Source organism: Phodopus roborovskii, unplaced genomic scaffold, assembly GCF_943737965.1.
Source record: "Phodopus roborovskii unplaced genomic scaffold, PHOROB, whole genome shotgun sequence".
Classification (NCBI taxonomy): Eukaryota; Metazoa; Chordata; class Mammalia; order Rodentia; family Cricetidae; genus Phodopus; species Phodopus roborovskii.
Window position 1 is genome coordinate 39,370,178 of NW_026125295.1, and position 288,358 is coordinate 39,658,535.

The 288,358-nt window shown below is 38.2% G+C and overlaps 3 protein-coding genes and 1 pseudogene across 3 annotated transcripts; 3 read left to right on the forward strand and 1 right to left on the reverse strand.

The window, feature by feature from the left end:
- The first annotated feature begins 3,590 nt into the window (after positions 1 to 3,590).
- Positions 3,591 to 41,879, forward strand: Tmem30a (transmembrane protein 30A). The gene is given in 10 exon segments (XM_051173206.1): positions 3,591 to 3,651; positions 3,654 to 3,709; positions 3,711 to 3,775; positions 3,777 to 4,140; positions 26,952 to 27,059; positions 30,403 to 30,510; positions 34,376 to 34,463; positions 35,415 to 35,564; positions 36,334 to 36,540; positions 38,598 to 41,879. Coding segments are annotated over 10 exon segments (1,386 nt in total). The 5' UTR covers positions 3,591 to 3,605; the 3' UTR covers positions 38,792 to 41,879.
- Positions 41,880 to 47,901: 6,022 nt separating this feature from the next.
- LOC127212991 (cytochrome c oxidase subunit 7A2, mitochondrial) lies at positions 47,902 to 52,238 on the forward strand. The gene is made up of 4 exons (XM_051173219.1): positions 47,902 to 48,048; positions 49,298 to 49,387; positions 51,376 to 51,460; positions 52,038 to 52,238. The coding sequence occupies exons 1-4, from the start codon at positions 48,031 to 48,033 to the stop codon at positions 52,094 to 52,096; spliced, it is 252 nt and encodes an 83-aa protein (XP_051029176.1). The 5' UTR covers positions 47,902 to 48,030; the 3' UTR covers positions 52,097 to 52,238.
- Positions 52,239 to 86,049: 33,811 nt separating this feature from the next.
- Col12a1 (collagen type XII alpha 1 chain) lies at positions 86,050 to 202,711 on the forward strand. Its single transcript, XM_051173230.1, has 66 exons — positions 86,050 to 86,077; positions 88,957 to 89,064; positions 95,627 to 95,743; positions 97,352 to 97,495; positions 98,084 to 98,143; positions 99,847 to 100,110; positions 100,287 to 100,451; positions 101,212 to 101,385; positions 104,017 to 104,307; positions 105,047 to 105,649; positions 107,079 to 107,351; positions 117,500 to 117,772; positions 118,239 to 118,511; positions 127,078 to 127,350; positions 132,333 to 132,599; positions 133,128 to 133,320; positions 134,257 to 134,378; positions 135,980 to 136,129; positions 136,211 to 136,330; positions 136,429 to 136,593; positions 137,035 to 137,181; positions 139,556 to 139,695; positions 140,186 to 140,315; positions 140,866 to 141,008; positions 141,305 to 141,434; positions 145,270 to 145,406; positions 146,448 to 146,577; positions 150,242 to 150,381; positions 150,864 to 150,996; positions 151,101 to 151,127; positions 152,194 to 152,336; positions 154,368 to 154,497; positions 155,648 to 155,787; positions 156,195 to 156,324; positions 156,908 to 157,050; positions 158,180 to 158,309; positions 158,931 to 159,073; positions 159,765 to 159,894; positions 161,540 to 161,659; positions 162,752 to 162,898; positions 163,778 to 163,894; positions 164,030 to 164,176; positions 164,626 to 164,700; positions 166,578 to 166,717; positions 168,005 to 168,128; positions 168,284 to 168,427; positions 170,061 to 170,225; positions 173,280 to 173,318; positions 173,424 to 173,562; positions 175,473 to 175,615; positions 177,609 to 177,718; positions 181,381 to 181,530; positions 183,784 to 183,861; positions 185,488 to 185,574; positions 186,634 to 186,687; positions 187,172 to 187,267; positions 188,072 to 188,125; positions 188,675 to 188,728; positions 191,835 to 191,888; positions 193,190 to 193,261; positions 196,219 to 196,254; positions 196,359 to 196,425; positions 197,140 to 197,328; positions 198,227 to 198,295; positions 199,429 to 199,599; positions 201,701 to 202,711. The coding sequence occupies exons 2-66, from the start codon at positions 88,992 to 88,994 to the stop codon at positions 201,874 to 201,876; spliced, it is 9,363 nt and encodes a 3,120-aa protein (XP_051029187.1). The 5' UTR covers positions 86,050 to 86,077; positions 88,957 to 88,991; the 3' UTR covers positions 201,877 to 202,711.
- Positions 202,712 to 232,285: 29,574 nt separating this feature from the next.
- On the reverse strand, positions 232,286 to 232,967 carry LOC127234359 (40S ribosomal protein S3a-like; annotated as a pseudogene).
- Positions 232,968 to 288,358: the final 55,391 nt, after the last annotated feature.

Below are 288,358 nucleotides of genomic sequence, written 5' to 3' on the forward strand. Positions count from 1 at the left end.
AACATTGTTTTTGGCAAGTAATCTCTTGTACCGAAATGTGAATCCACTGAGAGTTGCCAGGTAAGCTCTAGATTTACTGAATATGTTTTATGTCCCAGGCCTTTTGCCAAGTGTTGGGCCTTTAGAAATGAATAAACAGTCTCTGGTCTTCTGTTTATATCTATCAAGATATAAGTAGATACCCTTCAGTACTAGGTGATATGTGCAAGGGTGGGAGGTAGGTCTAAGTCCCCTTCAGCTCAGACAGAAGCTGGAAATACTTAAAGCAATAAGTAACTTCATAGGTAGCAGTTACTCAATGCTTCAAAAAATAAATGTACCTCCCACTGTTAGGATGTCTAACAATTTAAAACTTGTCAAAATGGAAAAAAAAAAAAAAAAAAAAAAAAAAAAAAAAAAAACCCGTAAGTCTAAAAATAGTTTACCAATATGAGAGAATATTTTTAAAGGTATTTTTCTACCTCTATGGTTTTCATAGAATGAGCTAAGCCTCTTTCCTTTTTTATTCCACCCGCCTTTAAATAATTAATTTCTGTTATACCTGTAACAGATGTCAGCTGGTTGTCAACCTTGAGATGGCACTGTATTTTAACATCAGCTTTTATCTATAATTGATGATACCTGTTGGGAATGTAATCAACTGAGAGATCATAAGCGATGGGAGTTGTGAATTCTGTGGTCTCACTGGATATTCTTTCACTTAGAGGAAGAAGTGAAACCTTAGCCTTTAAGTTCGTAGGCTGTCTACTCAAATTTCTGAAATTTGGTGTCATTGTCCTTCCTTTAAATGACTCATAATAAAAATATCTTGTTTAACTAGTATTTCTGATTGCTGAATGGTTACACAAGAGCCTGTAACAGCAGTGACCAGGCCAATTAGACAGCCTCTTAGTGTGAGAACAAAAGGGTTCATAAACATCTAACTCTAACAGTCCAACAAACATACTACATAAAAAATCAAAAAAAGGTTTTTTTGTTTATTTTTGAGTCAAGATCTCATATAGTCAGTGCTGGCCTTGATCCTCCTGCTTCCACCTCTCAAGTGCTGGGATTATGAGTGTGCATCATTATGAGCAACTACAGAAATTTTTGTTTGTTTTTGTTTTTTCAGGCAGGGTCTTTCTGTGTAGCAGACTGACCTGGAACTCTCTCTGCAGACCAGGCTGGCCTTGAACTCTGAGATGCACCTGCCTCTGCCACCATCACCTGACTAAGAAAAGATTAATTTTTAAAAATACTTTTTCAGACCCAGATTGGATGAATCTCTGGTATAATATAGGAAATTAAATGTATCACACAAAGTCTACATCACCCTCTAAAAACCATCAAGGTCCTAATAAAGTCTCTAAGCAGCTATGCTTAACCTAGCAGAAGTGGAGCAAAGATACTGATAAGTATTCAAACTATTGCTTAATCATTAAAGACTTTCTCTAAGCCAGCAGTGCTGACTCATGCCTTTAATCCCAGCAATGGGGAGTCAGAGACAGGTAGATCTCTGAGTCTGAGGTCAGTCTACAAAGAGAGTTGTAGGACATCTAGGACTACACAGAAAAACTATGTGTTGGTGGGGAGGAGGTCCTTCTCTGAAACTTATGTTCTAACAGTGGCATTTATCCTCTTCAACCTTCTTAGGTAACATTAAGCTGTTATTCTTCTACATTTCCCCCATTCTGGCTTAGTGGCATAATACAGTAACTGAACTAAAAGATAAAAACCATATAAAACTTATATTTCAAAACAAAAGCTAAACTATCTTTTCAGATTGTAGGGTTTTCATATAGTCTACCATTTCAGCTCTATTTTCATGCTTAGGCTCATTACTTAATATGCATAGGCATTATACTTAATATGTTGATCTGACAGCTTTAAGAAATGTCACATAAATCCCATTTTTTCTTTTAAAGTGGTTTTTGAGACAAGGTCTCACTATGTAGCCCTGGTTGGCCTTGAACTCACAGAGACCTGTCTGCATCTGTCTCCCAAGTGCTGGGAGTTTTTAATTAAAAAAAGAGACAAAGAGTTAATCTCTCCTAAGAGAAACATAAGGAAAGAGGAAGCAGATAAACACACTAGGAACAATTAGATCTCTACTACTATAACAACAACACAGCTTTAAAGCAAAGGTGTCCTGCAGTATCCAAGGGAGGTCCCAGGAACTTGTGGATATATCTCAGATGCTCAACTCTCTTATTCAAAGTGGTGTAGCTATTGTAAATGACCTGTGTACATCCTCCACACACTTTAAACCCTCTCAAGATTACACTATTTATAATACCCAAAAGAATGTAAAAATCTACTTAAAGAGTAAAGATGGGAATTTGCCTCTATGCTTATTAGCACAGAAGCATTTTCCCCCTTGAATAGTTTCAATTGTAGGTTGAACTGTTCACCATAGTAGTAAAAACCAATAGTAAAACTCTGAAAAGCTAGAGTAGTAAAACCAGTTAAAGAAACTAACACATTTAACTGTGTGATGATCTAAATGAGAGTGGGGAGGGGAAAAAGACTTCAGGATTATCCCAGATTGAGTATTTTGCTAATCAACAGAACTTTAAAAGGATATGCCTATGACAGACTGTTTTCCATTTGAGCTTGCAGGTAAAATTGCCAAGGCAAAATTTAGACCTGAGTTCTTTAGTGAAACTAAGAATTTGAGAAATCACAGACAGAAGAGCATATACCCTATCAAGTCAGTTAGAAGGCACCAGCTAACGCCTGCCCGCCTTTACTCCCAGCACTCTCGAGTTACAGACAGGTGGATTTCTGTGAGCTTGAGACCAGCTTGGTCTACAAAGTGAGTTCCAGGACAGACTCCAAAGACACAGAGAAACCCTGTCTCAAAAAAAAAAAAAAGAGAGAAAGAGAGAGAGAGAGAGAGAGAGAGAGAGAGAGAGAGAGAGAGAGAGAGAGAGAGGAGAGAGAGAGAAGGCACTAACCAATATTCCACCAAACTGCAAGATATCAGACCTGAATGCTTGTGGTCTTTCGAAAAAACTTTTAATTTTAAATTATGGAACCAAGCAAAAGGCAAAGCTGTAGACGAAACTTTTAAATGTGGGCGTTTGTTGTCAGATGGTCTGGATTTCAAACACAATTTCATTATGTAGATGCTATATAATTATTTCGTGAATTTACGTCAAAATGTAGAAAAAGCACAAAGAATCAAATATTCAGCCTCCAAACAACCAATCGCTCAGAAGCGACGGATTAGGGCTAAACTAGGTAACTTTTTTTATTTTTTCTTTTAGCTCAAACGGCTCACAAGTCACCTCAAATTCATAGCCGCTCCTTGAGTGGCGAGTTAAAACTCCATAGGGATCCGCATTCTAGTAAACACGTGGACTTTGGAACGCTACAATTCCCTTCAGAGGAGGCGCAGCCTTAAAAATAAAAATCAACCCAGCGCCGAAATAACAGGAAGCTCAGGTCAGACCGACCTGACTCCTCGACCTCAGTCTCCATAACCACAACAGGAAGTGTGCGCAAACAGAAAGGAAGACGGCAGCGCCCCAGCGCGCAGGCGCCGCGGCGGCACCCAGGGCGGCGCATGCGCCCACGTAGTCGCGCGCTGGGCCTAAGCCCCTCACTTTGTCGTCACAGGGCAGATGATCAGGGTGCGTCCGCCTTTTCCCTCCCCCTTCCATCCTCCTCCCCCTCCCCTCCCCTCGTCCCTCAATCTTCTCCCTCTTTCCTCTCTCTCCCTCCCTGGGCGGCTCCTGAAGACTCCGGCTTCCGGTCAGAGGCGGGCTGCAGAAGCGTGTCCCGCCTCTTCCGCCTCCCCGGTGGTGGCGCGGGTGGAGGCAGTGGCAGCAGCAGCGGCGCCTGCGCGTCTCCTGTCAGAGTCGGCAGGCTGGTCCCCTGGGAGGCCCAGCTGGACGCGGCCGAGCCGAAGCCCGGGGGCCGATGGCGATGAACTATAACGCGAAGGATGAGGTGGACGGCGGGCCCCCGTGCCCACCTGGGGGCGCTGCCAAGACCCGGAGGCCGGATAACACGGCCTTCAAACAGCAACGGCTACCCGCCTGGCAGCCAATCCTCACGGCCGGCACGGTGCTGCCTACCTTCTTCATCATCGGCCTCATCTTCATCCCCATTGGCATCGGCATCTTCGTTACCTCCAACAACATCCGTGAGATCGAGGTGAGGGAGGGGCATGGCGGGGGTCCCCTGGCTCCTCGGCGGGCCCCGCCCTCCCGGTTTCTTCTGCGGGTTTTCTGAGTTTGCAGTTTTGGCGTCTAGCTTCCTTTTGCTGTCGGTTTCCATGGCTGGGAACGGAATGCCAGGTGGATAAGACTTTAGTGGGCAGTCTGTGTGGTTCTCTGAGGGTTAGATTGTATGTTTTTCTAGGAGAGAAGAAAAAGTTAGGTTTAGATATAACCCAGGGTTAGGCTGGTGGTATTTGCGTGGGGATTATTCCGGGACGCTGAGATTAATAAATTTGTCGTTGTTGGGTGAAGGACCCAGTCATAGAGGTATCGATTCTTCTGTGAAGAAATTTGTCACGTGTTACAGGGCACACACAATAACTTTGGTTTTGAGCTAATTAGAGCCGTGATATAGTTAAAAACATGAAACTTCACTTCTGGTTTGCTTTTTGGCAGTATTTCTAATTATGTTCACATTCGCCCCAGCTCTCCCTGTTTAGTTTTTTAAACTGTGCGTATCGATGACTCCACAAGGAATAAGTTGGGATCTAGCTATATATGTCACTGGGATTGTTTTTTTTTTTTTTTTTTTTGAATATTTTACTTAGACATGATAGAAACACTCAACTGGGGGAAACGTTTTGATTTGTACCGGTGCACCAATCACTGAATCTTTATCCATCCGCAGTGCTGAAGATTGGTTGATAACAGAATGTAAGTATTGTGTGCTGTACAGTGTTAGACATCTACAGGACTTCTTTCATATTTTAGGGAGTTTTGTAGTTTGAAATGGCTAAGAGTGATGTTAAACAAGCTTTCTTTTGTTCTGCTGTATACATACATTTTGTGTACATATTTTAAAAATAGAGATTACATGGATGTGATTTAATTGGGCTTTGCCAGTCATTTTAGCTAAGGAGAATTTGTGCCCGTTTCCAGTTTAATTTACAATATTAACACTGAAGCAAGGTTGTTGCATTTTTAATGACACAGTAAGGGTTGTAGCTAGAGTGTACTTCTAAAATCTTTGCTTAGAATTGTTTTCAATGTGTTGACTAGAGCAAGTTAATAGCAAATGATTTTGGTGTATATTTTTATCTTTCTGTTTTTATCCTTGTGATGCTCCTGCAAATGTAGCTCAAATGCTCCTAAATGTAAAGCTCTGGCTTGGCCAGGTTGGGTACTAGAAAAGTTTTGATCACAGAATATTTTGGATTGCAAACTTCCAGATTAGGTATGCTTAATTCGAGAAGACCATACAAATATTCCAGAATGTTTTTAAAAAATCCTTACATGTGAAACACTTCTGCTCCCATCTGAGCCCTGTAGCAGCACTCAAACCTTGAGCTCTGCCTCTTTTAGATTTGGGAGTAATTTATTTCTCCGAAGGCTAGTTTCTTTATTTTTAAAATAAATAGAACAACGAGTTTCTTCTAAGATTTCATATAGTTAGAAGCAAGATAGTTGTGAGGCATGTCCTGTCAGCAGGAAATGAGAGCCAAGGATCAACTTGAGGTATGGCATTGAACTATTTATGAGTATTACAGTCCTTATTGCAAGTTTTAAGCTTTCACACTATATTAAGATCCTTACTGAGATGATAGTAAATATAACGGAATTCCTTCTAATTAAGCATTAGGAATTTAAATAATTTTATTTAAATAATGATTTAGAATTTTATATATTTACTAAATTGTTAGAAAACTTCTGGTACTATTTACTATACTATGAAAATCTTTTTAATTTTCTTTAAAACTTTTGGGTTCTGTAATAAAGTAAGATTCTGTACACTTAGTTACTAGTAAATAGAAGTTTTTAGGGCTCAGTATGATTTTAAGAGTGTAGTGTGGCGAGAGGGCAGGGAATGGTGGTGGTGGTTGTTTGTGTGCCAGCACTCAAGAGGCAGAAGCATGAGGATCTCGGTGAGTTCAAGGCTTGCTTGATCTACTGAAGGAGTTCCAGGATAGACAGGGCTACACAGAAAGTCTCTTTATCAAAACACCAAAAGTAAATAAACAAACAAATGAAATGGAAATAAAATGAAAATGAGCACCTCTTACCCAGTTTGATTCCTGTTCCTTTGTTTACATCTTTAAGTTTCTTTTTGAAAACTCAGTTCAAGTTTCTGGGGCAAAGGAAACTTGTAAATCAAAATGCTTGGCTCTAAGTGTTTTGCTCAAAACTTGAAAATTTTAAAGTAAAGCTAATGAACTTTTCCCATTCTCTCAGAATACCCTAGTAAATAGTACTACTCTTATAATGCCCCAGGCTCCCCTTTAAACAGGTGTTTATTAGAAAAGCTTTTTATTTATTTTATATATTTATTTTAATGTTCATATTAGTATCATTACTTTCCCTTGTTAAGTTTATGCATCTTTTTTTTTTTCCCTTTCTTCCTTTCTTTTTTTGAGACAGGATTTCTCTGTGTAGCCTTGGCTGCCTGGAATAAGCTCTGTAGAACAGGCTGGCCTTGAACTCCACAGAGATCTGCCTGACTCTGCTTCCTGAGTGCTGGGATTAAAGGTGTGCGCTGCTGCTGCTGCCGCCACCGCCCCCCTCTCCCCACCTGGCTAACTTTATGAATTGTATTTGCTTGATGTTTAGATTTTCTAAGTTAAGTAAAATGAGTATTTTAGAAAAGTATTGTCGATAATTTTATTAGCCACTAAAATAGTTTAATTATGAATATATTTATTAACACTTAGTATCTTTATCATTTGCAGCAAAGACTGAGTACTGCTTTTAATTTGGCAGAGTTAGGGGCCAAGCATTACCACAAGGCTCCTTTAGGACTCTTGGCCAAGCTGAGATACACAGCTAATTTGAAAGTACCATCTGTAACTTTTGCAAAATCATTTATCAGTGTGAAGTTAATAGTTGTAAATTAGTGCTTAGAGAGCGCTGTCAGGTATCCTGTTCCTATAGCCCCAGATATTTTGGGGAGGCTTGGGGTAAGAAGATTGTCTGAATCTAGTAATTTAGTGCTAGCTTGGGTGACATAGTATCCAAAAACAGTAAAAGGTAAACTAATTAATGGTGAGAGTCAAATGGGTGTATTATTTAAAGCAACATTTAAGATAGAAGATAGTCAGTAATAACTAGAGTATAAACATTTATGTGAAATTAATAATGCCAAAAATGTTGAAATCATTGGTACTTACCCCCACATTGTTAAATTCTCACCTTTCCTCTTTTTTTTTTTTTAAACCTTATTTCATTTTCTACACTGAGTTATTTTTGTCCTTATTATTTCCTGTTTCTGTTTCAATGATTAAAAATTTGGTGTATATGTTTTTACTGCTTTCTAGTTTGAATCCTTAGATTGTAAGGTTTTTGAAGGTTCATCTGCATTTAGTAAACTTAACTTCACTTAAACTTTAGTGTAGAATAAAAGAAGGACAACTTATTTCTTAGAAATGATGGTTAAAGATTAGGCATTTTATGTTAAGGAATTTAGAGATTGTAATGCTCAAATGTATTACAGTAACTGACAAGGGAACCTTTGGCATTTAAGAGCTTTGAGTAGTAGGGTTTTGTTGCCTGTAGTAAGTAACTGTTGGAATGTTCATTTTAGGGTCAGAAACTGAAACTGGTTTTCCAGATGAGCATCTTCAGTCAGTTTGGTTATAGGAAACACTAACTGAAATACCAATTGTATAGGATGCTTCCCTCAAATAATTAAGTTCTTTTAAGTAGAGCTATGTTGCTACCAAGAAATTGTATATGTTATGATTATATTTTGAATTTCATCAGCCAAAAAAGGTATAAACCCTTCTTTCTTTTTAGTCATGAACTTCCTCATTTTTCTCTGCGGCCTAAAATATTTATTTTTTAGTCTTTTATAGACCCCCCTCCCAATTTAGTGTTTTAAAGAAACATGCTGGTAAATTTAGCAGTTGCTACTAAAATGATTGTAATGATTGTGTTAAATTACTCATTGTAAGGTCTTCAGAAAATTCTTTAAGTATTTAAAATGCCCCCTTTAACTTAGTCTGATTAATACTTAAAGTGACTTATCTTATTAGTCAGCATTTTGTTATGTGACCCATTTAGGTCTTCCATAGATTTCCTTTTAGATAAATCTACATTCAAAAAATGGAAATTGTCCAGCTCTCCTTGTATACAGTGTAAAAATGCATATCCTTCAAATTCCTCTTTGTCAACACATGAAATTCAGTCTGTTTCTTAGGAATAGTGTGCTTTTAGAATTACTAAGAAGAAATGTTAAGTTGACTTAGGGGAATGTTCATAGTTGTCTGGGAACAAAGACAAGAAATACTGCAACTTTTCAGCTCATCTCCTGAGCCATACCTACCCTATACTGCCCCTGGTGCTTTGTCATCAGGATACAAGCTAGTTACAAAGTCTTAAACTTACTATCTTCTGAACTGTGCCTTATACACTATTGCCATTTAAAACAATGTTACTTTTCAAAATTATGAATTTGTGTTTCCTCTTCTACTTGGTAGTCTCTTAGACATTTAGAATTATTACTCCTGTGTAAACTTTTTTTTTTTTAAATTTAGAAACAGTCTTATTTTACGTATCAATCTCCCCCTTCCCTCGCCCTCCCATTCTCCCATGCCCCACATTAACCCTTCAAACCCCCCCCCCCCATTCTCCAAGGATAGTGAGACCTTCAAAGTCTGTTACATCATTTGGGTCAGGACCTAGGCCCTCCTTTGTGTATCTGGGCTGAAATAGTACTAGAATATTACATTCAGTTGGCAGATTTTATTAAGTTAAGCTCCCCTTGAGTTTCAGCTCACAAGAGATGTAGTGTTATTTGATAGCTATTGCGGTTAAATAAGGATCAGGATAAACAAATAGGCCGAATAGATGTTTATTCAGGGAGAAATAACTTACAACCTAGACAGATGAACACCAGGAAATTCCGCCCCATGCTCTCCTGTCTGAGTCACACCAGCAAGAGCTTTTCCCGGCTCTCTTCCCGACCTCCTTCCACAGGTCACTTCCGCCCATGGCTCCACCCCCCAATGGGTGTGGCCAGTGCCACAGAAGGACTATCTCACTACAATTCCCCTTTTAGTCTAAAGAAAAGATTTAGGCTTAATACAAAACTATATACAAAACAGTGAATAACAAGTGTGCTCTAAGAAAAGGAAAATCGAGAACAAAATGACCTACATATCTAGTACTAGGGTGAAGGCATAACGGAGTTTACAATAGAGTTGTCTAAGCTGGAAAACGTAGTCTAGTACCTAATATATCTAACTAGGAAGAGAGAATAATAGTTGTGATAGTTTAATCTTCAACCTCATCAAGACCTGAGAAGGAAAATAACATTACTAGAGTAGACAGGAAGTGCGGATGGACAACTTCCAAAAGGTGCAGAAAGGACAGAAACAGCAAGCCACCTGGACAGTCACCCTAGGTCTCACAGCAACGTTGGTACACCCAGTTTTGGCTAAGGCCAAGAGAACTTGACAGACACCAACAACAGCAGGGAGGTAGAATGGCTGACTTACCCTGACTTGGCAAGGTCCAACAGTCTTCTATATTTGTCTCCTGCAAGCACATAGGACTGCATGTCCAAATCAGTGGTCAAGGTGGGGGCAATTCTTTGCCCAACAGGCCATTAGCTGAGGTGAGAATGAACTCCAACAGGAGCAACAACAGTGTCCAACATATTTTCAGGAAAGTGCACGGTGCTGTCAGGAGCAACAGTATCTCATGTCAATGGAGTGCTAATATTAAAACATTTAAATGCCATGTTCTGCATGTCTATGAAGTGATTGAAGATTAAGCATGTATATATGACTAATCTCTTAGGTACAGGAAACATGAGTGAAGATAATCTGTAATACTCAGGAACTTAGCTAAAAAACTGATTAAAACTTCCCTGAGTAAAGCAGGAACAAATACTTAAACAATATAACTATATACATATACATGCATATAAATCCCTAAAATAGAGGTAGAGTAGAAATGTCAAGACAAGAGGTAGAACTATAAAAGGCAGCATGATAAATATCCCAAATTGTATCAATATACAAATGTCTTGAATACAAGAAAAGTATATATACATAGAATATGGTAAAAAAATGTGCATAAAACATCGTAAGTGGAAAGATTTCACACAATATAACAAAATATAAACGTAATTTTACATAGCTTACCACATATAAGAATACATAACAATGTAAGCTGTAAAATATTATCTCATTCTTACTCAAATTCACAAGAAAATAGGCTAATCTACCTATCTCCCATCTAAACCATACCTCTCCCAACCATTCCCTATTCCTGTCTAAAAGATAAACCTGAGTGTAAGCATCACCTTCCCTACCCAACTCTAAATAACTAAAACCAACCCAAAGATGATGACTATTATCCCAAAATTCCAAGGGTAGGGAAAGGGGGCGTCGTTATCTTAAGGTTACTTCCTGCTGAAATGGGACAATGATTGCTCCAATGGATCCTGTAGGAAGAAAAATTTTTAGCAAATTTCTCAACAGAACTGGCTGTGACATATGTAGCTAGTCACTGTGTGGCAGAAAATCCTTGACTGTAGTTCTATTTGAAACTCTGGCCAGGGTGTAATAAAAAGGTGCACTATTACAGCTAGCTAGTCATGAGGTGTCTTGAGCAAAACAGTCTCAAACCGGTTTTAGGGTGATGTTTGTAGTTCAGATGCATCAGGTTGAGTCAAGTGGAAACGATGATGTGGGGCCCCATCTTCTTTCCAGAGAGTTCAAAGACTGCTGTTAGGAATCGTTATTATTCCTTGTGGAAAAGTTACACATCAATATTAAAGTAAAAATTTCAAGTTTTAAGATATGCATTAGGGAAAGACAACAATAAGCATTAAAAGTATGTGAGAAAATTAGGATTTCAGAGAGAAAATTGTGTATAAGAAATGAGTTCCCAGATTTTGTTTTCTTCTGCCTTACACCAATTGGCTTCTTGATTTAAGGCAGGAACCATGAATTTAATCTTAACAACATGCTTGAATTTAGAGAAGGAAAGCCAAATCCAACTCCAAAGCCAGCATTGGTTTACTTAAATTGGGACTCCAGGAATACTAGATAGTAGAGAGAAATAGATTTCTGTATAGAAATAGTTTACTACAATTAATTTTTTTTTTTTTTTTTTTTTTTTTTTCCATATATCAGATTCTGCTTCATTAAGTGATTGTTTCTGAAGAACTGTCTTCTCTTCTGTTGGTTCCTACATGTTCAGTGTTTTTTGGCTGTTTGATGATAGGTTTTCTCTGTTTTCCTGTAAGAACAAGAACAGAACACTACCCCTACCTCTGAGAGGCCTCCGCACACCTCATGGGACCTAATTTGTTGGATGACTTGTCATTTCTCTTCATTAAGATGTTTCTCTTGTTCAACTCAGATCTTGATTAACTTAGATGGTATCCATAGTTTTTCTTCTCCTGTAGATACAAATGCAAAACCCCTACCCCAATGTAACACATATCCTGCTTTCCATTCTGAGGTCAGTACATCCTTGAAGTACACTGGCTGATTTAGTTCAGAAGTTTTTTCTATTGTCCAGTGTCTTTCTGCAGCTGTTTTTCCTTTTTCATCAGCATTAAGAAAGTTTAATGTTAATAAAGCATTATGTAATCTGTGTTTGGGTGTCTTGGTTCCTCCTGCCTGTTTATGGAGCATTTCTTTTAAAGTACGATTGGATCTCTCAGCCACTGCTTGTCCTGTAGGATTGTGTGGTATACCAGTTATGTGCTTTATGTTATAATACTCAAAAAACGGTTTCAATTTGCTGGAGACATATGCTGGAGCATTGTCAGTTTTTATTTGTGCAGGTATGCCCATAATGGCCATTACCTCTAATAGGTATGTGATAACAGAATCAGCCTTTTCAGAGCTCAGAAGCAGTAGTGCATTGAAACCCTGAAAATGTATCTATAGTGTGATGTACATATTTTAGTTTTCCAAATTCTGCAAAATGAAACACATCCATTTGCCATATTTCATTCCTATGTATACCTTTAGGGTTACTGCCTGGTGGTAAAGGAGTTTGGTTATAAAATGAGCAAGTAGGACATTTCCTTGCTATTTCCTTGGCATGTTCCCAAATGATAGAAAAATCCTTTTTTAAACCTTTGCTGTTCACGTGGTGTTTCTTATGAAACTCTGAGGCTTCTAGCACATTTCCTGTCAATAAACGATCAATTTCATCATTGCCTTGTGCTAGAGGACCTGGCAGACCCGTATGGGATCTAATGTGTGTTATATGTATAGGATGAGTCCTCTTTCTGATAGTGTCTTGTAACTGTATAAACAATGAAGTTAATTCTGTATTGTCAGGAATAAATTCTGCAGTCTCAATGTGTAAAACGACTCTCTCTGCGTATTGAGAGTCAGTAACTATATTGAGGGGTTCTTTAAAATCCATAAGTACCATGAGAATGGCATACAATTCTGCCTTTTGTATAGAATTGTAAGGGCTTTGAACCACTTTGCTAATTTTTCCTGATTTATATCCTGCCTTACCTGATTTGTGTGCATCAGTGTAGAATGTATGAACTCCAGAAATAGGTGTTTTTTTTACAATGCGTGGAAGGATCCAAATCGTTTTCTTTATGAATTTGATTCTCTCAGTTTTGGGATAGTTTTTGCTAATCGTTCCCAAAAAATTACTGCAAGCTCTCTGCCAATATTCGTTATCTTTCCATAAAGAGGAAATTTCTTCATTAGTTAAAGGTACTATAATTTCTGCTGGATCCCTTCCTATTAGCTGACGAAGTCTTAATTTACCTTTTATAATCAAGTCAGAGATCTTTTCTATACATGTTTTTAGTTTTTTATTCTGTTTATGTGGTAGGAATATCCATTCTAATATGATATCTTCTCTCTGCATCAAAATCCCTAAAGGATATTCTCTGATGGTAATATAACCAGAATACAGTCTAGGTTTGGATCCACATGGTCCACATGTGCTTCTAGTATCCTCTTTTCTACCCATTCTAATTCCTTCTCAGCTTCAGCTGATAGTATTCGTGGACTATTCAAGTCCTTATCTCCTTTTAGGGCCATTTTCAGGTTTTTCATATCATGCCCTTCTACTCCATTAATGGTTTCAGTTGAGAAATCTCTCCTAGTAATTTTTGAAGATCATTAAGATTCTGGTAGCGATCTCTTCTGATCTGTACTTTTTGTGTTCTAATTTTCTGTAGACCTATTTTATATCCTAAGTAGTTGATAGACTCTCCTTTTTGTATTTTTTCAGGTGCAATTTGTAATCCCCAGCAAGGTAAAACTTCCTTTACTTTCTCAAACATTTTTCTAAAATTTCTCCTTTAGAGTCAGCTAACAATATATCATCCATGTAATGATAGATAATGGATTGTGGAAACTGTTTACGTATTATTTCTAACGGTTTTTGTACAAAATATTGGCACAGGGCGGGGCTATTTAGCATTCCCTGTGTCAAAAACTTCCATTGATATCTCTTCACCGGTTGAGAATTATTGTAATTAGGTACTGTGAAGGCGAATTTCTCTTTATCTTGTTCTTGTAAAGGTATAGTGAAGAAGCAATCCTTTAAGTCAATAACTATGATAGGCCATTCTTTGGGTATCAAAAAGGCAAGGGCATTTGAGCCTGTAGAGAGCCCATTGGCTGGATAACTTTATTGATGGCTCTCAGGTCTGTAAGCATTCTCCATTTACCAGATTTCTTTCTGATCACAAATACAGGAGAATTCCAAGGGCTGGTTGATTCCTCAATATGTCCAGCATTTAGCTGTTCCTGAATCAGGCTTTCTAAAGCTTCTAACTTCTCAGAGGTCATAAGCCATTGTCCTGCCCAGACAGGTTCCTCTGTTAGCCATTTTAAAGGTAGGGCTTTTGGTTCCTGTGTTTGTTCAGCACTTGTATTCTGTTTTTGTACTGCCTGGATATTTGGTATCTGTTCTGTACAGTACTTAATAATATTTTTTCCACAATCATGAGGTCGTTTATGGTTCCTAGCTAACACTGGAGGAATGTTAATCTGTGTATTCCATTGCTGTAGTAGATCACGACCCCATAAATTTATCACTACATCAGCCACATATGGTCTCAACCTTTCTCTCTGTCCTTCTGGTCCTATACATTCAATCCATCTCGTGCTTTGTTTTACCTGAGACAGGGTTCCAATCCCTAAGAATTGAACATTTACCTCATGCAGGGGCCATCTTCGAGGCCAAGATTTATTAGATATGATAGTTACATCCACCCCTGTGTCCAGGAGACTGTCAAACAGTCTATTATTCATCTTAACTATCAATCTAGGCCTCTGACTATTTGTAGCAGTTTGCCAAAATATACGTTTTTTATTTCCTTCTGTCATGTTTGATTCAACTTCCGTCACTAGTTTGTCATCCAGAGCGGTATGAATTTTTATAATAGGCACAGAATTTTCTAATTGTCCTGTCGGAGATTGTCTTCCACTGTGACTGGGAATGTTCAGACCACCTGTGATGTGGGGGCCTTCGAGAGGCCCCCTAAGGAGTTTCCCTATGGTAAAGGATTTCCTTGCTTGTCTCTGGTTGATCTACACTCATTTGTCCAGTGTCTGCCTTTGCCACACCTTCTACATAACCCAGGAGGTTGAGGCCTTCTGTTTGATTCATTCCTGGGAGTGTTATTTCTAGGGAAGCTTTGCCTACAATTTCTTTTTAGATGTTCTATCTTACCACAGTTATAACATCTGACATGTTGATATCTTCAAACCTTTGGAGATGGCTTCTCCTACCCAAGCTTCTAAGTCACCATAGTAAGGAACTCTGTTATCTTGATGTCTTCTCTGACCTTTAGATATGGCTTCTCCTAGCCATGCTTCAGTCTTATTGTCATTATACTCAATGTTGCCTGTATATAGGACCCATTCATCCAAGGGTGCTGATCGCATTTTTAAAGGCCAAAGCACCTGTTTGCATTGAGGATTCACATTCGTATAAGCTAAAGATTCTATGAGTATTCGCCTAGCATCTATGTCTGCTACCTCTAATTGTACTGCCCTAGATAATCTTTCTAGAAAGACACTAAAGTGTTCTCTAGGTCCTTGCCTTATCTTGGTATAGGGTTCTATCCTCCTAATTCATGAACCTTATCCCAGGCATTCAGAGCTGCTGTACTGCATAGAGACAAGATATGTTCATCATAGGCAGCTTGGGTTTCTGGGTCAGCATAGAGACCCTCACCAAGAATTTTATCTTGGGGAGCTTTATAACCTTTCTTTAAGCCCTGAAGTTCAAGAGCTTTTGCTTCCTCTCTCCATAAAGCCCTCTATTCTAATTGAGAGGAGTTTTCAAGGACAGCTGATATTAATTGATCCCAATCCTTAGGGGTTACCTTGTTATTCCTTGCCCATGATTCTACTAATTGCTTCACATATGGTGAGTGTATGCCATAAGAGACTACTGCTTCGTTTATACCTTTTAAATCTTTCATAGGTATTGGTTCCCACTGATATGCAACGACACCTTTTGGGTGTTTTTTCGTTGCTGGTTTTTCTTTAATAGATACAGGGAAAGCTTCCCTGATCCTAAATGGTGTGGAAAATTTTAAGTCTTTTTCATGCCCTGTTACCTGTAGTTCTTCTTCTGATGTATCAGACTGAAGGTCTTCTAAAGCCTGAAATCTATTCACCATTGTTTCTTTGAGTGTCTGAACTTCTTGAATCAAATAACTTTCTAGAGACTTCATTGCATCAGTCAGTTTCTTTCTCCAACTACAAATGATTCCATATTTTTAATCTTCTCATCCTTAGATATTATCTGAATGGCATGTAAACTGCCTTCCAGAAACAATGTTCTATCTGCTAGCTTGCCATTATCCTCAGACATGGAAGAGATTATATCATCTAGTCTTTCTATCTGATGTTCCAGTTTTTTAAACTAATTAGAAGCTTTCTCAGACCAGGAACGAGCTGTTTCTGCTAGCGTGTTAATGCATTGTATTGTTTCTGTTCTGGTTATTGAGGTATCTGACATGAAACAAATTCTACCTGTCAGCTCTCCAACGCCATCTTCACTATTCTGAACCTTTCTTTCTATACTTTCTATGCTTTGAATTCTATCATTTTCAGTGTTTCAAATCCTTGTCTCTGCTTTGAATTCTATCATTTTCAATGTTTCCAATCCTTGTCTCTATGCTTTGAATTCTATCATTTTCAATGTTTCGAATCCTTATCTCTATGCTTTGAATTCTATCATTTTCAATGCTTCGAATCCTTGTCTCTATGCTTTGAATTCTATCATTTTCTATGTTTGGAATCCTTGATACTAAGTCTCCTATGGTTTGTACAAGTTCCTTATTGTTTGCTGTAATCTCAAACCATTTCTTTAAGAATATCATGTTAATGATGAAACCCATTGCTATTACAAAATGAAAGTACATATTGGTCCAGTCATAAGTTTCTTCTGCTAAAATCCCTTCTATATATGAAGTAAAATAATTCCTAAAGTTCTGAATTGTAAAATTATCTGCCATAGTTATGGAACAATTGATCTCAGATATTATATCAGCTTAAATTACAAAGGATGTTACAATTACCTTAGGTGTAATTCTGCTCTCTTGGAACTTTGATGCTTTTAGTTGTAGATCTCAGCTTGTGGTAGTTACGCCTGGAGGTATACCACAAATGGTGCCTAGCCCCCGAGGCCTGTCTGATCCCGGTTCTGCCTGGAAGTGTACTGCCAAATATCGTCCGGCAGCAGACGATCCTTCTGATTCCGGTCCCTGTAGAATAACTCTTAACAAACTATGGTAAGCAAAAAAAAAAAAAAAAAAAAAAAAAAAAAAAAATAGACTTGTGGAATTACTGGGAACACAAGACTAAGGGTGGGAAAATGCGCACGCAGGGCAGGTGCGGAGCGGCTCTGGGAGAATGCAAAGTGTAGTGCGGAAATGGGCAACAAATGAGAAGTGTTGAGTGCCTTCTCAGGTCCGCTTTGGTGGTAAAGATCTCCTTTGCCGTAAGGAAAAGGCAAATGTCCCAAAGCTGTGGTGAGTCCACCTGGTTAGGCAAGGGACTCTGCCCGTTGGGCAAGGTGGGGGAGGGGAGTGGCGTCTGCCGCTTGGGTGAAACTCAGGTCCTGTGAAAATCCTAATCCCGCTTCTGACACCAGATATCACGGTTAAATAAGGATCAGGATAAACAAATAGGCCAAATAGATGTTTATTCAGGGAGAAATAACTTACAACCTAGACAAATGAATACCAGGAAATTCCACCCGATGCTCTCCTGTCCGAGTCAAGCCAGCAAGAGAGCTTTTCCCAGCTCTCTTCCCGACCTCCTTCCACAGGTCACTTCCGCCCATGGCTCCACCCCCAATGGATGTGGTCAGTGCCACAGAAGAACTATCTCACTACAGATAGCAAAAACTCATACATTTTCTATTAAGGATTTTTGATCAGTGTTAGACATTTTCTATATAAAATGTACCTCTTTGGGAATAGTTACTGAAAAAGTTTGAGGACAGGATACCCCACCCCCCCCAGAAATTAGTTACAGTAAAAGGAGATGCAGATGTCATTCAGTGACAGAGTACTTTCCTTTGTACTCTGGGTTCAATCCCCAGGTTGAAAGACAAACACACATAAGCCAGTGTGGTAGTGTGTAACAGCCCAGCATTTAGGACATGGGTGGCAGGAAATATCAGTAATTCAAGACTAACCTTAGCTACATAGACATTTATTTTGAGCCCAGCCTGGGTTGTATACAAATCAATACCCAAAGAAAAACAAAAACAAAACACCAAACCAAACAAAACCAAAAACTAGGAGAGAAAGCAAACAAATGGACACCACAGGGAATTTAAACATTGCTAAGTGAATGGCACACGCAGAATGTGCCTGAGCAGTTCAAAGAAAGACAAGCTTTTGATGGAAGTGTAGTGCATGTGTCCTGGTTTTGTTCCTTGTTGTGATAAAACACCTTGACAGAGGGAGCTTAGTGGAGAAGGGGTTGATTTTAGCTTACTTTCAGGTTTCAATCCATATTGTCAAGGTGGCATGAACTTGATATGTGGTCACAATCAAGACCAGAGATGAATGCATGCATGATTGTACTCATCTGCTTTTCCCATTTTATATAGCTCAGGACCTAACTCAGGGAATGGTGCCTTGCCCCTTTAGTCTAGATCTTTCTGCATCAGTGAACCTGTTCAACAGTCTCCACAGACATATCCACAGGGCAACCCAGTCTAGACAACCACTCATTGAGAGTCTCTTCCCAAATGAGTCTAGACTACATCAAGATGACAATTAAGAATAACCATCACAACTCTGTGTCAGCTTGACATATAAAACTTCACCTTTTAAGTCTTAACATGACATTACTTGTCCCCCAAAGTCTGTTTACCTCATAATATAAAATGCAATTCAACTGTAAAAGTCCTTATTGTCTTTAAATATTCTAACACTGTTAAAGTCCAAAGTCTCTTAACTCCTAGGCTCCTAGGAAATTAAAATCAAGTTACATACTTTTAATTTATAATACACTAAACAAACATTCTTCTAAAAAGGAAGAACCAGGGGCATAAAACAGTCATAATGAAGGAAAGCAAATATCTGGCAGGGAAACATCAAATACTACAGCTGTGTGTCCAGCACCTGGGTGGGGCTTGTAAATTAATTGTTTGGACTCCATTTCTGAAGCTGGCCTTGTCAGATGCCCTAAGGTCTTGGCATCTTCAATGTCCTGGAGTCTCCACTGAAACTGAGTCTTCAGTTTCACAGTATAGAATGGCTTCTCAAGACTTCTTTGAGAGACTCTGACTCTGACATGTGTTGCCTCTCAGTTTCTTTTCATGACACAATTTTGTACCGCATGGAGGATGCTTATTATATTGCCGGATTCTGCTACCAGCTTGAGATATACCCTAGGTCCTGTTGGACCACACAGCTGGGCCAGCTTGTGTTGACCCCAGGAGAACACTTTCCTGCTGTCCGAGTGTAGCACAGGAGGCTTACTTACCTACAGTGGTATTGGTCTCTGTATCTGTCACAGCTGCATCTGCAGCTCCAGTCTGAATGCCATCCTGTTTTGACATTTCTTCTCCCAAACAAATCAGCTCATTATCTTTAAATTAAACTTTATTTAGGTTCTCAGGACACTGGCAGAAAAATATCAATTTCTTGCCCAAAATAACTCACCAGTGGCCCATGTCCAAGTTCCTGATAGAGTCCTTATTCCCCTCTGAAACCTTGTGAACTGGACCTCCATTGTTCTCATTTGTCTCAGCATTCTTAATACCTTCTAAGCTTGCACAAGAACAACTCACTAAGCTCTGCTTCCAGCATTCAACAGCAGGTATGATTGACATTTTACGTGTGTGTGTTAAAATTTGGTTCAACAGTGAGTAGTCAATTTGGAGGCCAGACTTCTGGTTGCCTTTTCTTGGCATCAGCAATTAGAATGAAGGTTGAACAAGGAGCTAAAGGAAGAAGCTATTAAAAGTGACCTCAAGTGTGTTAGATGGTAGAAAGGTAGAAAGGGCTCAGAAGAAAAGAAAAGGAAGGGTTGAAGGATGGTTTCGAGTTTTAAATAGCACAAGGATTAAACAAATTAGTGATTAACTCCAAGTCACTAATAATGTATCGGTGTCACATTAGGGAAAGAAATAAAAGGACTTCCCTCTAGAGTAATTTAACCAAAGCAAGTCCAGACTTGAATTCTCTACTTCATGCTTCTGGTGTCTTGTTCTCTACCTGCCTGAAGGCTCTTGTGAATTTGTTCATGTATTGGTACCTGTGTCTGTCCCGTTGTATCTGTCTGTTGTATGACTCTTTTTGTGTATGTGTTTATGTATATCTGTCTCTAACAGGTCCTTGCCCTGTCTTTACTGAATGGCATACAAAGTGGAAAAGGAATGAAGGATACTTTACCCAAATATTTAAGAGTTTTATAGGGGAATTAAGTTACTGATTTCAACAGACCACAACTGACCCAAGCAATATCCAAATGTTGTATTCTGTGTTTGTGGTGAATAGTTTAGAGGATTGCTCTCGACCTCCTTGTTTGCTGCTTTCAATAAATTATAAACTTACATAGGTCATGGCCATGGAAAAGTGCCGACTTTGAGTTTATAGCTAGGCATTAGCTTAGATTGAAAAAAATTGATTACATGGGAAATTGCAGGTAAGTAAGTTTGATTGCTACTGTGTTCTCTGAAAAGCAAGTTGAACAAATAGCTGTTAAAAGTGACCTCAAGGTGTATTATTAACTTTGGCTGTGAGGTCTCATAAAAGTTTCAGTAAGAGAGATTTTTATAGTAATATATTGCCACAAAATAGCATATGTTGGGGAGCTCTAAGTAGTGGTATTGATGTGCAGAAGTAGGAAGAGAAGTGGAGGAGTGTGTTAGGTGGAAGGAGGAACAGCAAAGAAGCCAGTGTGTCAGTGGCAGAGTGAGAAGTGGGGGAAGGATTTATGTCAGGTTAAAGTGGTACAGTATGTGGGTGCACTTACATGGGCCAGCATTGTGACTCCAGGCAATGTAAAGGGAAGCCATTAAACAGTTTTGCATAATTAAGTCATCCTGGGAACTTAGATCTATAAACCTGACACTGTAAAAGAAATTAAAGAACTCATATTGATGAAGGAAAGTAGGTTGTTTACAATTATGATTAAGTAAGAGAGGAGCAAAAATCTAATTCCTCCCCACTACTTTTATCTTACAGTTCATAGAAATCCATTGGACTGACTAAGGTGCAAATTAGGTGTGAGACATGATTATAGGTCCTTAACAGGGATAAAGGGGTCTGGACCTCAGATTGCTCTCATTAGTTTCTCTGCTACAGAGACAGTCCTGGATGGAAGAAAATGGAGTCTTAGAGATCTCATAGTTTTAAAAAGGAAGAGTCCTGGATTGTTTGTAAAGTTCCCACCTCTTCTATTCCTGGCAGAATTCTTGTGCATGGGTCTATTTTTTGATGGTCATAGATGAAAGCCTTTTGGAATTTTTTGTTTTAACAAAACAAAATAAAAACCTCGTGTTGGAGATCAGCTTCAGCTCTACATTACTATTAAACACAGCAATTTTTCCAGTGAAACAAAGTGATAGTCTGGTAGTGGAAAGGAGACACAAGTGTCTCTGTCTCCCCTCTCCTTAGGGCTTAAATGTAGGTATTAGAGAGGGAGGGGAGGAGGAGGGTTCTAGAATGCCAATTGTCCTTCAGATAAGAGATTTATTAATCTTACAGCAAATTGTACAAGGATTGGGTAGTGGGTAGACAAAGTTGTCTACTAGAAAAGAGGTCTGTAGAAGGGGTAGACTGTGAACTGCAAGGATATAGGCTTTGTTAATATGCAGCCTGTATTACCTGACCAGCTCACAGACTCTGGATAGGGGAGTTAGTGTAATCTAGTTGCCTTGGGCTCCATTCTGTGAAATTGGGAGGGTGGAGGACTTTTCTTTGTGAGGCCACTGGAGGACTCTTCTTTGTGAGGCCTGTGTGGCTTTTCAGCTTTGCAGCAGCTGTGAGGGAAGAGACACTGGAGGTTGGGGTGGGGGTATGCAGGTCTGTGAGGCCCTTTGGTGGCAGCAGCTGGAAGTTTGGCTTTTAAGGGATCACTATTATAAAGTGACATAATGACACTTGCTGTTAAGAGTGACTTGGGCTTGGCATAACATGGATAACATTGCCTGGGGCATAAAAGTAGTAGGAGGTGCTGGAGAGATGGCTTAGCAGTTAAGAGCACTAACTGCTCTTCCAGAGGTCCTGGGTTCATTTCCCAGCACCCACATGGTGGCTCACAACCATCTGTGGGATCCGATGCTCTCTTCTGGTATAAAGGCATACATGCAGATGGAGTACTCATATAACAAATAAATAATTTTTTAAAGTGTTTCTTAAAAAGTAAAAGTAGAATATTTGTGTTTGGGAGAACCCACTTCTCACACCAGATGTACGGGGATCTGACTCCTCTCCCCATTCTGCAGCAATTCACCAGCTTCTGTATACACCAGCTGGGTGCCTCATAATTTAAGTCAATTTCAGACATATAAAATAGCATCAGATCCGCCTGATTAAAGACTAGTATTTTGTTTGGTTGGTTTGGTGCTTAGGATTTTTTGGTGCTGGGGATTGAACCAAGTGCTGTCCTAATTTAAAATAAGGAAAATAATAACTTTGTGGGGCCATCTGCTGTTTAAAAAATTATTTTATGTGTATGAGTGTTGCTTACATGCATGTCTGTTTATTATATGCATGCCTGGTGTCCATAAAGGTCAGAAGAGGGCCTTGGATCCCCTGGAACTGGAGTTACATCATGTAGGTGTTTGGCGCAGAAGCTAAATTTTCTGCAAGAGCTTTTTACTGCTAAGCTGACTCTTCAGCCCCGATTATTTAAGTGCATATATGTCAGACAGAACACATGTAATGGTAGTCAGTAAAATGTGCTATGCCATTATGGCTTCCTTCCCTCCTTAGCTTTGTCATATTTCTTCCCGCCTTGAAAATTCTCCATAATGTAAAGTTTATTTTCAACTTTAAATATGCCTGCATTCTTTTTCTTTTCCTTAATTTGTTTAAATTCTTATTTCTTCTAAGAAGTACCGATTCTTTGCTAATGATTGTTTCTGTGCCATCCAGTTTGACAGCTTTCTTTGTATTTTTGTCTTTACTAGCGGTAGGGTGGGCTGACAGTTCCTTGGTAAAGGTGGATTAGAAAAAGAGCATTGATTGAACTTGAGTCAGAGGTCTTGGATTCTAGACTCTCGCACTTGGGAAAGTTCCCAAGTGTCTTCTTTTTTATGTAAGAGAGGTAACACAGTAGGATTTTGATGAGGGTCAGATAAAGTGTGTAAAGGAAAGCTGTCAGCTGTTGGTGGTACAACATAGTACTTTGTATGGCTCTGTACCTTGTACTGTGTCTTACTTATATTAAAATTTAAAGGTTAATTATAATGCCTTTTAAACTGTTTTCAGAGTTACCTGAAATTAAAAGATGTAACTTTTAATGCATTTTAAAGTTACAATCAACAGTTCATGATGAATATGTTATAGCTATCTGTTTTAAGTATTATTTGCTATTTAGTAATTCTTCTGATAAAATGCTGAGTTTTATTATACTGAAGTATAATTTAATTTCTAATTCTATCAAATTCTTTTTGTTTAGTTAAGTCTATCTTTTTGGTGGTGGTGATCAAACTAAAGAGGGTGATATGAAAGGTTTTTATTCTTATTACATCAGCCAGAAGAGGAAGAAAATATGAAATTAAAAATGCAGTTTCCTTTGTGGTTTATTTTGACAAATTTAGTATGTAAGTGAAATGATGTGTACAAGCAGGCTTTGGTACATAGTTGTAACATACAGGTGATCATTGAAGTGAAAAATAATTAAAACACAGTTCTATTAGTTAACAAATAAGCTCCCATAAAAAACAATTGTACAAAACATTATGTAACAATTTGATAAAACCAAGTTTTCTCAGGCTATTATAAGTTTTTAAAAATTATCTCACTGCCTTAATCCCAGCATTTGGGAGACAGAGGCAGACAAGCTATGTGAGTTCCAGGCACCCTGAACTACAGAGCATGTGCCAGGACAGACTCCAAAGCTACACAGAGAAACCCTGTCTCAAAACAAACAAACAACACCCCCCCCAAACCAAAGAAAAAAAATCTCCAAAAAAAAAAAAAAAAAAAAAACAAAACAAAAAAAAAACCAAAACCAAAAACAAAACAAAAAAACCCACAAAATATCTCACTGTTACAATTTAGATGGTTCTATTTTCTAGGTACAGATTTTAATTTAAATTTTTTCTGTTACAAAGATGACTAATATTTTTAAGGTTTAGGACAGTTTATCATAAAATTCTTATTTATCAAGAGATTTAGAAGGTAAGTAATAGGCTAGCAGAAAATAATTTAAAATAGTACCTGGTAATTGTTAAAGAACACTTAAAATATGAAAATGTAGCAGCCTGATAAAAGTGAGGCAAGATCAGATTAGACACTCCTCAAAGCAGATGGAAAGGGACTTAACTAACACTTGCTGGGGCTGCTGTAACAAAGCACCATAGACTTCTGGGCATGGTGGGATGTGCCTGTAATCTAGCACTGTAGAGGTAGAGGCAAGAGGACCTTTGTGCATTCAAGGCCAATTTGGTCTTGTCTTTTAGTAGGTGAATAAATAAACTATAGTATATCAAACTCTGAATAGATGTAGAGGAAACTTAGGCGCAGATTACCAAGTGAAGCCAGTATGAAAAGGCTGTCAACATTATGACTCCTACTTTGGAAAAGAGATGACAAGGACAGTAAAAAGGCCAGTGATTACTATGATTTAATATGAAGGATGAATAGAAAAAGAAAGAAGTTTTGTAGGTCAGTTAAAGTGTTTTATATTATCTTATAATAATAGGTTATAGCTCAGTGGTGATAGCACACACCTTTTGTAGCGCACTTGGGAGGCAGAGGCAGGCAGATTTCTGTGAATTCAAGGCCATCCTGGTCTACAGAGCAAGTTCCAAGATAGCCACAGCTGATACACAGAGAAGAAACCCTGTTTCAAAAAAAAAAAAAAAAAAAAAAAAAAAAAAACAACAACCACGATAATAATAATTATAGTAGGTTATATATCGTGCTATATTGCTTAAACCTATAGAATTTTCAACAAAGAGTAAACTTTAAACTATAAACTTAAGGTTGTGATATTGTCAATGTTCATTTATTGTTGTACAATAGACCGCTTTTGTTGGGAGATGTTAATTGTGGATGTAGTAGTTACCTGACCAAAACAACTCAAGGAAGAAAGGATTTATTCATGTTGGCTTACAGCTTTAGATATTCAGCTCATAACTTTGTTTCTGTGTCTGAAATGAGACAGAGCATCATGGTAGAAGGAACATGTAGCAGGGGGTACTCATATGGTGGTCAGGAAGTAGTAAGAGGAGGTGGGCAACTTCCTTCTATCCAGGTCTACTTCTCAGGACATCACAAAATAGCACTGCCAGCTAGAAGCAAGCTCCAAATATATAGGCCCTTTGAGAGGACACTTCCTATCCAAACCGTAACAACAGGTTAGCCTGTGAATCTACAGACAAAAACTATATGGGAAGTCTGCTAAAAGTACTTTAAAAAATAAAAATAATTAATTATTTTTCTTATTTATAATAGAAAATAATAATTTTGGGTACCAGGGCTGGTCTTCTGACTTTATCCGGTATTGTACAATTTAGTATTGACAGTATCATATGCTACAGGTTCAAAACATAGTTCCTAATAACTGGCCTTACTTTGGATAAAAAGCAGTTCCCTAGGCTAAACATACTTCTTGCTCTAAAATCAGGAGGCTCCCAAGATCCCTTCCCCCTGCCTCACAAGATTGTCCTCATTTAAGATGCCATATGCCATGGGGAGAAGGAAGGTTCTTGGAAGAAACACAGAGGATGGTATCTGAACATAGAGCTTCCATGCCTTCTCCCTATGTACTTAGGGTACATCAAATTCATAGCATATCTATGCCTTACCAACCAGAAAACTCCCCTGTACAGTTATCTAGACTGAAGTGCAGAACTGCATGGTTAGGGATGATTGATTGAATACTGGCTAGATAGTAGTTTAACTATAAATATGTCACCCTACCTCTTTCCATAGGGGTTTTGCTGGGCCAAAGCCCCTAATCTCAGGATTGATCTTTCAAGGATCAGTCAATAATCTTGTTTTCATGTAAACTCTGGTGTGAATCAAGGGGGTACACCCAAGTAACAAAGGTACTCCAGTCACCAAAGATATTCCTATGCTGAATACCCAGGAACCAAGTCAAAGAGTTATGACAGACTTAGCACCAGGATTTTTGGGTGGATAGAAGCATTTTGTGATATCTCATGGTTCTGGGGATCATCAAGTACACAGCATGCAATGCAAGTATTCTACCTTGACTTACTTTCTGAGCCCATAGGTTTCCTTCCTTCCTTCCTTCCTTCCTTCCCTCCCTCCCTCCCTCCCTCCCTCCCTCCCTCCCTCCTTCCTTCCCTTCCTCTCTTCTTCCCTCCTCCCCTTTTTCCTCCCTCCCCCTTTCCCTCCTCCCTCTCCCCCTCCCTCCCTTCCTTCCTTTTTTCTGAATTTGGAAATATTCTGTGGAAAGCTGAGGTGAGTATGAAAGTATTTAAAATTGTCATATTTAAGAAGAAAAGTTGAGTTTATCTGTATGAATCTGGTGTTTTAGTAGTTTAGAGCTTGTAGCTATTTGCATATTTGAAAATCATGTGGTTTTTGAATCTTGTATTTACAGTTTTATTGGTAAATAAAAAGGAGGACTGATGGGAGATGTCATTCTGTAAATATGTTTCTCATACTGGTTAATGAATAAAGCACTGTTGGCCAATAGGAAAGCAAGATAGGTGGGACCAAGATACAAGGAGGAAAGAGGAAGTAGTAGGGAGGAGTCAAGATGGAGAGTCTGGAGAGAGCAGGACACCAGCTGGCTCTCTGGTAAGAGGAGACCACGTGGAAATACATAGATTAACAGAAATGGGATAATAATTAAGACAGAGCTAGCCGATAAGAAACAAGTAATTGGCCAACAGCATTATATCAAATACAGAGTCTATTTGCATTATTTGGGGCTGGCGCGGCGGCTGGAAAAGACCAGTGGCAGGTGGACAAACCTTACTTGTTTTGAACAGCAATGAACAAAGAGAAACTTCTTTAATATTTAATGGCATGGCTCACATTGCTCAAGTACACAGCAGTTTTTGTCTAAGACGTACATTGCTTTGTTGGACTTATTTTTCCTTGTAATAGTAGATTATGTAAGTTTTAGGGTTCTCTTTCCTCCAAGGAACTGCTTGCTTAACCCTTTTTTTCTTTTGCAGATTGATTACACTGGAACAGAACCTTCCAGCCCCTGTAATAAATGTTTGTCCCCGAATGTGACATCCTGTGTTTGTACCATTAACTTCACACTGGAACAGTCGTTTGAGGTCTGTGTTTTAAAATAATGTATTAGAAAAGGCATGCTCTAAAAAATCATCCTATATTATTTTTTTAAAAGATGATTTATGTTGAGAAATCAACTTAGTTTATTGGAATCTATAGACATTTGAAGAGTATTCTATGTATCTGGTTGTTACATAATTAAATTAGTTAAATCTGATAATTCAGTGCATTATTTGAGTTCCTTGTCTTTTAGTATTTTGTAGATAAAATTTTAGGTATTTTGATATTCACTAGCCACATTATGAATGGCAGAAATCTTGTGCTTGTATTTTAAAGTTATTTCTTGATTCTTTGATTTCTGTGTAGATATTATAAATTCTTAGCCTTTTAAAATTATTCTTAATTTTTAAAAAACTTGATTATAAAACACATCTTACTGTGGACAATACTAATCATCCCATTGTGTAATGGAATTATTTGTGAGGTATGAAACAGTACCCAAAAATCAAGCACTTATTAAAATTTTATTGATATTTTATAGTTTGGTATTTTGACAACATCCCCCTGTGTATGTGTGTGTATGCGTGCTCACACACACACATACGTATACATATAGTATTAATAATGGCTTCTATCCTGAGCATATGGGAAAGGACATAAAAAATTCACATGGATAGAGACAAGTTTTTTTTTTTTTTTCCCCTGGGAATTGAGTTTAAAACCATTCTTCAGGAAGCAAAGCTGTAATAATACATATTAAGGTTTGAGTTTCCTTATTCAAATTTTCTAGATGTAGTGACAATTTTAGTAATGTCTGGTGAATGGAAGCCATGTAGTGATTACAGATGCTCTTGTACTAAGGGAAAAGTGTCTTTTGCTTTGGGACAAAGATGTGAAAACCCATTTGGAAAAGACCGCAAAGTGTCATTTTCAGTGTGGTGGGCAAACTATAAGGATGCATTAAATCTTGGTTTGGTGCATGGTTGAAGAAATCAAAGAGTTTGGATAAGTTAGAAATTTTGTTTTCTCCTCCTTATTCAAAACCATTTACTTTAACTCGGAAGGCTGAGGCCTTGAAAAACCAAAACTAAAACCAAACAAAACCAACAAACAACCCACTTGATTTAGAGCTCCCTTTACAAGTGGCCATTTATTCTTTGTAGGTATATTTCTTCACAGATTTTGAATTAGACTAAACCATTTCAGGGAACTTAAATAGTATATTTTATAACAGACTTGGCTGAGAGGATCTATTGTGTATCAGAATTGATTGAGAGGATCTCTTTTCCAGTTTACAAATTGGATTTACTATTATTGGTTCTTAATTTAGATGACATCTTTTTTTCCTAAATATTATATTTACATGTTTTTGTCATACAGTTTTATACTATTGCCCCACTGATTTCCACTTATCATCTTTCGTGTAGAATGGAAAAGTTTGTGGTTTGCTGTTTAACAATCTCTATTTTCATTCATTTATTTGCTTTTTGATGTGTAATTTCTTTATGTATTCTAGGTTGGCATTGGACTTGTTGTGTAGCTCAGGTTGGCTTGGAATTAGTGATCTTCCAACAAACCCACCAGCACTCAGTCTTCAAATCAAATGAATTGCTTCTAAATTTAGATAATTCCTTTTCATTGAAGATATGGATATAAAAATAGAGGCTGTCTGGCCTGTGGTGGCTTATACCTTTAATCCTTGCAGAGGCAGGTGGATCACTGTGAATTTGAGGTCAGCCGGTCTACAGAGTGAGCACAGAACAGCTAGGGCAATGCAGAGAAACCCTGTCTCAAGAAACTAAACTAACCTAAACTAAATAATATGTATGTATTATTTTTGTATATAGTCTTCTCTCTCTGCTATAGTTAAAATGGAGAAATAACATTTTTCTACTGCTAACAATTTTAGTCAGATGTTTTCTTAGCACCTTGTAGTTAATTTAGTTATGTTTTTTCCCCAAGATATTTTTGAAGTTGCTTTCATAAGAGTTCTACTTTTCATTGTTATTATTAAAAAGTATTATAATTGAATATATTTAAGCAACTACTAATTTACTAATTGCTAACAGTCTATAGTATTCAGGGGAAATATTTGGAGGACAGAAGGGGACCAGTGCAAGGCTGGAGGAAGAGTAATGAGCAGGAATATGAGCAAAGTAAAATGAAATGTATGCATAAAAATGTCATTATAAAATATTTGGTACACCAACTTAAATTTTTAATAAATAGGAAAAAGTAGTATATGTAGCATCCTGTTAAAATTGAACATTCTCATTCCATTTACAGTTTATTTGGACAATAAATCAAAAGTTTGATCATTCTTCTGAAAGGAAGATGCTAATTGGATAAAAACCAATCTGAATTAGAGAAAATTTTATATTAAAAGTAGCTCTGGCTGGGCGTTGGTGGCACACACCTTTAATCCCAGCACTCAGGAGGCAGAGGCAGGTGGATCTCTGTGAGTTCAAGGCCAGCCTGGTCTACAAGAGCTAGTTCCAGGACAGCCTGCAAAGCCATGGAGAAATGCTGTTTCGAAAAACCACAAAAAAAAAAGTAGCTCAGAGTACACTAATATTCTTTCAGTATTGTAGTATTGTTTTTTAATGAAAACAATGTTAAGTGTGCAGTATGCTGAATGCATGGGTTCCCTTGTCACCTTATTTTATGAGACAGGTCTCTCCATGAAGCTGGGGCTTGTAATTTAAATTAGACTGATTAGCCAGCAACCTCCTGGGATTTGACTTTTCCCCTGCCCCCATCACCCTCCATCTCTGGGTTATAGATGAATGTTGCCATGCTGACTTCTATGTAGGTGCTGGGATCCACACTGAGCTCCTCATTATTGCACAGCAAACACTTTACCTACTGAGCCATCTCTTCAGACTACACATAATACTTGAAAGATAGTTTAAAAGTTTCCTTGTGTATTTTTGTAATATAACTTCTTTAAGTTTATTTACAATTGCACAATTTGTTTTAGTGTGTTTGCTTGCTTTCGTGGTGTTGGGGATTGAATTCAGGGCCCTACACATGAACATTCCAGGCAGACACTTATCACAACTGTAGTCCCGGTGCTTATTAAATACTTGGTAAATAACTTGACTTAGTCAGCTAATGTAGTGTATCTAGGACTGCTTAGTTCAATACCTGATTTATAGGTAATAGTATTTCCCCTTCTTTTAAAACCTAACTAAGAGTTTAGGAGCTACAGTATAGTTGTTCTATTATGAGTTTATTTATATTGTACAATTTTTGTTGCTATTTCACCTTGGTCCCAGTTTATCACAAATTGTAAGCCAGTCAAGTACAGATTGTTTAAATTTTATACAATATGAAACAAATATCAATTCTTATGTTAAAAAGTCTTCCCCTTTCTGTTTTCTCTAGGGCAATGTATTTATGTATTATGGACTGTCTAATTTCTATCAAAATCATCGTCGTTATGTGAAATCTCGAGATGATAGCCAGCTAAATGGAGACCCTAGTGCTTTGCTTGTAAGTAAAGTGATGAAATACAGAAATGTGGCATCTGTGAAGTAAGAGCATAGTAAATACTCATTTAGAAATAGAAATGTTGAAGTACTAAAATTAAAGTATAACCTGTCTTTTCTAGATTTAACAGAAGTATCTAGTAGTCATGGGGGGTTTTTGCTTCATCTCTGTAATGGGATTTTGATGAATGATGTGTAAGTGTGTTCTGTTTGTGTCTGTTCATTATTTTATTTTTCTCTGTATCTTTGGTCAGGTTTTTATTCAAATAGGCTGTCTCTATTTGCTCTATGGAATGAAACAGATTTAAGCAGCAGGCTTTTTCTCTTCTATGGTAGGTTTCTTCTCTGCTGGTTACTTCCCAGCTGCTGGTTTCTTGGTAGTTGCAGTCTTTTACCCTGCAGGCATCTTCAGCTTCTTGACATCCACAGGCTTCTTCTTGTTCTAGGTAGGGGTATGCAGATGAGCTGTTTTTCATTTCTGCAATTGTGCTTTGAAATTGAATAATTGTCCTTTCTTTAAAGTTGTGGGAAGATGAAACAGCAAAATTGTAAGCTTCCAGAATTCCCAAGTGTTCTGTGTGTGTGTGTGGGGGGGGGGGAATAGAACTGTATCCTTTTCTAAATCTTGGTTCTTTTTGGGAATCTTTGAATGGCATCTTAATTTCCTGGCTGTTTATCTTTCCATAGTTGTGTTTATTATGTAAATATTTTATGTCATTTTGCCACTGAGGCAAACCTTTGAAGACTGGAGTAGTTTAGGATTTCTTAGAATTTGTGAATCTTTTACAGTACACTAAAGAGAGGGAGGCCTAGGAAATTTGAGTGAGCTTGATATTTCTGATAGGATATCTAGAGTTTAATATTTTTTTCCTATTTTCTTTTTCTTTTCTTCTGCTTGAATTTCACATTGCTGGTATCTACTCTTGTTTTAGGAATTAATTTACATGATCTTCTAAGGACAAACTGAGATTTACCCCCATACCATCCCCATCAACCTTTGTGTTTGTTTGATTCTGGCACTTTGCATGGTTTATAGCACATATTAAGTACTTGGTGGAGAAAACATGCCAATAAGGGTGAAATAGAACCCTGAACTTTGTAGTAGGGACTTTGTGACAAGTATTGACAGGAGTAGGAGCTTGGGTAGTAAACTCTCTGCTCTGTTGCATGGTAAGATGGTATAGAGCATGTGCTTATTGGTACTTATCAAAGAAACTTTGTCACAAAAGCATGGATTTAGGAGTTTAATCAGAACTGAGACTTGTTTGTCTGCCTAACATCAAGGTCATTGGAGATAACAGGCCTCTAAGCCTTTGCTGTATATTGACTTTATATCTTTCCTAAACCAGTTAATGCAGTGTATCTAGGACTGCTTAACTTAGTCCAATACCTAATTCATAAACTTAAAAAGTCATAATTTAACTACGAATTTAGGAACTAGAGTATAGTTGCTCTACTATGAGTTTATATCTAATAATCCTCTCTTTTTTGGAGGTGTAAATGCTTTTGTATCCTTGAAACACTTGCAACATTTCTTGGTATATATTTAAGTGTCAGGTATCACTGCTTCATAAAAAGGAAAGATACTCCAGGTGAACTGTGACAAAGTTGCCCTGGTTAAGAGTATGACAAAATGCATCATAGGATGACATGACTATAGCAGTATTAGCTGTTTCTATATTTTTTTTATTGAAAGTAAACATTTTTTCCATACAATATATTCCTTGCTTTTGTACTGCTAAAGACTAAGATAAAGCTATTTTCTTTTCCCCCTTTTATTGAAAATAGATTTTTTTCCCCTCACATATGATGTCTAGATTATGGTTTCCCCTCCGTCTACTCCACTCAGTTCGTCACCCCCCTTCCCTCCCATTCAGATCCCTTCTCTTTCTATATCTCACTAGAAGACAGTTTTCTAAGAGATAGTAATAAAATATAAGTTAAAAACAAAAACTAACATGTTAGAATTGGACAAAACAAAGAAAAGGAATAGAGCCCATGAGAGAGCACAAAAATCAGAGACCAACTTGTTTACACACCTGGAGTCTATAATATACATGCAGAGGACCTGATACAAACCTGTGCAGGCCCCAGTGCATCTGCCTCAGTCTCTGTGAGTTCACAGGAACTTTGTTCATGTTGATTCAGAGGGACTTGTTCTCCTGGTGTTCTCTGTCCCCTCTGGCTTTTAGAGTGAAAGAATACCATACAATAAACAATAAACCAAAACAAAGAAAACATGAGAAGCACATGCACACATACACACACTATAAAAACACAAAAGTGGAAGCCATCATATATAAACAAAAGACCAGTATGATTAAAAAAAAAAAAAAAAAAAAAAAAAAAGCCAAACAGCATTATGAGGCAAAAACATTTCCAAAAATACCATTGAGTTAACTCGTTTTGTGTTAGCCATCAATTGTTGGTCATGGGACTTGCCCTTAAGTGTGACTTATAAGCCTAGGGAGACTCCATTGGAGAAAACTAATTTCTCCTTTGGGAGTAGTTGACAATTGGAGGTAATTTCTGGGTTAGGGATGGGGTGTCTGTCTGCTTTCTTTTTCAGCACAGGGACTTTATCTGACTTGGACCTATGCATGCTGCCAGTCTCTGAGAAGGCACTGTTTTCTTTGTGTCTCCCATCACCATTGGCTTTTACAGTGTTTATGTCTCCTCCATAGTACCCTGAGCCTTAAGGGGAGGGATTTGATGGAGGCATCCCATCTAGGACTGAGTGTTAAAAGTTATCTCATTCTCAGCACATTGTCCAGTTGTGGGTGTTTTAAATTAGTTCCCATCTACTGTAGGAGGAAGCTTCTCTGATGATGGCTGAGCAAGACACTGATGTGATTCCAGACTTATGTATCCAACCCTTTCTCTGAAATCAGAGTTTTCTTCAAAGTACTCAGAATACTGAAGAGATATGATGAAACCCTATTACATTATTTTTTTCTGTTTTCTGTGCATATCGTGCTTCTCTTAGTATAAACAGAGAATGCAAATACAAGTCAGTCAGGAATAGAATAGCCCAGGAGGTTAACTAAAGTGTGTGTGTACTACATATATAAAATACGTTCAAATTGAGATTACCTTGTTTTGCTAAATATTTTTAAATATGGATTACTGTGGCCTGCTTGAATGTTCCAGAAGTGCTAATGAATATTTTTTCAGATACACCCTTCAATTGTTCACTGTCCTTGAGTAGTGAGTTGTAAGTAGTGAGTCCAGACTAGGCCTGAAGGGCTGGCACATGTTTTGCTTTGCCAGCATTCTGAACAAGTTAAAGATTAATATAGCTGCTTTAGATAATTCCTTTCCTATTTTTTTTTAGATCAGTAATTTAACCCCAAATTACAAAATTTGAAGTGTTGGTTGTATTCAGTTTTATAAGTGAGGCTAAGTTTATCAAGGGACTTCTCTAAAGAGCTAGAATATGTAGTGTCTTTACTCTCAAATTACTGAGCCCTTTACTGTGTACCACAGCTGGGTTGATAGCAGGTCATTTAGTTTTTCTCAACCACAAATCTTTGTGGTTGTGGTTTCTATGTTGATATGAAAATCAAAATATTAATTTGATAAGCCATGTATAACTATGTAGAAGTGAACGAGCATTGCATTTAAAAAGTACTGTAATATTAAAGAATATTTTGGGTACTCAAATGTGGTGTTGGTTTAGAGCTTGTTTTCTTTACAGACTCATATGCTTTATGAGTGGGGAAAATACAAGAACTGAATTTTTAATAAATAATCAGGAGTAGCCTATCGTTTTCCCAGAGATCTAGATGATAATTTCTGTTTCTCGTTTTCTTTTCTTTCTTTCTTTCTTTCTTTCTCTTTTTCTTTCTTTTTTGTCTCCTGAAAACTAGAATCCAAGTAAGGAATGTGAACCTTACCGAAGAAATGAAGACAAACCAATTGCTCCATGTGGAGCTATTGCCAACAGCATGTTTAATGGTATGCTAGATATAAACATCCATGCAGATAGATAATTAGAAAACTGTATGCACTTAGGGAATTATGTAATAGTCTAGTAATATGAATGAAATTATGAAATTCACCTTCAAGATAAATACTCAGATAATGAATAGGATTTAAATACTTTCTGGCTTCCCTTTGAATGTTCTTTTAGGAGAATGGAATTCTATTTGAGAAGAAAATTCCTATTTCTTATAAAAAAGTAAAAGCCACAGAGCTACTTTCACTGATATACCATTAAAAGGGAGTTAGTTATAGTTGGTCATTTAGATATGCTTTGCCTGATAGAAATACAGTTTGAACCCTAAATACAAACTCTGTCAAATTTTCTAGTACTTTATATTAAAAACCCTCAAAAGAAACAAGTAAAATTAGCTTGAATAATTTATTTTAATCTAGTGTGCCAAAATAGTATCATTTCAGCATATAAACGTAACTGAAATTTTTGTGTGTGTGTGTGTGTGTGTGTGTGTGTGTGTGTGTGTGTGTGTTTATACACTAAGTCCCTGGTAGCTGGTGTGTATTACATATTCAGTAGAACTTGTGCTTTTGTATCAACAGTGCTTCAGGAGCTGAATACCATGTGTGGTTACCAAGTACAAAAAATGGGAAAGGTAGTAGTGATTAGAATGCAACAGTAACCAAAGAAAGAGAAGAGAAAAAGGATACCATTTGCCTTTTATTTGGACTGATATTAAAATTCTTGCTCTAATATCAGTTAGCCATTGAGGAACATGACCTAGATCTGTAGAGCATAAGGGCATCTAGCCATCTAGAATTCTATAGTTGTGATAAAGGACACATGTTCACCCTATGCCTTCTCTGTCAACTGCTTTCAGAGAAAGCCCCAAAGTCCCATTTCTCATAGAGTTAATCAGATGCTGTGGATTTTTAGTAGATGTTATAATATCTTCTATTTCTTATGCTTAGATACGTTAGAGTTGTTTCTGGTTGCCAATGAATCTGATCCCACACCTATTCCAATTCCTTTGAAGAGGAAAGGTATTGCTTGGTGGACAGATAAAAATGTGAAATTCAGAAATCCACCTGGAAAAGAAAGTCTCATAGAAAAATTTAAAGGTAAAGCATGACTAATATCCCCTCTTGTCTAGTGATTTGAGTAAGGTAACCTAAATTTGTCGTTAGAGTATTTATTTTTAAAGAACAGCATTTTCTTTCTCAGCATTATACCGTTATGTAAATGTTCACTTGTACTAAAATTGTAAAGGAAACGTGTACTTTTCATTGTGATTTGAATTTCTCTGGTGTTTTCAGCTACAATCTTTAAAAACTGGAACTGAGTTTGTTTTAATCAGCCCCTATTTATAATGCATTTTTTTCTATGCTACCTTAGTTTTGTAATGCAATATTTCTCTTTAAAAATTCTTTTTTGCATTTATTTGTGCATTTATGTATTTACTTTGTATGCATGTGTACTAGCATATGTATGTATGTACCACAGTGCATGTATGGAAGTCAGAAGAGCTGGAGGAATCTGTATTCCTTTTAACCATGTGGTTCTGGAGATTGAACTCTGTTCCTCCGATCTGGTGGCAACTGCTATTACCTGCTATGCCGTCTCACTGGCCCATGTATTTCTTAATGTTATATTTTTGCCTTTTATTTAGTATCCTTTTTGTATTTTCTTGAAATATCAACTGTCTTTTTTAGTTTTTGTTGTAGATAGAATTGGTTTCTCTTAGATTTATCCTTGGGATATGGACATATTTATACCTTTTTGTTTTGTGCTTTTTTTTTCTTTTTTAGTATTATGAATTGTCATTAAAAGTATTAATGGAATTGAATATTTTGTTTTCACATCTCTCTCCCTCCCCAACTTATCTTTAAGATACAACAAAGCCAGTAAACTGGCATAAACCAGTATATATGCTAGACCCTGATGAGGATAATAATGGATTCATAAATGAGGACTTCATTGTTTGGATGCGTACTGCAGCATTACCTACTTTTCGTAAGTTGTATCGTCTTATAGAGCGGAGAAATGATTTACATCCAACATTACCAGCTGGACAGTACTTTTTGAACATCACATACAGTATCCTTTTTTGGGGGTTATGTGTACACATAGAATTTGAGTTTCATTGCCTTATTGCACTCTAGATTTGTTTATTGTGTGATATTGGTAATTGAACATAGTCTTACTCATCCATTTCTGCATAGGTATCAAGCCTTATGTACTTTTTTTTTAATTTTAAAGTTCTTTTTTATTATGTATTCATGTATGATATGCTCATGTGCCAAGGTACATGTGAAGAGGTAAGAGGACAACTTTGGAGTTGGGTTTTTTGGTTTTGTTTTGTTTTGTTTTGTTTTATCATCTTTTTACATGGGTTCCAGGAATTGAACTTATGTCATCAGGCTGGTACATCATGTACTTTTACCCACTGGGCCATCTCTTTGGGTCACAAGCAGGCTTTTATAAGAAGGAAATACTGGGCAGTTCCTTTTAACATTAGTAAAGTTCAGTGTTTTTAAGTATTTTGTCCAGTGTATATGTATATACTGTAAACATAAAGATTTTCAAATATTAGCATTTTAAATGTGTATAACCCATAAGTACATTCCTTGTTTATTTGTTTGGGATTGGCTCTCATTATGTAGCCCTGGATGGCCTGGAGTTCTTTATGTCTCTACAGAATAGGTTGGCTTTAGACTCACAGATTCAGCTGCCTCTGACTCAGGAGTGTTAGAATTGAAAGTGTGCAATACCACACCCAGCCTAGGTTTTCGTTTGTTTGTTTGTTTGTAGTTTGAGTTGTATAGTAAATTAGTAAGTGGCTATTAGGCTAATTTTTAAAATTAAGATTACTTTTGATTCTTGGACTCTGGGTTATACAACTGAATATGGCCTAATAGTGGCTGACTGAATGCTACATGGCTTTGAAACCAGGCCCATTTAGGGGCAGTTTTGCTAGTGTGTTGCAAAATGTAGAACACGGAGCACTAGGAACTTTCATAGAGTGCAGACTGTTTTCATGTAGGGAAGCTGCAGCAGTGTCCTCAGGACCAACAGCATTTTCAGGAAGAATGCAGGGCATTTCAAAGACTGACAGTATAACAATACTGGTGGCTTGGAAACATCAGGAGTTAGCTGTAAAAATACAAGATAAGGAGGAAATTAAAAGCACAGTTGAGTGGAGTTAAAATGGGAGTCCATATTTTTAGAGGAGAACGAACGTAGTTGATTTGATACTGTATTTGGCCTTGCAGAGTTGGATCAAGTATCGTGATTCCTGCCTTAGGTTCAGATTGATTTCAGTAATTAGAATGGGCCAGCTGCAGCTATGATCTTTTGCAGGAGTTTCAGTTCAAATTTTAGTTTTAGTTTTGTCTTGTCTACTCTATTGGCAGCATCCTAGAATGGGCCATGTTCATCCAGAGTATGAGTTTTGTTATTGCTGCAAATGAGTTGACTAACACTTGGGAATCATGCTTTGTGACTCTCTACTTGAGTGCTCTCTGATGTGCTTAAACAGTCTTTTCTTATTTCTTGTCTGTTAACATCCTGTGTGGGTGACATTTCTGCTCATTTGACCTATTTTTCTATATTACATTACTTTGAAGCCTTTAATCCCTCTTAGGTAATAAACAAAACTACCCAAGGTAGTTTATTATTTTGATAACACATTTTGGCTTTTACTAGTAACATTATTTCACTAGCTCATGTCTGGGAATATTTATCAGGGGTAGAATGCTTTCCCCTGAGTTCAATGTCTAGTAACACATAGAGAACACTTTCTAAATTAGGTTTTTAAGATGATTTTATTTTCAGCACATAGCTGCACATGCCTTTAATCCCAGCTCTTAGGAGGGAAAGTCAGGGAGATATCTTGTGACTTAAAGGCAGCCTTGTCTACATAGTTCCAGGTCAGCCCTCTTGAATCCTGTCTTGAAAACAACAATAACAAAATTTAGTTTCATTCATCTATCATCTACCTGTCTGTCTGTCTATCATGATTCAGAATATGCAAGCAAGTTATCTATGTATCAAAATTGTAGAAGTGAATTATAAGCAATTAAATGTTAACTTTAAAATGTTAACTTTAAATATCAAGTAACCACAGACAGAAAGTCTTCCTATACCCTTGTCAGATTACCCCGTACATTCTTTTGATGGACGAAAACGGATGATCTTGAGCACTATTTCATGGATGGGAGGAAAAAATCCATTTTTGGGAATTGCTTACATCACTATTGGATCCATCTCCTTCCTTCTGGGAGTTGTACTGCTAGTAATTAATCATAAATATAGAAACAGTAGTAATACTGCTGACATCACCATTTAGTTTTATATTCTGAAAACAAATCTACTGCATGTGCATCAAGGCCAGTCCTGTTCAACCTAGCCTTTGAATGCTGATGTCTGGTTAGTATGTCATTTTGAAGTTGGCACATAACTTAAAAAAACAAAAAAATGCCTTTGTCCTTTGCTTCTTACATATGGATGACTTATGAAAATATACGACGGGTATAAAAATTAGGTATATTGATCATATCAATATTGTAACTGCTAAAATGGCATTATTGGGACAGGCCATGCGATGCATAGAGTCTCTGTCATGTGAAATGAGTCTACTGCTTAAGCGTTTATGCTGTGTTGATAACATTATATTGATATGATGTTGTACATGTGTGCCTCCTGTGTGAAGAAAGGGATTATGAGATGTAGGAGTGTAATGACTTACTAACCCTTTGAAATTTGGTTACAGTTCAGATTGAAGAAAGACTAAATATAAATAAAACACTTCATTGTTTTCATGTGTCGTGTGTAAAGGCTTAAAGTCCCTCCTTGTTGAGGTGGTTCATGTGTCAGTTTCTCTATTATAGTTATTTGGTAATAACTTTAATTTCAGAGGACATACTTAGCTTGTCCAGTATAGGAATTAATATCTAAAGAGGTCAGGTAGGTCTTGGATAGAATTTTAAATCCTTTTTAATTTGGCTAAGATTTTGCTTTCTGGAGTCCAAGCTACTTGAAATGTTTATATGTGATCATCTCCCTGAAAGCTTACACTTCAAAAGGGAAGAAAGAATATAGGTGAGATGGGACAGCTGCTTGGCAAACCCTCATCCTCTGTCAACTGTAAACCAGGTGTAAATGTTCAAAGGAGACTGTTGTCATTATTGTGGTGTGTAATGTTAAGATGATTGCTCTGCCTTGGAAATACCTCAAGCTGTTCTTACTTAGAAGGTAAGTATTTTGATTTAGTACTAATATTATAGCCCAGAAAAATACTAACTTCTTCCATATTTCATTAAATACTTGCATACAGGTCAAATAAATGTGGTTATGTATACAACTCTCTTTAATAAAGGTAATGCTTTGATTAGTTTTCCTAAGATATCCCTTAAAAAGATGTTCTATACATTTCCTACTTGAATTCGAGGGAGGGGGGATTTGGAAAATGTTCATGATAAAAAAAATATATATCGGATTGAAGTTACTTTATTTTCTAACTAGAATTATTTTAATATTCCTTTGATGAATAAATGCTGTAATTTGTTTGCTATGGAAGTTATTCCTGAAGTGAATGTAAATTATTTTTCCACATGCATGAAAATGTATGTATTAATCAAAATTGACTCATTGCATTGAAATTACTTGTTTTTATACTAAAGTAATGCTTGTTTTTCAGAATGTGTAATGATTTCCTTTGGTTATATTTTTAAATCAAAAGGTCTGAGTAATGTTTCAGTTTAGATTAAGATGTGCTTAAGATAACAAAAAATTCAATGGTTCATAGTAGAAATGTGCCACTTAAGCTTTGTATGATATGAAATTCTGTTAAAAGAGCTTGTAATTCATGGTGACTTTTAACTTATAAAAATATTACTTGCATGGGTTACATGGTTTATGGATATATAAAAATTTCTCAGGACATAAGTTCTTTCTCTAAAATTATTCTTTTGTCAGCCATTCAGAATGCTGCTGTTCTGAAAATTGTTTTTTGCATATGATGTTCAGTTTATTTAGGGATTCTTCATAAGACATGAGATGTTTCTGCCAGTCTTTGTAGTGTAAGTGCTGTTTAAAGAAGACTGCTAGCCTGCATCTCTTTCTCTAACTGGGGGGCCAGGGGAATCTGAAGAAAATCTGAAGAAGTCTATAACATTTTTCTTGTCTTGAAGATGGAATCTTTAAAAGTACAGTTGAAGCTTTATCTGATTTACAAGTGCATTGATGATCTGTGTTCTTCCCTGGTTCCTGCCATTTGAAATCAACTCCTGTTGTACATATGAAGAAACTGGGACATTCATAAAGTTGATGTCATTAAAGCGACAGAGTAGAAAGCTTAGAAAAATACGTTAATTTGCAAGGAAGTGTGTTGGCATGAGAAACTTTCCAACTGAAAAAATTATTCACTAAGTCATAAGGCAGTTTAAAATAAACTGGAGAAAATAACTGTTCTTAATAGAGAATGATTCAATTAAGAGTCAAGTGACTATTACTGCTTATTGGATAGTAACAGTTTATTTGTAACCTTAATTATATTACAAGTTAACATTCTGTTAGTATGTTTTGTATTAATAAAAGTGAACAAAATTAGTTGTGCTATGTATAAGTGTCTTACTAAAATAACAATGCCCCTTTGTTCTTGCTAATGGTTAGTACTCAGTTTTAACCAGGCTTAGGGAGTCCTGATTTTAACTTCATTGTTCTCAACTGGTGGCTCCACAGTGATCATATATCAGATGTCCTGCATATCCTGCATACTGATACTTACATTGCTATTCACAACAGTAGCAAAAATCACAGTTACGAAGTAGCAACAAAAAATTTTAATGGTGGGGGCGGGTCACTACAACAGGAGGAAGTATATTAAGGAGTTGCAGTATTAGGAAGGTTGAGAACAACTGTTTTAACTTCTTCATGTGTGCATTTGTTAAAATGTCATCAATTTTCAAATTATTATATTTATTAATCATTGATAACATAATCATGAGACGTATTCATGTTACCAAAGAGCATCTATTCTTAGCAGCAAGTGGTGAAATTGTTATCTGAGTTCTAGGCAGACTGGCTAGGGTTGATTTTATATCAATGGGATTGGAATTGATAGCAGTGAAACCAAAGAGGCAGTAAATAAAACCATAAATAAAGGAGGAACAGGTGGGGTGGGGCTTGCTCTCTGTCTGCATGGAAACACTGCCTGAGTTTTCTTCTTTGTGAATGTGATTGTTTTCAGTGTGAAGGGGTCAGAAATGCTGCTGTTATTAAATTTTGATGTATAAATGCCTGTTGTAGAGTTTGGATGATCTAATAATGTATTTTCAAGCTCACTTTGGACCATGCACCCATCAGTCAGTCAATGTGAAAAGCACATTTTTCATGTTATTTGAAATTTTAAAATAAATATATTGTCTAAAACCAAATGAGACCATGGTGGCCTTGTTTTCTTTTATATATAAAAGTAAGGTATGTGCAGTTTCTAACATCAAATAATTATTCTAAAGCATTATGATGAAAAAGAATAATCCTTAACAGAAATTTCCTACTATTCTTCAGACACACACACAAACACACAAAATGAATACATGTAATTTTTTTTAATTAAAAAGAAATGACATAAATCCCTTTTCAACCTTCATATTTCAGTAATAGCTTGACTACACATACAATTTCAGGTTAAAGGCAATTTTCTCTCCACTGCTTTCAATGAATCTAGTCATAGATGCTGGCTCTCCCCAGATGGCTGTGTGGTTGTCCTCTGTCCTATGTTTTGTTGTGTATATTTTGATACTTTGAACTTTAAAGAGACTTCGGAGTTTTAGAAAGTTTTGAATATTTTAAGACTTTGGACTTTAAGTGCTTGGGTTTTTAAAGACTGTAGGATTTTTTAATATTGGAATGTTTTAAGCCTCATATGGTGGTGCATGCCTTTAATCCCAGCACTTGGGAGGCAGGGACAGGCAGATCTTTGAGCTCAAGGCCAGTTTGGTCTACAAATTTAGTTCTGGGAAAACAAGGGCTATTTAAACAGAGAATCCTTGTGTTGAAAAACAAAACAAAATGTCGAAATGTTTTATATTGTATTATTATATATTATATATTGATGTTGATATTACTGTGAGATTTTGGGGATGAACAAGAAAGGAAAAGGTCATGGCCTAATGGTGATGTGTTTGTGTGTCAAGCTGACAAGGAGTCAATTGTGCTGGCCAGTTTTATGTCAACTCGACACAAACCAGAGTCATTTGGGAAGAGAACATCAATTGAGAAAGTGCTCCCACTAGATCATGTAATCTTGTGGGACTTTTATATTAGTGATTGTTGTGAAATTAACTCACATCTTGTGAGTGGTGCTACTTCTAGAAGGTGGGTGGTCCTGGGAATATATAAAAAAGTAAACTGAGCAAGTCATGAGGAGCAAACCAGTAACCGCACTCCTTTGTTGTTTTTGCATCAGATCTTGCCTTCAAGTTCCTGACTTGAGTTCCTGACTTAATTCCTTTGATAATGAGCTGTGATGTGGCAGTGTGAGCAAATTAGACCCTTTCCTTTCTAAGCTGCCTTTGGTCATGGTGTTTCATCACAGCAATAGAAACCCTAGCTAAGACAGTAGGTGCCCAATAAACTGTTCCCATTCACGTCTGTCAAGCCAAACAAATTTACCTTTATCTTTCTACTTTCTACAGCCATGTTCCTTTGCTTTCCCCCCCCCCCCCCTTAGCATCTGGCTTGTGAATAACTCCTGATTTTTCTCCCTACTTATTTTCCTTAGTTTCTTTTGTATATATTAGTAATGCTCACCATATAAAATATTGGGAGTTTTAGAGATTGTATTCTGGACACTTACACATACTTCTGGAACAAAAGAAGCACTTTTATGCCTTATTTATTGTAAATAGTGACTTACTGTGTAGCCTTGGATGACCTTGAACTCTACATGGAGACCAGGCTGCCTTCAGAATCACAGAACTCTACCTGCTCCTCCCTCTTGAGTGTTAGGATTAAGATGTGCATTACCATGCCTGGCCTAGTAAATTACCATTTTCACTGCCATCCATACAGTGGATGTTTATGTGTATTCACTGATATCTTTCCTAAGCTCTGGTTATTTACTATTTCTCTTGAAAAATGATTAATATTGAATTTATTAATAACACAAAACTACTAATCATTGCATATAAACTTGGATTTTCTTCCATTGCTGTTAGAGGCAGAATGGATACTGGCGGTTGTGCCCAGACTGTACTGGGTCACATACACACCCTGTTCCAAGGAGTTTCTTTTACATTACTCTCCATGGATTGCTGGGTAGACTGACTATTATGAATTAATCTAGAAATTTTCAGCTGCTTAACCTAAATAAATCACAAACTGCTGGTTTTCCAAGGTACTTGTTTTTAATGTGCTGTCATATGTGTCTACTCATCTATATCCTGCTGCTGCTGTTGCTGAAGTTCAGCTTTCCTTCATTTTGGTGTTATTACGGAACCTTCTGACTCTCTGGCCCTACTAACTTGGGTCCTCTCCAGCCTTTAATTACAGCTAGCATTATCTTAAAATGGAATTTGTATTCTAAGCCTGCACTTTTTAAAGCTTTGAATGGCTCCAAGGCACCTTCAAAATGATACTTAAATTAGTCATGGCAGCCAGCCTTCTGCTGTGAACAAGCTCTTCATTTGTCTTTTTGCCAAACCACACTATCTGCTTGTGTATGCTCTACCATCTGCCGAGAGTTTTCTTGATGTGTTGCTTTCAGCAGTAATAGCTAAAATAATATCAACACAGAAAGCACAATCACAAAGATTGATTGAGAAAAATTAAGAAACAATCCAGCTTTGATATACAATAAAGTGAGATAGTAGTAATCTGGAAGTAAGGGCACTAGACATTCTAGTTTCTCAGACAGGTCCCTTGATTAAATTTGTACTCAATGCATAAAGTGAATACAATCATCAACTTCAAAATTTTGAATCTGGAGTTAAATCTCATGTAAGCATTACTCAAAAGAGTCATTTGTAATATAAAAGAACAAGAACAAACATCAACAAAGTAAACATCAAACTGGTATTTTGGAAAAGAACCCATTTTGAAAGTTAGCTTATGTATCATTGGATAAATGCGGAGACCTGGTAATAAATTTCTAGGACATTTATGAGGGGTCAGTAAAGTTTGATAGACCAAGGTGAATTCCAGCCACATTTTTCTTTTATCCTTTTTTTTTGGGGGGGGGTGTTCAAGACAGGTTTTCTCTGCATAGCCCTGGCTGTCCTGGAACTCGATGTGGAGACCAGGCTAGCCTCCAATTCCTAGATCTGCTTGCTTCTGCCTCCCAACTGTTGGGATTAAAGGTGTGTGCTGCCACCTGGCTTCAGCCACATTTTCCATCCAAATAGTGACAGAATGCAGGAGGCATGCAGATCTCTGAGTTTGAGGCCAGCCTTGTCTACAGAGTGAGTTCCAGGACAGCCAGAACTGTTACATAGAGAAATCCTGTCTCAGAAAACCAAAACCGACCAAACAAACAAAAAACCAGAATGCAGGAACAAGGAGCTAGTGAACAACCCTGGAGCTGACAAATCTGTGGAAGGCGGCCAATAAATGTTAGTTGGCTTTGTTTGTTTTTGCTTTTATATTTAATAACTTTTTGTGGAGGGGAGGGCACTATTTGTCAGAAAATATTAAGCATTTAAAAATTCTGTCACTCTGGATAGTAACAGAAGAGAAAGACAGAAACAAATTTAAGCTTTTGCAGAAATCCAAGCAAAAGATATTAGGTTGGCCCGCAGTGATGGTGTTGCAGATCATAAATAGATTAGATATTGAGGTTGTACCTATACAGTTGGTTGTAGAGTGTAATAGTAAAATGTTTGGGGAAAATTGCAGAGGAGAAGGTTTAAGAATAAGAAAAATAGAAAGTATAAGTTAATTTAGGATCTACATTAGACATCTAAAGGATGACTTGAGATTAAGGGAAATGTCAGTTCACATTTAGGGAAAGGTAGGATACTTTCAAATTTTGGTGTTGAACGGATGAGAGGCCAAACAAAAACTAAAGGGAGCAGTGTGAAATAGGACTTCAGCAGGGTTTACATGGAAACTTCACTAAAACCCCCTTGTTTCAAACTCACATTGCTATTTCCCTTGGTGGTTTATTTCCAAATTAAAATGTACTCGAAGGAATTGAGCAGCTGTGTTATCTGTTGTTGCTAATGCAGAAGCTTGCCTAAAATGTGATTTAAAAAAAAAAAAAAAAAAAAGTAGGACCAAAGAAAGGGTCTTTTTATTCTGGAGAAGAGAATGGGATAGTAAATATTTTCTATGTGTGCTCTCCTTTTAGAAATGGAATGTGTTTGTAGATGTAATGATCCAGTAAAGAGAAAATTGTACTGTCCTAAGGGACAGGCTATAAAGATGTGTATCAACAGTAGGTCTTTTTAATGTGAACTCTTAGTTTTTTGGACAGTCAGTATTCCTAGGACTGTCAAACAGTATGCATTCACTGTTGGTGAGTGGATTTACCTCTAATTTAGTAGTGCTAGGGAATGATAAGTATAGAGTCTATCCTGGGAAAATTTATAGCCTGTGGTGAAACAAGAGAAAACAGCACAAACTAAGGAATTTCAACTACAGAAAATAAACAGAAAATTCCCTAGACCCCCCAGCTATTGGCATATATGGTAATTAGGCTCAAAGATGTGGTTGCATTGAATAATTCAGAAGTATTAGAAAATAAGTTGGTTGTGATGGGTGTTTATAAACTTGGTAAGGAAGAAAAATTAAATTTAACTGTGTTAGGTAATGGGCAAATTAACGGAGTAGATAAAAGGACAGGTATTGGCACAAGACACCCCAGAGAAAGTTCTTAGCACAAAGGAGATTTGCCTCAGTGGGACAAAGAACAGGAGATAGAGAATGAGGGAGGAGAAAGGAACAAAGGGAAAGAAGAAAGGAATATTTGTTCTGTAGAGATAAAAGACTGCCTTTGGATAGAGAAGAGCCATATGCGGCCCATAGGCAAGTGGCAGTTTATAAAAGTAAATGGGGAAACCCATGTTAGGATGAAGTGTTAATTTTAATTGGGTATTTATTGGGTGAGCCAAAAGGGAGCTTTTTGATTGCTGGACTTCAATACTTTGATAGTTGAATTTTGGTAGTCCGCCCCAGGAGGAGGAAGTGGCCAAATTAGGGAATAGACCCAGGTGGCTGGCTCTAAGAATGTAATCCAGTGGTGCATGCTTTCAATCCCAGCACATGGGAGGCAGAGGCAGGTAGATCTCTTCGTTTGAGGCCAGCCTGGCCTACAAATCAAGTTCCAGGACAGCCAGATCAGTTAAACAGGGAAACCGTGTCTCGAAGGGGTGGTGGGGTGGTGGTGGAACATAATCTAACCATTCTTAAGCCAGGAAGAGGGAAAAGGAGAAGGGCAAGGCCTGCCAAAGCCATGTTTGCTATGTTTGCGCCTGCTAGAGCCCGTTCAGTAGGTCATGAAAAAAAGAAATACCTTAGGATTTGAAAGAACTAAGCATTCATTGCCAGTTTTTATTCACTCACCATTGTTGAACCCATTTATCATTTGCTTTTACCTGAAATGGCAATGAGATCATTTCTAAGTTTGCAAAAGGGTGGAAAGATATTTGTTGTAGTGCAGATTGTTTTTACTTGTACACACATGAGGGTGAGCAGAGACAATAAGCTCAGTTGTAAGGAGGGATAATTAAGCAGGACTGATGTAAAACGCTCACAGCCTATTTGTAAAATAGGCGCACATTAGCCAACCCCAGTTATATAGTGTAATATCCTGCTAATCCGAGAAAGATGCAGTCGATATTTGTATTGAACCTCAATTAAAAATATACTCCCCTCTTTTCAGCGATTTCCCAGACTCATAATGAAACCAGCCAATTTTATAGACTGGGAACACAAAAAGCTCTTTCAGCTCGTGGAGTTTAGCCCGCCAAAGTGCTAGCTAACTGTGGGGAAAAAATGCTAGATATCTGTGGACTACAACACTGCCTTTTCCGGTATCGTCTCAGCTCAAAGACTAACAGTCCCCGCTTTCATCTGTGGAAAACAAACCCCCAAACTGGACTGTATCCGTGTTGAGGAGCTTTTGTATTTTTAAGCTTGCACGACGTAGCTTTGACATCCATTGCTTTTTTTTTCAGTCTGTAAGTAATGGCTCAAAGAAAGGCCTCAAAAAGACAAGCTAATTTCCGGAAAGTCTAGTGTCCCACTGACTTCACCAAAGAGTGAAGGGCTTCAGACATCACGCATCTCGGTCGCAGACCGCGTTTCCTTCTAGCCCTAGTTCTGAGTCCGGTTGCTGTCCCAGGCGCACAGAGACAGGCGGTACAGATGGACTGGAGGCCAAAGGAATAGAGCGGCGGCTTCTGCGAGTAGCCGCTCTGGCTCAGCTTCTGCTCTCTATGGTCAGTTGCGCGAGTCTCTTCCTCTAGGAACGAACGTTCTTTCTGGACGCACGCGCAATGCCAGGAGGGAGTTCCGTTTCCGTCCCGGTGATTTCCGACTTTTGGCGTTTAGTAGTCGCGGTTGGTGGGCAGCAACTGAGCCAAGATGTTGCGGAATCTGCTGGTAGGTCGCTTTTTGGGGTTCGGCTGGTGCTGGGATGTCCGGACGGAGGCTTAGGGACCCCTACAGAAAGCCGTACTGGATGTGTGGTAGAAGACCGCGGCGGGAGTCACCTTGGCCGCGTCCTTTCCCCCTGACCTTTCCGAATACTCCCCCCTAGTCGATGCTGGGTAGACGTAGAGGGAAGAGCATGACCAAATTTGCTTACCTAGTCACTACCATTAACTGGTGATAATTGGTAAGATTGTATTTCTAGTATAGGCTCGAGGGGTTGGGGGTTGACACTTGGAAACATTAGGCGGAAAAGTGGCTTTTGTCATTTGTTTTGAGTCATAGGGAAAGGATATAAGTTTACATGGTTATTGGCTGCATCAGAAGTAAGCTAAAGAACTAAATTATTCAATTGTGGTTGGGCTTTAGTGGGTATTCACTGCTGAAGTGTAATGGCGATTCTGAGTTGTCTTTTAACACTTCTGACTGAGCTTGTGAAGTATTTCCCCAGAAATTCAAGATATGATTTGATTTTCTTTTGTAATTACTTAACAGTTTTACTAACTTAGCAATACCATTTAGAGAGTGGAATGCATATTTACTGATTCAAATAAAAGCAAGACTTGCCGGCCATTAAAATTTTCTTAGATGGCTAGGAGTATAACTGGTAGGGTGCTTGCCCAGCATGTGCCTCCACTGCAAAATAATTTTGAGTAAGAATCTTTAGAGTAGCCCCCCCCCCAACAAAAAAGAGACTGGCCTTAATCTAGCACTTGGGAGGCAGAGACAGATAGATCTCTGAGTTCTAGGTCAAACTGGTTTACAGAGTGAGTTACAGGACAGCTAAGGCAACACAGAGAAACCCTGTCTTGAAAAGCAACAACACATTTTGTTGGTTTATTTTTCAGTGAATAGATTTCACTGTAGGTGAATACTAAATGAAAATGTTTGAATGTAGTCTATTTTTTAATTTTTTTTCCTTTTTTTCCTGTATAGCATTGTGCTTTGTTCAACAAAAATGAAATGCTACTGATTGACTTTAGGCACAGTCTATACAGGTCATGGCTTCTGAAGACTGCAGTTCATAGTGTAAAACACAGAGCAGAGGATAGACAATATCTAGAAAACCTGGGCTTTATTACTAATGAGTTAGATATGTTTTAACTCAGTTTCCTTTCACTGTGTGAAGGATTGGAAATTGCCTTAGAAGGTTTCTTTAGGCTCTAAGTCTTGTTTACTAGATGCAGATTTTCTGTCTCAGGCCCTCCGTCAGGTTACCCAGAGGACCATCAGCAGTACTTCGCGACGGCATTTTGAAAACAAGGTTCCAGAGAAACAAAAGCTGTTTCAGGTACTGAACTATTTTAGGTGATCATTACCTGTAATAGAACCCAGAAGGTGGATTTAGGGAGTAAATCCAGAGGTCTGCTTCTTAGAGCCTCTTTTGTATTAGCTCAAGCATATGATAACTATGGATTTGCTGTATCCAAGAAGTACCTGGGGAAGTGGGAAAATTGCATAGATCAGTGAGTGTGTGTGTGTGTGTGTGTGTGTGTGTAATTTATGATGAATTGGCATTCTTTGGGAAATAATTGCTTAGGAGTAAGAAAATAAAAGGCCCAGAAGCAAAAAAAATATATATTGCAGAAATTCAGTAGATGTTATAGGGTGTAGCATACCTGCAGGAAATAGTATAGTAAATAATCTTAGGTGGTGAAGATTTCTAAGGAAACTTCAAAAGACCTGAGGAGAGAAATCAAGCCCTAAAAGTATACCCTTTATCGCTCTAAGGAGAAGGAACAGATGAGCAGTTTTTCCAAGTATGATTATATCAATGAAGGTCTGTAAGAAACGCAAGTCAAGTCACCATAGCTGTCCAGCCGGACAAGGAAGACTCCTGCAGAATGCACCAGGCACTTCTAACTGCTGACCCTCTCTATTCAGTTCCCTTTGCCTTAAACACATTCTAATTAGTGGATTGGGAAACTTAAGAGGTTTGGACTGTACCTTTTTATGGAGCCAGATCTGGATGGAGGACCATTGCTGCTCCCTATCTGCTGGTGGAACGGAAGTATTATCATGTGGTGGTTTCTTCAAGGCCATGAAGGCTGCCAGCACTGTTCTCCCAGCCCTTTTCTGGACTCCCACTTATACACCAGCTTGACATAGGAGTGTCACCAAGGAATGGTTATAACCATGTCATTGTCTTTTCAGTTTTATAGACTTAAGGCTGTATTACCCTGACTGTAATTGTCCATAGAACTGAAAAACTAACTTCTATGTCAGCTCTTGTAACTAAGACTTTTTAAGGCAAAAAGATTGAGTGGCAACCCCACTTCCTGTGCTCTAAATAGAAAGATTTAAAATAGATTGTATTTGTCAGGCAAACAGGAGAAAGATAGTACTGTCCACAGGATTTTCATATAAGCTAAGCAGGAGTATATTAGGGACAGAAGTTTATCCAGTAGTTGAAATATTATAAACTACTCACATATCTTATCATCTAAGAAACCCTCTTTAAGACATTTTAGAATACATGCATATATATAAGGAAATAGATAAAAGATTTTAAGGAACCCAACCTAGAAATTACTAAAGGATTGGCTAATTCAGTTAAGACATTTTTCAGTTGGTAGAATATTGTGTAGCCATTGAAGAGAGATTTAAGTGGACTAAGAAACTGTTTTTGAAAGTAGTATATTATATAACATCATTATATAGCATAATGCCATTCTGTATATTAAGTATACATAACTTAGAAGAATTGGTAAATATAAGTATTAAAATGGTGATATTTACCATACTGGTAATAGTTGATATGTCTTGGGGAAAGTGGAATAGAGCAGTTAACCTGTGTCAGTAATTAGATTGTGAATGATTTTTGTTTTATTGTGCTTTATAATTTTTTCCTAAGTAAAAGCATTATGTTTCGTAAAAATAAATTCTTGTGTGGATATAAAAGATACTGGACTAGTGTTACAAGCCAAAGCCTCCTGCCTCCTTTTACAAGGGGAAAACTTTTTTCTAATGATCAACAGGCCTTATATTTACATTGTTGAATTCAAGGAGTAAATGAGTAAATGTTCCTGCTCTTGTTTGTATAGTCCTCAAGAAGACCTCATTAGGTCTTAAGTTAGCTTGAAAGCAATGCTGTCTTTTTTTTTCTTTTATGCTTATAATTTTAAAGTAATAGAAAAAGAATAAAAATTATAAGCCTCTTAAATTATTTAAATTGTGGGAGTGATGGGAGCTGTTGGATTTTATATGAATAATTAATATTCTGATTCTTAAGTGGAAATAAATGACATATGTGTCAATGTCTTTGTTTTTTTAACCTAGGAGGATAATGGGATACCAGTGCATCTGAAGGGTGGCGCATCTGATGCTCTTCTCTACAGACTCACAATGGCGCTGACAGTTGGTGGTAAGACCATGTTTGTGTGTTTACAGGGCAGGGGCAGTGGTGACATACCTTCTTTGCTTTTGCTGTGGCCATGTTTATTTCAGGCAGTCTGCCTATATGCCATCTCACAGCACCTCAGATAAGCAGTCTTATCAACTACAGGTTGACTCTGTACTGTTGTGGTACACTTTCTGATAGAAGTAGCTTTCTGTGAGTGTCACTTGTGGTTTTCAGCCCCTCTTCCCAAACGTCCACACCAGCCTGCCTCCAGTAATAGGGGCTTTACAAAAGTTTGCATTCATTATGTTGAAGGATGTTGTGACAATCTACCTTTTAAAAATAGAAATTAAGTAATGATGAAACTAGGTTAGTTTTTTTTTTTTTAATTTCAGCACTTTTGTTTGATTAAGGGTTGTGTATGTATGTATGTATGTATAATCTCATTAGAAATCAAACCAAGGAACTTGTACACTAGAAGCAAACACCCTGTCTCTAAGCTTGTCTTACCAACAACTTTGTCTTTAATTATTTGAGCTGAAATATGAAGTGTATGTACTGAAATGCCAGCGTTCCTAATAAGTTTTCATTTGTTTCTCAGGAACAGTGTATGCCATCTATCAGTTAGCTATGGCTTCATTTCCCAAGAAACAGAACTGACTTTGTCATCCCAGCCATCCTGTGGTTCAGTTGCATCCAGCGCTCGATGGACCAGGAGTTTGATGAGTAACTGAGCTCTTCTTTGGGGATCAATATTTATTGATATGTACTAACTGCCACCAATAAAGCAGTCTTTACCATGCTTTGTCTCCCTTTTCACTTGAAAATAAATTACTGATAAACCAGTTTGGGATCAGCACTTGCAAATCTTAGGGAACTGATGGGAGATGTCATTTTGTAAATATGTTTCTCATACTGGCGCTGTTGGCCAATAGGAAAGGAAGACAGGCGGGACTAGGAGACAAGGAGGAAAGAGGAAGTAGTAAGGAAGAGTCAAGATGGAGAGTCTGGGGAGACAAGACGCCTGCCCCGTTCCCCGGTAAGATAAAAGCACATGGAAATAGGTAGATTAACAGAAATGGGTTAATACTTAAGACAGAGCTAGCTGATAAGAAACTAGTACCAGGCCAACAGCATTATATCAAATACAGAGTCTCAGTGTGTTATTTGGGACTGGTGCAGTGGCGGGACAAGACTGGCGGTGGGTGGAAAAAAGAACAGAGACAAGGTTTCTTGGTAGCAGCATTTTTCTTGGTTGGACTCTGATTTGCCAGAAGCAAGCAGATTTTTGCGCGGCTCCTTTAAGGGAGGATTCCTGACTCAGCATAAGCGGCAAAAAACCGCAAGGCTTTTAAGAAACTCTGCTCACAATTTATTGGTGTGTATGAGAGCTGGCAATGGCAATGACCACATCTCCAAGCTGGCAGCATGCTGCTGGTTGCATTATAGATCAAGGTGGTTAGCACAGCTCTCACTGCTGGCGGTAAAGGTACCCGCCACTATCTTTGATAAACCCGTGGCAGAAATAACTATGACTTTCATTTTAGCAATGTTGTTGTTTACCTGATAAAAGACTCGTGGCTACAAAAAGATGAAGATTTCCAGTAAAGACCTACTCATATTAAGAAAAACCTCTAAAGGTTTACAGCGTGTTTTAAAAATATACGTAGGCTTGGGAGAGGAAAAGAATTAAAATGGTTTTTAAAAGACAAAGAGAAACTGGGTGTGTTGGCACATGCCTTTAATCCCAGAACTTGGAAGACCGAGGCAAGCAGATCTCTGTGATTTCAAAGTTAACCTGGTATGCAGAGTAAATTCCAGGACAGATAAGAGTTACACAGACAAGTAGAAAAGAATAGAAAAGAAACAATAATAAAAGAGCCACAAATGGGAAAAATCTAGACACTATGGTATTTTATTGTCTTTGTGTATTTTATTGTCTTTGTATCGTTTAACTGCTGAGGAAATAACAACTGTTAAAATAAATGCTGCTGGATCAATTCAATTTATATATTTTAAAAATGCTTTGACAAGTTACTGGGGAAAAGGCTGTGGATTCCTTCCAGACTAATGTGGTTTTATCAAGCCAGACACCCTGAAACAGAGTTCCTGGTAATCCAACATTCAAAACAGCTTGAACAAGGCAGCCTTACAGACTACAGCCAGGATTTCTGCATCTTCTTAGGATCCCCATGACAGCGCCCCTTACCAGCAGGAAGTAGTTTGGAAAGAATGATGCCCAAATTCCCAAATATTGTTTATAAATGTTTGTTTTCATTTAAATGGGGTTGGTTATAAATGGTTAATGATCACAGCCAATTCTTTTTAAAGGTAAAAAGGGAATTATGGTATAGATATGAATACTTTGTTTTGGAATGGATTTTCATTTATTGATACAATTTAAGATCAATTGTGTGATATCTATATTTCTCTTGTGTTTGCATAGCTCATTTAGAAATGTAATGTATAATTCAGTACAGATTATAGTTACCTATAATAGTCAAAACTTAGGTTTTACCTATAATAGTTAAAACTTATAGTTAGATGAGTTAGGTTTTCAGATATACAGAGATGTATTTGAGATGAATAGGCATTCTTCAAACCTTTCAAAGACCTACAGAATATGGCATTTAAAATGGTTTAGGGTTTTTCTTGACAGTGAGACATAACTGCTCCTGGCAATACCACCTGCACCAGAAAGGAAGATGGAAGATGGACATCGAAGAAACACGTTATGAAGTTTGCTTTCAATATAGCAAGACTAGCCATTTGGACAAGATACTGCTCTTGTCTGGACTGTTTGACTTTGACTTTGTGATGTATAAACTGGACATGCAGGACACACAAAAAAGTGTCTGCTGATTCAAGATGGACATTGCTACAGAGTTCCTGCTTCATGGAAGAGTCTGCCAGACAGTTTGCAGGACACGAGAAAAGTGACTAAATCTGCCAAGACAAGAAGACAGTTTAAGGTTTCCTACTTTGCTGAAGAGTCTGCTAGACACACTATGGCCTATGGGCTGAAGATGGAAGATTACAAAAGAACTTCGGGTGACCAGGCAGTGAGATGTCTCTGTCATTTCTAGAGTTTATATATATTATCCTTCTGTGGTCTTTGAAGGAGTTGAAGACAGATAGTTATAGTTAGTTTTCCTTAGTTAAGCTTAAAGATAAGTTACATATAGGACTTTAGACTCACAAATATAAGATAGATAATAGAATAGTTTCTTTTAATCTTGCTAAATGTTAATGGACTAAATATTGTTAACTGTGATTCTTATTTGATAACTGTTGTGTTATATATTTTGCTATGTTAGGGTTAAAACCCTTTTTATTTAAACAGAAAAGAGGAGATGATGGGAGATGTCATTGTGTGTGTGTGTGTGTGTGTGTGTGTGTGTGTGTGTGTGTATATATATATATATACATATATATATATATACATATATATATATATGTATATATATATATATGTTTCTCATACTGGTTAATGAATAAAGCACTGTTGGCCAATAGGAAATGAAGATAGGAGGGACTAGGAGACAAGGAGGAAAGAGGAAGTATTAAGGAAGGAGAGCCAAGATGGAGAGTTGGGAGAAAGCAGTATGCCGGCCGGCTCCCTGGTAAGAGAAATACATAGATCAGCAGAAATGGGTTAATACTTAAGACAGAGCTAAACAATAAGAAACAAGTACCTGGCCAACAGAATTATATCTAATACAGAGTCTCAGTGTGCATTATTTGGGGCTGGCGTGGCGGTGGGGCAAGACTGGCGACGGGTGGAAAAAACCCTATTCCTTACAGGTGTATTATAAGAGATTCATATTAAGTCCCTCACAGAAGGGGGGAAGGGACAAGTTCCCCAGAGCACAGGGGAAGTGGGGGGGTGGCGTGAATGGGGAGAAAGAGAGGGTGAGGAGAGGCAAACACGTGCAACTAGGAAGATTGAGTCAGGGTAGGAATAGCAGACGAGAGAGAGAGAGAGTACATAAAAGAGGGAGCCAATATTGGTTTGAAGAGAAAACTAAACCTAGACACTATGGCCTACAGGCTGAAGACGGAAGATTACAGAAGAACTTCAGGTGACTGACAAGGCAAGATGTCTCTGTCATTTCTAGAGTTTATATACTATACTTCTGTGGTCTTTGAAGGAGTTGAAGACAGATAGTTATGGTTATAGTTTTCCTTAGGCTTAAAGATAAGTTACATATAGGACTTTAGACTCACAAATATAGGATAGATGATAGAACAGTTTCTTTTAATCTTGCTAAATGTTAATGGACTAAATATTGTTAACTGTGATTCTTACTTGATAACTGTTTGCTATGTTAAGATTAAAACCCTTCTTTTTATTTAGATAGAAAAGAGTAGATGATGGGAGATGCTATTCTGTATATATGTTTCTCATTCTGGTTAATGAATAAAGCTCTGTTGGCCAATAGGAAAGGAAGATAGGTGGGTCTAGAAGACAAGGAGGAAAGAGGAAGTAGTAAGGAGGAGTCAAGATGGAGAGTGGAGAGAGCAGTACGCAGCTGGCTCTCTGGTAAGACCACGTGGGAAAATGTAGATTAACAGAAATGGGTTAATACTGAAGACAGAGCTAGCTGATAAGAAACTAGTACCTGGCCAACAGCATTGTATCAAATACAGAGTCTCTGTGTGTTAATTGGGGCTGGCGCAGCGGCGGGGCCAGACCGGCGGCGGAGGAAAAACTTTACAGGGAACAAATAATTTTTTTAAAGTTCTTTTTCTGTAAATGTGTCTAAAGCACTGTCATTGTGACACTATTTAGGAAATTGACTTTCAGTACCTAAGAATCAGTAGATGGCCTTCTTTGAGGTTGACCCTTGAAAGGGTATTGCTTGGCTCTCTGCCCCTCCATTTGTTCCCGGGTGAAGTGCCTGGCACTGCTTGAGTAGTGGAGGTGGGTGAGTCCTGTCTGCTTTCCTTTCTCTATGCTGAAATGTTGGTGTACTGTGTCCTAGAATATTAGGCTTCTGAATACTTTTTCTACACCCAGAATGGGTTTTTATGATTTTATTCCAATGTTTAACATAAGCTAAAAAACTTATTTTATAAAAGTTATGGAGTGTAGTGAGATATGCACCTCACCTGCACATGTTGCACTGACTATGCCCATTGGGGGTGGGGCCAGGTGCGGACATGACCTGGGGGAACTAAGTCTGGGGTCCCAGACCTCAGCTGCTCCCTCTTGCTTTCTGGTCAGAGACAGATAGCATCCGGAGGCATCCTTAGGATGAGCACCTGCTGGCAGTCATCTGTTTCTGTTGTAACTCATTTCTCCCTGAATAAACGTCTATCAGCCTGTTTTCCCAGATTCTTATTTATCCATGATAAATAATCTGGGGGACTATAGGGAGTCAAACTTTCTTTTTTTCCCTTCTACAGAGTGTATCTTGATAAACTCTTAAAATAACCTATGTCAAATTAAGGGAAATCTGTAAGTTTTGTTTCTTTTTTTTAGCTTAAATTTATAGACAAAAATGAAAAAAATATTTGGAAAACCTTAGAAATAACCAAATTAGTCTTTGCTATGAAAACATGGGAATGTGTGGTATAATTTTTTCTTAAAGTACTGATATTTTAGTCTTAGATTCTGAAGTTTAAAGGGCTACTGGGCTGTAGTATGTGCCATGCTAGCTCAGGAGGAAGTAAACAGTAGAGGTCTCTGAAAGCTGAGAAAGTTCCCCAGTGACTCGTGGGGAAGAGAACCCCTGATGATGTTTTGAAAATAATGGTAGCATTTTTTTCAAACAAGTGGGACTTTAGTTAATTTTCATAAGTGATTTAAAGTACTTTTATCACATGATATGAAAGCCATATAAGAAGGAAGAACAGCTTAGAGTTTTCTATAACCTTCATCTTGATATTGTTACCTCATAGACTTACTATCTCTGGCTTAACCTAGTAACAGTTGTACAAGAAATGGCTTCCTGAGACATTGTTTCATTGTTTTGCCCAGGCTGCCCTAGCAACTCAGGGTTGTCCTGCCTTTCAGCCTGCCATTAATTGGAATCCTAGGTTTAAAACATCTGATTCAACTCTATATAAAATTTCCTAGGGAACTTATGCTAAAATATTCTGCTTAGGGCCTGATAACATGGCCAGATTTAATGTACTGAAACTATTACGATGAAGTTACTGCTAAACTGGATTTGTGAATGAAATTGTCTCCTGTGACTTTACAAAGCTGAAATAAATGGCAGTATAAGATTTCAAGTCCAGTTTTCTGTGATTGAAAAAGTATACTTTATCTTCATAGTTGTTTGATTAAATATATTGACTATGTTCCATAGATAGTACTATAGTGTTTACAGCAGTATATGCACATAGGAAACCCTGCAGACTTCTTCCCCTTTCCAGTGAGGCTCCTAAGGAAGATTGTTTAGTTGCACTTTGATCTCCAGTGTTCTATATACCCAATAGTCATTATCCCTGTGTCTCTCTGCTATCTTCTATTTGAAATCTATTGTCAAGGCTTTTACTAGAGACTTGATGGTTATTTTCTTATATAGATTTGTAGCCAATTAGGTATTAGAAGAAAGACATTTCAGGGAAAAGGAACCACTCAGAGGAAATACCCTGGAGTTTTCTGGCCATGTTCAAAGAACAGGGTAGTGAACAGGTCCTGCTGTGGGTGATCAAGAGAAGGAAGTAAGATGCCCATCAAGTAGGGCCTTGCAGTCTATTGCAAGGAGGGAGCTATTACAGAGAAACCCTGTCTTGAAATAACCAGGAGCTACTTTGCAAGGGAAGGTTGACTTGGTTCTTTTGCTTTTCTTTACCTGTCCACTCTCAAGTGAAATGCTGGGATTCTAGACTCCATGATGCATTTATGGTAAACAACAATTTCAGTTAAAACACTTCCACTGGAGCCCAATCAGGTCAACTCAGTAGCAGTTTTTGCTGTTTTTTTGTTTTGTTTTATTTTTTATTTATTTATTTATTTATTTATTTATTTTGCTTCTTTGTTTTGATTTTAATTGTGAGGGATTGCAAAAGAGCCATATTACAACAAGAGGGCAATATTGGACATGGAGAAAAAGGTACTATTTCTCTTGCTATCACATAATTAAATATTTCTGTAAATTTAAATTGTAAGGATCATGCCAATGTGAAAGTCTGCCTCTTTGATGAAATACCATTTAAGAGCACATCTAGTAACAGGCATGCTTTGCTGTCGGTGATACGTGCTACACAAAGCATTCCAAATGCAATTCAGGCTCTGTGACAGCAAGAGGGACAGTTTTGAGTTTTGAACCTCAAATAGCCATGCAGAAGTGTATTTATTGGTTGTTACACAAAAGTTGTTCTTTTGGTAAAACAAGTTCTTCATATTAAAGCTCTTGATCTGATCTGTTTTCTAAAAGAAACATCACACCCCTACAACTTTTGTCATTGGGTACTGCTTGCAGTACATGATCTAACATGCTAAGGTAGTAAACTGCCTTCAGAGAGCTCTATAGATAAGAGAAAGCAATCACCATTTTCAACAATGATTTCTCAAGGTACTTTTAGAACACAACTATTCATTTTTAAGTTTACCCTAAATTACAATAAGAACTACTGTTTCTTTCTAATGTTTATACTAGATACAATGATTTACTAATTTTTTCCCCTACACTTTGTGTGCTATAATTATTTATTGAAGGAAAGACTAGTTTATGAACTCTTCTAAGTACAAGTTGATTCCATAATATTTGAGAAAACTTTTATAAGAATTTGATACTGATTTTTTGCATATAAGTGTTTACAATATATATGCACTTTAAAAAGATTTCAATTTTCTTTAAGATTTTTAAAAAAATTTAATTATATGTGTATGTGTCTGTATATGGGTATATGCACATGTGAGTACATGTGCCTTCAGAGTCCAGAAAGGGCTTCAGATTTCCTGGAGCTGTAGTTACAGGTGGTTGTCAGCTGCCTAATGTGCATGCTAGAGCTGAACTTAGCTTCTCTGCACCAACAGGTATACTCTTTTTTTTTTAATTTAATTTATTATTTTACATGTTGATCACAGTTCCCCCTCCCTTCCTCCCTCCCTCCCTTTTACCCTCTCTGCCCTCTCACATGCACTCTAACCACCCTCCCCCCATTCCCTTACCCCAATTCCATATGTAGGGGAATGCCATCCAGTTGGGGTCATGTAGATCTAACAGGTCATGTGAAGTAGGGACTAGGACTTCTCTCCTGTCTCTAGATTAAGGCAGTTATCCCTCCATGGGGGATGTGTTTGCAAGGTCCTTTTGTGCACCAGGAATAGATCCTGGCTCCACTGTCTGAGGTCCCTTAGATGCTCAGTCCTTCTGGCTGAGACCCATATTCAGGGGGGCCTGGGTCAGTTCCATGCTGGATTCCCAGCTATCAGTCTGGGGGCCTCCTTGTTCAGGTAAGCTGTCTCTATGTGTTTCTGCTGCCTGGTCTTGTCCTCTCCATCTGCATCTGGGTTCTAGTTTGACTCAGTGTTTATGTATGGGTGTTTTCTCCTGTTTCCAACAGGTATTAGATGAGGGCTCCATGGATAAATTAGTTGTTAATCTCACTATCCGGGAAGGGCATATATGGTAGCCTTTCCATGGATGCTCAAATTGTTAGTTGGCGGCAGTCTTGTAGTTCTCTAGACCTTTCTTTGTGTTCAATTTTATCTTCAAACCAATATTGGTTCCCTCTTTTATGTTCTCTCTCTCTCTCTCCTGTATTCTATTCCTTACAGGGCCCTAACCAGGCTCAATCTTCCTGGTCGTACGTGTTTTCCTTTCCTCCCCCTCGTTTTCTCCATTCGCTGCCACCCCCTCCTCTGTGCTCTGGGGGATTTATCCCTTCCTGGTTCTGTGAGGGACTTTATATGAATCTCTTAGAATACACCTTGTATCCTAGTTCCTCTGGTGATGTAAATTATAGGCTGGTGATCCTTTGATGGAGGTCTAAAATCCATATATGAGTGAGTACATACTATGTTCCTCTTTTGTGATTGGGTTACCTCATTCAGGATGGTTTCTTCAAGTGCCATCAACTTGCCTGCAAATTTCAAGATGCCATTATTTTTTTCTGCAGAGTAGTATTCCATTGTGTAGATGTGCCACATCTTCATTATCCATTCTTCAATTGAGGGGCATCTAGGTTGCTTCCATGTTCTTGCTATTATAAATAGTGCTGCTATGAACATAGTTGAATAGATGTCTTTGTTGCATGGATGTGGATCATTTGGGTAAAAGCCTAAGAGGGGGATTGCCGGGTCCTGTGGTAAACTAATTCCCATTTTCCTGAGGAACCACCATACTGATCTCCAAAATGGCTGTATGAGTTTGCACTCCCACCAGCAGTGGAGGAGTGTTCCCCTTTCTCCACATCCTCTCCAACATGAGTCATCATTGGTGTTTCTAATTTTAGCCATTCTGGCAGGAGTAAAATGGTATCTCAAAGTTGTTTTGATTTGCATTTCCCTGATAACTAAGGATGTGGAGCACTTTCTTAAGTGTCTTTCAGCCTTTTTGATTTCCTCTATTGAGAATTCTTTCGTCAGTTCTGTACCCCATTTTTTAATAGGGTTATTTGGTGTTTTGTTGACTAGTTTCCCGAGTTCTTTGTGTATTTTGGAGATCAGCCCTTTGTCAGATATAGGATTGGTGAAAATCTTTTCCCAGTCTGTGGGCTGCCGTTTGATCTTGTCCACTGTGTCCTTTGCCTTACAGAAGCTTCTAAGTTTGCAGAGGTCCCGTTTATTAATTGTTGCTCTTAGTGTCTGTGTCCCTGGAGTTAAGTTCAGGAAGCGGTCTCCTATACCAATTTGTTCAAGGGTATCTCCTACTTTCTCTTCTAAGAGGGTCAGTGTGGCTGGATTGATGTTGAGGTCTTTGATCCATTTGGACTTGAGTTTTGTGCGTGGCGACAGACATGGGTCTATCTGCAGTCTTCTACACACCCTCATGCAATTGTGCCAGGACCAATTGTTGAAGATGCTGTCTTCGCCCCATTGTATAATTTTAGCTCTTTTGTCGAAAATCAGGTGTTCATAGGTGCGTGGGTTAATATCAGGATTTTCAATTCGATTCCATTGGTCTACCTGTCTATTTTTATGCATTTGCCAGGCTGTTTTCAGAACTATACCTCTGTAGTAGAGCTTAAAGTCAGGAATGGTGATGCCTCCTGAAGTTCTTTTATTGTATAAGGTTGTTTTGGCTATCCTGGGTCTTTTCTTTTTCCATATAAAGTTGATTATTTTCCTTTCAAGGTCAGTGAAGAATTGTGGTGGGATTTTAATGGGGATTGCATTGAATCTGTAGATTGCTTTTGGCAAGATTGCCATTTTTACTATGTTCATCCTACCTATCCAATAGCATGGGAGATCTTTCCATATTCTGGTATATTCTTTAATTTCTTTCTTTACAAAGTTCTTATTATATAGGTCTTTTACTTGTTTGGTAAGCATTACACCAAGATACTTTATGTTGCTTGCGGCTATTGTAAAGGGTGGTGTTTCTCTGATTTCTTTCTCTGTCTCTTTGTCATCTGAAAAAAGTAGGGCTACTGATTTTTTTGAGTTTATCTTGTATCCTGCTAGTGTGCTAAAGGTGTTTATCAGCTGTAGGAGTTCCCTGGGAGAGTTTATTGGGTCGCTTATGTAAACTATCATATCATCTGCAAATAGAGACAGTTTGACTTCTTCCTTTCCAATTTGGATCCCTTGATCTCCTTTCTTGTCTTATAGCATTAGCTAGAATTTCTAGTATGATATTGAAGAGATATGGAGAGAGAGGGCAGCCTTGTCTTGTTCCTGATTTTAGAGGAATTGGCTTAAGTTTCTCTCCATTCAGTTTGATGTTGGCAGTTGGTTTGCTGTATATTGCTCTTATTATGTTTAGGTATGTTCCTGTTATCTCTGACCTCTCCGAGACCTTTATCATGAAAGGATGTTGAATTTTGTCGAAGGTTTTTTCAGCATCTAGGGAGATAATCATATGGTTTTCTTTTTCAGTTTGTTTATATGGTGGATCATGTTGGTAGATTTTCGTATGTTAAACCATCCCTGCATTCCAGGGATGAAGCCTACTTGGTCATGGTGGATGATTTCTCTGATGTATTCTTGAACTCGGTTTGCCAGTACTTTATTGAGTAATTTTGCATCGGTGTTCATCAGGGATATTGGTCTGTAGTTTTCTTTCTTAGATGTGTCTTTGTGAGGCTTGGGTACCAAGGTTATTGTGGCCTCATAAAAAGAGTTTGGCAGTGAACCTTCTGTTTCTATTTTGTGGAACAGTTTGAGGAGTAGTGGTATTAGTTCTTCTTGAATGTCTGGTAGAATTCTGCATTGAATCCATCTGGCCCTGGACTTTTTTTGGTTGGAAGGCTTTCGATGACTGCTTCTATTTCATTTCAGGTCTATTTCATTTATAGGTCTATTTAAGTTGTTTGTCTGTTCTTGATTTAATTTTGGTAAGTGATAGTTATCCAGAAATTTGTCCATTTCCTTTGGATTTTCAATTTTTGTGGAATACAGGTTTTCAAAGTATGACCTGGAAATTGTCTGGATTTTCTCTGTGTCTGTTGTTATGTTCCTCTTTTCGTTTCTGATTTTGTTAACTGGCATGTTCTCTCTCTCTGCTTTTTCATTAGTTTGGATAAAGGTTTGTCTATCTTGTTGATTTTCTCAAAAAAACAACTCTTCGTTGAATTGATTTTTGTATTGTTTTCCTGGTTTCTATTTTGTTGATTTTAGCCCTCAAGTTGATTATTTCCTGGTGTCTACTCCTAAGGGGTGAGTTTGCTTCTCTCTTTTCTAAGGCTTTCAGTTGTCCTGTTAATTCTCTTATGTGACTATTCTCTGTTTTCTTCATATTGGCACTTAGTGCAATGAACTTCCCTGGTAGCACTGTTTTCAAGGTGTCTCATAAGTTCGGGTGTGTTGTGTCCTCATTCTCGTTGAATATTAGAAAGTCCTTAATTTCTTTCTTTATTTCTTCTTTGACTCAGGTGTGATGTAATTACACATTGTTCAGTTTCCATGAGTTTGCAGGTTTTCTGCTATTTGTGTTGTTGTTGAATTCCTATTTTTAAAGCATGGTGGTCCATAAGATACAGGGGACTATTCCTATTCTCTTGTATCTGTTGAGGTTTCTTATGCCACCTAGTATGTGGTTGCTTTTAGAGAAGGTTCCATGTGGAGCAGAGAAGAAGGTATATTCTTTTGTGTTTGGTTGGAATGTTCTATAGATGTCTGTTAACCCCAGTTGAGACATAACTTCTGTTAGTTCTTTTGTTTCTTTGTTGAGTTTCTGATTTGTGGTCCTGTTTAGTGTTGAGAGTCGTGTATTGAAGTCTCCCACTATAAGTGTGTGAGGTTTTATATGAGCTTTGAGTTTTAGTAGTGTTTCTTTTAAGAATGTGGGTGCCTTTGTATTAGGGCATAGATGTTCAGAACTGAGACTTTGTGTTGATGGATTTCTCCTGCCATGAGTACGAAATGACCATCTTCATCCCTTTGATTAATTTTGGTTTGAAGTCTAACTTGTTAGATATTAGGATAGCCACACCTGCTTGCTTCTTGGTTCCATTTGATTGGAAAATCTTTTCCCAACCCTTTGCCCTGAGATAATGTCTATTTTGAAGCTTAGATGTGTTTCTTGTATGCAGCAGAATGATGGATTCTGTGTTCGTATCCATTCTGTTAGCCTGTGTCTTTTTATAGGTGAGTTAATACCATTAATGTTGAGGGTGAGTAAGGTCCTTTGATTGTTGATGCTTGTTTGATTTAGGTTTGTTGTTGGCATTGGTATTGTGAATATATTAGTTCTGCTTTACCCTTGGTTTCTGGTGTAGTTGGATTATCTGTTTCCTACATTTTTGTGGGCATAGTTGCCTTCCTTGGGTTGGAGTTTTCCTTCCAATATTTTCTGAAGGCCGGATTTGTAGATACTTATTGGGAAAATCTGGTTTTGTCATTAAATATTTTGTTTTCTCCATCTATAGTGACTGAGAGTTTTGCTGGATATAGTATCCTAGGCTGACATTCATGTTCTCTTAATACTTGTATAACATCTCTCCAGGACCTTCTGGCCTTGAGGGTTTCCATGGAGAAGTCAGGTGTAATTTTGATAGGTCTGCCTTTATATGTTACCTGTCCTTTTTTCCTTCACTGCTCTTAATATTCTTTCTTTATTCTTTATGCTAGGTGTTTTGATTATTATATGTCGAGGGGTCTTTTTTCTTTGGTCCAGCCTATTTGGGGTTTGGTATGCTTCTTGTACTTTCATGGGCATGCCCTTCTTCAGATTTGGAAAGTTTTCCTCGATGATTTTGTTGAATATGTTTAAGCACCTTTGAGCTGGGCTTCCTCACCTTCCTCTATGCCTATTATTCCTAGGTTTGGCCTTTTCATGGTGTCCCACATTTCCTGGATGTTTTGTGTTAAGTAAGGATTTGTTGGATTTATGATTTTCTTTGGTCGATGAATCTATTTTTTCTTGTTTATCTTCTGACCCTGAGATTCTCTCTTCGATCTCTTGAATTCTGTTGGTTATGCTTGTGTCTGTAGTTCCCGATTTTTTGCCCAGTTTTTCTATTTCCAGCATTCTTTTGGTTTGTGTTGCCTTTATTTTCTCTATTTCAGTTTTCAAGTCTTGAACCATTTCGTTCACCTGCTTACTTGTTTTTTCTTGGTTTTCTGTACTTTCTTTGCTTTCCTTAAGGAATTTGTTCCTTTCTTCCACTTTTTTGTTTGCTTTTTCCTCCATTTCTTTAAGGGATTTTCTCATATCTTCTTTGAGGGCCTCTATCATTTTTATGATGGTAATTTTTAAGTCGTTCCTTTCTGCTTCCTCTGCTTTGTTGTTGTGTTTTGTTCTAGTTGGTGTAGATTCCCTAGATTCTGGTGGTGTCATGCTTGTCTTTCTGTTGTTAGGTGTTCTCTTGTATTGCCTTCTTCCCATAGCTTCTTCCAGTAGGTGTTGGTGGGGTCTCCCCCTCTCTCTAGGGTACTTCTCTAGTTGGCTTATGTGGGCCAGAGGTTCAACATCTGTAGCTCTGTTGGTCCATGCTCTATAGGAGGTCTCTCCACAGACAGGGACCCAGGGATGGGGTCAGGGCTGAGGATCTAGTAGAAGATGCCACTAGCCAATGTCTCTAGCCAATGGCTGGCGTAAGAGGACAAAGGCTGAGCTGAAACTTGGGAAGTTTCTGCAGGATAGTCTGATCTCACTGGAAACTGGCACTCTCCAGCTGATGCCTCTTTCTTTAGCAGAGGCCCTGCTTTGGTGTTCAAGGATCTTGCCTGTGGCAGGAACTCAGAGTGGATCCGCAGAGATAAGCAAATCTCTGAGAGGGGCCCGGGACTCCAGCAGAGGACTTGAGGTGGGGTCAGAGACCAAGCAGGTGGAAATTACGGTTGGTCCTGTGTGGATAGGCAGTTCTCCTTTGTTCAGAGTGGCTCCGAGAAGTCTCTGAAGTAGGGTGGACTGTTGGCTCCACCCTCTGTCCCAGTGCTCAAACAGAGTGGCAGGACAGTGGGCAGGGTAGGGCACAGTGTAGGGGGGCAGGCTTGCAGTGGAGATGGGTGGGGGTGTATCAGAGCTCCAAGGGTGCTCTCGATGGGAACAGGACACAGGAGCAGCGGGATCAGGGACCTGCTGTTTTATTTTCTTATCCCGACTAAAGTTTGCATTACTACATATATACCCAAAAATGAGAATAGGTCTTTTCATTGGATGAACTGCAGCTAATATTGTATGGCATCAACACTTAACAGATTTGAAATAAACTTCTGACAAAGCAATGGCGCTAAGTGCTCAGACTGACCTGCTGGTGATGGAAATGCACACAGCAATGGGATTGGGAGAACAAGGCTCAGGGCTGGAGAGTTGGCTCAGTGGTAAAGAGTGCTGGCTGCTTTTCCAAAGGTCCTGAGTTCAATTCCCAACAACTACATGCTGGCTCACAACTACCTAGAATGACCTAGAATGAGATCTGGTGCCCTCTCTTCTGCTATGCAGACATACAGACAGACAGAACACTATAAATAATAAATAAATCTAAAAAAAAAAAAGTTAGGGCAGTGGTGCTGCCTGCCTTTAATCTCAGCAGATGGGAGGCAGAGGCAGGAGGATCTCTGTGAGTTCAAGGCCATCTTGGTTTGGTCTACAGAGGAAGTTCCAGGGCAGGCTCTAAAGCAACACAGAGAAACCCTGTCTCCTGTCTTGAAAAACCAAGGCGGGGGGGGGGGAGGGGAGGCTTTTTGACCAACTCCTTCATCTTACATCAACAAAATCTGAGAGCCACAGAAGACAAGATGTTTACCCAATGTCTTGTCACTATCAACCATGCCATGACTACAATCCAGGTGTCAACTGAATGGATGATCTTTCAGTTAATTCTGGAACCCTGCTTCTAAGGATTTCATTAAATTCATTACCTCACTGTCTCCAGAATGGGGTTGGAATAGAGCCAGGAAGGCTGATGCCTATCACAAAATATCTGGATCTGCAACCTTCTAAAGTTTGAATACAGCAAACTTGGACTACCCAACATTGCCAGGCCAACTGACAGAGATGAAAAAAGACCATATGCCATGGCTCCCACTCCAAAGAAAACAAAATGGGAGGGAACTTAGGTCTACATTCATGTACTGAGCAGCATTGAGTATACACTCACATTTCCAGGTGAAAGGACATGATATGGACATAAAAGGCAAGATGTGCCTACTTCTCAAGCCTATCCTTGGAGTCCTTCAGAGCATTAACCTCACCTTTCCAAGCTCCTCTCCCAAATTCCCCAACATTGGCACTCTACTGTTTTGGCAACAAAACATTAATATCAAATACTGAAATTCTGGACTCAAGAGCAAAGGTTCTCAACCTGCGGGTTGCAACCTCTTTGGGGGTTACATATATCCTGTATATAAGATATTGGCATTACAGTTCATAACAGTATCAAAATTACAGTTATGACATAACAATGAAATAATTTTATGGTTGGGGGTCACCACAAGGTAAGGAACTGTATTAAAGGATCGGAGCATTAGGAAGGCTGAGAACACTGCTGGTGAAGTAGTTTGTTCATGTGTGGTTCCCTGAACCCCTTAGACATTAAAGTTCTTGCCAAAGCACTGCTCTCACATTAAGGTTCTGTTTTAAAATACCACCTGCTGCACCATGTTTGCCTGTGCAGAAGACACAGCATAGATATTTCACTGAGGAGAAAGAAGCAATGAACAGGAGCAGTTAGGAGAAAGTGGTGCCACAACTTCCTCATCTCAAGATTCCCACCTACTTCTCCAAGTCCAGATTGCCAAATGCCTTGTAGTGTAGACTTTCACCATGTGTATTTCATAGAGACACAAACATTCAATCTATAACATAAACATTTTCTCTTAAAGAAAGTCATTGCTTTATGACCTTGCTACTTGGGCAGCAAGACCTTTTCATGGATTCTTTCCTCAGTAAACAGTGACTGATGACCCACAGACACTGTGACAGGTACTAAAGCCAAACCCTCTCAAAGTGTCAATAGTCCTCCGTACAGACATCAGATTTACCAAGAATTTGATATTTTGCCTCATTCTACTCAGTCTGGAGAATAGCTGACAAGCACAAAGGAGGTTTGCATGAATGTCTTCAGAAATTCCCAAGCTCTTGGCCTTCATATACAACATAATTTCAACATTTTCTCTACTTGAGCTAGGTGATCTATGGACACAGTAGGTCTCCAGGAATCAAAGGAGCATGGAATCCTCATGGGTGGCATCACTCTTGGACATGTGTTTTCCCTAGCAAGTCATTTATTCCATTAAAAATGTCCTGACAACTTATATTTGATCTTTCCTATCACAGACGTCACTGAAAAGATTACAGGGCATTTTCTTTTTATAAACAAACATTATGCTGGAAAGTAAAGAAGGCAAAATAAATGGAGCTATAAATAGACAGGAAATACATACAGGTTTCCAGAAAAAAAAATCCAAGTGTCTTATAAATGACTATAATGGGAGCACTATTATGATAAGACTCTATTTGTACACAGAAATTAAGTCACAGAAGGACTCACATCCTCTCAAACATCCAAAGACTACCTGTATCACAGCAAACTCATGGAATATGATTTGAGATTCCCCTCAACTTTCATGGTACCTGGGACTAAAAGCGAGCCTCTACCACATCATCCCAGACTGCTTGGCATTTCCTGCCATTATCCTTTATTCATCACTTCAGGATCTCCTCAGCCTGCTGCCCTAAGACACAAAAGATAGTTCAGTTGGTAAAGTGCACAAAATCATGAGGACCTGAGTTCAAACCCCAGCACCCATAAAAGCCTGCCATGGCAGCACATAGCTGTAAGCCCAGAGCTAGGAACAGAGACAGGAGTATCTTGTAGCACTTCCTATCCAGTCAGTCTAACCAAATTGCTTAGTTCCAGGTTAAGTGAAAGACCCTGTCTCAGAATGGCAGATGGAAAACAATTGAAGAAAACACCAGACTTTGACTTCTGGTTTGCTTACACACACACACACACACACACACACATACACACACACACACACACACATACAAAACTGAAAATACATGTACATATAAATATATAAAATATAAATATAATAATATAAATAAAATAAATAAATATAAAATATAAATAAATAAAATAAATATAAAAATATATAAATATACCCATGTGAGGTGTATTCTCTTCTCTGTGTATGCATGTGTTATGTGTGTGCATGTGCGTGTGTGCACACATGCATGTGTGTGTGTGTGTGGGGGGGTGTGCATATAATTCTGTGGATGGGACCTGAAGCCTCATACATGCTAGGCAATTGCTCCACCATCTGTATCCATCTCTATCCTTTATTTATACCAGCAATATTCATAATAAATTCTAGAAGCTACTATATTGTCCATCAAATGAATAAATGCAGGCTATGCATTGTGTGGATATTTGTACACTATGTGAAGATATATTGTTGTCATTGGTTTAATAAAGAGCTGAATGGCCAATAGCTAGGCAGGAGGTATAGGAAGGACTTCCAGGCTGAGAGAGGAAGTAGGAGGTCATAATCAAGGCACAGAGAGGATGCCAATGAGATGTAGAGGGAGTGGGACATACTAAATGAAAGAAGGGTAAAAAGTCACACTGTAAAATATAGATTAATTTCAAAACCAGGTTATTTAAGTTATAAGAGCTAATGAAACAAGTCTAAGGTATGGCCAAGCTTTATTAATTAATAAGTCTCCCTGTGGTTATTTGGGAGCTGAGTGGCAGGACAGAAAAAGACTCATTACAATGCATACACAGGATAAACTTACATATGAAGACTACCAACTGCTGGTAATACGCAACATGAATGTCTCAGATGCATCATGCCAAGTGGGGAAAAGTAATACACAAAGGCATGAATGCTACATGTGATTTGATTTTTGACAACTCAGCACTAGCAAAATGAAAGGGAAAGAAATCAAAGGAGGGATAAGAGGAACTGTGATAAAGAACAGAATGAATCTTAGCACATGTTATAAATGTTCTATATAATTATGGGATAGTTATAGGTTTAATAAGGATCAGGAGAAACAGATGGGCCAAATAGATGTTTATTCAGGGAGAAATAACTTACAACATAGACAGATGAACACCAGCGGGTTCCTGGTCCCAAGGATGCCTCTGGATGTTTTCCTGTCCCTGTGCTGCAAGCAAGAGAGCTCCTGGAGCCCCTTCCTCAGACTTAGTTCCCCTAGGTAACATCTGCCCCTGTCCCCACCCCCATGGGTGTAGTCTGTGCCACAGGTGCAGACAAAGTGAATAAATATCTCACTACACAGGACTGTGTACATTTTATGGTGGATTAACTCTTCTAGGGCAGTGCTAACTTTTGATTTTCTCTGAACCCAGATGCATTCTTCCCGCCTTGGATATGGTGACCCTAGGTTCTCCAGCCTTTGTCCTTGAATGAGAATTCCACTGTTGGCTCCTATAGTTCTAAGACCTTTGGAATTAGGTTGAGCCAAACCACCAACCTTCCTCATTCTCCAGTTTATAAATGACCTATATAGAATTCAGCTTCTGTAACTGTGTGAACAAATTCCCCTAATAGGCTTCTCAAAAAGCTAGAAATAGAACTCCCACATGAACTAGCTATACCACTCTTTGACATATGCCCAAAGATACTTACTCATCCATGTGTACTGTTGCTCTTTTCACAATAGCCAAGAACTGGGAACACCTAGATGTTCATCAACTTATGAATGAATAATAAAAAGTGTGGCACATTACACAGTGGAGTATTACTTAGCTGTTAACAACAACAACAACAAAAGAACTAGAATTTTTGAATTTTCAAGGTTATTCCCAAATTCACAAATATCAGAATTTGTTTATTTATGAAATTGAATGTTTTTAAAGATTTTTCTTTTCATTTTTTGTGTATGTGTGTTCACACACAGTGCCAGCAAAGGTCAGAAGAGATCATCTATCCTATGACACTGCAGTTACAGGTAGTTGTGAACTATTTGACATTCCTGGGAACTGAACCTGAGTCTTCTGCAAGAGCAGGAAGCTCTGTTAACTGCTGTGCCATCTCTGCAACCCGACAAATTTTTTTTATTTTCATGACTGGACCTTGGAACTCAGCTTTCTGTGGGTCTTTTTGCAGTGAGCTACAGTTTAAGTACTATATCAATGTATGCACTCTATTTTAGTAGATATTTCTTGCTGACCAGTTTTACATGCCTGACCTGAGAAAACATTTATATAAGGTTTATTGTTCTGTTACTATTTTATCATAAAGCACCCTAAATAACTTCATATTGCCAAATTTTCCTAGAGGGGAAAGGGAGGAGCTACAAATTTCCACTGAGACTGCTTTGTAATAACAAACAAATGCTGCAAAGGCCATGCCTATTTCATTTCCTAAAGCAGAAACAGCTTCTGGAACTGAATTTAGAACTGGTTTCACGGGAACAGGTTAGCCATAAAAATGAGCCAATCAACAGAGGATACTCTTCAGGAATGTGTTTACCTATTGGCTATGTGGGAGATAACCAAAAATAAAACCTTCCACAAAGTCCCTTACTTATTAATAAAAATTAGAAATGTCTTTAACATCTCTATTTCATGGTTATCAACAATCTAAAACTCAAGTGATTCAACTTTTACTCTATCTCCTTTACATAGACTGCATTATCTCAAACAAAAGACACTCCAATGTAGTTCATAAAAAAAAATTCCTCTAACAGTTCCCTTCATTTGTTCAAGAATAACATCAAGGTTTTGGATGAACTTGTCGGCTGAATAGTTTGATCTTTGTCATTGTGTTTTGTTTGGTTTTCACTTTTTCTATTTTAGTAATTATATTTCTCCCTTCCCTTTCCTCCCTTCAAACCCTCCCATATCTGTCTCCTTGCTCTCATTCAAATTCATGGCCTCTTTATTGTTGCTGCATGCAACAACATGTATATACATATTATCCTTAAATATAATATGCTCAGTCTGTATAATTTTACTTGTATATATATTTTCATGGTCAACCATTTGGTATTGGATAAAAAAAAAAAAAAAAGGTGTACCCTTCCCTGGAGAAGGGTAGTTTCTCCCATTCTCATAATTCCTCACTCACTTGCAGTCCTTTGTGTAGGGTTGAAGCCCTGTGGTCTTTCTCCCATTCATTTTGGCATGCCTATTGGTGTCATACTTGTTCAGCTCATGTTTAAGCAGCCATTTTGGTGAGACTTCAAGTGTATTTCTTCTGAAATTCCTAGAAAACACAATCTCACTAAAAACTCTCTGTTCTTCTGGTTCTTACAATCTTTCCCACCCTCTCTTCCACAATTATCCTGAGCCTTGGGTACAGAAGTTGTGTTATAGATGTATCAGTTGGGATTGGGCTACACAGTTTTCTGTATTTTGATTAGTTGTGATTTTTATTTAATGGTCTCTGTCTTTTGAAAATAGAAGTTTCCTTGGTGAAGACTGGGGACTACATATATCTGTGGCTATGAGGACAGATATTAAGATGTAGTTAGGGATTATGCTGGTTTGGTAAAGTGGCAGTTGTAGGTTCTTTTCCAAGCTCCATTACTTCACTGGCCTTTGGTAGTTGGCTAGGTTTCCAGTACGAGGCATGATTTCCCTCTTGCTTGATGGATCTTAAGTTCAATTAGAGAGCTGTTGGTTACCACATTATATGTGCCATTACTACATCCTTAAGGCTATTACTTCATGCTTGTTGTTAATGTGGTTCATAGCTCGGTAGGACGTTGTTTACTTCTATCCTTAGGAAGTGTGCAGAGTTTTCTGGTATCATAGAAGGTAATCCTTGGAGAGAAGGTTTTCAATCTGCCAGAATTTCAAAGAAGATCTACAATAAATACTTAAAATTTTCAATAACAACAAAAGAGAAACATAAGATATAATTAAAAACTCCTAGAAAGCCAGCATTACTCTAACACCAACAACAGGTAAATATAATAAGAAAGAAAACTATAGGTCAATATCCCTGATATAAAAATTCAATAAAATATTTATAAACAAAACACATGAACATATCAAAAACTTCATCCACCACAAACAAGTTTCTTTAATTTCAGAGATGCAGGGAAGGTCCAACATATAAAAGTCAATAAACAGTTAATCATATAAATGGACTAAAAGGCAAATATCACATGATCATCTCAATGGAAATGTCAAAGGCCTTTGACAAAATCCAACATCTTCATGATAAAGGGCCTAAAAAAGAGAAAGTTTAGAAGAAACATAATGAAAGTTATATATGACAAACATATATCCAACATTGTCATAAATGGAGAAAAGCTTGGAACAATGGCATTAAAATACAGAATGAGACAGGGTTGTTCACTATCCTTACTCCTTTTCAATATGGTGCTTGAAATACTAGTTTTAGCAATAAGACAAGATATTAAAGGGCCACAAATTAAAGGGATACAAATAGGAACAGAAGAAGTAAAATCATCCCTATTTGCAGATGATATATGGTAGAATCTGATATTCCAAAAGTTCCTCCAGAAAGTTTCTTTAAGTGTTCAACGATTTCAGCAAAGTGGCAGGATACAAAAACAACTTAGATGAATCAGTAGCCTTTCTATACAACAAACAAACACACCAAGAAATAGATCATTGAAATACTATGTACAATAGTCTCAAAGTAAAATATCTTGGGATAAACCTAATCAAGGATGTAAAAGGCCTCTATGAAAACTTCATATCTCTGAAGAAAGAAATTGAGGAAGACACTAAAAATTGAAAGACTTTCCATGCTCATAGATTGGTAGAATTAATATTGCAAAAATGACTATCCTACAATGATACACAGATTTAATGCAATCCCAAACAAAATCCCAACACTCTTCATAAAATAGAAAAAAATGCTAAGATTTATAAGGAATCACAAATACCCTGGACAGCCAAAAAAAAAAAAAAAAAAAAAAAAAAAAAAAAAATCCTGAGCAAAAAGAATAATATCCTGGTCATTCCAGCATCCTGGGTCTCTGTTGCAACATAGGCTTCCCCTTCACAGATCCATTCAATATAGTGTTTCAAGGCCTCCTGTCAGGAAATCTAATCCTGTCATGCATTGTCCCACTCCAGCAGCTTCTTAGAACCTTGGCTCATCCCTCTATAACCATGGGGTTGCATGTCTTTAATCCCAGCATTTGGGAAGCAGAGGCAGGAGGATTTCTTTGAGTTCAAGGCCAGCATGGTCTACTACAGATTGAGTTCTAGAACAGGCAGGGCTACAAAGAAACCCCATCTCAACACACACACACACACACACACACACACACACACACAGATTTTAAGTGTTTTCACCACAAAAAAGTAAATGAATTAATGCACATTTTCAGTTTTTTTGTTTGTTTGTTTTTTAGCAGGGGCATGGTTAGGGAGTTCAAGACAGGGTTTCTCTGTAAAACATTCATAGCTGTCCTGGAACTAACTCTATGGACCTCAAACTTACAGAGATCTGCATGCCTCTGTCTCCCGAGTTCTGGGATTAAAGGCATGCACCACCAACACCCAGCAGTGCACATGCTACATATAAATAATTCTACAGTGTATGAATACACTATGATATCTTGTTGTGGGCTGGAGAGAAGGCTCAGTGGTTAGCAGTCTACACTGCTTTTGCAGAGGATCTGACTTCAGCTTCCAGCACCGTATCAGGTGGCTGTACCATCTGCAAATCCAACTCCAGGTTACCCAGTACCCTCTTCTGGCCTTCACAGGAACTGTGCTTGTGTGTACTTTACCCTACATAGACACACACACTCACACTCATACACACACACTTAAAATGACATCTACAGAGTTGGGAGAGATGGCTCAGCAGTTAAGAGCATACCTGTTGCAAAGGAGACCTGCCTATCCACGCCAGACCACTTGTAATTTCCATTTGCTTGATCTTTGACCCCCACCTCCAGTCCTCTGCTGGAGTCCCGGGCCCCTCCCAGAGATCCGCCTATCTCTGTGGGTCCACTCTGAGTTCCCTCAAGATCCTTGACCCCCAAAGCAGGGCCTCTGCTAAAGAAAGAGGCCTCAGCTGGAGAGTGCCAGTTCCCAGTGAGACCCTACTATCCAGCACAAACTTCCCAGTATCAGCCCAGCCTTTGTCCTCTTCCACCAGCCACTGGCTAGAGGTGAGTCTGGGCCCAATTGGGGCAGCCTCTCCCCTCCCCCCCCAAATTCCCTGGGTTGGCCATATGAAGAAAACAGAGGATAGTCACATAAGAGAATTAACAGGACAACTGAAAGCCTTAGAAAAGAGAGAAGCAAACTCACCCCTTAGGAGTAGACACCAGGAAATAATCAACTTGAGGGCTAAAATCAACAAAATAGAAACCAGGAAAACAATACAAAAAAATCAATTCAACGAAGAGTTGTTTTTTTGAGAAAATCAACAAGATAGACAAACCTTTATCCAAACTAATGAAAAAGCAGAGAGAGAGAACATGCCAGTTAACAAAATCAGAAACGAAAAGAGGAACATAACAACAGACACAGAGAAAATCCAGACAATTTCCAGGTCATACTTTGAAAACCTGTATTCCACAAAAATTGAAAATCCAAAGGAAATGGACAAATTTCTGGATAACTATCACTTACCAAAATTAAATCAAGAACAGACAAACAACTTAAATAGACCTATAACCCGCAATGAAATAGAAGTAGTCATTGAAAGCCTTCCAATCAAAAAATGTCCAGGGCCAGATGGATTCAATGCAGAATTCTACCAGACATTCAAGGAAGAACTAATACCACTACTCCTCAAACTGTTCCACAAAATAGAAACAGAAGGTTCACTGCCAAACTCTTTTTATGAGGCCACAATAACCTTGGTACCCAAGCCTCACAAAGACACATCTAAGAAAGAAAACTACAGACCAATATCCCTGATGAACACCGATGCAAAATTACTCAATAAAATACTGGCAAACCGAGTTCAAGAATACATCAGAGAAATCATCCACCATGACCAAGTAGGCTTCATCCCTGGAATGCAGGGATGGTTTAACATACGAAAATCTACCAACATGATCCACCATATAAACAAACTGAAAAAGAAAAACCATATGATTATCTCCCTAGATGCTGAAAAAGCCTTCGACAAAATTCAACATCCTTTCATGATAAAGGTCTCGGAGAGGTCAGAGATAACAGGAACATACCTAAACATAATAAGAGCAATATACAGCAAACCAATTGCCAACATCAAACTGAATGGAGAGAAACTTAAGCCAATTCCTCTAAAATCAGGAACAAGACAAGGCTGCCCTCTCTCTCCATATCTCTTCAATATCATACTAGAAATTCTAGCTAATGCTATAAGACAAGAAAAGGAGATCAAGGGATCCAAATTGGAAAGGAAGAAGTCAAACTGTCTCTATTTGCAGATGATATGATAGTTTACATAAGCGACCCAATAAACTCTCCCAGGGAACTCCTACAGCTGATAAACACCTTTAGCACACTAGCAGGATACAAGATAAACTCAAAAAAATCAGTAGCCCTACTTTTTTCAGATGACAAAGAGACAGAGAAAGAAATCAGAGAAACACCACCCTTTACAATAGCCACAAGCAACATAAAGTATCTTGGTGTAATGCTTACCAAACAAGTAAAAGACCTATATAATAAGAACTTTGTAAAGAAAGAAATTAAAGAATATACCAGAATATGGAAAGATCTCCCATGCTATTGGATAGGTAGGATGAACATAGTAAAAATGGCAATCTTGCCAAAAGCAATCTACAGATTCAATGCAATCCCCATTAAAATCCCACCACAATTCTTCACTGACCTTGAAAGGAAAATAATCAACTTTATATGGAAAAAGAAAAGACCCAGGATAGCCAAAACAACCTTATACAATAAAAGAACTTCAGGAGGCATCACCATTCCTGACTTTAAGCTCTACTACAGAGCTATAGTCCTGAAAACAGCATGGTATTGGCATAGAAATAGATAGGTAGACCAATGGAATCGAATTGAAAATCCTGATATAGGAATAGAAGACAGGAAAGAGAGAGAGAGAGAGAGAGAGAGAGAGAGAGAGAGAGAGAGAGAGAGAGAGAACATAAAAGAGGGTTTGAAGATAAAATTGAACACAAAGAAAGGTCTAGAGAACTACAAGACTGCCACCAACTAACAATTTGAGCTTCTATGGAAAGGCTACCATAAATGTCCTTCCTGGAGAGTGAGATCAACAACTAACTTATCCATGGAGCCCTCAACTAATGCCTGTTGGAAACAGGAGCAAACACCCATACATAAACACTGAGTTGAAGTAGAACCCAGATGCAGATGGAGAGGACAAGACCAGGCGGCAGAAACACATAGAGACAGCTTACCCGAACAAGGAGGAGCTAACCGGACTGATAACTGGGAAGCCAACATGGGACTGACTCAGGCCCCCCTGAATATGGGTCTCAGCCAGAAGGACTGAGCATCTAAGGGACCTCAGACAGTGGAGCCAGGATCTATCCCTGGTGCACAAAAGGACCTTGCAAACACATCCCCCATGGAGGGATAACTGCCTTAATTTAGAGACAGGAGAGAAGCCCTAGTCCCTACTTCACATGACCTGTCAGACCTATGTGACCCCAACTGGATGGCATTCCCCTACATATGGAATTGGGGTGGGGGGGAGGGGAGGGTGGTTAGAGTGCATGTGAGAAGGCAGATAGGGTAAAAAGGAGGGAGCGAGAGGGAACTGGGATCAACATGTAAAATAATAAATTAAAAAAATGCTCTGACCCCAAAATTTAAGTTCAAGGACAAGTTACTGGGGAAAAGGATTTCTATTTTTGTTTCCACAGAAAATGAAAAGCTGTGGATTCTTTCCAGACCAATGTGGTTTTATCAAGCCAGACTGCCGGAAACAGAGTACCAGGTGATCCTACATTCAAAATAGCTGGACAAAGCAGCCTGACAGACTATAGCCAAGATTTCTGCATCTTCTTAGAATCCCCCATGACAGTGCCCCTTACCAACAGGAAGTAGTTTGGAAAGAATGAAGCCCAACTTCCCAAATATTGTCTATAAATGTTTGTTTTCATTTAAATGGACTTGGTTTTATAAAATAAATATTTAAATAAAAATAAATGAAAAAAAAAAAAGAAAATAAAACAGCACTTAGTGTGTCTGTCCATTGGTAACTGAAACTGTGCAATGTCTTTGTCCAGTTTAAATTTTGAATCCGTAATGATAATGTACAGATTCCTTCTAGGATCCATGTGGAAGTGGAAGAGGCTTAGGAAGCAGGCGGCCTGGGTTTGGACTCTGCTTTCTCTGCTCACCAGCTTTCTAGCCCCTGGGCAATCCTAGTTTCCTAGTAACTTCCCTAATACTAATCCTTACATCAAATCCACAGTTAAATAGCCACTTGAACCATACTTTGGGGACCAGTCCTAGAAGTGGTTAGCCCTCACCTTAATCTTCCAGGTGGCAGCTGAATCTACTCATTGTACATCAGAGTTATGTGGGTGTCTTCAAAACTCTAGAGATGATCTGGTCTTCCCAGGTGGTGGAATTTAGTTGGTCTAAGGGTAGAGCTCAGATACCAAGGTAGTTTTATAGTCTCTAAGACAGTGGATGAAGACCCATTGTCTTAGCCCTACCATGCCATGCAGGTCCCACAGGAGGGCTCAGGTCTTGTCACTGGATTCAGAACCAGTGCTGTAGGTGCTGAGACTCTTAGCCTTAGCTTCTATGGAAGGGTCTGAATAAGTACTGAAGAGAACTCAACCTCTTCAAGAATAACAATAAACACTAAAGGCCCAAGTTTCCTTTCAAAACAGATTGGAAATGCCAGCACAACACTCAACACTTGCCTTTCTAAGTATTGCTCTATCACTCATGCTCCCTGACTTTGTTTGTTTATAGAGACAGTTGTTTCTCTGTGGCTTTGGAGCCTGTCCTGGAACTAGCTCTATAGACCAGGCTGGCCTCAAACTCCACCTGCCTCTGCCTCCCGAGTGCTGGGACTAAAGGTGTGCCACCAATGCCTGGCCAATTCCCTGCCTGTTCTTAATGTTGATGAGCAAGGTCTTTCACTGTGGGAGGACTTTGACATTTTGTTCAAAAGCTACATCTGCTAGGCAAAAACAAATCCAGGATAAGAAGTTGTTCAATAAGAAAAATTACAACCCCTTTTCACTTGAAAAAATAGGTGTATATGAGAGTTTGAGATAGCCTTTTCAATTTAAACAATGTATGGATCTTCATGTACCTTTAGCTTGATGAAGGAACCTGGACAGTTGATGGACAGGAAGGTGGGAATTTCTTAGGTGCTTATTTGTATATCATGTGGTATTACATATTTACCCATGGGCATGCTTGCTTTGGATCCAAAGAATGAGTATGCTATCCCTTCCCTTTGAGTAACTCCTGTTCCAAAGTATATACATTTGTTTCGTTAGTATTTTTCATATTTGCAAAATCACAAAAAGTAGAAAAAAATTCTTTTAAAAGATCCGTCTGTTTTATCTTATCGGAAAACTCACCAATCAACTTACTTTATAAGGAAGAATCTCTGAGGGCTTTGATCATATCTGGAGTAATTCTAAAGCCATTTGATTGTGCCACTAAATCTGTTTCACTTTATCACATTTGACCATCATTTTTCTCTGTCACTTGACTGTACTAAGCCACCTTAAAATACTTTTTTTTTTCAATCCTTATTCTTTACTTTTCTTTATTGTTGCTCTTTAGGAAGAGATAATTCGATAGGCCTTTTGTTTTTACAGATTGCTGGATTAGAAGGTTGAGTGTCATATCTTGAGCATACCACTTCCTTTATCCCATTTAGCATCAGGCCTTTCTTTAAACTACTCATTTTTGGAGCACAACAAGTGTTGGCTTCAGCATTACTTTTCCTGGTGCTCTTTTCCTCCACAAATTGTATACTTTGTACCTCCTTTGGTCCTGCCCTGCTTGTTCTTTTTTTGTTGTAGATCTACATAAAAGTCATCACTAATAACAGAGTCACTGTTAGGCTATCTTGAAATCTTGCCAATGAAATTAGTTCAAAATACTTCAATTTAGCCCCTTGCAGATTTTTAGGACAAGGGCAAAACCCAGCGACATTCTTTGCCAAAATATCACAAGAATAATCTTTTGAGCAGTTGTTAATATTGTTCCACTTGGAACCCTCTTGAACCAGGCCTCTTCCTGAGTCCATATTTCTCTTAGCACTATTGGCTTCCAAATTCATACTAGGACTGCCTGTTAATTCTTGCTTGCAGTGTTTGATTCTCTAGTCAAAAGCTCTGAAGTTTTCCTTTCCACCTCAACAAAGCAGTATGCTCAGGCCTGCCATAGAAACATGCTACTCTCTGGTCTATCTTAGTTACTTTTCTATTGTTGTGATGACACACTATGCCTATGGCAAGTGCCGTTGGGACTTATAACCATCATGACAGAGGAAACAGGCGGGCAGGCATGGTGCTGGAGTAGTAGCTGAGAGTTCCATCTTATCTACAAATAGGAGGCAGTGGGGGGAGGATGGAAGGAGGAAGAGAGAGAGAGAGAGGAGAGAGACAGAAACACAGAGACAGAGACAGACAGAGACAGAGAGATACTGGACCTGGTGTGTGCTTTTCAAATCTCAAAGCTTACCCCAGCAACACACCAATAAGGCCACACTTCCGAAACATTCTTGAAACAGTTCTGCCCACTTTTGGACCAAGCAGTCAAATATTTGAGCCTATGGGGTCCATTTTAATTGGAATCACTACAGACCCTTCATAATTCTTAATTAGTTTCTATAGCATAAACTATATCTCATAACAAGACATACTGCTCTTCTTCTCTTGCCATTTGTTTGGGGGGGGATTGAGACCTTAAGATGACTGAGCTGACATCTACTTTTGATGTTGTTTGTCTTCTGCTCTACCCATTTCCCCCAAATTATTCTTTACTTTGTTCCTTTAGTTTTCAGTTACACAAACTCTTAACTGTTTCCTAAATTTTACAAATGCTCTGCTTATCAGTAATACATTTTGTATGAAAAGTGCTACTTTTGATTTGGTCTGCAATATAATCTCCCAGAGTGCCTTGGTGAACTCTGTGAGTAGAGAAATGCTTATGAATGAAGGCTCTGGATAAGTGATGAAATTGAGCCAGATCAGAGAATTAGTTATCTTTCCACTAGAGGGCGCATGTCATAGTATGTTAAGGATTATTTCAATGTCTGCTTGAGAGACTTTTGGATCTGTCATATACTTAGGATGTGTTAGTGAATGTATAAACATATAATAGAAAATGGAACCTTTATTTAATTGCACTGGATCACACAGAAGCTTCAGATGAGATCAAAGATCAAATCTTAGAACATGAGCTCCTGTGATTTTTCAGTATCTACAAACCTGAACATGTCCATCAGCACTCACATACTGACTAAAGTAGTATTCTGACTAGAAATTTGCACTTTGGGCACTTTGACATCTACAAAAAAATAGATTCTATGTCCCCTGTGGTGATAAAAGAGATAGTGTTGACTGTTGAGGGAATGAACGAGGAAGGGACAGATGATTGCTTTTTTCACTTGTATATGGTTTATTTCCTCTTACCTTTTACATTTTGTCCAAGGATGTCAGAGCTAACTTCCAGAAGCATTTCTAGCAGTCTTTGACTTTTGAAGAGCCTAAGTAGTCCGTCTTAACCAGGTGCTTCATGTGGATTCTGTGGTTCAGAAACTTGATAGTTTTCTGTGAAACCTCTGAGTTTTGAGCTGAGATCTTGCCAAGTAAGACACATGTGATAAAGTTTCTTTCTCATTCTTTCTCCAAAGCTGCTCACACCCTGGACACTGGTTAGTAAGGTTGTGCTTTTAGCATAAATGTGGTGTGGGTGAAATATACAAAGTCTTTGGCTTCACTGAAAACAAAACAAAACCCTGTTGAGACCCAGAGCCTACCTAGAAGATAGGCATGCACTGCACTCTCCTTTCTTTCCTTTAAGAGTGCCTTTAGTCTTGGGATCCCTGAACTTTGCTGGTGAGACAGAGCTGTTATCTATGGGACCCAGTTACTCTGGAGACTTGAGTGGGGCACCTGAAGTTGTCTTAGGTGCCCAGCTGTTGTTTGACAGAGCTTTGAGAGAGAAAGGCCTAGTCTCCATTATCTTTATATTGGCTGCTTGGAGCTTGGCCTTTGATGGCCTGATTAATTGAATAAGAATGGCCACCATGGGCTCGTACATTTGAATGCTGGGTCACCAAAGAGTGGCATTATTTGAAAGGTTCAGAAGGATTAGGAGGTGTGTGACAAGGTGTCTTTTCACAGCAATAGAACGGTGACTGAGACAGACTGTACACAGAAGGTGCTGATTAAATAAATGTGTATTGAGTTGCCCATAGGGACCGAAAATGTTCAGACACAGTGTCTGCTCCTCCTGCTCAGGTTGCCCTTGGCCTCTGAGAACCAGTTGGAGGAACACCAGCACCACTCTCTTAGACCTTTGGGCCCACACAGAGTCCTGCACATTGGATAATGCCCGAATGTTCAGCCCACACCCCTTATTTCCTCTCTGTGAGGCGGGCAGGAGAGGAAGCAGAAACTTTACATTATCTCCAGGGACTTTAGTTAAGTTGATTTCATATGCTTTTAGTTTCTGGAAGTTAATTCTGCTGCAGTAGTCTTAGTTTCATCCTGAAATGGATATTTCCTCACTGTTTACTTCTTCAGAGCCTGTTCAGAACCTCACAGCTTTGGGGCAGGAGTTTCTTTTCTTTTCCTTTCTCATTATTTTAAACTTAAATTAGAAACAAGCTTGTTTTATATGTCAATCCCAGTTCCTGCACTCTCCTCTCCTCCCCTGCCCCCCACCGACCCCTATCCCATTCCCTATCTGCTTCCCAGGGAGGGTGAGGCCTTCCATGTGGAGTCTTCAAAGTCTGCCATATCATTTGGACCAGGGCCTAGGCCCTCCCCCATGTGTCTAGGCTGAGAGAGTATCCCTCTATGGAATGGGCTCCCAAAGTCCATTCTAATACTAGGGATAAATACTGATCCATTACCAGAGGCCCCCTAGATTGTTGGGGAAGGATTTTCTACAGAAAGCGCCTTAACAGAAGCCAAGTTCTTGTCTCCCTCCACCACCCCACAGCGAAGTATAAACTTTAAGAGAGTCAGGTAGGTGAGTTGCAGATTTTCCCCCAATCACCCCCAAAATCACCTCAAAATTCAGGTCTACCTTCTTAATTTGGACTTTCCGACTCAGACTTCCAGTCGGCCACTAGGTTGCGCTGTGTGACAAGTAATCTCAGGAACTTGAGCCCCCAGGAACCCAGGACTCGAAGGGAGAAGAGGTGGGAGCGGAAGAGCGGAAGAGCGGGGATGGGGATGGGGATGGGGTGGAGGGGTGTCGATCCTGATGATGTCATCGAAGACTGAGACCCACAGGAAGCAATCAGGTTGAAAGACTACAACCAGCAAAACCCACCGCTTTACTGTAACCCTAATGCATTCCATTTGAAAGGCACCGGGTACAAGAGGGTTCATCCGGGTTTGTTCAGTTACTGTACTAGGAGTCAAGCATCCAGGCCTCAGGTGACCAAACAATTCAGAGGAGTATTTGAGCTGCCCCTCATTCCCCATTGGAATATGTGTACTTGCATTCATTTGTGACTGACTCTTCTAGTCTATTTCACACGTGTGTATGCCCTCTTTCCTCTTGTAGCACCCTGAAAAATTTTGTCCAGGGATTGTTTTTCTGAGGGTGAGAAGGCTTTTTTTTTTTTTTTTTTTAAATGCAGCTGTTGGTTTGTGTTACCTACTTTCCTTGCAGCAACTGTTTCCCAGCTTTCCTGTTTAAGAATATCAAAACTAAGGAAACTCCAGAGTGGGTGTCTGAACGCTGCTCAAGGTAGGGGAGGACATGTGCACCCAGAAGCTTCTCCTGCTCAGTCTTCACGCTGTAGATTGAGCTAGACGAAGCAGATGTTTTTCATATCTACATATGTAGTGTCATTGTGCTTGCATCCCTCTCTCCCTCCCCCTCCCTCTCTTTCTCCCTCCCCCCCCCCCCCCTATGGCTGGTGTAGGCCTTTACCTGCACTATTGCTAGGAACAGAGCTCTGGGGACTTCCCTGTTCAGTCTTGTTGCTGCCCTACACATGCTTGTGGGGCTTGAGAGCCAGATTGGAAGCTGAGGTCCCTGAAAGCTTGAGAGGGGTTCGTGCTCCTGGGGTGGCTGTAAGCACCACAGGGGTGTGAGCCATCAGCTGTGTTGCCCTCTTGTTGGTGTTTGCACCCTGTAGATACGCTCTCATGCTGGAGATCTGTCAGACATCAGAACTGTGGAGATGTGAGGGAAAAGCCTGCGCACTGTGTGGGCGCTTTGTGCAAGCTGCTCAGCGGCCTTTGAGTGGGCCCTGCGTGCTCCAGGAATGTGCAGAGGTGGCCATTCTCATTTTTCTAGTTTCTTTCCTTCCAGACTCCTCTCTTGCTCGGTTGGCTTTGGCCAGAGGCAGTCTGTGCATGGGGCTAGGCGCAAGAGGGCTAGGTAAGAAACGTGCAGAAAGTTTGGTCATTCCGAAGACTATGGTGCCCAGAGGAGGAAAGGTCAAATCTGAAGAGGTGAGATCAAGCAAAAAAGAAAGGCTTACATCAGGTGTGACCTCAGCCTATGCTCTCAGTTATCAGGGCCAGTTAATTCCAGGGTCCAGGGCTCACTGCTGTTCCCAGTACCTACTAGCCAAACCCAGCAGAGGCAACTTCTTTGGGCTTCAAGAGGCCTGAAAGCTGCCATGAGCTCTTCGGATAACATTGTGTGACTACTGGACGCTTTCTACCATGCATCTCCTACAACTTGGCAACTTCAAGTGCCAGACTCCCACTGCAGCCAAGGGGTGCTGGGAATATCTGGGAGCTGTAGGAAAAGGCTGTGTGCTGGCAGAGTGTCCGGCTCCTACTTGGCCTTCTCTTTATCTTGTGTGAGTCTCTCTCTCTCTCTCTCTCTCTCTCTCTCTCTCTCCCTCTCCCTCTCCCTCTCCCTCTCCCTCTCCCCCTCCCTCTCCCTCTTCCTCGCTCTGTGTATGTCTGTGGCGTGGGCGCGTGCGTGTTCATGAGCACCTCTTGATCCTCTTTACCTCTAGGAATTTTTAAGGGCAGAGCTGACAGTTTGAAGCTCCAGTTTGGGCCAAGTTTTTGCTCCCAACCTGGCAAGAAATTTCTATGGTGAATAAAACTTGCTGTTGAGTGTCTTGTTGGGATGACCCCTAGATACCAATAGCTTTCCTCTCCCTCCCTCCAGATTGAATGCGAGCTTCTCAGCTCTATCTTGAAAAACCAGGTTAGACAGACAAGCCTGGGAAAGTCATCCCATCTCTGAGCTGGGAGCACCAGTCTGTCCAAATTTTCAGTGGCGGCTTGGAGACTGGGAAAGACAGAGGCCCGCTGCGTGCACAGACAGTTAGTTAATGGAAACCCTGTAAATCGGTTTTAAGTGCGCCCAGGACAGAGGGGGAAGAAGGTGGAGAGGGTGGTGGATGAGGATGGCATAGAATGAGGGAGAAGGGGTTACCCATGCGCCACTCTGAAACTAAGAACAGCGTCCCCCCTTCTCCATTGTTCTTAACTTAGAAAAATAAATGCATTAAAGAAAGTCATCGGGATAGGGAAACCCGAACTCCTTACCCGCCCCAAGCGGGAGTAGCCGGTGGCCTCCCTTGGCAGGGAACCCGGCTGCGGCTGTCCCCCTCTTTCCCTCCCTCCTCTCCGCCCCCAGAGGGGCATTGCTACTACGGCGATCGCCACCTCACGCGGATGGAATGCTCAAAGTATGCACACGTTCCCAAAAGTAGACCTCCTTCACCGCGGAGTAGCATACATCACCCGTGGCAGCCTTCCACCTTCTCAAGCATTTCGTAACCGAGTAAACTGAGAGCTGGGAACAGCCCTCTATTAAGTAGCCCGCAGCGCGGAGCCTCTTCCCAGTCGGCGAAGGCGGCCGCTGCAGCTGCAGTCAGTCCTCCTGCCTCTGCTCCGCACTCCACTCTGGGTGCTCTTGCCACCCTTCCCACGCTCGCAACCGTCAGGTGCTCCCGGAGCGCAGCACCCTCACTGACCCAGGGGGTCCCACACACTGGCTGCTGGACGCCCGCTCCCTCTGTCACTGCCGGCTCAGGTCAGTATGGCTTCTGTCCTCCCCACACCCTAACGGCGAGGGCTTCCCCAAAGATAACTGGGAAAAGTTGCTTCTTGCTTGCATCTTAACCCGGGCCAGGCGGAGTGCCAGTTAGCTTTGGAAGCTATTGATTTGTGTGCATGAGGTACTGAGGCGCAATGGAGGAACTTTGAGATTTCTTTGGAGTTTGGGAGGGAGAAGGAAAGGTGACTTGTTCGGCTCTATTTGTCTATCTGCAGGGGAATACCCCCTATAGACATTGTCGCTTTCAGTGAAGAGCACGGAATGCGGAGGGAATGCGGAGGTGGCTGCCAGGGTTCCCGGCTTGTAACATGGGCACAAGAAGTTTGCAGGAAAAAGAAGTGAGGTTCTGCACACGCTGTACAGAATTCCTTGGAGGGCCAATGGAAAGCGCTCCGGCGTGGCGTGGCAAGGCTGGGCGCGAGTGGCATTTCCAGATGCTCCAGGGGAGCAGCCCTGGGCTTCATCCTCCACTGTGTTCCAAGTGTTTGTGAGCTAGGCCGGCTTTTTTTTTTTTTTTTTTTTTTTTTTTTTTTTTTTTTTTACAGCTTCTGAGACATCCTTTTGGGATGCTTTGGGATTAAGTCCTATCTAGGGTCAGGCAGTGGGACCTCTGAGATGGTTTCTTTTCCAGTCCTTGGGTATAGAGATCAGAGTATGAGGAGTCCACGAATTTACAGAGCCATGACAAGCAGGACCTCAGCCACGCTCCCCTGACCAGTTCAGATTTCTGGCATACTTCCCCATCCCCAACTCTAAGGTTGGAGCCTTCCAAGGAATCATGGGGTGGAATGGGAGAAAAGAAATGAGACTAAGGTCGTCCTTGGCTAACTAGGGTCAAGTTTGCAGTTATAGAAGAGGTATGTGACGCCTGGAATCCAGATGGGCCCATGGAACATATGCCTGTGGGTGCTTTTGGGGGAAAAAATTAACTTGAGACAGTTAAGGAATTGGCCTCGTCCAGCAGGGGTTGGGGGAGGGGCGAGTTGTCCAAAAGGGACCAGTTCCCATAGCGCCCCCACTCCAGGCAGCTGATTCATTTTCATTCATGAGGGGGAAGTGAGGGAAATCCTACTGCCACGTAGGGGCGGCCACTTTCAGACATGGATGTCTGAGAATGCTCAATGAAGTGTTGCTAAGCACTCCGATAAATGTTTTGGCTAAGACGGAGAGAGAAGCTTTTCTGTAAAACGTATATGGACGGAATTCTTGGCTGACTGAGAAGGTTGAGTTATTCATTGGATACCCCAATGAGAGATGATTCATTCTTGATGCTGAGTCAGGAAACCGATAGGTGGCGCACAAGCCCCAGAAAAACGCACTTCCAAGACCAAGTTTTTGTTCAGCTTGTTAACAACCTCCCAGAACAGCACACAGATTTTTTTTTTTTTTTTTTTTTTGGTGTGTGTGTGTCTGTGTGTGTGTGTGTGTGTGTGTGTGTGTGTGTGTGTGTGTGTGTGTGTGTGTGTGTGTGTGTGTGTGTGTGTGTGTAGTAGGTTACCACGCTTTAACTTTTCGTGAGCCCAGTTTGCAACTGAATTCCAAATTATATCAACGTTGTGGCCGGGTGATGGCAACAATGGCAACAATGCATTTTTATTAAAAAAAAAATAAAACTAATGTAGAAAAGGGTTAGAATGTCACAGTTGTTAATTAGGAAAAAAGACATTACTAAAATCCCTTAGATCCCTGAGCTGCGACAAAATTTTAGTCTTGGCAATTTTTGGCCTGCCTGCTCATCAGACATGTAAAATGCAGTTTACATTCAGATGAAGAAAGCTTCCCTAACCCTCGTGCCAAAGATTTGGAAAGGCATGGTTGGAGAGTGTCAGTTTCTTTTCTGAAGGACAGCCCAACCTTTGGCTTATTTTTGGATTTCCTCCCTCCCCATCCCCATTTGTCACTAGGCCTATGGCATTGCCTTACAGTAATGTGTACACCTATGCATCTTCTAGTCTTGTTTTTGTGTTTGGCCGCATGCACCTTCTCAGTCCAGCTCATTGCTATAACTTTTGTTTCTAGGTTGGACCTAAGAATATATAAGGGCATCCATTTTCCTGGTTAAACAGCTACTACATGCTGGGAAACTACCAAAGGAGAGTAGGACTCTTTACTAAGGAATTAACCCAGTTGCAAAACCAGGAAAAAGTCAGAATAGAACCTTCTTGCTTCTGAAGCTTGTATAGTTGTAATCTTCCAGCGTTAAGAACTAGTTAAACACAAAGATGAATTATTGAGGTTTTTAAAAATACAGCTTTCTATTGCTTTGTCCTTTTTTATTATGCATTTTGGAGTTGGTTCCCCCCTGATCTTTTGAAAAGGGTTTATCAGATGTGAAAACAACATGGTTATCAGAAGAATTGAGTTTCAGTTGCGTCTTGCATATCCCTATGTAATCTATTCTAGATTTTAAAGACTTGCATACATTTAGTCAGGACAAACTGAAGAAAACATAATTATCCTGGGACCACTAAAGCACAGTTACCTAAAGAGTTCAGCAATTAGCCAAAAGCAGCCAAATGAAAACCCCAGCTGGAAGAGACATTTGGTTGAGTCAGGGATAAAGTGACCTCTAAATTATCTATCACCTTGGCTGGATGAAGCCATGTGCAGTCTGGTCAGGCCTTCACAGGGCATTGGTACCTCTTAAAATTATAATTTCCTACTAGTTCCCCTATTAGACCTATCTCAAGAACTCGACTTGCTTGGCTGCACAATAAGTCCATTATGTGCTGGGCTTGGACCCTATTGTTACTAAGTCAAATTTGACTGGGTTCTGGACCATGGTTAGGCTGCTGGCTAACCTGTTCCTGGCCTGCTTAGCCTGGGTTCTGATGGATCGCTGCTTTCTCCTGCAGATCCCTTCATGAGACTGTGAGCTTGAGGTCAAAGCATGCATACCAGGCTCCCCCGAGCACTGGCCGCCCTGGGCGTGGCCCTACTCCTCTCTTCCATCGAGGCAGAAGGTAAAATGCTTGTACTTCTCTTATGGCAAGTGACACAGAAAAATTCAATAAAGGAAAAGACTGTCATCTCTTCTGCTTCTATTGCTTGCTCTGTTTTCTCTGCACTTCTCCGGTGATTTCTCTTCTCCAGAGAAATGCCCTCCTTCCGAGCTTTCAGGTTCAGTTCTTAGATTCTGCTTTCCCTATTCCGTACAGTGCTGTGTGGTCTCTTAGCGCTTGTCTGCAGTGTGCTGTCCACACTGCCATCTACACTGCTGCCTTCCCCGAGGACCAGCCCCAGGATAGAGCAACAGATGCATCCAGCTCTACCAACAGGATCCTGGAGGGCTGGGTACCAGGAACCTCCGAATATGGACATCCTCACAGGATCAACAGCTCATCACCTTGGTCGGGACTGTGACCTTGGTGACAACATGAAATAAAAGTCTCCAACATTGCCAGCTCGGAGCGTCTGGTTTTCTTTTCGTTTTGAGCAGGCTAGGGGAGCCCAATTGGCTAGGCAGACATTCAGGCAAAGGAGCCAGCTGTCAAACTGGCTGCCACTTGGGTAGGTGGGTAGGGGAATGAGTGACAAACAGAAGCCAACCATTAGGGGATGTCATTCAACCTAGGGACTCTGCTGTTGGTGTTTAGTTCCAAAGTCTCTAAAGCACGTGTCCTAGAACAACCCAGCTCAGAGGGGTTGGCCAGGGTTTCCAGCCTGGAGGCGGCTGCAAGCTGGGCACCCCCTTGGCATGCTTGCCCTTGCTTGGCTCAGGAAGACCTGGCAGTATCTGACCTCAATACTTGGGTGCTAGGTGACAAGGGGCACCACAATGCAGCTGCAAAATGGCTTCTAGTGCCCTTGTCCTCTAGAAAAGGTCTGTTAAACTTGTAACCTAATTTTATTTTGCTTGGTGAACTTGATGCTTTAAATGTCTCATAATTTATTAAGCAAGCCACTTCTATGTAATAATCTCACTGGCTCTTTTAACTGTCCTTTGAGATTTGGCAAACTAATCATATTCAGAAAGATAAATGTGTTAATAATAATACTAAAAAAAAAGCCTTGTTACCGTCTCCAATTAAAGAGACACCTTTAACGAAGTTAGGGAGCAGACATCTGTAGGCTCTGGAAATTCCAGGGGATTGTGCTGCTTGTAGAGGGGGTAGGTATGTAGGGCTGTTTCTTGGCAACTCTGATTTTTTTTTTTAATATACTACTTCAAAACTGCAGGTACAGAGAATTAATGTTAGGCAATGAGTCCCTCTCCAAATGTGTCTTACATCTAAGCCCCAGAGTCACTTGCTGGCCGGGCTCACTTGATGAGTAAATGTAGAGGCTACTCTGGCCTCCTGAAGGAGTAGTCTGATGAGGTGGCCTTCCAGTAATCCTTTCTGTTTCGTCAGTTAGGAAGGAATTTTATTTGAGAAACTTCTGGAAGTACTACTAAAGATATTTTTAGATAAGTCATTGAAGTGGCCCTTTTATTGCTTATTAAGAAAGTAGTTCCTTGAAAAATAAAAGTTTTGAGAATTCTTAAGTATAGTGTTAGATTGAAGACAATGGTAAGTGGTAAACCTCAATTCTGAACTGGTAATGACCAGCCAGCAAAATACAGTTACAAAGGACATTGTACCATTGCCTTCCTGATTACTTCTACTATTTCTCATGTTTTATCTTTTAACTTTGTATTAGTTTCCACATGGTGAAGTTCTTCCTTTTTTTTCCCTTTCTTTTAGCTCTTATCTTTTCCTCCCCTAGGTCAGTATATTTTAATAAGATTCGTTTTTGGATTGTTTTATAGTTTGGCAATGTCAAACAGAAATATGAGTCATAAATATAAGCCACATATATAACTTAAACATTTTTGATAGTCATATAGAAAAAAGTGAATAGGAAAATTGATTTTTATGAAAGGTTTTTAACATAAAATGATTATTTTAACATGTAATTAATAGAAAAACTATCAGCAACCTCCTCTGCATTTCTGTGTTAAGTTTTGGAAGCTGGATACATACTTCACATTTGCAGCCCATTTCACTTTGGACTGGCCACACTTCAAGTGCTTGGTAGCCACATATTTGCTCCTTGTTGGGCAGCTCAGTTCTTGTGTTAACTACCAACTAAGTGGCCCCAGGAGCCTGTGAATAGCTAACAAAAGTTGTGTCCAAAGTCTTTTCGAAGACATTGAGCTAGAAAATAGATTACCCCCCCCCTCTGAAATCTTTATGTTGGGGCATTTCAAAATTTCAACTTGCCCCTCTGTTTGCAGTCTTCTGCTAAGGTAGCCAAGGTTACTTTGCTTTTTTGTGTGTGACTTATATGCTCTTGTAGGTATATGGTTCCTGGATATTTTTAATTTGCTTTTTTATATGATAGTTTTTAATGTTAATTTAAATTATTTAAAAATTTACATTTTTCTTTTAGAAACTATGATAATGATTTCCCACATTGCTTCTATTTGTATGATGAATTATATTTCCATGCTAGTTTATTGTATAATACAGAAACAAAGGCAAAGATTACTTTTCTCTTTTTGGCCTTAAGTAATTATTAGATTAGCAAACTTTAAACTTTGTTAGTGCTCTGAATGACCTACATTGTGTGAATTGTGTATCATATGGTAATAGATTTTTAGAAAAGTTAACTTTGCATTAAATGGTTGAGAGGTCACTGCTCCTTGGGTGTTGGATACCTTTTTCCTTTATCTAGAATTCACGACACACAGTTTTAATTTTGGCTTTATTTATAGTTCATAGCATATAATAAATAATTATTATCAGTTTATCAGTTATTTTAAGTCATACCTTTAACTGCTTTGTGTCTAGATTAAGGGGCTAATTTAATATATATTTCTATAATTCTGTATCTAACATGCAACAAAATATTCAAACCGGAAAACTTAGATGTCATGTATTCTGATTGTTTTATTTTCTAAATGAGGAAGTAAGAGTTCCTCAAATTGATATTCTTTTACATAATATATTTAATTTTATTTGGTGAATTGTTGTTTTACCTGCATATATATCTGGGTGATGGTGTTGAATTCCCTGGAAATGAAGTTATAGACAATTATAAGTTGCCATGTGGGTGCTGGGAATTGAACCCTGGTCCTCTGCAAGAGTAGCCATTAACAGTTAAGCCATTTCTCCAGTACCTCTAGTTGACATTTTAGTGTAGATTTTAGACTTCATCTATAATGTATTATATTAAAGCCATTGATTCAGCTATCCATTCACCCATCCACCAATCCACATGTTAACTCACCTACTTATCCATTAATCCACTCATCCACCTACCCATCCACCCAACACCACCCACCCACCGACCCACCCACCCATCTACCTATCTACCCACCCACCCATCCACCTATCTACCCATCCATCCATCCAACCATCCATCCATCCATCCATCCATCCATCCATCCATCCATCCATCCATCCATCTTTCTACCCATCTGTAAATTTGCCATGGTTAATTTTTGGATGTAGACTCTTGTTGGGTACTTCAACTGGAAAAAATGTTATTTTTCTTTAAAACAAGGCACACACTAGATTTAAAATTATTTGAACACATTAATATATCAGGTTTTATCTATATACACATTGATGGTATAGTGGTGGGCATAGCTGTTTTCCAAATTCTATCTATATTTGAGTTGCAGATGTCAGCATGACACATATAATTATTGAGCAGCCATAATTTCTTCTAATAGTGGCTTTTCAGAGAATAGAAAAATATGTATGTACATATTAACAAGTGTTGAATCCTAAAGTTTTTTTTAAACTGAAATATTTCTTCTATTTACATTTAATCTAATGTGGTGGAAAACTATTCAGACCACAAGAAAAATTTTTGTTACTTATGAGCAGTGCCGACTCCTTTTAAATTTATTTGTAGAACAAGGATTACAAGGCCTATGGCTAGGCTATTATAAATACAAACGGAAATAACCAGTAAATGTCTAAATGTCTGCATGTTATATAGAAGACATTGAACATTTATTACATAGTATGATCATCCCTACCATGTCCTAAATCCTACCAGTTTGAGTAACAGAGATCTCATCAAGGAGACATTTTCATGTCACATTATTTTGGTAATGAAAGCATCATGTTGAAGTATAAAAATAAACTGTCAGTTATAAATACTTAAAATTTCATTTCTCCATGATAAGCACCCAAGTTTTATGAATTGATTGTTATTTATAATTTTAATTCAGTTTCCTTGGCTTGGCTGTGGTGATCTGCTACTACAAACCATACGTAGCTAGTCTCTGTACTATGCCAACACCAGCATTGTTTTCAGAAATACCTAGACTCCATGACAATGTAATGATGGTTGTGAATTAATGTAAATATTTTCCCCAAATCAATAAAACACATATTTGTAATGACTTAACCCTGACACCCACTTCATTATTTTTTCTAATGAAAAATCCCAAACTTTGTAAATGAAATGGCAATTTTGAAATGTTGTCTATTTGGTAAACTCAGTGAGAAGCATGGCAGGGTAGGCTCTGCTTTTTGCATTGATAGGTCATTTTTCCTACTTTTGAATTCCACATCTGAGTTCCCATGAGCACCTTAAAATCCTCTAAAATGTTCAAGACTTTTCCCCCACAGTCATTTTTTCAGTCTATCTGGAATCCTGGTCACTTGGATATCAACAAGGTGGGCCGCTGCTGACCTTCAGCAGTTTTAACCTAATGTCATCTGCTTCAGGTCTATTTCCTGCAAGGTTGGTGGTACTATTTTTCCATGTACTGATTTTTTTTTAAAGCTGCTCAGGCCAGTTGTGTCTGCCTTTGCATTAAATTTGTCCTGAGCCATTGCTATTGGAACAATATTTTATAATGATATTCTTTTAATACCCATTGTCGTTTTAACATCTGTTGCATGTTTGTTACATATACTAAGTGATAACTTCTGCTAAACGTTGCAATATGGTTACAGACAGAAGAATGCTGAATGATTAAACTGTGCATGCAGATTAATAATCCTAATCTCACTGCCTGTGTATGGATAGTAAGAAAGTAACATTCATTCTTCTTCCAGTGTAGCCAATAAAAATAAAGACATCTCCTACACTCAGAGGTGGTGGTTTATTAAAGCAGATGTTTGCCTGATAATCAGTTTTGTTTCCTTTAAAATTATGCCACGAATGTAAAGACAGCTCTAATCCCTGTTAAATTCTGACTTGTTTCTCAGAGCTATTACCACATTTTGATTGACCTACATAAAATTCTAAAAGGAGACTGTAACCTCTTAAAACAGAGGTAAACCACCTTGCTCACAAGGAATAAGACCTGTAGACTAAGATATTTAAAGAAGAATATGGCTGAAAATCATCTAATTATTGAACTTGCTTCAAGTGTAATGATTTTTGAAGCATCGACCATGCACTGACAGTGAGTCAGTACGATACTGCATGAGGAGGCATGAACATTGTTGTAGAGAATATCATTATAAAATATTTCAGGAATGTCTTTGTGTAATGACTATTGTACATGGAAGCTTTGTTCATTGTGGGAAACTAAAAATAAGTCAACATTTCATTGACACATGCATGATGCTGTACAGTTTTGTATGTAAACTGTTCTTTCTGTACTTCACAGTTATTTCTGTCATTGATTTCTCCAAGTTTTTATACATAGTCATGTCTTTCAATGCTGATTCTTCTTTACTGTAAATAATTGCCCATAAATATACATTGATGTCATCTTTTCATAATTAACCACTGTTTTGTAAAGGACCATACTGGCATTTTAATTTAAAATGCTACTTCTAGTATGGAGTATGCCTACTACAAAGTCAATGGCCATTTTACACCTTGGGAGCACAGCAAATTGGTGTAAATGGGCAGACTATCAGTTTCTTAAACATCTCTAGCATTGTTTATATAATCGTAAATTAACATCTCATTATAATATTGGCCTATATTACTATGAATATACACTTAAATGTATATTTTCCTGTGAGACATATTTCATTTTTCATGATTTCACCTTTTCATTTAAATACATTTTTAAAGCCTCTGCCACAGACTGAGATTTATCAAACAAAATAACAAAACAACAATGCAGAAATTTAACCCAAACAGTGATTTTCTTTTCACATAAATAAAAATGTATGATGCCACTATTCTAAATTAACGTCCATGGTTGTAAGCAGGTTGTGATTTGGCATGCTTGTTCAAAGTGCACTCAGCATGTATTGAATTTCCTTAATTGTTATGTGAATTGTTTGCATATGTGGTTATTATATGTGATTCCATTGTTCTTGTATCCAAACATGTTTCTATTCTGCTTGATTTTGCTGGCCATTCTTGAATGACCTAGCAACTCAAGAATCAAGTGTTCTGTGCTGTCTTCTGTAATTTGTATACTTTCTGATGTTTTGTCATATCTTGTCAGCTCTTAATTTTATTCTGATCCAACAAGATATCTTTTATATTTGTTGGAAACAAATTTATGCAAAGACAACTTTAGTAAGCTTTGCTCAACACAATTCTTCATTAATCATATTAAGCATTATTTGGCATTGGAAAATGCAACTAATTTCCACTCTCTTTTTGCAGTTGACCCACCTTCCGATTTGAATTTTAAAATTATAGATGAAAATACTGTTCATATGTCATGGGAGAGACCATTTGATCCAATTGTGGGTTATAGAATAACGGTGGACTCTACAACAGGTGAGTTCTAAGATGCTGAGGGTTTAGGACAGATATCAAGGTCATACAGTTCTGGTTGCCTAACCTCACATATGATCACAAGAAAGGCAAGAATGAGCAAGCCAGAGGGATTTGGTTGATATCACCTGGTATTTGGTGGACTCAGGGCTACAGAGTCCAATCCCAATACTTACTTACTTACTTACTTACTTAAGCAAAGCAAAGCAAAACGTGTTTCAGATGTTCTATTGTGTTACCTATGGTGTTAGCCATGTTGCCCAAGTGTGGAGAACCAACATCTAAGAACAGGTGGGAAGGTAACTATTAGTATTGGTTAAGTGATAAGTAGTCTTCTTTGGTTGGCAGTGAATATGGATATTGCCAATATTGCTAATCACTGGAGGTGTGCTTACTTATTATCTTTTGGCCTTTAGAATGCCAATGGTTTAAAATGCCTTTTCATCAAGGAGCATTTCAAAAGACAGTATGGCTAAAGAACCAAAAAAGGTGTGAAAACCTTACCTTTTGCTATTTCTTTCTAAGTACCTTTAGTTAATGGCTGATTTATTTTAAAGACTATTGTAAAGCATTTCAAATAGGGTCCACCCCATTTGTAGATATTGAGAATATGGGCTTCCAATGTTCAAAATGGGCAACACAAAGATCCAATTTAATGTATCCCCAATGTCCTCATATCTCACGGTGCTCTGGCCCCCATAGATATGGTGCATAGTGGTCCACATAGATACCAGGAGCATTTCTCAGAGTTTTGCTATATGTGCCACATTTCTTAATTATGCTTTGTGAAATATTTAATGTAACTGAAGTGTTAACAGGCGTGTAGTCTATAGGAATTATCATGCTTTCTGACTGAACTGAGAGTTGAAAGAATCTAGAAGGAAATATACAAGTATACTGTCATTATGTAGGCAAATACTCAGTAAGATATCATGAAGCATATGATACCAAATTCAATAAATTCAAAGAATTATCGCTATCTATTAGCCTATGGTCCTCATTTTGAGTGTGTTTCTTTCAATCTTTCTGTTCTCTTCTAATTTATAATTTAAAATTAATTTACTTTCTGAGTCATATCTTATTTATAACATTTTTTTATTATTCCATGTTGTCATAAAATGATGTATTTTTGGTATGATATTCTAACATACCTTTAATTTAAAAGAATTTTGAGCTTTTAAAAAATATTGAATGTTGTTGGGCATTAGTGGCACATACCTTTATTTCCAGCACCCAGGATGCAGAGACAGGCAGATCTCTTGTGAGTTCGAGGCCAGCTTGATATACAGAGCGAGTTCCAGGACAGGTTCCAAAGCAATACAGAGAAACCCTGTCTCAAAAAAAAAAAAAAAAAAAAAAAAAAAACCAAAAACCCAAAATTACTGAACGTGAATGTGATTGTCAGAAAAAGGCAAGATGACTGTAAATATTGAGTTTTATAAGAATACAAGTTCTTCTTTTTGGACGACAGTTAAAAACAATGTTTGGATGTCTTGCAAAAGTACATATGGTAAAAGTTTCAGTTTTTGGGTATACATTTAGACTTTTTTGTAATGTGGTATTCTTGGGAAAGTTTTTGTTGAATTCATTTTTCCCTTTTTGCATTTACAGAGGGACCTACGAAAGAATTTACCCTTGCAGCTGGTACCACTGAAACTCTATTATCAGATCTCATTCCTGAAACAGAGTATGTGGTGACTATAACTTCCTATGATGAAGTAGAAGAAAGTGTGCCAGTCATAGGGCAGCTGACAAGTAAGCACATGTAGAAGTTTAAATACTTTAATAACATCATTATATCGATTTCTTCACTTTTATCCCCCAGCCCCCACCCAAGTCCCTTTCTTCCAACTCCCTCCATATCCTCCCCACTTTCAAATTGATAGCCTCTTTTTCTTTGACTATTACTGTCACATAGATACATGTATATGCATTTCCCCAACAATTTTCCAACCTCAATCTCTTATTACATAGGTAACATCAACACCACTTTCTATGATCCTTGTTATTAGTGCTTATGAACAATTCATTTGTGCCTTTTAACCCTAACCTCTGGAAGTGGCAGATGTGTTCTGAATGAAAATTATTTGAAATATCAAAATTTTCAAACAAGAATGTAAAGTCTTTTTGAAATACCTCTAACATTTCATTAAAATAATTTATTTGTAAGGAAATCATTGTTCAGCATTCTGACAAGCTGGAGGTCAAATATTTGAAACACAATATTAAAGAACAATGTATATGTTTTGATACTCTCTCTCTCTCTCTCTCTCTCACACACACACACACACACACACACACACATTTGGTACTTTTTTTGTTAATGATGGACTTTTGACTCAGTTCAAACAGGTGGCCCAACAAAGCCAGGAGAGAAGAAACCCGGAAAAATAGAGATACAAAGTGAGTTTCTTCCTATGTTTTTGCTTAGATTTGTAGATGTTAGGAATACACTATAGTAGATGTTCTAATTATGCACAAAGCTTGATCATCTTCCCTATACCAATAGCTATAAGCTTTCTCTAGTAGGAGTATAGGTAGGTGAGAGAAATAGGTAACTAAATACTTATAAAACTTGAGTACTGACCTTCTGGCTAATAGATCCTCCAAAGAGAAATTATAACAACAGATGGTGTTTACAGATATGTGGGAAAAGTGCTTGAAGCAACTCAACTGCTATGAAACACATTTAGTCTACTTGCATATTGAGCTCATCTCTGGGATATTTTGAACAACTTGGCTGATTATTTCAGCTTTCCAAACCTTTCCAGAGGTCTTGTAGCCCATCTCTAAGAAACTGAATTTGTAACCAAATGAAAAGCACTTTTATTTAGTCTCAGCTTGGAGGCTGTTAGTCTCCTTTTGTCTGACGCTTTGTGTGGCTTGCTAGAGTGAACTCCTAAGGAGTTTCTTGGACTTCTGATTTTGCCACTTTGTAAGTTGAATTTATGACCCAGATTGATCATAAAAACATTATAAACACAAAGGCCTCTTTCTCTGGAAAATTTTCCTCTAGATCACTGTTTATTATTCTCTCAGATGTCCAATAATCTAAAATGAAGTTTCTCCTATGCAGTTAGATTAATATTTTCTCCAAACTATCAATATTTATTCTAAATCAAAATATTCTGCCAGATATGGGTTTTAATAGTTTAAAATTGCCCTATTAAACAGCATACAAATTTATTTAAGCATGCAACTTGAAATTGTCTTGCACAATTTTCCAGGACCTTTTCCTGATCCTCTTTGCCAAAATACTTCTTTTATTATCTACCAGCTGACTTCAAGAACAAAAACATCTTCAGAAGTCCACTAAATTTTGCCTTGCAAATACAGATTTTCATGAAAACCAACTTGCCTCCTTGATCATGGAAGAGGGAAAGATAATGTTCGGTCATAAAAGTGCATTGCATTTTAATCCTTTAAGGATACCATATGGCCATTTGGACTTTTTGCATTAACAGTATTTCCTCTTTTTGTTTAATAATGGAGGTTTTAGTTGTCAAATTTGGATATGGAAATAATGAAGACAAGATATTTTGGCTACTTTGTGTGACTATATGCATAGACTACCTTGACTATAAACTTAGACTTTTATATTGGAAAATATGACAGACCATCAAAATATTTGCTCTTCTCTTCAACTCAGGCTCATCTGCTTGAAGAGCACAGATTGTATTTGTATATTGATAAATAACAACGCAGGAGAAGACTCTGTTGGTGTTTCTTTTGTGTGTCTCCCAGATGTTTTATGGGATCTTCATTTGCGGAAAAGTAAAGATATAGTTTAGAAAAACAGGCTGCCAGTGCATGCACTTGGACTGTATTCTGGGCAGTGTATATCACATGCCTAGTTATTTCTCTGCACAGGATGTCTTACCTAGCAGTTTAAAAGCATCCAGTCCCATAAGTGGATTTTGATAAGTGCATTGAAACTACTTCCATATTATAAGATTTTATATTCTTCTATGGGTGTAAATGGAAAATAATGGGTCCAGACATTATAAGGAGTAGAATGACTCAGGAACATTTTTGCAGTGTTAGCCCATGTTTTTTTTAAAGGTGAACTCATTTAATCATTTAAAAATATGTTAAATACATTTCAGAGTGCTCGGTCAGTGCCTGGACTGATTTAGTCTTTCTTGTGGATGGCTCCTGGAGTGTGGGAAGAAATAATTTCAAGTACATTTTAGACTTCATTGCTGCTCTTGTGTCTGCTTTTGATATTGGGGAGGAGAAGACAAGAGTTGGAGTTGTTCAGTACAGCACGGATACCAGGACTGAATTTAACTTAAATCAGTATTACCAAAGAGATGACCTGCTTGCAGCAATTAAGAAAATACCGTACAAAGGTGGAAACACAATGACAGGTATGTTTTAGAGATTCCTTTATTGTTTAAAATAAATGAAATGTCTATTTTGAGACAAAATAAAAAAAATTGATTATATAGTAAGTACCTTTGGAATTAACGCCTTAGTCTTTAACTTTGGCAAAATGCATGAGTGTCTAGAGTGAATGAACATATTTCTTTTTTTTCCCCTTCAGGGGATGCCATTGATTACTTGGTTAAAAACACTTTCACTGAATCTGCTGGCTCAAGAGCTGGCTTTCCTAAAGTGGCAATTATTATCACGGATGGCAAATCTCAGGATGAAGTGGATATTCCAGCACAGGAACTTCGGAATATTGGAGTTGAGGTTTTCTCTCTGGGTAGGTTAAGTCTGATCAGCCATTTTCTTTCTAGATCTTCCTCAGTACACTTATGCTTAAGAAGAGAAAGGTTGATTCCTCAAGGAAGGACGTTGTCAAAAGTGCTTACTGGGTTTATAGGATAATATTAAGCCAAGTTGTCTTGGAGTAAAAATTCTGCTTATCTATTTCCTCATAAAACTTTCATAGCATATGGATTAAGTGAGGTGATATGAACATGCTTTGCCAGCTGTCTACTTTTCACAGAACACTCTGCCAGCGATTCTAATAAAGACCCTCCTTGTATTATCATTCAGTGGATTTTCTGCATTACATAATACTTGAAGTATTCACCAGGCTCCAGATCATTCAGCACTTTGGAATAAAAAATATATCTTTACAGATGTCAGAGACAAGTGATGACATAATTAAAAAGGGAGTTCTTTCTATTAACCATTTGTTTTTCTCTTTAGCTAGTCACTTTTTGTGAAATTATAAAATCGTTTGTCATCGAACATTTGTTTGTTATCTACCTATCACCTATCATCTGTCTATTTGAGACAGGTCTCACTATGTAAGTCTAGCTGTCCTTGAACTCACAAAAATCTTCTGGCCTCTGCCTTGAATGACTGGGATTAAAGGCAGGTGTCAAAGCAGCTTTGGATTTTGACTTAAAAAGGGCTAAAGATAGCTTCAATTTGAGATTCAGAATTACTGCAAAGAACTTCTTGACGTTGTTATGTTTCCCATTTTAACATTTCACCACCTATTTGTTTTCAAGGTATTAAAGCTGCAGATGCAAAAGAACTCAAACAAATTGCATCCACACCTTCATTGAATCACATTTTCAACGTGGCCAATTTTGATGCAATTGTAGACATTCAGAATGAGATAATCTCTCAGGTGTGTTCAGGAGTTGATGAGCAACTTGGTGAACTGGTTAGTGGAGAAGAAGGTGAGTGCTTGCTTGTTGAGGGGTATATAGACGCTAGCACTTTTTGACAGCGGTTCTTGCTTTACACATATTCTAGAATCCACATATCTCAACCATGTCCTCCAGTGATTGTCTGGTTTCTGAACTCAACTTGTTGATACATTGGTATTATTTAAACCCTCCAGTGGAAAATTTGACAAAATATTTCATTTTCTGTGAAGTTCCTGAACATTTTTTGTTTTGGGGAGGAGCGAGTTTTCATTACACTTAGTTTATTTAATATTTTAATTTTAATTAAAATTAAAATATAATGATATAATTTCTGTCTTCTTTTTCCTTCCTCCAAACTCTCCCATGTTCCTCCTTGCTTCCCTTCAAATTATGGACTTTTTTCTTTGTTATTGTTACATATATGTTTGTGTACATGTGTGTAAAGGCATAAATATATTAACACAACCTGTTTACTTACGCTAAATCCATTTAGTGTTACCAGTATGAATATGATTTCAAGCATCCACTTGATATTTGATAAACAGTTAGGGGGCTCATCTCTAAGAAGAACTACATCTCCCACTTTCAGCATTCCTTAATTACCTGTAGTTCTTTGTTTAGGGGTGGGACCTCATGAGATTTCCCTCCTTCCATTGATTAGACTTTTATAAATAGTTTTTTTTTTTTTTTTTTTGTGTGTGTGTGTAGATTGTCTACTCATTATCAGACTTTTCTGGTATGTGCTTCAATTATTTTATATGTAGACCTAAACATTGGCAGTTTGCAGACACTTACTTTAGTATTCTAGAACATAAAAGAATGATAACGTTGTTTCTATCAATGGATTTCCCTTATGATGTGCTCCCTAATATGTTCAAAGCTTAGACATAACTCAAAGAGTTGTCAGGTTGATGCTCCCACATCTGGAAAGTGTTCCCATTTCTACCAGTTAGTACTTCAAAGTATGTAGAAGAGAGGAGAGGCATTTCAAAGAGATATTTTACATTTTCCCAAGGTGGTCTTCCTCCCACTGACAAGTAGTTAAGTACAACTTTTATATGGTTTAATGTTCAATCATATTTTGGTAAGTTCCATGGTGTTATTTCTCTCAGGACTTCTCTGTGCATTGTAGACTCTGATTCCTTTCTTTTTCTTTACTGTCTAATGACTAACTTTCCCCCATCCCGACTCTTGTGTTATCAGAAGATCCGTATGTCCCTTCACATGGATTATCTCTCTTTTTTAAATTTATTTTTTTGTTTTTATTTTACATATCGATCCCAGTTCCCTCTCCCTACTTCCCTCCATCCCTCTTTCCCTCTCTCCCACCCTCTCATGTCCCCCGACCATCCTCCCCTCTGCTCCTCTGCACTCCACATGTAGGGAAAGTTTTCTTCAATGATTTTGTTGAATATGTTTTCTGCTATTGAGCTGGGCTTGTTCACCTTCTTCTATGCCTATTTTTCTTAGGTTTGGTCTTTTCATGGTGTTCCACATTTCCTGGATGTTTTGTGTTAAGGATTTGTTGGATTTAAGATTTTCTTTGGTAGATGATTCTATTTCGTCTAGTTTATCTTCAGCACCTGAGATTCTCTCTTCAATCTCTTGTATTCTGTTGGTTATGCTTGAATCTTTATGTTCTGATGGTTTGCCCAGTTTTTCTATTTCCAGCATTCCCTCAGCTTGTGTTTTCTTTATTGTTTCTATTTCAGTTTTCAAATCTTGAACTGTTTCAATTGTTACCTTCATCTGTTTGATTGTTTTTTTTTTTTTTTTCTTGGCTTTCCTTACTTTAAGAGATTTGTTAATTTATTCTAATTTTTCGTTTGTTTTTCTTCCATTCTTTAAGGGATTTTCTCATATTGTCTTTAAGGGCCTCTATCTTTTTTTATTATTTTATTTTATTATTTTACATGTCGATCCCAGTTCCCTCTCCCTCCCTCCCTCTTACCCTCTCTGTCCCCTCACATGCACCCTGATCACCCTCCCCCCCCAATTCCACATGTAGGGCAATGCCATCCATGTGGGGTCATGTAGATCAGTCAAGTCATTTGAAGTAGGGACGAGGACTTCTCTCCTGTCTCTAGGTTAAGGCAGTATCCCTCCATGGGGGATGTGTCCGCATGGTCCTTTTGTGCACCAGGAATGGATTATCTCTCTTTACTTTAAAGAAGTTTTATGCTTGACAAGATCAGGCAAGGATTTTGTTGTGCTGCTGTTTGAATTTTCCTACATGGGTGGCCATGCCCACATCACAGCTGTGTTCATATTTCTTCGTGGCCTATAGCCAGCAAATCATCTATGTAATGAGAGTTAGCAAACATCTATATTGGGACATGAAAGTAAAGACAGTGAGTAAAATGCCAAATTCAGAATGAAAGTTTGGTTTCAGAGAAGCAATAAATGTTAAATATACTTTCATTAGTTTATTTCAAAAATCATCTTTCCCACCAAACTTTTTGGTGTGCTAACTGGAATCCTGGCAGTAGGAACTGTTGGTTGTTCATGTAGGTGGAAAAGGGAGAGGTGGTAACAATGAACACTTTCTTATATAAACATTATCCATTTGAATAAGCAGAATTGCAGGTCAAAATGTAAAACTTCACAGAGATGCTTTTCATTATCAGTCACCACATTTTTCTTTGCTTGATTTTGTTTCAGTCATCGAACCTCCTTCAAATCTGGTTGCCACAGATGTTTCATCAAAATACATTAAGCTACGCTGGGATCCATCTCCCAGTGCTGTGACTGGCTATAAAGTCCTCCTCACACCAATGGCCCCAGGAAGCCGACATCATGCTTTGAGTGTGGGGCCTCAGACAACCACGCTCAATGTTCGTGACCTCTCAGCAGACACAGAATACCAGATCAGTGTTTCTGCCATGAAGGGACTGACATCGAGTGAGCCTATTTCAGTAATGGAGAAGACTCAGCCAATGAAAGTTCAAGTGGGTAAGTCAGCCATTTTATCACCAGGGTTGGAATACGACATTATGGCCTACTAGTTCAGGCTCCATTCTCTCTCTCTCTCTCTCTCTCTCTCTCTCTCTCTCTCTCTCTCTCTCTCTCTCTCTCTCTCTCTCTCACCGTCTCTCTTTTGTGGCTTTTCAAGACACGGTTTCTCTTGTATTGCTTTGGAACCTGTCCTGGAACTAGCTCTGTAGACCAGGCTGGCTTCGAACTCACAGAGACCTTCCTGTTTCTGCCTCCCGAGTGCTAGGGTTAAAGGTGTGTGCCACCAACGGCCAGCCAGAATTCATTTGCAGTAGTTTTGTCTCTATTTATTTATTTATTTATTTATTTATTTATTTATTTATTTATTGAATTGTGATGAATGGGGTCTTTCCTGGAACCTGAAGTTTGCTGTTTTGCCTAGACTTGCTGGTTAGCAAGTCCCAGGACCTGCCGGTCTCCATACCCCCCAGAATTGCATTACAGGTATACTTGGTTCTTATGTGAGTGTGTAGGATCCTAACTTAGGTCCTCATGCTTGCTCAGGAAGCACTTGACCCACCGGGCTGCCTCTCCAGACCTGTGGCAGTTTTATTTTGTTTTTTGTTTTCTTTTGTTTGTTTGTTTTTTAAAGAAGTAGATTTATAAAGAAAGTGAGATATCTAGAGATATCCATATCTTAATTTTATTGTATTTTAGTTTATATTTGTTTATGAATGGATTTTCTTTCTCTTCACAGAATGTTCACGTGGTGTGGATATAAAAGCTGATATAGTGTTTTTGGTTGATGGTTCCTATAGCATCGGGATTGCAAACTTTGTTAAAGTTAGAGCCTTTTTGGAAGTTCTTGCAAAAAGTTTTGAGATTTCACCAAACAGGGTACAGATAAGCCTGGTCCAATACAGCAGAGACCCTCACACTGAATTCACATTAAAGGAATTTAACAGAGTTGAAGATATAATCAAAGCAATAAACACCTTCCCCTACAGGGGAGGATCCACAAACACCGGCAAAGCAATGACTTATGTCAGAGAGAAAATATTTGTGCCTAACAAAGGCTCAAGAAGTAATGTGCCGAAGGTCATGATCCTCATCACCGATGGGAAGTCATCGGATGCTTTCCGAGACCCTGCTATAAAACTCAGAAATTCGGACGTGGAGATCTTTGCAGTCGGTGTGAAGGATGCTGTTCGCTCTGAGTTGGAAGCCATTGCCTCTCCTCCTCCAGAGACCCACGTGTTCACAGTGGAGGATTTTGATGCCTTTCAGAGGATATCGTTTGAACTCACACAGTCTATCTGTCTTAGAATTGAGCAAGAGTTGGCAGCTATAAAAAAGAAAGGTTGGTAGATTTTGGAAAGTAAAAGTTATTTCCCAGTGAACAAAGCTTCTCAAGTCTAAAACCATAGGTAGGAAGGGAATCTTTTTCAATTTATTGGGAACTTCCCACTGCTATTGGAAACCATTGAATTTAGTGTATTTGGGCCTGACATATAACTTTCTCCTGGGTATGCATAACATTTCATTTTTGATGAAGAAATTTGTTAACTCAAAGAGTTATGAGATTTCCCTTCCTAGATCCCCTGGAGAGTTCAGGACCCAGCATCATCACATTATTTGTCATAGTCAATTAAACAACCACTTACTGTCTACTATGTAGCTACAGATCCAGGTCTTTTGAACCCAAATCAACTAAAACAGTCTTTTTGTGCATTCTCTTTCCTTATTTGGGGGGGGGAGCGTGATACCTCACATCTGGAGTTCTCTAGTTTTTTCTTTTTGTCTAAATTCTGCTTTCTAATATTTACTTAAAAGCATCATCCCCTTTCTAAACCTTCCTTAAGTTTTCTAGTATATGACACTTTTACACATTTGGCTTTTTAGTAGCTTTCATATCTCTCTTTCTTGTTTGTCCCCCAAGGACAATGTGCATTAAGTGTTATCTCTTCTTATGATCAGTTTAATGCATGATCAATTTAATAAGTATTCTTTAAAAAACCTTTCTCTTATATATGTATACATGTGTGTGTGCATATGTGTGCACACATATTTGTGTGTGTGTGTGTGTGTGTGTGTGTGTGATGATGGGCAGATACATGTGGCCTGTGGTGTTGTCCTTGACTTCCACCTTATTTGAGACAGTCTGCTCACTGCTGTGTATGTCAGGCTGATATCTCCTTTTTACCAGCCTCTCCTCTTGCTGTGCAAGCATTGGGCTTAAGAGGAACCATGCTGCACCCAGCTCTAGATGGGTTGGGGGGGGACTCAAGTTCAGTATTCTCATACTTACATGATAAGTGCTTTCCCCACCGAGGCATCTTCCCAGTTACTATAACTATTCATTTGCCAGAAAACTCCTTAGTTTTACTTTGAAATATCTTCCTACCTGTCATTAAGGGTTAATACAAGAACCAGGATGATTGGGAAAGTTGTCATGGTTCATTCAAAACCTGTTACTTTTTAAATATATGCTCATGGGGGAACATTTACTCTATTACTGCTTTGTCTTGAAAAGCTCAGAATTCCAGTTCCATTTCATTTTAATTAATTGCTTCCTTTGTATAATATAATCAGTGTTGTGGATAATCAAAGAAAATGACCTGGACTTCCTTTTAAGAAGGAGGTTGTCTCTCAGTAGTCATGTGCTTGGGTCTCAATGACCCTCCTCCTGAATGAATGTCAACAATTTTAGAAGCACAGAGTCAAGAAGTCCATTTATATTTCATAGATACAAAATTTTAAATTATTTCCTTTCTTTTGCTTTTAAACAGCTTATGTGCCACCAAATGACCTGAGGTTTACTCAGGTGACTTCTAATAGTTTCAAAGCTGAATGGTCTCCTGCTGGAGAAAATGTTTTTTCATATCATGTCACATACAAGGATGCCACTGGGAATGATGAGGTCACAGTGGTGGAGCCAGCTTCAAGCACCAGTGTTGTTCTCAATAACCTGAAACCAGAGACCTTGTACTTGGTAAATGTGACTGCAGAGTATGAAGATGGCTTCAGTATTCCCTTAACCGGAGAGGAGACCACAGCTGAAGGTACAGTGGGGTTTCTTTTACCTTTTCTCAAAACCTTGTAATTCATTAGATAGCAAAGTTATAGTATGAATAAAATGCTTTTAGTACATGCTAACAATATGAAAACAAACAAACCCTTTTCAGCCATTTCAACTGCATAAAGTATATTGACCTTGTACAGTCAGCGTCACTACCATCCATGTGCAGAATGCACATAACCAAAACCCTGTAGCCACCGTGGTTCTCCATTTTCCGGTGCCCTGCTCCTGCACTGTCCTTCTACTCCCTGTTTCTTTGAATTTGATTATTTTTAAGCCCTTACCCAAATGTAATCATGTGATGTTTGTCCCTTTGTTGGACTTCTTTCACTGTGTGTAATTCCTCATCCATGTGGCAGCTTGTGTTAAAGTTTATTTATTTATTTAGTTTTTGAGACAGAGTCTCACTAGGTAGCTCTGATGGACCTTAATCTACTGTTTAAACTAGCCTAACCGTGAACACACAGAGATCTGTTTCCTCTGACTCCTGAGTGCTATGGTTGAAGGCTTGTGCCACCATGCTTGGGTAGAATTTCATTTCTTGTTAAGGATGAATGTTATCTCATTGAATGAATACACCATGCTGTATTTATTCATCTACTCAGGTTGTTCCCACTTTTAACTATTGTGATTATTGTTGCTGGGACTTGAGTAAATCAATTCTACTGGTGTTTGAGATGTTTTATCTTTACTATTTAGAGCAGCCGAATATCTTTTAGCATAATTTATTTCATTTGATATTTTGTCTAGCCAAGAAAAAATAATTAAGACAAGTCAAGTACTCTTCACATGAAGACAATGATAATTCCAAGAGATGTGGATTCCCTTCCCTGTTTTGACTGGGTTCAAGGGAAAGAATCCAAAGGGTATCACAAAAATTTAAGATGTGCAAAGATGTACTTGCAGAGAGATCTGGAACACATTATGGAATATCTTTGTCTCTAAAGCATGTTCCAAAGAAGACTGACATTTTTATTTTGTACATGATATAGATATAGTTATGACTATAGGTCAACAAAAGTACCTAATACATCTTTTTTGTATGTGTTTCTATAACTTAGATACTTGTACTTAAGATATTTCTGCTTTTTATTGATTGAGATTACTTATACTGCTTACCACAGCTCAAGAAGAAACTTGAGTCTTTAAAAACTGAATGTGAAGCAGTGTGCCTAGCTGCTGGATTTCATTCTCCTATTTACTTTAATATCTCCTGGCACAAATAGACACACTGTTTGTACCAATGGTTTCACAATCTTCCAGAACATAAAGGTTTGAGGGGCTGCAGTGCTGGGTAGTTTTATTTTAGGCCTCGCTTCAAACAGAAGAGAGCAAGTACAAGTTTCCTGTATAAAGAGGTAGAAGGCACATGAGTCAACACAACTATTAGTCACATTAGGACACTACCTTTGAAATGAAACACTTCCTTAAAAATCAGTTTTGTTATCTGTACTTGGTTTTATTTTCATTCTTTGAATAAAAAGAATGAAAAACTACCTTGCTTACAAATGTTTTGACATGGTTTGCATTTGGCCATGGGATTGTTTACCCCTGTAGTATTACTCATAGAGTTCTTTTTATTACATTTTTTTTTCATAAAAAATAAAGTGTAGAAATAAACATACTATATTCTCATTCTATCTCTCTCTCTTTCAAAAAGAAGGGAAGGAAATTTTGAGTTGAGCACAATGTATTCATATATACTTAAGTTTTTGGACATTGGGCTGTCATAGAAGAGCTTGATGTATGTTTGCTTTACTGGTTTTTTATGAAACTTCAAAATTTAAAGCTTTGCTTGTAAATAGTCAAGTTTTACCATTTAACCTCTTAATTAAGCTCTTACTAGGTGTCATATGCTATTCTAAATGTTTCCCATAGATTATCTTATTCAGGCACTTCGAAAATCTAACAAGTAGTTATGTTTAACTGCTGAACAATTTGTGGCTCAATTATACATCTATTTAGCTTCTGCTTTATTTGTTTTCAATAATTTTGTCTTTTTTTTTAACATACTTAATGAATCAAAGGTAAAGTTTGCCAACTACAACTTCCTTTCTTCTTTCCTTCTTCCTCTTTCTTTCCTTTCCTTTAGGGAAGGGGTCAGGTACTCAGTATTTAGCCATAGATGGCCTGGAACTGGCTTTGCACACCAAACTGGCCTTTGACTGACAGGGATCCATTTGCCTCTGCCTTCTGAGTGCTGGGATTAAGGTATACAATCACCCCACCACACACATTTTTCTTACGGATAGATTTATTTTCTTTCCCTTTTTCTGTCTGTAGTGATGTGTGTGTTGATTTTTCTTTTTAAACTTTGATTTATTCATTTTACTTTTATGTATTTGGGTGTATTTCCTGCATGTATGTATACCATGTGTGTGCAGTGCCTGCAGAGGCCAGACAAGGGTGTTGGATACTCTGAAACTGGAATAACAGATAGTTGTGAGCTACAGTGTGGGTGGGTGGGGGGAACCAATCTGGGTCCTCTGGAACCAGGAACAGCCATACTTTCAACCACTGAGGCATCTCTCCAGCCCTATGATATTCTGACACTTTAAGTAAACTTCTAATACTATTTGTTGGTTACGTATAACCACTTTACACTACGGTTTCACCCCAGTGAAATTAGAACATTATGACTTTGAATTCATCATTACTGAATGTGTTATCCATATGGACAGTCTTTCTTCTTGAGCATGTTTACCAAACATAAAGCCAAATGATGTTCTCATGTGGCTTCTTACATGAAAATTTAATTGAAGACACTAAGACTGTGTGATCTGCATTGCAATTCAACTTTGAGATTTATATTTACAGATATTCATTAAGTGCTTATCACATACTTCTCATTCATATATATATATATATATATATATATATATATACATTTTTAAAAACAGTCTTTCCTATACAGTAAATGACCATACAAATAAGAAATTATTTGCAAAATGGTTTCAGAATCTATTTAAGATCTGGCTAAATGAATGTTTTAACCAAAATGCTTGTAAATAAAGCTGTCATGGAATTTAGTTAGAAAAATACACTAATTAATGTTCAAAGGCTAGTTTTTTTATTATTTATTTATTTATTTTATATAACCAAATCCATTTAAATGAAAACAAACATTTATACACAATATTTGGGAATTTGGGCGTTGTTCTTTCCAAATTACTTCCTGCTGGTAAGGGGCGTTGTCATGGGGGATTCTAAGAAGATGCAGAAATCTTGGCTGTAGTCTGTAAGGCTGCTTTATCCAGCTGTTTTGAATGTAGGATCATCTGGTACTCTGTTTCAGGTGGTCTGGCTTGATCAAACCACATTAGTCTGGAAGGAATCCACATCTTTTCATTTTCTGTGGAAACAAAAATAGAAATCCTTTTCCCCAGTAACTTGTCCTTGAACTTAAATTTTGGAGTCAAAGCATTTTTTAAAATTTAATTTATTATTTTACATGTTGATCCCAGTTCCCTCTCCCTCCCTCCCTCCCTCCCTCCCTCCCTCCCTCCCTCCCTCCCTCCCATACTCCCTCCCTCTCTCCTTCCTTCCCTCCCTTTTACCCTCTCTGCCTTCTCACATGCACTCTAACCACCCTCCCCTCCCATCCCCCACCCCAATTCCATATGTAGGGGAATGCCATCCAGTTGGGGTCACATAGGTCTGACAGGTCATATGAAGTAGGGACTAGGGCTTCTCTCCTGCCTCTAGATTAAGGCAGTTATCCCTCCATGGGGGATGTGTTCGCAAAGTCCTTTTGTGCACCAGGGCTACATCCTGGCTGCACTGTCTGAGGTCCCTTAGACTGCTCAGTCCTTCTGGCTAAGACCCATATTCAGGGGGGCCTGAGTCAGTCCCATGCTGGCATCCCAGCTATCAGTCTGGTGGCCCCTTAGCTCCTCCTTGTTCAAATTAGCTGTCTCTATGTGTTTCTGCTGCCTGGACTTGTCCTCTCTATCTGTATCTGAGTTCTACTTTGACTCAGTGTTTATGTATGGCTGTTTGCTCCTGTTTCCAACAGGCATTAGTTGAGGGCTCCATGGATAAGTTAGTTGTTGATCTCACTCTCCGGGAAGGGCATTTATGGTAGCCTTTCCACAGAAGCTCAAATTGTTAGTTGGTGGCAGTCTTGTAGTTCTCTAGACCTTTCTTTGTGCTCAATTTTATGTTCAAACCAATATTAGCTCCCTCTTTTATGTTCTCTCTCTATCTCTCTATCTCTGTGTCTCTGTCTCTCTCTCTCTCCTGTCTTCTATTCCTGACCAGGCTCAATCTTCCTGGTCGCACATGTTTTCCTTCCATCCCCCTTGTTTTCTCCTACTTCTCTCTGCATTGGTTGACCCCCACTTCCCCTGAGCACTGGGGGACTTGTCCCTTACCAGTTCTGTGAGGGACTTTATGTGAATCTCTTAGAATACACCTTGTATCCTAGTTCCTCTGGTGGTGAGAATTATAGGCTGGTGATCCTTTGATCTAGGTCTAAAATCCATATATGAGTGAGTAAATACTGTGTTCCTCTTTTTGTGACTGCGTTACCTCATGCAGGATGGTTTCTTCAAGTGCCATCCACTTGCCTGCGAATTTCAAGATACCATTATTTTTTTCTGCAGAGTAGTATTCCATTGTGTAGATGTGCCACTTCTTTATTATCCATTCTTCAATTGAGGGGCATCTAGGTTGCTTCCATGTTCTTGCTATTACAAATAGTGCTGCTATGAACATAGTTGAATAGATGTCTTTGTTGCATGGATGTGAATCCTTTGGGTATATGCCAAAGAAGAGGATTGCCAGGTCCTGTGGTAAACTAATTCCCTTTTTCCTGAGGAACCGCCATACTGATCTCCAAAATGGCTGTGTGAGTTTGCACTCCCACCAGCAGTGGAGGAGTGTTCCCTTTTCTCCACATCCTCTCCAACATGATTCATCATTGGTGTTTCTAATTTTAGCCATTCTGGCAGGAGTAAGATGGTATCTCAAAGTTGTTTTGATTTGCATTTCCCTGATAGCCAAGGATGTGGAGCATTTTCTTAAGTGTCTTTCAGCCTTTTTGATTTCCTCTTTCAAGAATTCTTTCTTCAGTTCTGTACTCCATTTTTTAATAGGGTTATTTGGTGTTTTGATGACTAGTTTCTTGAGTTCTTTGTATATTTTGGAGATTGGCCCTTTGTTGGATATCAGATTGGTGAAAATCTTTTCCCAGTCTGTGGGCTGCCATTTGGTCTTGTCCACTGTGTCCTTTGCCTTATAGAAGCTTCTAAGTTTGAAGAGGTCCCATTTATTAATTGTTTCTCTCAGTGTCTGTGCCCCTGGAGTTATGTTCAGGAAACGGTCTCCTATACCAATTTGTTCAAGGGCCTACTTTTTCTGATAAGAGGTTCAATGTGGCTGGATTGATGTTGAGGTCTTTGATCCATTTGGACTTGAGTTTTGTGCATGACAACAGACATGGGTCTATCTGCAGTCTTCTACACACCCTCATCCAATTGTGCCAGCACCATTTGTTGAAGATGCTGTCCTTGCCCCATTGTATAATTTTAGCTGTTTTGTCAAAAATCAGGTGTTCATAGGTGTGTGGGTTAATATCAGGATTTTCAATTCGATTCCATTGGTCTACCTGTCTATTTTTATGCATTTGCCAGGCTGTTTTCAGAACTATAGCTCTGTAGTAGAGCTTAAAGTCAGGAATGGTGATGCCTCCTGAAGTTCTTTTATTGTATAGGGTTGTATTGGCTATCCTGGGTCTTTTGTTTTTCCATATAAATTTGATTATTATCCTTTCAAGGTCGGTGAAGAATTGTGGTGGGATTTTAATGGGGATTGCATTGAATCTGTAGATTGCTTTTGGCAAGATTGCCATTTTTACTATGTTCATCCTACCTATCCAATAGCATGGGAGTTCTTTCCATCTTCTGGTATCTTCTTTAATTTCTTTTTTTTAGAGCCACAAAGTTCTTATTATGTAGGTCTTTTACTTGTTTGGTAAGCGTTACACCAAGATACTTTATGTTGCTTGTGGCTATTGTAAAGGATGGTGTTTCTCTGATTTCTTTCTCTGTCTCTTTGTCATCTGAAAAAAGTAGGGCTACTGATTTTTTTGAGTTTATCTTGCATCCTGCTAGTTTGCTGAAGGTGTTTATCAGCTGTAGGAGTTCCCTGGGAGAGTTTATTGGGTCACTTATGTAAACTATCTTATCATCTGCAAATAGAGACAGTTTGACTTCTTCCTTTCTAATTTGGATCCCCTTGATCTCCTTTTGTTGTCTTATAGCATTAGCTAGAACTTCTAGTATGATATTGAAGAGATATGGAGAGAGAGGGCAGCCTTGTCTTGTTCCTGATTTTAGAGGAATTGGCTTAAGTTTCTCTCCATTCAGTTTGATGTTGGCAGTTGGTTTGCTGTATATTGCTCTTATTATGTTTAGGTATGCTCCTGTTATTCCTGACCTCTGTGAGAACTTTATCATGAAAGGATGTTGAATTTTGTCGAAGGCTTTTTCAGCATCTAGGGAGATAATCATATGGTTTTTCTTTTTCAGTTTGTTTATATGGTGGATCATGTTGGTAGATTTTCGTATGTTAAACCATCCCTGCATTCCAGGGATGAAGCCTACTTGGTCATGGTGGATGATTTCTCTGATGTATTCTTGAATTCGGTTTGCCAGTATTTCATTGAGTATTTTTGCATCGATGTTCATCAGGGATATTGGTCTGTAGTTTTCTTTCTTACTTGTGTCTTTGTGAGGCTTGGGTACCAAGGTTATTGTGGCCTCATAAAAAGAGTTTGGCAATGAACCTTCTTTTTCTATTTTGTGGAACAGTTTGAGGAGTAGTGGTATTAGTTCTTCCTTGAATGTCTGGTAGAATTCTGCATTGAATCCATCTGGCCCTGGACTTTTTTTGGTTGGAAGGCTTTCGATGCCTGCTTCTATTTCATTTCAGGTCTATTTCATTTATAGGTCTATTTAAGTTGTTTGTCTGTTCTTGATTTAATTTTGGTAAGTGACAGTTATCCAGAAATTTGTCCATTTCCTTTGAATTTTCAATTTTTGTGGAATACAGATTTTCAAAGTATGACCTGAAAATTGTCTGGATTTTCTCTGTGTCTGTTGTTATGTTCCCCTTTTTGTTTCTGATTTTGTTAATTTGCATGTTCTTTTTGTGCTTTTTCATTAATTTGGATACAGGTTTGTCTATCTTGTTGATTTTCTCAAAAAACCAATTCTTCGTTGCATTGATTTTTTTGTATTGTTTCCTGGTTTCTATTTTGTTGATTTTAGCCCTCAAGTTGATTATTTCCTGGCGTCTACTCCTTCGGGGTGAATTCGCTTCTTTCTGTTCTAATACTTTCAGTTGAGCTGTTAATTCTCTTATGTGACTATCCTCTATTTTCTTCATATTGGCACTTAGTGCAATGAACTTCCCTCGTAGCACTGCTTCCCAGGTGTCCCATAAGTTCAGGTATGTTGTATCCTCATTTTCGTTGAATATTTGAAAGTCCTTAGTTTCTTTCTTTATTTCTTCTTTGACCCAGGAGTGGTGCAATTGCACATTGTTGAGTTTCCATGAGTTTGCAGGTTTTCTGTTATTTGTGTTGTTGTTGAATTCCAATTTTAAAGCATGGTGGTCCAATAAGATACAGGGGACTATTCCTATTCTCTTGTATCTGTTGAGGTTTGTTATGTCTCCTAGTATGTGGTCGATTTTAGAGAAGGTTCCATGTGGAGCAGAGAAGAAGGTATATTCTTTTGTCTTTGGATGGAATGTTCTATAGATGTCTGTTAGCCCCAGTTGAGACATAACTTCTGTTAATTCTTTTGTTTCTTTGTTGAGTTTCTGATTTGTGGTCCTGTCTAGTGTTGAGAGTGGTGTATTGAAGTCTCCCACTATAAGTGTGTGAGGTTTTATATGAGCTTTGAGTTTTAGTAGTGTTTCTTTTACGTATGTGGGTGACTTTGTATTAGGGGCATAGATGTTCAGAACTGAGACTTTGTGTTGATGGGTTTCTCCTGAGATGATTATGAAATGACCGTCTTCATCTCTTTTGACTAATTTTGGTTTGAAGTCTAACTTGTTAGATATTAGGATAGCCATACCTGCTTGCTTCTTGGTTCCATTTGATTGGAAAATCTTTTCCCAACCCTTTTCCGTGAGGTAATGTCTATCTTTGAAGCTTAGATGTATTTCTTGTATGCAGCAGAAGGATGGATTCTGTGTTCGTATCCATTCTGTTAGCCTGTGTCTTTTTATAGGTGAGTTAAGACCATTAATGTTGAGGGTGAGTAAGGGCCATTGATTGTTGATGCTTGTTTGATTTAGGTTTGTTGTTGGCAGTGGTATCATGAATATATTAGTTCTGCTTTACCCTTGGTTTCTGGTGTAGTTGGATTATCTGTTGCTTCCATTTTTGTGGACATAGTTACCTTCTTTGGGTTGGAGTTTTCCTTCCAATAATTTCTGTAGGGCCGGATTTGTAGATAAGTTTTGGAAAAAATCTGGTTTTGTCATTAAATATCTTGTTTTCTCCATCTATAGTGATTGTGAGTTTTTCTGGATACAGTATCCTAGGCTGGCATCCATGTTCTCTTAATGCTTGTATGACATCTCTCAAGGACCTTCTGGCCTTGAGGGTTTCCATGGAGAAGTCAGGTGTAATTTTGATAGGTCTGCCTTTATATGTTACCTGTCCTTTTTCCTTCACTGCTCTTAATATTCTTTCTTTATTCTGTATGCTAGGTGTTTTGATTATTATATGTCGAGGGGTCTTTTTTTTCTTAGGTCCAGCCTTTTTGGGGTTCGGTATGCTTCTTGTACTTTCATGGGCATGTCCTTCTTCAGATTTGGAAAGTTTTCCTCAATTATTTTGTTGAATATGTTTAAGCACCTTTGAGCTGGGCTTCCTCACCTTCCTATGTGCCTATTAGTCTTAGGTTTGGCCTTTTCATGGTGTCCCACATTTCCTGGATGTTTTGTGTTAAGTAAGGATTTGTTGGATTTATGATTTTCTTTGGTTGATGAATCTATTTCTTCTAGTTTATCTTCTGTGCCTGAGATTCTTCCATCTCTTGAATTCTGTTGGTTATGCTTGTGTCTGTAGTTCCCGATTTTTTGCCCAGTTTTTTTTTATTTCCAGCATTCCTTCGGTTTGTGCTACCTTTATTTTCTCTATTTCAGTTTTCAAGTCTTGAACTGTTTCCTTCACCTGCTTAATTGTTTTTTTTTGGCTTTCTGTACTTTCCTTAAGGAATTTGTTCATTTCTTCTACGTTTTTGTTTGTTTTTTCCTACATTTCTTTAAGGGAGTTTCTCACACCTTCTTTGAGGGCCTCTATCATTTTTATGATGGTAATTTTTAAGTCATTCCCTTCTGCTTCCTCTGCTTTGTTGTTGTGTTCAGTTCTAGTTGGTGTAGATTCCCTAAATTCTGGTGGTGTCATGCTTGTCTTTCTGTTGTTTGGTGTTTTCTTGTATTGCCTTCTTCCCATAGCTCCTTCCAGTACCTTCTCTCTATGGTACTTCCCCGGTGGGCTTATGTGGGTCAGAGATTCAATATCTGTAGCTCTGTGTCGTTCAAGCTCTGTAGGAAGTCATTCTGCAGACAGGGACCCAGGGATGGGTTCAAGGATGAGGATCCATTAGAAGATGCCAGCAAGAACTCACAGTGGTCCCGCAGAGATAGGCAGATCTCTGGGAGGGTCCAGGGACTCCAGCAGAGGACTGGAGGTGGGGTCAGAGACCAAGCAGGTGGAAATTGTGGGTGGCTGTGCGTGGATAGGCAGGTCTCTTTTGTTCAGAGTTGCTCAGAGAAGTCTCTGAAGTAGAGTGGACTGTTGGCTCCACCCTCTGTCCCAGTGGTCAACCAGAGCGGCAGGCTAGTGGGCAGGGTAGGGCACAGGGTGGGGGTTGTATCAGAGCTCCAAGGGTGCTCTCAATGGGGACAAGAGAGAAGAACAGCAGGATCAGGGGATAACCCAGGGAATTTGGGGGGAGAGGTTTTAGGGGAGAGGCAGCCCCGATTGGGCCCAGACTCACCCCTGGCCAATAGCTGGCAGAAGAGGACCCAAAGGCTAGTTTTTTGTACTCACATAAAATCAACTAGCTTTCTACAAAAAAAATTATAATATGTATTTTTAAATTTCAGTAAAAGGAGTACCAAGAAACCTGAAGGTGACGGATGAGACTACAGACAGTTTTAAAATTACCTGGTCTCAAGCTCCAGGGAGAGTCTTAAGGTATCGAATTATATACAGACCAGTCTCTGGTGGAGAAAGCAAAGAAGTCAGTACCCCAGCCAATCAGAGGAGGAAAACATTGGAGAACCTGGCTCCAGACACAAAGTATGAAATATCTGTAATTCCTGAATATTCCTCCGGACCTGGCTCTCCACTGACAGGAAATGCAGCCACCGAAGAAGGTAGAGGAAACATATCAATCACATGGAAACAACACACATTACCTAGTTCCATTCGTAGGAAAGCTTTAAGAAAAATATTTAATGTGGAAGATTCTGATGATAGATTTTACACATTTTTTTTCCCCTTTGAGGCACATATTTCAGGCTATCCTCAAACCTATGCTTTTTCTATGTTATCCTCCTAAGTGCTGGGATTGCAGGAGTGTGCTAATGTGTCTGGTTTCTATGGAAGATTTTAATTTACATAAACACAGAAAAGGAATTGCATATCATTTACTCTTTGTTTACTGTTGTGTATGACCCTATTTAGCAATGTTTATATTTTGTTAGTGAGGAGTGTTGTATATTGCCATAGAATTACATAGGATGTAAGTTTGAATATAACACACTTGTGATAAAATGGGTGTTTTCAAGTCATTTTAACTAAATAATGCCTTTTGATACTGTCATATTTTTTTAAATGAAGTTAGAGGGAATCCAAGAGACTTAAGAGTTTCTGACGCTACGACATCAACTCTGAAGTTGTCTTGGAGTGGGGCACCAGGAAAAGTGAAGCAGTATCTCGTCACATATACCCCAGCAGCAGGAGGTGAAACTCAAGAGGTCACTGTGAGGGGAGATACAACCAACACAGTGTTGAGGCGATTGAAGGAAGGGACACAATATGACTTATCTGTGGCAGCACTATATGCATCTGGGGCTGGAGAAGCCCTTTCTGGTAAAGGGACAACACTTGAAGGTAATTAATGTTCTGCATTCTAGCAAATCTTGAGCCTGTGTGTTATTCAGCATGAAGAAACTGTGAGTGTTTCTAGAAAATGAAATCTTGGATATGTGGTCTTTTTTCTTAAAAGGAATGTGTATTTAAAATGAATAGTATGAAATGACTTAGTTAATACAGGTAGACTACAAGCAACTGATATAAAGCTGTGGGCTGCTGCAATGAGTAAAATGGGCAATATTCAAGGGAAGGGACCTTGGGAAACGTGTACATTTGAGGCACTTTCAGAGGGCTTATGGTCATGGCTCCATTCTCTGGGCTCATATGGGAGTCACTCTCTGACTTTAGTTTTGCCCTTTTCATAAAACATTCATAATGGCTTAAGAAATATGACATTATATTATAGGCTCATATGTTTGCAATATGTTATCACTATATTTTACATGTGTGAATTGATAATTAGAAAAAAGTTAATCTGAAGTACATGATGAGTGCAATACAATACAGCAAAACAGTGGAGCTGGGCAAAATACCCAACATTAGCTGGATCCAGGAGTTTCTAGATTTGTAGGTGCTATAACTGGCAGTGACAAGGCCTGCAACAGAGTTTGGACTGAAAAAAAAAAAGGTTTTGGTCAAGAATTGAAAACAAAAGATTAAATGCTAGTAATCAAGAGTCTAATCCCAATAGTCAATAGAATCCATTCTTGGCAGAGGTTTTAAATAAAATATTAAATACCAGTAAAATACCAGTATTGAAGTAAAGTACTGAAGCCAGGCATTGGTGGCTTTAATCCCAACTACTCAGGTGAATTTCTGTGAGTTTGAGAGCAGCCTGGTCTACAGAGTGAGTTCTAGGACATGTTCCAAAGACACATAGAGAATCCCTGTCTCGAAAAAAACAAAAATGAAACACTGGCTATGTTACTTATCTGTGTGACCTTGAAGGGAATCCTTTGCCCCCTCCTCCAGTATCAGTTTGCCTCTTACAGAGGGATGCTTTTCCTTTCTGTCTCTTAGGGTTACTAGAGAGCTCAAATGGGAGAAGTCTGGTGAAATCCTTCTGAACTGTAAAATACTAGACAGAAAATAAATCAGCAACTTCAGACCTGATGCCTACAAGTAAATCTTCAGTAGTTCAATGTTATTGATTGGCCACATAAAAAACCCCAAAACAAGGGAAGACATGGAAATTATCTTAACCATAGAAACATATCCCAAGCAATAGCAGCATACGGTCTTTGCATCTGGAAGAACATTTGAAGTGCTTGAGAAGTGTGTTCTTCTCTGACCTTTTGACATCCTCTTCTCCACTTGCTTTGCATGGATTCAAGCATAGACTATTCAGAGGATATTTTTTAAAGTATAAACTTGGTAGTTTTAGTTTTTACAGACTATGTATAGATTTTATTTGTTAAAATTTCTTCTGTACAGGGAGATTCCTAGAAATAATACTTTTTCTTTTGAAAATCTCACATAGCAAAATACACTCTTTAACCTTCAGCAAACATTTTCTTTGCTTGTAATTTCTTTAGGTTAGATGGATAATATAATTAGTTATAAATTTATAACTTTCTACAAATGACATTGAGCAATTGCCACATTATCTGCATGTGTGAGTGTAAATACACACACACACACACACACACACATCTACACACATCTACATGCATTTGATCTGAAACTGTTTCTGAGGAAGATGCACAAGAAGTAAAATAAAGAAAAACATTGTTCTTTATTTATTGAGAAGGAAGAAAGCTAAATAGTTTGTGAATTAGCTTAAAAATATGGTGATTCTGAAACTAAATTGTGTTGTTCAAAGACTTCCTTTTCACTTTATGGTAGATCTTTTGGCCTATCATGAAGGTTACAAATGTGTTGTCCTACTGCTTTTATAAACATACTTATTCCATTGCATTATGTGTGGTAAATTTAATGAGTCTGTGGAAGTGGAGTTGTGGCTACATTAAAAATAAGAGAAAATTTTTGCCCCTGCTTATTCCATTTCATTTTATTATATCAACTCAGCCAAATCCACATACCATATACAGGAATAGGATATGATGGTGGATGTGGGGAGTGGAAAGCCCAACGGAGAGCCAGGCAAATGCTTTTGAGGGCTGCTGTTTTTCTAATCTGGCTTCCTTCTGGGAGAGGAGGTAGTAAGAGCAGACCTTGAAGGAATGCTTCTTCCATCCAGGGTCTGGAGTCAACCATCAAGAGCTTTCTGTAGGTTAAACTTTTTGCAGATTATCTTAAGAACACGGGGCTTTCGATTCAAAGAACAAAAGTTCTTTTGCCTTATTCCTTTTAGAATACTTTGTAAGGAACCATCCTTAACCTGGGTTTCTTTCCTAGCACCTTTTCCTTTTGAAATGCAGCCGATGATCTGAAAATTTCCCCATCTCTGGAAGAGAGATTTATTAGCATTGGCACTGGGGAAATTCATGGTTGGCTTAGGACTTTTGTGTGATAGAATCACAAAGGCAGGGTTTATTGCTATTTCAGATCCAAACTTCACAGGAATCTGAACAGAAGCCATTAAGTTTGATTTATTTTGTCCCCAACTACCATTGTTGTCATTAGAGTAGATAGGCTTAATGTAATTACTAAAACACTGCTGTGCATACAAATGTACTTTATGTCTGGATAGAAACCTTAGTAGTCACTGTTGGACTTGAGAGGGGGGGAACCCATTTTGATAAGTCTAAGTGAACAATGCTTAACTTTCAGAGATTCACCACAAATAAATGGATATATCATTTGGGAATAGTACAGTTCTGTTTTTGAAATTTGAGTATTTTCTAGCTGTGGAAACCATCATGCCTTTTCAGGATTTCCTTTGTTTTAGTTGCTGTAGCAACCTGCTAGTGCCTGACCTATTAATGGCTTCCTACAGATCAAACCAAGTTGACTCAGCTGACATTTTGTTACAGTGAGGTTCTCAGTGCAGTGCAGGAATTCTGCCTTATGCACAATAACACGGGCTTCTCCAAGGTGGACTAAACAAGGCTTCTTTGTTTCCTTGGATTTATTGCTGTCTCATAATTTGAAAAATCATACATTGGGGGTGTAAGCACTCTGACATTGCCAGGGAACTTCGTTCCAATCATTGAATGCTAAATCAGTTTCTTGTCTGTGGTTTAGCTGCTTGCCAGAGAAATATAACTAAAATTAGATTTGGAGAGGCAACAACTAGGGAAGAAAGAATTCTACTTGTGTGATTCTGAGGCTGACCTGAAACTTTGTTAGGTATTTACAAATTGCTTATTCCTTTAAGTAGCTGAGTCGAGTCGTCACCAGTGAACTTTGCCCCTTGGCATAGTGGCTCTGTTTTTGTTTCCACATGAATGTTATCCAGAAGCAGGTCTTCTGTAGACTGCTGTGGAAAGTTGGATGACTTGAAGCTGAGCTCTAACGGAAAAGACAAATTGATTTAGAAGAGCATTTACATTACATTTGAAATTGAACTATTTTCGAAAGTGCTGTGTGAAGTCCAGTGAAGGCTAGCTGGAATAATCTATAAGATGAAGCCCAGCTCCATTACAGGGTGATTTATTTTTCAGTTATCATCATTGGCTAATTTATATTTTAATTATGTTTGAATTGGATGCTAATTTCCTTTTTGGAAGGCAAATGGAAAAGTGCTAAGGAAACATAGGAAAGTTACTTAAATGAGACATTGGTTCTTTGGCATAGCATGTGGAAAAAACTGTATAATTCAACCCTTTGTGGATGCTCTCAGCTCATGAGATATACACCTGTCTGCACCACTTCCACAGCATCATCAATTAAGTGATGCAAGCAGACATGAGGAAAAATACTTTCTAATTACACACACACACACACACACACACACACACACACACACACACACACACTCTTAATCATTCTGCCCCAATTCTCTTCCCATTTCCCCTGGACATTCTGCCTCCTGCACTAAATACATACTCTTCCTACCTTATGTTCTTATTAAAAAATATGACTTACTGGAGTTCAGTTGGTGTTACCTGAATTAATAAATGGGCATGGAGCTATCAGCCTGAACATAATCAAGTACCAATGGCCATGCACTCTTAAGAAAAAAACAAATAAACAAAACAAAACAAAACACAAAAAACCCCAAAGAATTCAACTCCCTCAGGAGCCAATAACAACCAATAGCTCTTCAGTTAAGGGTGGGGCCTCATGAACTCCTCCATGTTGAAATATTAACTGGCTTGATCTTGTGCCAGTTGCTTGAGTAGCTATAGCTACTGTGAGTTCATGAGTGTAATGGCCTTATGTCCAAAAGATGGCATTCCACAGCACTTCTTATTTTCCATTCTTTCTACCCCTCTTCTACAATGTTCCCTAAGCCCTGGAGGTTACTATAAATGCTCTATTTAGACCCAAGTACTCAAAAGTCACATATTCTCAGCCCTTTGACTGACTGAGTTATATACTTTTGAATCTATGACAGAAATGCATTTCTATTCCTTGTACTTATACTGGTGCTGATAAGAATGTGTAGAGGAATGATACTGAGATGGAATCAAAGAGAAAAGAAGTGATGTCACTAGGAAGGCATACTCAAAACAAATGCCACAGATTATATTCCAGAAATAAATGAAATATAGAAAACACAGGTATGAAATTCAGAGCAGGAGAAGGCCAGCATTCTGAGATTAGTATTATTGAAAAACATCACTAAGGAAAACCCCTGAGCAACCCTCAGGATCACAAAACAAACATCTGAGGAACTCATGCAAAAGGGAGGGAGCACACTACAGCCATGTGGATCTCAACTCAGCAAGGTAGTGATGAAGAAATTAATCCAGTTGGGTTCAGCTCACTTCCAGGAGACCAGACTCTGACTTCCGGTTTTCCTCTTCTCTTCTCTCTCCCCTAAGGTAGTCTAAAAATGGATGCCTGCTCAAATCCAATCTTACCAAACTAAAATGTTTTCTGGTAGTGACTGGTAACTGGAGCTTTTTAAAGGGCAGGGACTATAAATTAAACAATCAAATTCCTGACTAGATGGTACTTTGACTAAACCCTGTAAGAGTACCATTGCCTATCCAAAAACAAACATATGTTGAGAGGCATTTTCTTTTATGACATGATAGGGCAGAGAGTAGAGAGTGAGACATTCCACATCTTGTTTTATGACACAGAAAGTATGTGATGGTAGGTTAAATCAACTTTCCAGCTCTCTGAGTGCCAATGACTTTGATTTCATGTGCGTGGTAATAAGCTATACATTAGAAGAACCTCCAAGCAATCTCAGAGATCATCACCATGACCCACATTTTGACAAGTTCTGCTTATCATTTTCTGGGAGCTATTTTCTAGGAAAAAGCAAGTGTGAAGGTTCATTGTCACTCTGGCCAAGTATATCTTTTGAAAAAACAGCTTTGTAGGTCACAGGGAGGGGCATCAGATGGAAACTAGACAGAAATGTGTGTGTGTTGGGGGGCGGGGAGTAGAAGGAGAATGGAGAGTATGTGAAAGGAGACATAAATGAATGAAGAGTCATGGAGGAATGAATCACGGGACAGATTTTAAAGATTTTTAGGAACTGTTAGTATTTGGACAGTCTCATGTGTTCTGATTTGTAGGCATTTCTACATACCTAATCATGTCCACTCCAACTGTTTTGTTGCCAAGGCACTAAGAAGTGATATAGCTTGCTGGTGGCCCATTCAGGTGGTTATACTTAACCCCAAAACCAGCCAACTGCAAGCCTATGTTCTGCCTGTTGTACCACAGAGTTTTATATAGTATCTTTAGTTTTTGATAATCTAATGTTTGACCAAATCAACACCCATTTAAAAAGAAAACTATAACAATAGCAATACATTATAGGTTATAGGTCTGATATCTAGTCTCCTCATGGAACTATCTTTTTTTTTTTTTTTTTTTTTTTTTTTTTTACAAAAATCCATTTGTTACAAAGTATATTGTATTTCAATAGAAAGTGCAGCCTCCTATTATGTAAGCTAAACAGCAGTCTGATAGCAGCAGAAATACTGAAGGAGATTCTTATCCTCCTGATACAGGAAACAGTTTGAAGCATTTGTCTTTTCAGTCATGGATTCTGACTTGAGCATTTTTCTCCTTTCCTTGGGGTCTGAACTTCATCTTCAGTGTGGAATGTGGCAACATGTGTGTCTGCAGATGGTGTTCACACACCCTAGTCAGGAATTGTGGGTTAAAGGCCTGTTCCTTGTGGCTGAGAATCTTCTCTGAGGATACTCAAGTCATTGTTGGTGTGTCTTTAATGAGAAGTCAAACATCTTTTAGTTGTTATTTCATTTGTATCCTAAAATTAGTTGCACTTGAAAAAGTCTTTATTGTGATTTTTGTTAGTATTTTGTTCTAGTTTTTCAAGTCTTTTGAGTGTTAAAATGGTTAAACTCATGGGAAGACATTGTCTAGTGATCAGAGATATTTTTGTCTTAAGCTCAGAAATATCTCTGTGAATATATTTTTGCTTCAACCACTCTTCCTGTTATTTTTCTCATAATGAAATTATTTGCTTGTGTTTGTGAGATTGATGCCTGTTGTCATGGAAATAAACAATGCCACAAATCCAGTACTGTAGAAATTAGGGAGAGAAATAGACTAAAAAGCATACCCCTTCAGAAAAGTAGATGTCGGTGATTACCCTGGTATTAATTTTGAAGAACATTTCCATATTCAATCTGTTTTTATATGTTTGGAGAATATCATCAGCTAACATGAGCTATCTTATTTAAATCCAAAGGCACTATCAAGTGAATTCATTTCCCAGTAGTTCTCATGACTACAGTCTAAGAAATTCAGAAGCAAAAGCACATGTGGAAAAACGATCTATAGTAAGCAAAGGAAAAGTGTATTGCAGACTTGTAACTTAGCAGAGTTGTGGGAAACCGGTCACCAAAACAAGTAAAAAACAACGAACAACCAAACCAAGCCAAGAATCCAGTAATATGAAGTTACACTTTCATATTCTTCAAGTAAAGAAAATATAAAGGTTATTAACATTCAAGTAGAATATTCTCCTATATTTTCCCACTTCTAAGTACTGAGGGAAAAAGTCACTATGTTTTTGAAAAATAAGTGTTCTTGGTTTCAGTGAAATATGCAGCTAATTTCCTTCCGGAGATGAGATGGCCTGTCTGCTTTCAAAGTTATTTATAATGGAGTAAGAACTTTCTGTTAGGATCTGGCAGGCCTGGTAGGCTTTCCAGCATCTGTTTTATTTATCTTTTCCTCTAAGTTCTACCATGTATGAGGAGAGTGTCCGTGTACTGGCTTTTTTTTCATTAATCACCATCTTTTTTTCTTTTTTTGGTTGATTCTGAATTGTTTATGAGTAGTACTAAAATGTTCATTTTTACTCTGAGTTAAGAAAATGGTAGCTTTCAAAAGTCTAGCATGTACATTATCATTTACATGAGTGTAAAACAATGACTGCCATAATGTATGCTAAAGAGGCAGAAAATTCTATATTTATGTCATAATGTGTCATATACCCTAGTAAAAGCATCTGATAAGAAGTGACAAGTATACTTATATTACATTTAAAATATGGGAAAGGAGGGTTTTACTAGAAGACATATGTGCCTATTATTAAGTTGAGGTTTCCATTTAGGAAATATATATATTAATGAAAGAGTCATGTTTTCATAGCATTTTGATCAGACAGAACAAGCAGTATGCTCTATTTGATGACTATTTACTTTTCAGTTTTCCGGAAGCTTAACTCACTGGAGTTAAGCTATGTTGAATATTTGTACTTCTACTTTTTTGAATGGAATATGCAAGTAAATGTTTATTCAGAAAGCTGTTGTGGGAGTTAAGGTTTGCAAATGGTATACAATCGTTGTAGTAACTGTAATTCATATAATGAAATTGAGATGATTACAATTAGAAAGGAAAAAATATCCTGGTAAGGACATGGAGACTTTTGTGAACAGTGGGCTATGTCCTAAAGCACTCTGAAATGTAATAAAATATTGACATGTAGACATTTTTCCTTTTGTAAAAATATTAAAAGCATCTATTTCTTCAAATTTGGGCTAGAGTACCTTGCAATGCAAATGGGCACATGGGGTAAAGTTGATAGTCAGGAATTGTGCAACCTGGAGTTTTCTTCCATCAATTTGCTCCACTGATTAAAAACTGCCTCAAAACTCAGAAAGTCAGAAAGAATGATCAGTGTTAGAGAGTTTAAAGTTGAGTCCAGTAGGTTAGGATGTCTATTAGGATGAGTGAATACTTAATTATCTAGTTGACATTTAAAAGTGCTCCTCCTGTGGTATTGGGATTTAACCTTAATGCATGAACTGGCTTTTTTGAGCCCATTCCCTATGGAGCAATACCTTGCTCAGCCTAAATACAGGGATGGGGAGCAGCCTTGGTCCTGCCCCAAATGATGTGACAGATTTTGATAATCTCACATGAGAGGCTCTACCCCCTCTGAGGAGTGGATGTGGTGTAGAGAGAAGGTGGGGGGAGCAGGAAGAGGGGAGAGAAGGGGAACTGGGATTGTTATGTAAAATAAAATAAAAGATCATTAAAAAAATAAAACGTGCTACTTTTTAAAACTCTGTTTCAGAACGTGGTTCACCTCAAGATCTAGTTACTAAAGACATCACGGACACATCTATTGGGGCCTATTGGACATCTGCTCCAGGAATGGTTCGAGGATACAGAGTCTCATGGAAGTCACTTTATGATGATATTGAGGCTGGAGAGAAAAATATTCCTGGAGATGCAATTCATACTATGATAGAGAATCTACAGCCAGAGACCAAGTACAAAATTTCAGTTTTTGCAACTTACAGCAGTGGAGAAGGAGAGCCTGTTACTGGAGATGCCACAACTGAATGTAGGTAACGTCCCAAGTGTGTTGGGATACATCTTGGTGCTACCTAATGACTAATCAGCTCAGTTGACATGCAGTTTAACCACTGAGATTTATTTCTTCATTTGGGAATAAGAACTGAACATTAATGATGTTTAAGGAGTGTGGTTTAAGTTCAAATTAGGTTCAGATCTGAAAAATAATATTATAGTTGGACAATTTTGAATTCTTCTTGGCTACATGTCCATTTTATTTTCTAGTAAAAGGGTCAGCTAGCGAGGATACTCAACTAGTGAAAATGTAGCTCCCACGTGGACTCAGAATTTAGGAGCATTTGTGATTGCAATCTTGGCCAAGTGCCTTAGCTTTCTTCAGATGTCAGTTTCCTAATCTGTAGAATACAGATGATAAATTTCTTCTCTTGTAGTGCCATGAGGATACTCTGACAGTAGACAGAACATCACGTACAATGTCTAGCCATTTAAGGGTGTCAATATTGATGTGAAGCCATTGAGTTTATGCTTTTTACATGAGAGTAATACTACCCTTTTCCTATTACCTGTGCTAAGGTTAACTCAAAAGCCCATTCAGTTTTCTGTGGCTCAGACTGACTTCTGTCTCATTATGAACAGTCTATCTGTGGAAGGAGGAGGCATCAAAACTTCTTAGTTGTTCTTCTTATTTTTTGGATGACAGTGTAAATGTTTAATAATTTCAACAAGCCATTTTGGTGGAGGTGTGGATAATGGAGGAAGCTGTGTGTATGTGTAGGCAAGGAAGGATACCTAGGGCATATCTGTGCTTCTTGATCACCATTTCTTTTGTTTTCTCTTTCGTTTATTGAGACAGGGTTTCATTATATAGCCCTTGCTGGCTTGGACTCAAGTGTAGATGACACTAGTTTCAAACTCATAGACAGCTATTCGCCTTTGCCTCTTGAGTGCTGGGATTAAATTCATGAGCCACTAGATCTGGCCTCTCTTTGCTCACTTTTGCTGTGATGTGAATATTGTTCTAAGAGAACAAGTTGGAAGGACTGGGTATGGGAGGAATGTACTCAGTTCACATTCCTATCTGGTATAAATATGTCCTTATATAACACTGTAGCATGTACAATGCATAGGCACAACACAAGCAGAATAGGAACAAACCAAAAAAGGCAATGAATATTTAAACATAACAAAACAAAAACCAAACCAAACCAAATAAAACAGCAGCAATGATAAAACCAAATAAGAACAAACATCAGTTAGTCACAGACATTTCTAAACATTTAGAAAAATCCCTTTTTTTCTTTTGTTTTGGAAACTTTCACATCTTTTTAAAAATTAAATGTTTTATTTTCATTTTAGATACCAACTCCAGTTCCATCTCTCTGCCCTTCTCTCCCCCCTTTCGCCTTCCCCATCCCAGACATATCAAGGTCTAGCATACCAAGTTGAGTCAGGATCAAGCCACACCCCTCACCCCCACCCTGTATCAAGGCTAAGCAAGGTATCCTACCACAGGGGCTCCAAAAAGCCAGCTCATGAACCCTGGATAAGTCCTGGTTCCACTGCCAAGGCCCCCACAAACAGATTAAGCCACATAACTGTCACCATATTCAGAGGGCTTTGTTCAGTCCCATGTAGGTTCCCCAGCTGTCAGTCTATAGTCCTCTATAGTCTGTGAGCTCCCACTAGCTCAGGTCAGCTGTCTCTGTGGATTTCCCAATCATGATCTAGATTGTCCTTCCCTTGCTCATGTGATTCCTTCTCCCTCTCTTCAACTGAACTCTAGGAGCTCAGCCCAGGGCTTGACTGTGGATTTCTGCATCTGCTTCCATCAGTAACTGGATGTAAATTCTATTATAAAAATTAGGGTAGTTACTAATCTGATTATAGAAGAAGGCCAGTTCAAGCACCCTCTCCACTATTGCTATGAGTCTTACCTGGGATTATCCTTGTGGATTCCTGGGAATTTCTCTAGTACCAGGTTTCTCCCTAACCCCATAATGGCTCTCTATCAAGGTATATTGATAGAAAAAAAATGATTCACATTTTTATATGTGCTTCTTATGAGTGTTTAGAAGTGTGTCTGGCATCACTTTCAACTGAAACTCAAGGATATGGCATAGGATGTTGATACTATGAAAATTATGAATTGGGATTAAAACTATCAATTGTCCTGCCTCCTGGTGGCTAATTCAGCAGTGGCATGAGGAGTTGTTAAATAGTTTTTAACAACTGTGAGTTGTTAAAACATGAAGAGAAGTCACAGAGTATAAGCGTGCCACAGCATTTTGTAGTACTTGACATGTCTATTAATGGTGTTAGAAATATTGACTTTTAATTACGAGAAGTGACCCAACTTTTTTCTTTTCCTAAAGTATAATTTCCCATTAAAAATGAGTTGAGATTTGATGTTTCTCATTTCAATTCAGTTTCTTTATTGTAAAGCGTTCATGGAAATGCAGAAATATAGTAAAAACCCACAGAGTATGTCAAGGCATGAGATAGAACACTTAGCCGCTACTGACATATTTAAACTGATAAAGATTTGGAAGTTTGGGGTTATGTTCTTTTGGTTTATTTTTAGCTACCACTCATAAGATTTAACTTTCCATTTTTCTCAGTTGTGGATTGTGGGAATAAAAGTTTGAGAACTTTATGTATGACAAACATGTCTCGTTCTACTAAGAAAAACTTTAGGAGTCAGAAATAGGAGATCGTGCAATATATTTTAGTGTAGCACCTTCTGGGAAAATACTGATGCCCACGAATTTTAGTGTTTGTGAACATTATTGATAACCTAATGAGATGAATTTTCATTTTTCTTCTCTTTGCTCTAAGATAACAATTAAAAATATTATTTAGGATAGCACATAAAGGAATGTGTGATCATTAACCATTTATAACCAACCCCCTTTAAATGAAAACAAACATTTATAAACAATATTTGGGAATTTGGGCATCGTTCTTTCCATACTACTTTCTGCTGATATGGGTTGCTGTCATGGGGATTGTAAGAACATGCAAAAATCCTGGCTGTAGTCTGCAAGGCTGTTTTAAATGTTGGATCACCAGGAATGCTGTTTCAGGGGGTCTGGCTTGCTCAAACCACATTAGTCTGGAAGGAATCCATAGCTTTTTATTTTCTGTGGAAACAAAAATAGAAATCCTTTTCCCCAATAATTTGTCCTTAGACTTAAATTTTGGAGTCAAAGTATTTTTTAAAATATATAAATTGAATTAATCCAGCAGTATTTCCTTTAACAGTTGTTTCCTCAGCAGTCAAACGATATAAAGACAATATAATGCCATAAAGTATACGATTCTCTCTGAGCCTTTCATTTTTACATGGCTTTATTTTTACTCTCTTTCTTCTTCTATTTTTATTTTACTTTTTATTTTTTGAGACAGGGTTTCTCTGTGTAACTTTTATCTGTCCTGGAATTCACTCTGCATACCAGGTTTACTTTGAAATCACAAGAGATCTGCTTGCCTCTCTCTCTCTCTCTCTCTCTCTCTCTCTCTCTCTCTCTCTCTCTCTCGTGCTGGGATTAAAGGTGTGTGCCACCACACCCATTTCCTCTTAAAACCATTTTATTCTCCCCCCCATGTCTATGTATATTTTAAAACACATTGTAAACCTTTAGCGGTTTTTCTTAATGTGAGTCTGTCTTTACTGTAAATCTTTATCTTTTTCTGGCCACAAGTCTTTTATCTGGTAAACAACAACATTGCTAAAATGAAAGTCATAGCTGTATCAGCCGCGGTTTATCAAAGATGGCAGCGGGTACCTTTACCACCAGCACTGAAAGCTGTGCTCACTGCCTTGGTCTGTGCTGCCATCCAGCAAGCTTACTGCTGGCTTGGAGATGTGGTCACTGCCATTGCCATCTCTCATACACACCAATAAATTGTTAGCAGAGTTATTTAAAAGCCGTGCAGTTTTTTGCTGCTTATGTTGAGTCAGGAAATTTCCCTTAAAGGAGCCGTGCAATTATCTGCTTGTCTTTCGCAAAGCAGAGTCCAACCAAGAAAAATGCTGCTACCAAGAAACCTTGCTTGTCTCTGTTCTTTTTTTTTCTAAAACCCTTTTTTAAGCTTTTGTTAAATTTTAAGTGGAAGTTCTAATTAGCCAGTGGGCGCCATATCTAAGGAGTAAGGTTTTTCCGCCTGCCGCTGGTCTTGTCCTGCTGCCGTGCCAGCCCCAATTATTGCACAGAGACTCTGTATTTGATATGATGCTGTTGGCCAGGTACTAGTTTCTTATTGGCTAGCTCTGTCTTAATTATTAACCCATTCTGTTCATCTAATATTTCCATGTGGTCTTCTTACCAGGGAATGGGGCAGGCATCTTGTCTCCCTAGTCTCTCCATCTTTTTTCCTCCTTACTACTTCCTCTCTCCTCCTAGTCTCCTGGTCCCCTGCTTTCCTATTGGCCAACAGTGCTTTATTCATTAAACTAGTATGAGAAACATATATACAAAATGATATCTCCCATCATTCACCTATTAGAGTTGCCTGTTCTTTTGTGCTCATAGACTTACAAACAAACACATAGAAATAATAAGATTGGTGTCCATCATCCTAACTCTGACCAGTAATTTCCAGTTTGTAGCTTCTTCTGAAAAGGCCAGAATAAAATTTCTAACTCTTATTTTCAATGCTTAGTATTCTTTCTGGCTTTATTACTATAGGAATTCTTTACAAATAAAACATAATAAAAATTAAAACCATATCTTTGGAGGTGAATTTTTTCCTTTACTAAAGTCTCCAGAATGTGAATAGGAAATCCCTGCAATATGAACTTTTATTTTTTAGTATTAACTGGATAAAGTAAAAGCATCCCACCGAGGCCAGGCTGAGATTATTAGGCTCACATGCCATCATGAACCTGAGAGAGTATGATTTTAAGCAAGTTATCTGTGTCCACACTCAAGAATTCAGAGTTTCTTTTTACAAAAAGGAGGAGGCAGACATTTTTTTTTAACATGCTATACATTTTTTTTTGTTTCACAGTATCCCAAGATTCTAAAACCTTAAAAGTGGATGAAGAAACAGAACATACGATGAGAGTTACATGGAAACCAGCACCAGGGAAAGTTGTCAACTACCGTGTTGTGTATCGCCCTCAAGGCGGAGGGAGACAAATGGTTGCTAAAATGCCACCCACAGTCACTTCAACAGTACTAAAGAGACTTCAACCTCAGACCACATATGACATCACAGTTCTCCCAATCTATAAGACTGGAGAAGGAAAACTGAGGCAAGGATCAGGGACAACAGGTACACAACAGTAACAATACTAATCATGCCTTCAGGGGAGAAAGCATGGTGCATTTTAAAAAAAAGACTGTAGTTTATCTTTCATTTGTAAACACTTCAGATTGAATCTGGGGTTGTGGGCTTGGGGGTGGGGTCTGTTGCTGAGTTATAGAGTATTTGACCAACAGGAACGAGTTCAGGGATTCAAGCCCTAGCACCATGCAACATTTTAAACTTATAATAAATTAAGTTTTATTTATTATCTGGGATATCTGATTAGTGCATCAGTTGCCTTGCAAATCTAGTTCCTGGAAAAGTGATCCTACTTGCTAATTTATCAGTCCATATAATTGGCTGCTATAGATCTTACCTGAATTGTGAGAATTGTTTATGCTTCCCAGGCACCACTCGATTTTTCAGCTTTTATTGAACCTGACATCTGTGCTACTGGACTTGACTCTTTATACATACATATTTTTTGGGGGGGCAATAAAAACACCTAAGCCTATCTTATTGGTAATATATTTATTAACCATTTTACTTTTACAGCTTCTCGATTTAAATCACCAAGAAATCTCAAAACTTCTGACCCAACGATGTCAAGTTTCCGAGTGACCTGGGAGCCTGCCCCTGGGGAAGTGAAAGGTTACAAAGTCACATTCCATCCTACAGGCGATGACAGAAGACTAGGGGAATTGGTCCTTGGACCTTATGACAACACGGTTGTCTTGGAGGAGCTTAGGTAGGAATGAACTGTATTTGTGCTAACAGATTACATCACTTATATAAATTCAGGTTTTGCACAAAGAGCTACCTCATGTCTATTTTCAGAAACCAGCAAAGAATTAATTCTGAACAATTAGGTTGTGTTTTTACATGATTTTTGTTATTAAGTCATCAGGCATAACCTAAAGAAAAAAAAAAGAAAGAAAAAAGTACCTAGATTTTAACATGCCCATATCACATAGTTTCATTGCAATTTCAGCCACATGGAAATATGTGGCCAGGTTACTCATTCTGACGCTCCCCCGCCACCCCCCCCCCCACCCTGCATGTGGATGTCCCTGCAGTGAGACTTACTAGAGGCCAAAGGCCAGAGTCTGAGCTTGTTGCAAGCTTTGGGTTCGAGGTCTAGTTTTAGACAGTGAGCTATAAAACAAAGGACTGTGAGTTTGACCAGCACTTCACATCCATCCAGTGGTACCAACGGACTAGTGCATGTTCCTCTTGGAAACGTTGCTCAAGTATCCATTCAACAACAGTAAATCTGTATGATGCTTGTTGTTCATCATCTCTTGACTAGATAGGATGAAAATTACTGATGTCACTGTTTGACTCTGCCCAGTGCTCAGTGCCTTGGATTACCTTGCAAACATTGAAATTCAAGAGGAAGCAGAAGCAAGGCAGATCCTTCACCATTCTGAAGGACATGGGGGGAATTCTGCCTCTGGCAGCATAGCCAGACCAGAAATGATGCTATAAATCCCCAGAGATCACTGGAAGGCTGAGTGGCTAGTATCCTGTGATTCCTCAGCAACTATTTTTCATCTTCCACAATGCTGAGCATTTTAAGTTGCTTTGGGTAAAAGTTTGTTAGTGAAAATGAGTGTCTTTAATAAGATGAAAGCTGCATCCCTGAGTCCAAGGTTCATACTCATTCTGCATGTCACTCTTTCAGGGCAGGCACCACCTATAGAGTCAATGTTTTTGGAATGTTTGATGGAGGAGAAAGTTTACCACTTGTTGGGCAAGAAATGACAACTCTTTCTGACACAACAGTGTCACCATTTTTATCCTCTGGTAAGAAATTGAGTTATATTTCCATAGAACAATAGTATGAAGTTATCTCAAATGTGAAGTCTTAGGTTATTAAACAATGACAAGTAATTAAAATTTTTACTACAATATTTAAATAATTCACATACTATTTTATGTTTGAAAAAAAGTGCTTCAAGATATCCAACCATTTTTGGTTTTTCTTTTTCAGTTTTGCATTAATTAGATACTGTTACTTAAAAATGAGTTTTTATCGAGTGTAACAGCTTTCTAATTTTTCTCTTTAGTGACACAATTTTCTTTTTGTTATAATATATAATTATATATTATTACTTCAGTGTCTTACTTGGGCTGAGAAAGAAGGCTTTACATATAAAAAAGTGGTCAATATTGACTTACAAGAAAAATGGTAGCACAAGCCCGTTAGACATTCTGCCCCTTGCAATAGTTACAGCTTTGATGTAAACAGAGCCAGAATTGAATAGAATTAAAGGTGGTAAAGTTTACTTCTAAACGTTTGAAAAATCAATTGCTAAAACCAGTAGGTCTTAGCATAGGCAGAGATTTTAAAGATGAGGGTCTTAGGAACAGTGTTTGGGAGTCTTCCATCTTGGGAAAGGTATTACATGGATGGCATGTATGGCAAGCATTGCTCAATTTTCTTTCATTTTTAAAAGGATTAAAAGATGATCTGATAACATTGTAATAGATGGGAAAATTTAAGGACACAATCTTCTAGGAAAAAAGAGCATTTAAAGTTAGATGTGGATAAGAGAAAGTTAAATTTGATATTTTGTATTGTTTCATTGTTTCTCTTATGACGATATTAATTGGCTTATGTTTTTATTTTGTAGCTGGTCACTGAGGATATTGGGATTATTTTCTCTTCCCAAAGCATCTTCGCTTTGTATCTGTGTGTGTTTGTTGTCTCTACAGCTCTCACTATGTATATTTCTTTGCACACTTTCCCTAATTGTTTTCCTCCTTCCTCAACTCTTTGAATGTGCAAATTTTGCTGTCTGAATTTATTTATCTACAATAGATGAAAAAGTCAAACAATTAACAATGAGATAATATAACTATATGTTAGATTTTCAAAACATGTCTAATTTCATAAAGTTCAGATTTTAAGAGTCATGTGTCTAATCCTTCACAACATGTAATAGTTACCTGGTAGCTTAATTATTATAAAGGATATTTTTGACTCACTGAAACCATTTGTAGTTTACATATTTAGTCAGTGCATCTTATATTTATTTGCTATTATCTTAAATAGTGAAGAACAAAATATCTTACCTTATTTACATCCAATTATTCAAATTATTGTTAGCTATGCATTCTCATTTATTATTTTAGGTATTAATTGTGTGAGCCTTTCAAACTGACTTTCATGGTTTAGTTGTATAGTCATGATCAGGAAATATAATCAGTAATGAAGAGTTGTTAATCTTTGGAGAAATTGGTTCTTGTGACTGTTATTTTAGGTTAATAAATTATAGTTGTAGGGTTGAATTATTAAGCTTAGCTGGTGTGTTTAAATAGACAACTTGGGTGGCAGAGCTGCATAGGGAGCAACCTGCCAACTATGTGCTCCTTACTGTCCTGTCTCATGATTGCTGTGTCAGGGATGGAGTGTCTCACCAGAGCAGAAGCAGACATTGTGTTGCTGGTGGATGGATCATGGAGCATTGGCCGTGCAAATTTTAGAACTGTGAGAAGCTTCATCTCTCGTATTGTGGAAATCTTCGATATTGGTCCCAAGAGAGTACAAATTGGTAGGTCCCGACAATAGTGGAGATCTTTGGCAATTTGATTTTAGTCTTTAATACAGCCTAACATCCATGCTGTTACTTTAGCTCTAGCTCAGTACAGTGGAGACCCCAGAACAGAGTGGCAGTTAAATGCTCACAGAGACAAGAAAAGTTTATTACAGGCTGTGGCCAACTTACCGTACAAAGGAGGAAACACTCTCACAGGTAAGTAGGGATGCTTTGGTGCAGTTTTGGCACATGCTTTTTGGTCAGGCAGATAGCTGAGAAACGATGTGACTGGCTGTCTTTTAAAATCCCACTAGGCATGGCTTTGAATTTCATTCGCCAACAGAGCTTCAAGACCCAAGCTGGCATGAGGCCTCGTGCTCGCAAAATTGGTGTTCTCATTACTGATGGGAAATCACAAGATGATGTGGAGGCTCCATCAAAGAAACTCAAGGATGAAGCAGTGGAGCTGTTTGCTATTGGTAAACACTGGGGAAGACAGTGCTGCCCTGGGGTGGCAGATGTATGTGCCAAGGAAATTATTTTTAACTTAAAACTATCATTAGATTACCATGTTCACTCAAGCCAACAGATGGTAGAAATTTTGACCCTTCCAAGCAAAAGTCTAGTGAGAAAAGAATTGAAATTAATTATCAAAGGGGAAGAAACTAATATTATTCTGAAAATTCCAGCTCTAGCTGTTTTGGAATGATCAAGACCTTTCTATATCTGAGAAGAATAAAAATCACACAGTAGGATGTATTAGCCTACAATGTCTCTGTCAGCACCTGTGCTCATATGAATATGCCCCAATACAGACTCAGTGGGGGAGCACTTCTAAAAAGAGAAGGCAGGAGTATTTGCTTTATTCCATTAACTTTTCCTGACAGGTGCTTTCAATCTGTACTTATGTGTTTTCAAAGGCATTAAGAATGCTGATGAAGTTGAGTTAAAGATGATTGCTACTGATCCAGATGACACCCATGCATACAATGTGGCAGATTTTGAGTCATTATCCAAGATTGTGGATGACCTCACCATCAACTTGTGTAACAGTGTCAAGGGCCCTGGTAAGCATAGGTAGGAGCTGGTCTGTCTGGGTGGGGACCTCTCTCAGAAATGCTCGGCAGCATTAGAGGTTTTTGCCTCCTTGATGCCAGGAGCATTCCTTGAGTTGTGGTGAGTAGATATAACATTATAATGTATGATATCTGCATCTGACACATAGTAAACAAATGAAGGCCTTTTGGAAAACTAATGAAATTTTTGTCCTTGTTATATGTGAAAATTTCATTCCTTTTTACATAGGAAGATTATGGTAAAACTGCACTTTATTAATGTATCTTGGCTCTGGGAATGTTAAAATGAATTTAACCTCATAGACATAGTAGAATCAGTTCTACAATTTTGTAGAATTGTCTTTACTGGCGCCAAGTGTCTACTGGGGGAAACTTGGTAGTTAAGAATCTCTACTTTATCTATTTTGTAATAACTTTTTTTGGGGGCAGGGAGGGATGGCACCAAAGTAGAACATGGCTTCTGGTTTATTTAAGGAGTTATGCAGGTTATATGGCTCAGATGATTCACAAAAGTGGGAGGAGAAAAAGGAGAGTTAAGAGACCTCCTTTTTCTGGCACAAATCTGTTTCTGTTCTGTTCTGGAGTGGAGCTGCTTCACTCAGGTCAGTGCTATGTCACAGAGATGGCCATGACTTAACAATTTCATAGATTTAGCATGCTAATATTTGGTAGTGTCTTCCAGTTTCCTAAGGTACAGGCCTAGGACAGGCATCTTGTGTCTGCTTTCTTTTCCTCAGCTGTAGAGTGACTGATGGTCTACGCTGATGATCCCTGAATGTGAAGTGAAGTTACAGTCTTAAACTTGAGACCTTTCAAAATCACATAATCCTTCTTTACTGGCTAAGACATAGATGCAGAGAAGTTACCCAGTTAGGGTCAAATGGTTAGGGATGCTGCTGTGGGGCTTTCAGTGAGATAACCATGGAAAGGGATTAGGGTTTAGAAACAGAACTTCAGAACTGGGTTTGTAGTGAAGGGGAGGGATTAATATCCATGTAAACCATAGGATAGGGCATCAAAAGAAGCAATATAAAGGGCTTTGCAAAAATAATGACACATGAATCTGTAATCCCTAGAATTAAAGGACGTGTTTCTGAAACATGCAGGTGTGCAGAGACAGTATGTCATTAACTTACAATGGTTTCAGGGAAGTAGGATGAATTCAGGAAACAGTGAGGCAGAAATACTTCATGATGTTTGGGTCCCTGGTTACATTCATGTTTTATTTTTCATGTTCCTCCTTGAACTTCTGTCTCCAAACTTTTGCAGATTTTCTCTTTTGGATTTTGATCAACTTTCTGACCTTTTCCCTGGAGAAATAGACCAGCTGGGCAGCCAGAATTTGTAGGCGTCTGGCTTTGGGTTAGCTGAGAGAATTGTCTTTTTTTATTCAATCGGAGTGAACTTGGAATGGGGTTGAAAACATCTTTTATCTATTTTTTCTTTATTTTTTTAATCAACCAAGTAATGGTTGCATTATTCATTGAAGTTTCCCAGACAGTAAAACTACTTGATAATTTTTGCAAGCTTGATTTTGACCCAAGTACAATAAAGGATAGGCACACTCAGACTGTTTGGGCTTACAAAGAAACCCTAAGGAGTTTATAAGAAAATGATTTGTCATGTTCACAGATCCATAGGACTGACCCCTTACTCTTTAAATTATTATTTGCAACATCTTGCTGTTGGTTGGTCCATTTTTATTGTTATTTTCTAAATATTGTTGTTTACTCTTATCTACCCACAGAAAGCACAGCCACTGGCTATTTTAAAATGACTATTTCCATATTTTAAAATATTAACATTTGATTGTTTTCATTATTTCTTAAGTGAAAAACAGATTTTCTTATCACTTATTTAGAACTAAGCACATGAGAAGTAAGTGCTCTAAAGAACACAATATAGACAAGCAAAGCTACTAGTGTTATCTTCATAGAACACAGCATGCCTAGAATTAAATTATGTGGTGATCTTGGTCTAACCTCAGGCAATGGAAAAGCTGCATTATCTGGACTTAGATCCCTTCTACTGATTATGTGAACGGGATTGAGAGAGGAGAGGGTGACAGAGATGATTCAGAGGTCTAGGTGATGTTTTAACTAGGTGGCTTGACAAAGAATAGAAGATGGTGTTTAAAGAAGGACAATAAACTCTAGTTTGAATCTTCTGAAACTAAGGAACCTTTTGACTATTTGTTTTGAGAGGTCAATGGGCAATGTGCCTCTGTATAGATTCATTACCCACTTCCTATGTGAAGGGAAGGCTGTAAACACTCTATGTAGTTCAGTGATGTTTCAATCTAATTTTCTACTTCACCACCTTGCTATAGAAATGAGAGTGTGTAACACTTTATCTCCACACGTAGGTGACTTGGAAGCACCATCTAACTTAGTTATATCTGAGAGGACCCACCGTTCTTTTAGAGTGAGTTGGACACCTCCTTCTGACAGTGTGGACAGATACAAGGTGGAATACTATCCTTTTTCTGGAGGAAAACGCCAGGAGGTGAGCACAGGTCACTTATGCACTCATTCATCATGCTGAGATTGGGTACTGCTCAGTAGAGCTCAGAGGAAAATGTTGGGTGAGGGACAACAGATGAATGAAGAATGGTACTTTCTGTTCCTCTCAAGTCAGGCAGTTCTCTTTGAGCTTCATTAAAGGGAAATAGCTTTTTAAAAAATGTTCTTAAGACTTCAGAAGATCAGTATTATTTTTCCAAACAAGTTAATTGATTTGTAAGTTTGGACAAGACTCATGAAGTAGACAAGGGAATCTTATTAAGGATGACACATTTTACTAGTTTTATAAATATGGTGATGATAGCTGGGAAAATAAATTATGTTATCACCTAAGATCTCTCTGTAATCTAGAAATTTCTCAAAATAAAGGGCAAAGTCTCATGAGATACCTTCTAAATTTCTGACAGATGGATGTTTGGAGGTCTAGCATGAAGAATGGAGTTGACTGTCATTCCTTTTATTTTCCCCTCCAGTTTTATGTGAGTCGACTAGAAACCAGCACAGTGCTAAAAGATCTGAAGCCCGAGACTGAGTATGTGGTGAATGTGTACTCTGTGGTTGAAGATGAATACAGCGAGCCTCTGAAGGGCACAGAGAAAACCCGTAAGTCACATGGGAAACAGCAACAAGGATATAACCCCATTATTTCATTTCCAAGACAAGGAGGTCATGGCACACCGGAGATTTTTGCCAGCCTTTGACAAATCTGCTGTGTTTGTCATTGATGTGTGAAACTTACATCTTAAGTATGTTTTTTTTTTTTTTTAATAAAGAAGAATGAAGTGAAATAATGTGTTGGTAACTTCTGTCTGAAGTTCTATGACTAAAGAATAGAACAGTTAGCTTAGAGATGTTCCAGAAGAAAGGATTAAAGTCTCAGAAAATTTATCTATTTTTGGCTTTCTCATGGTGTCACTGGAATGCCATTTGTAATCTGAACTTTGAGCATTTTCCTCTTTTTAATAATTGGAATATGTGTTCTGGAGAATGAAGTACAATGAATACTGATGTTGTGTCTTTATGGGTGGAGGAAGCTGTAGTAAATCATTAATTTCTCAAGAAACACATTCTCTGATTAGCATATATATTATCAATTAATAGGAAACATTTGTTTGAAGGGATTTAACTGATGTCCATTTTTGTGTTTCTATAGTGCCAGTCCCTGTAGTTAGCCTGAATATTTATGACATTGGCCCCACAACCATGCATGTGCAGTGGCAGCCTGTGGGAGGAGCTACTGGCTATACTGTGTCACACCAACCAGTTAGAGCCCCTGAAGCAACAAAACCCAAACAGGTGAGAGATGTCTGCTTCTTAATCACTGGGCTTTTCTCAGACTTTATGGGTCAATAGTCCTATTATACTGCCAGTACTTATGAGTCAATTTATAATGCTATACCCCTAACAAAAATAGAAATGAGGTTTTATGACCATTGTCATTGTCATGAAAGAAAAGGAATCCAGTTCTTTTGAATGTAAAAATGTAAAAGCTGTGTTCTAATCTAATGGTTACTAACAGGCTTCTGCTGCATGTCCCAGTGAGTTGAAGCTTTTGACTCAATGTCTTATTTCCTCCTGGCATCCTTGTGCAGATGCGTGTGGGGCCTACCGTGAATGATGTGCAGCTGACTGGCCTCCTTCCTAACACGGAGTATGAGGTCACTGTCCAGGCTGTCCTGCATGACCTCACTAGTGAACCTTCCAAAGCTCGAGAAGCCACATGTAAGATGTTTCTGGCTTTCTTTTCTTATTGCTGTTAAATTTCATTTCTCATGCTGTTAGTGATAGTTTGACAACGCATAATTATAGTTATTAACTTTTTGTTAACATGTGAAATAATAGGTATAATTTTGACATTCCATATATTTACATACTGTATTTTCCTTTTACACTGCTTGGTGCCTTTTCTACTCTCCAAGTAGAACCCTTTCTGATACTATATTCTGCCATGTCATGCCATATCAGGTTCCATCAGTCTATCAGTCAGTCTGTCTCTCTATCTTTACATCCACCTATCTTTCTTTTTATGTTTAATGAACCTCATATTGAGGCTTATCTTATAATCAGGAGAGTTTTAGAGTTGTTCTGGGCAATGTGCTAATCAAGACATAGATATGAAATAATATTGCATGTTTTAATCCATGAAGTATAGTAAGATACTTATGGCCAGGACTATTATGTAACAATGGTTTAGAGAAGGGTAATTAGGCTAAGTTCAAGCATTATCTTATTGAAGAGGAAACTGGCACCTATGAATCATCATTTCAAGAATGTCATTAATCAGTCCACTCAATCCTACAACACTTTGATCACAAACTATATCCCAGTCATCAGGACTGGAGTTGGGGATATGCCACTGGATGGTATAAAGCAGAGTGTAGAAGGCCTTTTCTTTGTTTACAGTTATTCTGTGTGTTCAGTGTCTTGAGCCAATGAGGGCTATTTCCCTGGAGAAGTGTTCTTTGATTTTACTTGGAGAAGTAAAAATTTCTGGAACATATGTATGGGTTAAATTTAGTGTTCCTTAGTTTACCCTTCTGAGGAAATTGAAGAAGGAACTTCAAGGAAAAAAAAAAAGATATTGAGGAAACATAAGCATCATGTAGCTTAGAAAAGAAATGGCCTGGCAGTATAAATTTATTGACAACTTATAAAGATTTTTTTCTGTGTTAGATCCCAACCAGGCTGGTGGTTTTGTGGATGTGGATAGTGATACATGAGAGGGTGGGATTCAGGTCAGATTGGAAACACATGTTCTGAAGTGGCTAGAAGAGAAGACCCAAGAGTCACAGTGCCAGACAAAAGGCACCAGGGATTTGAGAATTATTCTAGACTACAGCAGTGGAGGGAAGGAGATAAGAGAAAGATGTAAACCAAAGAAAAAAGCAATGGAAATATAGGGAGGAAGAAAGAAGGTAGTGGAAATAGGGATTCAAGAAGAGAGACCTGCAGAGTTGAAATAAAGCCCAAAGAGAAATGGTCCAGTGGGCAGCTAGAGGGTAATCCATTATAACAAGAGAAATTAAAACTAAATAAATAAATAAGTAAATAAACAAAAGCCAAGGGCGATAGTGCACAACTGTAATCCTAGCACTCAGGAGACAGAGTCAGGCAGATTTCTGTGTATTCAAAGACTAATCTGGTTTATGTAATGAGTTTTAGGATAGACAAGGGGAGGGGGACAAAACAAAGAAAATTTTCTTTTTTCCATTATTTCCTTTTTTATTTGTTGGCAATTTTATATTTTTTATTGAATATTATTTATGATTTTCAAACTCAAAATATAATCACATTTTCTACATGTTAAGTGGGTAGATGCTAGGTATTAGACAGGGAATTTAATTTTTTTTATTTATTTTATATAACCAAGTCCATTTAAATGAAAACAAACATTTATAGACAATATTTGTGAATTTGGGCGTCGTTCTTTCCAAACTACTTCCTGCTGGTAAGGGGCGCTGTCATGGGGGATTCTAAGAAGATGCAGAGATCCTGGCTGTAGTCTGTAAGGCTGCTTTGTCCAGCTGTTTTGAATGTAGGATCACCTGGTACTCTGTTTCAGGCGGTCTGGCTTGATCAAACCACATTAGTCTGGAAGGAATCCACAGCTTTTCATTTTCTGTGGAAACAAAAATAGAAATCCTTTTCCCCAGTAACTTGTTCTTCAAGTTAAATTTTGGAGTCAAAGCATTTTTTTATTTATTTTATTATTTTACATGTCGATCCCAGTAGTTCCTCTCCCTCCCTCCATTATCTCCTTGTTTTAATGGCAATCACTTGTTTGATTTGGCAAAATTTTATTATTTATATTTTCTACCAACAGTTAGGCAAAAATGTTTGTTCTTCCAAGCTTAGTGGGCACCTAAACTTTGGCTCACTTTTATTTTTAATGTGTATAACCATTTTTATATAGCAATCCATATTTTTATATAGCACTCTCTTTTATTAGTTTTTTGAGAATTTTGTGCCATACATATTCTTCATTGTCTTCTAGATCCACCTCCCTTCCCACCCACCCAATTTTGTGATCTATTTTCCTTTTTAAACCCATTGAACCAATTTGTGCTGCCCATACACTCTGTGGCATATCTATATCCATACCCAATGAAGCATAGTTAGTTTACCAGGGTCCACTCACTTAAAGAAATTTGACACTCTCCCAGAAGATATCAATTTCCAATGGCTACTCAGCAGGGGTGGGACTTCATGCCTCCTTCCAATCTCCATGCTGGATTTTGTCTGGCTTGAACTTGCACTTGGTCTTGTGTATACTGTCACAATTTCTGTGAGTTCATATTTACAACTGCCCTGTTGAGTTTGGAGAATACTGTTACTGTGTAGTCATGCACTATGTCTCGCTCTTAAAAGCTTTCTGCCCCCTTTTCTCAAATGATTTCTGGGCCTTGGGAGGAGAGGTTGTAATACATATGTAATGTTTATACCTTGATCAGTTGTGCATCTTTGTGTTACTCACAATCTGTGGCAGAAAAAAGCTTCTCTGGTGATGGCTGAGAGATGCTTTGATTTATGGGCACAGAAATAAGTCACCAGGAGTTGATTTAATATTATATTTATTTATCAGAGTAATAATAGAAAGTTGTCTGTGGCTTATGAACTGCCTAGTCACAGGTTATTGGCTTTGGTATACTGAGTATGTATTTAATCTTGTGAAGAAGGACAAATCAAATCAGAAAGTAGTTGGTTACTCCCATGGCATTCATGCCACTATTGTATCAGTGAGTATATCTTGCCAGGCCAGTCATTATTGTAGCCTTCAGGGTTCACAGCTGTGTAAGAATGATGGTTATGATGGTTACTTTTTCTTTCTGCTAGAGCACACAACTCCTTCAGCAGTATGAAAACTAATCAACAGGGATTCAGTTTTTAGGTTACTATCAGTTAGATTTATCCACATTCTATGACTCAGGTATGTGGCATCTTCAGGAACAGAGTCTTACTGTTAAGTTCTGAAAAGTAATCAAGAGAGCTCCCACAACATCCTTGGGGAGTACCTCTTGATTAATTCATTTTCAGTATCATCTTATTTAATATCTGAAGACATACAAATGTCTGAAGACATACCATTGATGGTGAATTTATGATCTGTTGTGGGTGAGCTTCAAGAGGTTTAATTATGTAAACAAGAAGTCAGCAGTGCAATGACAGCATATATCCTATTTGTAAAAGGTCTTCTAGAGAATAAAGGTAATAGAAATGGTATTTCCATTATCTTATTAAAAATGAAACTTGGCATGGTGGCTCATGCCTTTAATCCCAGAACTTGGGAGGCAGAGGCTGGTGGATCCTTGAGTTTGAGGCCAGCCTGGCTTACAGAGAAAGTTCTAGGACAGCCAGGATTACACAAAGAAGCCCTGTATCAAAAGAAAGCAAAACAAAAACAAAAACAAAAACAAAAAACAGAAAACAAAACAACAAACCACTGACTACACACTCTTAAGTTTTCTCCAAGCAACTTCTCGAATGAAGGCTTGTTCAGATGCTGAAGGCTCTGTGATGGAGATTTCACATCCGGTTCTAATGTCTCCTGCTTCTTCAGTACCCTTACCCAGACCTCAAGATGTGAAACTCAGAGATGTGACTCATAGCACCATGAATGTCATCTGGGAACCTGTGCTTGGAAAAGTTCGTAAATACATTGTTAGATACAAAACTCCAGAAGAGGAGTTCAAAGAGGTAGGTTGGAGATGAGAAAAGATATGGAAATAGTTGTTTTCTTCCAAGGCTTAACCAAATAACTTCATCAAGGGTAGATGGATGATAGTGTGTTTTGAATACTTGTCACTTTGTTAATGAAAGGCAGAAAATTTGTGTGGTTACAACATTTTTTTGAAAATCAGTAATATATTGGGCCGTGTTAGGTTTAGTTTGGAACCATTCTGTTGTGTGATGCTAATCTCAAAAACATCATCCCTCAGTAGATAAGAGTTATAGAATCCACGTGGTATTTCCTTTCCATCTAGTTGCCTTATATGGTGCTCTCTAATCTATGAATGACTAAAAATGTCAAATGTTCTAAAAATATAAGGTGGTGAGAAGTGCAGTAAAGAGGGGAGGGAGTGTGTTACATAAGAAGATGGCACAGAGGGGCCAGGTCATCAAGAAAGGAATAGGCTGTTGGAGTGCTATGCCTTTTGGACTGATCTTTGTGAGGTGATGTTGGGGTGCAAAACTTTTTATACTGCAATATGATTCAAGTGGGAGCAAAATGAGATGGCTTCCTAGGGAGATGGGTTTAAAAATTGGGTTAAAAATCAGGCGTGCTTGAGGGAATTTTAATGCCAGAATTCTAGAAGCATTTTTGAATCCAAACATTCACTCCTTTGTTTGTGTTTGTCTTTCTGCAATGCACAAAAGTTAATTTAATATGTCTGTATACATTTATTCCATTTTGGGTTTCCATTTCAAATGGATTTAATGGCCAGTGGGCCTCCCAGAGTTTTTGAGCACAGCAAATGAGATACATATAAAAGAATATTTCTGCAAGTAATAAGACAATGGCATTAAAAGATGCAAATAAAAATGGTTTGGTTTAAGCCATAGGTATTCATTACTTGCCTGAGAATCAGGCTATTATGACTCCACTACATACATTTTTCTGGAAACATGTAACTTGTGCCCATGTTTTAGATTTCTATGCAAATTGAAAATTCACATTTTCAGGAGGCCAAAGCAAATCCTTTAATGAGTGGTGCCACTGCTTTCTTCCTATTACAGGTGGAGGTGGACAGATCAAGGGCCAGTACTACCCTCAAAGACCTCTCCTCCCAAACACCGTATACAGTGAGTGTTTCTGCAGTGTATGATGAGGGAGAATCTCCCCCAACCAGTGCTTATGAGACAACCCGTGAGTACACCCTATTTTATGGACACATGGGAAACATGCTTGCAAATCTCTACGTCCTGGGACATTCTGTTTCTTTTTTTTTAATTAAAAAAGTTTATTTTTCATTTTACATACCAACCCCAGTTCCCCCTCCCTCACCTTCTCCTGCTTCCCCACCCTTTCCTCTTCCCACCCCTCCATTCATGCCTCACAGTGGGTAAGGCCTTCCTTGGGGAGTCAGCAAAGTCTGGCATACCAAGTGGAGGCAAGACCAAGTCTCTCCCCGATGTTTCTTGATGCTAGGGTTTGTAGATATCATTCTCTGATTTTCTTCTTATGTAAAATGCTATCAGGATAGGCAGTCAGAATCAGTCTCTTTCCCTTCTGCAGTTCACAAAGATTTATGGATAGTCTCAGGGTCATGGAAGAAAGACCAGGGGAGTGGGGGGTGGGACTCAGAATGTGTAGTCAGACTCCAGAAAAGGAGAGGTGGCCTTAGAGGCAGTGTGGTATAGGACACAGGATAACCTGCTGGAATCCCGTTTCCTTGCTCCATTGTGCTCTAACTTCCGTGGATGTCAGTTTTTCTCTGCTGTGGTATTTCTGCAGTATTTAACTTAGTTATTATGCTTACTGTTCCTTTCATAGTTACCGGATTCCCCCAATGAAGGCAGAGAATTTTACTTTGTATCTCCAGCTCCTATAATTTAACTAATTAACTCAGTGCTAAGCATATAATGATCTAATCAAAATTTTAATGTATAATAACTTGATCACAATATTAAGATGAAAGCTGAGAGCCAGAAGTATTCTAAACAAAGGAGCCTCACATGTAATTTAAAAATCTCCAACATCTGCTTTAAAAATGATAAAGTGACACACAAAATTAATAAATGATTTTATTCAAACCACAAAATGATAAAATACATTATTTTAATGCATCAGCATAGTTATAACACGATATTTCACATTTTTATAAAAGCTCGCACATTTTGTATTCACAACACCTCTTAGTTCAATCTAGCCAAATTAACTTCTTAATAGACACATGTGGCTAATGGTTCCCAAAGGATGACAAATCCAAGAGCTTCATCAGTAATCCACTGATGGGATCAGCACTAAGGTCTGGAACTTTGGCAGACTGGAGTCCAGAGTCTTTGCCTCTGATACAATAAGAGAGCTGGCTAATAGCTGCTGTGTTGATTGATGCCAGTTTGTCTATATTTGATGAGGGTATTGCCAAATGTCACAACCCATTCCATATTCTAGGAATATACATTTCTGTCTCTCTCTCTCTTTTAACTTTGTTATTTTGATACGGTATGAAATGTTGTAGGCATTTTTATTGTTTTCTTGCTGTCAGTTCTCATCTGGTAAAGATCATAGAGATGAAGATGATACGGTAGACTTGATAGCTCTGTATATTCAACAGATAAAAAGAGAGGAAAGTCAGGAAATAGATAATTTAGTAATGAAATTTATACTTCCAATATATGATATCAAAAGCTAAGATTTTAAATTTAAGTAGATATGAAGGGCATCCTTAATGTTTGAGTTGTTTTGAGTTGTAGTGTGGAAATGGTAGCACTCTATTTCCATGATCCTTCTTACTCCATTTTTAGAATAACCTTCAGATGGATTTGTGTATACTCGTGTAGAGTTGGCTTTGATTACCTGGAGATAGGGACATGATTGATGATGAGAGTTCAGGAGTGGTGGCAGGAATTTCTGCTGTGTAGAAGTTATTTTATTTCATGAGCTACCCTTTGTAAATTGTTGGTATTACTTCCTGAGTGACTAGAATACTGTTCTGAAAGTTCTTGCCTATGCCTAACATCTTGAAATGTTTCCTCTTCTCTTTTAGATCTTACTTTAAGGTCTTTGAGTCATTTAGGATTGAATATTTTTTTTCCAGCGTGAGAAGAAGGGATTTAGTTTCATTCTCCAACATGTGGATATGCAGTTTATTTAGCACCATTTGTTGAGTACATTGTCTTTGCTTTGAGTGTATAGTTTTGACAAAAATCAAATGAGTGCATCTACATATGTTTATATCTGGGTTCTCTACTCCATTGGACTATGTGTTCTCATTTGTGTAGCAGCTTCATTCTGTTCTTGTTACTATGGCTCTGTAGTATAACTTGAAATCCTATATTTGGTACCTCCAATGTTCATTTTGCTCAGGATTGCTTTTGCTATCTGGGTATTTAATTTTTTTCCTGTTTCTATTAGGAATGACACTGGAAGTTGACTGAGATTCTGTTCAATGTGTAGATTACTTTTTGATAAGATAGCCATTTCTCAGTGTTAATTCCTTGAATGCATGAATACCAGTGTCTCCTTTAATTTCTTCAGCCTTTCAGTGTTTTCATTATAGAGGTCTTTTACATCCCTGGCTAGCTGGAATGAAGCCAACTTAATCATAGTCAATGATCTTTTTGATGTGTCCTTGAATTTGTTTTGAAAGTATTTTACTGATAATTTTTGCATCTATGTTCATCAGGAAGATTGGCCTATAAGTTTTTATTTTTATTTTTTATATTTATTTTTATATTTATATTAAGGTAATACTGACTTTGGTCACATTTATTCCCTTTCCTTTTTTTTAAAGTGGAATATTTCGAAAATCATTGGTGTTAGAGTTTTTGTTTTGTTTAGTGCTGTTTATTTGTTATTTGTTCTGATAAAATTCAGCATCTGGGCCTGGAATTTGTTTTCTGAGACAGGGTTTCCCTATATAGCCCTGGCTTGTCTGGCACTTCCTAAGTAGACAAGGCTGTCCTAGAACTCAGAGATAGCTACTTGCTTCTCTTCCAAGTGTTGAAATTAAAGGCATGTGCCACCATGCCTAGCCTGGATGTTTTCCTATAAAATATTTTCTTTATTATTTGAGAATTTCATAGATGAATATAATTTATTTTGATCATATCAACTCTCCACCTCCTTCCTCTAACTCCTATAGGGTTTGCTCTGTCATACATAAATACTCCTCTCAACATAATTGGTCATTTTACTATTTTTTTTAAATGGTGGCTTTCATATTGTTGCTTGTAGATTTGTTTAATCTGTGTATCAGCTCTGGCTTACTTTTGGTAGGTCATATCCATCTAGAAATCCATTATGTTGCTAGAGATATGGCTCAGTGGTTAAGAAATCCATTATGATTTCTAGATCTTCCAATTTATTGGAATATTGGTTTCTAATATATGTCTTAATGATTTACTGAGTTTCAAAGGCATCTGTTGTACTGTTTCTAAGATGAGATACATCTTCATTTGCACCCTTGGATCTCTGTGGTTGCTGATGGACTGCTGTCAAATTGTATGTCACAGTTTGTGCTTTGTATATTGTTGCTACAATAGATCCTTAAAGTTCTGGAGATGCAAAAACTTTGGGAACCACTGAAATAGAAGAGTATAACTAAATAGTACTTTAAAATATCATCCTTTTAGTGGACCTATGCAATTTACACATTTTAGTAACCTGTGCATTATAACCATACACTTCCTATCCTATGTTATTTTTCAAAGGAGCTGCTAGTAAAATAATTTCATTCTAATGCTATGTACTTTTGTTAGTTTTTACCATATTTAAAATAAAACAATTTAATTATAATAAATTGAGTTTATAGTTCCCATTGAAACATGTACTCTTGGCTTTTTTATTTTTTATTTTTTTGTGATAGGGCCTGTTCCAGCACCAACAAACCTACAGTTTACTGAAGTAACACCAGAGAGTTTCAGGGGAACTTGGGACCATGGAGCTTCAGATGTGTCTCTCTATAGAATAACCTGGGCACCCATTGACAACCCAGACAAGATGGAGGTAATGTTAGCTTTCTGTTTCTCCCTTCTGTCTCATTCTTTCTCCATTTGCTTCTGGGGAAGCATGGTTAAAATATATATTACTTCTGTGCATCAGTTATTTTTGTTGTTGTGATAAAACACCATGGCCAAGGTAAGGAAGGCCATGGAAGGAAGAGTTGGTTTGGGCTTAACATTTCAAAGAGACAAGAATCCTTCATGGCGAGGAATGGAAGCAGGCAGATATAGCAGTCAGAATAGGAAGCCAAGGGATCACTCATAACTGAGTATTCAAATACTTGAGCCTTTGGGGGACATTTTTTTATTGAAAGAACTATATTTTGTTACAGGTAAACATCATTTTTGACTAGTGGATTTGTGTTCATGTTCTAAAGCAGTTCAGTTCAGAGGATCATTTACCTAAAGATGTTAGCACAATGTCATTGGATGTGTATGATATAAATGGAATATTAATTTAGTGCACATTTTTCCTCTTTGCTCAAGACCATCTTAAATGGAGATGAAAATACCTTGGTGTTTGAAAATCTGAACCCCAATACTCAGTATGAAGTTTCCATTACTGCCATCTATCCTGATGAATCTGAAAGTGACGATCTGAGTGGCAGCGAGCGCACATGTAGGTGTTTAACTCTCAAATAGGATCTTGATAGTTTGATTTTGATTAAGAAACAAAGCTACAGCTGTATAACTAATGTTTCTACAAATTCTATTTTCTTTTAGTGCGTTTGATACCCTTAACAACACAAGGTAAGACATTATTAACCTACTGGATTGTCTGAATGAACAAGGTGTAAATTAACAAATAGGACCATAAAATGCGCTGTGAATAAACCGGCATTTCAATTGTAAGATGTTGCTTTTTCCAAATCTAACTTTTCTTGAGACACTTACTCTTTTTGTTACTTGTTGAAGAGTGTGTAAATCAGCTTGGACTTCCATAACAATGGAATGCTAGAGTGGTGGCATAAGCTGCAAACATTTATATATCTATAATTCTAGAGAAGAGACACCAGATTTTGTGCTACAGGCCTGCAATCCCAATTGCTTTGGGAGGCAAAGGAGGAGGATCAGTGACAATCTGCCCAAGTTGTGAGACCTTGACTCACAATAAAAATAAAATCAAGGGTGGGCAAGATGACTCAAGGTTAAGGCGTTTGTATCAAGCCTGACAGCCTTAGTTCAAGCTCCAGTATTAACAGAGTGGAAGGAGAGAACTGACTCTCCAAATTGATCTCTGATCACCACATGTAAGATGTGGCAGATGTGTGCTATGCCCTCAACAAAAGAAAACAAAATAACAAAATGTCAACACTAGAGCATTGCCTAGCATCTGGGAAAGCCTACCTCCAATCTCTAACACCACTCAAAATAATAAGGAGAACAGGAAATCCAAGAGCAGACAAGATGGCAGCCAATTCTTAGGGAAGGGTCTGCATTCATTTTTTCATTGTATTGTTACATGACAGAGAGAAAATGAGCTCTCTCTCTCATGCCTCCTTTAATAAAGGCAAGTCTCACTTGAGTGACCCACTCCATGACATCATCTTCAAAAGCCCCATTTGCAGATTCTATCATATAGAGCTTCACTATACAAGAGATCAATGTCACATTTAGTCTGTACCAAATATCCATTTAATATTTAATATTCAGTGACCATATTATTGGTTTAAATGTAGTTCTAAACCCTGTGGTATATAACTCTTGATTTCCTTGGAAACCATACAGGTTTTTTTTTTTTTGGTTTGTTTATTTTTTTTTGTCAAAAGGAGAAATTGCTCTATAATTTAATATGTTTTCAACAATCTTCTTTAAGCTCCAAAAAGTGGTCCACGGAACCTCCAGGTGTACAATGCCACATCTAACAGCTTGACTGTTAAGTGGGACCCTGCTAGTGGTCGTGTGCAGAAATACAGGATCACTCATCAGCCTTCCACAGGAGGAGGCAATGAACAAATGGTAATTCATTTTTGTAAAAACTTAACTTGGAAATATTCTGCCTGCTGCTCTTCAGCTATGTCCCCTGAGTGTTTACAATATTAACCTTGTTGGGGAATGTAAGATTTTTCTGTACTAGATAGAATCATGTGAACCTAGCTGGTCCTCCCTCTGGACTGCATGATGGAGACAAGCAGGGTACCCTGGTGGGACCTGAGAGTTGTTCTTTATAGTAAGTATACATTAGTCATGAGCCCAAGTAACATGACATCTAGGAAGTTTTTGAGACAATGTAGATATTCAATATTTCTGATTATATCAGATCTATTATTTCCAGAACATGAAGGCCACAGACCTAACTGAAAATACTGAGCAAATGGATGGGAGCTCAGCTATCATCATTACCATCCCATGCCTCCCTTATTTAATAGAGCCTTTGTTTGTTCCTCTTGTTTAATTTAGCTACTTGTCTGGTATTCTACCAGCTTTGTCCTTTATACAGTGCAATTTATGCTGTCCGGAAGCATCATCATTATTATACATATAGGGTTATATTTTCTGATTTCTTTTCAAATGTCTTTTTTTGGTGAGCTCTAGAACTTTGCTGACTTTTGGGGTACATGAGTTATATTATTTCCTTATATAACCTCATGGGGAGACAAGGTTTGAATTTAATCACTAAATGTGTTGAACTCAAGCAAGTGAATCATATCTCTCACCCACGTAGAAAGTTAGTAGAATTGAGGTAGGTAGTGGATGAATATATGTAGTAAAGGGCACTGTTCTTACCTGGTAAATGAACTTGGATGGACCATGTATGCTCCAGTCCCATTTGAATGCCAGTCTAGAATATAATCAAAGCAACAAATCACCAATTCTGGGCTAAGTTTGGAAAGTTGGATAGGTGATATAAGTAGGTACCCATTTTCTTCCTTATAAGATTAGTTCTGAGTAAGTCCTTCCAACTTGCTACTTATCAAAGTTTTAAGAAACATGGCTTCTACCTGTACTGATCTCTTTCTCTCACTTCCTCTGATAGTAGATGGTTTCAAATGGGTCACTGTAACTCAGTTTCTTGATATTGAAGATGGCTACAGTGATCCACAGAGATCCCTCCCCACTTCCCGCAAAAACAAACAAACAAACAAACAAAAAACAAAACAACAAAAAACAAAACAAAAAAAAAAAAACAACCCAAAAAACTCTATTTGAGTGAATGGGCACTAAGTTGGAAATGTCTGTTAGTGCTAATACATCCAGCCATGTTCATAAACACTCACTATGGGCAGCATGCCGTTTTCATGCCATTTTCATGTGATTTTAATTACTATGGCATAAATATCTGAATTCAGTAGACTGTTAACAAATCTTACAAAATTTCTTTCAACAAGATAGCAAGATGGCCTTGAGCAATAAATTAAAAACTTCAGACTTCATAATTTGAGGAAATTGAGACTGTGCTTCATACCTCATAGCTTGTATCATGGATCACTGGGAACCCCTGCCTGAGTGTGGCTTGGCCAAGGGTCCAATCACGTCGTTTACACAGCTAATGCTGTTAGAATGGCAGTGTTTGGGGGAAACACCAAGACCTTTAGATCCTTTGCCGAATCATTTTAATGTGTTTCTAAAGCAAATAAAAAACATCTGTAAAATAGCAAGAATAATACTGAATGGTGTGCAGCCTCTAAAATTATGCCATTCTGTGGTATCTTAAAGACCCTTTGTAACTCATTTATGATTAATGCCTTGTTTTTGGGAAGAGTTCTTTGAAATGTGTTTTGGATGAAATTTTGCAGTGCTGGCTGCTAGAGAGTTCAAATATCTTTCTGATGTCTCCAGTTTAAAGCTTGGAATTCTTTCCATGACTCGGAGACACATTCTCTACATTTAAAATTATGCCATGATATATGTTTTAAGCCTTCATTGTGGACATGGTTCCAGAACTTGGCAAGGGTGTCCAATAGTTCCCCTAGAGAAAGAGTTGTATTTAATAAACTAGTGATTTGGATAGTGTAAGGCTGATGCTTACCAAGAAGTGTTTTCCTCAAGACCACAGTAGGAGGACGGCAGAACAGTGTGGTCCTGCAGAAACTGAAGCCTGACACTCCGTACACCATCACTGTGTCCTCTCTGTATCCTGATGGTGAAGGTGGCCGGATGACTGGAAGGGGCAAGACGAGTAAGTGAGACCAAGGTCCCTGCAGCTTCTTAATAATCACCATGAAGTGAAATCACATTTTCTAAAAACACGAAGGAAACAGAGTGTCTTATTGATTTTTTAAAAAATTTAAGTTAAAAAATTTTAGACTATTTTTAATTGAAATAGAATTACATCACTTCTTCCTCTCTCCTTTCTAGCCTCTCAGAGCTGCCTTATCTTAAATCCCACTCACAACCCATCCCTATTGTCAAGTTTGCCTTCTCTCCGTCCCTCTATCTGTCCCTCTCCCCCTCTTTTTGAGACAGATTCTGTCTACATAACCCTGGCTGTCCTGGAACTCACCATGAAGTTCAGTGTAGCTTTGAACTCACAGAGACCCATCTACCTCTGCCTCCTAAGTGCTGAGATTAAGGGTGTGTACCAACATGTCTGACAATAGCCTCCTTTTCTTTGATTAAGTTTGGTGTGTGTGTGTGTGTGTGTGTGTGTGTGTGTGTGTGCCTGTGTGTCTGTGTATGTGCAGAGTATATGTAAATATAACCAGCTGAGTCCATTTTGGTTGTTTGTGTGTATATAGTTTTAAGGTTGGCCAGCCTGCATTGAACAACCAGTAATGGGCTCATCCCTGAGAGAGGACAATTCTCCTTTTCCCAGAATTCAACTGTTGCCTGTAGTTCTTTTTCTAGGGGTAGGACCCAATGAAGATTTCCCCATTCCATGTCAACATGCCCACTGATATTGCTATTGTTCTGGTCTTGTTTATGCTACTTCTAATAGAGACTTTCCCTGCAGACTTCCTGGTACTCTGTCTCTTACAGTCTTTCTGCCCCCTTGTTCATGATGTTCCCTGAGCCATAGTTGAGTCTTTTAAGATGGTAGTAGTTGTTTTTAATGTCCTTGCTTGTAATTATGTCTTTATTTGTGTAAAAAAACGATATTATTCTCTACCAGGATGAAAGAATAAATCCAGAGAACTGAAATGTCTCGCAGATAGATGAGACATAGATACCACAAAACTGCAACTCTTCAGTTTCTTTAACTACTATTTTAACAAATATCTGTGGGGTATCCGCTATGTTTTAGGTGGGCTAAAGATATTGCTTAACCTCTGTTTCAGACATATTTTCTAGTTAGTGCTCCACAACAGTGTACTTGCTGTGTATTTCAGAACCTCTGAACACCGTGAGGAACTTGAGAGTATATGACCCTTCTACCAGCACCTTGAGTGTTCGCTGGGACCATGCAGAGGGCAGTCCTCGCCAGTACAAACTCTTCTATGCCCCAACAGCAGGTGGTACAGAAGAATTGGTAATTACTATTTTTTGAGACAGGGTCTCTTTATGTAGCCCTAGTTATCCTGGAACTTGATATGTAAACCAGGCTGGCCCTGAACTCACTCCTAAGTGAAAAATGCTAGTCTATTTAAATTTTAGGTGGTTGGTTTTTTAAAAGGAAATGAAAATAGTATTTTTTTTAAAGGGAAGAACTTATATTAACACAAAGGACTTGAGAGAGGACACATATTTGATGTTTTGGAGCCTGGGGAGGGTGCTGGTAGGTTTAGGAGATACAGGGAAACACTATATAAAGAGAAGTCTTCATAACTTCTAGAAATCACCTGGAGGTGGTATTTTCAGTTAGTATTATATTATCTGTAGGATTAACTCCTTTATCATTTTCAAATTCAATGATCTGTGTTTTATTAAAATCTTTAGGTACCAATCCCTGGGAATACCAACTATGCTATTCTCAGGAACCTGCAGCCAGATACTCCATACACTGTCACAGTGGTTCCTGTCTATACAGAAGGTGATGGTGGACGCACATCAGACACTGGAAGGACTTGTAAGTAAAATGCAGGAGGATTAACTTTTCATTATAGACATTGCTCTTCACTGTAAAGATCTCATTGACTATGGAAGAAAATAAGAAAAAAGTCATAATGAGAAGATTAAAAATATCAAAATGACCTATAGTTCACATTTCAAACACCAACTGTTAACCTGTTGGATGAAGTAACATTTAAATGGCATTACTTTGATTATTTTGATTGAAAGTACTGACTGAATCTGATGGACTCCACATCTTTTTGTTGGTTAGAATGCAGACTATATAAAATCTCTCCTATGGCCCCATTACTCTACTGAAAAGTCAGCTACTTTTTTTGTTTCCTTTCTCCAGTCCCATGTCCTTTTATTATGGACAGCCCAGTCCTGTTGCTCATGCTCACTTATTTTTATTGAAAACAACATTGGCTCCATACTGGCAAAGGCTAACTTTGACTGACTTTGTGTTTGGAGACTGTAGATAGCAGTATAAAGTGAATAGGATTTTATTCTGTTAGCGAATGTAACTTGTGGGAAAGTGATGAAAAGCTTGACATGTATAAACAGATGTGAGAAATAGGCATTGGCTTTCTTTTCCTAAGTGGTGAGAGGACTGGCAAGAAACATCCAAGTGTACAACCCTACGCCCAACAGCCTTGATGTCCGCTGGGACCTTGCTCCGGGGCCAGTACAGCAGTATCGCATTGTGTACTCCCCTGTTGCTGGCACAAGACCCTCAGAATCTGTAAGTAATTCATCATCTTAGAGCTTAGCAAAGAATCTTGTAGATTCTTCTGTGGCTTCTACTATAGCAGATGGCTAGAAACAATAAGCCAATTATTGGTCACTGCCTCTCATAGAGACTATACTTCCTGATTATTATTGTTGCATGTTTGAGTCACACTTATGAGCCTTTAAGGATATGACCTACCAGTATACTAATATATAATATTTAAATTTTTGTGTTTGATGAGTTAAGACAGATATTAATTATAAGTTTTATTAGAAAAGGACTTTGAGGAAATGTGAATTAGCTATGAGTTAATAATGATAGTAAGAGATACATACCATTTCTAGAACTTTCAATAATAGATACATTGGGAAAGTTCACATGCCTTTGCTATGAATATATGTTATGTTCACCTTTATTGGCTCTTACAAATTACAGTGTCTTTTCAGCATTTCATCCAAGTGCTGGCCAGGCTGTTTAGTTTCTGAGACCAGATGAAATCAGGCATGTTTGGGATTGTATGGCTATAGTCTTGCAGTCATCTTCCTGGTACAATTCCAGTTCTGCTTTGTGAGTAGGCCAATAATATAGAAATCATAAATTACTTATGTGAATGATAATAGCATCACAACACTGAGGGAGAAATAAAATTATGGACTAAAAAGTCTTTGCAAAAGCAAGCACTGATGAATAAAGATAAGAAAATGATAAGCAACAAGTGTACTCTGCAGTAGCTTTGATTTTAATGTCCCTGTATTTGGTATGACATATTTACATAACTTTACCCTTATCTGGAATTTCTGTTTTAACAGTAAATCTCTCTGGCACTGGCATGGAATCCCTTCTCTCATGTGTATGTGGCATTCAGGATCCACTCAGAGCAAATGTGCATCCTAGATATTCCATTTACATTCTCAGTCTTTCTGAGAAATATCAATGGGAGATAAGAAGCAAATAAGAGCATTTCTGAGAATAACTTGTATCTAATAATGTGCTAGAGGAAGATCTTGCAGAGAAGCACATTTGGCTTCTAACATGCCTGGACTCAGCCTTTTATGATAAATACTATTATGCTGACTAACTGAAGAGCTGGCAAGCATTTGGGTGGCTGTCATCAGAATTTGGCGCGTTTTCTCTTTTCCAGATTGTGGTGCCAGGGAATACCCGCACAGTGCATTTGGAGAGGCTGATTCCGGACACACCCTATTCTGTAAACATTGTGGCTCTCTACTTAGATGGAGAGGGGAATCCCAGCCCCAGCCAGGGCCGAACACGTGAGGCAAAATCCCTTTTCCACTTTATCTTTTGTCATTGAGTGAGGAGTGATGAGTGTCATTGAGGTGGGTGATGAGTGAGGGATGCCGAGGACTCTATGTAGGGCAGGGTAGACTCTGTATGTACTTCTGCTTGGGATTTCCCACATTCAAATTCCAGGCTCAGGCTATGCATCCAAAATGGTCTATTGTGTTGGATGAATTTAATGTCATCACTAAAAATATATAAAAATCTGGGATCTAATAAAAGAGGGCTTCCTCTTTTGTTGCCACCCTTCTTTTTTAATGCAGTGGATTTTCTTGCGAAGCAGACACTTTGGAAATGTGATGGCTTAGTCTCTTCATGTCATCAAATGGAGGTGGTTACAGTGGCTAAAACAATCCCCTTCTTTCAGTCTGCATATTTAGGTGCAGTCCTAGCTCTGTTTTGTTGAAAGTTTAGCATGTAGCTGTAGCTCTGAAGTGTAGCATGTTATGCTGTGTGACATCACATTAAAACCACAGAAGAATGTGTACCAAATCACAGGAGAGTAAGCATCACGAATGGTGAAGCACTTTCTGAAAGATGACCCAGGAAATGCTGTCAGGCAAGCAGCAAACTCAACTGTATATTTTATTTAGTTCCACGAAGTGGTCCAAGGAATCTACATGTGTTTGGGGAGACGACTAACAGCCTCTCCGTAGCCTGGGACCATGCTGATGGACCAGTTCAACAATACAGGATCATCTATTCCCCTACTGTCGGTGATCCAATTGACGAATATGTAAGTAACAACATAAAATTTTCTGGTTCAGCCTCCCTTGGTGAGGCAATGGTTTAGGGATCATTTCTATTATAAAGACTGATCGAAAACCGTTCTATTTTGTATTTCTAACTACTTAGGTAAAAACATTCCTAACATTAAAAATTCTACTGACATGCTGCATATTAATCTAACATCCAAATTAATGTTAAGATGGTAGGATTATTCTAGCCTTACCATTCAAGTCCAATTCCTCTGCATGGTCTCCCTTCAGTATCTTAGTCCTCTTTTTCAACCACTTAATATCAACTAACTAATATTGAAAACTGTCCATCTTTACCTATTAATGGACACCTGCCCTCTACCTGGAAATTTGATGTGCTATGATGAAAGATAAAGTAGACAGAGTCAGACATAGCAGGCTCAGCGAGGCACTCTGGGATGTTATGTGTGTTATTGTCTCTAGTGATCCTTCATTCCTCTGGAGATGCTTAGTCACATGACTGATCTGGGATTTGAGCCCAGGTCTTTCAGGCCTTAAACTATTCTCCCAAGCTGTGTATAGGCAGGGTAGATTTAATTAGCCTTTCTTTGAGCATTTTGAAACAAAAGGAAAGCATAATGAATCCATTTTTACTTATTGGAGGGACTGGGGTATTTGATCTAGGTGTCTTCTTGTTGGAAATAAATGCATAATTGAATTTTCTTACAGACCACAGTTCCAGGCAGGAGAAACAATGTAATATTGCAGCCCCTGCAACCTGACACTCCATATAAAATTACTGTCATTGCCATTTATGAGGATGGAGATGGTGGCCATCTAACTGGAAATGGAAGGACTGGTCAGTGTTCTTATGATTTTGTCCCTCTTTGAAATGCTCATGCCTTTAATGTCACTATACCATTTAAAACTATGAATTTCTGTTTTCACCAGCATATCCCATATACTACATTAATAACATATATCATAATCTATGTTAGACACTGAATTTTGTTAGACACAAGAACATAATTTACTTCTTAAATTTTAAAGGTATAATAAGAGGAGACAAAGGGTGACAAGGATCTGCATATTTTCCTTTGCTTGGGCTCACTTCCTTTTTCTTTATGGTGTACTCTGAGTAATGCATTGTTTTTGGTGGTACTGTAGTTGTAACTCAATGTGGTATCAGCTAGACATATTCTGTTATGATGGCGTCTCAATGCACAAATAAAGAAGTAAAGTGAATCATCTGCCTAAAAATGGAACTTAAAATTTTGCTTCAGATAATCTACAGATAATAGCCAGTCTTCTGGCCCACTCTGTATTGGTGGCAATTTTATGTGGCTTAAAGAGTCTCTAATTTTTTTTTAAACCTGAAAACCTTTTTTTTAAAAAAGTGCTTACTTGGGAGCCCCTTCCAGAGGAGCCAAAAAACTTGGCCTGAGGTGTGGCCTGTGGCTCTTGTGATGTGCAACAGCCAAGGCTGAGAGCCACTGGTTCCCACAAGGCAGGCTGGGCTCAAGTTCTGTAAAGACTGAGTCGTGTTTTCTTACTTCATTCAGAAAATCTACTTAGTTTCATGTTTTCTACTCCTCTAACCACTTACTTGTTCAAAGTCTTTTCTTTGGGTTTAAATGTTCTTGACAACATCAGAGAACTTGTGAAAAGTAACACTGGGACACTTCTAAGAAAAACCCACTGGAGTTAATACAACTTTATGTGTACAGCTTTGAAATATGTGCTCTTATTGATGCTCTAGTGACTAGATGTTTCTAGCTTAGCACCCACTTTCCAACTTCTCTCATATTTAAAATATATTTTGATAGCTTTCTGGGGAGAATGGAGTATTTAAGAATTTCATGCTTACCAAAATGTTAAGGAAACTTTGAATTCTCCAGGAAGGGCCAAAGCCATGTCTACTTTCCCTCATGGAAACAAAATTTTCATGTTGGATTAGTAATTTCTTTAATGCTGTGTGTAATAACTCAATGGCTGTGTAGAATTCCACCTAAACAGAACTGATTTTCCAACTTACACATTTTGGGAAAGATTATAGCTTTAGGGAATAACCTCTGGCTCACAGAGACTCTAGGCTATGTAGAGGACAAGGATGGGTAGGGAAAGATTGTGACTTAATCACTCTCTTGCTAGTCTTTTGTGAAAATCATATCTTATTTATATAAGGAGGTATCTCCAAGATAGTCTCTAATGTACCTCTTTGTTCTATTATGGTGCAGTAAGCACAATGTAAAGAAGATTCTGACATCTCCCTAACTGTCTTCAATTTTGAACCTTATTGCACACCAGTTCTCGACCTTACTACTGAGATCTTCTGAAAGTCATCCATTTTATGGTCCATTTGAATTGCTGTTTGAATTCACAAAACTGCTAAGTTTTTTTTTTTGAAATTTCCATGGATTTTTAATTATAGTCTATTAGAAATTAAACTGTTCTCACAGAAACATCCTAATAAGGCAGTGATGTTTGCCAATGTTTGTTTGCAGTGGGATTGCTTCCTCCTCAGAACATGCACATCTCGGATGAATGGTACACAAGGTTCAGGGTCTCCTGGGACCCTTCACCCTCACCAGTTCTTGGATATAAAATTGTGTACAAGCCAGTGGGTAAGGAAGCATATTCATCATCATAGAAATATGTTGGGAAGTTATTTACATTTTATAATATCTGATTGTGCTCCCTATTACCTGGTTCTCTTGTAAACACACAAAAATCTTTTATACCAGAGGTACTCTTTCAAGAAACAGTCCTTAAGTCATCAGCCTAAAGTACCAGTATTACACTAGGTGTATATGAAGCAATTTTTAGCAATTGAAAATCTTGATCTGTGGCCATTCTCCAATGGATATCCCCACATTTTAGAGTTTATAATATTCACAAAATGGACATAATGTTTGGAGAGGGTGGGGTAGTAGAGGTCGATCTTGGAGGAGTTGGAGGGAAGAGTAAAAATGAGAATAATTAAAATACATTGGGTGAAATTATCAAAGAATTAATAAAAATGTATAAAAAGAAAAATTTTATTTGGTGCACAAAGTTGAACATATTGAAGATGCTAATATTCAGGCATCATCTAAGTTGCTATGATCATGTATACATCTATATTTTCCCCATTACACTAAAAATTTATTCCATTTGAGGGCTTTATGCATTTTAGTTTGTTCAGGCTTGCTTTAAACACTCCTATGACATTTCCAGCTATATCAACATCACCTTGAATAAACAATTTGGTATCTTTGTATATTCCATCTGTCTCGGTCACATTTACCTAGGGCATCTTCTTTGTGCCCTGGAAGACTGTTGATGATGCAGATGAACCTGAAGTGAGTAGCTCCAGCAAACAATAAATGTGGAATGTGGACCAACACAGACATTCTTAGGTCATCATTACAACAGATAAAAATGCTAATTGACTCTGTAGTCTGTGGACAGCATATTCTGGCAAAGCAAGGCTCTATATATTGACTTTATTCTCTGTACTGTGCTGTGCTCTCAGGATAAGGCTTCAGACTTCAGGCTGTGCTCGTAGATTCCTAGTCTCGAATAATGTGGCATGTCAACAGTAAAAACTACCCAAAGGCTTATTGGAATTCATGTGTTCATTCCTACCATTTGATTTTCAAGTTAATATCTTTAATTTTGAGCAAAGACTGAAGCTAGGGATTATATAATTCTGTGTTCTTTTGTTGTTATTAAAGGTTCTAATGAGCCCATGGAAGCCTTTGTTGGAGAAGTGACATCATACACATTACACAATCTCAATCCCAGCACTACCTATGATGTCAGTGTTTATGCTCAGTATGACTCTGGACTCAGTGTTCCCCTCACAGATCAAGGCACCACATGTGAGTTGTGCATCACTTTGCAATTATAAGAAATGGTGTAATAAAACTTTCTAGGCCATCTTGTTGTAATTTTACTTTTCCTAATGTACACACTTTCTACAGTACCACATTGGTAGACCATTTTGTGTTCAGTTAAACAAAATATCTATATGAATTTCTAAGCAACTTAACAGGTTATATGCATATATATATAAGAGGAAGAACAGATATTAATTTGATACAGAATATTGTATTTTGATTTTTAAAATGGGTTATATTTAACCCATAATGACCTGTGTATAGTTGTGTTGCTGTTTTTTTTTTTTTACATTGGATGTTAATATATCTCCTGCATTCATTGATATAATCTGATGAAAATACTTAATCAGTGATTTGTCCCCCAGATTTTATTGTTCCCAAGTGTTTTGATAAATATTATAGTATTAAACAGCTAGTATTTCAGGAAAGCTTCTTATTATTTTCCCATAAATGACACTCATAATTTTCAGGGACTATGTAATTTTTTCTCCTTGATAATCATTGATGGAAGCCAGGTGTAGCACACACCTTTAATCCCAGCACTTTGGAGGCAAAGGCAGGCAGATCTCTGTGAGTTTGAGCCTCCTTGGTCTAAATGGTGAATTCCAGGACAGCCAGAGCTATATAGTGAGACTTGTTTAAGAAAAAAAGAACAGAAAATTACTGATGGAGAAACAGGGTGATTTTTTTCTCTGCCATATTTTCATACATGTTTGATGTAAGTCTCTCATAATAAGACACCATGAGATCTCAAGCATTAGTCTTGATTTTCCTCTATTTGGATATTTGAACATTGTATTATGGTGAAAAGTATGCTTTTTTTTTTTAACTTACAAAGTGAATCTATTTTTTCTTCTGTAGTGTACTTAAATGTGACAGATCTGAAAACTTACCAAGTTGGATGGGATACGTTCTGTGTCAAGTGGTCACCTCACCGGGCAGCTACTTCCTACAGGCTAAAGCTGAGTCCTGCAGATGGTGCGTGTGAAAGAAAACAAGCTGGGCCTTAACATCTTAATCAGCCATGCAGATTTTGTTTATAAACTAGTATGTAACATGGCTTTACAGGTAATGGATGATAACACTTGCTTTTGTCCTTGTTGTCGCAATCAGGAACCAGAGGACAAGAAATTACAGTGCGAGGATCAGAAACCAGTCACTGCTTCACTGGCCTCTCCCCAGAGGCTGAGTATGGCGTTACTGTTTTTGTGCAGACACCAAATCTGGAGGGGCCCGGTGTCCCCATCAAAGAACATACCAGTAAGTTTTGAATAACCTGGAGAAAACACTCCAGGTGTGAGAGGCGTACTGATACCTGTGCAAGCCCTTCTTCCCTAGGGTAGCAACATTAGGATGATGGTTCCCATAAACAGAGCATTGGCTAGTTCAGGAACTTTGTCTGTAGCAACTGTTTTTACTGGTGGTATTTTAAGGAAAGGAGCTGAGGAAGGGAGAGATGGCTCTGATGATAGTGAGAAGTGAACACATTACTGGCTCTTACTCATGTGGCTTCCCTGAATTCCCTGTGTTCTCACTCTGAACCTGTCTTTCTGCAGAGTAAATGATCTGAGAGCTGATTTAGGATGCAGACTAGATAGAAAGGAATCTATCTCCCCTTAGTCATTGTTGGTGGGCTGGACCTCTTTCTAAGTCTTGATTGAGAATGTGCATGTGCTACATTTTTCTAACTATTGCTTTTGGAATTCTAGCTGTAAAACCAACAGAGGCTCCTACGGAACCACCCACACCTTCTCCTCCTCCCACTATTCCACCTGCCCGTGATGGTAAGAAGCTAACATAAATAAATAAATAAATAAATAAATAAATAAACAAATAAATATCAGCCTATAGAGATCCTAGGGCATAAGCCACATACATACAATCTACAATCGATTCCGAACATTCTGATACTATTTTGACTGAAGAGTTTTTACAGAGGAAAAAAATGATCACTGGTAATCTGTTCCTTTTTATCTAGAAACATTTTTGGGTTAATCAAGTCAGTCATAACTAATGTAGGCCTTTAATTGGGACTTTGTTTCCTCAGTTTTGCAGTAGAAGTTCTAACACGACCTTCCATCTTCCACAGTCACACTGGGGCCCCTTTGCTCTGCCTACTACTGGCATCAGTAGGCGCTGTGAACCTTTTTGGCTGTATCTGAAACCTAATCAGTTTGGCCTTTGACTTTAGAATTCCTGGCTTCTGAACTGAGAAGAGCCACAGATTACACAAAGCTAAAAATATTTCCATTCATCAAAATCTGAGACTCAATTGTCAGTTGCAGTGAGCTGGTAGAAACACAGTGAGCTATTAATGCTGCTGTCTCAGTAATTTGGGGGAATTGTCTTTTCATTCTTTTCTTCTTTCTTTCTTTCTTTCTTTCTTTCTTTCTTTCTTTCTTCCTCTCTTTCTAGTGTTGCATCAGGTTCAGTTTAAGCAAAATAATTGTTGGTTTATTCTTTTCTCACTTATTTGAGTTTTAGAAAAAATATGAACCTTTTAAAGTGTTTTTCTTTCTTATTATAAGAATCTAGTTGGACAGCTATATAACTAAAAGCTGGCTATAGTGGTGCTTGCCTTTTGTCCCAGTACTCAGAAGGAAGGCAGAGGCAGGTGGATCTCTGTGAGTTCGAGACTAGCCTGGTCTAAAGACTGAGTTCCAGGATAATCAGGGCTACACAGAAAAACCCTGTGTTGAAAAACCAAAAACAAAGCAAAACAAACAAACAAACAAACAAAAAACAAATGAAACAAAAAAATCAAAAAATTAAGGTGTAATATTTGAATGGTAAAATAAGTGCTCTCTTCAAATTAGACTGTTGAAAAAAATTGTAGCTTAACATGTTTTAAAAATGTTAAATTTTTAAAAGATAGCTTTATTTCCTAGAGAGGTCTTAGATTCACAGCAAATAGAGCAGAGAACTAAGTTACCATATACTCATGTGCCCCACCTTTCCTCTCCCATCTATCTCTCTCCTGGGCAGACTGGTGCATTTCTAGCAGTTGTGGAAGCTCCATTCACACATCATTACCACCCCCAGCTCATAATTCAGCTTCCAGTTTGCTCTTGAAGCTAGACTTTTATAGATTAAATTTGAATGCACTACATTTTTCTAAACACTGCCCCAGAAATTTTTTTGTTTTAGTTTACAAGTCCAAAATCAGTCAAATTAGAGATTTTATCTTTTCTTGATCCTTCCCCCCACTTAGGTGTGTGTTGCTCTAATTTGAAAGTAAAGACAACATTTTATTTGTGCTAAATATTCGGTAATTACATTGAAAAATCCCCAAACCCTCTGGTGGCCTTCATTTGGTTTTGGATATTACTTCTTTTCCTTTGAGTTCCTTATTTAGTGTTTGAAGAAGCTTGAAGAATTGTATGTGGCAAGAGGTCATTGCATAATAAATCTAATTAGTGTATTCCCAGAGCCAATATTGAGGGTCACTTAGATCAAGGATTTTCAACTTTATTGTACATTTACCATCTTACTATTTCTGATTCAGGAGGCTGGCTGGGCCCAGGAGGCCATATTTTTAACTGGCTCAAAGACATACTGCTCCCCACATAGCCACACTTTGAGTAGTGAGGTTTTACATGCTATTTAATTATGCAGTGCTAAATTATGAGAAAATTAAGATTTTTCTTTTTCTTTTTCCCAGTATGCAAAGGGGCCAAGGCAGACATTGTGTTCTTGACAGATGCCTCTTGGAGTATTGGAGATGATAATTTTAACAAAGTTGTAAAATTTATCTTTAATACTGTGGGGGCCTTTGATGAAGTCAATCCTGGGGGGATTCAGGTGAGTATTAAATTCCAGCAACTGCTTGTTTGTAGTGTCTTATTATTTTATTATTATTAGTATTTACTATTTCTTATTTATAATGTCTACTATTTTTGTTCAACTCTATTAAGTGGAAAGCCGTTTCAGCATAAATTTTGCCTTTTTACCTTTATGGTTTGCTATATCCATTACATGTGTCTTTGTGAAGGAATTTGGTGGCTAGGATAAACAAATAGTAAAGTAAATATTTGTTTAGCTTTCCTCTTTGTCTTGAAGACTTTAGGAGATTTTAACTCTAATATCTTACTTATAACTTCCAACAAAGCACATTCCATGGAAGGTCATTCAAAGTTCTGCACATTAAATGGATTGTCATGTCGTGACCTTAACATGAGAATAATGGTTGGAAAGGGTGTGTGTCTACTCTACTATTACACTGCATACATTATCCCAGCCAGAAGAATGTCCATTAGTGACCCAAAGGATAGTTTGTTTTTCTAAGATGGTAATTACCAATTATATCACTATAGTATCACTTTCAATGTATTTTATTTTGTACTAGAGTAGGAGCTTAGAGAAGTTTATGTTTCAAGAAGCCTCAGAGAGTAATTAGTCATTTTATTGTAACCTACTACAAAACTAAGATCCTCCTCTACTGTTCCCAGCACACCCACAAACAGATGAACATCCTTCCTCAGTGGCTCTAAACCTTTGAGGTGATCTTAGAGAAAGTCATCCAAGTTATTTCTTGGATTTCTAAAAGCAATAGCTATTACATTTTATTAATTTTGCTTGAATACATGGTTAACAATCCTTAAGACGATCCTAGAAGGTAAATGAAATATCCTGGCCTTGTTGATAAGGAAACCAAAGTCCAGAAAAGTAGGGACTGCCCAGTATTGCACAGCTATTGTTAGATAGAAGTAGGATTTGAACCTGGTGAATCTTGATCATACACCACTAAATCACAATTTCCAGTAAAGCATAGCACTACTAAGTTTGCCATGAGTCATGAGGTGTGCTCTTGTTTCTGATACTGGGATATCACTGTGTGACTCATCTCTCTTTACATTTTTGAGAAAGGCAATATTAATATTTTGGCATTAATGTAAATGACTACAGTTTCATTAGAGACTGGAAATCAGAGATGGCAGCAGTCACAGTTATAGTATTGGGTATTAAGATTTTAAAATATTTTGTTAAGTCCAAGACCCCTAAGTTTCCACTTTGCTGCTGGAGGAACCCCTGGAAGACAGAGATGACACTGGAAGACTGACACTTGTCTCTAAACGTATTTCCTTTCAGGTTTCTTTTGTGCAGTACAGTGATGAGGTCAAGTCTGAGTTTAAGCTGAACACATACAATGACAAGGCTCTAGCCCTTGGAGCCCTCCAGAACATTCGCTACAGAGGGGGAAACACAAGAACAGGTACAGCACTGGTGCAAGTCCCCTCTCCCCAGGGTAGCAGGTTGAGGGAAGCCTGCTACCATCTCATTCTAATAGTCGTACCCCTGTCACCTGGGCATGGTCAAAGGACAGTTTTCACTGAGCTAACCCTAAAGCACACATACCCCACTCTGCAGGCAAGGCCCTCACATTTATCAAGGAGAAGGTCTTGACCTGGGAGAGCGGCATGAGGAAAAATGTTCCAAAAGTGCTGGTTGTGGTCACTGATGGCCGGTCACAGGATGAAGTGAAGAAGGCAGCATTTGTCATCCAGCAGTCTGGTAAGCACAAGCACGGCTTCCATGGCATATAATGCTTCAGGTTCTAAGTATGCAATACCCAAACTACTAATTCACTCTATTATTTTGTTTTGTTGTGTACTTAATAATTATAATGTTAATTTGTATTTAATTAGATAATTCATTGATAATTCCTTAAAAATGACATGTATTCTTTGCATGAGATGTGATTCAGGGTTGTCAACTGAATCTCCCCATACAGAAAACTATGATAATGGTAAGAATCCTAGGCAAGGCGTCTTACAATATCAGAGATGAATCTTAACACTGGTTCCTGTGCAAGGAAAGCCAAGGAATCTTTCTGCTATAGTTCATCCTTGCAGGTGCAGACAGAATGCAGATTGCCAAAAGGCATGCTGCAGATAAGAAGTAGGAGATCTCAGGGGAATGGTGCTAGGGTTGATCTTGCCAACCAGAGTCCCTTAGTTAACATGGCTTTGTGGATTCATTGTCCATACTTACTAGAGTTGAGAGCAGGCCTTTCTAGGATTTGTATTAACATTGCCTCTTTTGCCACTGCCCCAAACAGGGCCCTGGGTGAGAGCATTTTGGGAATTGATCTATTGTAGGTGTGATCTACTGTGTTCAACAGTAGAGGACTTTGTTACCTGTCATCAGCTCATGTAATTGTATGACTGAGACTGTAAGTCACACTTAATGTGAAGACATTTCATTTTCTTGTAGCTTCAGTTTTAAATTATCATATAAAATAATAATTTTCTGTGTGGAAATTGCATATAATTTTGGTTGCCCCTCTCCAGCCTGATTCTCTCTGCATCTCCTTGCCCCTCCATCCTCGAAATTCTTCCATCTATTTTCCTATGACATATTCTCCCTATCCCCTCCCTTAAGATTTTTTTTCTCTTTTCATGGGTTCTTTTCTAGTCATTGGTCTCTATCCACACTCAGGACACATTAGTGCACATATATACACATTAGAAGCTAGGACCTGCTTTTGAGAGACCATGTAGCATTTCTCATTCTGAGCCTTGTCTCCCTCCCTTAATAGAAAAAAAATGAATTGATGACAAAAATGTGATGTGGTATAGAAAAGTTGGGAATATGAATGTTTGTGTCTTTAAATATCTCTATCCTTATATAGCTTGTTTTTAGTATTTAGAATAAAAACTTCTTTTATATTTGCTTAAATGGTACAATGTTTGTTTCCAGTAAGCACTGTAGTATTTATTTTAAAGGTGATCAAAGTGCTACCATTGAGTCCAAGTTTGATGAAAAACAAATCGTGTTCAAGAATTCAAATTTAAAACTGTCCATTCTGCATTTAAGTTGTTAATGGAACCCAACAGAGTTGTTGGACTTGTGTGTTTGAATTGTTGTTCTGTGGAAGATAATGTGTATTGCACAGTCCTTCTACTATTAAAAGTTACATTTTAATTGTTAGGGTGTCATTTGTAAAGCTCCAATGAATTGAATTTTGTAATCCAGATGACAGTGAAGAGGTGTATATTCATTTAAGAGTACATTTTCTTCTCTTAGAGGGAGTTTGTGCCAAAAATATACTTGCTGTCCATGCTGAGAAAATACAGCATGATTTCTGGTGCTCTCAGAAATGATGCAGAGAGTATGTGATGCCCTTGTCAATGGAACTTTGCAGGGTTCAGCGTATTTGTGGTTGGTGTGGCTGATGTGGACTACAATGAGCTCGCCAACATTGCCAGCAAGCCCAGTGAAAGGCACGTGTTCATTGTGGATGACTTTGAATCTTTTGAGAAGATCGAGGACAATCTTATCACATTTGTTTGTGAAACTGCCACTTCAAGTAAGTCATGGTCAACACAGAGACATGACCTCATTTGAGAAATGACTGCTTATAGGCAGTTATCCATACTGTGTGGGAACAAGCCCAGGACATAGTTTCCAAGAAGTCACTTGAAACTGATGAACCATTGCTCTTTTGAGAGCACTCTAAATGTGTGCTTGCTAGAGGTCCATTTTTACATTAGCCTAGAAGATATAATAACCCCCACATGGAAACAAATCATTTTTTTTTTTTTTTTTTTTTTTTTTTTGCATATAGAGTATTTTTTATTTAATTTTATATAACAAAGTCCAATTAAATGAAAACAAACATTTATACACAATATTTGGGAATTTGGGCGTCGTTCTTTCCAAACTACTTCCTGCTGATAAGGGGCGTTGTCTTGGGGGATTCGAAGAAGATTCAGATATCTTAGCTGTAGTCTGTAGGGCTGTTTTGTCCAGCTGTTTGGAATGTAGGATCAGCTTGTACTCTGTTTCAGGCGGTCTGGCGTGATCAAACCACATTAGTCTGGAAGGAATCCACATCTTTTCATTTTCTGTGGAAACAAAAATAGAAATACTTTTCCCCAGTAACTTGTTCTTCAACTTAAATTTTGGAGTCAAAGCGTTTTTTTTTATTATTATTATTATTTTACATGTCGATCCCAGTTCCCTCTCCCTCCCTCCCTCCTTCCCCCCAAGCCCTCCCTCCCTCCTTCCCTCCCTTTTGCCCTCTCTACCCTCTCCCATGCACTCTAAACACCCTCCCCTCCCAACCCCCCACCACAATACAATATGTAGGGGAATGCCATCCAGTTGGGGTCATGTAGATCTGACAGGTCCTGTGAAGTAGGGACTAGGGCTTCTCTCCTATCTCTAGAATAAGGCAGTTATCCCTCCATGGGGGATATGTTTGCAAAGTCCTTTTGTGCACCAGGGATACATCCTGGCTCCACTGTCTGAGGTCTCTTAGACTGCTCAGACCTTCTGGCTGAGACCCATATTCAGGGGAGTCCGAGTCAGACCTCTGTTGGCTTCCCAGCTATCAGTCTAGTGGCCCTTAGCTCCTCCTTGTTCAGGTAAGCTGTCTCTATGTACTTCTACCGCATGGTCTTGTCCTCTCCATCTGCTTCTGGGTTCTAGTTTGACTCAGTGTTTATGTATGGGTGTTTGCTCCTGTTTTCAACAGGCATTAGTTGAGGACTCCATGGAGAAGTTAGTTGTTGATCTCACTCTCCGGGAAGGGCATTTATGATAGCCTTTCCACGGAAGCTGAGATTGTTAGTTGGGAGCAGTCTTGTAGTTCCCTCGACCTTTCTTTGTGTTCAACTTTATCTTCAAACCAATATTGGCTCCCTCTTTTATGTTCTCTCTCTCTGTCTCTGTCTCTCTCTCTCTTTCCTATTTTCCATTCCTAACCAGGCTCAATCCTCCTAGTCACACATGCCTTCCTCTCCTCCCTCTCATTTTCTCCTACTTCTCTCTCCATTAGCTGTCCTCCCCCCACTATACCTGAGGTCTGGGGGACTTGTCCCTTCCCAGTTCTGTGAGGGACTTTATATGAATCTCTTAGAATACAACTTGTATCCTAGTTCCTCTGGTGATGTGAATTATAGGCTGGTGATCATTTGATCTAGGTCTAAAATCCATATATGAGTGAGTACATACTGTGTTCCTCTTTTTGTGACTGGGTTACCTCATTCAGGATGGTTTCTTCAAGTGCCATCCACTTGCCTGCGAATTTCAAGATACCATTATTTTTTTCTGCAGAGTAGTATTCCATTGTGTAGATGTGCCACATCTTCATTAACCATTCTTCAATTGAAGGGCATCTAGGTTGCTTCCAGGTTCTTGCTATTACAAATAGTGCTGCTATGAACATAGTTGAACAGATGTCTTTGTTGCATTGATGTGAATCCTTTGGGTATATGCCTAAGAGGGGGATTGCCGGGTCCTGTGGTAAACTAATTCCCATTTTCCTGAGGAACCGCCATACTGATCTCCAAAGTGGCTGTATGAGTTTGCACTCCCACCAGCAGTGGAGGAGTGTTCCACTTTCTCCACATCCTCTCCAACATAAGTCATCACTGGTGTTTCTAATTTTAGCCATTCTGGCAGGGGTAAGATGGTATCTCAAAGTTGTTTTGATTTGCATTTCCCTGATAGCTAAGGATGTGGAGCATTTTCTTAAGTGTCTTTCAGCCTTTTTGATTTCCTCCATTGAGAATTCTTTCTTCAGTTCTGTACCCCATTTTTTAATAGGGTTATTTGGTGTTTTGTTGACTAGTTTCTTGAGTTCTTTGTATATTTTGGAGATCAGCCCTTTGTCGGATATAGGATTAGTGAAAATCTTTTCCCAGTCAGTGGGCTGCCGTTTGGTCTTGTCAACTGTGTCCTTTGCCTTACAGAAGCTTCTAAGTTTGAAGAGGTCCCATTTATTAATTGGGAAACAAATCATTTTAATATATCCCTTTCCTACCAGTCCAATGCCGATAGCACTTGGGTATGTTACTCTTCAGCTTTGAGTTGTATATTCAGGATAATTTCAGCAAGATGGTTTCCTGTTTATAATCAATTGGTGTCTTGCTGGCTTTCGCTCCAAGAGAACAATGAGAAAGCTGGCCTTTTCTTCATATATTTATTTATTTATTTATTATTTTCTGCAGTGCTAAAGACTGAACTTAGGATTCGATATGTGATAGGTTAGTGCTCTATCACTGATCTGGGCTATTTGTTCAGTTCAGACCTAGGGTGGTTTGTGTGTGTGTGTGTGTGTGTGTGTGTGTGTGTGTGTGTTAAAATTTCAAGTTTGATTTTAAACTACAGATGCTAAAGATAGATTAAATCAGTTTTTCTTCCTCTCAACCATTAGCAACAGTTCTTGTATTAGATGATGAAGGCAATTATGTGAACAGTTTAGAGCACTAATCCTAGGCAGGGCTACATTTAGGTATGCATTATGTCTAGCATATTAAAAACGAAAACTCTGCTATATACACATGAATTGCTACTTTTTGTGCATCTATTGGAATTATGTTGGTGACTCATACTTAAAGAACATTGCATGTTTCAGGTTGTCCTCTCATCTATCTGGATGGGTACACCTCACCAGGTAAGCATTTGTATATCCTTCGGCTAATTTATTTCAAGATTTCAAGATATTCACAATAGCATAACTGTAATGTACTCATTTAATATCTTCTTCTTTGATGTCAAGGCTTTAAGATGCTTGAAGCTTACAACCTGACAGAAAAGAATTTTGCTTCTGTCCAAGGAGTCTCTTTGGAATCAGGGTCCTTCCCCAGCTATTCAGCCTACAGGCTTCAGAAAAATGCCTTTATCCATCAGCCAACAGTGTAAGTATGAAAACAGGAGGCCTCCCTTTTCTTAGATTGGACAAGAAGCTCTTGGAATTGCTGCTGATTTCCTAGAATCCTGGAACTTAAGAATTGCCAGCAAACTCCTTATGGATAACCTATTTTGCTTTCCTCAACACAGCTTAATTATATGCCCAGGGTTATGTGGTAGCTTGCACACAGAAGACTGGCTCCCAAGCCTCATTATTCCCAGACTCTTAGCCTGGTAACAGCACAATGAATAACACACTCTTGAATTGAAGGCTATGGTTTTAGTTTATTTGCTTCTTCTAAGGGAGGCTGTTAAACAGGAAGGCAGCGTGTTATTTTGAACATTTCAACCCTGTGGTACAGAGGGGCTGGGTGGAATAAGTGAGCAATGAGAGCAGATGTTCTATCTCTTGCCCACAATTGGGCAGGCCGAGGGTAGTTTTTATTGGCAGATATGCTAGCAATCTGTCAGGTAGCTCTAGATGTATTTTGTTTCATGAAAGTTTGTACCTGAGTATGATAACAGACATTAATATTTCTTATTCATTAAAATGAAAAGTGTTTTATGTTGAAAAATCTGTTTGGCAAGTCCAGAGAAAGAAAACAGAAGAAGCAAAACTTTCAGAAAGTTAGGAGAGGGTTGGAAAATAATGTCTGAGATTTGAAATGCACCAGGAAAGCAAATAGAAAGCTAATTCTAAAACCTCTAGGAGGAGCACATACTGTGGTTTGACCCATTAAAAATCCCCAAATCTTTTATACCTGGTATGCTAGGTTTGCCAGTGGACAGTATTACTCTATATTTAACCCTTCCAGTCACTTTAAAGTTGAGTTTAAATGATGGTAGCCTCTTCTCTCTACAGAAGTCACTGCTTTTGACTTGAGGGAAAGAAGAATAAATATAGTTAGATTTTTGTTGTTTCACTACGGAAGGAGAAAAATAGGCTAAATGAGAGTTACAGGGTGATATAGGAAAACCAGAATCTGCTTTGTTGTTTTAACTGGGCATCATGTTAGCTTTCTCAGAGCTTATGTCCAATGAACAAGAACACATCACACCCTAGCATGTGTTAGTGACACTGCATTATGACATGGAACATCCAGAGACATTCTGTGCCCTCTGCCAAAGCTTGCAAAGGAATAGCTTCTTCATTCCTATGAGACATTTTCTAGGCCTTTGTCCTCCCTCCAGGGAGAAAGTATTATGTGGTATCAGAAAGAAAAGCACTAATTATATTTCAAACTTTCTCCCAGGACAATGGTTTATTCAATGCTAGAAGAACACAAGAGACAGAAATATTTGTCTCATGTTTTTAGAGCCAAAACTCATTTCTGTCTAGTTGAATCACGTCCCTGTTTCATTACTAATTGTTTGCATATTCACATGGCCTAAACATTTAGAACTGGTCTTGTTTTGGGAGATATGTAAGTTTACTGAGGTGCCTTACTTGATTTTAAGGGAGGAATTTAGAAGTGTAAGAACATTGGGAGGACAACAGGGAAATTAAAACTTTAAGCCATTTTATCTGTACCACCATATCCCTGCCACTAGAAATTAAGTATATTTGGGTTAGACTCCCTCTCTTTAAATTGTATCTACAGTCACAACTTTGTTACTTTAAAATGAATACTTCCATGTATCTAGAAAAATTAGTTATGGATAGGAAGATAAAGGCTATTTAGTAATTTTCCATACTTTTGTGACTTGATCAAACTATAAGTAACTTTAACTGTTTGTATCTTTGATGTGTTACACGAAGATTTTTTTCTTCTTCTCTAAAGGCATGACTATAATTATGTTTTGATACTAAGTATAATGGTATTCTTGTGTAAAAGTTTAAAATAGTCTCTCTATGATGAATAATCCTATTTATTTATTTATTTATTTATTTATTTATTTATGTTTCTTTATCCAACAGAGAACTCCATCCTAATGGACTCCCTCCTTCATACACGATCATATTATTGTTTAGACTTCTCCCAGAAACTCCCAGTGACCCCTTTGCAATTTGGCAAATTACAGACAGAGACTACAGGCCACAAGTTGGAGTGATTGCAGATCGTAAGGGACTTTATCCTATGTCAAAGCCTATGTTTAGGTTCTTTCTTTCTTTATTTTTTTTAATTTATTTTACATCCTGGCCAGTTTCCCCTTTCTTCTCTCCTCCCAACCCCTCCTCCCACCTCCTTCTGTTCCCCCCCTCCCCCGCCAAGTTCTCCTCCTCTTTGTTTAAGACAGGGCAGATCTTCCATGAGAATCAACAAAACCTGGCATATCAAGTTGCAGTAAGACTAAGCACCTCCCCATGTATTAAGGCTGGGCAAGGTGACCCAGTATGAGGGGTAGGATCCCAAAAGCCAACAAAAGAGTCAGAGGCAGCCCCTGTTTCCACTGTTAGGAGTCCAACAAGAGGACAAAGCTGCACAACTGTAACATATATTCAAAGGGCCTATATCAGTCCCATGCAGCTTCCCTGGTTGTCGGGTTCAGTTTCTGTGAGCCTAGATTGGTGCCTCTCCCAGTTGTCATCAGAGAGGTTTCATCCAGAAGCTGATGGAAACAGTTGCAGAGATCCATAGTTAAACATTAGGTGTAGATCAAAGAATCCTACAGAAGATGGGGAGAAAGGATTGTAGGAGCCAGAGAGGTCCAGGACACAACAAGAAAATTCACAGAATCAACTAAACTCTGCATAGTTCTGATCACATTTTTTTTCCTTTCCTGCTCTTTAGAAACCGTGTGTGTGTGTGTGTGTGTGTGTGTGTGTGTGTGTGTGTGTGTATGTGTATGTACAGATATATTTATTTACTTGGTACATAGTACAGATATATTTATTTACTTGGTATATATTTTAAGTTTAAACTTTTTTAAAAAACATGTGAACAGACACTCAAATTGCATCTTCTAATTATTGAAATAATCCTATTTCTTTTTTCTCATTTATTTTTAAAACGTGATTTTTCTTTGACAATTTTATAATATATAATGTATTATATACAATATACTATATATATATACTATATACACACAAAGTACATATATAAATACACATAATATACATGGATGTATGTATATAGTGAGTTTTAGTTCTTTATTTTTGAATTTTAGTTCTTTTCACCTCCATTATCTTCTCTGATTTCTCTTTCACTCTCTGCTGAAACCCTTCTTCCCACAAAGGCCCCTCCCTCTTACCCTTATTTATTTATTTATTTATTTACTGTGAAGCACTGAGTTTAATTTGGATTGCATATGTGAGCATGGGTGGGAACTTATTTATTGGAGTGTAGACAAGTTTTCAGTGGCTACACCACTGAAGAAAGTGATATATTTCTGCCCAAGCAATCATTAATTGGCAGTAGTTAGTTGTTCAGGGAAAGGTGTGGCCTCATGAGCCCTCCTCCCTCCATGATGAATGTTAATGGACCCAATCTTGTGCAGGCATTGTGCAGGTAACCACAGCTATAGTGAGCTTATGAGTGCAGCTGTTATTTCATGTTGAGAAGATACTTGTTTATTTGTTTTGTGGTACATTTCTCTATTATCTTGTTTTCATGTTGCTTTTGCCTGCCTGCTCTTCCTCAGTGTTCCCAGAGTCTTGGAAGGGGTGCTGAACACTTTACCACCACCACTTATTATTGACGCCTTGACTAGTATATAGTCTTAGCAGTAACTACTGCCTGTAGTGATAAGAAGCTTCTCTGATGAAGACTAAAGGCAGCACTGATGTGTGTTTATGAACATGAGTATTGAGAATGTAGTCAAAGAATGGAAGTAGACCCCACCCCTCTGATTCTGGCCTTTGGCCTCCTGGGATGTGGAATCCTTTTCAGGTACACAGTGCCAGGCCTGAAATCCCTCTCATGGAGTCAGCCTCAAATCCAATCAGCCAGTGTTTGGTTACTCCAGCATAATTGTGTCACTATTGTAACAGTGGACACATCTTCCCTGCAAGATAGTGAACTTATTTTCAGTTTCTCCAACAAGAACTATTTGTGTATGTAAATAAGAAGCACACCATGTATATAATTTGACAATGATCTCATCTTGTTTGCAGCTTCTAGCAAGATACTATCTTTCTTTAACAAGGATACAAGAGGTGAGGTACAAACTGTTACATTTGACACAGATGAAGTGAAGACATTATTTTATGGAAGTTTTCATAAGGTAAAAATGTAAGATTACCTGAGTCTTACTTTAGAATAAGAATATGAGCTTAAAAACAAAAGCTTAATTATTTTTATTGTATTTAATGTTATGATAAAGTAGAATTCCAGCTGTATTCTGCAAATAAACCTTTATTTTAAATAATTTATGAGTTCAAAAGATAAAATTTAAATAAAGCAATAACTGCCATTAGCATTTGATATATTTTCACTGTATCTTTCAAAGTTTGAATTAATAATTATATACATTTGTATATAATGAAGTTCACCTGTTTTTCTGCTTCCCATTTCTTCCAGCTTAAGATTTATTGATAATTATGTGCATGTGTGTTTGTCTGTGTGAGTATATGCCATATGTATAAGGCTGTACTTGGATCCCAGGAGAGAGCATTGGATTCTTCTGGAGCAGAAGTTATAGGGAGTTGTGTGCCATTTGACCTGAGAGCTAGGAAATAAACTCAGGTTCTCTGGAAGAGCAACAAATGCTACTAACCATTAAGCCCCTCTATTCACAACTTTATTGTAAAATTTTTTTTGTCATTTATTTTGAGAAACTTAATATTTTAATGGACTATTTTAACTTGTCATGTTATCATTTTATAGAGTGTTAACATTTTCTTTTACTTACTTGCCTATTGCAATGTTACAAGCATGCAAGCAAAGTTTAGAATAAACATTTTTAAGTTCAAGCATTCACAGTAGCTGATAAAATAATTAAGATAAATGTGTAATAGATTATTACATGAACATACAGTCTAAGAACCCCAATTTCTTAATACAGAGTTTTCTAAATAACCAACTTAAAGTTTTAAGTTATATTTGGGATTGTTTCTTATTTTTGGATATCTTGAGTTTTTGTCAGCATCTAGAGGATTATTGAAACTTCCAGGTTTCTAAAGGACATTGACATAGAACAGTAATGAGATTGGATGTGTTAGAAACAAAAGGAACAGTCTAGTTTACAAATGCATTTTTAATGTTTTTCATACCAGATTTTTAATACTGGATTGTGTTAATGGGAGTAAAAGCCATTGTACTGATCTAAAATTTCTCTCTGTATGACATACCAAAAGATGAGCCACAAATACAAAAACATGCCTTTCTAGTTCTTTCTGGTCCCCAGGTGAAACTGATATCCTTTGTCTTGCTTGAGTAGGTCAATGAGCTCTCTGCTTAATGCTCTCAACCATGATTAATTTCTTTCCATAGAATGTAATTCATGAATTAGATTCTCTTTCCCTCTGTACTAAAAAATATTAGTTCTTTGAGAATTTTATCTCAATATTTTATTTAAAATTGATTATTTCATACACTATATTCTGATTATGGGTTTCTCTCCCCTGCTCCTCCCAGTTCTTCCCTCACCTCCATGTCCATCCCTTCTGGCTCTTAAACTCTTTCTGTCTCCTCTTCTACTGCCTTTAGGGGAGGGATTTGATGCAGACATCCCATTTAGGGCTGCATGTTTCAACTTTCATGGAAATCATTTTATTTATGCCAAAAGGGCAGTATTTTCAGAGATCTGTAATTATTGCAAATCAAGATAAAATTTTCTTGGCATCACCTTCCTTGTACTGTTTGTCTTTCTAGAGAAGTGTCCATATTTTTCTTATTTCTTTCTTCTCACTGGCTCTCTCTTTTTCCAAAATTCACTGTGTTCTTCTATTTTTTGTCTTTCATTAATGCATTTTTGCCAATTGGCAAATATATATATATATATATATATATATATATATATATATGTATATGTATATTATGGTTACCTTTTCCACCCTCTTTTGTTCCTTCTGTCAGCACCCTGCTTTATGAATCTCTTTTCCATATTAACTAACTTTTGATTAGTTTAGTGCTCACCACAGTTTAACTCAGACTATATATATGACCTGAGTTTAGAACTAATCACCAGAGAATGGGTTAATCAGCAGGTATACACTTGGACATTATGCTTTCCCTTCTCCAAAATCTGTTAGTTGCCAATAGATCAGCAGCAAGTGTTGGGGTCCTGTGATCTTCTTCCACATTCATAGCTGAATTTCATAAATGAGGTTCCCCTAAAATTCACATATCATTTAATGCACTTGGGCATTTTCTCCTCTCACCCTACTTTTATTTCTCCCCCACTTCCGTCAGATCCCACCTCTTTACAAGGCTCTTTTTTCACAGTCATGTCTTTGTGTTTTGTCTTCAGACCAATTGAGTTAAACCAGGGCCATCTGTGTGATGGTGACTTTCAAACTATCAATTTGGGGCTTAGGGGACTCACTTGTAGTATACACTGAAGACAATATCTGTGCCCCACCCCACATCTACTAGGAGCTAATAACTATTAAGCAGGGTAGGCTCTGGTCTTGTGAACCCTCCCCATCCATGCTTGGTTGACAGGAGGCTCAATCTTCTTCAGGCCCAATGCAGCAAATATAATCTGAATTCTTGGGCCAGTGATTTACAGATGAAGAATCCAAGTTGAAATGCAGTTATGCATAAGTTTGAATGCAGTAAAATGACTGAATAAATTATATTTGTGTGTTCTTAGGACGTACTGATTTATGGCTCACAGTGAAAGACAAGTGTGTTTTGAATTATATAAATTAAGATAGTTTTGATTTTGAAATAACCCCTGTGAATGTTTGTTTTTGTTCTTGTTCATTTAAGGACCCATAAAAAAGTTTGAATATTTGTTAGATACTAAATATCCCAGAAATGCTTGAGTTCAGTATTAGCTGACTATCTCACAGATGTTCAAACTTTATTTTTAGCAAGCTATGAATCACTTGTATATAAAAACATGCAATTCCTATTTATCATAGATGTTATGAGCCAGTGCTTTAGTGGTGACCCTTGTAAGAAAAATATTTAGTTTTAAAATAAAACTTTAGGAAAATTTCTTACTCTACCTGCTCCACAGCAGTTTGAACTATTTCTCTCCTTTTTAACTTTCTGTCAAACTTTTCTAGTAATCACCAATTCTTAAGTATTTATGATGAGATAATGGAATTCATGAGCATACCCGAGGCCAACAGTTCCCAACAGCCACTCTCTTACTTGCTTCAATACAAATGCTTCACTAACATTCTGTACTAATAGACTTCTTAATGTACTGCCCCCACATTCAGTAGCAGATGCAGTAAATTAACATGCATTTCTTTGCTTAAATGGATCTTGCTTTCTGATGACTTCCAGGTTTGACTCTACATAGTGTGCTATCTTTAACTATGTCAGAGAGCTATGAGATATACAGCTTATTTGTGAATGGGAGGGTGGACAAATCAGAATCGCCATCAATAGAAGGTGTCTACATCTCATTGGTGCTGAGTGAAATGTATTAGTAGTTTTTAATAAACCTATGCACATATAATTCTTCACAGTTTACGAAGTTATTTCGTGCACTGCATCCTCTCTGATTGTCTCAATGACAGCACACATTGGGAAATTATGAAATTATGCCCATGTATATGGATGATAGACTCTGAAATGCAGTGAGTTGCTAGTACTGTTTCTTATGACATCATTTGAAACCTGGGTTCTTGAATTTTTAACTCAAGACTCTAGGCTTGGGTTGAAAATGGTTTAAGAAACAATTTATAAAGAATGTTGTATATAATGTGCAGAAGTCAGTTTACTTTTTGATAGAAATTTCATAATGAAAATTAACTATCTTTTTAGGTCCATATTGTAGTGACCTCAAAAAGTGTTAAGATTTATATTGACTGCTATGAAATTGTAGAAAAAGACATCAAGGAATCTGGGAATATCACAACTGATGGTTATGAAATTCTTGGAAAACTTCTTAAAGGAGAGAGGAAATCAGCAACAGTAAGTAATGGTATTTTTGATGTTTCGTGCTTTGTAGTAAATAAGATTGATGCAGTGTGTTCTAACTCTCTTAGTGAATTTTATTTATTTATTATTTATTTCCCTCAGTGAGTTTTAAACTGTCACATTTATTAGTCAGTTGAAGGTGTGGAAAAATTACACTCAGAGAACTTGCTACCAAGAGAACATGAAAATGTACATTTTTACTACTGAAGTCAAAATAAGATAGCCATGTACCAAGAAACACCACGTAATCTCTTAAAACAAGGCCATCCTGGGAAAGAAACAAGGAAAATAACTGTCTACACATCCAGCAAGGTCGAGATAGTTCATTTTTTAAAAAATAATTGTTTGCCTGAATTTGTACAACTGGACATGATGCCTCCATGACAATTAGCTGTGCTTGTCACTCACAGAGAGGTCTGACTTAGGAATATCATGGCAGTGCAGTCAACCGAAACCTAATTTCAAGTTTCATTGCCTCTCTATTTATGTTGTGATCCTGAAATGAAGACTAAGTCTCAAGCTTTCACTATCCTAGGCTCATTAGATATCCTAAAAGTCAAATAACAAACATTGTCCTAGAAACTAACAGTTTTGGCTTCTGTTATTATTACTTTTGAATGTCATTATTTTGGTTTTCTTCTGTAGACCAGATGTTCTTTTAGATATGAAAGGGAAGGTTTTTTTTTGGCTATAATATGGGAACAATTAGTTTAAATTTCCCCTCCCCCTTTCTTTTCTTCCCTCTTTCTTTCTTTCTTCCTTCCTTCCTTCCTTTCCTTTTTTGTTTTTTTTGGGGACAGGGTTTCTCTGTGACTCTGGAGGCAGTCCTGGAACTAGCTCTTGTAGACCTGGCTGGTCTTGCACTCACAGAGATCTGACTGCTTCTGCCTCTTGAGTGCTGGTATTAAAGGGGTGCACCACCAATGCCTCCTTTTTTGAGACCCACTGAGTTTAACCAAGATTGGCTGTGTGAACATAGATTTAGAGTTATCCATTTGTACCTTGTGGACTCATCAGTAGTTACATAGCTGAAGATGGTGTCTTCCTTTCCCCCAGAATTTATCAGTGGCTACTAACTAATGGGGGAGAAGTGGGGCCTCATGAACCTTTTGCTGATCCCCAGTTGACAGTTGACAGTTGACAGGTTCAGCCTTGTGCAACCATACTTACTGTGAGATGACTGCATTGTCTGTGTAATGTTCAGAAGACAGCATCTCATAGCTTGTCTCCCTGCCTCCCAGATATTACATTCTTTCCACCTGCTATTCTGTAATGTCCCCTGAACAGTAGAGAGGGGGAAGGACTAAAAGTGGGCATAGAACGTGTGCCAAAAATGTATTATTCAGGAATAAACACTCACCACCATGTATTCCCAGCACTGTTGGCAGCCATGTATCTCTTTCTACATCCACTGCCATTCACTGTGAAAAGAAACTTCTATGATTAAGGCTGGGGGTAATGTTGTCTATAAATATTTAGAATGCAGATTAGTCCCATGACAATTTAAGAATTGTATTAAGTTCACCTCTAGAGCCTCAGACCTCACCAGTCAAGGGTATTTTGACTGGTTTACAGTTTGAATTCCTTCTCATGGAGCAGACCTGAAATCCTATCAGAGATCAGCTGGCAGGTTGGTATTGTAGTTTATGGAGTTGATAGCTAGGTGAGTTGTTAATGCCTTTTCTCTTCTCATAGCCTCCTGGCTTCAGTGAGGAAACAATCATCAGACCTTTAAAAGAATGGCTGTGTCTAGACAGCCCTTTTCCTTTGTTTGAATAGTTATATCCTAAATTCTAAAAAGACAGAAGGCATGTGCTTCACTGAAATAGTTCAATGGAGGGTCATAAAATTATTAGTTTATTTCTAGACAATAATTTTGAAAGCGAAGATCACCAACTATAGAATAAGGTAAAACTTTCTTTAATGTTACTTTTCTAAAAGACACATTGTTAAATATTGATTTAAACATATGTAGTATTTAAATTAATTTAAACACAGAAGCCAATGTTCCTAAATAACTTAGTCAAACATTTCTTTTCAGCAAGTGAATCAGGAACAGGATCTTGGCAGACTCAGTCCCCATTACTGTCTGTTTTAGGCACATATTTTCTTACTTCTTACCACATGAGCACAACAGTGCTCTCAGGAGTGTAAGCTCTAGAGAGAATCTGCCTGAAGTTGGAAAGATTAAAATGTTTAAAATGTGTTCCCGCATGCTTAGCTTATGTGACTGTTGGTTGTTTGCAGTTCCAAATCCAGAGCTTTGACATTGTCTGCAGCCCAGTGTGGACCAGCAGAGACAGATGTTGTGACATTCCCTCTAGGGTGAGTAAGTCCTGTCCTGGCTTTACTTGTCCCCAGGACCCTTATGATGCAAATGGTCTGCAAGAAGAACTAGCACTCATCAGCTACAGCTCTAGGTTGGAGCCCATGGATGATTGCAATGTGTGTGTGCTTTTTAGCTATCACTGCACAGGTCAGGGTACCTGACCCTTTGCTTGAAGAGTAGGTGTGCACAAGACCATATCTGGAAATTCAACAACAGCCATGGAGGTCATGCTCAGCCAATGTGTTCGATAAATCTACTTACTGCAGATTTCCTACTGATTAACAGGCTTTTACTGAATAAAAATATCACTTTTCTGAATTACTAAGGACCTTTTGATAGAAGGATTACATACATTCATACATATATACACATATACATACAAACATGTGAGTGTATGTGTGTATCTGTGTTATATATAGGTGGAAATAGTTATAAAGTTTAGGCTTTTGGCAGGCACAGCTGCATACATCTGCTAGACAAATGATAAATTAAATATTTGGTGGTCATTTATTATAAGCCATCAACCCTTCAATATGCTAAGGTTGTAGTGGTAAAAAGTGAGTTTCTGTGAAAGGCAATGAGAGAAATTAATTAATATTATTTCTCCATGGCTCTGGGCTTTTTATCTGTGGATTCAACCAAATATAGACTGGAAATATCAAAAACACTTTATCTACTGAATATATATATATATATATATATGTACATATACATATATATATGAGTATGTAATTATTTATGTATATATGTGTGTGTGTATGTGTAGCTTTAGCTTTCTTGAGATATTTGTCAACCTCACACAAACATTTTTCTTGCCATTACTCCTTAAATATCATAAGGTAACAGTTATTCATAGTACTTATTTTGTATCATGTAATCTTGATAAGATTTGAAGGATGCAGAAGGATGAATTTAGGCTACATGCAACACCTGCAGCATTTTATATGAGAGATATTTGTATCCTTAGGTTTAGATGTTTTCAGGATGTCCTGGGACAAATACACCAGACACCTAGGGGTTATCTGTGTTATGCTGCATAGTGGGGGTGAAAAGAGGGGTAGTGATGGCAAGTGCCATCCACTGTTGGTAATAAGAGAGTTAAGCAGATTCCCAGTGAGGTGAAGGAGAAAACTATGAGGAAGATACTCCAGCCCTAAGGCCCATAGTGTGCTCCAGTTATCTGAGAAATGTGACATAAAGGGACAGTGTTGGCCATAGTGAAAGTGAATTAGGAAAGTGATACACAGTAGGACACCCATGCTGGTTTACTGAATAGGGAGAGCCTTGGAAACCAAGGAAAGAAAAGGCTTTGCACTATGTTTTGTTGATGTTTAAGATATATAGATAGCATTTTTTTAATAACAGGGATTAAAGGAAATTGGGCTAAATTACTTGTGGTCCTGCTAATCTTAGCATTACTTTGTTACATATGGTTTGCTCAAGCAAAGCACAAAGCATCTGAGCAAATTCTAATGTTAGACCATTTATAAGTGTTGATAACTAGCAGTTATTTCTTCCAGTTGGGAAACAGATTCTCATGTATGTAAATAGGGTTAGTGGCTGGAATGTCACCTTCTACTCCTCACTAACTTTATATGCAAATAATCCTTTCGAAATTTCAGAGAGATGAAGCAAAATGCCCTGCACTTCCAAATGCTTGCACCTGTACACAGGACAGCGTTGGACCTCCAGGCCCTCCAGGCCCTGCAGTAAGGAAACCAAAATAGTTACTGTCATTATTGTCTAGTTTTGAAATTTTCTTGGATGGGGTTCTTTGGAATGATCACCTGTTTGTCAGTATGGAGGCCATAAAATGCTTTTTGTCCATTTGTGCTTTTGATGATAGAATATGCTAAACTTCCAGCCATCTTTATAAAAGATTTTGAGATCTGAATGGAGTAAATCAAAAAAGAATATTTGGGAGCTGTCAAGATGAGTCAGTGGATTATTGCTATGCCTAATGACCTGTGTCTTATCCCTGGGACCCACATAGTGGAGTACAAGAACCAAATTTTGCAAGTTGTTCTCTGGCTTCCACTCATGTGCTGTGGAATAAATATACAAATGTAATAAGAATATTTTTAAAAAAGATAATTTGATTCCAGTGCTTGGCCCATTTATCTAGCCACCCAGGGATAACAACATTGGCACTCTTCAAGACTTCTCTCTTAAAAACACAAGTTTGGGTTTCCATCTGTAAATTCGAGAGCTTGGAAATGTCTTATGTCTCCTGAAAGTTTTTGTATGAATGGGATAGATCCATGATTTGGAAAGCTGATAAAAAAACTCACTTAGAACCTAGAACATATGCATCTGACATAACATACCATGAACATAGCATATGAAGTTCATGTTCTGAGATCTAGAGAGATTTGGATATTTTCCTCAAAGAATATAATTCTTTTGATTATTTCCCTTTGAGAATATAATTCAAACAATTCTCAAAAACATTTTTCTTTTTATTCAATTGCTATAAGTACAACAAGAAGAAACAAAGAATGTGCAAAGTTTTGAAGTTCTATTTTCCTGTGTGTTTGTATGAAACAAATTTATTTCTTAGCCATGCTGGGGCTCAAACCAGGGCTTTCTTTACATATGCAAGTGACTGGCCACAGAGCTGCATGCTAGCTGTGACATGCAGTTTTACTTTAATATTTTATAAATAGATTGGAAGTAGTGACCTTTTATGGATGGCATTCCTTCTTGAAACACTATTTTTCTATATCAATGTCTATTTCCCTTATGCTCACACTGTTGTTATGTTTTAGGGAGGACCTGGTGCAAAAGGTCCCAGAGGTGAGAGAGGCATCAATGGTGCAGTTGTAAGTACATTTCATCACTCCAAATATTTATCAGTATGTAGAATTCCAGTTGTTTAAGTTTCCTTGGAGGTGATATTTGACCTTAGTTTTGTATACCTCAGGTTGCATCATTATCCTTGGTTTCAGACAAAATGAGCAAGTGTTATAAATTAAATCTAATGAAATTTGAGGAATCTTTGAATGCCCTACATATTATATAATGCTTTTTACTTTGCAAAGTCTACATCTACTTTTAATAGAACTTTTATTGAAATCTAAGTGTTCTTGAGAATTCATCACATATTTCACTTTTTAAATGTGTAGTTAAGAGATGAATGAGTATCATCAACACAGTTTTATACAAGTATATATTCCCAAAATGTTTATGTAGACCAAGCAATGATGCTTTCAGTCTATGAAGAGAAACTTCTGAATGTTCGAAATGGAATGTATTACATCACTTCCCTCCCCTCTATCCCTTCTCTCTTTTCCTCATATATTTTAGGGGCCTCCAGGTCCCCGTGGAGATACAGGCCCTCCAGGCCCTCAGGGTCCTCCAGGACCCCAGGGACCCAATGGACTCTCCATTCCAGGAGAACAGGTAAGCATACAAGCTTTCTATAGTAAATGAAATGTTGAGTTAACAATGTATTTAAATGGAATGTTCTTTTTTTGTTTTTCCTTTACTGTTTTATTGTCCTTCCACTTAGTTGTTTTTGGTAGTAGTGTTTATAGTGCCTCAGAGATGTTATGCAAGCTCTCCGTCATCTATCTATATCCCCAGACCTTTGCAAACTCTTGTTTTAAGATGGGGTCTTGAGATTACTCTGTGGTCAGTGCAGGACTTGAACTTATGATTCTCTTGATTCAGTCTTCTGAGTAGCTGAGATGAAAGCCATGAGCCACTTGGGGCTGGCTTATCTGCAGTTCTATGTGATTCTATATTCAAATGTTCTCCAGGCTAGTTACACAGACAGTTTCCTCTGATGGATGCTATTTTAGATATGTAATGGGATATGGAATAAATAACTGTAGAAAAAAATGTTTCTACTTATTTGATCTCTCAAAAAGCTTCCTAAAGGTAATGCATATATCACTTTTGTTAAACTATATCATTCAAAGTATATATATTATCCTATAATTATATAACGGCATCTTATAATATTAAGTAGAAATTACAGAATGGCATTTACTGGAGAAAGTGAATGCTAATAATAATAATAATAATAATAATAATAATAATAATAATAGTAAACTGGTTTATTCATCTGCCTTAAGACAGGCCTATGTGCTTGTCTCTGAACCTTTACACTGAACTTATGAAGTGGTGAAGGTGCAAAAGTGACTTCCTTTTAAGTTTAATCTCCATAATCCCTGAGAACCATCTTCTCCCTGTCCACTCTAGGGTCGCCAGGGAATGAAAGGTGATGCAGGGGAACCAGGGCTTCCTGGCCGGACAGTGAGTTCTCCAAATTACTCCTTTTACCTGTTGTGTGTTGTTTGCAAAGTTGTCTTTGAGGGTTGCAAATTTGTTTCAGAGAGAGAGAGAGAGAGAGAGAGAGAGAGAGAGAGAGAGAGAGAGGGAGAGAGGGAGAGAGAGAGGGAGAGGGAGGTGGAGGGAGAGAGACAGAGACAGAGAGAGCAAATGGAGTCTAGTGGATGGGTGGGGTGATGGGAGGAGCTGGAAGAAGGGAAAAGCATAATCAGAATATATTATATGAAAATGGAATTTTAATTAAAAAAATGGGAAAAATGGAGCCTGTATGTGTGCTTCACTGGACTTGTATTCTCACTCTGTTCTATGTGTGTACTGTTTAGTTCTGACATGACCTCTGATACTGCTTTGCTGACTGTTGTCTATATGCCTGGTACTGTGTTTGGCCATGGTCTTCTGTTTCTTTTCAGAGCCCCAACACTTGGTACTTTTGAAAACATCTTGCCGAGTGTTAATAATTATTTTCTACACAAACAATATTTCACTGCAAGCTGTTTGCTCCCTTTTGTACAGGGAACTCCAGGATTGCCTGGCCCACCAGGACCAATGGGACCACCAGGAGACAGAGTAAGTTTTGGGCCACACATATTAATTACAGAATCCTTACAGTCCTTTTTGCATGGTTGGAGATGTAGAGTTCACATATCTTGTGGAAGGCTTCAAAATAGTATCAGTGGACCATCCAGCATCAAACCCATCCTGAGTTCCCTTAAACAATGATGGAACTTTGGGGGAAGTGTTTGAAATTTTAAAGTTGTATTAGATTCAGATCCCAGTAAATCATTTTTAACTGATTAGAAAAACATTCAGGAGACTTAGGAATTTCTTTATATCCTAAAATTAAAATCTTTATCATGAGACAGATTTTATATAACTTGGAGAGTAGCCTTAACTTTTTATAGCATTTCCATTTTAGTCCTAAGGAACTCTACACACCTTTAGAAGACAAGTGCGACTTCTGAGGTTGATGCGGGTGCAAAGAGCTGGTATTTAATAGGGATTTTCTCTGTTTGTGGCAGCATTCAAATTTGTCCCTGACTAAGGGTAATAACAAGGTAGGTTAATTGGTAACCTTGGGAACATAGTGTTTATGCTTCATTCACCAATGCCATGGAGACATTTGTTTCAATAAGAGACCAAAACTTGCTCTAGTAAGAGGAATTTAGAGATGCTAGAATTGCTCAAAGCTCACAAATCTTCCAGCTTTTCAGCATTTTATGGTTTAAACAACAACATGAGGATTGTCTGCACTCTATCAGTCAGGCTAAACTGTGACTATCAGCCTTCTCTGGAAGGGTTAGTGCTGTACCTGCTGTCAGTAACCATGTGATTTGCTAACCTTAATATCTGTAAGTAATCACTGGCAAAAAGGTGTTACTCAGTGGAAGCAATGATTGACCAAGATAACTCAAAATAGTAGACGATGTGCTCCTGAGCTCTGTTTCCATGCTTCCGTTTACATTTGAAAGGAAAATGTCAAAGAGCAAGCCCTAGACCCTGATAAGGAATTTGGAGACTGTACTAACTAACATACATGTTCTTTAGCTTCTTTTGAGACTGGCACTCTGGGCAATATGGCAAAAGCTTTATTTTCTAATAAAGAACTACAGTGAGAGACTACAAAGGTAACATCTTCCTTCCCAAAACAACAACAACAAACCAAGTATGCCACCCAGAAAGTGACAGTGGGGCTAAACTTCTGCTGTGGTCTAGCTCTACACATCACAACCCATCCCAGTATGTACTTCAGATGGAGGTGGTGGGGTCCTGAGGTTGACTTCCCAGCTACAGGCAATCAGGCAGCCACTGCTGTTGTCTCTGTACCCAGAAAGATGAGGGTTGGGAGGACCTGAACATTTTCTCTCTGAAACCTTAATCCATGTTCATAATTGTGCTGCATCTATTCTGGTCTCCCAGGATGAAAATGAGGAAAAGTTATAAGAACTCATTCCCTCCTACCACAGCTCCCTCCATCCACCTGCCTGTTGTTTAGTAAGCTGTCTCTGAGGCTAAAAGAAGGTACACAGAGGGAGAAGGACAGAAGCACTTTTAGACAGTGAGGGAGACTATGGGTGTAGGGATCTTGGCCAACAACAACAACAACAAAAAGAAAAAAAAAAGAAAAGAAAAGAAGTAGAAAAAAGAAAGCAACAGGAACTCATAGGGAAATAGGGGGAACATGAAGCCAAAGATTAAGGTTCTGTAGGAGCACCAGGACATGTGACTGTCTTGATTTATTCTGAAAGGAAAAACAACAGAAGAACCCCAGATGCTTGTATCTAATATACATACTTATAAAAAATGATCATTAGTCTATTATAACACCATTGCAAGGAACATAACAGCTGCCTGCTTACAACTGGAAGTGTAACTAAAAGTTGAAGCCTGATGGTCTGCAGGTGGCTCAAGATAACCTCTCTGTTAAGGACTATAAGACTAAATATTCCTCATCCAAAATTTAGAACTATTTCTTCAAAGTCCCAAGCATGACTAGATTATCCAAAATATAGTATTCACTAAAAATGAGATGGAGCATACTAGGTAGCATTTGGATATCTTTAGATGGAAGAGATGCCATTCCAACTGTCTCAGCAAAACTACTGGAACATTTTTGTTTCTTAAGTGGCTCTCAGAAGTAATATTGGTTTTGTATCAGATGGACTCAGAGTCTGGTTTGTGTTAAGCAGGCCTAGGTCCTTTGGAAAGCAGCCTGAAAGTTTAGCCCTTTAAGTTTCTGAAAAGATTTTTTTATTATTATTTTGGAGGAGGGGATGGGATATAGAGTATTTTAAAACTCCTTTAAATGAAACTTTTCAAGTTTCTGGTGTTGTGAAGTCAGTAGACTAAGAAATATGGACACTGAATGGTTGCAGACAAAATAATCATTTTCTCATGTTTATTTTCAAAAACTGGGCTGGCTGGGAACTCACAGCAATCCTCCTGTCTCAACCTCCCAAATGCTGGCAATACAGTCATGTAGCCGCCATGCCTGGTACTAATCATCCTTATTCTCTGCAGAAAATGGGACAAAAATCATTTCTGACAGAGGAATGCCACAAACATAAACAGCAAACTGACTCACAAGTCCTCAGCTGGCTTTCAGAGATCTGTTTTTGGGAACAAAAGCTGACTAGGTAGCAGGGTGACTCACTGCACGCAGAGGTCATTTGGCACTGTACAGAGAGGAAGAGCTCATCAGTGTGGACAAGAGAGCCAAAGGGCAGCCCCGTAGAGAGGTGCACCCTGCCCTTCCTTGATGCTCACACTGACACAGCTTGGCCCTGCTGATGAACAGAGAGAGTTTTAATGCTAGTTGTGAGAATGGAAATCATCCTTTGCTCTTAGGGTGTAGGGCAGTTAGTACATTGTTGCCTCTTTCAGAGAGCAACTGCTTAGTGGACAGAGTCAATATCTCTTAGCCCTTCTTTACATTCTTACTGCAGTCAAAACTAGAGTCTGCCTTCCCTGAAAAAAGATTAGTTTGACATTTAGAATGGTTTTACTTGTAACTATACAAATGGTTGAGCATAGGAACTAATTACTCAGTAAATGTATTGAAATGAGTTGAATCCATACCTACCAAACACCAAATCCTTCTTATGACCCTTTTACCCCTAACTTGTTCATGTTCATTTTCTTCCTAATTTGTAATTGTGATTTCATTCTTACACAGGGTTTCACTGGAAAAGATGGTGCCATGGGACCGAGAGGCCCACCTGGGCCCCCGGTAAGAGCTGAGTGGGTTACACTGTTTCCATATGGTCTTCAGTATTCCTTTGTTCCCATTTTGCTAGTGAGAAAACCTGATTTGAGTTACCCTCCATCTGTGCTGTTGGGTGTATTGTTATATAAGCTGTTTGGTTTTATTTTTATAAATCAAAATGTGCTAGAGAAAACACTTGTCAAAATACAGATGCTTAAACAAGTTATGTTTGAGAAATATCTCAGACTATCTTGGCCACTAGCTAGTTAGTCTCATGGTTTTCCTCTTTATTGAATGGTTATGTTCAGGACTTCAGGGGCTCCTTCCTGAATCCAGAGCTCATGACATTTAAATGTTAAGGACATTATTAATGAGCAACCACCAATCATTCTCGGGAAGTGGGTCTTATGAGCAACTTAAACAAAGGGTCTTCTTATGAGTTGTGAAGAAGATGCTGAAGACATGAGATTCTGCAACTTCTTAGAGTAGAAATGCCCATAGGGGAGGTCACAGTGAGATATGGACAGTGGCTGTGCCCCATCTTTATGGCAGGATTTGGAGAGTCCAGAACATATGTTTTATTACTTATTTTTTATACATATGTTTTTAGGGTTAATTATTTAACCCAAGTCTACTGCAGAGCTCAGGTTTTTGCATAAATTGATGGAGAGCTATTTTGATAAAATCTTATGATTCCGTTTAACAGAAATGGTAGTCTTTAGAATATGATGTATTGGATATTATATTATAAATAGTCCAGTAGATACATGGTGGAACTGCCTGAAAGTTGACTTAAAATCAACAGCAAGAAATTCTTGTGGTTTTGCTGGGTTGCAGAGTGCTGATAGGATGGAGAGACTTGGAGCCTGGTGAATGTCCCTGAGGAAGAAGTGATTTCTAGACTCCTCTACAGATGCCAGAAGCATGGCCAAACTATGATAAACCTAGCCACTTTTTATCTCCCTTCTAGCCAAAGTTTCCATCCCTATCTATTGGAACTTTTATTTTTATTTTTGTTACAGAAATAACCTAAAGAAATAGGAGTTTCTTTCTGTAAATATGCTTTGTAAAAAGTTACTGAGATTGTAGTCTAGAAATTGTGAAACTGGTTATATGTGTGCATGTAATTTCCCCATTGTTCTTAAACTGAAATTCCAAGATTGCCCATAACCCATGTTATTTTAAATTGAGGCTGCCCTCTTCCTTACCGTGTAATGATATTCTGCTTCTTTTACAAGTTTTTAAACCTGGCTGCAATTCTTTAGTTACTGTAGCTAGGATTTTGCCCTCGTCATAACCTTTCCTTTCTTGGTCTGTAATTGTAGGGAACCCCAGGCTCTCCAGGAGTCACAGGGCCAAGTGGGAAACCAGGAAAACCTGGAGATCATGGCAGACCAGTAAGTAGATGCCTTGCATGTCTACCGACTTCCATTCTGTTGTGGACACAGATAATGAGAACGCTAAGTCTGTGCATAGATAGGTTATCTCAGCCATAAATGTATTTGGAACCTCTGCTGAAACGATAAACTCACAGATTTGACTTGGGAATAGTTCTGAAGCCTTTTTTCCACTGCTGGGTTGCTATAATTTCCTGGGATGAAATTGCGGTCCTTGGGTTTCTTTAAAAGGAGGAAGGGATTACGAGCCAAGACACATATTTTTGCACTGTATAAACACTCAGAGCTTCAGAGCTGGCTCAGCAAAACCATTCTTTTTATTTATAAATGGTATGCTGTTTAAGACATAAAAATACATGATCAGAGTGCAGGGCGGCTACCTCCTCGGTTTAGTAGTGTTAACCCTTCAGCAGATAGCACTAGCCAGCTGCATCATTTGTTTTGTGCTCCATAGCTGAGGATGCTGGAACATTAGATCAGTGTCAAAAGTATTTATTGGGGCCTGTGGAGATGGCTTAGTGGATAGAAATGCTAGTCATGCAAATATAAAGATCTAAGTTTGAATCTCCAGAACATGTATAAAAAGCTGGACATGTATAATTATCTGCTATCCCAGTGTTCCCACAGAGAGAAGGGAGGATGAAATGGGAGGAGTGCTCGGGCAAGATGTCTGCCATCCACAGTGGAAAAAAAGCAAAGAGAATTCGTTTCAAACAACATGGGAGTTGAGGGTGAACACCCAAGGCTGTCCTCAGACCTCCACACGTGTGTAATGGCACACATACACCTACATATTTATACTCAGATGGCCTCACCACACATGTGTACATGCAAACTAAATCATTCACTAGGCTAAGTAGTATAGTGCTTGCCTACAATGTACAAGGCTATGGGTTCAACACTTAGGGCAAACAAATAAATCAGAAGCCAAACTTAAGTTGGTTATTTTACTTTCCTAATGCAGTCCTTTCCCAATATATATCTGATTTATCTCTTCTCATTTGTATGTTTAGTTAGAAATAAGAATTACAATAGTATTATACCTATCACTACTTTTGAATTAGTACCTTCTAGCTGAATTTGAATTAGTACCTTCTAGCTGAAGTATTTGAAGTAACTATTGAGCTTCATGCCATTCATGGTTAATTTTGCATTAGTGTGGGGCAAGGGTATTGCTAATCTATGCAAGGAGAGGCTCAAACATTTCCATGGTTTTTACTTGAGATGTGATTGCTAGAAACTGGTAGTAAAGATGCTTCTACAAGATCATGGAAAAGATGACAGGGAAAATATTCCCATGGTCTCTTAATGATATGCTTGTCTAAACAAGATAGCATAAGGCAAACCCAATTGACATGCCAACATATATGGAGGAGATATTACAAGGCCTCACACCTAGATGATGAACTAAAGGCAGTTAATGGTCTGATGAGAGAGGGGAGCTTAGTTTTCTTTAGAGATGAGACCCTGAAAGGTTTTCTAATACCAAGTGGTCAGACCTAAATTAACTCAGGAGAGAGAGAGAGAAAGAGAAAGAGGGAGAGAAATAATTGAGGGGGAGTAATGAAAGGAGTTAGGGGGAGCTGAAAGGGTAGTTATGACATACTCATGTATCAATTTCTCAAAAAATTTAAACAAGCAATGTAGACTAGGAATAACTTGAAAAGGTAAATCAGAAACATTTTGAAAGAGCAAGAAATAAAAAAATAATAACTGCAGTTTGCACAAAGCTGCATATTCAGTATTAGCATTCCCACAAAATATAATACTTTTGGTAATGAGAAAGCCAAGCATAAGTTTTTCTTACAATAATTATAATTCACTATACATGTGTTTGGACCTCATGTTTCAGAGCAAAAAAGCTCTGAGAGCATCTAATTTTTCTTTAAAAATACTATTTTGGCATCTGTATTGAAAATAGGCTACTAAGAGCAACAACAGAAAGTAGGGAGGTCAGTTAAGAGGATATTGGAATAGTTACACTAAGCCTTGATTTGAACTACAGTGGTTTTCATGGGAAAAGTACAAGTTGGTTTAGCTGGAACCATATTCTCAACATCAGATTTGTTAATGACTTGGATGTTCCCTCAGTTGGCAGTTTCAAAAGATACTACTGACAGATAAGAAGTTCCTTCAAAAGAGCTCTCCTGGACAGGGAGGGACCTCTGATTAAGTATGATAAAGATTATGTGGTTGTTTGGGTGTGAGACCAATTCAGAAGGAGAAGCACCCGTTTTTTTTTTTTTTTTTCTCTTTCACCCAATGCACAAAGACTAACTGAAGGAAGAAGGAACTACATCATTATCTAGGTTGCTGACAGAAAGCCCACTAGTTCTTACTAGAAGTGAATGGCTGTCAAGCTTTTTGATATCCCACAATAAACAGCTGAGCTGAATAACCATGGGTAACTTGAAGTGTGATAGTTCAAGTGCAGTTTGAGTTCTAGTTTACATATTTCAGTTGCAAGCCTATGTGGTAAATGGCACATAGATTTTGTAATTGTTCTAAAATTCACACCTGAACAAGGCTTTGGAAGGAACCTATTTGGTAGGGGATTATATTATTTTTATAGAAAAGAAAAATGTTAGTGGCAAGGTTCTAAGTGTGATGCACCATTCTGCTGGCTTATCAGACAATAGACTCTGACCTCTCTATTGTCCTTCCTGTCCATGCATAATTTTGAATCAGTGATTCTCAACCTTTCTAATGCTGTGTCATTTTACCACAGTTCCTCATATTGTGGTGAACCCATCATAAAAATATTTTTGTTGCTGCTTCATAAAAGTAATTTTGCTACTGTTATGAATCATAATGGAAACATCTGTGTTTTCTGATGTTCTTAGGTGACCCCTGTGAAAGGGTCATTTGAATCCCATAGGGGTTGTGACCCATGATTAAGAACTGCTGTTTTAGACCACATCTTCCTGTTTCTAAAGTATGAAATTCCTCTGTTTCAGGGTCAATCTGGGTTAAAAGGAGAAAAAGGTGATAGGGTATGTATTTCTTAAAATTTGACTTAATTTTATTTCAAGCATTAAATGTTGACATCTGAAGTTATAGAAATAATATTTTAATTTTTTAAAATTTAATTACCTAGGGGGACATTGCTTCTCAGAACATGATGCGAGCAGTTGCAAGACAAGTCTGCGAACAACTAATAAGTGGTAATTTATTGTTTAGCATTTAAATCTGTAAACAACTAATAAGTGGTAATTTATTGTTTACCATTTGAATGGCTTTAAAAATTATCCTGGGAAAAATACAGAACTTAACTCACATAGAGTGCAGGCTAGCCATGAACTCAGGGTTCTCCTTCTGAAATTTAGTCAGTGCTTCTCACAGCATAATCCCGAAGAACACATCCCTTAAAATTGCCTAATTTTCTTGTTGGAAATGAGAGTTCTTTGATCATGTTCTAAACCCAGTGAATAATTGTGCTTGGAAATAAGGCCCAGAAATAATATATTTTTCAATGTACACTTACAAAAGTTCTCATTTGTACTGAAACCTGAGCTTCATTGTCTTAGGTACCTAGAAAAGTGACACACTGTCCTAATTTAAAAAGGTTCTCTTTTAGGTGTCATTCAGCACAGTGAAAGGCAGTGTGTTTCCAAGCCTCACCATACTTTGATAACTCTTACATTCACAATAAAGTTTACGGTTTGAGTTGAATATTTTGTGAAAAATAACCATTGATCAAGGGTCACTTTATGCTGGGAGGCCAATGTGCTTTGCTTTTATTGTTGGTACCAATTAGAATACACCCTGGAGAGAAGAAAGAAGGAGGTGGGTTTCCTTAGATGCTAAGAGAAAGCTTCACTTCCCAATCTCACCCCTCCCTTCCTGGGTTTCCTTCTAACAAGTCTTCCTATTTACAGGTCAGATGAGCAGATTCAATCAGATGCTCAATCAGATTCCAAATGACTACCACTCAAGTCGCAACCAGCCTGGCCCACCAGGTCCCCCAGGGCCCCCTGGCAGTGCTGGAACCAGAGGAGAACCAGGGCCTGGGGGGCGACCAGGATTTCCTGGCACACCAGGCATGCAGGGAGCCCCTGGTGAACGAGGTGGGTCTTTCTGGCTTTACACAGAGATAGCAGAAGAGCTTGCACATGACGGAATTGGGGACAGTTGAAAGCATTTGGAAGGCAGAATTTGGCAAACCACTTCAGTGTTATTTGGAAAAGTCCAGACAAGCTGTCTGGGAGCCACCTTCCTCTTTAGTAATCTGCAGGTCACAGGTCTGTATCCCGGTGATAGGGGTGTGAGAAAACAGATGTTGTTTTCAGCAGATTTCAGTGCAGACATTTCTGTCCACTGATTTTTCTTGTGGCTCTAGCAGAAAGTAGTGCCTTGGCAGAAGGACTCAGGCCTCAGACCTGACTAAGTGTTGTGACTGTGGCAAGAACTGAGCAGCAACCGAGGACATTTAGCAGCCCAGTGGTTTAGGTCCAAATTCTTTCTATTCCTTCATTCAAGGCCTGACACTGGTTCTAGATATTTGTTCGACTTTAATTTCATGGTAGATAAATGAAATTGAAAGTGGGGGGAGAGAAATAAATTTTTTCCTGCTTCCAGATGTTTCAGAACAGTGAATGCCAGATTAAGAGTTATACAACCCTGCTATCTGATGGTGTCAGTGCTGTGCACACACAGCTCTTAAAGTCTACCCGAAGGGCCTTTTCTAAGATCTGTGTTTTTAATTACTATCTGACAATATATTGGGCATATCTGCATCCTTCAAATAATTCCCCTCTGACTTTCAGCCAGATTTGTTTCTTGGCCATGAATCTGGAATTACACAAATGTCTAGAAAGAATTTGGCTTAAGGAGTAAACTTCTGGGAGAAATTAGGTTCTGTTTTCACTACAGAAATAAGTTACTTGAATTATTATTATTTAAGATGGAAAATCATGTTTCCAGCTAAAATTTTCCCATGCTTTTCCTTTTTTTATCTTTTTGTAGGTTTGCCTGGAGAGAAAGGTGAAAGGGGCATTGGGTCTCCAGGACCCCGAGGGCTGCCTGGACCCCCAGGTAGGCTTGTTAGGAGATCAGATTGGGAAAGTCTGTGAAGTGTGACAGGAAACTTCATAGCATCAACTTTATACAAATATGGTGGCCTTTTAGCAAGAAGTTGGGTTTGGATGTTCTCTTCGTTGAAGAACAAGCTCTGTTAGGTGTTTGTCACAGCTTCAGTATTTGAAGGCATGACTGTCTCTGACCTAAAAAAGGGTTACTTTGTTTTATAGGGACTTTCTGTATGGTTTTTTGTTTGTTTGTTTATTTTGGTTTGGTTTTTGTCATTGTTGTTTTTATTTGCTTTTTCTAGTATTCTTCAACATGGAATTATTAGAGAGAGAAAAATTAAAAGACTTGACACAAATTTTCATTTACATTTGCTCATGTTTCAAGAAAACAATAGCTGTCCAGTTGTTTTGACCACGCTGAAAATAAATTTTTTTCTTTTATTTAAAGATTAATAATCCTCTGTTTGTCTAAATATCTGTCTGCCTGCCTGAATGTCTGCCTAAATATCTATTTATATATCATCTAATTATTTGTGTGTGTATTCTATGGTGTACATGTAGGTGCTAGAGGACAACTTATAGGATTTGGTTCTCTTTGTCCAGCATATGGGGTCCTGGGGATTGAACTCCTTTTTTAGGCTTGGCAGCAAGCACTCTTACTTACCAAGTCATTTTGTTGCCCCACATTTTTCTTCTCTTTATGAGGTTTCTGGATCTTTGCATCCAAGGCCAGCTCTGTGGTTAAAACTTTACATTTATGTTAATCATAACTATGTGCCACTTTATCCAGAAAGACTGTTACTTGCTTCATATATGCTGGGGATGTGGACCAGATACTCACTTGGCTTCCTGATGCAGCCATTCCAGGCATCCTTGTCCCTGTGAGAATGGGAGCAAAGAAGAGACTTCACAGATAATTTTAGCTTGGCTTAATTCTTGCTAAATCAGTTTTTCTTAAACGGAATTGCTACAGTAATGGATTGCTGGCATTAATTCATCACAAGAAAGCTCTTTGGTTCATACTGGGAATTTCTTACGGACTTGTTTTCTTATCATGGTAGTCTAATCTCAAGTTACTGGAGATGTCAATCATTTGAGTATTGGAGACTGCTTCAGGTGTTTGTTTTAACTTCACACTAGGTCCCCAAGGAGAATCCAGAACGGGCCCACCAGGGTCTACAGGATCAAGAGGCCCTCCTGGTCCCCCTGGTCGTCCTGGAAACTCAGGTATCCGTGGACCCCCAGGTCCTCCTGGATATTGTGATTCATCCCAGTGTTCCAGCATCCCATACAATGGGCAAGGCTATCCAGGTATGTCTTAAATAAAGAGCCCTAGGATTGAAGGAAGCCAGAGTTAAGGATTTTGTGGAGATGTCAACTTTCTTCAGTTGTGTATTTTGAATATGCTACAGTATTGTTTTCTAAAGCACAAAACACCTTTTACTATTAGTATTTAGATAACCACTTTCCCTCACTACATTTCTGGATTTACCAAACCATATCATTAACTTCTCCAAAACTCTCCTGGGAATTAAATGAATGTTACCATTTTGTGAGTTTTTTCCCTTAAAGGGATAGAGAGATAAACAAAAAATACAGTTATAAAATATATATGAAAAGTATTTTAGTAATCTAATTTACCTATAATAGCATAGTACAGACAGCTGAAATAATTCATCATCTTGCACCAGCCATGGAATTGATCAAATATGGAACTTAACACTTCCCAGGGTTGTTAATGAAATTCCAGTCTTCCCCAGTTGTAGGCAGCAGAAGTCTCTTGCATCTGACACTGGGGGATGTGAGGTTTGGGAGGCATGTTGGTCCGGTGCCTTTTCATTAGTGCATCCTCATGCATCTTGCAAGTTTAAAAACGATACTGCCATTTGACATGGTATGCTACTAGCAAATAGTGCATGAGTAGTTGAATATCTAAATATCTATATATCTGTATATTTATGGGCATGATTTTATATGATTGAAAGTAATAATGTATTCAAATGCATAGTTCCATGTAACCCATTCATAAGATTATAATTTGATTTTTTTGTAAAACAAATTTAAATCATTACTGCCTTATGGCATATGTGAACTGGAAATATATGGATATATACATATACTTTAACATTTACATAGATGGATGTGTGTGTGTGTGTGTGTGTGTGTGTGTGTGTGTGTGTATACATATAGTTTGCATAGTAATTCGACTTTTAAAAACTATCACCTTTGACCTGTTTCAGGTTCCGGTTAACACATTTTCTAAGTCTCCAGTGCTGCTTACAGTTTGAATACATGAAAATCCTGTTTCTGAGATGTTTGCGCACGTGCTTATTAGAAAAATGAGTCTGTATGGAAATCTCACCGCAGATATGGTTAATGAACTGGGTCGGCATCATACAGGAGGGTGGAGACTGGATACTAACTCGAATGATACAAAAGCAGTGGTGTCAGCCTGATGCTTTCCAGCAGTAATGTAGAAAACCATCTTTTTCAAAGTTCAAACACAGCCACAAGGAGACTTCTCGGTGAAGGACATGCCTAATAAGCTACTAACCAGCAGAGATTCGCCATGTTACAAAAGACAATTAACCTGGTCGAAGAGAAATGTCCTATGTAAATAATAAACTAATTGTGGCTTGTACATGATCTGGATGGGAACCTATCCACTAACAAGTTTTGTAACAACTCAATGGTTTGCTTCTGCACCAAAGCCTGCTGGTTGCTTGCTCTTTGCGGTAATAACAGCGAATGGATTCTGCTCCCTTCTTGCTTGCTAGCAGCCTGTCTGAGTTTTGGCACATGTGTGAGTTCAGGGCATGTGACTTCTCAGTATCCCATGTGTGTACTCTCATCTTTTTTTTTTTTAACTGCAATTTTTTCAAACCAAAGTTTAAAAATTACCATTCCTTCCTTTTTGGATATAGTCACAGGTGTTCCTCAGCCAATGGCTGTAACTCTGTGTGAGACACAGCCACTGAAGACAGTGGACTGTGTATTTCCCAGTGACAGCTTCTTTCCACCTGAGTTCAGTTTCTAGACACCAATGCTCTTCATGTGCTCGGCTCTCTGAGTTGTTCTTTGACGTGAGGAGTGAACAGTTATTTAGGGATTTGCCAGAAATCCTACCCAAGTAACCGTGTTTACAGTTTTTGGACCAATTTCTTATCCTTCCCAGGTTTTGCCCATTGATTGTATTTACTGCTGGGTCTTTGAAGGTGTGCCCCCTCCTCCATTTGATTACCAAATTCTCTCTGCACATATGCACCTGGAAATAATTGGACCACTGTAACACATCTATTTATGGTTGTGAGATTAAGACTGGAGTGACGTCGCCTCAGGTGACAACTTAACCTTTGCTGTGTGTGTGTGTACCTTTCAAGCCATGCCATAACTGTAATGTTGAATCGGACAGAGCCTTATGTGCCCGAGGGTGGGGCCTATCTGCCTGATCGTGAGCCCTTCATCGTGCCTGTGGAGCCTGAGAGGACAGCAGAATACGAGGAGGACTACGGTGCAGACGAGCCTGAATGGGAGCACCCTGACAACATGCTTTGGCGGCGTGCACTGCAGCCAGGCCCTGGGCAGTGAACCTGAGAAGGCCGGTTCATCGAGGTGGGAGGTGCTGGGATTCTGATTCACAGGTCAGGCAGGGCAGCATACATCCTTTCTGTGATGTTTTCTTCACGTTGCTTCACCCACAAGTGCTCCTTTCTGACTGTAGGGAACTTTGTTTCTCCAGGCAGTCTAGCTCACAACAGTCTGTAGACATTCATGCATTTGCTGTTCAAATGCTTGCAACAACACACACTGTCCACAGATGCTGCAAGGAGAGAACAAACGCAGGGTAGGCTGTGGCAGTCAAACTTGTAGGTTAAACAGCAAGCCCTGGAAGCCAGGGCAGCTATGTATTCGGAAAGCACCTTAGTATTTCTCAGTACTAATATGTGATTCAGTCACATCTCATTTCCAGTAATTCCTCTCCTAAAATCAAGATGGAGGGAAGCACCAGCCCACTCCAGTGTTTCACCCCCTTTCCTCCCTTCTATTATGAATTAGAGCACACAATCTTAAGCCTCTTAACAACCACAGACCTTCTGCCACATAGCTGAAGTTATTGTATCAACTGGATACTGTTCCATATCGCTGTAATCGCTGTAGACGTCCTTGTTTTGACACACTAACATTTATGCCAAATTGCAGATTGTTCTGCAGAAATGGAAATGCATGTTTGTGTTGTATATTTACAATGAACTTTTTGCAGAACATGTTTCTTAGTTATTCAAGCAGTTGGAAATGTCTGCAAGACTATGAACATAGAATTGCTGCTTTTACATTTTAACTGCAGATTGTGAATTTCACTGCCTTATATTATTTATTTCTGAAACAAAAGAGGCATTTTTCAATAAAACTACTGAAAATATGACACTGCATATTCATTTTCTTTGAAGGGCCTTTTGGGATGCTCAAATGGTTGTTACAACAAACAAATTCATATCTGTGGATATGGTTACAGATCTTACTAATACTATTAAATTATAACTTTAGATTTCTTTTAATGCTATGGTGAAGTCATTGAAGAGATTGGTGAGAGCCTTAAAAATCTGGTAGATTCCAAAGGTTTTTTTTTTAGGAATGTAGAGGATGTGTGGGCTGGTGGAAAAATATTGAGGTATCCTAGGAGACCCCAAACAACCAAATAATCTACAACCCACACAACTTTGTATGCATTTAATTACTTTCCTATAGTTTGCCCAATAGCAAATTTAATTGAGAAAAGGAAAATTCCATAATGGAAAATTTTAATTTATGTAAACTCTTCTTTTCTACTTAAAAGGGAATTAGGAGAAAGAGAAGGGGAGGAGAGGAAAGAGAAGGGGACTAGGAAGATTGAGTCAGGGGAGGAATAGAAGAGAGAAGAGAGAAGAGAGAGAGAGACCACAAAAGAGGGAGCCATTATAGGTTTGAAGAGAAAACTGAACCTAGAGAAATGTTCAGAGACCTACAAGACTGACTCCAACTGATAATTTGAGCAACAGTGGAAAGGCTACCATAAATGCCCTTTCCTGATAATGAGATCAACGACTCATTATCTACCTTCATGGAGCCCTCATCTACTAGCTGATGGAAACAGAAGCAAACACCCACAAGTAAACACTGAGCCGAACTGGAATCCAGATGTAGAGAGGGAGAACAAGACCAAGCTGCAGAAACACATAGAGACAGCTTGCCTGAACAAGGAGAAGCTAACAGGCCCCCAGACTGATACCTGGGAATCTAGCATGGGACAGACTCAGACCTCCTGAACATGGGTCTCAGCTAGAAGGCCTGAGCAGTCTAAGGGACCTCAGACAGTGGAATCAGGATGTATTTCTGGTGCACAAAAGGACTTTGGGGGCACATTTCCCATGGAGGGATATTCCCTTAACCTGGAGACAGGAGAGAAGGCCTAGTCAAGACCAAATGACTTGGCAGACTTAAATGACCCCTCATGGTAGGCATCACCCTACATGTGGAGGGGAGAGGGGTGGTAGGGGAGGGTGGTTGGGGTGCATGGGAGGGTGGGAGAGAGGGAAAGAGGAAGAGAAGGAGAGAGGGAGAGGGAACTGGGATCAATATGTAAAATTATTAAAGAAATTTAAAAAATGCAATAAAGCCATCCTAAATATCAAAGAAAATGATGGAAGTGTGTGTGTGTGTGTGTGTGTGTGTGTGTGTGTGTGTGTGTGTGTGTGTGTGTGTGTTTTGGAGAAAAACATGAATTGAATTCTCCTTGATATTCCAGATGGAAAAGCATAGATGATACATTAATGGATGTCAGTTCAGAGGCTTCAAGTAGTTTGGTTAATTCATAGCATTTGTCTTTCATTCTTAACTTTTTACTCACATTTTAAAGACAAAGGAGAACACTGAGGTTCTCTCAGCTCCCTCCCCTTCACTATGCTACAGGAAGAACTCAACTTTGTTACTAGCATCAGAAGAGGGCCGAGGACCCTTCTGCTTACTTTGTAGGCAGATTCTTCCTTCCCCTCCCCAAGTCCCTTAATGTTTATTCTCTAGGCAGGAGCTTTCAAACCTGGAAAATCCGTCAATGTAGTTTCTGATTCATTTGTGGTTTGGATGTTCCCTGAGGATCCCTTGTATTAGGAGTCTGAAGGTGGGTCCCCATGCCACTCACTCAGTGGGGTCACAGTCATGCGAACTTGAAGCACAAAGTAATGATTTGACTAGATGTGGGTTTGTTTCATGACGTTTGTGATGTGTTGGTTCATCATTACTTTCTTGTTTGCTCTGGAGGCAAGGACTGGGACTAAGCCACGCCTGAACAGAGAATTAGAAAGGAGTTAGGCTACATGCAAGGTTTTTTATTGAAGATAATTTTTATTATACAATTATGATTTTTATTTTCATAGCACATTTCCTTAACTGTGCATATACTTAGTAAACTTTGAAGAGAAGGGATGATACAGTCTGCGTATAAATGGTGACAAAATCCCAGAAAAGTCACATATACAGGTGCTACTTTATTTATTTTAAACTTTCTTGGACAAGAATGCAGTGTGACTCAGAAAACATTCTTAGTAGTGTTTCAATATGAGAACATTGTAACATCCATCAATATCTACTCCAACTTCAAGAAAACAGCCTGAAATTTCTATGGCTACAGGAAATTACTTCTAGTAAGGCCTACAGCAGGAAAATAGTGTCCATACAGACCCCAACTCCCACATATTTCACATAGAATATTTTGTATAATAGAATTAACAATTTAACAAGTGTAAAGCTAGGTTGCACATATGTTTTCTTAAATATGTGAGCTGGCAAACATTCATTTAGGTCTCTAAAAATCATGCTGCTTACTTCCAATTTTCCAAACAAATGAAGTCATTGTAATTTCACTAAACATTTACTATCCATTGGACTTCATTAAACATATATGAGTCTTTATCTTTTGGGTTTTTATTATAGTTTCTTTATCAATAAGGTTTTGGACTCAAGAGTTTTAAGTGATATAAGTGCTTCATGAAAACTAATCATATTCTAGAAAGAATTGATTGAGGTTACTCTGCTGTTTTCAAGGAGATAATAAATACAAAGCAATACTTAGGATTAATGTGGATATCATCCCAAGCAAACAATCATTAATTAACCTTTGCCTTCTTAGATCAGGCTGTTTAAGGTTGGGAACAGAACCACAGTAACTTCTTTTTTTAGAGTCTTCAACTCTGATGTCTTGTCCAGTTCCATGTCACTGTTTAATTTTACATCCCTCAGGTCAGGTAATCAGATGCTGATTTTTTTTAAAGAGTAAGAAAGAACATGAAGTTGGAATGGTAGGGAGAGGATCTGATAGGAATTGCTGAAAAGGAAATAAAATGATTAAAATATATTGTGAGATATTCTTAAAAAAATGAATAAAATAATTAAAGTGTTTCCCAGGTACCTCATACTTAACATATTTGTTAGGATTAGGTTCAGCTATAACAGAAAGCTACAAAATAGGTGGTTTTAAGAAGAAATTCCTTAGATCCAAGACATTCAATCCCAGCTATTTGGGAGACTTTTGTAGGGAGATTACAAGTTCAAGATCAGTCTGGGAGACTCCATGGGACCCTGTCCTAAAACAAAACAAAACAAAACAATAAAATGTAATTCTGGCTATCTAACTCAATACTAAAATTCTTGCTGAGTGTAGCAAGGCCCTGGGTTCAGTCCCTATTATTAGACAATAATTGTCACCATCACAACAGAATATCCCTTTATTTCTGGGGTGTAAGAAGACATAGACTCATGCTTTTATATTTTACTGCTCTTCCCATTAGAGTTAATAGAGCTATGATTATCATGCTAATACTATCCAGAACAAGAAAGAGGAAAATAAAACTTCATTCATTTGATTTATATTTGTAGTAGCATCTAGCTTTGCCAGTGAACTTGTGGTGGTGGCCACATTCTGTCTCATATCACATACTCTTGAAAGCTGCTGGTACAATGCATACTACATTAATGTATCCAGAACTTAGTCTTTTTGTAATATCTACCTTTGAAAGAAGACAAAGAATGCTATTTGTCTTTGGAGTTTCCATTTGCCAAGTTAAAATGGCAACTCTATCACCATATTCACCCATTTAGTCAGGATAGAAATGTGAGAATCATTTTAATTTTGCCTTCTGCTTCCCACTGTAAGTCAACATATAGTTTTCTCATATAGTTTTGTCACACTGTCTATGTCACAGTCACACCATCAATTCAGTAGATAAGGCAGTGAGTGGCCCTCATTGCTCTTCTCTGATGAAGAATCTGGCACCTTCTGGAAGATTTCAGCCCATGTTGGCTAACAAATCCAGTATTCTCAATTATTTGAGCTTGTTATCTTCAAAGACTTTTCTATTACTCAAGCTTGGCTATGCAAGTCTTTCAAACTACTGGTTCTTTAAAATCACTGATGGTGACAGTCTGTCCTTTCAGTGTTTCCTGCTTATCTGCTCAAATATCCCCAATGCCTCTATCCTTTGGTTTCGTCATAACCCTTGTCATGATGTATCTTCTGTGCTTTCCTTGTCTTTCAGCCCCTTCTTGTCTTTACTTGATGCTTTTCCAGCTTGATGTCTTGCTATGGTTCCATATCCTTACATGAAGGGCATGCTAATTTCATTTTTGTTTGGCCATTGTCTTTAGTTATACGTAGTTACTAGTACTGTCTTAGAATTATATTGCTGTGATAAAAATACCATGATCACAGGCAACTTTAGGAGGACAAGGTTTGTTTCATCTTATAGCTCTGAGGTTACACTGAGAGAAGTCGGGGCAGGAACCTGGAGACAGGAACTGATGCAGAGACCATAGAGGAGTGCTGTTTAGTGTCTCATTCCTCACAACTTGCTCAGTTTCCTTTCATATATGCTCTGGGACTATCTGCTCAGAAATGTCTCTGCCCACAATAGACTGGCTTCTTTTACATCAATCCCTAATAAAATATCCTATACACTTGTCTGTATGCTAATCTGGTGGAGATATCTTCTCAGCTGAAGTTCCACCTTCCCAAATGACTTTATCTAGCTTGTGTCAAGTCCAGGACAATTGTCCTTCTTTAATTTGACACACCAATACATTACTACTAAATTGCAACCTTTCTTTGCTAATCCCTAGGACCACTTATTAGCATCAACATCTAGATAATAAAACACACTTTGTTTTAAAAGTCACAGTTTTAAAGAGTTCAAACACTTTAAAACTTTAGTCTCTTTAAAATATCCTGTGTATGTAAAACTGCAAAATCTTCGTAAAACTGCAATTTTGAGAGAGACGGCTAAAATTAAGGTCATTTGTGGGATAGTATGCAAAGCTTCCCTAAATATATATACTATGTAGGGAATCTAAATGTAATCTTCAAATAATGGGGGATACAGAATCCCAGCTGACTATTTCTTGTCACCAAAAGAAGCTTCAAGTACCAGGATTGGGTTACTTCTAATTGAGTTGTTGACCAAACGGATCCATAGTAATCCCAAAACCACTCGGGCTTGCCAAAACTATATATAGGGTGCTTTCTACAACTGACTGACAAATTTCTGTTGCTGTAGGCAACACATATGTATGCATCTTACCAAAAGGGAGGGACTAGGAGATAAGGAGGAAAGAGGAAGGAGAAAGATGGAGAGTCTGGAGAGAGCAGGATGCCGGCTCTCGGTAAGATGAGACCACATGGAAATAGATTAATAGGAATGGGTTAATAATTAAGACAGAGCTAGCTGATAAGAAACTAGTATCTGGCCAACAGAATTATATCATATACAGAGTCTCTGTGCATTAATTGGGGCTGGCAAGGTGGTGGGACAAGACTGGCGGCAGGAGGATAAAACCCTACTCCTTACATATGGCGTTCACGTGGCTAATAAGGACCTCCATTTAAAATATTAACAAAAGCTTAAAAAAGGGTTTTACAAACAAAACAACAGAGACAAGCACGGTTTCTTGATAGCAGCATTTTTCTCTGTTGAACTCTGCTATGCGAGAGACATAGACAGAGAGGACCTGGGTGTGGTGGCAAACGCCTTTAATCCCAGCACTCGGGAGACAGAGGCAAACAGATCTCTGTGATTTCAAAGTAAGCCTGGTATGCAGAATGAATTCCAGGACAGATAAAAGTTACACAGAGAAACTCTGACTCAAAAAATAAAAAAATAAAAGGTAAAAGGAACAGTAATAAAAAAGGCCATGTAAAGATGAAAAGCACAGAAGAATTATGGATACTATATACTATTCTGTTATCTTTAAATTGTTTGACTGCTGGGGAAATAACAACAACTGTTAAAACAAATGCTGCTGGATCAATCCAATTTATTTATTTTAAAAATGCTTTGACTCCAAAATTTAAGTCTAAGGACAAGTTACTTGGGAAAAGGATTTCTAGTTTTGTTTCCACAGAAAATGAAAAGCTGTGGATTCCTTCCAGACTAATGTGGTTTGAGCAATCCAGACCCCCTGAAACAGAGTACCAGGTGATCCTACATTCAAAACAGCTGGACAAAGCAGCCTTGCAGACTACAGCCAGGATTTCTGGGTCTTCTTAGGAGTCCCCATAACAGCGCCCCCTGTCAGCAGAAAGTAGTTTGGAAAGAACGACGCCCAAATTCCCAAATACTGTTTATAAATGTTTGTTTTCATTTAAATGGGGTTAGTTATAAATGGTTAATGACCACAACCAATCTCTTTTTAAAGGTAAAAAGGGAATTATGGTATAGATATGAATACTTTGTTTTGGAATGGATTTTCATTTATTGATACAATTTAAGGTCAATTTTGTGATATGTATATTTCTCCTCTTGTTTAGGTATTGTGTTTATATAGCTCAGTTAGAAATATAATGTATAATTTAGTACAGATTTTAAATAGTTACCTATGATAGTCAAAACTTATATCTAGGTGAGTTAGGTTTTCTAGATATGCTGAGATGTATTTGAGATAAATAGGCATTCTTCAAATCTACAGAATATGGCATTTAAAATGGTTTAGGGATTTTCTTGACAGTGAGAAATAACTGCTCCTGGCAACACCACCTGCATCAAAAAGGAAGATGGACCTAAAAGAAAGGAGTTATGAAGTTTGCTCCCAATATGGCAAGACTAGCCATTTGGACAAGATACTGCTCTTGTCTGGACTGTTTGACTTTACACCGTATAAACTGGACATGCAGGACCCACAGAAAAGTGACTGCTGATACAAGATGGACATTGCTACAGAGTTCCTGCTTCATGGAAGAGTCTGCCAGACAGTCTGCAGGACACAGAGAAAAGTGATTGACAAACTGCCAATACAAGAAGCCAGTTTAAACTTTCCTAGTTTGCTGAAGAGTCTGCCAGACATATTATGGCCTATGGGCTAAAGATGGAAGATTACAGAACTTCTGGTGACTTACCAGGCAGTGAGTTGTCCTTGTTACTTCTAGAGTTTATATACTATCCTTCTGTGGTCTTTGAAGGAGTTGAAGACAAATAGTTAAGGTTATAGTTTTCCTTATTTAGGATTAAAGATAAGTTATGTAGACTTTAGACACACAAAGATAGAATAGATGATGGAATATTTTCTTCAAATCTTGCTAAATATTAATGGACTAAATATTTAACTGTGATTCTTACTTGATAACTGTTGTGTTATATATTTTGCTATGTTAAAGTTAAAACCCTTCTTTTTATTTAGACAGAAAAGAGGAGATCATGGGAGATGCCATTCTGAAATTTGTTTCTCATACTGGTTAATGAATAAAGCACTCTTGGCCAATAGGAAATGAAGATAGGAGGGAATAGAGACAAGGAGGAAAGAGAAAGGAGTAAGGAGGGGTAAAGATGGAGAGTCTGGAGAGAGCAGGATGCCGACTCTCGGTAAGATGAGATCACGTGGAAATACATAGGTTAATAGGAATGAGCTAGCCGATAAGAAACTAGTACCTGGCCAACAGCATTATAACATAGACAGAGTCTCTGTGCATTAATTGGGGCTGGCGAGGCGGGAGGAAAAAACCCTACTCCTTACAAGAGGGTGCTTTCCACAACTGACTGACAAGTTTCTGTTGCTGTAGGCAACACATATATATGCATCTTACCAAAAGGGAAATGTAAACATCAAGCCAGCCACAAACTTTGATTTACAATGTTGTGGAGTTCCTGCAGCTGCCTCAGAGCCCCCAAGGAAACACTTGACTTATATTGATTATAATTCTGTTGGCTGTTGGCTTGGGCTTCTTATTGGCTAGTTCTGTTTTAATTATTAACTCATTTCTGTCAATCTATGTATTGCCACAAGGCTGTAGCTTACCTGGTAATGCCCACAGCATCACAACTCTGTGTGGTTGCTTATTCTGCCTACATTTTCATAAATCCTCCTTGTCTCCTAGTCCCACCTATTATCCTGCCTCATTGGCCACAATGTTTATTCATCAATCAATAAGAGAAACATAAGCACAAAAGACATCCCCATCAGTGTTCTGCTTGCAAGATATGCAATGCAAAGGCAATGACCAACCAATATCTATTTGACTTAAGACTACTACATGAGATGGAAACTACACCCAAACACTGCTTTGGTGACAAAGAACAGAGACTAGATAGTACATGTTCTTAGTGTAAATCCCAAAAGTACTGGTCTAAACAACAAACAATGTAGTGTTGTAGAGTCTGTGAAACTTGGGAGAAGATCATAGATTCAGTGCAAACAAACAAACAAACAAACAAACAAACAAACAAAAAAACAGAATCAAACCAAACCAAACCAATCCAAAACAAACCACCACCAGCAAAAAAAAAAAAAAAAAAAAAAAAAAAAAAAAAAAATCAAAACCAAAACCAAGTCTCTCTAAGTCAACATGATTGGCAGAGATTGAACCAGCATGCAAAAGGCCTGCACAGGTTTGTACAAGTTTCTTTGCATATAGATGTTAGCTTCTAGTTTAGTGTTCTATGGTCTCTGATTCCCGTGCCTTCTCTTGGGCTCTTTTCCTTCTGTTTGTTTGTCTTGTTCAGTTCTGATGTGTTAATATTTATTTTACCATATGTTTTACTTTGCTTTAATTTGTTATTACCCTTTAGAAGTCTGTTTGTTTTATAGCGAGGGACAGAAATGGAGTGGGTCTGAATGGGGAACCATAATTAAGATATATTATTTGTGAAAAAAGTCTATTTTCAATAAAAGGAAAAATAACCTGACAAAAAATTTCTAAGTAGCTTAAATGTGGCCAGTAAAAGAAAAAAACAATGAATTAAATAAAAAATTGACAAACAAAATAACAAACCCAAACTCCAAAGTATTTATAAAATATCCAGTCTGTCAACTGTGGGTTCCAAGTTTAAATCCAAAATTCAACAGGGAAAACACTTCAGTGCTTAACATCTGGGACCAAATCATGGTTCCTGGGTCCATAGGGCATTGGCAGCCCCATTTCTCTTGCTCTGTCATCTGAAGCACACAGAGATTATTTCAGGCTTGGCCCAATGGCACTCCACAGAGGTTGCTGTATTTTGTGCTCATCCCATAGTGTTGGCATCTCTAAAATTCTGGGGTCTTGGTTGTAACTGGGTTCTACTTTCACCAGTAGACTCTCCTGACTGCTCTTCAGGGACGCTGACCTTGTTTCATGGTGCAGAGCATCAATTTCTCCCCATGAGCCTTTCAATTCTGTTGTTTCTACTGCAATCGATACTGCACCTTCTGCAATGACCTCTCAACATCCTCCCATATGCCAAGTCTCAACCATTGTCCATGACCTTGAAAACCTTTAAAAGTCCTACAACTCGGGAAATTTATATAATACCAGGTCTGGTTGCCAGCCCAAGGTACAGCCTTGGCCCCCTCTAGAACATAGCTTCTGTGTGCTGACCCTGAGAGAAAACTGTTTGGAAGATTGTGTCTCAGTGATGTCATTACTCCTTTTTATTTAAAAGTAGTTAATTCTTTTTATTTAGCAATTTTCATATAATCTATTTTGATCATATCACCTCCCTGACTCCTTCCTATTCCTTTCCACCTTCCTAGTCACCAACTTCATGCTCTCACTCTTTCATCCTCTCTCAAGAAAAGGACAAAACTTCTATAAAAACACAAAATCCAAATACACTAAAACCAAAATACAAATAAGACAAAAACAATACAAAACAACAACACAACAACCCCAACACAAACCATTCATAAGACACACAAACAAAACAAAACAAAAAACAAATATCTGTGTGTTAGCTAACTTATGCAATAAGGCTGCTCTGGAGTGTGGTTGATATACTCAATGACACTCCATTGTAGAAAACCGATTTTCCATTTCCCAGGAGGTATCAATTACAAATGGCTTCTTGGTTAGGGTAGGACTTTGTGTTCATTCCTCCTTTACCATGCTCAGATTTAGTATTCTTTGAACCTGTGCAGGCCTTGTGTATTCTGTCACAGTATCTCTGAATTCATGTGTGTATCATTCTACTTCTCTATGGCCCTGTCTCCTTGGCGATATCTACAAACTCTTGCTCATACAACCTTTCCACATTCTCTTCTACACAGAAAGATGAGCCTTGAGCTGAGAGGTCTGATGAAGGCATCCCACTAAAGACTGATTGCTCCAAAGTCTCCTCTACACATTGTGGATCTCTGTCAATTTCCATCTACTGCAAGAAGAAGATTCTCTGAGGAGGGTTGGGCAATGCACTGATCTATGGGTCTGGAGATATGTCACTAGGAGTAAACTTCTTGCTCTATTCCTTTAGCAGAATAATAGTAGCATGTTTTCCCATAGGGACCATGACCTAGTCTCAGGCACTTAGCCACTGTTAATGTGACAGATAAGGGTTTTGTCTTGCAAGACAGGCTTTAAATATAACTTTAAAAAAGTGGTTGGTTATACCCATAACATTTGTGCCACTATTACAATAGCATGTCTTGCAGACAGACCACTGTTTTAGGTCAAAGGTTTTATAGCTGGATGATACTGATGATTACTTCTCTTCCAGCAGAGTACAGAGTACCCTGAAGCATAATGAAAGTTAGTCAGTTGGTCTGGACCTTCTGAATGGGAATGATTCAATTTCTTCATGTTTGATGACATAACTAAGTTATGTCCTCAGCAACATGGCCTTCCCATTATGTTATTGAGAATAGCCAATAGCTTTTGCAATAGACTGTGTTGTTTGGGAGGAGGGAATCTTTGGAACCATTTTGGCCAAGGAATCAACAAGATGTAACCTGTTTCTGGCACTGGAAGCTTTATTTGATGGCATAAGATGTTTAGTTGGAGCATTTTCTCCTCCATTATATGGTGACTCCATTTAAATTCCTTTCATATATGAATATATATTATAGGAAACTCTATGGTAGTAGATCTCTATTTGATTTTTCAGAAGGCCATTAGTGTTACTTGTCCTTATGTCCATTATCCTGCTATCCCATCTCTCTCCCCCTTTTAATCATTTTATTCTATTTTTCCCTTTATCCCCCCTCTTCTTCTTCTCCTCCCCTCTAGTTCTTTCTTTGCTATCTAAGTTCTGTGGTTATTCTGAAGAGAACATACATATTTAAGGCTTAGAAGCTAATATCAATATGTAAGATAAAACATGAAATATTTATTGCTTCTAGCTGTAACAATTTACCTGCAAATTTCATTTTTATTAATACTTGAATAATATTTTGTTGTGTAAATGTACCACATTTCCATTATCCATTGATAGACATCTGGGATGTTTCCAACTTCTGGCTATTATGAATAGAGCAGCAACCAATGCAGGTAAGGATGTGCTCAAATCTGGTTTATCTGGATCTTGAGATTGAGTAATTTTAAGCTTTTTGAGGAACTTTCATACTGATTTCCATAGTGGCTATATCACTTCACACAACCATCAACAAAGGTTTCTCTTTCCATTAACTCTCCCCACATGTGCTGCCATTTGTTTTATTGATCTTGGCCATTCTGACTTGATAAGTTGGAATTTTGATAAGATGGAATTTCTGTTTCCTGGATTGCTAGGAAACTCAAACATTTTGTAAAGTGTTTCCCAGCCATTTGTATTTCATCCTTTGAGAACCCTCTGTTTAGTTCTATACCCCATTTTGAAATTGGGTTATTTGTTTTCTTTATGTTCAATTTTTAGTACATTACATAGTCTACATACTAACACTTTATTATAGTGGTTCTCATCTTTCCTAATGCTGAGACCCTTCAATATAGTTCCTCATGCTGCAGTGACCCCTACTATAAAATTATTTCATTATTACATCATAACTGTAAATTTCTATTGTTACAAATTGTATGCAGGATATCTGACATGTAATTTCCAAAGTGGTCCTGACCCAAAGGTGGAGAACCACTACTTTATCAGTTTATATAATTATTAAAGGTCTTTTCCCATCTATAGGCTACTCATTTGATTGAATGAGGATGTTTATTGCTATACAGATGATTTAGCTTCATAGGGTTCTGTTTACTAGTTGTTGCTACTAATTCTTGGTTCAGGGTATCTGGTTTTATGTTGAGGTTTTTGATTCATTTGGAGTTGAGTTTTATGCTGGGTTATAGATAAGATATATTTTCATTCTACATGTAGTCATAAAATTTGACCAGAATCATTTGTTAAATGACACTTTTCTCAAGTGTATACTTGTGGCTTATTCATCAAAAAAAAAATGAGATGTTTGTAGGTGTGTGGAATTATGTATGGGTCATCAGTTTAGTCCCATTGACAAACATGCCTGTTTTCCTGCCAATGGCATGCTGTTTTTATTATTATATCTCTGTAGTACAATTTGAAATTTGGGTGGTAATAATTCCAGGAATTATTTTATTATCCAGGATTGCTTTAGTTTTCCTAGGTTCTTAAAATGTGTTTATGTGTATTTCTACATTAAACTGAATATTGTTTCTGTTAGTTTCTTTGGGGAATTGTTTTAGAATCTTGATGAGGTCTCATGCACTTGATCTCTGGGTTGCTTTTGGTAGAATGACAATTTTCACAATATTAATTCTACTGATCTATGAGCATGGGAGATCTTTCCATTTTATTATTTCCTCTATTCCTTTCTTCAATGTCTTAAAGGTTTTATTATACAAGTGTTTTGCTTGCTTGGTTAGAGTTGTTCCAAGACATTTCATTGTTTTAGGCTATTGGGAAATGTCTTATTGCTCTAGCTAAGACTTCAAGTATTATATTATGAAGATAATGGAATTTCTTGTCTTGTTCTTGATTTTAGTGGGAATGCTTCAAATTCTTCTCCATTTAGGTTGGCATTGTCTGCGGGGTTGCTATAAAATTGCCTTTATTATGTGGAAGTATGTCCCTTGTATCCCTAGTATCTCCAGGACTTTTTAATCATGAAGGGATATTGGCCTTTTGTTCACCCAATGAGATGTTTATATGATTTTTGCTTTTTAGTTTATATGGTGAATTATGTTTATTGATTTTCATATGTTGGACCATTCCTGCATCTCTGGGATGAATCCAACTTGACCATGGTGGATAATCTTTTTGTTGTATTCTTGAATTTTATTTGCAAGTAGTTTATTGAGAATTTTTGGATCTACATCCATAAGAAATATTAATCTACAATTTTCTTTTTTTTGCTGAGTCTTCATGTATTTTTGATATCAGGGTAATAGTTACTTCATAAAAAGAATTAAGAAATGAACTTTCAATTTCTATTTTGTGGAATAATTTGAGGCATATTGACATAGTTCTTGAAGGTCTGGTAGAATTCTATACTGAATCAATCTGCCTCTTAATTTCAGGTGTTTCTTATGCCACAGATGACCAGTAGTGATTGTCCTAGCAATTCAAAGGCATTGCTCTAATGGTTCTTATTCACTGCCAATTCTTCAGTCCCTGATGATGAAACCCAGCCATAGATTATTTTGCTGTTTTTGTTTTTTGTTTTTCGAGATAGGTTTTTCTCTGTGAAACAGTCCTGGCTGTCCTGGAACTCACTCTGTAGACAAGGCTGGCCTTGAACTCACAGAGATCCACCTGTCTTTGCCTCCCAAGTGCTAGGATTAAAATTATGCTTTCTATCACCCAGCTAAAACATAGCTTCTTAATCCAAAATATCAAATAGCTAGCCAAGTCTCTACAGTTTCATCATACTCAACATTCTCTTTCAAGCTTCCACAGAATAAGCCATTGAGCTCTGAATACTGAACATCTTTTCCAGCTCCAAGTTCAAATGCCATTATAATCCTCTCAGAAACACACAGTCAGGCCTTTCAAAGCAATTTTGTACCCCTCTTACCAATTTCTGTCTTATTTTTCTATTTTTGTGATGAAGCACTATGATGTGTTGTGAAAATCAACTTGGGGTGGAATAGGTTTACTTAATCTTACAACTCCCAGGAAACATTCCATCCTGGTGGAAGTCAGAAAAGGAACATGGAAACAAGAACTGAAGTAGAGGCCATAGATGAGCAAGCCAATAAACAGCACTCCTCCATGGCCTCTGATTAAGGGCTTGCAGGGGCCCTTTCTAGTATTCATTTATTTTCAAGATGCCAACTCATCTTTGCTTCCATGGAATATTTCACAGCTCTGCTTTTGGCTAAGGCCCTCTCCTGGTCTGAGAACCTCTTAGGAGGGATTCCAGCATATCCATCCAAGTCTTGCTACTTAAGAAGTGTCTATTTGATAACAAGAGACTCCAGCCTTCTTGTCAAGTCAAATGAAAGAAAATTCTCTTCGAAAGGCTTGCTGAGTTGCATTTGTTTCTCACCATTGAATACATATGTATATAAGTTAGCTCAGCACATTTACTACGTCAGAGACCACCACTGTAGAATACCATTCCTGTCACGTAGGCATCCTTCAATCTCTGTGAGCAATTTTCTTAGACTCTCCTTTACATGACTCACTTCAGGGGAGGGTTTGCATCATACTGCTGAGGATAGTCAAAGCCACAGCTCTTCCATGAGACAATGATTACTGGTTTCAGCAGATTCCTGGCTCTCATCTTTTCAGATATAGGCTATGGGGATGATGAAACAATAGTTTCTAATGGTAGAGTTGATCCCTCCAGTTCCTGGAAGTCCTCTGGAACTATGCTCTGTAGTTCTCTTTTAGAATGTGGATGGCCTGTAAGTATTGTTTTCATAGCCTTTTGTCACATTTTGAGTCAAGAGTAGAAGCTCCATTTAATAATATGCAACCAAATAAACCAAGCTTCTTGTCTCCTTTATCCCTATCTTATACTTGCATGTGAATCCCTAACTTCAATTGCTTTCACCTTGTATTTTGTGACCCAGTGTTTTTTTTTTTTTTTTTTTTTTTTTTTTTTTTTTTGATCTGGAGATCTGCTGTGGTTAGGCTGGGTGGCCAGCAAACTTCTGAGAACCATCCATCTACACCCTGCCTCTCATGTTGCCCTTGGCCTTATGGATGCCTACAGCCAAGATTGGCTTCTACATTTGTACAGCAAGTACTTTCTCTCCCTAGCACTCTCCCTGTTTCTAACTTGTCTAAACCTCTGCAGAAGCTATACTTACTTCTTGTCTAATGGACTTTGATCCTTCTAAAATTAAAATCCTATTCTTGATCTCACAGAAATCAAACCTTTGAAATACTTGATTGGGGATACTTTTGAAAGTACCAGTTATTATTGAAAGAAGGAGGTGGTTAGAACTGCAAGGAACTAACCAAAGAACTGTCTGAGGAAGCAGAGTTCCCTTGTTTGCCTAGAGTGATTCTGAGGTAGAGGTCATATGGCCAAGAGCATGTATTTAGTGATTCTGTCATTGATGGGACACTTTTATTCTGTGGGTGGGGGGCTGCTAAAGAAATGAGAATTATATCCAAACTTGTAAGATAGGGGTTTGGGAAATGGCTGAGTGGGTGAAAGCATTCATTGCCAAGCCTGACCGGAGTTGAACCCCCAGAACCAGCATGGCAGAAGAAGAGAACTTTCACAAGACTTCTTACCCCCCCACCCCAACCCCCCGACTGAAAAAATTAAAAAAAAATCCAAACAATAAAACCTCGTGAGAAGGCAACTCATGGGTATTTAGAAAAGCAATTCTACTATACTTACTTTATCAGCAACACTGTCTTAGTTAGGGTTCCTGGTGCTCTGAAGAAAAAAACATGACCATTGCAACTTTTATAAACATTTAATAGACGGTGGTTTGCTTACAGTTTCAGAGGTTCAGTTCATTACAACCATGAAGGCAAGCGTGACAGTGTGTAGGTAGGCACTCAGTAAAGCTTGAAAAAAAGACCTCAAAGCCTGCCCCAAAGTGACTCACTGCCAACAGAAGGTGAGGCCCAGATTAAAGGATGCTCTCCAGCCTCAATTGATTAAAGGTGTGTGTCTTGCAGCTTCTTCCAGCAAGACCACATTTCATCCAACAAGGCCACACTGCCTAATAGAGTTATTCCCTGAGTGTTTACGGGTGCCAAATATACTCAAACTACCATAAGCACAAGTTACATCTTGGAACCCTGTAATACCTTTGTTTATGAAAAACCATGGAAAATACATGAAGAACTTGGATATAGAGTGTAAGAAGCAGCTATGAGGTGCTGTGGCCAGAGAGACACAGAGACAGCTGGATGAATGTCCCCTGAGCAATTGGAGTAGTGGAGTCAGAGCTTTGTAGGAACCCCGGGGCTTTGAGTGGGGGAGAAGTCTCAGCTCAATAATTGTGATGGTGGTGTTGAGCGCTTGCCTTGACTCCTCTCCAGCTTTTTCCTTGGAGCCCTCCAGGACCAAGGGTATTAAAGAGTCTGAAACATTGCACAGTATCTCCCAGACATGCTCACACTGCACTTGAGTGCTTGGCTTAAGACCAGGACTTTCCTGATGCTAGTGGATCAGTTGGTCAGCAAAAGTGTCTCATGGTTTTTAGAAATATTTGAATCATATGCCCCCCATTTTTTATAAGTAACAGTATACAAAGATGGAATTTAAGTTTTAAATTGACTCTTTTTAAATTGGAAACATTCACACTTCTGGAGGATTGAGTCATACCTTCAAAAATAGAATTACAAAGGCACCTTCATAAAATGTGCTGCTTACTGCTTCTCATCCCTCCTTCATGAATAATCTGAAGACCTATTCCCCCCCCCCCACCAGAGTCCTGAAAGGGACTGCTTTGGAGTAGATCTCTTAGGATTGGTCTGTCTCCCCTTCAGGTGGTGAAGGAGAAGCAGCAGCAGGGGCCTGAAGGAGGCTGGAGTTGTTCTTTCCCTGGACTGCTGGGGCCTTCACTCAGACACACTGCTGGGATCCCTTCTCTTCTCAGTTTAGATTTCCTGGGACCTTCTCTCCCCAAGATCTTTATTCCTAGAGTAGAAACCCAAACTCTGCCTTTCTGTTTCTGGATGCTTCCCAGCCTGTGTTTACTTTTTCAGCTCTCTCACACCTCTGCCAATTATTCCATCCTTAGAGCTTTATTACATTCTCTAGGAGAACTTTTTCTTCTTTTGGGACTTTGAATGATGCAAGAGGCAGCCACTGTTCAAAAAAAAAAAATAACATTGAAAGATTGAGTCAGGGAAAGAATAGAGGAGAGCAAGAAAAGAGATACCTTAACAGAGGGAGTCATTATAGGATCAGAGAGAAATCTGGCACTAGGGAAATGTCCAGAGATCACAATCTAAGAATCCGAACAATAGAGGAGAAGCTATCTTAAATGCCCTTCCCCTATAATGAGATTGATGCCTACCTTATATGCCATCATAGAACCTTCATCCAGTAGCTGATAGAAACAGAAGCAGAGACCCACAATTAAGCACTGAGCCGAGTTCCTGGAATCCAGTTGTAGAGAGGGAGGAGTGATGAGCAAAGGTATTAAAACCATGCTGGGGAAAACCACAGAAACAGCTAACCTGAACAAGGGGAACTCATGGACTCCAGACTGACAGCTTGGAAACCAGCACAGGATAGAACCAGGTTCCCTGCACTTGGGCGATAGTTAGGAGGCCTGGACTGTCTATGTGGCCCCTGGTAATGGAACAACATTCATATCTAGTGTATGAATGGACATTGGGAGACCATTTCCCATGGAGGGATACTCTCCCAGCCTAGATTCACAGGGGAGGGCCTAGGACCTGCCCCAAATGATGTGACAGACTTTGATGATCCTCCATAAAAGGCCTCACCCTTTCTATGGAGCAGAAAGGGAATGGGGTGGGGGTCTGTGGGGAGCATGGGAGAATGGGAGGGAAAAGGAACTGGGATTGATAAATGAAATAAGATTACTTCCAATTTAAATTAAAAAATTTAAAAAGGGGAAAATAACATTGAGTAAGGATTAGAAATGGATTGGCCACTAAATACTTCAGAAGAAACAAGAAATCACTTTACTTTTCAGATTTTATTTACCCCATATAAGAAGGGAAGGGAATTGTCTTCTGATTCAAAATCAAATTGGCATAAATGATTACAAGAGAAAGTAGCAGATTAGATTTGGGAATAAAAAGTCATTTTCAAAGGCTCAAATTGATATGGGCTGATTAAACTGGAAGTTATCTCAGATGCTATGGAGGATTAAAAATCTATCTAATCTATCTGTCTGTCTTTCTATCTATCTAATCCATCTATCATCTATCTATCCATCTATCTACCTAACTACCTACTCATCTACCTTGTTTTGTTTTGGGGGGGGGCAAGGGTGTTACTATGTAAAGGCAGAAAGAACTTTCCACTGTAGTTGGAAGGAGTTCTTGTGGGATTGAGTGTCCCTTTCCTTGGTTCTCAAATGCTGTCATTTGAGAAACACACAAACAAACCAAAGATCTGACCAGGCATAATTGACATCTGCAGAGGATTGTGACCTAAAAATCCTGATACTGTGGACTCATGCTTTCTAGTATTCTAGGTCCACTTTCAGGCTCTGTGTTGGTTTGAATGAGAATGCTCCCTATAGGCTCATATGTTTGAGTACTAGTCACCAGTTGGTAGAGTTGTTTGGGATAAGAATAGGAGGTATGGCCCTTGTGGAGGAAGTGTGTCATTAGTGGGCAGGCTTTGAGACTTCAAAACACTGTCACCATTTCAAGTTAATGCTCTTCTCCCTCTTGCTGTTTTAAGATGTGAACTCTCAGCTGTTTTTGCTGCCATGTCTTCAATCTACGATCATGGACTCTAACCCTCTGGAGACATAAGCCCAATTAGATGCTTTTCTTTTTAGAAGTTTCATTGTTCATGATGTTTTATCACAGCAATAAAAAATAACTAGTACTGTTTCAGTGTCTTTATTCTGGTCTGAGGTTTTGTCCTGTTTTATTTTTTTCCTCCAGATGGATTCCCTCTCTCTATTTATCCATCTATTTATTTATTTGTTTGTTTTTACGTTCCAATCAAAGTTTCCCCACCATCCCCTTACCCCAGTTCCTCCTCCCTCCCTTACCTCCCCACCTCATCCACCTCTCCTCCACTGTTTCTCTTCAGATATAGGTGGGCCTCTTACAGATATCAGCCATCCATGGTATATAAAGCTGCAGTGAGACTAGGCACCTACTTTCCTATTAAGGCTGGATGAGGCAATCTGGTAGGAGGAATGGGTTCCAAAAGCAGGCAACACCAGAGACAGCATAAAGGAAAAGCAAAACAAATGAAAATACTTGTCCTTGTTTGCTTTTGACTGTTGTGATAGAGACCATTTCCAAAGGAAACTTGAAGAAGGAAGGGCTTGTTTAACTTATATATTGTGTGCTCAGGGATGCTAAGACCAGAACTCAAGAAAGGAACTTGGAGGCCGGAACTAAGACAGCAACCATGGAAAAAGACTGCTTGCTGGCTTGCTTTCCATTGCTTGCTCAGCCTACTTTATTAAATCAACCACAACTACCTGCCCACGTTAATCATCAATCAAGAAAATGTCACAAACTTATTTATAGGCCAATGATGGAGACATTATCTCAGTGGAGGTTTCCTTTTCCCAAATGACCTGAGCTTGTATCAACTTAACAAAACACCAACCAGGATATCACAAAAATTCACTATTTTGTGCTTCATCAAAACAACAAATACCTTTTGAATAAAAGCAGATTTGTTGATTAGGCTCACAGAGTTCTGCATCCATGGAAGATTTTGACATACAACTATGGCTTTTTCAGAAGGCTGATGATAAAGTTATCAAGTGTGGGGATGAATGAGAGGTTATAGAGAATGCAAGTAGAGGAAACTGATCAAGAGAACAGAGATTTGTCTTAGTGGACAGATGAATGATCACTACATTATTTTAACTTGTTAACTAAATATACTAGAAAGCACAAACAATCTCAATGGCATTATTAGGACTTTTGTTTCATATTTAATTTGAAAGCAAAGGCCAAAATAGAAATCCTAAAGGTGGTGTGATATTTAATTTTTTTTGTGACCTTGATGAAGGTTAGAATCACCAGGCAACTTACCTCTGACAATGTGTGGGAGGGGCTTTAGGTTAATTGAAGTAGAAAGACTCACCCTAAATGTGTGAGGTAACATTCCATGACTGGGGTCTAAGACTGAATGAAAAGGAGAGAATGAATTGAGCCTAAATACCCATCCATTACTGTCATCTTCCTGACTGTGGATATATGTGACTAGCTGCTCTTTGCCCCTATATCATACCTTCTCTGACATGACAAAGTATCCTTTGTAGGTATAAGACAAAATGAACCCTTCCTTCCTTGAATTGCCATTTTTAGGTATTTGTCACAGCAATGAGACAAACAACTAATAAAGTCTGTGATTCACAGAATCATATAAATGTTGGGTGGGTAAAATTACAAGAAAGCTCATGAATAATGATCTATATAACTCAGGAAATTTTGAAAATGTGAACTGTGGTGATGTATTATGATTTATTAAAGCATGATTGAGGGTACAGAAAACAAAGCCAATCATACTAGTTAGCAATAGAAGCCAGATGGTGGGTTGTGGTACACACCTTTAATACCAGGACTCAGGATTAAGAGGCAGATGAATCTCTGTGAGTTCAAGTACACCCAGGGTTACATGAGGTTGATTCAGTCTAAAAAAGTAACAGAGCTCATGCCTTTAATCCCAGAACTAGAGAGGTATAAAAGATAGGAACAGGGTCTTCAGCATTCGGTTTCAGGACTCTCTAGCCACATTATGGAGAACAGAGCTGTCTGAGTGAATCTGAGGAACAGTGAAGTTGGAAGCAGTTTAAGGATGGCCCCTTTGGTCTGAGCTGAGGTAGAGGTAAGAGCTAGTGGCTAGCTGCTTTACTTTTTTGATCTTCAGCTTAAAATTTGAACCCCAATATCAGTCTCTGGGTCTTTTATTTTTCGTGTTACAAGTGAACAAATGGAATAATAATCACTACTTGAATTTGTTCACCATTTTCTCTTCATCATACAAAATGACAGAACATTAATTGGAATTAGCAAAGGCATTCTCACTAAAACTGCAGTCCTGTTTAATTGATTTCTGTGTTTGAAATAGCTTCTCTCAGATCCTCCAAAGCCAACATGTAAGCATATAGTATAATATCACTACCATACAGATTGTGTTTTGAAATTTGTCCAGCTTTTATCAGTCATGTCTGATTTCACTTGGGATTTATTTTTTGAAATCAACATCAACAAAAGAAAGAACCCCCAAAATTCCTCACTTTAGAAGCAGCTTGAATCAATTCAGCTTTGGCACATCAAAGACCCAAACATTTCATTCTATTATGTCATTTTTTGGCACATATAGTTGTCCCTCCATGTCCATGGAGGATTGGCTTTGTGATTCTACAGATGTTAAAATCTGTGGTTGCTCAAGTCTCTGTATAAAATGGTTGGTGTTTTCACATAGCTCACACTCATTGTTCTGTACTTTAGGATTTGATGTTGTTGTTTTTCAGATAGAGTCTTGCTATGTTGTCTTCTAGGCTCAAGCCATCTTTCAGATTCAGTTATCTGAATAATTGGGACGGTAAGCAATGGCTCGGTATCCAGCACTTTCATTTACTTAAAATAATTTTTAGATTACTTACAACTATACAAATAGTTGCTTTGTTATTTTTTTAAGGAATAAAAAACAAAACAGGAGTCTATACATATTCATCTCAGATAAAGTTTTCTTGTTAAAATACAGCCTCTTGTTTGTTTAACATATGAATGAGAGCATGTGGGATCCATAGATCTGAAGGGCTCACTTCCATTGTCAGCAGTCATAGCACTATGTTCTGTTGGCATCTGTATTTCCCTTGTTGCCTTGCTCACACCTTATGCTCCTCTAAAATCATCAAAGAATTATTTTAGGAAGATTAACAGAGTTTTACTTAAATTCAGAAGCTATTGGAACCTGGGTCCAGGAGGAGGGAAAGGAGGCAAGAGTAATACAAAAGACAAGCTGGGTTCCCAATTCTCAAACATCTTGTAAGTATAATTATTCTTTCTTGATACCCACCACAAATTAGAAGGAACAGCTTTGTGCCTTCCAAGAATTCAATAGTAATCAGTTCTACTCAGTGGTAGAGTCTAAATATTTTCTGGTTATACTGGATGGTGTAGTCATTTTGCAGAAATGACAGGGATAGTCATCAGAACTGAAATAAGTTTCATAAATAACAACTACTGCAGAAGCTTCAGCTATAATTCCTAATGAACTATTAGATTATAAAAATTAATTGTAAGTTTTGGCCATTTTTAATTAAGAATTTCTGATGACTGCCACTTATTCTAACATTCCCTTTAGCATTTCAACTATAACCTCTCAAAGGAATGTGACATTAGACACACCAGATAGTCTATATGTAGTAAAGCTGAAAGTGAAATTATACCCATTATCCATAGAATAGATTGCATATAATGTTATAAAATTCTTCTTAATACTTATTTGGTGAGACAATTTATTACATTAATGATAACAAGTCAAAGTAGTTACTAAAGATAGAATTTATTTCACCCCTCCCCCAGTCCCAAGACTGAAAATAACTTTAAAATGAAACTTGGGCTTATTTTGTAGGTTTGCCATTTTCTCCAGTCTTTGTTTTGCAATAGAACTCAGGAACATTAGTTTTTGCAAAGAAAGTTAACATGGGCAGTTGGCCCATTTGTCAAAACATGCAAGAGATTATGACTAGAAATGGGAACTGAGTAGGGGTCAGGATGAGTTGTGATAGAGTAAGGTTTTATTGACTTGTCAAGAAATGTTTATTTGGAAGGAGCTTGACAGCCACAGTGAGAAGCTTCCAAAGTATGTGCAACGATGTTCATTTATGTAATTTGGGTTTCCTCTGACAGAGATGGACTCAGGGCCACTCCAATTTTCTCTTCTAGTTGCTGGATAGGAAACAGAGACAGCAGTCAACCACAGGGGAGAGGATGAGACTTGGGGCATCAGGTCACTTTGATGTTATTTCTTCTTTGGGGAATGATAATTGCATTCCTGAGTTCAAAGAGGAAGTTACATATCTTATAACCTGTCTAGGGACTTCTTTATATAAAATTAGAGGCCAGAAGAGCAGTAGCTTTGCTTCATTGTGACTCAGTGTCTTTTGCAGCATTTAAGACACATTTGAATTTCCTAGCTAACTCTGACTAAATTGAAACTCAAGCCCTACCAATCCTCATGACCATGACAATGCTATATTTTGAATTTTATCATATTTTTCTTTGAGCATGAACATAGTGCATAATGTTACTATCTCTTAGCTACTCCCAATCCCCCAATTCCCAATTCCTTTTACTTCACCCACACAATGTAAATCGCTTTAACCCATTCTTGTTTTTTTTTTTTTTTTTTTTTTTTTTTTTGGCTTGCTGAGCTTAACGAGGACTATTGTGTGATCAATGGTTGGAATAGACCACTGGAGTATGGTGGGCTCATCACTGGATACAACATTGAAGATATTTTTCATTTCCCCAGAATCTATGTATAGTTATTCAGAGTGTGAGGTATGGTCCTATCAACCTCTTCCTGATTCACGATTGTCTGGTCCAGTCTTATTCCACTCCATTGCAAGCAGTGAGATCACGATTGCATTGGTTGTGTCACTTCCAGAAGATATCCTTTCAAACCCCTTCTTCCATGTCTTCTGGCTCTTTTTTCTTCTTATTCTCTGGATTTAAACATTCTTTCTTCTTCTTCTTCCATGAGGTGTTTGTGAGAGAGAAAGAAGAGAGGGATGTCCCATTTAGGGATGAGCATTCGTTCCATCATCTTTACTCTTGGCTTTTTGAACCCCTATGAATCCCTGCATTAATTGGTCCCAGTTGCAATATGAATCTTCTCTGAGGTAGCCAGCTGTCTTTTGTTTTCAAAACACACACTACTGGTAAAGACACCTACAGACTTAAAGTCAAGGGATATAAAGCAAGCCAAAAAAGCATATAGAAACAAAAGCAAAAACATCTAATGAAGTAGACTTTAAGCCAAGATTAGTAAGGAAAGATGAAGGAGATGAAGAAGGCCACTTCATAATTCCAAAAATGACAATTCACGAAGACCTAATAGTTTCAAATATACAGACTAAACACTGGGGATCTAAATCTTATAAACTCAATGCTAATAGACATAGAAGGTCAGATAGGTCCTGATACAATAAATAGTGGATGGTTTTGGTGTTTTACTCTCATCTTGTAAGTTGTTTCAGTTAAAAATTAATAAGGAAACAAGATTTTACAAAAGTGCTTAACAGATTTCCAGAGAATATTACATCCACTAGAAAGAGAAAACACATTTTAACCTATGGGGTATTTTCTAAGACAGAACACATTTTATGCCACAAATAAAATATTATTAAATACAAATAACTGAAGAGACACCTTGTCTTGTATTTTATCAGATAAGAATGCAATAAAATCAGAAAAACTATAACAACTATGAAAAACATTGAGACTGAATAATAATTAAATTTAAAAAATGTATTCTTTGACAATTCATATATGTATAAAATGTATCTTGGATTCTTGCTCACTTCTTATCCATTCTTTCTTTTTTCCTTTCTTTCTTTCTTTTTTTCTTTCTTTCTTTCTTTCTTTCTTTCTTTCTTTCTTTCTTTCTTCCTTTTTTTCATTTTGATAAGCCACTAAGTCTAAGTGATCAGTTCAAAGTTTGCTGGAATACTGACTAACATTGTTGGTTTGGTTTTGTTCATGTCTTTCACAGGCAACCATAACTGCAGTGAGTCCAGTGTCTATGGTATCTCCAGAAGACAGTACTTCATAGCTCTCCTCCCCATTCTCCAGCTCTTAGCTTCTTTTAACCCCTTCTACAATCTTCTGGAGCTTTAGGGAGCTGATGTAGTTGTGTCAGCTAAGGTCAAGATTCAATAGTCACTTACTTCCAGCACTCTGACCAGTTATCAGTTTCTACACCAACTATGGTCTGCTGTGAAAGATTCTTCCCTGTCTTATGGAGTGAGTTGCTGGCACAGCAGTGTTGAGTTCAAAGGTTCATATGCCTTTGAGTCTGGGAGTTGTTATGGTGGTGTTATGTGTGGGAGGAACAAGACAGAGAGATTGGAAGACATAGAGAACTAGAGAGAGAGAGCATGCTGTGATGTCCAGAGGGACCTTTTAAAGGTTATGTGTGCTGCATCTGGTGGCGGTGTTGCTGACATAAGCAGCTGGCCCTGAGTCACCCAAGGTTAGGCTGGTGGAATGTCTTATTTACAACAGTGGGCCTTCAGTCTTATTTTATTATTATTATTCATTTAAAAATTTCATTTATTTTACATCCTGTCCACAGTTTCCCCTCCATCCTCTCCTCATATCATTGTTTGGTGTCCTGTCCCTGTTGCCCCCCTCTGACTCTCTCCATCCCTCGCTCTCATATCCCCACTCTTAGACACTTTATTGTTCTCTCCCTTCCCCCAAATAAACTCTTGCATTAGGTCTGTTGCATGGTGTTATCTCTCAGCAGTATGCCTTGGGCCCAACCTGTCTAGGTACATTTCACCACATATCTTAACATCAGTGTCTGTGACCTGGTTGGCCCTTTTGGTGCCTGTGCCTCTACTGCCTAGGCTCTCTGCATGTGTGTGACAGTTGTGTAGCTTGTGGGGCTCCTAGCAATAGGATCAGGACTTGGTGTTCATTCTTAATTAATCCAATATAAAAAACTCCTTCACAGCCATGTCCAGAGGCTTGTTTACTAAATAATTTCAGATTTAGGTTGATAATCAATATTAACTATCACAGACACTAAAATTATAATACACAGAACTTATCAATCTCAAGTCAACCAGAGAACAAGGGAACTACTTATGTAATCACTAAATATCAGATTGTTTGCAGAGAGCCATGTTGAGTGAGGGACAATATCTGAAGGGACAAAAGTAAGCCACCTATTATAGCTTCTGTAAACTGATGATATCCAGATGAGGAAGCACAGTGTCTTTTGTTGTAGCCTATGGAACATAAGTATCTCATTTATATCACAAATTAAGCAACCCAAATATGCCTTTGGCAGTGAGGCCAAAGGATGGGGATTCAGTCACTGCTAGGGAATGTATTTTTTCCAAAGAACAAATAAGTCAATAATTTTGAACCTTTCTTCTACTAATCTGTTTGTAGGAGCCAAGTATGAAACAAGCGTAAGTGTGTGGGGGGTAGCATGAGACTGCAACCTCATTTCCTCATTTAGTTCTATGACAGCGCTGATATAAAAAGGAAATGTCCTTGGAAAGGACTGATAGAAGATAGGGATTACTATAGGCTGTGTGTGTATATTACACATGACTTGTTTCTATCATTTTGGGTATGTTGCTGATCTCTTGTAGGTAATTATTGCTGTTAAATAAGGATCAGGATAAACAAATAGGCCGAATAGATGTTTATTCAGGAAGAAATAACTTACAACCTAGACATATGAACACCAGCAAATTCCACCGGATGCTCTCCTGTCCGAGTCCCGCCAGCAAGAGAGGTTTTCCCGGCTCTTCCTGCGACCTCCTTCCACAGGTCACTTCTGCCCATGGCTCCACCCCCCAATGGGAGTGGTCTAACCAATAAGGTCTTGTCCTGCCACTGTGCCAGCCACAATTAACACACTGAGACTCTGTATTAGATAAAATTCTGTTGGCCAGTTACTTGTTTCTTATTGGCTAGTTCTGTCTCAAATATTAACCCATTTCTATGTATTTCCACGTGGTCTTACATGGTCTTCTTACCAGGGAAACGGGCCAGCATCTTGTCTCCCCAGTCTCTCCATCTTGGTTCCTCCTTACTGCTTCCTCTTTCCTCCTTGTCTCCTAGGCCCTCCTGTCTTCCTTTCCTATTGGCCAACAGTGCTTTATTCATTAACCAGTATGAGAAACATATACAGAATGACATCTCCCATCTCCCATCAGGTAATAGTATTACCATTGTCTCCATTTGAATCAGAGATCATTCCATAAGTTCAGGAAGAATTATGTCTGTGTGCATGCCATGGACAAACTATCAGTCTTCTATGGGTCTGGAGTTCCTTCTATTGTCACATCTCAAGAATAATCTCAATGATATCCAAGGCTCATGAGTTGTAAGGGGTTTTATTATGATGGCATATGAGATGATACATCACTGTAAGATTTTAACACATCAGGATGTTCACCCATGATCAAAGAGTGTCATTAACATTAACTCTTGTGTAACAAAGTATATGTCAGAATATATAAATTTAACTTCTTTTTCTAGATCTTTCTTTAAATGAAAAAATTTTAATAGTAAAAAGATCAAACCCCCATCTTGGAATTTTTCACGAAAATTCACAAAATTAATTATTTTTAATTAAAAAATAAAACGTGTTTTTGGCAGTCAGATACAAGTATAGATAAAATATGTCATAGAAGACATCATAATGAGATCTTACCAAGGTCCCTGTGGTTATTAAGAGATAACTATCTGGTTTCTGTGAAAAAGTTGTCAAAAGTGCCCGGTTGAAAATGATGGCCAAACAATTCTGTGTAATTCCCCCCCTCCAGAAATTAAAGGACAAATGAATACGTCTCAACTTAGCAAGTCAGAATTTCTTTGTTGGTAAAATGTATCAAGATATAACAAGAAAATGAATACATCTCATGAACATCTACCAAGTGTCTTCAAACTATAGTCTGTGGACTGGCTATCTGTATATAAAATGTTGGCCACCCTACAAGTGGACTCCATTTTTGTGTGTGTGTGTGTGTGTGTGTGTGTGTGTGTGTGTGCTTTTTGTTTTGTTCTTGTATTAATTTCTCTATTTTTTTAGTTAGTTCATTAATTCCCTTTTCCTTTTCTATTTCTTTTTTTTTTAGAGAGAGGGAGAAAGAAGACAAAGTTGGGTATGTATGGAGGTACGGAGAAGCTGGACAAGAGGGAAAATATGATCAAAATATATTGGATTAAAACATTTATAGTAAAAATTAAAAAAATAATTAGAACATTGCTAACCCACCTATTTGCAGATATGGCAGAAAATAAAGAGGCCAAGAGTCAAAGATACTTACTATGTGATTCCTAAAGAGCTTTGCTAATTAATTCTCTACATAGATATAGAATTACCCGTTCAAACTGTAAATGATGAGTCTGAAATGTATATACTAAGTTGACTTGGGAGACCTGATGATGAGTCCAAGAGCCTAAGTACAAGGGAAGAGAGTATCTACACATCACAGAAGGCTGTTCAGCAGCCTGCGGAGGGCTGTTTGTAATGCAGGGGACCATGGCAACAGGACAATGGTTGTTACTTACATGGAGACAATATGTGAACATAGAATGACTTTCTTGAATCAGAAAGTAAGAACAAATCCCAAACTTAAATCCTAAAAGTCAAATCATGAATATAGGTCAAAATGTAAAGGCACCAACTTTGACAGCTTCCTAATTACCAAGGCACAGCTAATGGAAGTATGAAAATAAGAAGGGATCAGTGAGTTCATATGGCAAAAACAAATACACAAATAAGTAGGCAGAAAAGCTGCTCTTCAGGATAGATTGCCCACTAAGAAGTGTAGGTTGAATTATAAAAATTATCATTTGGTAGCTATCAAATAGTAATTAATTCAGCAAAGAAATGTCACAGCAGTCCAAATATAGTTAGGGTTATACAGATTTGAGAGATTATTCAAGAGAGAGGACCCTCTCAGGGCCACTGAAGTGGAATCAGGGGGGTGCTTAATGGATTCCTTGGACTCATGCCTGACATTGTTGGAGAAGAGATGGAAGCAGCAAAGACCCTATATTTTTCCATTTTAAAGGAAAAGTTTAATTTTAATTAAATTTTCAGGTACCATATAAAGTAATAAATTTCATCATGACAACTTCCAACCTATGTGTCATTGTGTTTTGTGGTCATTTTATCTCTTCCCCCTTTGTTCAATTCCCGGGATCATCACATCCTCTTATATGTCTTCTGTCTTCCTCAAGTTAGTCTGTGTTCCTATGTATATTCTTAGTTTTTAGTTTATGGATCACACACACTTTTAAATCTGGATTCTGCACCTAAGAGTTAACATTCAGTATTTATTTCACATCCTGATATTTTCTTTTCCTTTCTTTCTTTTTCTTTTCTTCTTTCTTTCTTTACTTTTTTTCTTTTTTTGGTTTTTTGAGACAGGGTTTCTCTGTGTAGCTTTGGTACCTGTCCAGGGACTAGCTTTGTACACCAGGCTGGACTCAACACATCATAGTATTTTTTAGTTGCCTTCATTTTCCTATAATTGCCATGATTTCATTTTTCTTTATGACTGTATAAAATCCCATTGTGTATATATAACATATTTTTAAAAAAATTAATCATTTTTCCATAGATATGTAGGCTATTTATGTTTCCTGCCTACTGTAAACAATATTTTGATAAATATGGTTATATAAATTCTCCTTTTGGTGTATTGACTTACAGTTCTTTTGTTATATACCCAAGACTGTTTTTAGAATGGTCATATAAGATTCTCTCCCACCAGAAATAGGTTCATCTTTTCCCACATGTTCCCTAGTGTTTGTTGTTATTTGCTCTCTTTATGATGGTCACATTGACCTGAGTGAAATTCCGTCTCAAGGCAGTTTTAATTTAGAGACTGTTTTCTTTCTTTTTATTTTTATCATCACAAATAGGACTTTTTATTTGTTACTATTAAAAGTCTGAATTTTTAAGCAGCTTCTTGGACTGGTGGTTCACATCTATCAGTTTGCTCAACTTTAGCCCCTGCCTCATCACCAGAAGCTTTTGCAGAACTGCCACCTTCACAATGGAGTCATGAGTTTTCCCAGTCTAAACTTAGGTTTCTTCAGCATTTTTACTTTTCTAATGAAGGAATCATGAAGAGTCCATATGGACTGGAAAGTCTTTTCTCTGTCTTTTCCAATGTTGTCTGGGTTCAATTTATTAACCACTTATTTCAAGTCTGCATTCCTTGGGTCATGATTTCCATCATCTTCTGTTAGATCTGTCAGATGCTATTGCACATAGGAGGTCTTGCATATCTTATTGTTGTGATTTTTTTAGTGAAACCAACTAAAAAAATGGAGCAACTTATTGTCAGTTGTCTTATTAGCATGAGTTTCAATCATGATCTGTCACCTTTTGACTATGGAACACATCTTTGTCCAGGGTAAGATCCATTACACAGAAGTTAGTCAGACAGTTTTTGCCCTGAACATTCTTAGTAATTATCTTGAATTTTTAAAATGCAACTTCATTATTCTGTAGCAAGGCTCACTTCAAACACACAACTTCCGAGGCCATCAGATGTAATTTGGGTTCATTGAGTCTTTATGAAGTGTTCATCCAATGTTTCTAATAATGAACATATTTGGAGCCTTTGCATCATATCAACTTTCTTAGAAACTGGTTTCTTCTTGCCAACTGCTGCTCTGAGAGGCTAAAGCATTTTAGAGTTTTCTAATAGGTAACAATGCTGGAACTTTTTCAAATATTTATTGTCCATTTTAATTTCTTCTTTTGAGAGTGGTCTATTCCGTTCATTAGCACATGTATTAATAGGATGATTTTGGGTTTTGGTGTTTATTTTTGAAGTACTTCGTACATTCTACACCTTAGTCCCTGCCACAGTCAGGTTTGTTTCCCCATTCTCTAAGCAGTGAGACAGTTTCTGTAGTCTGGCAATTATTTCCTCCTGTCAGAAGCTTTGAAATTTATTGTAATATCATTTGACAATTCTTGAAATTAATTTCTGTATTATATTTTTAGAGAATCATCATCTATGCTATGTCTCAAAGTGTTTTCTTTGCTCTCTTCTAGTTGTTACAAGAATTTAGACCTTACATTCAGAACTCTGATTAATTTTGAATTGATTTTCATCCATTTTGAGAAAGCTACACTTAAATTTTTTCTTGTACATGAGAAAATCCAGCTCTTGCAACATCATTTCTTAGAGGTTTTCTTTTTTTCCAATGTATGTTTTTCACAGCATTATCAAGATTGTACAAGCCAGAAGGCCAGGATGTCTTTTGAAAGATTGTGTTTTCTTTCTATGACAGGGAAGCTATACCTAGGAAATCTCAACAATATGGTTGACAAGACAAGACCTTAAAAAGAATACAACTGACATGAATACTGGTGGGAAAAATCCCACAAGGTTCTACCCTAGATGAAGAACTACAACTTGATGAGAAAGGGAGAATCCAACTTCTCCAGGGATGAGCTCCTCATAGGCTACCTAATCCAAAATCATTGTATTTATAAATTTACACACACACACACAAACACACACACACACACACACACACACACACACACACAAACCCATAATAATAATTTGTGAGTTGAAGGGACATGGGAGCAATTGGAGGTAAGGGGAGGGAGATGATGTTAAAAATGGTACTTATGTATTTATAAAATTGTTTAAAATATCTAAGTACTGAGGTAGCTGTGTGTAGGTTTATTTCTGGGTTCTTGGATGCATTGTGTTGAATTAGATGTCTTTCTTTGTGATAGTATTATGCTGGTTCTGTTTGAAGTAGGGTATTGTGATATCTCCACATAACTATTTCTGCTTTGGCCATTTGGGATCCTCTTGCTTTTATGTGAACTTTTTGATTGTTTACTCTAGTTCTGTAATGAATACTATTGGAATTTTTAGAGAAGGTCCATGTAATCTATGGATTTTCTTAAACGACAAAAATATTGTAAAAACAGCCACTTTTACAATATTGATTTTACCAATTCACAAGAATGGTAGGTCCTCCCACCTTCTAGTGTCTTCCTCACTTTCTTTCTTAAGTGTCTGAAGCTTTCCCCCTTTTTGGTAAGGGTTATCCTAAGCTAACTGTGGTGGTTTGAATATGAAATGTCCCCACAGACTTACATCCCTGAACACTTACTTGGTCTTAGTTGGTGACTCTGTTTGGGGAGGTTATTGAATCTCTAAGAGGTAAAGCCTTGCTGAAGGAAGTACATCATTGGGAACACTTTCAGGATTTATAGTCTTGTTCCATTTCCTGTTTTCTTCTTTGCTTCCTGTGTGCAGATGATCAGCTAGTTTTGTCTCTGTCACCTGCTGCCTTGTCCCGACATACAAACTGTAATCCTTTAGAATCTTAAGCCAAAGTAAACTCTAAAAAATTTGTTTTTGGATATGGTATTTCATCACAGCAACAGGAAAGTAACAAATGTAGTTTTTATTTATTTATTTTAAACGGAAGCTTTTGAAAGTGGGATTTTCCCCTCTGATTTCTTCTAAGTTCATTATTGGTGCATAGGAAAGCTTCTTATTTTTGCATGTTGATTTTGTTTTCTCTTCTAAAACTGTTTATAAGGTCTAAGAGTATATATTTTTTTGTGGTAGAATTTCTAAGATATTTTCATTCTAGGGTTATTTCATGTGCAAGTAGGGATAATTTGACTTCTTCCCTTCCCATGTTTCATTTTATTTCTTTCTCTTGTCTCACTCTAGTATAGACTTCAAGTATTATATCAGTTAAGAATGCAGAGGGTGGACAGTCTTGTTCCAGGTTTTGAAAGAAATGCTCTTAACTTTTCTTCATTTAGTAAAATGTTGGCTTTATGCTTGTTGTATACAGCCATTTTATTTTGGGGGTATGTTCTTTTTAATACTATTTTCTTCAGAAGAGATGTTGAACTTTGAATATAAAAGATTTTTAAGCTTCCTGAAATTTACCTATGCAAATTTTTGACCATATTTGTCAAATAGAAATAGCTGTGCCTATACCATTCACTAAAATCTTAAAGTCAGTCTTCTTGTGTTTTAAGATTTCTTTGAACTTTTTATTTAACCTGACATGTATTTGTTTATATTCATGCTTATAAAATTGTGCTGGTTATAGTTGCTTTATGGGCACTTTTTAAAAAAAGGTTTATGTGTTTTCTCTCTCTCTCTCTCTCTCTATCGTGTGTGTGTGTGTGTGTATGTGTGTGTGTGTGTGTGTGTGTGTGTGTGTGTGTGTAAACGCTATGTGTGCAGTTGCCTACTGAGGCCAAAAAAAGAAAGGACTGAGGCTCTTTTTCCAGAATGCACCTTGAAGGTGACCTATGGTGGTATTTTGTGCTGCCACACACTTAACCAAGTTGGAATCCTGTTTAAAAAAAAAAAAAGATTCAGAAATGGATTCATGTATCTGGAAAATTCTGTGTCTTAGATTCTTCATGGAATGCCAGCTTTGCCTGAGCACTACAGAATGCCAACTTTTGATGTTTACTTGTTGGAAGAAGAATGAATCTTTCACATACTTCCTTTTCAGTAAGATTTTTCATTTCTGTCTGGTTGAAAGAATTATTTTGGTTATATATATTAAAAAGCAGCATGTTCTATTTAATTTTCAGTTAATACTAGTTGGAAAGAGACTATTTTCTATAACTTAAATATAATTTTTGAAGTTTACATTTAGAAGTCAAAGTGATGTTGCAGTGATGATCATATGATGGTATTTGCTTCTTTTCATCATGTTCATAAGTGGCAACAATTGCTGCAGTATTTGAAGGTTATGTAAGGAAGCCTGTACAACCAGGAAATGAAACCTGCCCTGTGAAAGCCATTACTGTGCATAGACTCTTTTCTCTCCCTTTGCTTTCAACAGATGTTAGAAATGGAGAGATTTTTTTTTTCTGAGTGGTTAAATTTTTGGAGAGGTTTCCATGACGTTTCTTTTAATTTCAAGCCATGAATCTTAAATTGTGCATGATCCATGTGGTTACTAAAGATTCCTTGGTGTGTCTGCCTCACCGTCAGGGACATGGACTTACATTGCCCTTTTAAGCAACATGTTTCAGGGTATGTATGGAACAAACTGCATATGAAAAGTTTTATGGATTAATTTAAATCACATGAGGGAAGTGTTCAGCCTTCTTAGTTATAAGACCTCATTTATTATAAGAGCAACAACAACCACCACATTCATTGAAAACTCATTTTCTTCTCTCCATGGTCATTAGTTTGTCAGCATCTTTATTGATGCCATTTTAATACCTTTTCTTAAAGTCTTAAATTATTGAGGACTGAAGCTGGTGGAGAATTAAAATGGTTGTTTTATGAGACCGAGAACTTAAAGTTAGCTTGATGTTTGGAGTCCTTAAGAGTAAGAGTATCTTTTCAATCTCATGTGAGGCAGAACCAGCTGCAGAAACTTGCTTCCATTTTCTTAGGAAAGAAGATGAAGTTTGTCTTCCCAAAATTAGAAATACTCTTGAATAAGAATACGAAGTCAGCTGTTATCCCTTCCTTCCTACCAGCATAAACAGATACCTTCATGAAAAGCATTTATTACATTCATACTATTTATCAAGTGCTATTTATGAAAGTCAGAGCACTCAGATTTCAAAGGCTCAGTCTTTAACAGTCCAAACAGGAGTTTAGATTCATTGATGTTAAGGTGTCAAAATTCATGAGAATAAGTTAGAAACTTGGTACAAGTTAACTTCATTCTTCATCGCTACTCACAGAATCAATGACATATCATAGCTTTGTCCAGCAAACAGGGGGCATCCTAGAAAAATGGAAACACTTTTCACCAATGTGTGCCCACCTTTTAGGAACTATTCAAGCCTCATGAAATAATTTCAAGCTGCCTCACCAAGAGACAGAGAACTTTCCTTTTCTGAAGTTGTCAGCCCAATCAGATGTGATTCCACAAAAAATGGTATGAGATATGAAATTATTTCCCAAGACACTGGGTTTGTTTTACTATCCAAAGTTAAACTCTTTCAGGTGCTCCGTGAGATGCTGACTGGCTCAAAAGCACACAAAATGAAGGCATGTAATCAGCCCTGTATTTTGAACACAAAAAGAGAACATACAGCTCTGATTAAAAAGAAAAGATGCTTTTCCCTATTTTACTAAACTTATTTGTATAGTAACAAACTATCACAAACTTAATGGTTTTAAACAATACAACCTTACCTCACAGTTGAGCAAGTCCACTACAGTATGCTGGAACGTACATCTGTGAGGGGCATATTTTTTCCCAGTTCCTGGCAGATGGCCTGCAACCCTTAGCTCACAGTTGCTGTCTTCCATTTTCAGGGTCCTCTGCATTACATTTCTGACCACTCTTCCAAGCCATGTCTTCCTGTCATCGTGAATATAGCATAGAAATGCTCTGTGCCTCTCCATGATACTGTGATGAAATTAGACTGAAGGCTATAGAAGCTACACAATCTTTGATTACATCTTCAAAGTATTTTGGCAATATAAATATGTAAAGTATCAAAGATTAGGGAATAGTTTCTTACTGGAGCTGTAGAAGGTTAATGGAGCCTGAATGAACTAAGACCTCTACTTTCCCTAGAACCATCTCCATTCTGGATGACCAAGAGCAAAGCCAGCAACCACTTAGGATTTGTCACACAGAACACTTTCCATGGAACCTGAACTCAGATGGTCAGAGTGAAAAGAGAACCAGATTGAAGGGTGAGAATGGGCTCTAGGTCAGGCTGAGCCGGGTAGTGTAGCTCTAGATTACCAGATTACCAGAACCCGTCCTTTCTGTCCCTTGTCCTTCCTTTTTTTTTTTTTTTTTTTTTTTTTTTTTTTTTTTTTTTTTTGAGCACTGTACCTCAATGGCTCTCGGTTTCCTTTGGAAACTGTGTTTGCCTACCTTTATGATTCTGTGTTAGAAGTAAGATTTGAAGGCAATTTAAAATGTGAAAGGATTTAGATTAAATCTGGGGCCTAAATCTCAGTTTTTCCTCTGTCAGTATGAGACAGATTCTTTGACATATTAAACCAAAACAAAAACAAACGAACAAGCAACAGCAGCAACAAAAAAACATTTGCTTTCCAGTTTGCATGACAATTCTTTTCACTTAGAACATTTTCTGTGTTGTCAGCACACTATCTACATTATTCTGCCTCCATGTATTTTTATAATTTAACCATTTTTTATTACTATTGAATTCATGGATTGTGTAAAACCTACCACAAAATTAACCTTTCCTAAATCTTGTTTTAGTTAATGTGTAAATGATCGTATCCACTAATAGAGTCTTTGTTATCTGTTGGATAGCTTTGGCTACTGAGGTATATAAATATATGTTCTAATCTTGGAGTTACTTTATGTGCCAATTAAAAAGCCTTTATTTTAGTAATTCTTAGTTTCTGTTACTAATTGGCAAATGAGCACAAAGGAAATGGGTATATTAGAGAAAAATTTATTTTAACTGTTTTCCATCTGAAAAATCAGAAATGGATGAAATATAGATAACATAATTTAGTTATGCTGAGATTCATGTAAACTAATACAGACTACTCAAAACCACATAATCAAAGAATGTCATAGTTGGAAGGGACACTGTTATTACTACCATTGTTGCAGTTTTATTTTTATTTATTGTTTATTTTTTAAATTTTATTTAAATTAAAAACAATCTTATTTTATATACCAATCTCAATTCCTTCTCCCTCCCATCCTGCTATGACATGACCCCCAAGTGATCTCCCCCAAGGAGGATGAGGCCTTCCATGAGGGATCATCAAAATCTGTCAAGTCATCTGGGGAAGGTCTTAAGCCCTCCCCATGTTTATAGGCTAATAGAGTATCATTTTATGGGGAATGGGCTCCCAAAGACCTTTCATGAACTGTGAATACATCCTGGTTCCACTGCCAGAGGCCCCATAGCCTGTTCAGGCCTCCTGGCTGACACCCACGTTCAGGGGACCTGGTTTGGTCCTATGTTGTTTCCCTAGTCATCAGACTGGTGACCATGAGTTCCCACTTGCTCAGGTCAGCTGCTTCTGTGAGTTTTCCTAACATGGTCTTGACCCTTTGCTCATCACTCCACCTCCCTACAACTGGATTCCAGGAGTCCGGCTCAGTGCTTAACAGTGGGTCTCTGCTTCTGCTTCCATCAGCTACTGGATGAGAGCTCTAGGATGTCATTTAAGGTAGTAATCATTCTCATTATGGGGAAAGTGCATTTAAGGTAGCATACGTTTGTATCTAGAAGGTTGGTATCATCCATCTGCTTTGACCCTTATAATCTTTCTACCTCTTCTTGTGCTGAATTCCATGAGCTCTGAAGACATCCCATTTATGACCAAGTGTTTCAAGATATCTCATTGTCTGTACATTGTCTAGCTGCAGTTCTTTCAATTATTTCCCATCTAGTGCAGGAGGAAGCATTTTCTATGATGGCTGAATGAGACACTGATATATGGGTGTAGTGGAATGCCCTTGGCTGTCATTTTGTTGCTATATTCCTTTATCAGAATAATAGTATGTGGCTCTCCCCTAGACCCATGGTCTTTCATCTCATGGAGTGAGCCTTGAACACAATAAGATAGTGGTTGTTTATTCCCATAATGTTAGTGTCACTATTCCACCAAGTATGTCATGCAGGCAGGGAGGGACACATTTTAATAATTTTATCTAGGTTGAAAGGAAAAAATATTTTCTTGAGAACCCTTATATCTTGAGGTCCCATCTCTACAACGAAGCAGCAAAATATTCAAGTAGCCACAGAAATGGTGAACTGTAAAGATTATGCGTTCCAGAGTTTGTAATAGAAGGGTAGGTAGAAATAGAAGGAACTGCCAGCCCTAGAAACACAGGCATTCCTTTTCTAAGTAGGTCCCATCACCAAATCCTGGGCAGTAGGCCACCAAGACAAATGTATAGTCATTTCTTTCACTGAGTGGAATTTAAATTTTCTTGACTTTCTAAAAAGGAAACCACCAAAACAAATTATTTCAACCAAACATCACATAGCAAGACACAATAAGACTAGGCACAAACCCTTGAAACAAGGCTGGGCAAGACAACCAAAGAGCAGGCAAACTAGACAGAGACATCCCACTCCCACTGTTAGGAGTCCCACAAAAACCCCAACAATTATAACATATATACAAGATTTTCTTAAGGGAAATGGTGGCACAATGGAACTGTGGGAGAGGGGAGGTGAGGGAGGGGACTGGAATGGGGAAGGTGTGGTCAGCTTGTATTTATTATATGAGAGAAGAGTAAAGAAAAAAAGGGGGGAGAAAAACCCATAAACTGAAAAAAAGAAGCCAAATTATGAGCTTTTCTTGTCCCCAAATGACAATCACAATAAAAAAGTAAACTAGTTGCTAACTATTTGAACACTAAGGGACTGTGTTAGATGTGATGTGTTTTGGTCTTTCATTTATCTGTATAATTTCATTGCTTTTCCCATGGTAACCATTCCTACTATATTTCCATGTATTATTTTTATATCCTGTATATTTGCCTGCATGTATGTATTGTAAATTTCTATTCAAACATACATTTTGCTCTTCAAATTGAAGTGAGATCATTTTTTCCATATCTATTATTCATATTTCTTTATTTTGTGTGTATACTCATGAATGCCATGGCACATGTGTGGAGGTCAGAGTACAACTTGTGGGAGTTGGTTCTCTCCTACCACCAAGCTGTTTCTTGTCATCAAGCTTGGCAGCAGGTGCCTCAGACCCTCTGGACCATGTCATCTGCCCATGACTTGTTTTAGTTTATAATAAGTCTTGGGAGAATGTCTGGTATAAATAACTGGAAACAAAGGTAATTTATTATTTTCAGTTATTATCTGTTTTCTTTTGAAAGAGTATGAAGGAAAGCATCAGAGTCAAGGTTCAGGTGCATAGGAACATCTGCTCTTCTTCAAGGTGGTCAGGGAGGTGGGGTCAGTTCTGCTGAACTCAAGCTCCCAGGGCCTGCTCAGATGTACCCCCTACACCAGGGTCAGCTCTAGTGTGCTTCCCAGGAAAGGTTCAAGGTCTCATGCTGCAGTATTCAGCAGGCCCTCTCACCTCAACACATGTGGTTCCTATGATCCCTTTTGGCAGCATGGGTCATGGACATCAGCACAGATTCCAGCAGTAGCAGGACCATGGTCACAGATATGTTCCTCAGCAGCAGATTGGATCAGATGTTATCATGGCCCCAATTATAGCACAGGCCAACCAGATCAGTATGGCCCTGGCAACTGTATGGCCCTTGGACATCAAAATGGTCTCAGGTAGCTGATGAGATCCTGAGAGACTGCAGAGCCCTTGGTGGTAACAGGAGCCATGGACATCACTTCAGGCCCCAGCTGCTGCTGCAAGGCCACTGACCCAGACATGGTCCTAGGTAGCAGCCCAGGTCTGGATGTCTCCATGGCTCCAGGTGGAAGCACAGTCCTGTCCCTTATATCAGTATGGTCTGGTCAGTGGCATGTCCCTTGGACAGTGGCTGACTAGTCCCCAGGTACCTGTACTACCCTTGGTGGCAACAGGAGCCACAGAACCTGGATGTTGTAGGGTCACAGACCCAGACATGACCTTCAGCATCAGCCCTGACTGGGATGATGTCAGGCTGGGTAACAGTGAAGGCCATTCAGATCAGCTTGGCCCTGGTGTTGGCGCCAGCCCTTTGGACACCCACATGACCACAGGTTGAGGCCCTTATCTCTGGCATCAGTGTGACCCTTAGTGGCAACATGGGCCATGGACATCAATGCAAACCCCAGCTGTGGTAGGATCATGGACCCCGACATGGTCTTAAGTATATCTCTATGCAGCTAAAAACCCTAATTAACATACATATGACAAAGATAGGTGACTATTAACCTTATTTTTTTCTTTTCTTTTTTTATTTAAATTTGAAACAAGCTTATTTTACATGTCAATTTCAGTTTTCTCTCCCTCCTATCCTCCCCTGTTCCCTCATCAACCCCCTATCTCAGAGAGGGTGAGGCCTTCCATGGGGGAATCTTCAAAGTCTGTCATATCATTTGGAGCAGGGTCTAGGCCCTTCCCCATGTGTCTAGGCTGAGAGAGTATCCCTCTATGTGGAATGGACTCCCAAAGTCCATTTGTATACTAGAGATAAATACTGATCCACTACCAGAGGCCCCAAAGATTGCCCAGTCCTCCTAAGTAACACTCATGTTCAGGGAATCTGGGTCTGGTTTTCCAGCTATCAGACTGTGGTCTATGAGCACCCCTTGTGTCAGGTCAGCTATTTCTATGGGTTTCTCCAGCCTGGTCTTGATCCCTTTGCTCAATCACTCCTCCTTCTCTGAAACTGAATTCCAGGAGTTTGGCTCAGTGTTTAACTGTGGGTATCTGCTTCTGCTTTCATCAGCTACTGGATGAAGGCTCTAGCATATAAGGTATATAATCTCATTATAGAGGAAGGGCATTTAAGGCAGCATCTCCACTATTGCTTAGATTGTTAGTTGGGGTCATACTTGTAGGTCTTTGGATATTTCCCTAGTGCAAGATTTCTCTTCAAACCTATAATGGCTCCCTCTATTATGGTATCTTTTTTCTTGTTCTCCTCTGTTTTTCCACTGACTCAATCTTCCTGCTCCCTCATGTCCACCTCTCCCCTCCTCTTTCTTCTAACTCCCTCTCCCCTCCCCACATGCTCCCAACTTGCTCAGGAGATCTTGTCCCTTTCCCCTTCTCCAGGGGACCATGTATGTCTCTCTCAGTGTCCTCCTTGTTTCCTAGTTTTTCTGGCTAGCCTGTAATTCTTAATATCCTATATAGATTAAAGACTAAAGCTTCACATTATAAAAATAAACAATCTTCAAACATTTGTATAGGATAAGAACAATGATCTCAAAGTTGCAAAAATATATAAAAGTGTCTTAATCAGAGGTAGAAATGTATAGTGCAAGATGATACCCTTAATTTGTATCAATATACAAAATATCTTAATCAGAGGTAAAAACATACATACAGTGTGAAAAAAATAATTTTACATTTGTATGAAAAAATATTGTAAACAAAACTAGTAACATATACAATATGACAAATATAATTTTGAATTTGTATCATTATATAAATTATCTTAGGCTTACAAAATAATTTTATATTTTGTAATTTATACCAATGTAAATTGTGTAAAACTAATAGTTGCTAAAATAATTTACAAGTAGATACACTAATTTACCTTATTACCATATTTCCCTTTTTCTATACCAAATGAGATTCCTGAGTCTAATTATTGTTATTCTGCTGCAACTCCATAATAACTTATAACCAACCCTGAAAAAAACAAAAACCATCCATCCCATCTATTGGGAGAGGAGGCGTCATTTTCTTAGAATTATTTCCATTTGTCTTGGGACCAATGGTATCTATATCTGATCCTGTAAAAAATCCAAAACAATTGTTATGACTCAAAAGGACTATCTGTAACATTTGTAGCTAGATTCTGAGTAGTAGGTAAGGCTTATTTGAAGTTCTTATCTGAAGTTCTGGCTGGAGTGGTATAAGAAAGTAGACCATCTCAGCTAGCCAATTTAGAACTGTTTTGAGTAGCTTGTAGTCCAAGGCAGATCTTTAAATGGTGTTTATCAGTTCAATGGCATCATTATGAACCAGGTAGAATTGTTGTAGTGGGACTCCATCTTCCTTTGGAGACTTCAGAGATGCTGTTAGGAAAGTTTATTGTTCACCGTGGAAAACTTAAAACATTATTAATATCAAAATATAAAGTTTACATTTTAAGATATATATTTATCCAAAAAAAGGTAATAAAGAGTCAAAAATCAGAATGAGTAGAAATAGAATTTTGGGGCAATAACAGAGTTTTGACAACAATAATCCTTAGATTTTTTTTTTTTTCGGTGATATGAGACAGAAACTGTAAATTTTGCTTCTAACAACATGCTTGGATTTAGAAGAGAGAGCAATGCTCTAACTCCAAAGCCAGCTTTAATTTTAATTGAGTCAGAACTGCAACTTTTTTGAGAAATAAAGAGATATGGATGTTTAGGTAGTGAGATTTTGCCCTACAGAGAACATAGGTAGCATACTCAGATATTTCTTTGCTTTGTAATTTTTTTTTGGATCACTTTCCCTTCTTCTTTAGATGTCTAAGATTTTTTTGCATTTCTTGAAGGTGGGTGTCTCTATTTTCCTATAAAGACAAAAAAAATAAACCCCACAAAAACAAAAAGCAAAAAGCAAAAAAATAAAACCCCACAAAACTAAAAACATAAACAAAAACAAAAAAAAAGGAAAAGAAAAAGAAAACCAACCAACCAACCAAAATAAAAACAATGAACAAAAATACCTAGAGCTGTGTCCCAACTTTTATTAGTTGAGCCCCATCGGCTGATGAAATATCACTTCTCCTTATTAGAAGTTATTTCCTGCTCAAATCAAATCTTTATTAATTTTGGTAGCATCTATTGCTCTTCTCCTGTGGAAACAGAAGCAAAACCCCTTCCCCACCATAACACATATCTTGGTTTCCAATGAGGTCAGTATGTTTTTAAAGTACACAGGCTGACTTAACTCAGTAGTTTTTTCTATTGTCTAATGCCTCTCCACAATTGTTTCTTCTTTCTTATTAGCATTAAGAAAATTCAAGGATAATAAGACATTATGCATTATATCTCTGGGGGGGGGGTTGGTTTCCCCTTCCTGTTTATTAAACATTTCTCTTAAAGTGTGATTAGATCATTCTACAACTGCTTGTCCTGTAGGATTGTGTGGTATACCTGTAATATGCTTTATATTATAAAATGCAAAAAACTGTTTCACTTTTTGTTCCGTATAGAATCTTGAGTGGTTCCAGAGAGCTACGCAATATGTTGGAATAGTACTGTGGGATACCCCACTAGAAGACAGTCAAAATCTCTGATTTTTTTTTCCCACTATTGCCAGAAACCCTCCACCTTCCCTAATAGCTCCCTTCACCCTCCAACCTGGGTTCATTTTTTATCTCCATGCAGCTGGGGCATTTCCAGAGGAAGTGAAAAAAAAAAGGGGGTGGGTGTGTGGGTATTTCTTTGTACTGTTTGGATGAAATGACACAATACCAGTTAACTTATTACACAAGAACGCTTGAGTAGAGACTAGAGTCTTGGTGAGGGTCTCTATGCTGACCCAGAAACCCAAGCTGCCTATGATGAACACATCTTGTCTCTATGCAGTACAGCAGCTTTGAATGCTTGGGATAAGATTCATGAATTAGGAGAGAGGATAGAACCCTATACCAAGATAAAGCAAGGACCTAGAGAACGTTTTAGTATCTTTCTAGAAAGATTATCTAGGGCAGTACAATTAGAGATAGCAGACATAGATGCTAGGTGAATACTCATAGAATCTTTAGCTTATACGAATGTGAATCCTCAATGCAAACAGGTGCTTTGGCCTTTAAAAATGCGATCAGCACCCTTGGATGAATGGGTCCTATATACAGGCAACATTGAGTATAATGACAATAAGACTGAAGCATGGATAGGAGAAGCCATATCTAAAGGTCAGAGAAGATACCAAGATAACAGAGTTCCTTACTATGGTGACTTAGAAGCTTGGGTAGGAGAAGCCATCCCCAAAGGTTTGAAGAGATATCAACATGTCAGATGTTATAACTGTGGGAAGATAGGACATCTAAAAAGAAATTGTAGGCAAAGCTTCCCTAGAAATAACACCCCCAGGAATGAATCAAACAGAAGGCCTCAGCCTTCTGGGTTATGTAGAAGGTGTGGCAAAGGCAGACACTGGACAAATGAGTGTAGATCGACCAGAGACAAGCAAGGAAACCCTTTACCATCGGGAAACTCCTTGGGGGCCTCTCGAAGGCCCCCACGTCACAGGTGGTTCGAACATTCCCAGTCACAGTGGAAGACAATCTCCCACAGGACAATTAGAAAATTCTGTGCCTATTATAAAAACTCATACTGCTCTGGATGACGAATTAGTGACGGAAGTTGAATCAAACATGACAGAAGGAAATGAAAAACGTATATTTTGGCAAACTGCTATAAATAGTCATAGGCCTAGATTGATAGTTAAGATGAATAATAGACTGTTTGAGGGTCTCCTGGACACAGGAGCTGATGTAACTATCATATCTAATAAATCTTGGCCTCAAAGATGGCCCCTGCATGAGGTAAATGTTCAATTCTTAGGGATTGGAACCCTGGCTCAGGTAAAACAAAGCACGAGATGGATTGAATGTATAGGACCAGAAGGACAGAGAGGGAGGTTGAGACCATATGTGGCTGATGTAGTGATAAATTTATGGGGTCGTGATCTATTACAGCAATGGAATACACAGATTAACATTCCTCCTGTATTAGATAGGAACCATAGACGACCTCATGATTGTGGAAAGAATACTGTTAAGTACTATACAAGACAGAGACCAAATATCCAGGCAGTACAAAAACAAAATACAAATGCTGAACAAACAGAGGAACCAAAAGCCCTACCTTTAAAACGGCTAACAGAGGAACCTGTCTGGGTAGGACAATGGCCTATGACCTCTGAGAAGTTAGAAGCTTTAGAAAGCCTGGTTCAGGAACAGCTAAATGCTGGACATATTGAGGAATCAACCAGCCCTTGGAATTCTCCTGTATTTGTGATCAAAAAGAAATCTGGTAAATGGAGAATGCTTACAGACCTGAGAGCCATCAATAAAGTTATCCAGCCAATGGGATTTCTACAGCCTGGAATGCCCTTGCCTTCTTTGATATCCAAAGAATGGCCTATTATAGTTATTGATTTAAAGGATTGCTTCTTCACTATACCTTTACAAGAACAAGACAAAGAGAAATTTGCCTTCAAGGTACCTAATTATAATAATTCTCAACCGGTGAAGAGATATCAATGGAAGGTTTTGCCACAGGGAATGCTAAATAGCCCCACCCTGTGCCAATATTTCGTACAAAAACCGTTAGAAATAATTCGTAAACAGTTTCCACAATCCATAATCTATCATTACATGGATGATATATTGTTAGCTGACTCTAAAGGAGAAATATTAGAAAAAATGTTTGAGAAAGTAAAGGAAGTTTTACCTCGCTGGGGATTACAAATTGCACCTGAAAAAATACAAAAAGGAGAGTCTATCAACTACTTAGGATATAAAATAGGTCTACAGAAAATTAGACCACAAAAAGTACAGATCAGAAGAGATCGCTACCAGACTCTTAATGATCTTCAAAAATTACTAGGAGAGATTTCTCAACTGCAAACCATAATTGGAGTAGAAGGGCATGATTTGAAAAACTTGAAAATGGCCCTAAAAGGAGATAAGGACTTGAATAGTCCACGAATACTATCAGCTGAAGCTGAGAAGGAATTAGAATGGGTAGAAAAGAGGATACTAGAAGCACATGTGGACCGTGTGGATCCAAACCTAGACTGTATTCTGGTTATATTACCATCTAGAGAATATCCTTCAGGGATTTTGATGCAGAGAGAAGATATTATATTAGAATGGATATTCCTACCACATAAACAGAATAAAAAACTAAAAACATATATAGAAAAGATCTCTGACTTGATTATAAAAGGTAAATTAAGACTTCGTCAGCTAATAGGAAGGGACCCAGCAGAAATTATAGTACCTTTAACTAATGAGGAAATTTCTTCCTTATGGAAAGATAACGAATATTGGCAGAGAGCTTGCAGTAACTTTTTGGGAACAATTAGCAACAACTATCCCAAAACTGAGAGAATCAAATTCATAAAGAAAACGATTTGGATTCTTCCACGCATTGTAAGAAAAACACCTATTTCTGGAGTTCATACATTCTACACTGATGCAAATAAATCAGGTAAGGCAGGATATAAATCAGGAAAAATTAGCAAAGTGGTTCAAAGCCCTTACAATTCTGTACAAAAAGGCAGAATTGTATGCCATTCTCATGGTACTTATGGATTTTAAAGAACCCCTCAATATAGTTACTGACTCTCAATACGCAGAGAGAGTCGTTTTACACATTGAGACTGCAGAATTTATTCCTGACAATACAGAATTAACTTCATTGTTTATACAGTTACAAGATACTATCAGAAAGAGGACTCATCCTATATATATAACACACATCAGATCCCATACGGGTATGCCAGGTCCTCTAGCACAAGGCAATGATGAAATTGATCGTTTATTGATAGGAAATGTGCTAGAAGCCTCAGAGTTTCATAAGAAACACCACGTGAACAGCAAAGGTTTAAACAAGGATTTTTCTATCACTTGGGAACAAGCCAAGGAAATAGTAAGGAAATGTCCTACTTGCTCATTCTATAACCAAACTCCTTTACCACCAGGCAGTAACCCTAAAGGTATAAATAGGAATGAAATATGCCAAATGGATGTGTTTCATTTTGCAGAATTTGGAAAATTAAAATATGTACATCACACTATAGATACATTTTCAGGGTTTCAATGGGCTACTGCTCTGAGCTCTGAAAAGGCTGATTCTGTTATAACGCACCTTTTAGAGGTAATGGCCATTATGGGCATACCTGCACAAATAAAAACTGACAATGCTCCAGCATATGTCTCCAGCAAATTGAAAGAGTTTTTTGAGTATTACAAGATAAAGCACATAACTGGTATACCACACAATCCTACAGGACAAGCAGTGGTTGAGAGATCCAATCGTACTTTAAAAGAAATGCTCCATAAACAGGCAGGAGGAACCAAAACACCCAAACACAGATTACATAATGCTTTATTAACATTAAACTTTCTTAATGCTGATGAAAAAGGAAAAACAGCTGCAGAAAGACACTGGACAATAGAAAAAACTTCTGAACTAAATCAGCCAGTGTATTTCAAGGATGTACTGACCTCAGAATGGAAAGCAGGGTATGTGTTACGTTGGGGTAGGGGTTTTGCATTTGTATCTACAGGAGAAGAAAAACTATGGATACCATCTAAGTTAATCAAGATCCGAGTTGAACAAGAGAACATCTTAATGAAGAGAAATGACAAGTCATCCAACAAACTAGGTCCTATGAGGTGTGCGGAGGCCTCTCAAAGGTAGGGGAAGTGTTCTGTTCTTGTTTTTACAGGAAAACAGAGAAAACCTATCATCAAACAGCCAAAAGACAATGAACATGTAGGTGCCTACAGAAGAGAAGACAGCTCTTCAGAAACAATCACTTAAGGAAGCAGAATCTGATATATGGTAAAAAAAAAAATTTAATTGTAGTAAACTATTTCTATATAGAAATCTATTTCTCTCTACTATCTAGTATTCCTGAAGTCCCAAATTTTGTAAACCAATGCTGGCTTTGGAGTTGGATTTGGCTTTCCTTCTCTAAATTCAAGCATGTTGTTAAGATTAAATTCATGGTTTCTGCCTTAAATCAAGAAGCCAATTGGTGTAAGGCAGAAGAAAACAAAATCTGGGGACTCATATCTTATGCAATTTTCTTTCTGAAAGAGAGGGGGCCAGGAAGGCGTTCTCTCTTTCTGGCGTGACTCGGACAGGAGAGGATCGGGTTGAATTTCCTGGTGTTCATCTGTCTAGGTTGTAAGTTATTTCTCCCTGAATAAACATCTATTCGGCCTATTTGTTTATCCTGATCCTTATTTACCGCAATATCTGGTGTCAGAAGCGGGATTTACCTGGGTTTTGCCCCCAGGCGGCAGAAGCCACCCCCCTTGGACCTCCTTCCTCAGGTCACCTCCGCCCATCGCTCCACCCCCCAATGGGCGTGGTCAGTGCTACAGAAGGACTATCTCACTACACTAGAGAAATGAAGTAATGGCTTTTCACAAATGTTTGCCTAAAACCCGGATACAGTCAATCATTATCTAGAATTTATATTTCTCACCAGGACACCAGGCTCTCTATTTCAGACTAAAAGATACTAGGTTCAAATCCCAGCTGTATCCTATCTTGACTAATGCTGTATTTGGTAGCAATGTCCTCTGGAATGAATCATTCTGTCCTGGAGAAAGGCCCATTAAACTCAGGAAGGAAACAAAACTTGCCTTTGAGTAGTTCATGCTCTTGTAAATAGCCCATGTCCATACTCTTGTAAGCAACTCCAATAAACTCACTGGTTCACAAAGAGAGGCTTGGATGGAATCATTTCTCTGGTCTATTTCTCAGTGCTGTATCTGGGGTGAATACATGTTTGTTTGGTGTCTTTAGGAAAAGTCACACAATGTCTCAAAAATTATGTCTCAGTCTCATTATCTGTGAAACAGGAAAATGAAATATAGATGAAGGGTAGTAGCATTCTGGAGGAAAGTAGATGCCAAACAAATGGTATATTTTTCTTCCTCCATTGCACCAGAGTTAATAAAAAGTTTCTGAGTAGAACTTTTCTCCCCCAGAGTTCATCTTAGGGTATCTATCTGTCTATCTATCTATCTATCTATCTATCTATCTATCTATCTATCTACCCACCTACTACCTACTGACATATATATATATTTCATATATTTCATATATCTATCTTTTGCTATTGAAGAGAAGAATTTGTGTGTGTGTGTGTGTGTGTGTGTGTGTGTGTGTGTGTGTGTGTGTGTCCACAGAATTTCATTTGGTAAAGATAAAAGAATTCCAGAGTTGGATAATAGTTATTCTTGTAAATTAATATGAATAAAATAAACATGGATTGATTATTTTCCACATCTTTGACAGTTATTATAAAGATTTCATCTTTCTTTATTAATTAGCTACATTAGTTAAATGAGAATATAGAGAATCATGTGACCTTTATTTCTCTCTCCCTTTCCCTTTGCTTACAAGTTCTCAGTGACAATATTTATAATGATAGAATAGGAAATGACTAGAACTTCGTAAAAACAACTGAATTCATGGTTCTTTTTGGAATTTTAATTACAAGTCTAAGAATGTTCTTCCAATTGAATTTTGTTGTAACTGTATAATTCTACTTACTAAATCTTGAATGAAGAATTCTATAATATGGATTCCTCATTTTATAATAAGTTAAACTCAAGAACAATTGCAATTATTCAAATAAGATAGTCCTGTCTAAAGGATCTTTGTGGTAAAACTGGCAAACAATGGAGAGATTTGCTTCTTAGACATCACCCAGATATGCCCCTCTAGTTAGGTTGTTTATTTAGATGAAAAGTTCAGGCATCTTTGATGTCCAAATATGAGGCCTATGAGTAGAGGAAAGTACAATTAATTCAGCAATCTGAAAACCACATCCTTTCATCTGTTGAGTGGTTGGGTCAGATTGTGAAGAAGACATTGCTGTGGTGACAGGGACAAATAACACTGCATCAAAAAATATGTTCTTCTCTTTCCACTGTTATCCTGTAGTGCAGCTTGGCTTGAACATCTTCACTATGTCATACACTCTTCTAGTCCTTGATGTACTAGGAAAGGCAGTGTTGTGGCAAGTGGGTCACATGCTGTGGGTTTGGCAGAGCACACATATGGGTTACCAAGCCATTTAAACCCACGTAAGTAATGGAAACCAAACTCTTTTTCCATCTCCCACCCATACACACATCTGTAGAAGGAAAAGACTAAACAAAATGTTCTTTTTTTATCCTACATAAAAACAAATAGAAAAATGAGTGGAAGGATATGGTCGGATTTACTGTGTCTCCAGAAAGTGGCCCAACCTCAGTAATTGAGAACTGCTTTGTCCTGAGCTTTTATGTGCCAAAAATGCTCAACTTGTGAACACTCAGCATGATGACACTCTACCAAGTGGCAGGTGTCCCTTCCTGCCAAAAAAGATGCTGTGGGCTAGCAGTGGTGGGTTCTTTGCTTTCACGAGCTTGCGATCTTACTTTCAGTTATTTTATTTACCTTTTTTTTCTTGTCTGGTGGATAAATTGAAAAACTAGTAGACATGTTTGGATCTATTCTTTTCAAATCCTGCTAGAATAATAAGGGAATAAAAAAGGTATAAACAAAAAAAAATGATAGAAAGGGAGGTAACAGTAGTAAGAGATGTCAGTAAGTTGTTGGAAGCCAAAAAGTAGAAGGAGCACATGGGAAGTGTGGGGGGCAGTGAATGGAGAGAGAAGTAGGAGAAAGAGAAGGGGAGAAGAAAGCACGTGCGACTAGGAAGATTGAGTCAGGGTAGGAATAGAAGACAGGAGAGAGAGAGAGAGAGAGAGAGAGAGAGAGAGAGAGATAGCGAACATAAAAGAGGGAGCCATTATTGGTTAGAAGAGAAAACTGAACCTATAGAAAGGTCTAGAGAACTACTAGACTGCTGCCAATTAACAATTTGAGCAACCACAGAAAGGCTACCATAAATGTCCTTCCTGGATAGTGAGATCAACAACTACTTATCCACCATCATGGAGCCCTCATCTAGTACCTGTTGGAAACAGAAGCGAACACCCATAACTTAACACTGAGTCGAACTAGAGTCCAGATGCAGAGGGAGAGGACAAGACCAGGTTGCAGAAACACATAGAGACAGCTGACCTGAACAAGGAGGAGCTAATGGGCCCCCAGAATTATAGCTAGGAATTCAGCATGGCACTGACTCAGGTCCCCCTGAATATGGGTCTCAGCTAGAAGGACTGGGCAGTCTAAGGGACCTCAGATAGTGGAACCAGGATGTATTCCTGGTATACAAAAGAACCTTGCTGACACAACCCCCATGGTGGGATACTCCCTTAACCTAGAGACAGGAGAGAAGTCATAGTCCCTACTTTAAATGACTTGACAGATTTACATGACCCCACCTGGACGGCATAGCCCTACATGTGGAATTGGGGTGGGGGGTGAGGGGGATGGGAGGGGAGGGTAGTCAGGGTGCATGTGAGGGGGCTGGGAGGGTAAGAGCAGGGGAGGGAGGGAGAAGAGAGGGAACTGGGATCTATATGTAAAAGAAAAAAGAAATAATAATAATAATAAAGAAATATTTGATATAGGACAGCAGATTGAAACAATTAGAAGTTTTACTCTAAACAATAAATAAAACATGCTTGTAAAGGCAAAGAGAGAGAGAGAGAGAGAGAGAGAGAGAGAAGAAGTAGAGTAACTGGGTGTGGTGGCACACACCTTTAATTCCAGTACTCAGGAGACAGAGGCAAGCAGATCTCTGTGATTGCAAAGTGAACCTGGTATACATAGTTAATTCCAGGACAGATAAAAGTTACACAGAGAAACCCTGTCTCAAAAAATTAAAAAATAGAAGTAGAAAAAATAGAGTAATAAAAAAGCCACGTAAAGATGGAAAGCACAGAGGAACTTTGGATACTATATGCTGTTCTGTTATCTTTAGATTGTTTGACTGCTGAGGAAATAACAACTGTTAAAAGAAATACTGCTGGATTAATTCAATTTGTATATTTTAAAAATATAATTCAGACTGGTTCTATCCAGTTCAGGCCGGTTTAGACCAGATCAAACTGAGTCTATCTGATTCAGACCGGTTTAGACAGGTTCGATCTGGTTCATACAGGGTTGATCCTGTTTAGACTGGTTCGATCAGGTTCAGACCAATTCGATCCAGTTCAAAGCAGTTTAGACCCGGCTCTATCATGGTTTAGACAGGTTCAGGCTGGTTCAATCCAGTTCAGACCGGTACAGACCTGTTTTATCCGGTTCAGACCGGTTCTATCTGGTTCAGACTGGCTCTGACTGGATCAAACTGGGTCTACCAGAATTAGACTGGTTTAAACGGGTTCGATCTGGTTCATACCAGGTTGATCCTGTTTAAACAGGTTCAGACTGGTTCGATCTGGTTCAGACTGGTTTGATACAGTTCAAACCAGTTTAGACCGGATCTGCTCTGAGTCTGTCCTGTTCAGACCGGTTTGGAAAGGTTAGATTGAGTTCAGACCATTTCCATCTGGTTCCGACCAGTACCCACCTGTTTGACCCAGTTCAGACCGGTTAGATCTGGTTCATATTGGTTCAGACCAGTTTGATCAGTTTGAGACTGATTCAGACCACTTTAATCCTATTTTATCTGGTTCAGACAGGTTTTATCCTGTTCAAGCCAGTTCAATCAGGTTCAGACTGGTTTAATCACTATAGATTTGCTTTCTGTTGAAAGCAAAGATGATGGGAGATGTCATTCTGTAAATATGTTTCTCTTATTGGTTAATGAATAAAGCACTGTTGACCAATAGGAAAACAAGATAGGTGGAAGTAGGAGACTAGGACAAGGCAACATGGATGAAACATCAAACAAACATAGTATCTCACAGAAAGGAGAAGAGAAAAATTACAGACTAAAACTCAGTTTATGAGGTTCTTGGAAAGGGAGCTCATAGTAGGCCAGAAAACTGGATAAAAACAATCAAAATGAAAACCTGTATTCTCAGATAAAAAGGTGAGATGACAATCCAGAGGTAAAAGAAACAAATGAATAAACAATCAAAGAAGAACCCAAAATCGTTTACACCAAGGTTTATTAAAAATAGAGAAAATCCTGATGATACCAAGATTGAAAAAAAAAAAATTCAACCCAGGGCTAAAAATTGTTCAAAGAAACTTTGTGAATGAGGAAAATAAAGAAGGGTTTTTTTTTCTTAATTAAGAATAAAAACGTATTTCCTTTTTGGGTATTATTGTACTGCTTGACCAAGTTTTTGAAAACTGGCTTTCCCTGGATCCTCTCTCAAAGAACTGTGGGTGAATGGGAAAAAAAGAAGTGTGGGAGAGGCAGAGGCTTCCCAGGATCATGGTTAGAGAATGTCTGAGATTAACAACTATGTCTTCAGATGATTATTTACGTATTCCTAAAAATGTAATAGTGACTGATTATTTAAACCCAAATTTTAGTAAAATTAACCAGGAGACTGAGGGATGGTGACTGTGTAGGTTGTTGTTGGTGATGGTTCTGAGGCAGTATTGGGGTATGAGGGACCAGAACCCTGACTTTCCATAACAGAAAGTGCTGAAAACAGATTAATTGAACAAACAGAAATAGAAACCTATTATTTAATATTAAATTGTTGAGTTCCATAAAATTTGCTAGAAGCATGAAATTATTTGCTTCTGGGAAAGGAATTAATGTTGGTCATAGTGATGCAAGATTTATTTATTTATTTATTTTTTACATTTTAAAGCATTTATTATCTACTTTATGCTATTTTTTAACCAGTCAATTTTGTTCCTTCACACTTTCATACTTGTACAATATGTAATCTGGTCCATTTCCCTCACTCTACAAATGCCCTATAAATGTCCTCCATCTCTTTACCACTTTACTTTTGTTTTTTGTTTAATGTCCAATGGAATTTAATCAAGGCCCTCTGAGTAATAATCATCAGCTGACTAGTGGGACACAACCTGATTTTGACAAATTTGCAGTACGTGGTAAGGCCCCGTGAGTCCTCCCATAGCTGATTGTTAGGAGAATCCAACTTTTGTAGTTCAAGTGCCAGTCTACACAGCTGCTATGAGTTTGTGCTTCCCATGACCAAATTTTGCTTAGAAAATGATATTTTGCAGCACTTTCCCATCCTATTTAGAAATGAGTCCTCAGCCATTCTTCATTCTCAGGTCTTTGTGCATGCGTGGATCTTCGTCCTTATTTCCACTTATCACAAGGAGAGGCTTCTCTGTCAACGGCTGAGAATAACTTTTATCTATTGGGATAAATTAACGATATCAAGGGGGTATTTTTATGATATGCCATTTTCAGCCAAGAAGCCATTCTAGCCACCTCCTATGACTGAAGAGATATGTTTGAATTTTTCTCAACTATGTGTGACAGAAATAGAGAAAGCGAGAGCGAGAGAGAGAGAGAGAGAGAGAGAGAGAGAGCAAGAAATGCCACAAAAGAGGGAGCCATTATAGGTTTGAAGAGAAACCTGACTCTAGAGAAATGTCCAGAGACCTACAAGGATGACCCCAGCTAACAATCTGAGCTATCTTGAGTGCCCTTACCTGATAATGAGATTGATAACTAACTTATCCACCATCATAGATCCCTCATCTAGTAGCTGATGGAAACAGAAGCAGACACCCATAGCTAAACCACAGCTGAACTGGAATCCAGATGCAGAGAAGGAGTAGTGATAAGAAAATGGGGACAAGACCAGGCTACAGAAACCCACAGAGACAGCTGATCTGAACAAGGGGGAGCTCATGGACCACCAGACTGATAGCTGGGAATCCGGCATTGTACTGACTCAGACCCCCTGAACATGGGTCTCAGCTAAAAGGCCTGGGCAGTATAAGGGACCTCTGAGAGTGGAATCAAGATGTATCCCTGGTGTACAAAAGGACTTTGGCAGCACATTTCCCACGGATGGAGGGATACTCCCTTAGCCTAGAGGCAGGAGGGAGGGCCTAGTCCCTACTCTAAATGACTTGACAGATTTTGTTGATCCCTCCTGGAAGGCTTAAACTTCCCTGGATGGGGGGTGTGATGGGATAGGAGGGTGGTCAGGAGGCATAGGAGGGAGAGGGAACTGGAATTGATATGTAAAATAAGAAAATAAATAAATAAATAATAAAAAAGAAAATTTTAAAAATTAAAGCCTTTGTCTCTTGTAATCTATCTGTACTACCTTAAAAAGTCTAATAGCATAATATAAAAAGCATTATTTCTTGTTCATATACATCCTAATTTGGATTGCATGGACCTTTGATGTCCAACCCTTTGTAGCCATCCTTAAACAAGAGTAAAAACATGTATACAGCACATTGTAACAAAAACAACCATAAATTTGTATCAATATACCAATGCAAAATATTTGAGACTAGCAGTTGCCTTTTATTTTAAAAGCAGATTTGATAATCTACCTTTTTATCCTATCATCCCTATATTCCCCCCCCCCCTTTTTCACTAGATAGGAGAGAAAGAAGAATAGAGGACAGAAAAAGAAAGAAAGAAATCCCTTAATCTAACCTACTTTGCTTACTTTCCTCCCTGACCATGACCAATAACAACTTGCAATTAACCTAAATGATAACAAACACCGAGCAAATGACCAAAAACCCAAAACCATCCACCCCATCTCTTAGAAATGTGGGTGTTGTGTATTTAAAATTGCTTCCTGTTGTTTGGGAGCAACAAAATCTTTAGTGGACCCTGAGAAAATTTGGATAACAGTCAAATCATGGGAGAGCTAGCTATATCATTTATTTTTCAATCTCCGTGTAATGGGAAAGTCTAGGACTTAACTGAAGTCCTATCTGGAGTAGTCTGTGAAGCTGGACCATCTTAGCTATCTGCTTTGAAGTTGTCCTGGATGCAATTTTTTGAGGAAATGGCAATGGAGTCATCTGTGAGGATGGATTACCTGGGCCACTTGTTTAGTCTTCACTGGTGTCTGGTCCTTTTGTTCTGTAAACATAAAACTCTTTAAAGGCAACATACGTATCTAGATTGACACAAGTATAGAATGTGAAGTGTGTAAAAACCAGATAGAAATGATTTTCTGTCCTATGTTAGAGCAGATAAAAATATCTTTTAATTTTATAAGTCCATTTGGACTGCATAACCAAACTGTCATGAGGACTCTGTAGCCAAAATGATATATCATGTCTCATTCAGTCTCAGAGTTGTTCCATATAGAGGGATCAGCATAAACATCACCCATCTTACAGCTTTTCTTGGTTTCTTCCTTCATGTTGGTAGCCAAGATTTAAGGAGGTCTTCCCTAGTCAAATCTGATTTTTATTAATTTTGAAGAAATCCACAGCTTTACATTTTCTGTGGAAACATAACCTCTCCCCAAGTGTGACACATCTCCTGTCTTTCATTTTGAAGTTAAGATATCCTTAAAATATATAGGCTGGTTTAATTCAGCAGTCTTTTTCACAGTTCAATGTCTCTCAGTAGCTGTTTTTTTGTTTGTTCATATGAATTTAAAAAATTTAAAATTAATAAAGAAACACCTGTTTTATATTTTCTATTCTTACGTGGCTTATTCTTTTCATATTTACTTCCTCTTTAAAGATTTTATTATTTTTAATCTAATTTTGTTCTTCGATTGTCTATATCCATTTTCTTTTCACTTTTAGCACCTAAGCACATTTTCAAGCATATTGTACTGGTTTAGAGGCTTCTTTCTCTGGACCCGGCTTTTTACATGCCCAGCCGTTCTTTGACAGTGTGAGCCAACCCTTAAAGAGTACAACTACCTCTGTACATCTGTAGGCTCCTTTTGTGGCCCAGGTTAGCATATAGTTCTGGCAGCTGGCTCCATCCACCTCGGGTCCATCCAGTTGGCTACTACATAGTTTCTGTGCTATAACTACTGCTTTACCTTTCGTGAGTGGAGCCTCAAATCCACAGGCATCAGTGCACCAGTTGGAAGCTGTGCCTACCGGTCCCAGCTCTGGGAAGTTGCTAGACCTACACTGTGGCAGGTGTTTCTACCTGGTTTCCTGCTGTTCACAGGCCCTACTAAAGTGCTCAGTTGCATAGCAAGGTCTCTTTAAAGAGCTGCAAGCACCTATGTATTCTGTGAGCCTGAGGGATATCTGAGAGATTGCATTTGGTAGGAAGCTGCATTTGGCTCCATGTCCAGAACTTTTCTTAGCTTTCTCTAGTCCTGGGCTTGGATATACATGCCTGACATTGTGAGACAAATATAACTGGTCTTTCTTTGTATCACTAGCTCTTGAATAATGTCTGGCTTCCTCTGTCTGGCAGGTGAATCACACATGCAGCCAATTCTTGCCTAGAGTTCCTGTCTATCTCTGAAAGCCTTACCTGTCCTTTTCTGTGCCTAGCTATTTGTCATTCAGATCTTTTCCCCCCTTTTTAAAATTTCTTTTTTAATTTTACATGTTGATTACAGTTCCCTCTCCCTCCATCCCTCCTTCTCTCTTATACTCTCTCCCCCCTCACATGTACCCTGACCACCCTCCCCTCCCATACCCCCACCCCAATTCCACATGTAGAACTATGCCATCCAGGTAGCATCATGAAAATCTGTCAAGTCATTTAAAGTAGGGACTAGGACTTCTCTCCTGTCTCTAGGTTAAGGGAGTATTCCTACATGGGTATTGTGTCTCCAAAGTCCTTTTATGCACCAGAAAGACATCCTGGTTCCACTGTCTGAGGACCCTTACACTGCTCAGGCCTTCTAGCTGAGACCCATGTTCAGGAGGCCTGAGTCTGTCCCATGATGGATTCCCAGCTATCAGTCTGGGGGGAGGGGCATTAGTTCCTCCTTGTTCAGGTCAGCTGTCTCTATGTGTTTCTACAACCTGGTCTTGTCCTCTCTCTCTGATTCTAGTTCGGCTCAGTGTTTAGTTATGGGTGTTTGCTTCTGTATCCAACAAGTACTAGATGAAGGCTCCTTGATGGTGGATAAGTTAGTTGTTGATGTCACTATCAGGGAAGGGCATTTATGGTAGACTTTCCATGGTTGCTCAAATTGTTAAAATTGTTAATTGGAGTCAGTCTTGTAGGTATCTGGACATTTCTTTAGATTCAGTTTTCTCTTCAAACCAATAATGGCACCCTCTTTTATGTTCCCCACTCTCTCTTTTCAGTCTTCTATTCCTACCCTGACTCAATCTTCCTAATCACACATGCTTTCTTTTCCTCCCATTCTCTCTCTCCTACTTCTTTCTTCATTCACTGCCCCCCCACTTCCCATGTGAGGGACCTTATATGAAAATCTTAGAATACACCTTGTATCCTAGTTCTCCTGTTGGTGTGAATTACAGGCTGGTGATCCTTTGTTCTAGGTCTAAAATCCATATAAGAGCGAGTGCACACCATGTTCCTCTTTTTTGTGACTGGGTTACCTCATTCATGATGGTTTCTTCAAGTGCCATTCACTTGCCTCCGAATTTCAAGATTCCATTATTTTTTTCTGCATAGTAGTATTCCATTGTGTAGATGTGCCACATCTTCTTTATCCATTTTTCAGTTGAGGGGCATCTAGGTTGCTTCCAGGTTCTTGCTATTACAAATAATGCTGCTATGAACATAGTTGAGCACTTGTTTTTGTTGCATGGAAGTGGATCATTTGAGTATATGCCTAAGAGGGGGATTGCCAGGTCCTGTGGTAAACTAATTCCCATTTTCCTAAGGAACGGCCATACTGATCTCCAAAATGGCTGTACGAGTTTGTACTCCCACCAGCAGTGGAAGAGTGCTCCCCTTTCTCCACATCTCTCTCCAACATGAGTCATCATTGGTGTTTCTAATTTTAGCTATTCTGGCAGGAATAAGATGATATCTCAAAGTTGTTTTGATTTCCATTTCCCTGATAGCTAAGGATGTTGAGCACTTTCTTAAGGGATTTTTCAGCCTTTTTTGATTTCCTTTATTGAGAATTCTTTCTTCAGATTTGTACCCCATTTTTAATAGGGTTATTTGGTGTTTTGCTGACTAGTTTCCTGAGTTCTTTGCTTATTTTGGAGATCAGTCCTTTGTCAGATGTAGGATTGGTGAAGATCTTTTCCCAGTCTATGGGCTACCATTAGGTCTTGTCCATTGTATTCTTTGCCTTACAGAAGCTTCTAAGTTTGAGGAGGTCCCATTTATTAATTGTTGATCTCAGTGTCTGTGCTCCTGGAGTTATTTTCAGGAAGCAGTCTCCTGTACCAATTTGTTCAAGGGTACCTCACACTTTCTCTTCTAGAGGTTCAGTGTGGCTGGATTGATGTTGAGGTCTTTGATCCATTTGGACTTGAGTTTTGTGCATGGCGACAGACATGGGTCTATATGCAGTCTTCTATACACCATCATCCAATTGTGCCAACATCATTTGTTGAAGATGCTGTCCTCACTCCATTGTATTCTTTTAGCTGTTTTGTCAAAAATCAGGTGTTCATAGGTGTGTTGGTTTATATCAGGATTTTCAATTCTATTGTATTGGTCTACCTGCCTATTTTTGTGCCAATACAAGGCTGTTTTCAGAACTATAGCTCTGTAATAGAGCATAACATCGGGGATGGTGATGCCTCCTGAAGTTCTTTTATTTTACAGGGTTATTTTGGCTATCCTGGGTCTTTTGTTTTTCCACATAAAATTGACTGTTATCCTTTCAAAGTCAGTGCAGAATTGTGGTGGGATTTTAGTGGGGATTGCATTGAATTTGTAGATTGATTTTGGCAAGATTGCCATTTTTACTATGTTTATCCTAGAAGAGCATGGGAGATCTTTCCATTTTCTGGTATCTTCTTTAATTTCTTCCTTTAAAGACACAAAGTTCTTATTATATAGGTCTTTCACTTGTTTGGTAAGTGTTACCCCAAGATACTTTATATTGTTTGTGGCTATTGTAAAGGGTGATGTTTCCCTGATTTCTTTCTCAGCCTCTTTTTTGTCTGAATAAAGTAGGGCTACTCATTTTTTTAGAGTTTTTGTATCCTGCTAGCTTTGTGAAGGTGTTTATCAGCTGTAGGAGTTCCCTGGTTGAGTTTATTGGGTCACATATGTAAACTATCATATCATTTGCAAATTGAGACAGTTTGAGTTCTTCCTTCCCAATTTGGATCCCCTTGATCTCCTTCAAGTACAATATTGAAGAGATATGAAGAGAGAGGGCAGCCTTGTCTTGTTCCTGATTTTAGAGGAATTGCCTTAAGCTTCTCTCCATTCAGTTTGATGTTGGCTGTTGGTTTACTGTATATTGCTCTCATTATGTTTAGGTATATTCTTGTTATTCCTGATCTCTCCAAGACCTTTATCATGAAAGGGTGTTGAATTTTGTCAAAGGCTTTTTCAGCATCTAGGGAGATGATCATATGGTTATTCTTTTTCAGTTTGTTTATATGGTGGATCACGTTGTTAGATTTTCATATGTTAAACCATCCCTGCAATCCAGGGATGAAGCCTACTTGGTCATGGTGGATGATTTATGTGATGTATTCTTGGATTCTGTTTGCCAGTATTTTGTTGAGTATTTTTTCATCGATGTTCATCAGGGATATTGGTCTGTAGTTTTTTTCTTAGTTGTGTCTTTGTAAGCCTTGTGTACCTGGGTGATTTTGGCCTTGTAGAAAGAGTTTGGCAATGAACCTTCTGTTTCTATTGTGTGGAACAATTTGAGGAGTATTGGTATTAGCTGTTCCTTGAATGTCTGGTAGAATTCTGCACTGAAGCCTTCTGGCCCAGGGGTTTTTTGGTTGGAAGTCTTTCGATAACTGCTCCTATTTCATTGGGGGTTATACGTCTGTTTAAGTTGTTTGTCTATTCTTGATTTAATTTTGGTAAGTGATAGTTATCCAGAAATTTGTCCATTTCCTTTGAATTCCAAATTTTGTGGAGTACAGGTTTTCAAAGTATAACCTGAAAGTTGTCTGGATTTCCTCTGTGTCTGTTGTAATGTTCCCCTTTTGGTTTCTGATTTTGTTAATTTGCATGTTCTCTCTCTGCTTTTTCGTTAATTTGGATAAAGGTTTGTCTATCTTGTTGATTTCCTCAAAAAACCAACTCTGTTGCATTGATTTTTTTTTCGTGGTTTCTATTTTATTGATTTCAGCCCTCAAAATGATTATTTCCTGGCATATACTCTTCTGGGGTGAGTTTGTTTCTTTTTGTTCTAAGGCTTTCATTTGTGCTCTTAATTCTCTTATGTGACTATCCTCTGTTTTCTTCAGATGGGCACTTCGTGCAAGGAACCTCCCTTGTCACACTGCTTTCAAGGTGTCCCATAAGTTCGGTTATGTTGTGTCTTTATTGTATTTTAGGAGGTCTTTATTTCTCCTCTGACCGAAGTGTGGTGCAATTACACATTGTTCAGTTTCTATGAGTTTGTAGGGATTCTTTGATTTGTGTTGTTGTTGAATTTCTATTTTAAAGCATGATTGACTGATAAGATACAGGGGATTATTACAATTCTTTTGTATCTGTTGTGTTTTGTTATGCCACCTAGTATGTGATCGATTTTAGAGAAAGTTCCATGTGGAGCAGAGAAGTAGGTATATTCTTTTGTCTTTGGATGGAATGTTCTATAGATGTCTGTTAAACCCAGTTGAGGCATAATTTCTTTTAGTTCTTTTGTGTCTTTATTGAGTTTCTGATTGGTCGTCCTGTCTAGTGGTGAGAGTGGTGTGTTGAAGTCTCCCACTATAAGTGTATTTGGTTTTATGTGAGGTTTGAATTTTAGTAGCATTTATGAATGTGGGTGCCTTTGTATTTGGGGCATAGATGTTCAGAATTGATACTTTGTGTTGATGGATTTCTTCTGAGATGAATACGAAATTACCATCTTCATCTCTTTTGGTTAATTTTGTTTTGAAGTCTAAGTTGTTAGATATTAGGATAGCCACACCTGCTTGCTTCTTGGGTCCATTTGATTGGAAGATCTTTTCCTAGCTCTTTACCCTAAGGTAATGTATTGCAGTTTAATAAGGATCAGGATAAACAGATAGGCCAAATAGATGTTTATTCAGGGAAAAATAACTTACAACCTAAACAGATGATCACCAGCAAGTTCCACCGGATACGCTCCTCTCCATGTCCTGCCAGCAAGAGAGCAATGCCCGGCTCCTTCTCAAACCTCCTTCCACAGGTCACTTCTGCCCCTGGCTCCACCCACCAGTGAGCGTGGTCAGTGCCATAGAAAAAGACAAATTTAATATCCCACTACAATTCCCCTTTTAGTCTAAAGAAAAGATTTAGGCTTGATACAAAACTATATAGAAAACAGTGAATAACAAGTGTGCTCTACGAAAGGGAAAATCGAGATTAAAAACTACCTACATATCTAGTCCTAGGGTGAAGGCATAACAGAGTTTACAATGGAGTTGTCCTAAGCTGGAAAACTTAAGTCTTGTACCTAGTATATCTAACTAGGAAGAGAGAATAATAGCTGTGATAGTTTAATCTTCAACCTCATCAAGATCTGAGAAGGAAAATAACGATACTAGCGTAGACAGGAAGTGCGGACGGGCAACTTCCAAAAGGTGCAGAAAGGACAGAAACAGCAAGCTACCTGGACAGTCACCCATGGTCTCACAACAATGTTGGTACACCCAGTTTTGGCTAAGGCCAAGAGAACTTGACAGACCACAACAGTAGCAGGGAAGTAGAAAGGCTATCTTACCCTGACTTGGCAAGGTCCAGCAGTCTTCTATATTTGTGTCCTGCAAGCACATAGGACTGCATGTCCAAATCAGTGGTCAAGGTGGGGGCAGTTCTTTGCCCAAGAGACCATTAGCAGAGGTGAGAATGGACTCCAGCAGGAGAAACAACGGTGTCCAACATATTTTCGGGAAAGTGCATGGTGCTGTCAGGAGCAACAGTGTCTCATGTCAACAGAGTACTAATATTAAAACATTTAAATGCCATGTTCTGCATGTCTATGAAGTGACTGAAGATTAAGCATCTATGTCTGACTAATCTCATAGGTAAAGAAACCATGAGTGAAGATAATCTGTAATACTCCGGAACTTAACTAAAAAACTGAATGAAACTTCCCTGAGTAAAGCAGGGACAAATACCTAAACAATATAACTATGTATATATACATACATATAAATCTCTAAAATTGAGGTAGAATAGAAATGTCTAGACAAGAGGTAGCACTATAAAGGGCAGTATGATAAATATCCCAAATTGTATCAATATACAAAATGTCTTGAATACAAGAAAACAGTAATTTTTATCTTTGAAGCTTAGATGTGTTTCTTGTATGCAGCAGAAGGATGGATTCTGTGTTTGTATCCATTCTGCGAGCCTGTGTCTTTTATAGGCAAGTTAAGACCGTTAATGTTGAGGGAGAGTAAGGGCCATTGATTGTTAGTGCTTGTTTGTTTTAGATTTATTGTTGACAGTGGTATTGTGAATATATTTGTCCTGCTTTACCCTTGGTTTCTGGTGAAGTAGGATTATTTGTTGCCTATGTCTTTGTGAGTGTAGTTAACTTTCTTTTGTTGGAATTTTCCTTCCAAAACTTTCTGTAGGGCTGGATTTTTAGGTATGTATTGTGAAAATCTGGCTTTGTCACTAAATATCTTATTTTCTCCATCTATTGTGATTGAGAATTTTGCTGGGTATAGTAGCCTGGGCTGACATCCATGGACTCTTAGTACTTGTAGAACATCTATCCAGGATCTTCTGGCCTTGAGGGTTTCCATGGAGAAGTCAGGTGTAATTTTCATAAGTCTGCCTTTATATGTTACCTGTCCTTTTTCCTTTGCTGCTCTTAATATTCTTTCTTTATTCTTTATGCTAGGTGTTTTGATTATTATATGTCGTGGGGTCTTTTTTCTTTGGTCCAGCCTATTTGGTGTTCGGTATGCCTCTTGTACTTTCATGGGCATGTCCTTCTTCAGATTGGGAAAGTTTTCCTCAATGGTTTTGTTGAATATATTTTCAGCACCTTTGAGGTGGGCTTCTTCAAGAATACACCTAACAACAGAAAGACAAGCATTACACCACCAGAATCTAGGGATTCTATACCATCTTTTTTTAAAAATTTAATTTATTTTGTTTTCTATTTTTTTCTTTTTGCATATTGATCTCAGTTCCCTCTTCTCATTCCCTATCTACTCCCCAGGGAGGGTGAGGCCTTCTAGGAGTGATTATCAAAATTTGTCAAGTCATTTGGGGTAGGACATAAGTTCTCACTCTTTTCTCCAGGCAAAGGTGCTCCATGGGTAATGTGCTTCTGCAGTCCTTTTTGTTCTCCAGGTATACATCCTGGTTCCCACTGTCAGAGTTCCAATAGACTGCCCAGGTCTCCTAACTAACATCCATGTTCAGGGGTTCTGGGTTGGTCCTATGCTGGTTTCCTAGCTATCAGTCTGGGTTCCATGAGCTCCCCCTTGTTCAGATCAGCTGTGTCTGTGGGTTTCTGTAGCCTGGTCTTGACATCTTTGCTCATCACTTCTCTCTCTACAACTGGATTTCAGGGGGTTGTCTCAGTGTTTAGCTGTTGGTGTCTCCTTCTGCTTCCATCAGCTATTGGATGAAGGCTCTAGGATGGCATATAATGTGGTCATCAATCTCAATATCGGCAAAGGGCATTTAAGGTAGCCTCTACACTATTGGTCAGATTGTTAGTTGGGGTCATCCTCGTAGGGCTTTGGACATTTCCCTAGTGCCAGATTTCTCTTCAAACCTATAATGGGTCCCTCTATTATGGTATATCTTTTCTTTCTCCCCCAGCTCAATCTTCCTGTTCCCTCATGTTCTCCTCTCTCCTCCTGTTCTCCCCTTCTGCTTCTCCTAACTCCCTCTCCACTCACTGATCCCCATACCCCCACTCCCAATTTGCCCAAGAGATCTTGTCCCTCTCCCCTTCTGTGTGGACCTTGTTTCCTAACTTCTCTGGTGTTGTGATTTGTAGGCTGGTGATTCTTTGTTCCATGTCTAAAATAAAAAATCATAAATATATGACTGAGTACATAACATGTACAATTTTTTTGTGACTGGGTTTCCTTACAGAGGATGGTTTCTTTTAGTTCCATTCAGTTGCCTAGGAATTTCAAGATTCCATTGTTTCTTTCCACGCTGAGTAGCACTCCATTGTGTAAGTGCACATTTTCTTTATCCATTCTTCAGTTGAGGGGCTTCTAGGTTGTTTCCAGGTTCTAGTTATTACAAATAATGCTACTATGAATATAGTTGAACAGATGTCTTTGTTGCTTGGATGTGCATTTTATGGGTATCAGAGGGTGCCTCAAATAAGTGAGGAAGGACAGAGACATTTTCACCCAGTGCATAATTGGTCATCCCTCACAGAAAAGCTATTTAAAAATAAATAAACCACCCATCTGAATTTAATTTTTTATTACCTACCTTGTAATACCCTAAGTTTCTGTTTATTCATTTATTCATTTATTTAGTGTCTTTCTATAACAGTAGACAATCATTTTGGCTTTCATTTTTTTTTTCAGTCTTATGTGACACTTAATTCTCAGTTAAAATCTCCCAGAATGAACAATTAGTTTTAATACACAACTTTAAAGGAATTTCCTTGACTATTTTTGGAACTCCCCCACTTACTCTTCTTTAATAAAGAATAATGGGATATTCTTGACAACTATTTCTGAATTTTTTTCTATAGACTGGTTCTTTTTCTATCTACTTGAGTTATAGTTTCTATTATACAAACTGTTGGGTATTGTCTATACATCTGTAATAAAACAATTTATTCTTTTCCTCAAATGCCATAGTTTTAAATATAATCTCTTAACAACCAGAATGTCCATGGCTCTATATAGACAATACAGTGAATAGCTTGAACTGCAAAGGGAAAAGGAAGAATATGGAAAGAAATTAATTTCCTTTCATATCTCATTTTTCTGTTAAGCACAAACTTTTTATGCAGTTAAATTTAGACAGGAGTTGGAGGGTTTTTAGCTAATATTTTATTATGTTTGGACTTTTGGAAAGCAGATAGAGGAACAGCAGGATACAGATGGTATCACTGGGGGGCAGGCTTTCAGAGTTTATAGCCTTTCCCCATTTCTAATTTGTTCTCTCTCTCTCTCTCTCTCTCTCTCTCTCTCTCTCTCTCTCTTTTTGGTTTTTCAGTTGACCATGTGATCTCTCAGCTTTCTGCTACAGTTGCCTGTCACAATGCCCACACCTATTATAGATTCTCCCTATGGGATCATAAGCCAAAATAAACTGTATTCCTTCTATGAGTTATTCTTGATTATTGTGTTTTATCATAACAACAGAAAAATGAGTATATATTATACCTTCTTACATGGGTAGGACACTTGCAAACTAACACTCAAATGTTTATTATAATTTTCAGTAAGTTTCCAATTAGCCTTTTGGTCAGCCTTCATGCACCATGTGAGATGTATTATCATAGACGTTGCTCACCCTCTCCTGTTATGAAGGGTGTGCACATTTCAGAACAATTAGATGCCATTCCTTTCCTTTCTCCTTCATTTTATGAGCTTTGTTCTATTGATCATAGTCTGCTCCACAGTGTGGAGATAACTTTTTCCTAAGAAGTTGTGAGCATCCACTGGCAATGTGTTAGTATCAGTCCCCAATGGATATTGGCCCACCATTGTCTGATCAAGACAATTCTGTGGAATTTAGTTAGGCAAAGTATGAAATTTGCTCAATACAGAAATCAAGAAGGAAATTTAAAACATTTTAGAATTCAATGAAAAAGATAACATAATATACCCAAACCTATGGGACACAATGAAGGCAGTTTTAAGAGGCAAGTTCATAACAATAAGTGTGTACACACATATAAAACCTAGAGAGGTCTCATATTAATGTCTTAATGACACACTTGAAAGGTCTAGAAAAACAAGAAAAAATAATACCCCAAAAGAGTAGATCAAGCCCAGGACTGAAATCAGTGATATATAAATAAACAAAAATCCAAAAAAAAGTCAATGAAATAACTTGAGAAAATCAACAAGATTAAGAAAACTTTAGCTAACAAATTAACCAAAAGAAAGAGAGACAGGATCCACATTAATAGATGATGATAAACATTCACATATTCTTATCCTTGTTTTCTTCTATCACATTGATTTAGTCTCCATTTATTGACATTTTTTGTTTGTATTTTTTGGAGGAAGACTTTTTATTTTTGTTTAGTCATAATATTCAAAATTTGCAGCCCTTAGATGCTATAATTCTAACATTTTCCAGCTTAAACCACTTTATCTAAGACAGTGTTTAAATTTTCTGTTATTTGAAGTCAAATAAGTTGCCTTTTTGTTTACTTGTTCGGGTTTTTTAATGTAATATAAAATGTTCAGTGCCCAGAATGGGTTACATCTTTGGAGTTGTTAGCTAGTGGGGTTCTATAGACCCCACACCATTACAGACTATTGCAATTGTTGTTACTCTTCAGAACTTGATGGTAAGACCCTGTTGCTGGAGATAACACATGTTTGAATCATAAATCATGGAGAAATACAGCTGATACTGACCTGGAAGCTTCATACCTACTGGTTAAATAGAATAGGGCTGGAAGGTGCTCAAAACACTATCAGAGGTGAAAAGTAGTAACTAATTTCTCCCCTATGTGAACTCTGTGAACTATACTAATGATTTACTTGCTGGTGCATTAATGGCATGAATGCCATGGGAGTAACCAACTATTTTCTGATTGGATTTAAGGCCCACTCCACAAGATATAACTCATACCTGTCACCATTAGTGGGGCCAAGAATCTGTGGATAGACAGGCCATAAGTCCTAGAGGAAAACCTATTATTCTGATAAGTGAGCATAGTTTTAAAACAGCTCCTAATTACTTGTCTCTATACCCATAGATTATTGCATCAACTCTCATCAAAGCAGCTTATTTTTGTAGTAGAAGGCAATTCATACAGAGACCCATTGATGGGAGATGCCATTATGTATATATGTTTCCCATACTGGTTAATGAATAAAGCACTGTTGGCCAATAGGAAAGAAAGATAGGAGGGACTAGGAGGCAAGGAGGAAAGAGGAAGTAGTAAGCAAGAGTCAAGATGGAGAGACTGGGGAGACGAGACGCTGGCCCCTTTCCCCGGTAAGAAGACCACGTGGAAATACATAGAAATGGGTTAATAATTAAGACAGAGCTAGCCGATAAGAAACTAGCACCTGGCCAACAGCATAATATCAAGTACAGAGTCTCTGTGCATTATTTGGGGCTGGTGTGGCAGCGGGACAAGACCAGCAGCGGCAGGCGGAAAAACCGTACTCCTTACAACCCATATCTAGTTCAGGTTCAGAGAATAAGAGACTGTGTAGTTATCAGCTGTAAATGGGACATCTAGCTCACACTTCCTCTTTATGATGCTTAGGGATCATTGAAAAACAATGGGCAGAAAGATTGAAAGAAACAGAGGCAGTAGATGACTACAACCAAATAGTATTTTCCACACACAAAAGGGCAGTTGCATATATTAACTCATGGCAGTTGTAATAGCATACAAAAGACCTGCATAAGCTCATGCCATACAAAATCGCAGCATGGAGTTGAGACATGATCAGGACGTCCCACCCCTAGCTGAAGAGCTATTGGCAATTGAAGGCTTCTTGGGGGGGAGACTCCTTTTTTCTTTAAGGGTATAGCCCTGGGAAAGGTGAGCAGGCTCCAAAAAATGCCAAGATTCACAAGTGTATAAAGGCAACACAAACTGAATCAATGGGTTAAAACCAAAAAGAAAAGGATGTAATATTGGATGAGTAGTGAAAAGTGGTAAATCTGGGAGGAGCTGGGTATATGTATGAATATAATCAAATTGAATTCTCTAAGAATAAAATTGTTATAAAATATGTCTGATTTTCCAATTTGTATTCTGTTCTGAATAATTGGAATTTTCCATACTTTTGTTTAGTGATGTTCTTTAGTTACAGAATATTGCATCTTCAAATGTTTCTGTTACTTTTATGGAACATTGTATGTTCAAACAACTCTGTCCCTCTACTCACTGTTTCTGTTTACACACAGGTGGGGCTTCTCCACTATGTACTATGGTCATCTCTATTCTCATCTGTACTCTCTGACTCACAATTGCATCAGCTCTGAAAAATTGGCCATTCCATTACCCCTCAGCTTGATGCAATTGATTATGGTGGTTTTATTGTTTATTCATTATTGGTAATTCCCATTGGATATTTTTAATTTTAATTTTGTTGGTAATACTATATGTCATTATTCACTCTCTGACAAGTCAATCAAATATATTTTAAAATATTTGTCTGATAATCTAACATACAAGTAGTTTTGCCTTTATTTTTATTGTCCATTTTCTTACTTGGCCTTCTTTTATTTATTTGTGGTGGTTTTAAATTTTTGAATGTGATTGTGAGTGTATAAAATCACAGAAGCTATGGAGACTATTGTTTCTAAGAGGATTAGTTTCAGCTTCTGCCAGATCGTTAGAATAATGGGAGATCTATTTTGTACACAGATGGAGCCAATTAAAGTTTGGTTTTGCCTTTTGTAAGGTCTCAGGTATTTATAGTTAGTATAGCCTTAAGATGTAGTCCTTAGCAGTTTAGATACAATTTCAGGAGAATTTAATAAGATCCTGTACACCATCTAGGAGCTGGCATACACTGCTGGAGAAACGTGGGGCAGGATGCCAGGATGCCAGGCACTTCTATTTTTGTCTCTTTGGAAATTTTGTGTTTAAACTCTCTTTGCTGGGGTGCCTTGAACTGTTTTTGGCCACTCATCATTGTGATATTTTGTGAAGTTCTGCTTCATTTCTCAGACTTTTAAGCAATTTTACTTAACTGGAAATATGTTCTGGGCAAAGCAGGTTAGCATCTCAGAGCTGTTTCAGTGTACTGCCTGATCTCCAGATCTTGACCCTGAATGTCTTAGAGGCTGTTGTATCTCAGAAACAACTCCAAATAGGTATCTTTTAAAAAGTCAGTGGTGTGTGTGTGTGTGTGTGTGTGTGTGTGTGTGTGTGTGTGTGGTCATTTCTCAAGGATGGAATCAAATGACAACTTTCCAGAGTTGCTTCTCACCTTCTGCTTTGTTGAGTCAAGGTTTCTGTTGTCCCTGCTGTTCCTGCTGCTGTGTGTATTCCAGGACAAATGGCCTGAGAATGTTGTGAGTATGTTTTCTTGCCGGCCTGGTCCCACACCACGTCAGCCCCAAATAAAACACAGAGACACTGTATTAGATATAATGTTGTTGGCCAGTTACTAGTTTCTTATTGGCTAGCTCTTTCTTAAATACTAACCCATTTCTATTAATCCAAGTATTTCCACATGGTCTTGTCTTACTGGAGAGAGGGCCTGGCATTCTGTTCTCTTGGTCCTACATGTTGAATCTCTCCTCCCTGTCCCCCAAACCTCCTTGTCTCCTACTCCTGTCTATCTTGCTTTCCTATTGGCCAACAAATTGATTAATTAATCAATAAGAGAAACATATTTACAGAATGACATATCCTATCATGAGAACTTCTAGGTGATTCTGTTTCTGCCTTCCATCTCACTATAGGAGTGCTGGAGTCACAAATCGATGCTACCTAATCTGTTTTTTTTTTTTTTTAATGTGAGACCTGTGTATTGAACTTAGGTCATCATAATTGTGGGGCAATAGTTTGTAAGCATGGAGCCACCTTCCTGGGCCTCAAATTGTACTATGGTTGTTTGCGTTGAGTAGGTGAGCCTGTCAGTCTACCAAAAAGTTTAGTGATAGACAGAATCCCTCTTCGAAAGTGACTGTAAGTTAAACATTCTTTTGTGGTTATCTCTTCTCCTGCCTCAGTTGTCCTGACACTTCAATTGGCTGTGCATGAGCATCATGGACTTTTGCCCACCCGGCTCTCTATTTCTCATATTTAAATTTTGTTTATTTTTTAATTTAAAAGTTTTTATTACATACCAACTACAATTTCCCCTCTCTACTCCCCCCACACCTTCTTTTTACTCTCCCCTCATCCACTCCTCAGAAAGGGTAAGGTCTCCCATGGGGAGTCAACAAAGCCTGGCCTATGAAGTTGAAGGAGGACCAAGCTCCCCCACCACACACACATCAAGGCTTCATGGGACAGAGACATAGGCCCTCTATATGCCTGTGACAGTTGTGTAGCTTGGTCTGTTTGTGAGGTCCCTAGCAGTGGAATCAGGATCTGTCTCTAGCTATGAGCTGGCTTTTTAGAACCCATTCCCTCTGATGGGATGCTTTGCCCATTTCCCACCATCACAATGGTGGAAGGCAGGTTGCTCCTTGATTGTTAGTATAATATGACGATTTTATTCTCTTGAGATCCTGTAAGTATTTAAAAATGATTCTTTCTCTACTGAGCATTTCTATAATGTTTTGAGAATCTGTTGAAAACCTGTGCTTATCTCTTTTGGTTTTAGCTGATATGATTCCTCAAATGGATAACTCTTTTCACACCCATGGTTTCCTGGTGGTCTCTTGAATGATTTCTCTTTATCGGGAATTCTTTTCACCTTTCCAAGAATTCATGTTGGCAAGACTCAAAGTGGCTTTGCGTTGGCTCTCTTTTTCATCCCACATTTTGTTCACAAGAGATAATCAGTATCTTTGCCTCTGCTGTCATTAAAAAATGAGATTTTTGTTTTGTTTTTGCATATTCTGCTATGCCTGCCTTAGGCTGATAATTACACCCACTTGTTTTTTTTTTTTTTTTACTCTTAAGTCTTTTCTTCTATCATATAGCAATCTGTTTGATGGCTCTAGATTCCAGGAAACATATACAAGCCCACTGATTACACTTTGATGTCTGTCTGCCTCTGAGGAAAATCACAACCTTGATCTCTTACTCACAGACAGGGTACACTGACAGTTCTCTCTTAAAAAAAAAAAAAAAAAAAAAAAAAAAAAAAAAAAAAAAAAAAAAAAACTCTATCTCAAAAGACAAAAAACAAAAAATTTAAAACATCTTTTAAACTGTCTTTTAATGCCATTTATCCTTTCATTACTCCTAGAACTACCTTGCCAGTATATCATAAACTGGGTAACTAAAACCGGTATGTTATCATCCTAGTTCTAGAGGCTAAAGCCCCAAATTGTGGAATTGGTAAAGCCACACATCTTTGCAGAGACGTCTTTTCCATTATGTTTCTTAACTCTGGGTAGTTTTCAGGCCATCTTTAGCATTTATTGGCACCTTCTAATTATCTCCTGTCTCTCTGCCTTCCCATGGAGATCCTATAGGGACATTAGTTATATTGAATAGGTGTCCCTTCCTAATTATTCAAGAACTTAGTTGCCCTTTATTGTTTTGTTTGCTCCTTAGTAAACTTAACTCTATTCTAGATAACCATGTGTTTGTAGAATTTTCTCCTAATTTAGCACTTTTAGACATTAATGACTTACTTGTCATTTTAACTCCACTGTAAATTTCAGCATAATTCTATCACATTTTGATTATTTTATATCATGATGTAGCTATATTATTTTCTCCACAGTCAATGGGGACAGTTATGTTTATTTCTTTGCTATTGGAATTTCTTTAATAATTGTCTCAGTCCTTTCATTTGTTCTGTATTCTTAGGACTTGAAAATAAGTTAATTTACACCATCCAAATACTCTATAAATTAGCATTCTCCATTTTCCACATGATAAAATTGTTTATAATTTTTTAAAATATCTCTATATATTATTTGAGAATTTTATACCATGCATTTTATTATGTGTCTCAAACAGCTCCTTCCAGATCCACTCTCACCTCTCTACCCACCCAATTTTCTGTTCTGTTCTTTCTTCTTTTTAAGCCATCAAGTCCAATGTGTTGTTCAAATACTTGCCTTCAAGTGGGATCAACCAATATGTGTCGTACTCTTAAAGAAAACCAATTTTTTGTTTTCCAGAAGCTATGAAATGAGCTAGGGATGGTGCCACTTTATTTTCTCCCTACTGGGGCTTTGTAAATTAGTTGTAATAACTAATTTGTACTATATTTGTGTCATCTCTAAATGTCTATTCTATGTTCCCATCCCAATCTAGACTTTTGCGTGGAATGCTTGATAGCTGTTATCATTAGCTGTCCCTTTGTTCTAGAATTTCTTTGTATATTTCTGTGATATTGACTCTCTGTTTTAATTTCTAATTTTTATAGAATATAATCTCCCACAAACTTCTGGAGATGGCCCAAATATATATTTCTCCATCCCACCCTGTGTGTGTGTGCGTGCGTGCATGTGTGTGTGTGTGTATGTGTGTGTGTGTGTGTGTGTGCATTTGTGAACATATTCATATGAGGGGCCAAAAGACTATCTCAGGTACCATTCCTCAGGCACTGCATAGTTCTGTTTTAAGATAGGGTCTCTCACTGTCTCAGAACTTATCAAGTAGGCTAGGGTGGCTGGCCAGTGAGTCAGAAGGATATACCTATCATCTCTTCCAGTCCTGGTGCTGGAATAGCCACCAAGTCTGGGTGGCTATTCTGGAGATGGAGTTCACATTCTCATACTTGCAAAGTAAGCATTCTGCCAGAAAAGATTTCTCCCTAGACCTGTTTCTGTTGCAAACCACTACAACTGCAAGACCCAGAAAAGGAAAGTTTTACAAAGATAGATCTATATTTAAAACCTTTAAAAGATTTATTTATATTTTACATGTATGAGTGTTTTGCTTGCATTTATGTATGTGTTCCTGTTTACCCACAGAAGTCAGAATAGGGCATTAGATCCCCAGGGACTAGAGTTACAGATAATTGTGAGCCATCATGTGAGTGCTGGGAAACAAAACTAGGTCCTCTGCAAAGCCAACATGTGCTCTTAGCTGCTTGACCATCCGTCCAGCCCTAGATCTATGTGGTTTATTTAGATATTACAGATGTAATAGTAAGCTGTACATGTTTAATGATATAATTTGATGTTTTGATATATGCACATACTCAGAAAACTGTAAGTGCAATGAAGATAGTGGATGTATTTGACATTTCCAGATTTTTAAAAATATTTCTTTATTTAAATTTAAAAAATCTTATTTTACATATCAGTCCCAGTTCCCTTTCCCTCCCATCTTCCCATGTCCCCCACTGACTCCCCAGTCCCACTTCCCAGGCATAGTAAGGCCTTCCATGGGGATCATCAGAGTCTGTCACATCATTTGGGGCAGGGCCTAGGCCCTCCCCCATGTATTTAGGTTAGGAGAGTATCCCTTTATGTGGAATGGGCTGCCAAAGTCTATTGCTGCATGCACTAGGGATAAATACTGTTTCCACTGCAAGAGGCTCCATAGACTGCCCAGGCCTCCTAATTTTCACCCACATTCAAAGGGCCTGGTTCAGTCCTATGCTGGTTCCCTAGCTGTCTGCCCAGGGTCCATGAGCTCCTACTTGCTCAGGTCAGCTGTTTCTGTGGGTTTCCCCAGGATGGTCTTGATCCCTTTGCTCATCACTCCTCCCTCTCTACAACTGGATTCCAGGAGTTTGGCTCAGTGTTTAGCTGTGGAATCTGCTTCTACTTCTATCAGCTACTGGATGAAGGCTGTAGGATGACATTTAAGGTAGTTACCAATCTCATTACAGAGGAAGGGCATTTAAGGTAGCCTCTCCACTATTGCTTAGATTCATAGTTGAGGTCTTCCTTGTGGATTTCTGGACATTTCCCTAGTGCCAGATTTCTCTTTAAACCTATAAAGGCTTCCTCTATTAAGGTATCTCTTTTCTTGCTCTCCTCTATTTCCATGCCTCCCCCACTCAATCTTCCTGATCCCTCATGTTCTCCTCCCCACTCCTCCTCTCTTTCTCCTGCCTCCCACCCCCTCCCCTATGCTCCTAGTTTGTTCAGGAACTCTTGTCCCTTTCTCCTTTTCTGGTGAACCATGTACGTCTGTCTCTCTTAGGGTCCTCCTTGTTTCTTAGATTCTCTGGAGGTGTGGATTGTAAGCTGGTAATGCTTTGCTCCATATCTAATACTCACTCATATATGTTTTCTTTTTTAAATTATACATTTTTAAATCGATTAATTATTTTTATTTATTTTACAGCCCATTACAGTTTCTCTCCTCCCTCCCCATCTACTCCTTCTTTGTCTCTGTTCAGAGAGTGGGTAGACCTTTTCTTATAGCACAACAAGGCAGGCCTTGTGTTGGCCCAGAGTACCAGTAGACACTCAGGCTGGGGATTGCTGCTATGTGTGGCAGGCTTATTAGTCTCTGAATTTGCCAGCATAGTTCAGACCTCAAGATAGAATCCCAACCAGAAAATGCCAGCCAGCTGCAGCTACGTGTTTGGATCTCTGCTGACATTGGAAAGGCTGATTTTCCTTCTCCTTTTGAATTTGTTTTGGCAGCCCAAACAAACAAACTTGAAGAAGATATATATGTCATATCTAGCCACAAAAGGATGGGGATTATTGAAAGGCAGAAGAAATGTCGTTGACATGCTCCCTAGTTTCTGCCTGTGCAGCTCACCTGATTATTATGAAGATAGTACTGTCAGCCATGGGCATCTTTTTCTCTCCCTATCTCTTCCTCTACTATGAATTTGGGTGTGGATAAAGAAATTGCAAATAGAAGGCCTTAATAATTCATTCGAGTGATGAAAGATTACAGAGGCCTGAACTCACATGCAAAGCCTGGGGTGTGATGAACCACCCTTTCTATTGTAGACAGCATGGGTCCTGAGGGAAGTGAGTAATATCTTACTTTGGCATGAATGTTAGTCACAACTATGTGAAATCAATGTAGGTGATTTTCATCGACACCCATTGCCTTTTATGACAATCTATGTAGGCAGAGAACACTGTCCCACAATTCTAACCAGAAAAGCAACCATTTCTTGTCCCCTACAATTGGGTGTAGTCAAAATTAAGAAGATTTACATTTATATAGTTAAGGAAAATCACATTGAAGACAGAAGAAATGTTAATACCTCAAGCAGAGTCAAGTCCTATGATCTTACTCAGCTTTTTGCTTCCACTAGAGGAGTTTAAAGTAGAGGTCAAGACCATTTACAGGGTGGATCATCATCTTGATTTATCATGGGGCCTGGGAGCATGGCACAGGGGTTAGGATGACCTTTTTGGAGCCTCTGTTTGACTGCTTTCGTCATATGCCTATTCTTAATGGTGACACTGAATTTTCACATGAGATTTTTGAGGCATATTAATTTTCATTTCTCTCTCTTTTAAAAATATTTTTATTTTTAATTATGTATATATGTGTGTGTCTGCATTTGGGTATGTACAAGTGAGTGCAGGTATCTGCTGAACCCCCAGAGTTAGAGTTCCAGAAAGTTGTCAGATCTGAACTCTGGTCCTCTAGAAGAGCAGTAAGTACCCTTAACTGCTGATGCATTTCTTCAGCTTGTAAATGAGCATTTCTAAAGAATTTTGTAGCTATAGGTAGAGCTAATGATTCACAGGTATGATTCTGTTCTGGTTTGGTAACTATAACCAAAGGATGAGGACACATTTTCCATTTCTACTTTCCTCACTTCTTGCTGCATTTCCATATATCATCATCTAGAATCTTAATTTTGTTTGAAGAATTTCACCCCTAGGCTTTTAAACAGTTTGTTTAGTTTTCAGTTGTTTGGGATTTATTTATTTATTGATTGATTGATTCATGCATTCATTCACTCATTTATTTGCTGAGACAGAATCTTGCTTTGTAGAATTGGGTGTCCCAGGAATGATAATCCTCCTACTTTTACCTCCTAAATGCTGGGATAGAAATCATGGGCAACAACACTGGCATCTGCTTAATCATAGAAGCTATTTTTTGCTGGGTGTAGAGTTCCTAGCAGTGTTTTCTTTTTAGCATTAGCCTCCCTTTATTATTTTTCTTGCTCAGAAACAGGATACCAGTCAGTATCAATATTGCTCTATTAAATATAGTATGTCTCTTTGTACTATTGTTAGAAAATTTGTATGGTTTCAAGCTGGAAAATGCAGGTACATATAGTTTTGTTTGTATTTGTCTTGTTTTTGTATTCTTGTGTCTTGAACTTATATTTCATTAATTTCAAAGTATCATGCATCTCCTAATAAGTTGCTTGAGATATTATTACATTTGTCTTTCATCTCATGATCTGTGAAACAGGGATAGTTTTATTTTTTCAAGTTTAATTTGGAATTTGGAAATTAAAAAATATAACCTACTTTTAATTCCTCCTTCTTTAAGTAATATTTTATGCATTCTTTGAAAACTACATACATGTGTACAATATATCTCAGTCATAACTACCCCCCAATTTTTCAATTTTCCCCAAGAACTCCCCAACATATCTTTTTCAAATTTAGGTCCTATTATTATTATTATTATTATTATTATTATTATTAAGATTTCCTATTTTCTTCCATTCTGATTATGCTATGTTATGAATTTATCTATTTCATCTATCTAGACTTTTCAAGATACAGTTGTTAATAAGATTTCCACACAGTTCTTTCCTTTCCCCTGATGGTCTCTTAGAAAACCTTTAATTATTGACTGTAGTAATTCAACTCTCCTCTCTTTTTATCTTGAAAAATCTAGATAAATAACTTTGCATTTATAATAGTTCTCTTCTGTCTATTCTTCCTTATTTCCACGACTCAAATGGTGCCGATATATACATATCTATGCCTACACATGTACCCTATGTGTGTATTATAACCTATATGATTCACATTCTCTTCTGAATTTTCTTTATTTTTCTTTCTATATTTCAGTTTAGCAACTAAATTAAAAGTACTTATTTTATTTTTTTGTGTGTGTGAGTGTTTTGTATGTGTGTATGAGTGTATGTATTCTTGTGTGAAATGGGTATGCCTACTGCCTGTGAAGGTCAGAAGAAGGTGTCAGATCTTTTGGAACTGGAGTTACAGATAGTTGTGAGCTGTTGGGAATTGAACCTGGTTCCTCAGTAAGAACAAGTACTCTTAATAGCTGAGTCATCTCTCCAGTCCTAGTTTAGGGATTTTTTTTTTAATTAATTTGTCTACCGATTGACTTGTTTTCTCCTCTCTGGCTATTTTACAGATTAAACTCGTTGCATTCCTGATATGGTTATGTTTGTTTACACTTCTAATTTGTTTGTTTTCTTATGTAGTTACATTTTCTAGGTTGTAGTTTCACCTTATTTTCCATCTTCTTACAGATGTGAATTACTCATTTTTAAATTCCTGTCTGATAACCCTAAATTTTCACTTTTGGGTGTACTTTAGTGTATTTATAATTTCATCAGTAGGGGAGGACTAGTACTTTTTTCTTGGGAGTAACTTACTGTAAATAGCAAAGACATTGTCTTACACTCTAAGAGAACATTTACTTTGTTTTTTAAAAGGTAGACTAAGGATAGCTCATCTTCATCCATGACTGTACTTGCCTCATAATGAGCTACTAAACATATGATGACATATTTAAGAAAACGAACATGACCATTCACTTGTCATGGAGTGAGTACTAGCAGGACTTGGTTAGGAAATTGCGAAGTTTAGCAGAGGTGCTCACTTTGAGGATAACAGTCTCTATTTTTAAAAATTGTTATAAGGTCACAAAACAAAAACAAAACAAAAACAGATAAAGTACTTTGTAACATTTACTTTTATTACATATTTAGGAATACCTACTAGTTCTTAAAATTACTGATTAATGTCACATATTTTCTTTTGCTCCTCTCATCCCCTGGGTATTGTTGCCTACATCATTGTTATTATGTGTCTGAGGACTACATATCCTTTACTCTATTTCTCTATCTAACAAATTGTGGTCATTCAGCATTGCAGTTGGACTATTCTACCCAATGTTATATTTTCAGGTCACCATGCCTATCTTTTAAATGCTTATGTGAACCACGTTACTTGAGATGAATCTACAGGAAAAATAATTTCTGAGACAGTTTGGATCAGTGACATGGGCTTTGACTTTTTTTTGTCTGATTAAGGTACTAGAACATAAAGATAGTTAAATACCATTTTAAAGTCTCTTGTGTCACAACAATAAGATAGAAAGGGAATTTTGCATTCATAATATTATCTTTATAGTAATAAGGAAACTAATTTTCTTTTTTCATGTATAAAAGATTTGTTTATTCTGTAAAACTTAATTTTGGTTGATTATCAGTATCTGCTGGTTGAGGGGGTAAGAAGGCTGCTCTAATGAATTATTGAAGTATGTTTAGAATATTTATCATGGAACACATATTGGATAAACAGTGTATTTATCACAATCTTTCATGTGCAATCTTTCTTCCCTAGAACAGACTACATCCAGAGCCATTCTTTGACAAAGAAACTAATTTTCTTCTTGTGACAATATTATGTATAGACTTATCTGTGCTCAAGTCACCTCCCTTCTCTCCATTACTCCTCATTGTACCTCTCTTCTACCATGGCTGGCTACCTTTTTACCAATCACTTTCATTCCCATCTCTGTTTATTTTTTGTTTTCATGCAGATCTTGTATAAGTAGACATAGTGGCCATGTGTTCACGATCACAACAGCAACGTGTTTCTAGGAGGTGGAGTTTCATATCATTCCACTCCATCCTTAGCTATCATAGTCTTTCCGCTCTCCTCTGTGATACACTTAGGCCTTGATGGTAGTGACATAGATGTCTCATTTAGTACTCATACTCATAGATTGAAGGTACAAATGTGAAGTGGCTATGTTTACAAAACAATTCATAGACTTAGTGCAATCCCCATCAATATTCCAATGCCGTTCTTCACAGAAGAGAGCGGCTTAAATCCAGACATACACTAACAAATTCTCCTAGGCCTTGGAGGTACTGATAGAGGTGTTTTACTGAGGGCTGAAAATACTTATGCTCAGCACTCTGAACAACTGTGAACCATCTCAGCAACAACCACAGCCTACAAAAAGAAACTTCTCTGCTGAGTCTGAGAGCAGAACTACTCTTCAGGTGAACACAAATGTGTAGTAGAGAGTGTCCATACACCAAATAAAATGCCATTAGTTCATCTGCTCCTAGGGCCTGTGATTTCTGCAGTCACATGAACCCTGACTACCCTCCCCTCCTATCCCCACACCCCAATTCCACATGTAGGGCTATGCCATCCAGGTGGGGTCATGTAAATATGTCAAGTTATTTAAAGTAGGGACTAGGACTTCTCTCCTGTCTCTAAGTTAAGGGAGTATCCCACTATGGGGGATGCGTCAGCAAAGTCCTTCTGTGCACCAGGAATACATCCTGTTTCCACTGTCTGAGGTCCCTTAGACTGCTCAGTCCTTCTGGATGAGACCCATATTTAGGGGGGCCTGAGTCAGTCCCATGCTGGATTCCCAGCTATCAGAGTGAGGGCCCGTTAGCTCCTCCTTGTACAGGCCAGCTGTCTCTATGTGTTCCTGCAAACTATTCTTGTCCTCTCCCTTTGCATCTGGCTTCTAGTTCGACTCAGTGATTAGTTACCAGTGTTTGCTTCTGTTTCCAACTAGATGAGGGCTCCATGATAGTGGATAAGTTAGTTGTTGCTCTCACTATCTGGGAAGGGCATTTATGGTAGCCTTTACACGGTTGCTCAAATTGTTAGTTGGTGGCAGTCTTGTAGGTCTCTAGACTTTTCATTAGGTTCAGTTTTCTCTTCAAACTAATAATGGCCCCCTCTTTTATGTTAATCCTCTCTCTCTCTCTATCTCTCTCTCTTTCTTTTCTGTTTTCTGTTCCTGCCCTGACTCAATCTTCCTAGTCGCATGTGCTTTCCTCTCCTCCCCTTCTCTATCTCCTACTTCTTTCTCCATTCACTGCCCCCACAATTCCCATGTGCTCTGGGGGACTTGTCCCTTCCCCTTTCTGTGAGGGACTTTATATGACTCTCCTAGAATAGACCTTGTATCCTAGTTCCTCTGGTGGTGTGAATGATAGTCTGGTGATCCTTTGCTCTAGGTCAAAAATCCATATATGAGTGAGTACATACCATGTTCCTCTTTTTCTGACTGGCTTACCTCATTCAGGATGGTTTCTTCAAGTGCCATCAAATTGCCTGAAGTTTCAAGATTCCATTTTTTTTCTTCAGAGTAGTATTCCATTGTGTAGATGTGCCACATCTTCTTTATCCATTCTTCAGTTGACGGGAATCTAGGTTGCTTCCAGGTTCTTGCTATTACAAGTAATGCTGCTATGAACATAGTTGAGCACATGGCTTTGTTGCATAGATGTGGATTATTTGGGTATATGCCTAAGAGGGGGATTGCTGGGTCCTGAGGTAAACTCATTCCCATTTTCCTGAGGAACAGCCATACTGATCTCCAAGACAGCTGTACGAGTTTGCACTCTCACCTGCAGTGGAGGAGTGTTCCCCTTTCTCCACATCCTCTCCAGCATAAGTTGTCATTGGTGTTTCTAATTTTAGCCATTCTGGCAGGAATAAGATGGTATCTCAAAGTTGTTTTGATTTCCATTTCCCTGATAGCTAAGGATGTTGATCACTTTCTTAAGGGTCTTTCAGCCTTATTTATTTCCTCTATTGAGAATTCTTTCTTCAGTGTTGTACAGAAGAATGGTTAAGAGGGTTATTTGGTGTTTTGTTGACTACATTCTTGAGCTCTTTGTATATTTTGGAGAGGTAATATTGGTGAAAATCTTTGCCCAGTCTGTGGGCTGCCGTTTGGTCTTGTCTACTGTATCCTTTGCCTTACAGAAGCTTCTATGTTTGAGGGGGTCCGATTTAATTGTTGATCGTAGTGTCTGTGCTCCTGGAGTTATGTTCAGGAAGCAGTCTCCTATACTATTTTGTTCAAGGGTACCTCCTACTTTCTCTTCTAGAGGTTCAGTGTGGCTGGATTGATGTTGAGGTCTTTGATCCATTTGGATTTGAGTTTTGTGCATGGCAACAGACATGGATCTATATGCAGTCTTCTACACACCCTCATCCAATTGTGCCAGCACCATTTGTTGAAGAGGCTTTCCTCACTCCCCCCCCCCGATTATTGTATTCTTTTAGCTGTTTTGTCGAAAATCAGGTGTTCATAGGTGTGTGGGTGTATATCAGGATTTTCAATTCTATTGTATTGGTCTACCTGCCTATTTTTGTGCCAACACCAGACTGTTTTCAGAACTATAGCTCTGTAGTAGAGCTTAAAATCAAGAATGGTGATGCTTCCTGAAGTTCTATTATTGTACAGCGTTGTTTTGGCTCTCCTGGGTCTTTTGTTTTTATCATATAAAGTTGATTATTATCCTTTCAAAGTCAGTGCAGATTTTAATATGGATTGCATTGACTCTGTAGATTACTTTTGGCAAGATTGCCATTTTTACTATGTTTATCCTACCTATCCAAGAGCATGCGAGATCTTTCCATTTTCTGGTATCTTCTTTAATTTCTTTCTTTAGAGCCACAAAGTTCTTATTATATAGGTCTTTCACTTGTTTGGTAAGTGTTAACCCAAGATACTTTTTGTTGTTTGTGGCTATTGTAAAGGGTGATGTTTCTCTGATTTCATTCTCAGCCTCTTTGTCCTCTGAATAAAGTAGGGATACTGATTTTTCTGAGTTTAATCTTTTATCCTGCTAGCTTGCTGAAGGTGTTTATCAGCTGTAGGAGTTCCCTGGTAGAGTTTATTGGGTGGCTTATGTAAACTATCATATCATCTTCACATTGAGACAGTTTGACTTCTTCCTTTTTAATTTGGATCCCCTTGATCTCCTTTTGTTGTCCTATTGCTTTAGCTAGAACTTCAAGTACAATATTGAAGAGATATGGAGAGAGAGGGCAGCCTTGTCTTGTTCCTGATTTTAGAGGAATGGCCTTAAAGTTCTCTCCAGTTTGATGTTGGCTGTTGGTTTACTGTATATTGCTCTTATTATGTTTAGGTATGTTCCTGTTATCCATGATCTCTCCAAGACCTTTATCATGAAAGGGTGTTGAATTTTGTCGAAGGCTTTTGCAACATCTAGGGAGATGATCATATATTTATTCTTTTTTAGTTTGTTTATATGGTGGATCACATTGATATATTTTGTATATTAAACCATCGCTGCAATCCAGAGATGAAGCTTACTTGGTCATGATGAATGATTTCTCTGATGTATTCTTGGATTCGGTTTGCCAGTATTTTATTGAGTGTTTTTGCATCAATGTTCATCAGGGATATCAGTCTGTAGTTTTCTTTCTTAGTTGTTTCTTTGTGAGGCTTGGGTACCAAGGATTTTGTGGCCTCGTAGAAAGAGTTTGGCAATGAACCTTCTGTTTCTATTGTGTGGAATAATTTGAGGAGTATTAGTATTAGTTCTTCCTTGAATTTCTGGTAGAATTCTGCACTGAAGTCATCTGGCTGTGGGCTTTTTTTTTTTTGGTTGTAAGGCTTTCGATGACTTCTTCTATTTCATTGTGAGTTGTTTGTCTGTTCTTGATTTAATTTTGGTAAGTAATAGTTATCCAGAAATTTGTCTATTTCCTTTGAATTTTCAATTTTTCTGGAATGCAAGTTTTCAAAGTATGACCTGAAAATGCTCTGGATTTCGCTGTGTCTGTTGTTATGCTCCCCTTTTCATTTCTGACTTTTTTAATTTGCATGTTCTCTCTCTGCTTTTTTGTTAGTTTGGATAAAGGTTTGTCTATCTTGTTGATTTCTTCAAAAAACCAACTCTTTGTTGCATTGATTTTTTGGATTGTTTTCCTGGTTTCTATTTTGTTGATTTTAGCCCTCAAATTGATTATTTCTTGGCATCTACTCCTCTGGGGTGAGTTTGCTTCTTTTTGTTCTAAGGTTTTCAGTTGTGCTGTTAATTGTCTAATATGACAATCTTGGACACAGTGCTATGAACTTCCCTCATAATACTGTTTTCAAGGTGTCCCATAAGTTTGGGTATATTGTGTCCTCATTCTCACTGTATTTTAGAAAGCCCATAATTTCTTTCTTTATTTCTTCTTTCACCCATGTGTGGTGCAATTGCACATTGTTCTGTTTTCATGAGTTTGTAGGGTTTCTTTGATTTGTGTTGTTGAATTCCAATTTTAAAGCATGGTGGACTGATAAGATATAGGGGGCTATTCCAATTATTTGTATCTGTGGAGGTTTGTTATGCCATCCAGTATGTGGTCAATTTTAGAGAAGGTTCTATGTGGAGCAGAGAAGAAGGTATATTCTTTTGTGTTTGGATGGAATGTTCTATAGATGTCTGTTAAAGCCAGTTGTGATATAGTTTCTGTTAATTCTTTTGTTTCTTTGTTGAGTTCTGATTCGTGGTTCTTTTTTTGTGGTGAGAATGGTGTGTTGAAGTCTCCCACTATCTGTGGGTGAGGTTTTATGTGAGGTTTGACTTTTAGTAGAGTTTCTTTTACAAATGTGGGTGCCTTTGTATTTGGGGCATAGATGTTCAGAACTGATACTTTGTGTTGGTGGATTTCTCCTGTGATGAATATGAACTGTCCATCTTCATCTCTTTTGATTAATTTTGGTTTGAAGTCCAACTTGTTAGATATTAAGATAGCCACACCCGCTTGCTTCTTGGTTCCATTTCATTGAACAAACTTTTTCCAACACTTTACCCTGAGGTAATATCTATCTTTGAAGCTTAGATGTGTTTCTTGTATACAGCAGAAGGATGGATTTTGTCTTTGTATCCATTCTGTTAGCCTGTCTTTTTATAGGTGAGTCAAGACCATTAATATTGAGGGTGTGTAAGGACCATGGATTGTTAATGCTTGTTTGTGTTAGATTTGTTGTTGCCAGTGGTATTGTGAATATATTTGTCCTGCTTACCCTTGGTTTCTGTTGTAGTGAGATTATCTATTGCCTGTGTCTTTGTGGGCATAGTTAACTTCCTTGGGGTGGTGTTTTCCTTCCAAAACTTTCTGTAGGGCTGAATGTGTACATACATTGGAAAAATCTGGCTTTGTCATTAAATATCTTGTTTTCTCCATCTATAGTCTTTTTCGTTTGGTTCAGTCTATTTGGTGTACAGTATGCTTCTTGTACTTTCATGGGCATGTCCTTCAGATTGGGAAAGTTTTCCTCTATGATTTTGTTGAATATGTTTTCAGTACCTTTGAGATGGGCTTACTCACCTTCCTCTATGCCTATTATTCTTAGGTTTGGCCTTTTAATGGTGTCCCACCTTTCCTGGATGTTTTGTATTAAGGATTTGTTGGATTTATGATTTTCTTTGGTGGATGAATCTATTTCCTCTAATTTATCTTCAGCGCCTGAGATTTTTTTTCTTCCTTCTCTTGAATTCTGTTGTTTATGCTTGTGTCTGTAGTTCCCAATCGTTTGTCCAGTTTTTCTATTTCCAACATTCTTTTAGTTTGTATTGTCTTTACTTCCTCTATTTCAGTTTTCAAGTCTTGAACTGTTTCCTTTACCTACTTAATTGTTCTTTCTTGACATTCTTTATTTCTTTACTTTCTTTAAGAAATTTTTTTCATTTCTTCCAATTTTTGTTTGTTTCCTCTTCTATTTCTTTAAGAGATTTTCTCACATCTTCTTTGAGGCCCTTTATCATTTTTACGACAATTTTTAAGTCATTCCCTTCTGCTTCATCTGCTTTGTTGTGTTCTGGTCTAGTTTGTATAGATACCCTAGATTCTGGAAGTGTCATGTTTGTCTTTCTGTTGTTAAGTATTTTCTTGTATTTCCATCTTCCCATAGCTTCTTCCAGTAGGTGTTGGTGGGGTCCCTCCCTCTCTCTTTGGTACTTTTCTGGTGGGCTTATGTGGGTCAGAGGTTCGATGTCTATAGCTCTGGCTGGTCCAAGCTCTCTAGGAGGTCTCTCCACAAGCAGGGGCCAGGCGATAGGGGTCAGCGATCAGGTTATAGCAGAAGACTGAAGATGGGGGTCAAAGAACCCGAAGGCTGGGACTCAGGATGTTCTTTGTGCCTTTAGCTAAGGTCTGGCGATAGGGGACAAAAGCTGGGCTGATGTTCAGGATGTTTCTGCAGTGATAGGCGGATCTAGCTGGGACCTGTCATTCTCTAGTTGAGGTCTTTTTAGCAGAGACTCTGTGATGTGGGTCAAGGACCCTGCCAGCAGGAACTCACTGTGGACCCGCAGAGATAGGCAGATGTCTTTTAGGGGCATTTTTGCCACTATTGCGTTGGGTAACACATCTTGTCTGACAAATAAGAATTTTAGTACATATGGTCTACGTTAGAAAGACTGTTGATAGCATTTCTCTCCCAGTACAGAAAGCAATTTTTGCAAATTCTTTTGTAAATGAAATGAAGAGAAGCTTATAGGACTCAATCAATACCATTATTTTTTATGTTCTAATTTATGAGAATGAAGACAATTTATTAGAATACCTTTGAAAAGAGGGCCCATAAACCTCCAAATAAAGATAAGAATCTTAGCTTTCATATAAAAGCAGGTCATTTCAAGGTCAAGCAGTGTTAATGATTTTGTACAGAAACAATCTCAATGAAATATAAATCCTTGAGTTTTCCTTATATGAAAGCACTTTAGTTATCTGGAGAAGAATGCTGACATTGTAATGGAAACCCATGTTTAGTCAGTGACATGTTTAAGGATTAATTTAAGGGAATAAAATTGTTAAAGCACCAACAGATGAAACAGAGGGAATGGGTTGGGATATAAAGCTTCCTGCTGTCCAGAAAAGCAGTTGTTAGTGCCATGTTCGGGTTAGGAAATGCACTACTCTGTGAATAACTGTGTTAGACTTTTGATGTGTATTAAATTGAATTTGTAGATTGGTTTTCATAATATTAATACTACTAATTGTTGAGCATGGGAGTTCTTTCCATTTTATGGCACCTTTTTGAAGTTTTAATTGTACAAGTTATTTTTTTCCTTGGTTAGACTTATTACAGTATTTGAGGTAATTGTGAATGGGAGTCATTGCCTGATTTATTTCTTGGTATGTTTGTCATTGGCATATAGGAAG

Excerpts from the sequence above, each read along its gene's own strand:
- Col12a1 (XM_051173230.1), top strand. The coding sequence starts at position 88,992 with ATGCATACCAGGCTCCCCCGAGCACTGGCCGCCCTGGGCGTGGCCCTA. Across the intron at positions 100,111-100,286 it reads AGGTGGAAACACAATGACAG|GGGATGCCATTGATTACTTG; the intron begins GTATGTTTTAGA and ends TTTCCCCTTCAG. Across the intron at positions 158,310-158,930 it reads CCCCAGCCAGGGCCGAACAC|TTCCACGAAGTGGTCCAAGG; the intron begins GTGAGGCAAAAT and ends TATTTTATTTAG.
- LOC127212991 (XM_051173219.1), top strand. Across the intron at positions 49,388-51,375 it reads AGAAACAAAAGCTGTTTCAG|GAGGATAATGGGATACCAGT; the intron begins GTACTGAACTAT and ends TTTTTAACCTAG. Across the intron at positions 51,461-52,037 it reads AATGGCGCTGACAGTTGGTG|GAACAGTGTATGCCATCTAT; the intron begins GTAAGACCATGT and ends TTTGTTTCTCAG.